This window comes from Gopherus flavomarginatus, chromosome 8, assembly GCF_025201925.1.
Source record: "Gopherus flavomarginatus isolate rGopFla2 chromosome 8, rGopFla2.mat.asm, whole genome shotgun sequence".
In the NCBI taxonomy this organism is placed as follows: Eukaryota; Metazoa; Chordata; order Testudines; family Testudinidae; genus Gopherus; species Gopherus flavomarginatus.
This window is the reverse complement of record NC_066624.1, coordinates 105,230,956-105,474,748: the sequence shown is the minus strand read 5'-3', so window position 1 is coordinate 105,474,748 and position 243,793 is coordinate 105,230,956. Positions and strand designations below refer to the sequence as shown.

Genomic DNA, 243,793 nt, shown 5'->3' with positions numbered 1-243,793 from the left:
TCTTTTGTTAAATATCGCAAAGAGCTTCAAATATGCAAGAAGACTCTTCAATCAGCTGGTGTTGAAGAAGCAGTGGTTGGGTATTGATCCCAAGTAATCCACACTGACATTTTTTATGTATTTTGGATATGAAACTCAGAATTAATTTCACTTCTTGAATTAGTCGCTCAGACCATTCAGAATATGAACAATGATAATTATACACTGTGTGATGTCAAGAATGAGTTCCTGAACATTAAGAAACGTATTTGTGAGAATATGGAGCACAGTCTACTTCCAAAAGCTGAAGATAAAAAGAGAATAGACAATATAATATAACAGAAAAAAATCAATCACTCCAACACATGATGCTGCCTAATTTCTTTATCAACACTTCCCACACCAAGCCCTTTCTGATGACTACTTTGTTTCAGCTTTCGACCTCATGGAGGCTGTTGTAAATTTTAAAGGATATATAAATTAACAAAAAAGAGGTAGCAAATTCTAAAGGAAAAAGCAGCCCATTCAGTTGTAAAACAATGTGGAGTACGATCCCAGCTTGCTCCTTCATGACAGTGGAAAGGGTTGTGTCTTCCTTGCACTTTAGCTACAGTGGCAGAAATGTTTTTAACAATTCCATGTGCTACTGCATGTGTGGAATGAAATCAGTGGGTTTAGGGAACTATCCATTCCAAAACCAGAAATAGACTGAAGAAGACCTCCACTGCTCGGAAGCTGACAACTGTGTGTCACAATTTACAATTAGAAAAGAAAATGGTAGATGGAAAGTTGACTCAACATTCAGCAGGTGAAAAGGAAGGAGGAGATACTGATTGATTTGATGATGAGAAAAATGTAGCTGAAGCTGCCATAGAAAAAGAGAATGAAAAGCAACATTCTTGAAGAGCTGGCCTGCTGCCTACATAGCATCAGTGCATTTAAAAATTACTTTTCTTCTTTTTATAGTTGTTGTTTGTTTTAATTCTGCTTAGCTTCATTTTTTCTTTTCTTTTGTTATTGTTCAGTCTTGAATATCATCCACCTTTAAATGCTCACCTTGGCAGAGAGGAAGAAAGACTGTCTACATTTTAAATGTATAGTAGACAGAAAACAATCATAGGTGTGAAGGCAGAGCCAGGAATATAGCTCAAGAAATTCTGGCTCCCAGATTTGTGATATTCCTTTAGATGCAGCTTGCTTACAAGAATTCTGAACTAACGTAAAAAAAGTTCAGATCTATTTACAGCTTCAGATAACATCTATGAGGATTTATCACTGTCATATCAAATTCCTTAACCCCTCACAATTTACCTAGCCACTTGAAGTGTCTTGATTTTCAGATGGATTTCTCACTTCAGAGGGGCTAATCAATTCTAGGAAGTATTCAGTATATTGTCATAGAAAGACTGGATTTATTCACATCCTAGATAAAGTCCCCTTAAATTGATGAGGAGTTAGCTGCATGACAAGAGGCTTTTAAACATCTCCTTAGATCTTAGACTCATTGACCTGATTTCTGTCACTACGTCATACTGATCTGCCTTGCTCTCTGCCAGTGACTCTGTCATATGGAATCTACTGATAATATTAGCTTCCTAACAATGCCACAAACCAGTTATCATAATTTATGTCAAACTCTTATGTCATGCAGAGACAATGAGGAACCTAATAAAGAGTGAACACCCTTGTCTGTGACCTACTAATTACAACCTTCACATATGGGCTATAGCCAATCTCCTTGTAAAATCACTCAGACTCCTACAACAGGAAAAAACAGACTGTTTTCTTCCTCCTCACTTATCCTATAAACTTTCAAGACATTTTCATTAAAACAGCAGCTATTGGATTCAAAAGGGTTACTCTAACAATGTCAGCTGAGTAGGAGTGGGGTTGGGGGAGTAGGCCAGCTGGGCCTTTCTGTGAACATTGGGGAATCAGGTACCTTGAGGCCTCTCTGCTGAACAGCTTTCTCACTGGAGGACAGTCCATAGGACCTTGTGCTCTGAGGTTAAGTTAAAGTTAAGCACATGGCAAGTGTCTGAAGATGGATGCCAGAGTCAATACTAAGCCAAAGTCATTAGGTCTTATGGCCCTTTGCCCTATATAAAATGAACTGGTAGTTTCAGTTCACTTTCTAGTGGTCAGGTAATCACATCACACACACAACTAACTGGCTTTAATAGAGAGGTCAAGAACTGACTAGGCCCTGGACATGGTTATGAACCCTCGTGCTTCAAGGCATAAGCCATGCACTAACTGATGGTGGTTAGGAAAATGCTTCTAGGATAAGTTATTGTACATTATGGGGCTTCATGCATTTTCCTCTGGCGCATCTGGTAGTGGAAACTAAGAGAGAGGAAACTGGGCAGACGGACCACTGGGCTGATCTAGCATGACAGTTCCTATGTTCCAAACTAACCTGTCATCCTTTGAAGTAAAAAGTCCAGGTTAGTCAATGTAGAGAAGCTCACCTTGTCCATGCCCTATCCAGGGCTATCTATTTGTCACTAGCCACACTCACTTTTATTTGAAATTCATTTAAGCTGGTTCTGGAATAACCTCAACTAGCTTTCATATAAAATGATAAAAACAAGACTGGGTCAGGCAGTAAACAACGAGTGTCTAGGTATTTGCCCTATCTTAGGCAAGAGCAGTCATAACATTGCAATGGTCATGATGAGTATATGGTGCACAGATCGCATAATGCACTGTTTACGTACCGTGTATACCTCTGATGTGCACATCTTGTTTGCAAATGGCATACTCCTGTATCATGTCTGAATCTGTTTGATATATTGTTTGAAGCTATAGCAGTATAATACGCAGTCAATTCAATTTAGACACTACATTTTGAATGTATACACCTGTCTTCCAGAGATACTCTGTATAATCGGTCTTCCATCTCGTGATGTCCTTTGCTTAACAGAATCATACTGTATTTATTTTAGTACAGCATATTAAGTGTACATAGCGCTTCAGACAATGTAGAAATTAAGATAAAGGGGCTTGATTGTGCTCCCACTGAAATCAATGGCAAAAACCCCATTTATTAACTGGCAGTAGGTGCTCCTAATTCTGCTCCAATCGCCAATCTAAGGGCATGTCTACAGTACAAAATTAATTCAAAACTATTCTATTCCAAATTTTGGATGCGATTTTATACATTTGGTGTTGTGTGTCCCCGCTAAAGTGTGTGAATTTGGCCGAGGGCATCCACAATACTGATGCTAGCATCGAACGTTGGAGCAGTGCACTGTGGGTAGCTTTCCCGCAGTCCCCGCTGCCCATTGGAATTCTGGGTTAAGGTCCCAGTGCATGATGGGGCAAAAATATTCTTGTGGGTGTTTCCGGGTGTGTGTCGTCACTCACTCCTCCCTCTGTGAAAGCTACGGCAGATGCCATACTGCCAGCAGATGGTGCAGTACGGTGCACCACCTGTCTCCTGGTACTATGACTCCACCTCTCATATCCTCTCATCTTTCTATCTATTCTTTTATCTAACCATTTCCCACCTTTTTTCGGCCACTGTGAACTGAGCTGCAGAGCTTCTGCCGCAAACTCTGCTCTTCTGCTCTTGCAGCACTAGTTAATTTCTCCATGTTGTCTGTCCTGGGCTCCCGTGGAAGCTACAGAAGGCAACAATTTTCCACTGTTTTTCAGCCATTGTGAACTGAGCCACACAGTTTCTGCTGCAAACTCTGCTCTCCGACTCTTGCAGCTCTAGAGAGCTTCCCGCCTCCGGGAAAGCTACAGAAGACAACCATTTACCGCCTTTTATTGGCTATCTTGAACCAAACAGCTCTCCTACGTTTTGCGACCTTTTTCCAGGATTACCCATGCAGGCAGCATAGTGCAGCAAGCATGGAGCCCACTCAGATCTCCGCTGCTGTTTTGACCATTGTAAATACCTTACACATTATCCAGCAGTATGTACAGTACCTGCAAATCCGGGCAGAGAAGTGACGACAGCATGATTAGTATACTGATGAGGACATGGACACAGATGTTCCTAGAAGCACGGCATGTGGCGATTGGGAGATCATAGTGGCGTTGGGCCAGGTTCATGCTGTGGAATGCCAATTCTGGGTCCAGGAAATGAGCACAGATTGGTGGGACCGCATAATGTTGCAGGTCTGGGATGATTCCCAGTGGCTGCGAAACTTTCATATGCATAGGGCCACTTTTATGGAACTTTGTCACTTGCTGTCCCCTGTCCTGAAGCGCAAAGACACCAAAATGAGAGCAGCCCTCACAGTTGAGAAGCGAATGGCCATAGCACTGTGGAAGCTTGCAACTCCCAACAGCTACCCATCAGTCAGGAATCAGTCTGGAGTGGACAAATCTACTATAGGGGCTGCTGTGCTGCAAATAGCCAATGCAACCATTGACCAGCTGCTATCAAGGGTAGTGACTTTGGGAAATGTACAGACCATTGTGGATGGCTTTAATGCGCTGGGGTTCCCTAACTATGGTGAAGCGATAGATGGACTGCATATCCCTATCTTGGCCCTGGCACACTAGGGTGGCCAGTACGTAAACCACAAGGGCTACTTTTCTATGGTGCTGCAAGCACTAGTGGATCGCAAGGGACATTTCACCGACATCAACATGGGATGGCCAGGAAAGGTGCATGACGCGTGCATCTTCAGGAACTCTGGTCTGTTTGAACAGCTACAGGAAGGGACTTACTTCCCAGACCAGAAAATTACTGTTGAGGATGTTGAAATGCCTACAGTTATCCTTGGGAACCCAGCCTAACCCTCAATGCCATGGCTCATGAAGCCACACACAGGCACCATGGACAGTAGTAAGGAGCAGTTCAACGATAGGCTGAGTAATTGAAGAATGGTAGTAGAATGTGCTTTTGGACATTTGAAAGCGTGCTGGCGCAGTTTGCTGACTCGGTTAGATCTCAGCACAACCAATATTCTAATTGTAATTGCTGCTTGTTATCTGCTCCACAATATCTGTGAGAGTAAGGGGGAGACGTTTATGGCAGGGCCAGGATGGGAGGTTGAGGCAACTTGCCTGGCAGCCAATTTCACACAGCCAGACAACAGGGCAATTAGAAGAGTGCAGCAGGGTGCACTGTGCATCAGAGAAACTTTGAAAGCCAGTTTCATGACAGGCCAAGGTACGGTGTGACAGTTGTGTTTGTTTCTCTTGAACTTACCTGCCCCCTATATATATGAAAGGAAATAAAGTCACAATTGTTTAAAAACCTTTCTTTATTATTTGTTGCACAACACATTGAGAGAAATCAGAAGGTAGACCGGAATGGGGGTGGGGGTGAAGGGTATGGCTTTAGGGGGGTGGAAAAGGAGAGAAGGACAAGTCCAGAAACCAAATCAAAAGTTCACATATGCCAACTTTCTACTGATTGGGCGATCCTCTTGGGTTGAGTATGTGGGTCCCCTTAGACTCCCCCCTCCTGTTTTTGGGTGTCTGGGTGAGGAGGCTATGGAACTTGGGGAGGAGGGAGGGCGGTTATACAGGGGCTGCAGCGGCAGTCTGTGGTCTTGCTACCTTTCCCGCATTAGACCCGCCATACAGCGGAGCATGTCAGTTTGCTCCCCCATGAGCTTGACCATAGCGTCCTGCCTGCTTTCATCACGTGTCCCTCCTTTCTTTATGTTCCTGTAATGCTTTATGGGATTCCTCAATTGTTTGCCTCCACGCATTCAGCCTGGCCCTATCAGTATGGGAGGACTGCATGAGCTTGGCGAACATGTCATCCCGAGTTTTTCTGCCTTCTAATCTGGACCAGTTTCTGGGATGGAGTAGATAGAGGCTGTGTTGAAACATTTGCACCTGTGGGACGAGAAAAAGTGGGGGTAGTATTTTAAAAGATACATTTCAGAGAACAAAGGGGACACTCTTTCTCAGTGAAACAGGCAATTCATAGTACACAGCACATGTTCTTTCTGTACAAGTTAGCATTTTGCCTCTTATACTGAAGTGTCTGCCACTTTGGTGTGAGTAAGCCATCACACGCGGGCAACAGAATTCAGCTTGCAAGGAGCCACGGAAAGCCCTAGGGACAGGCGACATTCTGCTTCTTCCACATTTATTTCAATGCTTTCAAACTGCTGGGCCCTCTTTCCCATAGCAAGCAATGCCTGGTGGGTTTGCCATGTAAAAGGAGGGCCTGCAGACTCTCTGGGATGATCGCTTCGCCCCCACCCTCCTCTGCACCCACCGCTGGCTCCAATGAGGCTCTGAGCAGCTCTTTTGAATCAGGCTCTGCACGTCCTAAAGCTGGCACTGCTGCTGATGGTCACCTGTGATGATGGTGACCAAACAGGAAATGAAATTCAAAAGTTCCCGGGGCTTTTCCTGCCCATCTAGCAAGTGCATCGGAGTTGAGAGTGTTTTCCAGAGCAGTCACAAGGGAGCATTCTGGGATAGCTCCCGGAGGCCAATAACATTGAATTGCATCCCCAATACCTTTAACCCGGGATTGCGATCTCGATTTAAGCGCTACTCCACTTGCCGAGGTGGAGTACAGAAATCAGATTAAAGAGCCCTTTAAATTGAAAAAACTGGTTTGGTCATGTGGATGGAATCTTTTTTTCCCTCCAAATAAACTTGGCTAATTCCGAAATAACCAACTAGTGTAGAACAGGCCTAATTTAAACAGAAAATACAATTACATCCTGGCAATAATTATATACTCTGTGGCTCTATAGCTACTTTCATTGGAGGATTTCAAAGCACTTTACAATTATTATTAAATTTAGCCTCACAACACCTTGTGAGGCAGGCGTGTAGTTTTAGCCTTATCTTACCTGATGGGAAACTGTACTGAACAGAAGTGAAGTGACTTGTTGAAGGTCAAACTGCAAGTCAGTGGAAATAGACTCACAGTTATGTACCTTATCTATTGTAGCATGCTAACTCAAAGTAAAAGAGAAATTAGTTACATCATGGTTACGAATGGACTGGATATATTTTGTTTTCTATCTGCTACTTTCTGCACTGAATTACTGAAAGCAGATTCAGCTAGAACTGCAGCTAATTTATAAGCACCTAATGCTATAACCTGAGTTGAAGATGAAATTACTGGTTTTAACTAAGCGGAGGTTTAAGAAGTGTAACAACACTGAAACAGCTTATAGTGAATTTTTAAAAGCTAAACAATTTAAACACAAACTGAAAAACAGAGAAAATTATTTTTCTCTACATTCTATCAGTTACAGAACTTTAGGTATCACTTTTAAGAAACGCAGGTAAAAGATTTTCATACAGAAGGGCTGGCAAGTGTCCCCTTAAGATAACTGACCATTTTATGACTATACAGAAAGCTCACACAAAAGAATTAGATCATAAAATCATCTGTAGTACGTAATGGTGAATATTAGGGCTGTTGTTTAATCACAGTTAACGCATGCGGTTAACTCAAAAAACTAATCGTGATTAATCGCAGTTTTAATTGCACTGTTATACTATAGAATACCAATTGAAATTTATTAAATATTTGGATGTTTTCTACATTTTAATATATACTGTATTCTCTGTTGTAATTGAAATCAAAGTGTATATTATTTTTTATTATAAATATTTGCACTGTAAAATGATAAGTGAAATAAATAGTATTTTTCAGTTCACCTCATACAAGTACTGTAGTGCAATCTCTTTGTCATGAAAGTGCAATTTACAAATGTAGATTTTTTTTGTTATATTACTGCACTCAAAAACAAAACAATGTAAAACTTCAGAGCCTGCAACTCCACTCACTACTACTTCTTGTTCAGCCAATCGCTAAGACAAACAAGTTTGGTTGCATTTACAGGAGATAAATTCTTATTTGCAATGTCACCAGAAAGTGAGAACAGGTATTTGCATGGCACTTTTGTAGCCAGCATTGCAAGGTATTTACATGCCAGATATGCTAAACATTTGTATGCCCCTTCATGCGTCGGCTACCATTCCAGAGGACATGCTTCCATGCTGATGAGGCTCATTAAAAAAATAATGCATTAATTAAATTTGTGACTGAACTCCTTGGGGAGTTTTGTATGTCCTCTGCCCTGTTTTACCCACATTCTGCCATATATTTCATGTTATAGCAGTCTCGGATGATGACCAAGCACATGTTCATTTTAGAACACTTTCATAGTAGATTTGACAAAATGCAAAGAAGGTACCAACAGGAGCGGGTGGTGGTATGGGCCTGTGGTGTCCGGGCTCCAGCAATGTTTAGGGCCTGGGGGCCCAGCTCCACAAATGTTTGGGGCTGAGACTCTCCCGTGGCCCCGCCTTCTGCCCCACGCGCCTCCCCCGAGTGCCCCCCAGCCCCCACTTGCTGCCCTTGTGCACTTCCTGGGGCCCCAGAGTGTCCCTGCCTCTCCCCTGAAGCTCTGGGCTGCTTTGCAGGCTCCCAGCATCAGTGCCCTCCATCCACGAATCGCAGCACAGGCTGTCCTACCCCTGCCCTTCTACCTCAGACCCTTCCTTTTTCCGGCGGGACCCTCCACCAGCACAGCCCCTCTCCCCCCACAGTTATCACTCCTGCCCCACACTGGGCAAGTGGCAGCCCCACCTCCAGTGAGACTATGGTGAGGGGCAGCAGCAGGGAGGCAGTGCACATGTGATGGCAGCCACCCACCCTGGCACCCACTAAAGGGGAGACAAGGGGGCTTCCTGGACCTGAAAGGAGGCCTAGGAGCACGGGCAGAGACAGTGGTGCAGGGTGAGTGTGCTGTCGGGAAGGGGAGAGGGCCCTTCCCCAGAGCTCACTGCTGCTGATAGGGAAAGGGCTGGGGGGAGTCCTCCTCTCTGGCCCCAGCCCTGGGGCAGCCTACTTGCACGCCAAACTCATCCCCAGCCCTGCTCCAGCCCAAAGCTTGCACTCCCCAGCCAGATCCCTCACCCCCCACACTTCAGCCTTCTGCCCTAGCTCTGAGCCTCTCCAGCACCCTAGCCCTCCCATCCCCAACCAGAGCCTTCATCTTTCCGCACCCTAACCCTCTGCCCCGTCCCTGAGCCCTCTTGCATCATGAACTCCTCATCCCCAGCCCCACCCCACAGCCCTCACCCCTACGTCCCCTTCCTCTGCACCCCTTCCCACCTCCAAACTCCCTTCCAGAGCCTGCACCCCCATCCCCTCCTGCATCCCCACCCGCTGCCCCAGCATGGAGCCCCCTCCTGTACCCAAACTTCCTCCCAGAGCCTGTACCTCAGACACCTCCTCCCCTACCCAAACTGCCTCCCAGAGCCCAACCTCTCACCCCTTCTGCACCCAAACTCCTTCCTAGAGTCTGCACCCGGCACCCCTCCTGCACCCCAGTTCCCTGCCCCAGCCCAGGGACCAGGACTGGCGCTAGAGTTTTTCGCGCCCTAGGCGCACGGCCATTTCGCCGCCCCGCGTGCTGCTCCCGCAGCTCCGGTGAACCTGCTGCAGTCATGTCTGCGGAGGGACCGTTGGTCCACGGCTCCGGTGGAGCTGCCACAGCCGTGCCTGCGGGAGGTCCACCGGAGCCGCGTGGAACCAGCGGACTGTCCGCAGGGGCATGCCTGTGGCAGCTCCACCACAGCCGTGGACCAACGGACCCTCCACAGGCATGACTGCGGCAGGTCCACCGGAGCCGCCTGCTGCTCCCCCCGGCAAAATGCTGCCCCCCGAAAATCCTGGCACCCTAGGCGATCGCCTAGTTCGCCTCAATGGAAGCGCCAGCCCTGCCAGGGACTGCACCCCGGACCTCCTCCCCTCACCCAAACTCTTTCCCAGAGCCTTAGGCAGGTTGGGGGGAGGGCAAAGTTTGGGGGCAGCGGGTTCTGGCCACCACCAAAATTTCTACAAACCTGCCACCTCTGGGCACCAATGTGAGATTTCTAAAGATAGCTTCAGCACTTGACCCAAGGTTTAAGAATATGAGGTGCCATCCAAAATTTGAGAGGGACAAGGTGTGGAGCATGCTTTCAGAAGTCTTAAAAGAGCAACACTCCGATGTGGAAACTACAGAACCCAAACCACCAATAAACAAAATCAACCTTCTGGTAGTGGCATCTGACTCAGATAATGAAAATGAACATGTGTCACTCTGCACTGCTTTGGACCGTTATCGAGCAGAACCCACCATCAGCATGGACGCATGTGCCCGGGAACCACATTTGTAAGGTCAACTTTCATGATAAAGAGATTGCACTACAGTACTTGTATGAGTTGAATTGAAAAATACTGTTTCTTTTGGGTTTTTTTTACAGTGCAAATACTTGTAATAAAAAATAAATATATTTGTAAATGTAGAAAACATCCAAAACTATTTAAATAAACGGTATTCTATTATTGTTTACCAGTGCCATTAATCACGATTAATTTTTTTTAATTGCTTGACAGCTCTATATTTTTGAATATTTGTATTACATAACAACCTCAGGATCACCCCTCTGCTCCCCCAAGCTACTAATTAAGAGGAAACAAACAGAAAAACAAACAAAATAACAAAGAACTATTAAACACAAAGAAGAGTCATGAGCATCAAGGAGAAACAACAGCCCACTAATGGGAGAGAAGAAAATGCCTAACAAACACCCCAGATCCTGTCTCTGTCCTAAAGGACACATTCCAGTTCGAACTCATCTATCAGATTATGTTACCTGTTGCAGTAATGCTCAAGAAAGCCTAATTTATATGTCTCCAGACTGCATAAGGGCTGCTACATGATGTTATAATGATGGTGATTAGCTAATTTGATGAAGTAATTTTTCAAACTTAGCTACCAAGTTACTGCTCAAATGTACTTTAATCTTGTGCCGTGTACAGGGCTGTTTGCATTATGAGAGAGTTAGTCTCTTAGCAGCAACCACTGGTGTCACAAACAAGCTTCTCAAAAGGTAACCAGGCAACTGGTGTCTCCCAGGATAACTGACTTCACGCTCAACTCCATATCCACTTGTAATATCAAACTGACCATCAATTGTACGATTCTGGAACACTACATTTTCCATAGTAGGGTCTGATTCTCCTCTTCTTCATATCAGTTTAATGCCAGTGATTCCACTAGAGCCCTCCCCACCCCTTAAATTATTTTGGATTAAGTGAGAGGATGCTATATGTGCAAAGGACATGTAGCATCTCTGAACATTCAAGATACATTGATGGCAAAAGACAAACTTTCTTAAGTCTGGTAAGAGTCTATATATTCTGTACAATATTTTAAATACTACGTGATCCATCCAGTTTCCTTTATATTTTGTTAGTTCCCAACTCTGGGATGTTACCCTCTTCCCAATATTGTGTTATCAAACTCCCTTCAGCGGCTCAGCCCAATGTCTCTGTCTGTTTAGCATTTGTATAGTTTGGATGGAAGAATAAAGATCAGAAAAACAGATCTGTAATCTCACTGTGCCCTTCAGGTGCAAGCTAAAAAGTGACTGTAAAAATGGCACCGGGGGTTCTATCTTCATTCTGTCTGTTTCTAGCGCAAATGTGTCCAACCTGATTTGCAAACTCACCCTGAGATCCAAAAGTCAATCTGCTTTCTTTCTGGATCGTGCATTATCACCAATAATAAAAAAAGAGTCTGCTGTTCAAACTTATTTAACAATTCTGTTGATCATAAAAACGTTACAAGATAATTCAGCTCATTCTTCTTTATGAATGTTGAATCTGCAGAGCTAACAGTAGCGTAAAGTAGTGCAAACTTATTTCTGTCAATAATGTAAGGAGCTCTGACTCTGAATACACACAGGGAGTAGATATGTTGGGTGAGAAGGAACCATTTTTATTTAGTCACATTTCTCACTAACCTCTCTGTAAAATCAAGCCTTAAAAATGGTAAGCACCTTGGGGCAGGCTCTCCTTCTGTACAGAGCAAAGCAAACTGTCAGCCCTCAATAAATACTCAGAAATATTCTTGTGAATGGAAGGATGTCTGAGATTGCAGTTACTTCCCCTGCCCGTGTCCTCAGACAACAGTTGCAAATGTTTTATTTTAATTATTTATTAAAAATAAAATAAGTTTTTGCAGAACCAGTTAAATGACAGCCTCATGCTCTTAGGTTTGCTGCTCTTGCAAGAAAGTGCAGATGGATAAGGCACTCATTGCTCCGAGAGCTGGGAAATGGCAGCCATGACTTTGATTAGTATTTCTGAGTATATGTACTCCAAGTTCACATCAACAGGAGAAGTGGATGTCCCCTTCAACTCATGTGCATATAACCACTACTTATGGCTGGGAGGGGCAGCTCCCTGGAGGGTCCCTCTCTATCCTTGTATCCTAACAGATATTCCTTTCCTATTCCAATTGTGCCCCAGTACAATGCCAGGAGTGAGGTGACCCTAATCCATTCCCTGCACCACAGTAATCATTCTGGGAGACAAGAGATATCTGTCACTCAGCCCCCTGCACCCCATTACTCACTCTAGGGGATGTCCTTTCTGCTGCAGTCAACAATCATTTTAGGGTATTCAGAGAGTCCCTCTGTTCCCATTACACCCCAATAATCATCAGTGGATGTCTGTCTCCCATTTCCCAGCACTCAGTAATCAAGTAATCAATCAGTAGGTCTAGGCTTGGTATTAAGAAAAGCTATTTCACCAGGAGGGTGGTGAAGCACTGGAATGGGTAACCCTGGAAAGTGGTGGAATCTCCATCCTTAGAGGTTTTTAAGACCCGGCTTGACAAAGCCCTGGCTGGGATGATTTAGCTGGGGTTGGTCCTGCTTTGAGCAGGTGGTTGGACTTATGGTGACCAGACAGCAAGTGTGAAAAATCAGGATGGGGTGGGGGGTAATAGGAGCCTATATAAGAAAAAGACCCAATGATCGGGACTGTCCCTATAAAATCAGGACATCTGGTCATCCTAGTTGGATTAGATGACCTCCTGAGGTGTCTTCCAACCCTCATCTTCTATGATGATCCTATGATTCTAAGAATTTAGAGTGGTGTTTCTCGACCGGGGTACACATACTTCCAGGGATACTCAGAGGTCTTCCAGGAGATACTCAGCTCAACTAGATCAGTGTTACTCAACCTGTGGGTTGCAGAGAGAGAGTGTGTCCCCATCACAAATGCAGGGCTAACATTAGGGGGAGGCAAGCAGGGCAATTGCCTGGAACCCCATGTCACCGGGGACCCCACAAAGCTAAGTTACATGTTTCAGCCCTGCTGCCTGGGGTGCAGGCTTCAAAAACGGTTCACAAGTGACAAACAGGTGCAAGGATCACACTGAAATGTAAGTACAATATTTCTATTCCAATCCATGCATTTCCTAATGATGTGGTAGAAATGAGAACGGAAGCAGCGTCTCAGTAACAGTGTGCTGGAACACTTTTGTATGTTTATGTCCGATTTTGGAAGCAAGTAGCTTTTCAGTGAGGTGAAACGTGGGGTCGGGAAGACACATGAGACTCGGCATGGTGGCCAGTAGCCTGCAAAGGTTGAGCCCTGAGTTAGGAGGACAGGGGCAGCCTCCCCTATTCGCCCTGCACTCCAGTAACCACCAGGGGGGGGTCCCGCGGGTGTCTCGCTTATTCCCACCACATCCCATGGAAGCGATGGCACTGGGGGGACGGGACCCTCATTCCTTGGGCACCCTAATAATCTGTGTGGGTGGCAGGGGTGTCCCCTGCCTGGTCCCCTACAGCCCGATCATGGCTAGAGGGCGGGGGGGGGCTCCCCAACAGTCGGGGGGGCCCAATGCGGGGAGCAGCGGCGTCCCCCTGAAGGGCGGGGGGCGCCCGGGGTAGACCCGGCGGGGGGCGCCTCAGGGAGTCGGGTAGCCGCTGCCGGGCCGCCGCACTGCGCATGAGCGGGAGGCGGCGGAAGGGCCCGTGAGGAGCCGGACTCGGAGCTGGAGGAGCCGCTGCCGCCTCCGGAGGAAGCAGCCGCCGTCGCCGCTCTCAGTCTCCGCCTGAGCCGGGAGGGGAGAGGCCTGTACAGCCCCCAACATGGTGAGCGCCGGGGGCAGCCTCCTGGGCCGCGCCGCGCTCCGCTCCGGCCGCCGGGCCCCGCCGAGCAGCGCCGCTATGCGGGAGCCGGGGCCTAGTCGTGGTGGCGCCGGGGGAGAAAGTACCAGGGGGCAGCGCTGCAGAGGCGGCGTCTGCGGAGCCTCCAGTCCGGCCAGGGGTCACTGTGGGGCCTCGGTTCGGCTCAGGTGGGAGGTGGGCTGAGACCCCCTTCAGCTGAGGGGCCGGGCGGGGGGGGGGGGCTGAGACCCCCTTCCAGCTCGGGGGCCGGGCGGGGGGCGGCGGGGGCTGAGACCCCCTTCAGCTGAGGGGCCGGGCGGGGGGCGGAGGGGGCTGAGACCCCCTTCAGCTGAGGGGCCGGGCGGGGGGCGGAGGGGGCTGAGACCCCCTTCAGCTGAGGGGCCGGGCGGGGGGGGGGGGGCTGAGACCCCCTTCCAGCTCGGGGGCCGGGCGGGGGGCGGGGGGGCTGAGACCCCCTTCCAGCTCGGGGGCCGGGCGGGGGGCGGGGGGGCTGAGACCCCCTTCCAGCTCGGGGGCCGGGCGGGGGGCGGGGGGGCTGAGACCCCCTTCCAGCTCGGGGGCCGGGCGGGGGGCGGGGGGGCTGAGACCCCCTTCCAGCTCGGGGGCCGGGCGGGGGGCGGGGGGGCTGAGACCCCCTTCCAGCTCGGGGGGGGGGGCTGAGACCCCCTTCCAGCTCGGGGGCTGAGGGGGGCACACTGGTCCCCTGGAATGGCATATGAGGGGGAAGGTGCTGTGGGGCTGACTGGGCACCTTCGTGGGGAGGGTAACTCAGGAACCTTCAGTTCAGCGCTGCAGGGAAGAGGTAACGGGCTCTATGGGGAGAGAGCAGGAACTGCACCTCAGGGTAGGTGAGGGGGTCTGTGGCTTGTGTTGAGAGGGGGCTTTGGGACCCTGCATCTCAGGGAGGGTTTGACAGGGAGTAGTCCAGGCCCCTTCACAGTAAGGGCTCAAGGGAGGGATTCCTTGTATATTTTGGGGGGATTCAGGTCCCTTGGGTTGGGAGTTTCTGACTTCATGGGCATTTTAGGGAGGTTCAGTTTTTTGTGTCATTGTTGGTTTGGGTGGTTTCAAATCCCATCGGACGTCAGGAGCTAATTGGGATGCTGTCCCCAGGCTCAGTGCCCATTGTAGCAAAGCAACGTCACTGGTGATATGGAGGTTTTTGAGGTTCATCAAACTGGACTCTTCCTGGAGAGTTTGTGGGCATTTACTGCATAGACCGGGGATTGATCGCTTTCACATCAGCATCAGGAAGGACATTCTATCCATTTACCCTTTTTAATTTGATTTATTTTGGTAATAGCTAATGATTTCTGGTATACAGTGTGTTTTTAATTTTTTTTTTTTAGGATGAGAGTATCTTGCTATTGACTTCTCTCACATGTTTCTGTGTACTCAAGTGGACATGTGTTAGTGTCATACTTTTTTCTAAGGCCTCGTCTGCACACAAAAGTTGTTCCACTTTAACAATATTGGCATAATTAAAGTGGTACTCTGCTTCTAGTAAGGACATAGATTTATTGTTATAAATATGTGAGAAGGGGAATAAGCTATAAAGTATAAGACACCTTTACAGCGCTATAACTGTATACACACTAGGGGTTGTACTGGCATAACTATATCATTTAAAAAAAAATCACACCAACATAGTTAAACTTGTGTAAAACAAACAAAAAAACACCTATGGTGTTCCAGGACATAGATGGTTGGCGTGGCACTTAGACCTCTTGCACTTCACTTTTTTGTTGTCATTAGAAATCCTTAATCAAAATTGAAACCTTTTACTGAGCAGTTGGATGAAGTTTCTTTTTGTGCAGAACAGGTTTTCTAAGAGAGATCTTGCAGTTGAAGGGTAAGGTTGTTCAGGAATCTTAGTATAACTACATGCTTTTTGGAACTCACTTGGTCAGTGGTTTTCAACCTCTTTCATTTGTGGACCCTTAAAATTTTTCAAATGGAAGTGCAGACTCCTTTGAAAAATCTTATGCATAGTCTGTGAACCCCTAGGTGTCTGCGGACAACAGGCTGAAAACTAGTGTTCTATGGTAATGACAGTCTTTTGTGGATCCTTTAGACCAGGGGTAGGCAAACTACAGCCCGCAGGCTGCATACGGCCTGTAGGATTGCCAGCCCCACACTGCTCCCAGAAGCGGCTGGTACCATGTCCCTGAGCCCTAGAGGGAGGAGGGGGCAGAGGCTCCACATGCAGCCCTCGCCTGTAGGCATTGCCTGCGGCAGCTCCCATTGTCTGGGAACGGAGAACCGTGGCCAGTGGGAGCTTCGGGGGAGGTACCCTCGGAGGAGGGCAGCACACGGAGCCCTCTGCCACCCCTCCCCAGGGGCCACAGGGATGTGGTGCCAGCTGCTTCCGAGAGCAGCATGGGGCCAAGGCAGGCAGAGAGCCGTGCGCCGCTGCCACCCTGGAGCCGCTCAAGGTAAGCAGCACCATGCTGGAGCCTGCACCCCAACCTCTCCTACACTCTGCACCCCAACTTCCTGCCCTGAGCTCCCTCCAGCACCCCACATCACTCCTGCACCCCAACCCATTGCCCTGAGCCCCTTTTTACACTCCTGCACCCCAACCTCCTGCCCTGAGCCCCCCTCCTGCACCCCAACCCCCTGCCATGAGCCCCTTCCTCCACACCACACCCTCTCCCGCACCCCACACTCCCTCCTGCATCCCAACCCCCTGTCCTGAGCTCCTTCCTGCACTCCACACCCCCTCCTGCACCCCAGTTCCTTGCCCGAGCCCCTTCCTGCACACCGCATTCCCTCCTACACCTTGCACTCCCTCCCGCACCCCAACCCCCTGTCCCAGCCCTACATTCATGGCCCTGCATGCAATTTACCCACCCAGATGTAGCCCTCGGGCCAAAAAGTTTGCCCACCCTTGCTTTAGACACAGTCAGCGGACCCCAGTTGAAAACCACTGCATTAGGTAATTGTTACCTCAGCAGTGTTGTGCAACATTTTATAAAAAGCATCTTGTTAAGGCTTCAGGAAGTACAATTAAACTAGATACCTGTACTACTTAGGTCTTTGAAGGCACTTGGCTTTAGGCCTCATGCCTCATAACACAACCTGGATATGCCATATAATCACACAAAGGTGTGTTGGTTGTGTATTCATATATCAACACCTGGCTTTATGATTAGAGATTGTAATTTAATCAAGCATTTGTACAATTTAAATACGAGAGAGAGGCAATGAGATATATTGTGCTGTGGGTAGTCTCCTGAGGGAAGTGGTGGGCGCCCATTTACTTTTTTGATACTACACCGAACAGAAGACTAGAAAACATTATGTATGGAACAATGCTGTATTGACGCTTATGGACTGGGTAATCTACTAGGTTTATTATTATATTAATTTGTATTATAGTAGTACCTGGCCGCCTCAGTCATGGACTGTGGCCTTGTTATGCTAGGCACTGTACAAATAGGTCTTTTCCAGCTTTAACTTGTTTGATTCTACAATTATGTACTAATGGCTTATTAATGTCACCATGAACTTCAAAGTAAAAACACACCCTCATTATGAAATGGTTAGAATTTCTTGTAATACTACTTGGGTAGAAAGGCTCTGATTCTGCGAACACTTATGCACGTGCTTGTTTTTATTACTGTGAATAGTCCTATTTAAATCAATGGGCTGTTCGCAATGGTAAAGTTAATTACATGCTTAAGTATTTGCAGCACTGAAGCCTAACCCAGAACAACACACTAATCTTATAATCTTTATTCAACAACATACATTGTTTACTGTCTTGTGTATCTGCACATGTTCTCTAAGAAATGCTTCTCTTGTGATAAAATGGTAAATATATAGTTGATTATGACAAACTTCTTGCAGCAACAGGAAACTGAAATTCTTGTACAACTTGAAATTCTTAAAAGCAGCAAAGAATCCTGTGGCACTTTATAGACTAACAGATGTTTTGGAGCATGAGCTTTTGTGGGTGAATACCCACTTCGTCGGATGCATGTAGTGGAAATTTCCAGGAGCAGGTATATATATGCAGGCAAGCTAGAGATAATGAGGTTAGTTCAATCAGGGAGGATGAAGCCCTGTTCTAGCAGTTGAGGTGTGAAAACCAAGGGAGGAGAAACTGGTTTTGTAATTGGCAAGCCATTCACAGTCTTTGTTTAATCCTGAGCTGATGGTGTCAAATTTGCAGATGAACTGAAGCTCAGCAGTTTCTCTTTGAAGTCTGGTCCTGAAGTTTTTTTGCTGCAGGATGGCCTCCTTAAGGTCTGCTATAGTGTGGCCAGGGAGGTTGAAGTGTTCTCCTACAGGTTGTTGTATATTGCCATTCCTAATATCACTAGTAACTGCACACCGCACCATAGGAACTCTAGCTCAGGAACCAATCCATGCAACAAACCTCGATTCCAACTCTGCCCACATATCTACACCAGCGACACCATCACAGATCATCCACACCATCACTGGTTCATTCACTTGCATGTCCACCAATGTAATATATGCCATCATATGCCAGCAATGCCCCTCTGCTATGTACATCGGCCAAACTGGACAGTCGCTATGGAAAAGGATAAACGGACACAAATCAGATATTGTGATTTGTGTAAAATGTCTGTTAGTCTATAAGGTGCCACAGGATTCTTTGCTGCTTTTACGGATCCAGACTAACATGGCTTCCCCTCTGATACTTGAAATTCTTAATGTTTGACATTATCTTCTGTAATATCTTGTTTTGGTTCATGGCATCATTATACAGTTTAATATCACCCTGTAAGTTGTAAGATGATTGTTTCATACGGCTATTTGGTACCTATATGGTGAATATTTGTGTGTATAATAGATTATTGCTTGCACATCAAATTTAAACCCAGCTTATTTTCCTAAAGTAATATTTGTAGCTTTAGCATCTGCATTTAGGATCATTTCAGGCCACTTCATCTGTATCTTAATAAAGAGATGGCCAAAGGATATATAACTTTGTCCTTTCTCAGGTTTCCAAAGAGTCCATTGGATTCATGTTTATATAGTTCCTTTTCACAAGAGCTATCTTAAGATTGTTCAGGAATAGGGGCTTCTGTCAGAGCGTTGTGTGATTTAGTGTGTAGTCCACCCTTGATTCTCTATCCACATTCTTGCACTCCTGGTGAAAGTGTGTCCTGTGGAAGCAGCCCTATAGGGCTGTATAGATGCTTCTAGGCTGGACCAGAGTTATGGGTGCAAAACAACTATTATAGTGTTATTGTGCACCTGCTTTTAGGGCAAAAGTGAAAAAGGACTGAATTCAGCACTTACTCTGCCTGCTAGATTAAGGGCTTGTCTACACTGGCACTTTACAGCGCTGCAACTTCCTGGCTCCAGGGTGTGAAATAACACCCCCCGAGTGCTGCAAGTTTCAGCGCTGTAACATGGCAGTGTAGACTGCTACAGCTCTGGGAGCTATGCCCCTCGTGGAGGTGGCTTTTTTACAGCGCTGGGAGAGCTCTCTCCCAGTGCTATGCCACGACTACGTAGCCATGTTAAAGTGCTGCCGCGGCAGCGCTATAACATTGCTAGTGAAGACTGGCCCTAACTCAGAATTACCTCAGTGACTCTCAGAGCTATTACAGTCTCTTGTTTAGGTAGGTAAGAATTGTATAAATTGCCATGAAAGATTATCCAGTTACACACATGCATTAATTGAAATAACCTTAAATTTGTAAAACAAATCAAGGAATGTCAGAAAACTTCAAGATAACCTTGCTGGTGTTCACACCCATTCTTTGAGTGGTTTGTGTTGCTGGACCTTGTGAACGTTTAATTCTTGTGTTGCTGAATTGAAAGTGAATGGATCTTATTTCACTTAAAATACAGTTTGTTTGTTTGTTTTTTTAAAAAAGTGTCCTTGCTCTCTTCCTTTTATCTTCCTTTCCCCAAACCACCAGAGAAGAGACGGTGATTATCAGGTTATGACTATTATTATTGACTAGCAGGATATGACTGTTGTTAGTACAGAAAATACTGTGGGGATTGATTTTTGGTATTGCTACACTTTAACTTGGACTTTGCATTTGTCTTTAATTTGCCATGCACCCATATGCCATGGCACTAGATGCGTATATTATTCCTCAGTAAATTCATAGCTTGTTGTGGTAATAAATACTTCTGTGATCAGTTTTTATGCTCTCAACAAATATGATGAATAAAATACACCTTGATCAGGTTTTGCTTTTTATGTTTTACCGGTTATAAATGTTAATAAACACAGACAAGAACACTTATGGTTATTTGCAAGTGTCTGATGCATTCTTTTGACAGATGTAACACAACACTGAATGTTTTTAATTCTAGAGAAAAGTGAAGAAATGCTGTTATGACCATAAGAATACTCCCATTAGGGTGCACACAAACATTTCACAAATCAGGACCCCAGAACTAAAAGGTGATCGTACCTGCCGATGCTAATGTCTGCATACAGTGCCTTCAGGTTATTCAGTGTTTGACATGAAGTCACTGGAGTGTAAGAGGCTCTCCTGCATGCAGATTACTCTGTAGGGTTTACAGGCAGTTTATGTACCCTTAACATTATAACTGATTTTTTTCTAAAATGCAAGCCAAGATTCTGCAGAAGTTGATGCTACTTACTTGGAAAAGATTCCTATGCAGTGCATCTATGTGAATTTTTTAGGCCCTAATTTGAGACCTAATAAAGATATTAAAATATTATAGTTAAAGATGTAACCTCTAAATAAGTTCCAGTGCCTCTGTTTCTATGAGCTTTTCTAAGCTGCAGATTGACAACTGGCTAAAGTTTTATGAGTGTTCATTGCGGCTGTTGGGATCCCTGTGGGTAGTTGTGAAACTGACAAGAAGAGGTAGGCATCCAAAATGTGACACTGGGAAGAGATTGGAATAGCGGAGACTCCCATCACGCCTGGGCCAGAATATTGGTTTGGTGGAGATGGTAAGCGAACAAATACTCTCTACCTTCTGGAAGCCAGAGGGATTTGGGGTGGGAATTCTTCAAATTGATCAGATGTCAAATAGCTGGAGACTACACACAACCTCTGGGTAAATTCCAGGGGCAGCGTACTGGAAAGAAGTCCATGCTTCCATTTCTAAGCAGCATGGAAGAAGGGATGTTGACTTGGGCAGCGGGGCCCCTCATCTTTATTTAGTGATCTAACTATTATGTGTTCGGCAAATGTTTAAGTCCGATATATGAGGGTGGTGGTGAGTGGGTGGCTCTGGGAACTATTTTAAAAAAGTTTTTTGTATTGCCATAGTTCCCCAGAGCAACAACTAAGATCTAAGTTCCCATCATTCAAAGAGCTATATAAACACACAAGAAGACATGATCTGTGTGCTGTGTTTCAGTGTGGGGAAGGAAGGAGATGGGAGCCGGGTCACATGACAAGAAATGAGTTGATAAAGGATGAAGATCAGAACTGCCATACAGGGTCAGACCAATGGTCCATCTAGCCAGTATCCTTTCTTTGACAGTGGCCAGTACCAGAGCTTTGGGGGGCACGTACAGAACAGGGCAGTTTTGGACCGATCCACCCCTATCTTTCCCTCCTGGCTTCTGGAAGTCAGAGATGTAGGGTCAGTGTGAGCATGGGGTTACATCCCTGACCATGTTGGCTAATAGCCATCAGTGGACTTATCCTACATGAACTTACCTGGTTTTTTGAACCCAGTTATGCTTTTGGCCATCACAGCATACCATGGCAATGAATTCCACAGGTTAATTGAGTGATGTGTAAAAAGTGCTTTCCCTTGTTTGTATTAAAACCTGCTGTCTGTTAATTTAATTAGGTGATCTTTTGTATTGTGGGAAAGGTTAAATAACACTTCTCTAGTCACTTTTTCCACAGCATTCTTGATTTTATAGACTTCTGTCATATCCCCTCTTAATTGTCTCTTTTCTAAAATGAGCACCTCTAATCTTAGAACCACAGGGTTAGAAGAGACGGCAAGGGTCATCTAGTCTAACCCCCTGGCAAGATGCAGGATTTGTCATATCTAAACCATCCAAAACAGATGGCTATCCTGCCTCCTTTTGAAAACATCCAGTGACGGAGCTTCCACAATCTCCCTAGGCCGTCTGTTCCATTGTCCTACTGTTCTTACCGTTAGGAAATTTTTCCTGAGATTTAATCTAAATCTGCTATGCTGTAGTTTGTTCTCGTTGCCTCTTGTCCTGCCCTCTTGTGGCAAGATAGAGCAACTTTTCTCCATCTTTTTTTTTATGGCAGCCTTTCAAGTATTTGAATACTGCTATCGTGTCCCCCCTTAATCTCCTCTTTTCCAAACTAAACATACCCCGCTCCTTCAACATTTGCTCATATGGCTTACATTCCATCCCTTTGATCATCTTTATCACTTGTCTCTCGATCCTTTCCAGTTTCTCTACATCCTTTCAAAATTGGAGACAGTACTCCAGCTGAGCCGAGTAGAGAGGTACTATCACCTCCCGTGATTTGGGTTGTTAATGCAATCTAAAATTGTATTTGCCTTTTTTGCAACAGCATCGCATTGTTGACTCTTGTTGAGATTGTGATGCACCACATCTCCCAGATCCTTCCCAGCATTGCTGCTATGAAGCCCGTTATTCTGTGTTTGTGCATTTAGTTTTTCTTCCCTAAGTGTAGCACCTTACATTTGTTTTTGTTGAATTTCATTTTGTTGTCTGTCACCCAGTTCTCCAGTTTATCAAGATCCCTTTGAATTTTAGCTTTAGCCTCAAAATGTTAGCAAACATACCTAGCTTGTCATCTGCAGATTTGATCAGTATGCTCTTTATTCCTACATCCAGGTCATTAATAAAGATGTTAAATAACACTGGATCCAGAACAGATCCCTGTGGAACCCCACTTGAGACCTTCCTCCAAACTGACAATATTCCATGAATAGTTACTTTTTGTTTGCAATTGTTTAACCAATTATATATTCACTTACTGGTAGTTCCGCAGAACCTGCATTTCTCCAGCTTACTTAATAGAGTATCATGTGGAACTGTGTCAAAAGCCTTGCTGAAGTCTAGGTATATTATGTCCACTGTATTCCCCATATCCACCAAACCAGTTACCTTGTCAAAGGAGGAAATCAAGCTGGTTTGGCATGATTTGTCCATAGTAAATCCATGCTGGCTGCTAGCAATTACCCTTTCATCCTCTAGGTACTTGCAAATTGGATGTTTTATACATTGCTCTAGTACAGGGGTTGGCAACCTTTCAGAAGTGGTGTGCCGAATCTTCATTTATTTACTCTGATTTAAGGTTTTGTGTTCCAGTAATACATTTTAACGTTTTTAGAAGGTGACTTTCTATAAGTCTATAATATATAACTAAACTATTGTTGTATGTAAAGTAAATAAGGTTTTTAAAATGATTAAGAAGCTTCATTTAAAATTAAATTACAATGCAGAGCCCCCTGAACCGGTGGCCAGGACCCGGGCAGTGTGAGTGCCACTGAAAATCAGCTTGCGTGCTGCCTTTGGCATGTGTGCCATAGGTTGCCTACCCTTGCTCTAGTAGCTTCCCAGATATCGAGGTCAGGCTGACTGGTCTGTAGTTCCCTGGCTCCCCCTTTTTCCACTTTTAAAAGATGGGGCACTATGTTAGCCCTTCTCCAGTCTTTCAGGACCTCTCCTATCATCCATGAGTTCACAAATATTATTGCCAGCCTTTTTGACTGCTGCTGCACATTAAGCTGAAATTTGCAGAGAACTATCCACGATGATTCCAAGATCTTTCTTGAATGGTAATGGCTAATTACAATTGTAGTTGGGATTATTTTTTTGTAATGTGCATTATTTTGCACTTATCAGTGTTGAATTTCACAGCCATTTTGTTGCCTGGTCACCCAGTTTTAAGATATCCCCGTGTAACTCTTCACTGTCAGCTTTGGACATAACTATCTTGAATAGTTTTGTATCACCTGCAAACTTTGCCACTTTACTGTTCACTCACTTTTCCAGATCATTAATGAAAATTGAACAGCACAGGTCCCATACAGATCCTTGGGGCCCCTGCTGCTTAACTCTCTCCATTATGAAAACTGACTGTTTATTTTTACCCTTTGCTTCTTATATTTTAACTGGTTACTGATCCATTAGAGCACCTACCTTGTTCTCCTATGACTATTTAGTTTCCTTAAAAGTCTTGGATAAGGGATCTTATCAAAGGCTTTTGGCAATTCCAAGTATGCTGTCTTGACTGAATTACCCTTATCCACATGAGTGTTAAAACTCTCAAAGAATGTTAATAGATTGGTGAGGCATGACTTCCCTTCACAAAAGCAGTGTTGACTCTTCCCCCGACAGTTTTGTACATCCGTGTCTGATAATTCTGTTTTTTACTATAGTTTCTAGAAATTTGCCTAGTACTGAAGTTAGGCTCACTGGCTTGTAATTATTAGGCTCACTTTTGGAGCCCTTTTTAAAAATTGGCATTACTTTCCGGTCATCTGGTACAGAGACTTGTTTCAGTGATTGATAGGTTATGTTATAGTACAGTTAGTTCTTCAGTTTTGTATTTGAGTTCCTTCAGAACTCTTATGTTAATACCATCTGATCTTGGTGACTTATTACAGTTTAATTTATCAGTTCTAAAACCTCTTCTTCTGACCTGTTCATGTATGTACTTCAGATTTGTTGCCCTAAAAGAATAGGTCTGATGTGGGTATCTTCCCCACATCCTCTGCAGCAAAGACCAATACAAAAAAATCATTTAGCTTCTTTGCAATGTCCTTGTTTTTCTTGAGTGCTTCCTTAGCACCTATGTTGTCTAGTGGCCCCACTGACTGTTTGGCAAGCTTCCTGCTTACTAAGTACTTTAAAAAATGCTTACTGTTATCTTTTGTGTCTTTAGCATGTTACTTCTCAACTTCTTTCTTGGCTTGCATTGTTATACTTTTATGCTTAACTTGCCAGAATTTGTGTGCCTTCCTATTATCCTCACTAGGTTTTGACTTCCAAATATGGCCACAGTCTTGAATGGCTTTGAAGGTTAGGACAAGAAGTTTGAATTTGATGCGGTTGAAATTAGAGAGCGCTTGGAGGGATTCAAAGAGAGAGTAGTGACATGGTCAGAATGGGCAAATTGATCTTAGCAGCTTTATGTTATATAAGGATTGGTGAGGCTGATGACTGTCAAGGGGCCAGAGAAGAGAAATAATTAGAAAATATTGCCCAATTAAATGTATTATAGAGCTTTTATATCTTTCTCTGAAGCAGTATAGTGTTGGCCAGTGTCAGACACTGTCGAACTAGACCAGGGGTGTCAAACTCATTTTTTTGTTGGGAGCAGGAGCAAAAATTCATTATCATCAAAAATGATAAGTAAATTTTGCAGTCTCGTGCAGTTTCATAATGTGTCTCATTAGTGAAGTTAAATACTGTGTTTAAAGAAAATGTGTTCACTTAGAATTCATAAATAAGACTTTTTTCATTCTTCCCCCTTTCCTCTGGGGGAATTTCTCTCTTTTCGTACCCTCTTTTAGGAAATTATCATCTTCATCCTGTTCTTTGGAGGCAGGAGGTACTAGGGAGTGAAGTGGAGAAGATGTCATGTCCCTGAGCCCAGTGCTAAGGGGCTGGGAGAGATGGATAGAGAAGAGGAAGGCGAGGCTAGAAAAGAACTTCTCTGTGCCAGGCTTTGTGGTGTTACTTGTGTCCTCCTGCTCCTCCCAAGCAGTGGCAGTTTTCACAGGCATCTGTGTGGTCAGGCATGAGTTTCCTGCTTAGTGGCTCCCTCTAGGCTAGATTGTCTTTCATGTCAGAGGAAGCTGCAGGCTAAAGAACAGGGTTCTCGGCGCCACATGGAACTTGTGGGCTGTTTTGACACCCCTGTTCTACACAGACAAGAGATTTGTTTCAGAATTTTCAGTGTTATGCATAAACATCTATCTAGGTTCTTATATTGTGCTCATCACATAAATTTGTGATCAAAAGGAATGGTCTCCAAAGACCTGAGTTTGTATTTTTCTCTTTATCCAGAGGCTGATAGAATGTATAAGAACATTCAGTCTATTCATTTATCTCACTTTTCACTGGCTTTTTTTTATTCCAACAATGATAGCAGACAGACTTTTGTTTAACTGACTTCATGTTACTAGTATGTTCCCTTCAAGTTGAGGAAGAGGCATGTTAGCTAACCTGAACTGGGGTAGCAAGTATTGTATCTGTCTCTAGTTAAATACAGGAAAGGCTATAGGGTGCAGTAGCCTCTCTGTTGAGCATTTTAAAATAAGTCTCTTGAAACTCAGCTTCTCTAAATATTTTTAAAAAGTGCAATATGCTTTGGAGCCTGTTGCCACTTGAGATGTGGCTTATTTTTAGTGTAGCCAAATATGAGCTGTAACAAGATATTAAAAACGTGGCAATAATCTTATCTCTTGCAGTCCCACACCAGCAGGCTTTAGGAGAGCTGCCCAATCAATGTTAACAGAGTATGGCAGCTTTTGGGGAAAGGCTCCTCCAATGTACAGGGCCTTTGAGGTGATAGAAGGAATCACAGATATGCCACCAGAAATAAGCTCCGTGGTGACATAATCAGAAAAAATGGATATTAAATAATTCTAATAATGAAATATTCTGTAAGAGAGAAAATGGATTAGAAATTAATTGTAACACAGCTTTTATTAATCTGTTAAAAATTAATCTGTTCTAGTTTTATTTAAAAGGCACTGAATTGTTACTAACATTTAGGTCATCCTTTGATATAGGAAAATTCTGAATGAATGAAACACATATAGGCATATATTAAAACTATACAGTAAAACCAATTTAAGCTACAATTTTTTTACCTAGTAAATTGCTGTGGTTTTTTTTTTACCTTTTTCTGTAATTCACTGCATTCCCGTTGAAGCCCTTGCTAAGCTTACCCCTGACCTCCCTTTTCTTTTTATATCATTACTCTTGGGATCTTCCATCGAACCTTGTAGGGATTGCATGGTAGAGAGCAGGGCCAGCTTTAGCAAGTGCGGGCCCTGAATTGTACTCACCCGGCGACACTCCTTGTCTTTGGCAGCACTTCGGCAGCGGGTCCTTCACTTGCTCCAGGTCCTTGGTGGCACTCAAGGACCCACTGCCGAAGACCTGCAGCATCGCCGAGTGAGTAAAAATTAAAAAGGCACCGGCGCGGGGCCCTCTTAGGCGCTGGCACGGGGTCCAATTCTGGGGAATCGGGCGAATCGGCCTAAAGCCGGCCCTGGTACAGAGCATATAAAGTATCTTCCCTGTGATTTTTGTATTTAAAAATATTTGACTTACAAATACAAATGTTAAAATTATCATAAGTGTGCAAGGTACTTTACATAGTGAGTAAAGACTCCAGTCCTGAAGAGTTTACCATCTGATTGCCCAGTCTTATAACTGACTTCATATGGGAACATTGGCCTGAGTGTGTGGAATTATTTGCAGGATTGCAGCCTTAATTGATACGGGCGAATACCTATAACCTTTCTTGTATTACTAATGGGGAGGGAAGAATGCACAGATTTGGAGTTGCCATCTTGGTTTCTAGGGTTTTTTTCAGTACTTTCCACAGCATATTATATATGTAATATTACAAAAGGGTGGATTTGATTTAAAAATTAGTCAGGAAGACTCAATTTAATCATAGATTTCTACATAAAAGTGCATTCTTGTTGGTTGTTATAACCTTAATACATATTATTCACAATTCAGAGATAGATGTAGGCTTTATTTTTAGAAGGTACACACTATACATTTTTAAAGTGATTTATTTTGAATTTTTTTCAGATTAGTTTTACAGCTATATCAGAAAATGAATGATTGGTCATTTCATTTACCAAAAGTAAATTGAAGCAGATATTTATGAAGTCATTGGGAGGTGAACTATTTCCAATTCAACAGGTTAATCATTAGTATTTGGAGGATTTTCTTGCAGTGCTGTATTAGTAGGAGAACATCACCAGACGGACATTTAAATTGTTTTATTTAACTAAAACAACAACTTTATGTATTCTGGATTTTTTTCTCCAACTGCAAACATATAATATTTTAACAAAACAAGTATATGAATTTTTGAATGTAGTTAAACATTTAAGTTTTTTAAAATCAGGTTTGTTTTTGATAAAATTGTTTTAAACTAAAATAGTTAAATGAAATAATTAAAAAAAAAAAACCAACAAAAAATTAAATCGACTGTGTCAGCCAGGTCAACATGAGAAACTTTAAATACTGGCTTCTGCAGTTAACTCAGTCGTCTTCACCTTCACTTTCCTGTTTGTTCATTATCTGGAAAAGAAAACCAAGCTTTCTTGCTTTTTCAGGTCCCAAACGATTTCTCAGTTGGAATGAATTAATCCAAAGGAAGAAAATATTCTTTCTACACTTGCAGAAGAAGCTACTGCTGTTAAAAGTGACATCACTTCAGCAGTCTCTGAATCCAAGTGCTTAAGTGACTTCCACCAGTTCACTGGTGGGACTTTCTTTAAAACATCATCAGCAAACAAACATTCCTTGAATGGTTCTTATTCCCAAACTGGGTCTCTTTTACGGCCTGCTGCCATTATTGGTTTTCCCTTTTAGTTAGAAATCGTATGGTAGATCTCAAATCAATGAAGGCTACACTCAGAAATACCTCAAGGCTTGTGGACTGTGCTGCTCAAACAGTTTCACTTTCTTTTCTACAGGCTGTCCCTCCCTTCTCACATTTATCTCCAGACTTCTCCTTGTCCAGATCTATTCCACCACCAACAATCTTCTATTCATTCAACTTTTGAATCTTTGCACTTTTAGAGAGAGGTAAGGGATTGACTCTGTGTACAAAAACTTGCAGAGGGACAATAGGGTTCAAGTCTGTTATTTCTCACCTCTCTATTTTATTTAAAAACATTGTTGCTGTTAACAAGCCCATTGTCTCTGGAGACACATCACAGTCTGAGAACAGCAAAACTAAGCATCTCTGATGGTATTTTCTAGACTGAGCATTGAGTTCCATTGGGTAGATAGAAAGATTAACCTAAATAATCTATACAGAAGCCCCTGGAACACCATAAGATTGGGTCCCTAATCCATGAACTATTGGAACTCATTTACAAAACTTTTCTTAAACATGACATGAATATATTGTCTCATACTATAGAATTAGAATTTATAATCCCTATTCCATGATGAGATATCTTTGAGCTATAATGTTTCTTAATTAAAACTATCTTTAGGCAGGTTTTTTCCTCAAAAAGCATTTTATCAAAAAATCTGATTTTTTTAATTAAAAAAACATTTATTTTTATTCACCCTTTTACAAATTTTGTACTTCCTTTCTTAAAAACTGATATAAAAAAAAGCATATTTACCTCTACAAGTAATCCTTCCACATTGTGCTCGATGTACATGGGTGAAACTTGGAGCCCAATCCTGGAAGGCACTGAATGCCTCCTGTGATGTGCTGAGCTTCTACAAGTCCTAATTTCAGTAGTTGAGCGTGCTCAGTATCTCACAGGAGATGCTCACCAGTTTGAAACATTGGGCACTTACTCTACCATTATCTGGGCAGTACCTATTCAAATGGATTGATCTCTCTGTCTGTCTGCAACTGTTCCTGAAAATTTAATTTTTAACATACATTGTGGGAAAAGGAGCAAAATATGGGAAACTTGTTTAAGGCAAAACTTTATATAAAGCTGAGAGAGAATGAAGCAACATATTCTCTATGTGCCAAGTTCTTAACTGTAAACATTTTCAGATAGCAATTCATTCTTTCAAATAGGGGTTTTAAATAGAAATGCTGATTGTCTTTCTTCTGTAATAGCATGAATGGTCTCCACTGTAGATCATATTTAAATTTTGCTTATGTGTGCATTGTTGTACTCAATAGAATGTGTAATACCAAGGCTGCAAACTTATGTTAACTACTTTTGCGGGTGTATTGAGTATTGGTTTTTCACATCATCCACTCAAAGAGAAGTTGAGCAGCATTAAACTGGATCTGACTTTTGAGTTAGAATAATTTGGAATCTGAAGCTCTGGTTGTGCTTCCTAATTATGTAATTGAACACAAAACATACCATGGAATTGGGTTTCTGTTCCCACCCCCCCCATGGCTCTGAAAAGGAGTTTGGCAATCAGATAATGCTATGGTGAGCATGGTATGAAAATTTGGGCTTTATAACTGAGTTTTGTTTCCTAAATTAGAACTGCACTTTTTACTAGTAGGTTTCAGCATGTTGATTAGAAAGCTTTCTGCTTTGAAAATGTTGACTCGTTTTTAAAATTGGATTCAGGTTCATTGAAATGGCTGGAAGAGACCCCATTTTCATCAGTAACAACTGCGGTAATATTTTTATAATGTACTTCAGGTAAAAATGTCTGATCTGAAATACTAAGCACTCTTTCGTCCTCTCCCCCACTCAAAAGCAGAATCATTGAATCCAGAATCACATGTTGCCTAATAAGTTACTGGACTCAAGAAGTTGGTTTAATTTAGGACTTAAGTGGAGAGAGAGTCTGTTGGTTTAAGCATGATAACTCCTTAATTCTCACTGTGACCCTGATATGTCTACACAGTGCAACTCTCCCCCCCCAATTACAACCCTTCCCCCCACATACACATACAGCAGCAAGTCTCAGAGCCTGTGTCAACAGACTTGAGCTCACAGGGCTAAAAATAGAAGTGTAGACATTTCGGGTCCAACCCATGTCCAAATGTCTGTACTGCTATTTTTAGCACCTTAGCCCAAGCCCCATGAGCTCCAGTTTGACCTGGGTTCTGAGGCCTGGTCTACACTGAGGGGGGAGGATCGATCTAAGTTAAACAACTTCAGCTACATGTATAACGTAGCTGAAGTCGACGTACTTAGATCAACTTACCATGGTGTCTTCACCATGGTGAGTCGACTGCTGCTGCTCCTCCGTCAACTCTGTCTGTGCCTCTCGCTGAGCTGGAGTACAGGAGTTGATGAGAGAGCGCTCAAGGATCGATTTATCGTGTCTAGTCTAGACGCGATAAATGAATCCCCACTGGATCAATCGCTGCCTGCCTATCCGGCCAGTAGTGAAGACATACCCTAAGACTCACTACTGCTTTTTTTACTGAGTAAATTTTGTCACTGTATTGCTTTAGGCAAGTTGCTTAACCTTTTTGAGTCTGTTTCTGCTTCTATAAAATAGAGACAATACCTACTTCATAGAACCATTGTGGGGATTATATAATTATTGTTAAGGACTTTGAAAACAAAAAGCACTATATAAATGTTTGAAGATGTTTCATTTTTCAATTTTCAGCTTTCACTATTTGTAAATGCTAGTATTATCTGAATTGAAGATGCAAACTAGTCAACATCTGGTGGATTTTTTTTTTTTGCATGAGGAATGAGAGTTTTCCAAATTACAGCCAACTTAAATTTTATGCATTTCAGTTACCTTTCTTTGTCACACATAACATTAAAAATTGCTTTTGCTGTAAGCTGAGAACTCAGTATCTTCTAGGCAAGATAGGTTTTAAAGGATCAGCCTTTTAAATAGGAACTGTATGTGCATGTGTTGTACCTCCATCACTACAACTTATTGCCTATTGAGATATTGTCCATTTTAACATTTTCTGGATGGTTTGGCATGGGGATTTGTATGATGATTTAGCTGATAGTTTTGCCTTTATGTGGAAGATCTGTATTTGAAGGTACCCTTGCATTGTGCAGCCAGACAGGGTTGAGAATACTGAAGACACTGCTGACTTCTTCAAGAAAACATTATGCTGCACACAATGTTGTTTGTGTGCAGTCATAGGAAATCAGCAATAATGTTTTATAGAAATATATCTGTTTATACCTGTTCAGTTGTTTGTCTTATCGTGTGCCTAAAAAATATGTCCACGTGTAATTTTTTTAAAAAGCATCTTTTGATATAACCAACTGTAAGAAAAACAAGGTATGTATTAAGTATAAAGAGCATAAGTTGTGGTCTGCCTGTTTAATTTTTGTTCGGGGGAGAAGTTTAATATATTGTGAAGATTGTAATGGAATTTGGAGGTACTTTATATTTTTTCCAGTAATCAGTTTTCGTCTCAGTATTGTCTTTTCTAACTTTCCTAGAACAAGTTGAAATCGTCACAGAAAGATAAAGTTCGTCAGTTTATGATCTTCACTCAATCTAGTGAAAAGACTGCAGTGAGTTGTCTATCTCAAAATGACTGGAAGTTAGATGTTGCAACAGACAATTTTTTCCAAAATCCTGAACTTTATATACGAGAGAGCGTTAAAGGATCATTGGACAGAAAGAAGTTAGAACAGCTATATAACAGATACAAAGGTGAGTGCAGTGAGTTCTAACAATTACACTTTTTAGATTATTTTATTTGCAGCTGCTAATTTATAGATTACATGTACATCGTATGCTTATAACTGGGCTACTCTATTTAAATTTAAACTGACCTGCACACACTAACTTTTTTATGTAACTAATAATACAAGACCAGTCTAGAAAAAAGCAGAGATACCATATATATAAGGCCACAGTACTGCAAAGACACACATGCTTAACTTCATGAACTATTGACTTAAGCATGTGTGCAAGTTTTTTGCAAGATTGGGGCTTAAGCTTGGAGCTTCATGTAGTGTTACCCACTTGACCCCTTGATAGCCATGCGTCCTTAGATTGATTCTTTTGTGGGCAACATATCACTCCAGACTTAATCCTTGACAAAATAAAATGGCATATAGGTTGGTCACTCAGTCAAAAAGGTGGAGTGAGGACGGGGAGTCACTTCAGAAGCAACCCTGTAGTTTTATGAGACCAATACAGACAGGGCAGGAAAGAGTTGGTAACACCCACTGTGGCCTAACTGAAAATGTCATCAGTTGAATGTTGGGCTGAATAATGAACAAAGTAAGGCGGAGGGGGTTTGCAGCGATAGATTAGATTCTAGTTAAAAAAAATTCTTCATGTTTTAGTTTAAAAAAAATAGATTTGCATAGTCATCTTTACATTTTCTATTAGTTTTAAGATGTGTGCTGTTTGCATAAACGTTGTGTAATACACATACAATTATCCTGAAGTCTTTGCTGGCTTACATCAGTAAAGGGTTATTACCTCACTTTGAAATGTGAAGACCTCTTTTCTAGTCCAGCTACTGACTTTTTATGAAATATCGGGTGGGGAAGAGGACACATGGCTGGATGATTTGGGTTTGTTAATGAGGCAACAAAATCTTTGCCTTCTAGGTTACTATATCCAATTCAGCTCAAGTGGCTAGTGGCCAAAATTATAGCTGATTGATGTCAAATTTAGTAGTTTCATGGGGGAGCCAATTTGGTTGTCTCAAAATCCATCATTGGAAGTGGCACCCACATTGGCAATCTTAGCCAGGAACTTGAGTGTGCATTGAGGAGTGAACTACCTTCATTTTCCTAGAGTTAGAGCTTGTCTGCATTAACCTAGAGGGGAAATAATTGCCTTCTTGATAGAGGAAGTTGAGCTAAGTTGTATAAGTAAACTGAGGGAGCTCGGTTGTGGAGAGACTATAGAGGAGACAGGCAAAGTACCCGCAATTTTTTTCCATCCATGTGTGGAATAAATTTTGTTATGTGCACTAAGTTGTGTGTGGATGTGTGCCACCACTAGAAACAAAAAACCTAGATATAATATATATTTTTAAAAAGTTACCATGGGAATAATTACTTCAGCCAGGACAGGTTAGGCATTTTAGAACTCCCTAACCAAAGAATTAAATTTAAGTGTAAGAGATATAAAAAAATATGCTTAGACCAGTCAAAACACTAAAATAACACACTTTGAAAGAATAAAATTTCAGAGAATATGTGTGCACTGCAGGAAGTACCAAGAAGTAACAACAACAATAATACAAATGTGTTGGGAGGTGAGTGTGACACAGACATGGGTGTGTGTGCTGGCTGCTGGGGAAGCTTCTGAGACACGCCGTGCGCTATCTTGTTAAGACACTCAGGGCTTGTCTACATCACAAAGTTGCAGCGCTGGTGAGGGGGTTACAGCGCTGCAACTTAGGAGATGTACACATCTGCAGGGCATCACCAGCGCTGCAACTCCCTGTTTGCAGCGCTGGCCGTACTCCCGTTTTGTCTCGGGTGTAGAGGATCCAGCGCTGGTGATCCAGTGCTGGTAATCAAGTGTAGACACTTACCAGCGCTTTTCTTGACCTCCGTGGAATAAGCAGGTATCCCAGCATACCTGAGGAAGCCTCTGGTAATCAAGCTGGTCTCCTTCCCCGGTTTGCTCTCGCGTTCCCCGAACCCCGAGCAAGCAGGTCTCCTTCCCTGCGGTTTGCAGGGGGGTTCGGGGAATGCGAGAGCAAACCGCGGCGAAGCTGGTCTCCTTCCCCAGTTTGCTCTCGCGTTCCCCGAACCCCCGTGCAAGCAGGTCTCCTTCCCTGCGGTTTGCAGGGTGGTTCGGGGACCGCGAGAGCAAACCGCGGCGAAGCTGGTCTCCTTCCCCAGTTTGCTCTCGCGTTCCCCGAACCCCCCTTGAAGCCGCCCAACAGCGCTGCAGTGTGGCCACATCTAACACCACTTGCAGCGCTGGTTGCTGTAAGTGTGGCCACTCTGCAGCGCTGGCCCTATACAGCTGTACTAATACAGCTGTAACAACCAGCGCTGCAAAATTGTAGATGTAGACATACCCTCACTGAAAGCTCTCCTGCTCTGTCCTGAGCCCTGTTGTCTTCCCTTCCCCGTTCTGCAGAGATGGGGTACATGGGCAGCAGGAGGGAGTGGGGGGAGAGTATGTGAGAGAGAGACAGACTGTATGAACTCACTGCTGGGGAAATCTCAGAAACAGTGCACTGTCTCTTTAAGAAAGGCAGTTAGTCACTCACTGTTCACCGCAACAGCTCCGAGTCCTGAACCAGGCTGTGTCCCCTCCCCTGCTCTGCGGACATGGGGTTAAGAGGCGGGGGGAGGGGACACCTAACATCAGCATCCACCGCCCCCTGCTCTGCACAGCCAGCAGGAGGGTCCCAGGAGCAGCTGCAGGATGAAGCAATGTGGTGGGAGGAGCACCTGAACACATGCTGCCGGCTGTGTGTTCTCTGCTAATCAGCTGGGCAGCAATTGAATCTCTCCTGGGTGGCTTCCCGAGTACGCAGATTACAGGGAACGCAGGAGACGGGTATCTCAGACAGAAGCCATGGATAAGGGCATAACAGGCTGGATACAACCAGGAAACTACAGTGAAGCCTGAGGGTGTGGAAGGGCTATTAATTTGAGGTCTTGTTTGAATCTTTATTTGGACTTTTTTATACTACCCCAGAAGGGGTCTAGATTTTTACGTTACTTGGCCAGAAGGTCAAGCCACAGAATACGCTAATGGGGAATCGGGAGTGGCCAGCAGATAGGGGGTGCAGGAGGCAAAATTCTCTGCAATGTCATGTCCAGACACGAGGCGGTGCGCGAGAGTTGGGGACACATGTTTACACATGATACCTGAAGGAGGATTTAGAACCCCATTCTCTGAAAAAAGAGGGAAATACCCACTTCTTTTAAGACAAGGTGTAGAGAGACAGATTAAGAGTCTCTTTTCTTCTGTTGGGACGATGGAGTACATCGTCCACATGCTGGCGGCCCAATAGGAGCAGATGCATGCTCTTTTGTTGTACCTACTACAAGGGCAGCAACAACAGCAAGAGGCTGGACAGGCTCAGCAAGAACATTTCCTGCAATGCCTAGAAAAGTGGACCCCAGGGACCTGGTTTGAGTGGTTTTTGGAGAAGAGAATTCTGCCAGACTGGTACCAGGCCTGGCAAAGTTGGGCCCAGATGTTGAGCCGGAGGGATTTTTGCACACACTTGAGAGGGTAGTGACCACAGTAAGTAGCCTGTCTTCAGTAGCCCTATTCTTCTGATGAGAAACTCAGGCGGCCTACTAAGCTTTGTCTGACAGCAGGCACAGTCATACAAAATTGTAAAAGATATTCTGGATAAACTGGGTCTGTGCGCAGAAGTGTATCAGCACCAGTTTAGGACAGAGCCTTTCCCCTGAGGGTGCATCCTAGAGTGGCAGCATGTTTATGAGATCTGGCAACACAATGGTTGCAGGCTGACACAAACTCATTAGACAAAGTGATGGACCTTATACTTCTAGAAGAGTTCCTAAGGATCTTGTCTGTGGGGGTCCATAGTGGACTCCAGAAGTTTTGTCCAACTTCTGCCAATGAGGCCATCATGAGTCCAGAGACCTATGTGGAAGGTGATAATGCTGAACCACCTGAACGAAGGTGTAGGTCAAAGGGACCGTTCTGAGGGGAGCAATGTGAGAGAACCCTGACTCTGGGATGGCAGGGGAGACGCATGGAGAGAGAAATTCGTAGACAATTCTGTACTTATGAAACTGGAGGAGATAGTGGCACTCAGAAGAATCCATTTTTCTGTTTCTGGTATGGCCAACTGGCTGATATACAGAAGGATTGCCCAGTCACGGAAAGTGACTTGAAACGTTCCCTCAGTAGGGGGCACACTTCAGCCTACCAGGTAACTGCTGAAGTGGCTGGACAGGAAATGAAAGGATTGATGAAGTCTGGGTGCAGACAGAGTGGGGAGTAGTCTCCTCATAGAATAGATCGGCATTTGCCAGTGAAAGTTTCACGTGTACCTGGAAGACATGGGTCTACCCGACTGCAGAGGTAGAGATAGAACTACAAGATTGGAGGAGCAAGCTGAGTGTCAGCATTGTAAGATACCTCTCCTGGATCATAATTGTAGGTAGAGACTGGCCTAATCTGCCGGCCCTATTACGAAAAAGAGGAGTGCTCGGATCTGTTGACCATAATATGACCATTATCCGGATGTGGGGTGTTGGGCTGCGCGGCCTAGCGGCAAGGATGAGGAGCGAGGACTCGATGGGCTGGTGGGAGCTGATTTGAGAGACTCAGGCCTTGGCTACACTGGCGCTTTACAGCGCTGCAACTTTCTCGCTCAGGGGTGTGAAAAAAACACCCCCCTGAGCGCTGCAAGATACAGCGCTGTAAAGCCTCAGTGTAATCAGTGCCGCAGCGCTGGGAGCACGGCTCCCAGCGCTGCAAGCTACACCCGATGAGGAGGTGGTTTACATGCAGCGCTGGGAGAGCTCTCTCCCAGCGCTGGTGCTCCGACCACACTCGGCAGCTCTTTGAAGTTTCAAGTGTAGCCATAGCCTCTGAGAGGAGACATCAAGCCCTGGCAACATAGTTACATGAGGCAAACTGGGAGCTGGAAGAGGTGAAAGCATCATGACAGGAAAATAATTGCGGAGGCTGTAAAACAAGAGCAAGAACTGGTTTGGATAAGACTGGCATATGAAAAGAAGTAGCTGCACTGTATATCATGGAACCAAGCGACAGTGGGGCCTCAATCTCTGAGTCAAGAGCAGGACCATGCAGGGGAGATATCGAATTGGGCAAATTTGTGGGAAAGCATGTCCTTGTGAGCCAGTCAGGGTGTGAAATTAACCTTGCTTGATTTTTTTCCAACCCCTACCATGTGCGTGTTCTGTATTTTACACTGTGGAACTGCTTCAGTCTCAGAGTTGATGGACACAGCAATTGTGTAAAGCTTTTGTGTTTAACAAAAATAAGTACCTGAAAAAAGACTGAGTGGATTAATAAATGGGTGTAAATCAGTAAAAATTGAACTCCTTTAATAAAAAAACCTGGTAATTTATCAGTGAAAATCAATAAAAAATGAAAATGCAGAACATTATCTATACAGTATCTGTTCATTGGATACAGAGAGGATTTCACTGTACAGAGCTTTCATTCCAATAACAGCCACGAACCTTAACGTTTTCTTACAAATGGAATCTGAAGTGTATATTTTAAAAAAGTGGTTAAATATCTCCTTTTAATGTGGCTTATTCCAGAGGTGATTTTGTGCATGTATGTGTTTGTGTGTTCATGTGTGAAGGAACTTACTACTTCAAAATCATGGAAGATTTAATGTTTGTTTTTAATCTTTATTGTATTCCAAAGATCCTCAAGATGAAAATAAAATTGGCATAGATGGTATACAGCAATTTTGTGATGACCTAGCACTTGACCCAGCCAGTATTAGCGTACTGATCATTGCATGGAAATTCAGAGCTGCAACACAGTGTGAGTTCTCAAAGCTGGAATTTATGGATGGGATGACAGAATTAGGGTAAGTATGCAGCAGGTAAAAGAAACTTAGCAGTGTAACATACTGGAGAAAGCCAGAACTAAAAAAAAAATGTCCACTTCTAGCAATTCAGAACTGAATTATGTCTTCTCAAAATTTGTCTGGTATCTGCCTTCTATGAATATAGAAACACATCTTCTATAAATTTTGCAAATGTTATAAGCGAACCCAAATAAAAGGCAAAATGCTGCTTTCTTTAAACATGCAACTAGTCCCATTGGCTACAACAAAACGAGCAAGTAAAAGAAGAATTTGGCCCAAAGGCCAAAATGTTTGGGGCCATTTATCTAAGAGTGTAATTTCTTTGCCCAGCACCAGAGCTCTAGTTTTTGTTTTCTAAGAACATTCTGACAAATTTTTAGTTATTCTAGATTACATATATCTGATTATCAGCTGGCTTCTTCAAATGCCAATGCGAAGAAACATTTTTTTAAAAAGCAGCTGAAATTGTTACATAAACAGACTTGTTACGGACTTGCTGAAATTAGTTTGCATAATCCTTCTCTATTAAAGCAACTAAGGATTGTCCGTAGTAGATAAGGTTTTAAAAATAAATTTAGTGTGTTATTTTGACAAAATGAATAATACACAGAAAAACTTTCTTTTTAAAATACAGATGTGACAGCATAGAAAAACTAAAGGCCCAGATTCCTAAAATGGAACAAGAATTAAAAGAGCCAGGAAAATTTAAGGATTTTTATCAGTTTACTTTCAGTTTTGCAAAGAATCCTGGACAGAAGGGTTTAGGTATGTATTCTTAATTGTAAACACTTGTGATATAGTTACTAGAAACTGTCTCTAATACTTACTGTAGTAATTGAAACTATTACTGTGATCCAGTTAGACTAGCTGTGGGATAAAAACATGCTTCACTGTGGTAAAAAGACAGATGTCAGAACTAACGTGAAGGTCAGTGCCGGATTTTCAAATTCATAGAGATTTCCTGTGGCCTTATGAACTGAGTGTTTCAATTTAACACATGAAGGTGCATTCTTCTCTTCAGAGTATAGTATGTGCAAAATTCCCATTAAAGTTAACATGTTATGATTTAATACTAAAAATATAATTAAAACTTTTAGAATTTGCAACCATGAGCAAATAGCCTAAATTTCAACTATAAATGTGAGTTTGTGTATAGGTAGAGACTTGCACAAAGTGTCTCATACCACCAAAAATACATGTAAATCCTTTTGCAAACTACAATTGAGGTATTGCCAAGTAATTTCCACATAACGGGCATGATTAGATTTTCTTCTCATTGCATCTACAGTGAAGGTCTTAAGCACAATCCAGGGCACGCGCGAGCGCACACACGCACAGTTTCTATAATTTTATTTCAGTGCTTCCCTCTTGATAGTCATAACATCGAGTGTCCAAGTGAAGTGGAAGAACTACTCACTAGGAAAAAGTCATTGGAGGGAGGGAAAAAGGTGTAGTTTGTTACTAATAATTACGGTAAATGAAATAACTGTTAATGCAGAATCATTAAAATAAGGGAATGCAAAAGCTAGATTCTAACAGTAGTAGTAACTGGGCTACAATGCACATCTTGTATGTTTTATTATATGCATTTTATGCTATTACAGTGTAGCTACTCATTTAATCAGAAAGTCAGGAATAGAAATAGGCCATATGTACAGTGCAATTAAGGTTCCAAAAGCAACTCATATTTCCTGATTTTCTGTAATTTGAACTCTTTAATGTTAAACAATGGACATTAATTTTTTTCATTATGAGGGGAATTAGGGCAGTGAAAGATCTGCAGCTATTTTATTTGCGGCTTGCAAACTTTTATTAATTTCCCCAGTGGAAGTTTCTTGAACCAACAAATGTGCACAGTACTTCACATTTGTGCATGGTGAAACTATGTTTATGTTCTACTGTATGTGATAAATCTGCAATTTGCACATGGACCAGTCTTTGTTAAAAAATTAGCAATGTCTGTTCTCCATGAGGACACTGTGCCAGTCTTCAAACTTCTCCTATACTCCCAGTAGGCCTGGCTGGGTATTTTAAGTTAGAGTGGAATAAGTGGTTTTCACTACACAGAGACCTGTTGATGTAAATAACACTGCTGTATAGATGTATAGGCTGAGTCTACTTCCCTGTGGAGTCACTTGCAGAATTGGGGTTGAACATGGAAAGTTTCAACCTTAACAGTGAATTTTACAGAAGAGTTTGTGTTTGAGAGAGAGATAATATGGAAATAGTTTTGCAGCCTGAACCATAACAATAGCTTCTGATTACCATGGTGATGTTTAGTATTTATATAGTATTTTCAGTTTTCAGATAGTTTTGCAAATGTTAACTGGTTAATACTCTGTAACATCCTTGTGAGGTAGCTATCACCTTTATATAATTACTTTTGAAATAGAGCCATGAAAGTCAAGTGATTTTTCCTCAAAGCTTCAGAACACACATGTCAGAGCTGGGGGTATATCATAGGAGTTCCTGACTTCCAGTTCTGTGCTTAGACCACACCTCTGATTTCCTCTGTCCACATTTCTCTCACAAGGAGAAGCCTATTAGTTTATTTTCTTGCTGGCTTATTTCCATACAGGACTGAGCATATACAGAACAATCAATTAAACATCCCGGGAACGATAGATAATTTGTTTTTGAGACCTCAGTGAAAATGATTAAGCAAGAAAATTAATCCTTTTTCATTTTCCTTCAGCCTTCTTATTGCTTCTTCCGGGGGGCCAGCCTCTAAGGATGATATAAAAAGAAGATATAGACAATTATAACTTTTAGATTTGTATGTTTTACCTGTAGTAATTATTTATTTGTATTACAGTAGTTCTCTAAGTACATAATAAATAGCTCTGAAGATCAGGATGGGGGGGGATGCCATTTGATTAAAATGCAGTCTCAGCATGTTTTCCCTTTTCCCCACTCCCTTTGTCTGGAGTTATCACCCTCTCATTGAAAAGATTTCATGGTAACTGTTTACTAGCGGTGAAATGATACATGAACAGACGCATACTTTTAGTTTTCTAATCAGGGTATGGCAGACATGTCTGGATGGAGTTTGAATCTCTTTGCTTTGATTTTATGCATTGGGAGAAAAATTGGAGTTTAGTATCTTAAAACAAAATCTATGACTGTGTATAATATGGAGGAATAGAAAGAAACCCATCAGCTGTTACTGATTGCTGCTACAGAAATTCTTGGTCTAAAAGCTTGCTTTCTAATAGGTTCTGTGTCTTTCAATGACACTTTCAGTGTGTTTGGCCCTCCAAATTTACCTTCCTTAAAGGTAAAAACATATCTAGTGGAATCCCTTTAGGAAACTTAAAATATGTTGTGAAGTGTTTTGATTAAACTGCTGCCTGAGCTCACTGTTTGTCATAGAACCTAGGCGATTAGCTGTGGATTGCATCTAATTTATTTCCAACAATTTTTCTGAGGTGCTGTGTGATGTGCATCATGCAAGCCACTCCAAATGAGTGTCAGTAAAATTCTCTCCTCATATTCAGTTTATGCTACAAATATATAATCTAAAAGCTTTTGATTAAATTAGAGGCATAAACAAAATACATGGGAGTGTGGCATAAAGGTTTGATTATTTGCGCTTATTTGGACTGACTTGCATTATTTGTTTGTGGCTTCAAAATATGTGAGTATTGCAGCCATTTTAAATGCTCATGACAGTAAAATCTAAAACTCTTGATTGTCCATTTTCATCCTCTTACTATAGGAAGGGCTGGTGGCAGTGCTTACTATTCATTTCCCATATATAAGATACTATAAGTTGCTTATAACGTTGCCAAACTTTAGCTGTTGGCTAAAATATTTTATGCTAAATGTGTGGCTCAGACTGAATTTTTTTTTGGAAAATTTCAGCCCAAAACAATGCAGTTGTTTCTGAGAACAGAGCTAGGGAAAAAACACATTGTTTTCCCCTTGTTTAAAATTTGGTGACGTTTTTCTTTGAAAGGCTTTAGTGCCACTGTGCTTTGGAGCAGGGACTCAACATTTGGCAGGGGTTGTTGTCCTTTATGTCAGGAGTATGCCTCTGGCCATTTCAGTGAAAATCTGCCCAAATTTGACTGTTATAAGTAAGGCTATGAGTCTGTCACAGATTCTGTGACTTTCCGGGACCTCCGTGACTTCTGGAGCAGCTGGTGCCACTGGCCCTGGGCCTGCCTGAGCAGCATGGGCAGGCTGTGGGCCAGCTGCACCGGCTGTTGCTGGGGCAGTCTTGGGCCACTGTGCCCCTGGCCCTCCCCCAGCAGCAGCAGGAGTTTGTGTGTGGGATGGAGCTCAGGGGTGGGGCAAGGGGTTGGGGCACAGGAGGGGGTGAGGGCTCCAGGCACTGCTTTGGGGGACTTCCTGAAAGTGGCGATGTCCCTCGGCTCCTAGGCAAAGGCGTGGCCAGGCAGTTCTGTACACAGCCTTCACCTGCAGGTGCTGCCCCTGCAGCTCCCATTGGCTGCAGTTCTCAGCCAATGGGAGCTGCAGAGCTGGTGCTCGGGGCAGGGGCAGCACGTAGAGCCCCCATGGCCATCCCTTTGCCTCGGAGCTGAGGGACGTGTTGCTGCTTCCAGAGAGCTGCATGGAGCCAGGTAGGGAGCCTGCCAGCCCCCGCACCATCTAGCAGCAGTGGGGGTTCCCCCCTCAACATTTAGTCAGGGGTATATAGTACAAGTCATGGATAGATCACGGGCTGCGAATTTTTGTTTACTGCCCGTGACCTGTCCATGACTTTTACTAAAAATACCTGTGACTACAACGTAGCCTTAGTTATAAGCTTTTGAAAACTCAGTTTCTATCTGCTCAGTAGAGACTTCCTATATTTCTGCAACTTAATTCCCCAAAGAATCCATCCACACTGGGCATGCGCCAGCCAAGAGCTGAGCAGGCCTTCTGCTGTAATTGCAGCCCTGAGCTGCTGTGGGTGGGCTGGTCCAAGTACCTGAACTGAGAGCAGGGAGACTCCTGTGCTCTTGTTGAGACATGCCCTCCAGTTGGGATAGGCAGTGTGGGGGAGGAAGCTGTCTGATTCAAATGCAGAGGAGACAAGAGCTGGGAGAGGGCACAGTGGGATGGGACAAAGAGCCTGGGGGGTTTCTTAAATAAGGACTCCCCTTCTTTGAACAGTTTCTTTTTGGAATTTCCAACTTAAATGGCTTCCTGTAGAAATTTTCAATTTGTTTTACTGTATTGTCCAATAAAATACTGATACTTATGAATAGATTTGGGTTATTAGATTGCAAAATTATGTAGCTACTAAAGGTTATTTTCATTAACATTATCAGCTTCTAGGTTGGCATGTATAATACACTTCTGGAAATGTTTAATCTGCCTACATGCCTCCTAAACAACTTAAATTCCTAAAGAGTTCCTGTACTTACACATCATTTCAGATCCTACCACCAAGCTGGTACAGATTTGTAAAAATCAGCCAGTGGTGGGCTTCATTGCTGCCCTCTTTGAAAAATCCAAAACACACGGTTAACTAGATTGATAGCAGCGCCAGGATTAAGGCGTTTCTGAATTCTAATTCCACTCATACCATTTATTGGTCTTAATTTATTGCACTTTATTATATTTAATTATGCCTCCAACCATCCTGCGAAGTAGGCAAAGTGGAGCATCAGTTTTATATATGAAACATCCTCCAGTAAGTGGAGACAGACTCAAATTTCTGACCACTAAGAGCCTAATGAAGTTTTCTTAAGTTTTAGTGCATCCTTGGTATTTTCAAATATAATGGCATATCATGCCCATCCACAAAACACATAAGATCAAAACTTTTATCTGCCTCCGGAAGCCCTGAATTTAAATCTTTTGAGGGAAATCCTGACCCAAATGAAGTCACTGGAAAAACTCCCATTGACTTCAGTGGGACCACGATTTCACTCTGTATTTGTCTGGAGGGGCTGATGAGGTGGATTGCTCTATTAGACTTGTTAGAGGAACACTGTTAAAGTTATTGGGAAATACGGCGAGACTTTTGGCACTGGGAATAAGTCCGTAAGAATTTTCGGGTGTGACCAGCATAGGTACTCATATTGGCAGATAAACATATTTAATCTAGAAGTCTTTTAATATTACTTTAAAAAATGCATTGGTTTGTCTGAAAGAGTAATCTAACAGGGTGCCTATGCTTTTTTGCTGCTTGAAGTGTAGATTGGTTATGGACAAAACAAATTGGTACACTCCAGAAGATGTAAGACTTTCTGGATGCAGACACTTTGCAGGTGGATCCAGTTAGGCTGACAGTGATTCATTCTTGGTGGTGTTGAGGTTTTTGAATGTTCATTTGAAGAGTTCATTCTCTCTTAACTGATTGTGTAAACTTAAGTTGTTTGGGGTACGTGCACATACATCAGTAGTCCTGATTTGTTCCTAGCTTTGAGGAATACAGGCCCACTCAAAATAGAGAGAGATTGAAAGTTATCTGAAAAATTAACTTAAAATGGGCAGGAAATCCACTTTGGCTATCATAAAGACAACCACCTAATGTACATGGTCTTTCCCAGGATGCGTGTCCTAAAGGAAATCTGTTCAGCTATTTGAAAATTTGACAAGACCATTTTGCAACTCTAAAGCATGTAACAAAGTTGCTCTAAAAATAAAATTGTAGCACACTAGGTTATGGGAATTGTATTTGAGTAAATACAATTAAAGGAGCCTAATCCAGCAAATGATGTGGAATTCTTATTGAAGTCACTGGCATCACTTTGTGTAGAGCAAAGTCAGCACTGAGCTGCTAAGTTATGGTAAAAAGTTGAAAAATCTGTTATGTTTTGGGCAGAGTAATTCTTAACCTGGATAATTGAAATACATTTTCAGATCTTGTGTGCCCCAGGGGTCAGACCTAAATCTGAGGCTTAGTTCATCTGAAACAAACCCACCAGTTTCCTTAGTTTTCATTATCCTTTTAAAGAAAATTTGGAAAGAACCTAAGAGCATTCTTGCCTTGAGAGTGAACTGTATTTCACCTTCATTAGTTTAGTTTATAGTCCAATCAGGCTTGGTGAAAATACCTGTGGAGAAAATGTATATTTCAAATATATCTAAAAGAGTAACATATTTTTAATATTGCAGATTTAGAAATGGCTATAGCCTACTGGAATTTAGTACTTAATGGAAGATTTAAATTCCTAGACTTGTGGAACAAATTTTTATTGGTAAGTTTAAACCTTATTCTATAATATAAATTGGGCTGCAATAGGTTTGTGGTTTTTTTGAGTTTGGAAGATGTATCCGTGTGTATTTAAGTCTTTGAAGAGATCACATAACTTATTTTGACAGAGCATTCTTTTGTGATGCATGGATGTTGCAGTTTTTGGCAAATACAGTAAGAATTTAGTTGAGGGTGACTTGCATATATTCAGGGATTTAATACTGAGTATTCAGACTTTAAAATTAATTTTGTTCATGGTTTTTAAACTCAGATTTTTTACCCAAATAGGAACATCATAAAAGATCAATACCTAAGGATACCTGGAACCTTCTTTTAGACTTCAGTACAATGATAGCAGATGATATGTCTAATTATGATGAGGAAGGTAATATTTACATTTTGTTTTATCAGTTTCTCTGTGTGTGTGTGTGTGTTTCTGTGGATAGTACATTTTGTAGTGTGCCGCTGGGGTAGCATATCTGTCTAGTGACTGGCAATCAGAGTGTCTGCAGAACAGTATGTGACTTTTTCGGGGGTTCGAAGAAGTTCTCTGCCACGTAGCTGATAAGGACTAAGCCTACTAGCACAGGTGAAAAATACTTGTGCTGCCACTTCCCCAAAGCCAAGAGATTACTTTTTTTTTTCCTAAACATCTTCACTTCTCTCCTTCCCCCCTAATTGTTTGGATGCTCTCGAGTGCTCTTTGGTGCGTGCATTCACAATTATTAGAATTCCTTCACACTTGCTACGATTCTGGAGACCCAGATTTGAGTTTTGGTTCCCATTTAGGTTAGCCAGGTGAGATGAGTGCTGTGGAGATTGTGCTGTCGTACTCTCAGCCCTCTTGGGCCAATTATCATGTTGATTGGCCCTAAGGTGACCAGATGTCCCGATTTTATAGGGGCAGTCCTGATTTTTGGGTCTTTCTTATATAGGCTCCTGTTACCCCCCCCTCCCCCCGTCCCGATTTCTCACATTTGCTGTCTGGTGACCCTAATTGTCTCTGAAAGGAGTTTTTGTCCAGCTTTTCTTGCTTTAAAAAAAAAAAGATTGTCCTGTTACCTGAAAAATTGAGTGTGTTTAATTTGTGTGTTGGCATGGGGGAGGTCTCAGTTGAGAAAAAAAATCTTAATCAGATATTAAATCTCAAGAAACAGAATGAAATGAGGATTATTCATTTAAAACTTTAAACAAGAAAGAAAAATCGTCAAGAATCTCTTTTGATTTAAAGAGGTTTTTTTTCTAAACTGAATAGCTCTACATTGGAAGGAATGGGATTTGTTTACCTGAATCTTTATGTGCTCTTGCTTGTTCTTTCCTTTCAGGAGCATGGCCAGTTCTTATTGATGACTTTGTGGAATTTGCACGCCCTCAAATTGCTGGGACAAAAAGTACGACAGTGTAGCACTAAAGGACCCTTCTAGAATGTACATAGACTGTACAAATAAATACAACGGAAAATTGCACCGTCAATTTCTGCTGGCCGGACTGAACTGAAGATCAATCCTCATTATAAGGGTTGAGGGTTGAGACAAACCTTTAAGGATACATCTTGGACCATATCATTCATTCATCTAATGGTGGTTTGGGCTTCTCTTCTAGTCTGAACCACCTTTGCCAGTTATAATTCCAGCATAGTGGATTTCATCACATTTTTGTGGACCGCCTTTGTTTACTCTCCCATAAGTCTTAGAAGCTTTATGATGATTATTTTGAGATTTCTGGTTTCGCATAAAGCACAATGCTGTCTTCATGAGACAACTGTTGTCTGGCATCTGCATTACACAGATCAACATCACAAGTGGTTTTTTTTAAAACTCCTTAAATATACACTTTGGGCTAGTTGCAAAGACTATACTGATAGCACTTCCTGTAAGAGTGATATATTTAAGTGTACCGGGTCCGATTTTTTTTTTTCTTCTTTCATGGCAGATTACAGGTATTGTCTAAGTGAGTTTTGAGTATCTGATTAAAACAATTGTAGAAACAACCAACAAAAACAGGAAGGTTGATACTGGGAAATCTAGGTGCCTATATGGAAGATTTTATTGTATGTCACCCATCTTTGAAAGGAGTTGAAGTACTACACAACTACTGTGCACTTATAGCACCCCAGTTTAATATTATAGTCAGCCTCCAGTGAGCTTCATTGAAACACGCTACATGCATAACAGAATCTAATATTCTCTAGACTATTATCTAATCAGATTTCATTACAGGTTTGAAATGCTTATCTGTCTGTCCAGGAAGGTGTTTTCATTTTTGTGGAAATCTAAAACTTGAACGATATACTGAATTTGTGTCTTATGTTTTGTACACACAGTATTTTAAATTCAGGCATGGGTTTGGATGGTTGCGGTATGAAATAACAAATGAACCTGCTTTATAAGAGGTTGACAAATCTGATGTGAATCTGAGTTTTGAAGTGATTATCACAGGCCATTTAAGTTACATTTTTACAACATATAGGTACTGCCTTTATGGACAAAGCCCATTGTCTCAATTACTTATTTTGTTGGGATTTTTACAGGTCATTGTGGCTGCCAATTACAGATATTAAAAGTAAAACTTTCTCAAACAAGCAGAGATCAGATGCAAAATACTACACTGGCTGCTTTTGTTCCCTTACGTTATTTTGTCGATCACTACTACTTTATTTGCCTCACTGCACATAACTAAATTAGAACTGATTTCACTTCAAAGCAGGATTTTATCTTGTTGTGTGCTTTTTAACATTACAGGAGCCCTTGAATTTCTTTCATCCTGAAAATGCTTTTTCACTCTTCAGTTGCTGACTTATGAAGAAGAGGCTATTGTTTTCTTGAAATAAAAACTTCTGTAAAACAAGCTAGAAAATGTTAAACTAGGATGTCTAAAAAAATTATTATAGTAATTATTAGGAATATGGTACTTGTTTGAATACTCCAGCCAGTCCCATGTTAAGGTCGTAATTACCGTTGAAATTTGTAAGTGGAACTTGCACTAAAACAGCAGTACACTTTTATGCAGATGCTAAAAAGATTTTAGGAAGAATTTAAGTATTAAACTGCTAAAACTTTTACCCTGTGTGCTTTGAAGTTGACTGAAAGGTAGGCTTCCCCTCATAGCAGTGCCCTTTTAATAAAGTCCATTCATGCATTTATTTCAAGAGTACAGTTCTACAAAATGCGTTGCAAATTTCTGTGCCAGCTACCAGAATTGGCTATGCCAAAAATGTGTGTGATTTTTGTTTTGCTGCTTTCAGTATTTCCTTTTTCAATTTTGTGTAAATATCAATGAGGGACTTGAATTATGAAAACTTTACAAGGTATATATGCGTGCTGTTTTCTGTCTTAAGGGTTTTGGTACAGTTTCAGATTGATTAGTTCAAATATGCTGTGTTTTGAGGTGAGCTCTAATTAGCTTTTATCCCAATACAGATATGACAGTCACAAAAATCTGATATTGGTTAGTGGCATAATGCCATGGTGTTTTTAAAGAATATTCCTTATGACTGCGAGACCTTTTCAACAAAGTAGTGTTGTCATCAGTTTGGTACTACACACTTATAATTACTGTGTAATTATAAAACAAAAATACATTACATAAAGTTTTGGATAATTATGTAGCAGAAAAGTTAAGGTTATTCGTGCTGTAATGGCATCTTAGAATTCAACGAAACAAATGACCCTAGTTGGAAACAAGCTTGATTTAACAGTGTGGTTATTCTAAGGATAAATGCCTGCTTACAGGAAATATTTTATATTGAAAAGTGCTCAGACATGTGGCCATGTGTTCTTCCTTTATATATGCGTGTGGGTTGTGTGTTTTGTTTTTTGTTTTTTAAAGAATTCAAACAGTTTACCTACTTGGATTGCTTTAATTCATAAGTGCTTAAGTCCTCAATTTGATGATGATTTCCCCTTAATGGATCGGTTTCATTTTGCCAAATGTCAAAAAATGGGTTAAAAACTTAAAATTTGTAATCTGTTTTTATACATTAAAAATGTACAAGATTAGACGTGCCCTGATATAAAACACTTAAGATCAAGATTATATTTAGTAAAGAACATCATCTGCATATCTCTGTAAGTTCAATGTAATTTCTTACAAATCCCTCTCATTACCAACAGAGGCAATAAAGCTCCAGTGAAATTGCCATGACTAAATCTTCTCATGCATTGTTTTAGTCTATTGTTTGTAAAACTTTATTTCTAGACTTTTTTAAAAAATATGGAATACTATGTCCTGAATAAAACGTGCACTAATCGGCAAGCTTTTGCGGGGAGGAGGAGAGATCTAAGAACTAATGCATCATCTTGCCTGCCACTTAATCTAAATGTTTACAGCTACAAAATGGAGCTATTTTTATCCAGCTATGCTGCATTGACATTAACTAGCATGTGATGGACAATACCATAAGTACATGCAGTGCATTTGTTTAAATATGGCTGGTTTGAAGACTGAGTAAATGACTTTTTTTTATTGAGCAACCTGTTATTAAATAAAGTAACTTATGAATTGCTTCAAAATTGTTTTACAATGAAATCCTTACTGAGAAATTCTTATTTAAGAAAGATATAATTTTTTTAAAAATACGTTTAATAAACTTTTGTCATTCACACTTATTTATATAATTTTGCAAGAAGTCTCTGTAGATTTTATTTGAACATGATACATTGACTGTCATTAGGTTTTTAAATACTTGGTGCCAATAACTTATCTGACCTCTACAGAAATCTAATGAAAGGCATACTTGGGAGAAAGTTAGATTTCATCTGGAAAAGTTTTGTTTTGTATGTTAATAGGAACACTTGTGGTGTCATGTTAGTACCAGTAAACACTTAATTGGAGAGAACTCCCATTTTAAATAGAGAGTATTCATTGTCTGTTAACTTTGCTAATTGCTCATAGATTTTTTTAAAGCCAGAAGGGACCATTGTAATGATCCATTGTGACCTTCTGCCTAATACAGGTCAGAGAACCTCACTTACTCCTCAGGCCTTTCTGTCTGAGCATATCTTTAGAATGCAAGTGTCTTGGTTTAAAGATCTTCAAGTGATGGAGAATCCATCACATCCCTTGGTAAGTTGTTCCAATGTTTCCAACAGGCTCTGTTTAAAAAATAAACTAAAATTTCTCCTTATTTCTGTTCTGAAGTTGTCTAGCTTAGCTTCCAAGCATTTGAGCTCATTATGCCTTTTTCTGATAGAGCCATTTCCTATCAGAAATTTATTTCACATGTAGGTATTTGCAGATCATAATTCACTTCTTAACCTTCTCTCAGATCTTACAAGTGATCACTGTGTTGGTGTCTTTTTTTTTTTTTTTTGTCTCATTTTTGTAAGCAAGTAGGTTTTAGGTGAGGTGAAATGTGGGTGTATCCAAGATCAATCAGGCTTGTGAAAGGGGTACAGTCAGCTGGAGAGGTTGAGAGCCACTGATTAACAGGGCATAGGACAAACTATATAATTAAAAAATAGGTATATCTTCATTAATTATTATTTCCTAGAACTGGAAGGGACCTTGAAAGGTCGAGTCCAGCCCCCTATCTTCACTAGCAGGACAAAGTACTGATTATGCCAAAGATCCCTAAGTGGCCCCCTCAAGGATTGAACTCGCAACCCTGGGTTTAGCAGGCCAATGCCCCAACCACTGAGCTATCCCTCCCCCTATGACTTTCCTCCTTAAACTGAAAACTGGAGGGTGCCCTATGGCAAAAGACAGGAACAGAGCTCAGACTCATGGCTCTGAAAAAGGCTAGGAAGGGAGGATTGAAGGGCAAAGCTCGCTACTTCCCTGTCTGTCCCAGCTGAAATGGTCTAGAAAAACAACAGCAAGTCAGGTCATTATCTGAATTGTGGTAGCACCTAGGAGCCTCAGTCATTGACCAGGACCTCCCTCTGCTAGGCACTGTTCGAACAACAAAAAGACAGTCCCTGCCTCAAAATGCTTAAAAACAAAGTGTATAAGAGAGTAGCAGAAGATTAATGGAAGCCTTTATCTCTCCAAAATCACAATATCGTACTTCTGTTAAATAGCTCCCTTCCTGCCCCTGAGTGTCGTTGCAGGCAGGTCCCAGAAGCCTTGTATTTTGTGACCTCTCTGCTCTCCTGCTTGTAATGATGCGTTTTGACAACTATTTCTGGGTATGTTGCTTGCTGCAGGCAAAGACTTGATGTGCACTTTCAATAATGGGATCTTCTGGCCTATTTTTAACAGGTCCTTAGTTGCCTTTTGTATCAGGCTGACAAGGTTGCCGTTTGCCAGGCCTCTGTTATGTCCTCAATCAGAAATTTCTCTGTCTTCCAATTTCGTTTTGTTTTTTAACTCCTCCTCCCTCTGTTGAAATGTTTTAAATCCGCATATGGGTGGCAGTTCAGATATTGTTCCTCCTTTGATGTCGGTAATTTTGTTTGTAATCATTAATTTAGCATGTGCCAGACTGCATGGCTTTTGAACTTGAAGCGTTTTCACATTGAAATGTGTTGCAGACATAGGGTGACTGGACAGCAAGTGTGAAAAATTGGGATGGGGTGGGGGTAATAGGCACCTATAGACAAAAAGGCCCCAAATATTGGGACTGTCTCGTCACCCTATGCAGACAAGGACTTTTCTTGCATGCTTACCTTCTTCACTAGCCCATTCATCTCCTAACTGCGGGCTTGTCTACACTGGCACTTTACAGCGCTGAAGCTTTCTCGCTCAGCAGTGTGAAAAAACACCCTCTTGAGCGCAGCAAGTTTCAGCGCTGTAAAGTGCCAGTGTAGACAGTGCACCCAGTGCTGGGAGCTGCGCCCCTCGTGGAGGTGGTTTGTTTAGGTTGCTGGGAGAGCTCTCTCCTAATGGTGCCAATGTGGACTAGCCCTTTGATTGAATTCATTAGTATTAGTAGTACCTGCTGATCAAGGATCAGGGACCCATGGTGCTAGCCATCATACAGATGCAGTGAAAAGAACATCTCTGCCCCAAAGATCTTGCAGTCTACACCCCTGAAATGCTGAACTCCCAGGCTGCTTTAGGGCTATTCAACACAGATTCCACTGTGTTGCTGGAGAGTGGTGTAGAGGGCATCGCACTCCTCATAGTTACTTTGGTGAAGTTGACTTCCTTCTCCTGGATCTTGTAATATAGTTTGGCCTTAATGAAGCATTTCTACCCTGGGAAGACAGACAATGGTTTTCCTGGGTGAGACTTTGCGGTGATATATGGTGGTTAGACACGCTAAAATAATTTGTAGCTAATATGGATATGTCTGTAATCCTGTGTTTGGAGAAGTCTCTAGTTTGCGAACAGGGGAGCTACTTCTCTGGCCCTCCTCTGGGAATTGTCCAGAGCTTTAGGTTAAGTAAAATTATCTAGGGCGCTCTATTGTCTAGTAAAGTCTCATACAATCATGTCCTGGGTTGAAATATCATGACTAAGAGCTTGTCTACACTGGTGCTTTACATCACTGCAACTGTCTCTCTCAGGTGTGAAAAAACACCCCCTGAGCGCTGCAAGTTTCAGGGCTGTAAAAACACCAGTGTAGACAGTGCCCCAGCACTGGGAGCTGTGCCCCTCGTGGAGGTGGCTCTCTCCCAGCGCTCCGCCGTGACTACATAAAAGTGCTGCTGCGGTAGTGTTTTAAGGTTCCCAGTGTAGACTAGCCCTAAGACCCCGTTTTAGTCATGGGTATTTTTAGTAAAAGTCACGGACAGGCCATGGGAAGTAAACAAAAATTCACGGCCCGTGTCCTGTCCATGACTTTCACTATATACCCTTGACTAAAAATTGTGGCGGGGGGGAGTTTTGGAGGGATGCAGTGTGTGGGGGGGTACTGCGTGTGCTCGGAGGGGCACTGCAGGTTCTGGGGAGGGGATGGTTGGTAGGGGTAGGGCAGGCTCCCTACCCAGCTCTATGTGCTGCATCCGCTTTGCCCAACCCCCTGGCAGCCAATGGGAACTGTGGGGTCGGTGCCTGCAGGCGGAGGCAGCATGTGGAGCTAGGAACTGAGGGAGGGGAGTTCCTGTAGCCCTGCCCTGTACCCCACCCCCTGCTGCTCGAGGGCGGGAGGCTGCCCCAGTAGCGGCTGGTGCGATGGGCCCAGGGCCTGCTTGAGCTGCCCCCGGCACACCAGTGGCTGCAGAAGTCACAGAAGGTCATGGGGTCCATGACTTCTGTGACCTCCATGAAAAGCATGGAATCGTAATCATGAACAAAGTCGATTTTCAAATAGTCTTCAAAAACTGATTGAAGACAAGCTTTGAATGTTCTAGCTACTGATGATCAGGGAAGGTCATTTTTTTCCCCCCAATTCTGCAAATGTTGCAGTATAGCTGGATTTATGTATGTCTAGAATTTGCTGGATGGTTAATTTTCTGAAGTTGGGTTGGTCTTAGATATGTTTCCCTTCCTCTTCTCCCCCACTAGGGTTCTTCTCTTGATGCTGGGGTATAAAACTACAATTATTCCCCGTGTAGTGCAGCATAGGTGCAACCAACAGGTGCAATCAGTCACTAGCCAAGAGAATTGATGCTGGAGAAGAGTGCGTGTGGGTAGGTGGGTGTGGGGGAAGGGGTCTGAAACCATAGGTTTGCTTTGCCAAAGTTTTACTATCACATGGAGTTAAAGCCTAATAAAAACGATAGACAGGAGCTTACTGCCTTATTCCAACATTTGCTAAAGCAGAGGGGAGCATCTTCTGAAGAGGAAGGAGCGAGGTGGTCTCACAGGCATGGAGGATGTGGAAGTGGTAGGAGGACACAAAAGAAGGAAATGAGAAACAGAGGGACAGAATGCCATGAAGCCTTTTTTCGCCCAAGCCAGTCTTTCTGCTGCCTGGGTTTTCCTAAGTGACTGCCATGATCACAATATCAGTTGTCCTGCCTTGCAGCACTGTTATTCCTTTAGCCAACATTAGCCTGTGCTAATTCTTACGTAACTAATGGAACACTTTCACAAAAGATGCAGGTGACCCATGCAGCCAACACAAGTTTGTGACTCCCTGCCATTTGTCCTGCAGCAGCCTATGCATTTTTCCTGTAGCCCCGGATTTGCTCTTGCTGTCTCATGGTGCATGCTGCTGCAGTTGGCCATGCCAGCCGTAGCCTCCATCTTGCCTCTACTATAGCTGAAAGTGAAGGCCAAGGAGAAACGGGCTGACACAGCGCAGGCAAGTGGGTCAGCAAAGCGGGCTGGGCTGGGATGTGACGTTCCGTCCATGCTGTCTAAGTGAACAGAGGGGAGGGACTTGGCCCACGTGAGCAAAGTGTCATAACTGGCTGCCTCCTTCTTGATGCTCATGTGCAGCCTATGCTGGTTCCCTCAGGCCCCTTGCAGCTGGCTCTATTGCTGAAAAGGGGCTCTAGCACAGGGGAATAGAGTGGGGAGCTGGGGCTGTGTGCATGTCCTAGCAGTAGGGTGGTAGGTGCCTCATCCATCTCCCGGAGGGGCCATTTCAGGGCTAGGAGAAGAGGCGCTGTCAGGGCTGGCTCTAACTTTTTTTCCGCCCTAAGCAAAAAAGAGCATCGCCCCACTGCACCTTCCCCCCAAAAGTGCTGCAGCGTAACCCCGTCCCCTGAGTGCCACGCTGCCTGAAACCCCCACCCCCTCAGAGCGCCATGCTGAGCCAAAGCCTTGCCCAAGTGCCACGCCACGCCCCCGCCCCCCCCCGCGCTCCACGCTGCCTGAAGCCCTGCCCCCCTCCAAGTGCCACGCTGCCACAAGCCCGCACCCCCTCCTCTGAGCACCATGCCAGCCCCCGCCCCCCTCCGAGCGCCATGCTGCCCGAAGCCCTGCCCTCGAGAGCCGTGCCCCCCTGCCCCCCTCAGAGCTCCACACAGCGCCAAGGCCACACACCCCGAGCGATGTGCCCCCCCACCCTCTCCAGCGCCTCACCACCAAAACACCAACAACAAAAAAACCCCTCCGACGAACAAAAAATAAAAACCCCGAGCGACACCCTGCACTGTCCCAAGCACGTGCTTGGTCAGCTGGTGCCTGGAGCTGGCCCTAGATGCTGTGGCTTCGTGTGGCTGAAACAACATGCTCCCTATTCAGGGATGGGGGCCAATATAATGCCAGGTGTGTCCCTGCAGCAACCTTAGCACCAGTGAAGGGATAACTACCATCTTTGTCCTCCCCGCAGAGGAGGGGAACAACTGCTGTGAACATTAGCACTTACCTTCAGCCTCCTTGCCCTGCGCATGGCTGTAATGAGATGGGAATGCAGCCTCCATGCTGCTTATGAATTCTGATTGCTAGTAGGTGCTGTGTGTGGGTGCAGAGGTGGATTAAGATTTAGTGGGCCCTAGGCACAAAGTCGATTTAGGTCCCATGCCCTGCCATGGGCCACAACCCCCCCCCCCAAAAAAAAAACCTTCTGTGCCTCCCTTTCCCCAGGCTCTCCACTTGCCCTGGGGGGCAGTGACATGGGCCAGGGGCAGCTCTTGGGCACCCTGGCACCCCTGCCCAGGGCACGTGGGGTGGGGAGGGTGCCCGCAGCTGCCTGGGCTCCATGGGTGGTTCTTACTACAACCTAGAAGGTCCATAATGGCCAGGAATGTCGCCATTTTGAGCCCTGACCACTAAACTTTTTTGGTGGAGGTGGGCAGCCGCTAGTTGTGCAAAGGAGACAACTGCCCACCCTAACCAAAAAAAAGGGGGTGGGGGGAGGTGGCAGGGCTTGGGTTCAGCCAGCCCCCTTTGAGGGAGGCAGGTGTGTGTATATATTAGGTAAAGCATCAGTCAGCACCAAGCAGGCCAGCTGGGTCGGGGTGGGGGGAAATGTGCTTAGACCTGGCCAGGGGGCGGAGGAGGAAGACTAGGGCAGGGGGCCCCTGGTTAGTAGGCGGAGCGGGGGGCGGGGGTCTGCATTCCAGTGAGCCTGCCAGGGCTGGCCCATAGGCCAATCCACCACTGCCTTCTGAGTCCCTTTCCTCCTCCAAGCACTAGGTTGAGCATGGCCGGGGGGTTGGGGGGCGTAATCCCTGCCTCAGCCTCTGTAGGGAAGGTGGGTACTGCAAGAACTTCCATGGCTAGGGTGACCCAATAGCAAAGGTGAAAAATGCTGACTGGGGTGGGGAGGGTGGGGGGGAAATAGGTGCCTGTGTAAGACAAAGCCTCAATATCAGGACTGTCCCTATAAAATCAGGGACATCTGATCACCCTACCCTCAACAGTGCCAGTGTAGGAGCCCTGCAATGCCCCACCTCCCACATCCTGCTGTTTCAATCCTTGGCGGGTATTAGGGCCGACTTTGGGCTTGGCCTGTGAGGAAGGGACAGATATGGTAAAGCCTTGCTCTCTGCATGAAAGGCAGGGGAAGCATTTGATGGTCCAGGGTTTAAGGCCACATCCATGGTACGAGAACAAAGACCTATGTGACTACTTCCTCTCACCCCCCCCCCCCCCATGCCTCCAGGTCCATCGTTTCAGGAGTTCACATACAGTGCTGCCCCAGCAGCCTCCTGCCTAGGGGTTAGTTAGTACGAGCTAGCATTGCTCAAGTGTGCAGGGGGAAAGCAGAGCCATGAGCTTAGCAAGGAGCAGCAAGCACCCCCTTCACAGCCCTGCCCCAGTGCCTGTGTCCTGTGCCATTTAGCTCAGGGGTAGGCTACCTATGGCATGCGAGGTGATTTCCAGTGGCACTCACACAGCCCAGGTCCTGGCCACCAGCCCAGGGGGCTCTGCATTTTAATTTATTTTTAAATGAAGCATCTTAAACATTTAAAAAAACCTGATTTACTTTACCTAGAACACTCATTTAGTTATAGCTTACAGAAAGAGCCCTTCTAAAAAAATGTCAGAATGTATTACTGGCACGTGATCCCTTAAATCACAGTGAATAAATGAAGACTCAGCACACCGTGGCTGAAAGGTTGCAGACCCCCCCAGGTTTAGATTCTTGCCCTTCTTAACTTTCTGCTTAGCAGCAGCATGACCCTGTCCCCTTCCCACCCAGCCTCATTCTTTTACTTCCGTGTTTCTCAAATGGGGTTGCCGCTTGTGCAGGGAAAGCCCCTGGCAGGCTGGGCCAGTTTGTTTACCTGCCGCGGCTGCTGGCCACGCTTCGCTGCTGCAGGCCAACGGGAGCTGCTGGACATGGCAGCCAGCAAGTCCCTCACCCCATGCCGCTGCCAGCAGCTCCCATTGGCTCTGAGCCAATGTGCAAGGCCGGGTTTGTAAACACTCAGTTCAGTGCAATTCGCCGGAGAGCCCTTCAGTCGCAGACGGTCTGCGGCAGTATTTCGGAGGCAGGTGCTTCTGTCTTTGGCGGCAAGGTTTATTACCCGCTGCCAAAATACTGCCGAAGACCGGCTGCGACCGAAGGGCCCTCCGCCGAATTGCTGCCAAAGACCAGGAGACAAACTGGCAGTCCGACCGTACTCTGTTCAGGACAGTCCTGATTTTATCGGGACGGCTGGTCACCCTACTCCCCTCCCCCCTTTCCGTTCGTCTCATTAGACCATAAGCTGTTCCCAGCCACTTCAAGCACTTACAAGGTGCTTCTGTAGAGCTGCTGCACTAGATTTCCCCCTGCTCCTGGGGCCTGCTCTGTACTATTGCAATACAAACAACAGACTGGCCTCCGTGGCAGTACCGCTGCTGATTCACCTCCGCGTGGGCGAGCAAATCTCTCCCGCTGCTAATATTGACTCCCCTGTGAGCTTTAGGGTTCTGCCCACTCTGGAGCAGCCTCGGGCCAAAAGGGGTAGGGGTGGGGGTGGGGGACTAAGGACATCTCCCAGCAATGTGTCAGCTCAAATGTGGCTGTTTGGCCCTGAACTCTCCTCTCGCTCTGGCTCCAGTTTATTACCATCCTATTTCCTACCTCTGCTACTCTCTTTAGCCACCTCTTAGTACAGAGGCTTCTCCTCTATCAAACGAAAGCACATCATGTTGGGATATACGTAGCTTGAAGAGTTTAGGGCGCATGCTCAGAGCTGGGTAAGGGGAAAAAACTGTCAGCCCCATTAAAGAACTTTGCAGAGCTCCCTCCCCGCTCCCGCTTAGATGGAACACATCTGCTATGATTGGTCTTTGTTTTATAGTAAGATGCTATGTACATGCAATTCACAGACTGCTAGTGCCACCATTTAGTGCTATTAATGTTACAGAAGAACTAGGCTGTATTTTGAAGACTCCTTCACCAGATAATTTCCTCTGTTTCGTTTAACCACCATGAATTGCTGGTGTTTCCAGCAACTGCAAAATTCATAATACTGTCCCGAGCAGCCTCTGTATAACTTGCTTTCAGTGACAGTCTTGCTTACTGCACTGTACCACCAACGCACCCAGAGCCTTCAGAAAAATGGAGAACAGTGGTAGAGGCGCTTGGCTGCATGCAGGCCTTCCCCCTCCCCACTTGGGCTAGAGTAAGAGCTCGAGCTTGAGCTCCCAGGCCAAAAATCACCACCCGGGCCCAGCCATGCCTTGAGGAGCCGCCACAAGCAGTAGTTCGGTCTCTAAGTTAGAGTTGGCTTGTTTGCTTTATAAGCTACCATGTGACTTCATCTAAGCCAGGCGTTGGCCACCTTTCAGAAGTGGTGTGCTGAGTCTTCATTTATTCACTCTAATTTAAGATTTCACCTGCTGGTAGTACATTAACATTACTTTACATAGACTTAAAGACCAAATTTTTTAAAATGTTTAAGAAGCTTCATTTAAAATTAAATTAAAATGCAGCTCTTAGCAGTTTAGTGGAGTGGTTTTTAACATGGGGTGCACCTCCCCTCCCCCAGGGCAGGGTCAGTGCAAGGATATTTTGTGCCCTAGGTGAAACTTGGACCTAGTTCCCCATGCCCCTTGCACATTGGTTCATTGAGGGGCAAATCCCAGCACGCCTTTATAGCCCCCAGGGGCCAGTCGTGTCCAGGAGCTGTTCCCCAGACCAGGTTCCCCCCCCCCCCAAACTCCCCTGGAGAGTGCACAACCCCCCCCCCACGAGCCCTCCCCACCCCAAGCAGGTGGCCCCCACCTCAAGTCCACTCACTGGCTGTGCCAGGTTTGGGCTGCTGCAGCAGCTCGGCAGGGAGGAGCCGCCTTCTGGTGGCACCGGAGAGCCAGTGTCCCACTTGGAGCAGCAGCAAGCCCCAGCCATGGAGGAGCCGGCCTGCTGCAGGGGGGCAGCAGCCTGCAAAGATGGCAGTGGCCCCCCCCCCGACTCCGTGGGCTCCTGCAGGCTTCAATGGATGCATGTGGGTGCCAGCCCCCCTGAGGCCCCTGTCTCCCCCCTTGCCTAGGGTTACCATATTTCAACAATCAAAAAGAGGGGAGAGCCCTGCCCTAGCCCGAACCCCCAACCCCCCCCCGCTCCATGTCCCCTGACTGCCACCTCCTGGGACCTGTGCCCCTAACTTCCCTGCAGAACCCCACCCCCTACCTAAGCCTCCCTGCTCTGAGTCCTCTGACTGCCCCCACCTGAACCCCCCCAACTGCCCCCCTAGCACCCTACCCCAACCTTTATCCACCCCCAGACAGAGCCCCGGGACTCGCACACTCCCTCCAACCACTCCCTGCCCCCTGACAGGACACCCAGATCTCCCAACCCATCCAACCCTCCCCCTGCTCCCTGGGACTCCCCTTACCATGCCCATGCCAGTCAGACGCTGGCTCCACATGGAGTTCCACGTGGAGTGCTGAGGCAGTTTGGGGGGGTGGGAAGCTCACACTTCCAGCAGCCACAGAACCTGAGCAAGGTGAGGGGGGGCTGGGGGGCACGCCTGCCCAGGCTTCGGCCCCGTGTGCCCCCCCGGCGGGGCTTCTGCAGTGGATGCCTGCGGGCGGTGGTGCCCATGCCTTCCCCCGCTTCCGCCTTGCTGCGCTCGGGCTCTGTGGCTCCTGGGAGCGAGAGCCACCACTGCTGCCCCTCCCGCAGCAGGCTCAGGGCCGCGTGCCCCGGCGGCTCACACTCCTGGAAGACACAGAACCTGACCCCGGTGAGGAGGGACGCGGGGGGGCGTGCCTGCTGCCGGTCTGGGGTCCCGGCTGTCGGCCCCACTCAGCCTCCTGCCGGCCTGGGGTTCCGTTCACTCAGCTGGCTGCGTGCTGAGTGGGGCCGGCGGCCAGGACCCCAGCTGGCAGCCGCATGCCAGGCAAAATCAGCTCACATGTCAAAGGTGGCACACATGCTATAGGTTGCTGACCCCTGATCTAAGCTATCTTGACTGCTTCTCTCTATCACGGGTTTTCTCTGTTTTATTACACAATCCTGCCACAAGGGTTGCAAATAAAACTTCACTGTAGTTACTCTTGTCAACTGGAATAGTTTTCATGGATCTCCTCTTCTTCTACTTGTATGCGTCTTAAAATTCAACCTGAAGTCAAGTTTCTATAGGATATACACTTCTTGAGCAGAGGGATAATTGGCATGGAAGATGCAACAAAAAATAAGGTTGAATTGTATGCCTGATTTGATGCACAGGACGTTCCTTATTTGAAAGGGTAGGAGATGCTGTTAAAATGTTAATACAGCCCAAGAGAGTTTTTGAAGATTTGGGTCTGCTTGCACACCATAAGAAACTTCACTGATAAAGTTTCAGCATAAGAAAACAAATAAAACTCAACAAAAGCTGCTGTTCTGCTAAATGTAAAGTTGTCTTGAAGGTAAAGAAAGAATTAAAACCTGAGTTTGCAAATGACTTTATTTACTCTAGGATGCTGGCAACAAAAAGGAATCAGCTATCAGAACAAAACTTCTCTTTGTTACAGTTCTTGGATGTGGATTTGTGGCTACCAGAAAAATCAGCAGCTCTAAGTTGAAGGATGTGCTGAAGGTTCCCTGTGCTGTAGGTACACCCATGGGCTGTTGATGGGATTAAATAAAACTCCCAAATGTAGACAAGAGAGGATGCTACAGAGCATTAAGATTTTAAAGTAACTTTTACAATAGCTCAAAGGCAATTTAAACACAAAACTGTGGTTATGAAATCATGCTCTGAAGTACTGTTTCCACACACATAATGGTGTAGTACAGGGGTAGGCAACCCATGGCACAGGTGCCGAAGGTGGCACGAGAGCTGATTTTCAGTGGCGGTCACAGTGCCTGGGTCCTGACCACTGGTCCAGGGGGCTCTGCATTTTAAATTTAATTTCAAATAAAGCTTCAACATTTTGAAACCTTATTTACTTTACATACAACAAAAGTTTAGTTATATATTATAGACTTCTAGAAAGAGACCTTCTAAAAAAGGTTAAAATGTATTACTGACACACAACACCTTAAGTTAGAGTGAATAAATGAAGACTCGACACACCACTTCTGAAAGGTTGCCAACCCCTGGTGTAGTATATATAGATGCATCAAAATATACACAATTCAAAGCAAATCACACAATTAAAAACAAACCAACCCAGCTAAAAGTGAAAGTTTTATTGAATAAATATTATTTCCATGAACTATTTAAAAACAACTTCACCAACAGAACTGTACATGTAACACCCTGCATTAACTCTGCTGTCTGTCAGAACATTAGCGGCAGCACAGTGTTTGAGGTCTGAAATTTTTTGTACTAATTATTGCTACAGTTTCCAGTTGTTAATGCCCATTAATGTCCAACAGTATCAATTTCAATGTAGCATCCAGTACTTCTGGCATGAGTATCATTCAGGTTTTTTACCCAAAACAAGCAGCACTTGATCATGTTTTTCTTAAGGGGGAGAGAGGGGGAGGTAAGATGATTCACTATTTCTACATCTACATAAGAATTGAAACATTTAATGGGACCATAATTAAGCATTTTTCTTAAAAATATACTCTTTGGTGTAGTAATGACATTTTATTTATACCTGAAACAGTCTCGTTTTTAAAGTACTCTGCCCATGCTTCTTAAATATATACATGCAACGTATTATGATTTATCCCAAGATAAGAAAAAGGCAATCAATCAACCAGGCTCCTTTGACATACGAAACAATTTCCTTTAAAAATGTTGACTATAAAGAATGGTATTTGCTATTACATTAGATCATGTTTAGACACATTTAAATGCGTCTTTTAAACAATTCACACTGTTGTAATTAGCGATATTTTTAGGGTGCTCTCATATACCTTTTTGTACTATATAATCAGATGCCTTTTTGCCCAAAGCCTGTAAGACTTTAAGTTCCATGCATTTATACATACTGGAAACAAAGTCATATCTACGGTAATGACAATTGTCTAAAATTACTGCAAAACCACTTGCATTATACTGTGGTAATAGCTAGAGCTAGGTGAATGTTTCAAGAAAGCGATGGAGAACATTCTAGTGAAAACTATGGATTAAAGTGGATAACTCCTGGTGCGTATTTTTCATTTGACTGCCTTTGCAATCTGTATGAAGGATATTTAGCTGCAGGAATGTTTCCGTGGAAAACAAAGACTTGCAAGTACTTTTGTGAATGTGTTTGTGAGAAGACCGTTGAAGAAGTTTTCACACAGCTATAGCAAAATCACCAATTTCCCCTACCCCATTCATAAAAGTTAAGTAACCCAAAATAGGGAGAAGAAACCAGATGTGTGACTGAGGTGATAAATCACATACCTTAGAAAGCAAATAGCAGAAGCAACGAATTTGCAAGCCAGCAGTAGACTGAAATGTTTGCATAAAACACTAATCTGTAAAATGTCTGTCCACAGATAATTAGTGAACAGAAAAACGGCTAACTTACTCAACTTCTTCACTATGAATGGTTTACCCAGCTCTAGTAATGTAATTCCATTAGAAACCATGATGATTATACCATAATGCAGTAACAATTAACCATTACTATGGGTTAACTTCTAAACAGCAACATTACTATTGTATCCTGTAAAATGAGAACAATATAGCAAGATAGAGAATTCTCCTGAACAAATGATTTTGATCGCATACATGGTAAGTACTTCTGAATGCTGCACTTCACAAATACAACTGGAGTACATAAAGCCTAATCTTAAAAGAAAGTTTGTCAATCAAAAATTCTATAGGCTATTCTTGTTTACCAATAACTTTATGATGCGAAATTTCTAGTACTAGAAATGAGACTTTTCACAGAGAACAGTTTAAATCTGATTGTAAAAATAAGGGTTTGAAAGTATTACTAATTATTTCTAGTAAGGAGACTCAGTTGGGTAGCTTGTATTGAAAATTGTGTTTTCTGTTTTAAATAACCATTTTCACCAGCAAACAAGAGATCATTTTGAAATTACATAGTTTTCAACATTGCCTCTCCACTTTTGTGGTCTCCCTCTATATTATAATATTTAAATTGATATTTTAAATATTAATATTTTAGCTTGAAATGTTTTTAATGTAAGCAGACTTTTATGTCATTTCCAGTTCCCAGTGTCTACACGGTATGCTTTACACACCAAATGTTGTGTGAAAGAATATATGCTCTTGAAAAACTGACTTTTCCCCCATACGAGGTATTAAGATCTGCTGAGAATTCAATCTAGTTTTAAAGGTGGCTATGGATAAAGTGCTCTCTTTCATTCATAAGAATGTATATAATGTCATTTGTGTTACTATGAGTTAAGAATGTTTGAAGCAGTCTTTATTGCAGTAAAAGGAAAAACTCCGTAAGAAATCCTTTGCATGTGCCTTCATTTTGTGGATTTCAGGAGTAAAGGTAACTCTGCATACTCATCTCTATACCATACATTCTTTTCCCTCATGTCCTCAATCAGAAAGATCGATAGTTACTGTTGGATAACTGAAGATGACATACTTGGTTAATTTTGTGTAAAATTGCACATACTAGCCAATCTAGAACTGGCATATTGCAAATACAGTAACAGTCAGAAGTGTATACAAAACCAACCTCTCTCAAGTAAAACCAATTCTACATTATTTGTGGTACATTACAAAATATTGTTGCTTTTCCTCCTAAGCGTTCATTAGATAAAAATTCTATATTCTATGCAAACCAATTATGTATTCCCATTAATGAGAAATAAACATTACTGATAAAGTTTTTCTCCAAATAGAGACATGTACCTGTGGTAAACTCATAAATTCTTATGTATTTCAACAATTCAGGAAGAGCTTATTTCTCCAGTAACCTTAGATTTTGCTTGTTTGGCACAAATGTATTCAACCTTGTATTCATACCACAAAAGTCAAAACATTATATACGTATGGTATGGAATTGTTATAAATGCTTGGAGCAGGGTTATTTTTCAAAGCATTTTCCCTTTTTTATATAAACCATTTGCCATAATTTAGATTTCAAAACATGACATACTAATCACAAGAACTAATGAAAAACTACATGGCAACACTGAAAACCACTGAGGGTTGGCTAAGGAATGAATGACGTTGACAGACACGGTCAGCTACTTTTGAGAAGTGAAGCATAATGGCTTAACACACAAAGATAACAGTGGCAAACAACAGATATCTGATGAGAAGTTGTTTAGAAAGTGTGGCCTAAAATTATTTCACAGATAACCATGGCATAATTTTTTTTCCCTCAGGAACAGAAACCACTGAGAAAACCTGTGCTAGTATTTAACTCAGACTTCCAAGTATATGTATACAATTGAAAGATTGATAAATCCACCAGTTGCTCAAGAATGTAAACTTTCATTTGTAAAAAGTTAAGTTTCTAGTCCTTACTGTAGCAAAAATGAAGACTCAAGATGTGAACGAAACTGATGCATTGCTGGGAAAGCTGTGAACAGCACCAGAAGTAGGCACTGGAGTTGTTAGCAGTGATGACCCAAAAATCTGAGAAGGGAGAACAGCAGTGGAGACATCTTAACACTTCACCCCCTACAGTTCACAGAATCCAGCAAAGCTTGGGAGAAGTAGAATAATGGAGAGCAATCTCTCTCTCTTGCAGCAGCCCATGTCCCATAGCATAGATGACTTCTAAAGCTTTGTCTACACCATGAAAAAAATACCAGTCATGTCATTCACTGCTAATGCAGCTCTACAGGTGATAGCAATAATGGAAACTGTAGTGTAGATGGGGCAGGCACTTAGACCATTGTGTTGTCTACCTTACACACAGGCCCACCGACAGCAATTCCGGGCCCCAGGGCAGAACAGTCAGTGGGCCACCAGGCCTGGTGTGATATCGCCACATGGGTGCGGAGATGGACCACGTGTGGCGACTGGTGCATGCAGGCACAAGCCGCAGACACGATCCGCCTGACATTTGTGCCTGTGCTGTGCCTGTGCTGGCTGGTGCCCAGTAAGCTGTCGGCTGTGCTCTTCTGGCATGGCCAGCACTTCTACATGCCTGCCTGGCTACCTTCGCCGCCACCCGTGCCGCCCTGGGGCCTGCCCAGCGATTGCCTCCTGTTGGCAGGCTGCCTACACACCTTGTCTACACTACCTAGGATTAGGCAAAACCTTGGTAAGAGAGTCTGCGCCCACTGCATGCGCCATTGCCACCACTGGTAGATAATTACAGGTCTGAGTTTTGCCAGTATAGATGCAGCTTTCCACCACCACCTCCTCCTTTTCAGTGAGGCAGAAATTTTATTTATGGGACTGAGTAGCCAGAGGCTGATTTAAAACAGAGGTTCTCAATCTTTTTCTTGCTGAGGCCCCCCTCAACATGTTATAAAAACACCAGGGCCCAGTGGGGTTGGGGGCACAGGGCTCCAGGCCAGTGGGGGACCCTGGGGCATAGGCATATTTTTACTTCTATTTGGGGGGAGGGGGCAAGAGTTGGCAGGGCTCGAGTCAGCTCCGCACAGCAGGGTCCAGTGCCACCTCCACCCCGACTCACTCAGGAGGCCACCCAGCCTGTCTGGGCTATGAGGAGACGCAACCCCAAAATATAACTCAAAGGGGGAGTCAGTTCAAAGTTTGAAAACCACTCAGGGTGCAGGGAGGGGGTATCTAGGAGTTGTGTGAAGTGAGAAGAGTAACTCAGGGTGTCGGGAGGGGGTAGCTAAGGGCTGTGTACAGGTAGGGGGGGCTCCCAGTGTGGCTCCGAGCTTCAGCAGGGGGAGTGCTGGGGCTCCTGGCTTCAGCCTCACACTGCTCTTGGCTTGCGGGGGAAGGTTTGACGGGCTTCAGGGACTTGGGGGGCGCCTTCAGCCCCATGACCTCCTGGCTTCAGTAGTGGGGTTTGGGGCACCAGGGTTCAGCCTCAGAGCTCCTCGGCCCCCCTGAAAGGATTTGTGAACCCCTGGCTGAGAACTACTGATTTAAAACATGGAGTCCCCAATGAGTGTCCAGGGGCTGCAGCACTCTCCACCAGCCCAGACGCCGGGGTGACAAAAAGCTGTCTAGCAACATCCTATTTGTCTCTCTCTATGGCCAGTAGATTCAGTCGTCCTTCGCGCTCTCTCTCTCGCTCTCTCACACACTCACACACACAGCCACCCCATCCCCAAGAACTCAGACACATTTATAGCAGAAAATGTAGCTGCAAAATATATAATTCTGTCCAAAGTAGCATTTGTGCACTTTGTTTTTATTGAGATATTTGTATATCAAACCATTGTCATCAATGTGTCAGGTCCTTCAGATATATGAAGATAATGCTTAAATCTTCAAAATACAGTATGAAGATAAATATATTAAAAATAAAACATGCAACCCTCCCCAATGGTAAAAGGATTAAACCATTTAAATTTTCAACACTTATGCTAGTGAGAACTGCACAATCCATTCAACATGTTTTCTCCCTATTTTTCCACGTTAGGATCAAGAATAGATATTAAAACATGTAGGATATAATGGTTATGGAGAATGACTGGTTCTTAAATATCCTCTGTAAAGAACAGGAGATGCTTATTACACCTGAAGGGTGCACCTATGCTTTTGTCACCACTTTGAAAAGGCTGTGTCATATTTTACTGGTAAATTGCCATTTGTACACCAGTACAGATATGCAGATGGTATTTCAATCTCTTCACAGCTAATCCATCAGCATCATTTTCTTTAAAGTGATATATTAATGAATTGACTTGCCCATGGAAGAAACAAGAGTTTTGTTTATTTGTAGACTAAGAGGTTAACATAACAAGAAGCTTCAATATAAATTTAGAATAAAAAAATCTCTCTCCTCCCACTCCCCAAGGAAAAAAAAAAAATCAGCTTAATTTACAATACCAGACTTAAAAATAAATTAGTACCCTCAAAAAAATCAATTACCTGAGGGCAGAAAATTTTGGTCATTCCCTTGAGATCTCAAATAAAATGTCAAACAGAGGATTCCAACCTGTTAGTATGAAGCACAAAGAGGAAATGGGCAGGGAAAAAGCATTCAAATATCTAATAATTTGGGTATAAGATTAGAAAATTTAGTGGAAGAGATTATCCTTCACATATATGTTTTGCTATGCTACAAGATAGATAGAGCACGAGGTTTGTATTTAGATGTTTTTGTTGTGCTAGCACATCTTCTAGGACAGAGAGTACAGCACTGAACTCATGCATAACCTATTATCAATATGCAAGCACCATATGGCTTCCACAAATGTCCTTGTTAACAAGTGGGTGAGTCCATTGTGGAGAGAGTCAAGATGCTTCTGTCGTTGGTATAGTAGGGATCCGATGAGCTCCATGATCTACAGTAACAATAAAAGAAAAGTTTGGCTGACTAGGAACCTATAATTCTAAGTGAGAGAAAAAAGGTCTAAGAGCAAAAAGCAAATGACTCCTTTCTTTAAAACTGTAGTCAGTTAATTCCATCCTGACATCTGCAATTCATTCAAACCCTCAAAAATATGCTTTCATGAATTTTCTGGACAGTATTTATTTTTAAAAAATTCACTATAACATGACTAAAAAGATATTTAATCTGCTATCAATTTAAATTATATGGCGCTTCTAGGCTTTTTGAGGCAACTTCAATATTATATATGTAAATCAGGCACAGTGAATACAACATTTATTTTTGGCACAGTAAGATCATTCTAACAAATCCTATCATTACACAAATAGCTAATTGCAGTATGCTAATATATTGGAAATTTATTTCTATATTTTAATACTGATGCAGTGAACTACTTAACTTCAAACAAGTTTAATCTAATAGTTTAACTATAGCCATTAAGATATACAGTAACTCCTCACTTAACGTCGTAGCTACGTTCCTGAAAAATGTGACTTTAAGCAAAACGATGTTAAGCGAATCCAATTTCCCCATAAGAATTAATATAAACACGGGGGGGGGTAGGTTCCAGGAAAATGTTTTTCACTAGACAAAAAACTATGTACATACACACAGCATACATTTTAAAGAAACAATTTAATATTGTTCACAGCTATGATGATTGTGAAGCTTGGCTGAGGTGGTGAAGTTAGAGGGTGGAATATTTCCCAGGGAAAGTCTTGCTGCTAAATCAGTGGTTCTCAAACTTTTGTACTGGTGATCCCTTTCACATAGCAAGCCTTTGAGTGACACCTCCAGCCATATAAATTAAAAATACATTTTAATATTTTTAACACCATTATAAATGCTAGAGGCAAAGCGGGATTTGGAGTGGAGGCTGACAGCTCATGACCCCCTCATGTAATAACCTCATGACCCCCGAGGGGTCCCAACCCCCCGTTTGAGAACCCCTGTGCTAAATGATGAACTAGCACTCGGCTGAGCCCTGAAGGGTTAATACATTAACAACAATGTAGCCTAACATTCTACAAGGCAGCAGGAATGGAGGGGAGGGAGATAGCATGGCAGACAGAGACAGACATACACCTTGTGTGTGGGAGAGAGAAATGCAAACTGCCCCTTTCAGTAAGCTCACCCACTCTTAAGTGCATTGTCTTTTTAAGTGGATCAGGAAACAGAGCAGCTGCTGCCCCAGGCTCTGTCTCTCTCCGTCTGTCCCCCGACCCTGCTCTATATGGAGAAGAAGGAGTAAGCAGGGTGTAGGAGCAGGGGGGAGGGGGACACCCTGACATTAGCCCCCCCTTTTTTCTCCCCCCCCCACCCCCGCACAGCAAGCAGGCTTGGGAAGCAGCTCCAAGGCAGAGAGCAGGGGCAGCACATGGCAGTGGGGGGAGGGACAGCTGCAGTTGCTAGCCTGCTGGCAGCTGCTGCACAGGGAACTTAGGGGAATGGGGAGATGATGGGGGGAGCTGATAAGGGGGCTACCGGTCCACCCTGGTTCCAAGCCCCTACCAGCTAGTGGTAACAGGCTGTCCACTGCTTGCAGGAAGAGCAAGATGTTAGAAGGGAGCACTGCACAACTTTAAACGAGCATGTTCCCTAATTGATCCGCAATGTAACAATGAAACAACTTTAACCAGGAGGACTTTAAGTGAAGAGTTACTGTATTTTACTATTGGCTGTGCTAGATTTAAACGAAAATGACAAGAGAAAAAATATCCAAAACTATCATTGCTTTTTTATTCTGATATAATCTACCAATGTTTTTCACCTAAGAGTACGTTATTTCCCTAAACGAATAAATCCTGTATATGGGCCACTGCTTTGGCAGGATTGCTAAAGTCAACATATTAGACTAACAGTTGAAAATAAAGGGCAGGAAGGAAGGGGGCCACAAAGTAGAAACAATTTATGCTCCAAAGCCCGCCTCTGTCAGAAATCTGCTGTTTTTTCAAAAATAGTACACACGTATCTTGACAAGTGTATTGGCTAATGACAGGTCCAGATCATTCAGTAATGGGTTCTACCATAACAATTTATATGTGATCCAGCATTTTTAATATTCTATTGGCTGATGAGTAGACAGACAGTTTAGTTTAATGGAAGAGAGAGAGAGACAGAGAGAAATGCATTTTACTAGTTTGCAAGAAACATGCAATATTTCAATTTTATTTTAAATGAATGAAACAATGAAAAATGTATTTTGATTATATTTTAAAAAACAATTGAACTGCAGTACTTTATGCCGGCTGCCCTCTACTCCAAGCATTTGTACACCTTGAGATCAAAAGAAATGGCTCCCACTCAAAATTTGATAGCATAATAATTTCATATCCCATTATCATATTTGACAGAATATTAGGTGCACATATTGTATATAAACACAAGCTATCTATATCAACAGAACTGGAAAAGTGTTTTTCATTACGAAGGATTACAAAGCACTTTTACAAACTACATATATACAGGTATCACTTAATTCATCAATGATATGCAGCTACCTCTGGGATGGAATAGAACAGCTGGTTCACATCAGCCGTAACATTACACAATAGTCTATTACATTTGAAAGTGCATGCATCTTCTAAAAGACAATAGCTATTTAGTAAAATCTAAATTGCATTTGTACCCAAGTCTGATCTAAGCTTAACACTGAGAAGTAAATATATTTTGGGACTAAAAGTACTTAATTGTACCTTCAGGTAACTGTTCTATGTGACTTATATAATTAGTACGTTCAACAAAAGTATTCAGCGACTTTCACGTATTGCAAGGGAAGTGAGGGGAGAACGTAAATATATCCTCCGACCACTGTTAGACTAGATTTTAAATAGAAATGCTGAAGGGAAAGAGCTGGAGTCACTCAAAACAAAAATGTAATGAAGTGAAACTGAAAGGGTTGCAAAGAGCCATTTCAATATAAAAACTGGAGCTGCAGCAGCAACAACGGAACTTCTAAAGCCCTTTGACTAGCACCTAGATTGTTTTGCATATTTATTTGTTTGAAGCAATGTTAATTGTAATACTTTAACAACTCTTTTTTAGGCTTTAAAATTATTCAGTTAGATCGTACAGTCATTAGGAAAAAAGATGACGAGGTAACACACAAGTAACCTGAGAAATAGAACAATATTGAAAAAGTGCTTTATATTCTGTCAAATATGATATTTTATTTTTTTATTATTAGTAGATCCCACCGAAGGAGGAGGGAGGAAATTGTAAAAAATCTAGATGCCAAGCAAAATGAAAAAATAATTATATACCTACCTTTATGAGATCCTGCACAATAAACAATTTTTTGGCCAAACGCAGCATCACTTATTAGATGACATTAGAACAAAGAAAGCAGCATGGAAAATAAAAGTTTCTAATTTGCAGCGCAGCGTTTTCATTTGTTACAGAAGATAGCAATAAGTGAAAATATAGCTAAAGCAACCACTACAGAAATGTTGGTTTTAGACCAATTAAATGCTCATCTTGTAGGTTAAAAATTCTATTCAACTGTTTATTTTACACATCATGCCTGCTTACTATACAGCAAGAGTTTTGATTAAAAAAATTTACTTGATCATAAACAGTTCCTTCTTATACAGAATAGGATATTTTTGCATAATTATACCCTAGATTTATGGAAATAACAACTAACAAAATTTCATAAGCAAGTCAGAATAAAGAAGATGATTAGAATCACAGACACTGTGTTAACACAAGAATTTGAAACTGAAATGTACCACATACCAAGTCAACACCTAAAGGTAAAAATCAGAACTGACAATGCATGTCAGTATAAATTACTCATACCAGATTTTATTCTGTATGAATGATACCACATCCTTTAAGTTAAAAAGAGACAGTTGTTCACATATTAAAGGAAACCCCATGTAAATGTGAGAAGTGCAATTTTTTTTCCAGGTTTGGCTTTTGAATAATAGAGTACTATGATATCATTCAGCAAAAGACAGACTAAGATATACAAAAGGTTTTTTATTTTTACCCCCAAATTTGTTACCTAGTTCTTTGAGTTTTTTTTGAAACGGAGATTCAAGAAGATATTTTAGCACATAGTTTTGAATGGCACTCATGATTTTGCTGATATTTTTGATACAAACAGAAAAATCCTTAAAACTAAGTTAATTTGAAGGCTTTGTTTTGTAAATTAGCTCATTTCTAGAAATAGAGTATAAAAGTTTTATTACAAAAAATATTTAATTTTAGTAACCACCAATGGATGAAAAGTCTAAAGACTTACCTTTTAATGATAGAGTTATTGTCTGGGGGAAATGCAATCCTTTTGTATATCTTCAGAAGTAACTCAAGCTAATCCATGACTATTTGGAGGACATACATTAAGTATCAAAGGAAAAGCCTTTTGACTTTACAAATAACGCTTGATTCGTGAAGGCAAAAAGCTGGATCAGGAAAACAATCAGCACAGTGAGGTTTGTTTTTCTAAACAGAAGAATGTACAAACCCAGAGAAAATACCATATATACAACACAAGATCTCATACTAAAAAGACCAAAGTTTGAAGAGAGTTCTGTTTCTTGAAAAACCGTTTTCTTCCTTTTTCTAACAAAAGCACTCCCAGTAAGCAAGAAACGGATCTTTTAGGAACAAAAAGCACTATAAAGAATAGCATTTCCTGTTAATTACACAAAACCTGCAACTGGTTTGTTAGACATCTATAGCTGCAGGCTCATCAGGTTCCAGTTTATAGGAGAATCGTCTGCAGCAAAGGCTATTGAGAGAAATTCCACACCTGTTGACCCGGGTTGGACTACATCTTCCCATTAGTCGTTCCAACATTCTTCTAACAGATGCGCATGCTGTTTCTCCATCTGAGAAGCAGCACATGGAGTCCAAGCAGTTGATACTTGAACTTGTCTCAGTAAGCTGGAGTGAAAAGAAAGAGAAGAATTAGTATTTGTGGATTCTAGTGACAAAAGTGTCCTGCTATCACAGACAATGCTTAAAGAAGGCTAGTTTTTAAATTTCAGTAGTGTTACTAGAATATGTTTCTGTTTTATAGGAAAAACATTATGATACCTTATTGAGATCAGCATTTGCTTTCTTCATGTGAATCATACAGATTGAGATTTAGATGCTTTTTGGTGCGGCCAAGATTTGAACAAATAAATGGCTTATTGAACAAATGGGAGATTGTTTAACATTGACCCCACACAAGCACCCAGCAAATAAAAATATGTCCAGTTCCCACTACTGTCGTAAGTAACCTGGCTGGCCAATCATCAACTATAGTGCTCTATCTGTAATACGCTTACAGGGGCGGATTATCTGTTAGTATAAAATTGTCATAGCCCCATTGACGTTAACAAACTATGATAATTTACGCTAGCTCAAGATCTATCCCCATTCAAAATATACTAGCCCTCCTCTCCCAAATAAAATAATAATAGAAGAGGCTTTAGAATAAATGAGACTGTGGATATGGCAACCTGCCTAAAAATAGTTTTAACAATTCAAAAAGAACTGCAGAACGCAGTTTTCTGAAGGAAGTCGGTTCCATGACTAGCAATAAGACTTACTATTACTATTTTAAGCTGACATTAAATCATGAGCAAAAAAGACAGAAGAAAAATTTTTCTAGTTACCCTTCTTGTATTATTTACATAGTTCTGAAATTTTATCCCAGGTTACCATTTATGATGCCAGATGAACCTACCTTTACAAAACACAGGATATGGACTGGAATTTGGGAATGCCATTATTAAAGCTTATGATTCGGAGTTGAACTAACCTCTCACTTTTTTGGGGGAAAAAAAGGTTGTCTACAGATTTTTATCTAAATTTAAACACAGAATTAACATTAAGAACCATCAGTCATATCCAAGCAAGAATAAGGAAAAGTTGAATGTTAGTATAACTATGAATGAATACAAGAAAGTTTATTAGTATGTGTAAAACAGACTAGAATAAACTGAAAGAAGTTACACCGAGTTTAGGAAGATGTTTTTTATTACAAATCACCTATTAGCAAATTCCTTCATACTACACTTCATCCAAATATTTTTCCACTGCAGCACATACAAATTTCCAAATATTTAACACTACAGGAAAAACTAGAGAGAGAATATTTTGAATTAATTTGTGCTTACCTCCCTTCTGATAGGGTATACAAATCTACTGAGGGTGGTGATGTGGGGGAGGAGGTACCTACATAACTCAAATTAAACTATTTGTTTAGCAGTTATACTAATTCAGGGGAGTGGGGTGGGACACACAAACTGTATTAGTCACTTAACATCACAGATGCAATGCAATGAGATTAATTACATACAGAGGCATACCTCCTGACTGGATGATATGTATCGGTTATTCTGAGGCTCCAAAAATTTCCAACAGGACATTCAAATATTTACAAATTTATGCTGCTCACTTTAGATATAGAAATTAACAGAAGTAAGCAGGAGTTGCAGACAGAGAACCTCTCAGAACATGCCTCAGTAAATCACAGGAGAGGGGCTTTAAAAAGTCTCATGAAAGAGATTAAGATCTGAGATTTCTACTTATAACAGGCTCAAAGCTAACGGAAAATTCTCGCTCTAATAGTATATAATGTTTTCCAATAATTTCTATCTGATCACACATGAAAGAGCTCCATTATTACTTATTCATGCATGATACACGTCCCTTTTCTCACTACACTCATGGAGGCATATGTACCTATATTTTTGTCTCTTAGTTGCTCTGGAAACAGGTATTTTATTAGTAGTAGATTCACATAACCCCTAATTTTGTGTCAGTGGCAAGCCAACTTCACATTCTACAATTTTGATTTTTATATACAGAATTGATTCTTCCCTTAATATATACTGTATGAAGCAGAACCTGGTCCCTGCAGTATTCTGGGGCAGTTAAGTTGACTTCAGCAGTCAGCCGAGGGAATATCCAGATGGTGCAGCGTTATGGCCTCCTTAGCCTCGGCAGAGGGTGCATGTTGGGGGAAGTTGTCAGGGTGTAATTGCGCTCTAATGATCCCTAGCTGGCATAATGGCTGGAGATCGCTGAGGAATGTTACAAGCTGACACAAAGAGGGAGTAGCCAAGAGGCTGCACAAATTTGCACCTGAGGGATGAAACAGTTGGCACTAGAATTTGGGAGGAAGAGTCGTATAAAAGGTGCATAAAACTATCTTTGTCTCCCTCAATGCCAGAATCGTATGCTCTGTCTGTGCAATCTTTAATGTATAATGCACCATGTATTTCTGAACTGCCTGTAAAACATATAAAAAAGTAGTGCCTGCAATGCAAAGGGGGCATTTTGGAAAAATAAAACAGGCAAAAATACAAAAAAAATCTACTTAAGATGAAAATATTTGATTTCTAATGAGCTTAAAACCAATTTTGCCTTTAGTTTCTGTGCAATACAATAGTGGCTTAATAAGGAGTCAGTGCTTTACCATGACTCAAAAGGGTTAATACCACCTATTTGAAAATAGTGACCTTACAGAATCTAGTATGTAGATAATTGCAAAGAATTAATATTTACTATTTTAAATCCACAGACCTCCCACTTTAAAGACTAAAAACTGAGTGGAAGCATTACAAGTAGTATTTCCAGAGTAAACTATGAACATCCGAGATCCCTTTGCAATCCCAAATCCACACCTTCCTTATGTCAGCTATACCAACTAGCTCTTAGTAACATCAAAAGTAATATTAGGAGACTATAAAGGAGACAATAGTAAAATAAACTCAATTTGATGGCAGTGGCTACCTGGTTAAGGATCCATTCTCTTTATATCCCTTTCCTGAATGAAGGATTTTATCTTTAATACAGAATATCTCCTCACTGCCTGCATCTCCTCTAGCCTTCCTCTTCAGTTTTAGATCTGTGCACAGATTTGATCATAGCTGTGTGTTACACTAAACTAAGGCCTGACGAAAACACGTAAGACAATGCACAATGCTGTGAGGTGGACGGTACTGAGCACAGATACTTTTAAAACAAAAAAGTCTCTGGCAATACTAAGTGTATCCTCGACTGGGCTGCAACTGGTAGGAAGAGCCACTGCTTAAAGATTGACATATACAGAGAAAAAAAATGAGAACACTAATCTTTGGGCTGCAAAGAAGTTTTCAAAAGGTATGGTTTAGGGCTAAAGATCTTAAATCATTGCAGTGCAAATGTTTTCCAGGGGAATAGATAACTTTAATGGAATGAATCAAGAAAAAAATTAAATACTATGTATTACAATTAATGATTCAATCTGTTAAGCCCAAACAAAAAACATGCAGTCATGTAGGTTTCCTTGTAAATATCACAAGTATGGGAATTTCAAAGATGATTCCATGACTGACTATACATAAGGGTACAGTGGGAGTACTACCTAGTGAACGCAAGAACTGTCCTGCTGGCTAGTTCGATCAGCTAGCAGTTGCCTATTGTCCTCCCCTCTGTGCCTGCTTTCAGCAAAGTCATATGCTGAGCTGACTGAACCCTTATCCTCTTCCATCTAGAAGGACAGAAAAGCAACAAATCTTTAACACACCACACTCAGTTTTAAATTAAACAATAATCTTTAAACCAATCTTCAATCTACTGACTTGTTCTTGATAGAACAGTGCACATTTGCTTACGCAGGAAGAGATGACCACTTTCTCAAGTTATCCAAATCACAAATTATTTATTAATGCACATCGTTACCAGAGTATAGTTTGTCAACAAATTAAAGGCATACAAAGAATGTAGAGGAGTAATTTTCAATTCCGACCCTCTTATACTGTATGAAAACACGTAAGACAATGCACAATGCTGTGAGGTGGACGGTACTGAGCACAGAATAAAGGTCTAAAACTAGTGCTTTTGTCCAAAGGGTCTTTCCAATTCTTATCCCAGTTTGTTGGGTCTGCTGTATGCCAAATGACACCTGCAGGTTTTAGTTCAACAAAGCACTTATATCTCATTGAAGCATATGCTTATGTGATCTGCTAAAAAGAAATGGATACAGTATGTGCTTATAGTTAAGCAAATGCTTAAGTGGTGTTTTGCTGAAGCCAGGCCCTAGATACTAATATAATCGATGCTATGTACATAGCTAAAATAGATTATGAGATGGTTATTGCTACGCCACAATTAAGCTTTAAAGTAGCTTCCCATTATGAGCCCCATTTTTTCCTTCTCTTAGTCACCCCAACAAGAGACTGATTCTCCTAAAATTTCAAATGCCACATCTCACCCTTAGTTAGTTTTTCTAGAAAATTTAGAAAAGGCATTTTGAAATTTGGCATTTCAAAAGTCTCCCTGGCACTTAAAAAAAAAAAATCCTAAACCTTTTGTTCAGTTGTACCTTTACAACGACAGTCTACAAACACCAAATAATTTTTGTTATTTGTACTGTGGCAGCCCATAGGGGCCCCAGTCAGGGATCAGGGCACCAACTTGTGGTAGGCCCTGTACAAACAAAAAATGAAAAGATCGTCCCTGCCACCAAAGAGCATACAATCTAAGTCCGTCATGCTAAGAAGAGATGCCTTGGTGTCCCTTAGTGTGTGTGTGTGGGGGGGGGGGGGGGGAGGGGGGTATTGAAGAGTGAGGAAAAGTCTGGTTTACCAGTGGAATTACAACAATATGTACAATACAAATTTAATAAAAACTGATCTGCTTCTGGCTCCAGGCTTTGATGCAGCAGCTACTGACCAGAGGCAGACATGATAGCTAAGGCAAAAACAGTAGCAGTTCAGGTCATGAAAACCTGTGGCCACAGAGGCATACTCTTGTAGTTTTGGAATGGAGGGCTTTAGGAAAGGCAGACCTGCATGGAGATAGTGGAGAAAACAAGGGGTAACAGTGGAGTTGTTTGAGGAGGGTGGGGGCAGAAAGTGATGGAAGGACAGAGCTTGATCCACATTAATAAAAAAAGTGTTAACATTTAATTCCTAGATTTAAAACTTCACGCATTAGCATTCCGTGTGGATAAAAAAGTCTTCATGTCCTTTACATTCGCTTTCTGCTGTACAAAATCTCAATTTGCCACCCAACTATAATGACCCCAGTACACACAACTTTCATGTACAGGGTGAAACCTACAGGAGAGAAACCACTTAGAAGAACTCTTTAAGACCTGCTGTTGCCTGCGCTACTCATATGGACCATATATACTAATTTACTTTGAACTTTTGGCACCACATTCAAAATACAGGGACATTCCTAAACAAAAACTTAGTTTTTTTTAAAAAAAAGCTAGAAAGTGCCAACTTACCTTCCTTCAAAAGTTAATTTTGTGCTGAATTTCAACAAGATTAACCCCCTACGATATTCAGAAATCTGAGTTGCAGACTTCCTGGTATTTCTGCTAGAATGAGTTGCATGACAAGTACCATCACATGATAATAACAGAAAAAATGGAATTGTTATTTCAAATTTCTCTGTGGTGATGTCACTCACCCTGGCAGATGAACCATGGAGTCTGCAACTGAGATGTCTCAGGTTTTTAAGAGTTAATTGTCACAATTATTTATTTAAAATATAGCACTCATTACCTTTGCATAAGTCACTTTCCTCTCCTATTTCCCTTATTTTGAAGGATGTACACCCATTCCTTCAATGTAGGCCATATGGATGTCCTGGTCCTGATTTACAGGCACCATTCCAGACTTAGACAAAATACTATATAAACAAAACTGTGCTTTTAATTTTTTGTTGCTGCAAAAGTGGCTGCTTGTATAATGCTGGGATGAAGGTTTGGCCCTTAATCTTTGTTGCAAGTTAAAACATTTATTTTTATGCATTTTTTTTGAAAGAATAGAAGTCAGATTGTAGTCTTATGGCATTTCATATACTGAGACTGAGTGCATTATAAAAGTTCCAGCATCCTAGTATTTTACCTAGACAGGCACACTTCAGTCTTTTTGAATATTTCATACAATTTACATCCAAATATCTTTAGAGAGACAGACATCCATAATACATTGAAAACAAACAACATTCACTTGATAGATGCATTAAACAAAAGCAAGAGTCTTAGTTGATGCACAAATGTATATTTACACCCAAGCAAAAGACATGTTCTATGCTCTTATGGCACAAGTGAAAGCAAATTAAAATGGGCAAACAATTAGCAAGAAAACTGCTGCCTAAAATACAAGAACCTTTCTGTTGTGGTCTTACGAAGCTGTAGTTATCCAACATGCAGAAAGCACTGCTAATTTTGACTACACAAAGCAAAAACATTGGAACCATGCTAGAAACTGTGGTTATTTTAAAAATGGATGCAAGAAAGACTAGAACTGTATTCTCTAAATTGAGCATCATGCTAGGGATTTTCTCCTAAAAGACTGTCTAATACATGCTACTTACGAGAAGCAATTGGCCTGAAAAAAACACAGAGCAAAGCCAAGAAAGATGCCAAACAGAATGAATATCCACTATAGATACTGCCTCTCATCCCACTTTAATATTCATGCCTCTTCCCATTTCTCTCATTGCTGGTTAGTTGACCTTCAACATGCATAAGAGTTTATGAGGAACTGTCCCTCCTGCTCTACCTAATTCTGCTCAGCTGATTCCTTGCCCTGGATAATGGCTGCAGTGCGATGAACTCATCACTTAAAGCAACTCTGTTGGAGTACATCTATAAGTGGACAGAGAAGGGATGGAACATACAAGTCAGTAAGTAATAGTATTTTTCTAAGAGAAAGACACAGGACAGGATTTTAAAAAAGACATTGTTATTTACTGGAATATACTTCATACACAGAACACATATGAAACTGATACTTGCAAGACTGTTCCTGGCACCAACATCATTTATTTTTCACCGAGACCGTGTTTAAAAAGTGTCCCTTAACTTTCTTAATGGGTGAAAAAACCCTAGAAATACTTGGGGCATACTTCTCCAGCTGTCCTTAGACTCTCCCGCCACCCCATTAGTATTGCAATTTCTGCCGTTTACCAAAAGATTTATATTTTGACTGGGATTGTCCCCCCCAGTAGCCATATCTTCCTATATGATCACAAAAGCTCACAGCAATTACTTCCATGTCATTTGACAGAAGTCAAAACACAGAATTATGATTTCATTGCAGTACCAGGCAGAAAATCTTGGTACATAGCAAAAAGTTATGCTTGTTCCGGTATGAAAGCCCATTTTCAAGTCACACTACATTTTTCTGCCAAGTTTTTAATTAAATCGGCTTTCAAAATGCAGTAAAACTAATAGTTTCTTATACAGTAGTTCCTGATTACAATACCTTAACATTTATGTTTTAAGACAACTTTTAGAAACAGTGTATAATGTTTTTTTCAGCTATTTCTCTCATGCAGAAGTTTATCAGATCTTACATAATGTCTAAATTAACTACGTGCAGAAAATAATTGGTCTTTGGAGAATTATTATTTTGATAATAGTAGTATTTATAATTTCCAAAGTAAACTATTATCTGGGTTTAAAAAGATGGAGACAGTCTGTTGACTCATTTTCAGTTACGGGGACAATTATTATCCCTTGCATACCAAGTTAAGAAAATGTACTTTAAGCTTGCTTATTTCTCCCAGTGAAATATTTTAGAACTTAAAGGTGAAAGACAGCAGGTGATGAAAGCCCTACAGCTCCATTTTTAAAAATTTGTGATTACTGCGTGTAATGTATTTCCTTGTCCTGACCTAAAACTAGTTTTACTTTGCTGTATCACATAAGAGTCTCAGTTATTGGGAGCTAAGCTGTTTTTAAAAGATGCAAGTACACAGGAATTAATTCAGCCACATGTAAGATGCAGTTGTATTGCGAAAAGTAAATTTACAATGGAAACGTGGAGTTCCGCTTATTCTCTCAATAGCTTTCGTACAAAATTTGCTTATTTTTAAAAACAACAACACTTTTTCTATTTGTCATCCCTACCAACTCAACATGAGATCTGAAAGTCAAACTGGGTTATTTTCTTTGCTTTGAGATCAACAGTAAAAAAAATTCTGTAATTGGAATTTAGTTAACAAACATAGTGATGTACAAACCTGAAAAGAATCCCATACCGCACTGCTTTAATGATAATACAGCTAACTAAAATAAGTAGAAAAAAATGGTCACCCTTCACTCATGTTTAGTTCCTTATTTCATGGTAACTCCCATTGATTTCATGATCTCAGACTAGTCCCAAGAACTGCTCACAAAGAGTGGCAGAACCTGACCCTTAGATTGCAACTGCTGAAAGAAGTGAGTATATGTATGAATGTATGCAGGAGAACCTTACTATTTCATGGATCTCCCGTTTTTGCAAATTTACTTTTCTGACTATAACTACACTTCTAAAGACACACATGCACACACACATAAAGCAGCCAGATGGTCACCAACATTAAAAATTACACAAGAGTTAATGGATTTTTTTTGCAAAGTTTAGCTGATTGTCTAATGCAACTGATACCAGAGTCGGGGTTTCCCAGCAAGATGTACTCCGGCAGAATACAGTGGCACTAATGCAGATGCTGCCAAAGTGCCCAGTACTAATGGAGAAAGGGAAATAAAATGCACTAACCAAAGCATATACCCTACCACAGGAAAAACGTTAGTTAGTATCATACTTCTCTCTTAGGTAACATGACAGGCCATACCCATAAGCAAGCAATCACAATGGCAACAAACATCTTACTGAAAGATTAAGTGAGATTAAAAATAGTGTATTATAACGAATGGAAATCAGAAGCTAGGAAGTGTAGGAAACTGATAAAATGGAGAAAAAAAGACATAAGCAGAAATCTATGGTTAGCTGAGTTAAGGAAAATAAGTTTTTTTTTTGGTTTGTGTGTGTGTGTAAAGTCTGTTAGGAACTAAAGGAATCCTGTACCAATGTAATTGGTGAATTACTAGATGGAAGTGGTAGAATTGCCAATAACATGGAAAGCAGAAGTGTTCAATAAATATTTCTGTTCTGTATTTGGGAGAAAGCCAGATGTTGTCCTATGATGATGATAAAATATTTTCCATTCCAACAGTAACTAAGGTGCATGTTAAACAGCAGCTACTGAAGTCAGACATTTTAAAACCAGCAGGTCCAAATAACTTGTATGCAAGAGTTCTCTAGACTTTATTGTTGATTTTCATTAAGCCTTAGAATGCTGGCTATGTCTCAGAGCACTGGAATAAAGTTAATGTAGTGCCAATATTTTAAAAGGGTCAATGCGACAGCCTGGATAACTATAGGCCTGTGACATTGATCCTTGGCAAAATAATGGAGTGGCTGATACAGGACTTGATTAATAAAGAATTAAAGGAGGGCAATATAATTAATGCCAATCAACACAGGTTTATTGAAAATAGATCTTGTCAAATGAATTTGATTTTTTTTATGAGATTACAAGTTTGGTTGATAAAGGGAATAGTGCTCATGTAATATACTTAAACTTCTGTAAAGAATTTGACTTGGTATCAAGACATTTTGAGTAAGAAACCAGATTTTGAGTAATGTTCCAAAATCAACATGGAACAGATTAAATGGACTAAAAAATGTAATTGTAAATAGAGAATCATCAACAAGTAGGTGTGAATCCATTAGAGTTTTGCAGGGTTCAGTTCTTGCCTCTACACTATTCAACATTTTTATTAATGACATGGAAGAAAATAAAATTGTTACCGACAGTTTACAGATGAAAAAAAATGGGAGTGTATATAAACATGACTTGTCACTGATACAAAGCAATCTGGATCACTTGGTAAGCTGGGACCAAGCAACTAATGTGTGTTTCAATATGGCCAAATGTAAAGTCATACATCTAGGAACAAAGAACTTAGGCCATACGTACAAGATAGGGGACTCTCCTGGGAAGCAAGGAGACTAAAAAAGATTTGGAGGTCATGGTGGATAAATCAGCTGAACATGAGCTGGCTAATGTGATTCTTGGATGCAAAAACAGGGGAATCTCAAGTAGGAGTTGAGGTTATTTTACCTCTGTATTTTGCACTGGTGCAACTACTGCTGGAATGCTGTGTCCAGTTCTGGCATTCACAATTCAAGAATGTTGATAAATTGTAGAGCATTAAGAGAAGAGCCACTAGAATGATTAAAAGACTGGAAAACATCTTACAGTGAAAGAATCAAGGAGCTCAGTTCCATCTTTTAAGTTTATCAAAGAAAAGATTATGGGGTGACTTGATCAATCTATCAGTACTTACATGGGGAACACAAATTTGATAACAGAGGGCAGCTCAATATATCAGACAAAGGTATAACAAGATCCACTGGCTGGAAACTGGACAAATTCAGACAAGAAATACGGTGCAAATAGTTAACAATGACAGTAATTAACCATTGGAACAACTTACCAATGGTTAGTGGATTCTCCATGACTGGAAATTTTAAAATCAAGATAGGATGTTTTTCTAAGAGGCTCTAGTTCAAATGGGGATTAACTGAGGAAGTCCGATGGTGTGTTATTCAGCAAGTCAGACTAGATGACAACAGTGGTTTCTTCTAGCATTATAATACAGTTTTATTAAACTCAATAACCTTTAGTCAAATAGTCTATATTAGGCATAAGTCATAACCAGGATTTTATGGAACACTAATTACATTATGGAGAATGTTTTATCAGCATATAATAGAGAAGTACATATTTCTGTATAGTGATACTAATGAATATTTGCTATAAAACTATTTTGCCAAACTGTATGCTAGTGAAATCATTTAAACTATTGCACATCATTACACTGTAACAGCCACTCAAAGGCAGTATCATCTCTAGAGACTTTACTCAGTCTCAGAAAAACAACAAGAGTAAATTTTGCAACTACTTTAACGCAGTGCAACTCTTTACAAAACACGTATCCTGGCATGCTTTTACAAACGTAGATGCTAAAGACTGAACAGTTTGTGTGCCAGCAAGTCTGTAGGCTCACTTTTTTCAGAAATGGTTTATTCAGTTCTAGTACAAAAGTTATCATCCGTTGCAAGAGTAAAATCCTCACTTATACTTGGATCTGAGGATAGCATTAAATAGGTTTACATAATTTAAATTAATTATCTTTTCATGAGAACAGCCATACTGGGTCAGACCAAAGGTCCATCCAGCCCAGTATCCTGTCCTCTAACAGTAGTCAACGCCAAGTGCCCCAGAGGGAATGAACAGAACAGGGAATCAAGTGATCCATTCCCTGTTGCTCATTCCCAGCCTTTGGCAAAGAGAAGCTAGGGACACCATGCCTGCCCATCCTGGCTAATAGCCATTGATGGACCTATCCTCCATGAATTTATCTAGTTCTTTTCTGAACCCATTATACTCTTGGCCTTCACAGCATCTCCTGGCAAAGAGTTCAACAGGTTGACTGCGTGTTGTGTGAAGAAATACTTCCCTTTGTTTGTTTTAAACATGCTGCCTATTAATTTCATTTGGTGACCCCTAGCTCTTGTGTTATGAGAAGGAGTAAATAACACTTCCTTATTTGCTTTCCCCACACCAGTCATAATTTTATAGACCTCAATCATATCCCCCATTAGTTGTCTCTTTTCCAAGCTGAAAAGTCCAAGTCTTACTAATCTCTCCTCATACTGTTCTATACCCTTTAATGATTTTTGTTGCCCTTTTCTGAACCTTTTCCAGTTCCAATATATCTCTTTTGAGATGGGGCAATCACATCTGCATGCAGTATTCAAGATGTGGGCATACCATGGATTTATATAGAGGCAATATGATATTTTCTGTCTGATTATCTATCCCTTTCTTAATGATTCCCAACATTCTGTTCACTTTTTTGACTGCTACTGCACACTGAGAGGATGTTTTCAGAGAACTATCCACAATGACTCCAAGATCTCTTTCTTGAGTGGTAACAGCTAATTTAGACCCCATCATTTTATATATATAATTGGGATTATGTTTTCCAATGTGCATTACTTTGCATTTATCAACATTGAATTTCATCTACCATTTTGTTTCCCAGTCACTTAGTTTTGAGAGATCTTTTTGTAGATCTTCATAGTCTGCCTGGGACTTAACTACCTTGAGTAGTTTTGTATCTGCAAATTTTCCCACCTCACTGCTTACCTCTTTTCCCCAAATCATTTACGAATATGTTGAATAGGGCTGGGCCTTGCACAGACCCTGGGGAACACCACTATTTTCCTCTCTCCATTCTGAAAACTGACCATTTATTCCTACCCTTTGTTTCCTATCTTTTAACCAGTTACCAATCCATGAGAGAACCTTCCCTGTTATCCCAAGACTGCTTTCAAATGAAACCACTATTTTGCATACAGAAGTATCACAACAATTTCAATTTTTGCAGAGGAAGTGATCTTTTGACATTTATTCAGAGAAAGATTATTTAGTTATCCACTTACAGGACTGAATTTAATAAAGTTCTTCTTTTAATTATTGACCATGTTCTATATAAAAACATAACGTTACCTGAGCTTTTTCAGTACTGGTTGGTTGTAGATGTCTGCACAGCACTTTCTTCACAACATCAACAAACAAACAAGTGACAACTATGATGATTATGGCAAACCAAGCGGAACCACTTGACAGCAACTGAACAAATACAAAGTACATGTCCTGCGTATGCAAAAATGGCCTGAAAAATTAGAGAAAGGATAATTAGAGGAAAATATCAGAAGTACAAATTAAACAAAACTAATTTGCTAAATTCATCCCTGTTTTTATGCTGTCCACCAGAATAAGTCAGAGTGTAGGACCCCAGCACTGGCGAGTCCACTGAGGGGAGTCTAGTAGTTGAAAGTGGCACAGGGCAACTAAAAAGTGAATTGTGTGGGCTGGAGAAGAGCATGGCTAGGGAAGTTTGGGGATGTGCTATTTTAATTTATCCCTGCTGCAGCCTCTATAAGAGGAAATGCTCCTTTGGAGCTACCTTAAAGCTGCCCCTCAACTGAACACATGAGGATGGCACCACAGAAACATGGCCATGCCATTTGTCCTGGACTTCCCACAGCTGTGTAAGGTGCCATACAGATACAGCTATATGCAATTTGCACATCCCTGTAGAAATCAGAAATGAGAACAATGCAGGATTTTTAAAGGGACATGATTAACAAGAGTATTCTTTAAAGTATTCTGATTGTTAAACCAATATATAGACGTTATAAAGTTTTTAAATTCTATGAAGAACTAATAGGCAAATATCTAATTAGTTCATCTTCCATATTTGATACAGTGAGCCTTGCATTGTGCAACATGGTGAAGTGAAAATCTGTATTACAAAGAATTTTTTTCAGCATTCATGTGTATGGAATAGGAGTCAGAAGCCTTTTCAGAAAGAGGTGGATGGCCTTGGAGAGAATGGCGTCCAGGGAATACTGTAGCAGGCAAAAAAAGAGAGTTTCCAGAAACAGTATGAGGATGCTGAGATTTAGAAAATAGCCATTCTAGAGAAGAATTTGGGTTGTTACACAAAATGACTGCAGTTTCATTTAACCAGAAAACTAGTAAACTTAGAAAAAATGCAATGAATTTCAGAGTTCTAAAATGCATAAACGTGTCTGCTTCAGGTGAGGGATTAATGCATGCAAGGCTGCAAAGTTACACACTATATGTTAGGAGTAACAGGTTCTAGGTTTGAAGAAAAGGGCAAAAACCCACTGCTGGGATTATCATTTCCTTTCCTGTTCTAAATGTATGAAGAAATTAATAGCGATAATGCAGGATATCAAATACTAAAAGCAATGTTCTACGCGCACACAGAGACAAAAGGAAAAATCACTCACCAGATAATTCCCCCATAAAACAAGGAAAATAGAAAATAAAACACAATGGAGCCCCAGGTAACAAAATGATTTATCCAAGTCCAGAAATGAGTCTCTAAAGCCATCTAAAAAACAAAGAATGTTTAGAAAATTAATCTATGTTGTTTTACTTCATTAATATGAAAAGACAACATTGCTTTCAAATTATTTGGCTTTACTTTCAAACTTAATCAGTAAACACCTTTCAAGACACATGAAACTATGAAATGAATCTTTTTAAGCCATCACTGAAATTAACCCTAATGCCCTCTTTACCTCCCGTTTCCTTGAGAGACAGAAACTATCCATCATTCTTGTATAACTATGAAACCAACTTTAAACTGACAAATTATTCTGTATTTGCCTACATTTCCCAAAATGGAGGGTAAATATTATACTACTGTACCTTCACTGTAACAGTTATAACCATAACAGTAAAGACCAAGGTACCGAAAGTCCAGTTTCCAAACATCTAAATAAAATACAAAAACAGAAGTCATTGCACAAAATCAATAGCAGTTGTAATAAATTATAGCTATTTGAAACCAGCTACACTAATGAAACCTGTGATTGTTCACTAAGTAAAGTTAGTAGAGCAAGAAGGGTACAGCGCAAACCACAGGCAAAGAAAAAATATAATTCCTATTAAGAGTCACAAAATTTACACCCCACTAGCACGGAATCTTTTTCCTTAACACCACAAATCTACAGCAGAAGACAAAAAAACCAAATCATAAAATGAGATGGTAGGAAAATGAAGTTACTAATCAACCAACTATGTGTGACTATCCAGCTAGCCATGACTATCAATGGGAAGGTATTCCACTGTAGTGTAAAAGCAGTAACTCCTCAACTACTAAGTTTAACATTAAAGGTTATTTTAAAAATGCAGCATCATTGGAGGGCTTCATTTTTCCAAACCACAATCTTCATAATTCAAAAATAATGGTGCTGTTATGTTCTTCAAAGAGAACATTAAGAAAAGAGACTTCCCCCCCAAGGCTGATAAGATGAAAATTTAATCTGAACCCTAAAATACTTCTAAAGTATATACCACTTTCATCATCCCATCCCAATATACTAAATTATCAGATCTTGGAACAAATTCTCCAGTGTCAAAATCCCAGCTCTGACAAAAGGTGAGGATGCTGTGTTTGTTTCAACTGTGTACCCACATGCTTCATAAACACATATCACCCTTCTACTTTGCCTGCCTGTACTATTCTCATGAACAAGCAGGTAATGAAACTGAAGAGATTCTGTAGCACCAAAACATTACGGTGACTGACACGCTACATACTTTAGGACAGAGCCCAGAATTCTTGTAAATTTCACTTCTTTATCATTTATTAGAAGTAGGAAAACATGGATAGTGCGGGAAGACACCAACTGGAGATAAACTAAACTATCAAATTCCAAAGTGATGAATTTGGTTGCCTATCAGTTAGAAAGCTAGGATTAACATGGTTACAGCCCTTGTAATAGAGAACTGATTAAAAAACCAACCCTCAAGTGTACCGCCATACACCCAGTGCCTTGCTATATGAGGAAGAAAAAGCATTTTTCAGCTTGTTAACCATGAGATTAAAACTACTGCTATTATGAGTGGCCCATGAAAGGAAGTGTCTTAATTTACACTACCCTTGATGGCTGTACAGCTGCAATGCAAAAAATGAACAAATTCTTGCCACCATTTTTATTTTTGAAAGTATTTACAGAGAATAGATGCTGCATCCTTTAATTTTGTGGAATACCAGATACAGTATTTTGTATCTCCTTTTCTTCTAACATAAATCTTACCATTTGCCTGTTAGGTTTCAATATCTGACGACATGCACAGCATGAAAAAAGGGGGAAAAAAGCAGAACTAAAAGATCAAGTTGAAGTACAGTGTGTTATGATGTAAGGCTATTAAATCTCTCACACACATTTACATACTCTGCTCTGGAAGCTAATCATATGTTATATGTTTACAAAGTAAATTGTTCCATTTGGTGCTCTGAAAGTCTACCCTTAAGTCTGTACTTAGGCACTTTGATGGAAAAAGGATTTTTTACCTGAACCAATAACTGCTCAGGAATGGATTGATCCAGAGGGGAAAAGCTGTATTGAAAAACTAATTCCATTCAATAAAGTTCAACAAAAGCAAGATATCTATGAATGCACAAGCAGAAAGTCATATGGCCTTTACTATGTTACACCAGAGGAGACAATACATACCTCAATTAGTAAAGATATTTTGCTCAGATGTTCAACTATTTTAATGCCTCTGTCAAACATCTTGTAAGTGGACAGGTACTCTAGCTAGCTGTATTATCACCACTAACTTTTCAGCCTGCACTCTATCTAAATTCTGCTCTCTCTAAACAGAATTTAGCAATTGCTTCATGTTCTCTCTGACTTTAGCCACACAAAATATTTTTGGCCATTGTCCATTCACCAAAAAATATATATCATTTGCTGGTGAAACTGGAGTAGAGCTCACAAGGCACCTGTAAGATTACGGGAACATTCAAGAACTTTAACAGATGCCTTTTTTCTAGCATCTGACTGCCATAAATGGAAGCTATGGAGGGAAGAAGTTTTACTGAGGTCTGAGCAAGAATGAATGAGGAGTCTACGGCAGAGATATACAGAATATAACAGATTGACAATTCCTGCCAACAGTAGCAGCACTCCTTTGGAAGACCTAAAAACCCCTGTCATACTACAAAATAAAGGAAAATGACTGTATTCACTGAAAAATGTATTTATTTTACGAAGTATATATGTCAAAGGTGCTTGGTTACAGCCTCGCAGACTGAAATCTTCTTTCTTCACAGAACAAACAGCATGTGGATAATGGAAATGTGCGTTTCCCCACATCATCCTAGAAGGAAACCACCAACTTATTTCACATTGGCCACTGGATGGAAACAAAGTCACTGAGATGGGGTGAATTTGAACCATTGACTTAGAGAAGAGATATATATTCCATTACAAATATACTAAGTCAAACAGTCCTCTTTGCTGAAGTTATTTGCTGCAGGAAAAAAAAAAATCTATCTTCTAGGATAGGACTTAGTTCTCCTGTTATTTGGCATTCAACAATAAGGAACACAAGGCAAGAATCTCACTGAGGACAAGGCAGTAGGTAATTAAAAGAAAGAAATGCCTAATCTGTACAGCCACCTGTAAGAGGAAAAAAAACTACTTTGTGATGCTAAATCCTAGTCCCACAAAAGCAGCAGTTGCCCATTTGTATCAAACACACTGCAAGTTGAGTAACGATGGCGGTAAAGGGACAATGGCCAGTTGACCCTGGATGGATTCTAGAAGAGAGTGCCCTTTTGTTTTTCTTGTTTTGGTCTAGCAGTAAAAAAGAAATCCCAAGAATTGATCTTAGTGTCCTGTAATTTAAAAAGGCTAATGATTAAATAGTACTAATTCTACTAAAACAAAAGTTTTAGTCTTCCTGACATATTTTCATTTTTAAGTACAGAAAATTAGACTCTCTTATTCCATTTCATGACCTTGAAGGAGAGTTCATTATTGATACTACAGCAATTATTTGCTGAAGACTTCATATTATTGGAAAACAAACTATTTACACTTGACTCATATAAATTTAATGACAAACTATCAAATCTGTCAAAATGATTTACAAAAAAGACTCGCTAGAACAATGAATAAAGAGTTTGAAAAATTGTTTAAATCATCAAACCAGTCTAAAATTTCATTATTTACACAGAATCAATAGGACTCCTTTTAGACTCAGACATTCAAGTCAGAAAGGATCATCATGATCATCTAGTCTGTCCTCCTGCACATTGCAGGCCACAGAACGTGGCCCACTCACTCCTGTAATAGACCCATAAGCTCTGGCTGAGTTACTGAGGTCCTCAAATCATGATTTACAAGACTTCAAGTTACAGAGATGTTAAACAATGACATTTTGAGTACTATTATATTGGTTCTGTGGCAACTTCAAAAGAAGCCTTTCAGCACATGCTCTCAGGGGGACCATGTTTTTGGAACAAAGATAAACAATTATATAGAATTACTTTGACAATTAAGAGTTGCATGGGGTTTTCTATTAATTATCTTAATAAATATCAGAATATACTCCAGGGCATACCAAAGGATTGCTCAACATTTTGTTAGTGGCTAAGACAGAAATGCTCATCTAGAAGGATCTCTCTTTTAATGCTTGAATTTCTGTACCTCCGAGAGTGGAGGTATTTATATAATGCTCTGTCATCTTCAGTTATAATTCACTGGTAGTTCAAACACATTTTATTACAGGTTTTCATGTGACATAAAAACTAAGTAATCCATTTAATTTTTCTGGAGTTTTTGTTTGTTTGAGCTTTTATGAACATTTGTTTTGTAGAGTAGAACATCAGAGTTACGAACATCACAGTTATGAACTGATCAGCCAACCACGCACCTCACTTGGAAAGTCAGTATGCAATCAGGCAGCAAAAGAGACCCCTCTCCACTCCCCAAAAGCAGTCAATACAGTACATTACTGTTTTAAATGTAAACTACTAAAAAAAAGGGAAAGTTTAAAAAAAAGATTTGATAAGGTAAGGAAATTTAAATGAAACAAGCACAGAAAGTTAGAGATAGTTAAAAACAGCTTTTTTCTTCCGCATAGTAAAGTTTCAAAGCTGTATTAAGTCAATGTTTAATTGTCAACTTTTGAAGAACCATAACATTTTTGTTCAGAGTTATCAACATTTCAGAATTACAAATCAACCTCCATTCCTAAAGTGTTTGTAACTCTGTGGTTCTAATGTCACTGGCTAATACAAAGGGAAAGTTATGTAATCAGAAAATGTGCAGATTTTCAGTAATTAGAATAGAACAGTAATGGTTTTTCATAAATCACTATCCAAAGATTCAACATTTCAATTATTTACTATATTAGAAATAAAGCAGATAGAATCTAATCCATTAGCAGGGATCTTTCTAGGATATGAGTTTATTTTGGACAAACATCCAAGCACCAACCTAGGAGCAACAGATCATCATATGAATGATCTGTTCTTCTGCATTTTCTTCACTTTAATTTCAGTATCTTTTACTGCCTATAGGGGAATAATGGTAAAGCACGTTTTGTATTTATTCAGTTTAGAAGGTATTCTTAAGGTCTTGAAAAAAGAAGTCTACTGGTTTACTATTTAAATTTACTGAATACACTGTGACTTTTGCACTCCTAGAGTACACTAATTTTACAGAAACTGTGCAGAGTGTATTTATTAAAAAAATAAAATCACTGAATACACTGTCTTGCAACTTGTGAACTATTTTACCTGGCCATTTCCCAGCAGAGAAGTGTCTTCTCCCATCAGAAGATATGAGCCGTAGAAGAAAACAAATGCATGAGAGAACCCCAAAATGGTCCAGTAAAGAAACGGTTTAAAGCTCAAGAGCGCATTTTTCCTAATGTCTCTGTGGAAATAATTTAAATTTAGATTTCAATTTTTTTCCAAATAACCAATCAGCAAGCTACTGAAACTGCATTTACTCAAAACAATAACATTCATTCATTCTTCTAACTTTGCTGAGATGCATTTTTAAAAAGTGCAAATAATAAAAATTATTTACGGGACAGGTAACTGGAAACCTTGAAAGCACTGATAGGATTTATTTCTCATCTAGGCAAGGACCTCTAAATCTCTTTTACAAACATCCTCATGAGCTGACTATTATTTTTATCTCAATTTTATGGAAAAATGTAGGCAGAAAGGTTAAATGATATACCTCAGGCTGTAAGAGGAATCAGTGGGAACTCTCTCACTCAGAGTACCCTGCTTTAACCACTTCACATTTTTAAAAAGAGCTGGTCTCAGCCCATTTTCTAGTGGACAGGTGTCCAATTAAAAAGTCACTAACAGGAATGTCAGACAACGAAGTTCCTCCTTCCCTGGGGGAACAGGATCTGCCACCTAGGCCCTGTAACCTTACCATCAAATCTTGGCTAAAATGTTTTTTAATCTGCACTGTATTTTCTCCCATCACTGTAGAATCTGAACATCTGCTTTGTCTATAGACTTTTATTTCACTTATTACTTTAGATACAAATAAAAAAACCCACAAAATAAACTATGAGAGATAATTCTACTTAAAAGATCTTTGGAGATGACATGAGTGAATTTAGTTTTAGCTACAGTACACTTTTCTGTCTCCAATAAGCAAAACTACCTTCAATAAAGCAAAACTACGTTCAATAAAGTAAATATAATTTATAATTTAGAAAGGGTCAGCTGACCATTAGAAGCCAAAGGGACTAAGCACCATCAATAATATCACAACTGTGTAATACAGTGTGCTGAAAAATGCAGTACCACATGTGTCCACTAGAGGAATTATAGTCCACAAGCACAAACTGCAGACAGCAGAGGAATGACCTACATAGTAACAACTAGATTTGAGGGGGACAGGTTGAGATTGAGAGAGAATAGGAAGAGAGTCACACAAGAATACTGTTTTCTCCCCAACTGCCCTTCACTACAAGGATTGACACCTGCAGCCCCACCATTGATTTTGGACATGAGCGGACAGTGATCAGGAAGAGGAGGTTACTTACCTGTAACTGGAGATTCTTCAAGACATATGGTCCCTATCTGAATTGCACTGAGGGCACCTTGCATCCGGAGCTGGTGAATCTGAAAGCAGTAGTGTCCGTTGGTCCGTGCATGTGCTTTTGCTTCGCCTCATGGTTTCGTCCAAGGTGATAAAAGATGGTGCGGACCGACCACGTCTCCAGTTCCTTCTCCACCACAAATCCAACAGATCTGCAGCAGAGGGCAAGATGTGGAATATAGATAGGGACCACACATATCAAAGAGCTTCCAGTTACAGGTAAGTAACCTCCTCCTCTTCAAGTGATGGTCCCTATTCTATTCCATCTTGGGTGATTAACAAGCAGTACCTAATTTGGAGAAGGGTGTGAGGATGAGGATGGAATAGTTGAGTGGAGGACAGCTGTGTTGAATGAAGTATCCATCAGAGTTCTACACTACGACGTAACATATAGTGAAGGTATGTATCAAATGTCACGTGGCCACCTACATATTCTCTAAGCAGCACATTGTGGAGGGTAGCTATGGTGGATGCCTGGGCTCTCATGGAATGGGCCCTCACCCTGAGGAGTGGAGACAGGCCTAATAATTGATAGTATAATGTAATGTACCTGGAAATCCATCTGGAAATTAGGTGTGCTTGCCTCTTAACTCTCTCTGCTATTGCAACAAACAATCTAGAAGACTTTCTGATCAATCTTGTCCTCTGCAGGTAAAGGCCAAGGCCCACGTACATCAAAGGAGTGAAGTCGTCGTTCCTCTTCTGAGGCATGAGGCTTTGGGAAGAAAGCAGGCACGTGGATGGGTAGGTTGAGATGAAACTGAGCGATGACCTTTGGTAGAAACTCAGGCATAGGGAGACTTTGTTTTTATAGGAAGTGGTGAAATGAGAGTTCACCATCATGGCCCTAAGTTCCTCTGCCCTTCTCACTGAAGTGAAAGCCACAAGGAAGGTGACTTTCATGGAAAGAAGGGACACAGAGCATGAACCCAGAGGTTCAAAGGATTGTTTTATCAGTGCAAACTGGGCATGGTTAAGGCCCCATTGGGGAGCAACAGGTTATACAGGTGGAAAAGTTCAGAGGAGGCCTTTCCAAAATCTAGTAGTCAACGGATGTGTAAATAGGAAGTGTCCTTCCCTGGGAGAATGGAATGTGCTGACTGACGCTAGGTGGACCCTGAGAGAGTTTAGGGCAAGCCCTAACATCTTTTAAGGGCAGGAAGTAATTCAAAAGAAGGGAAAATCTCCACTTCTTATGGGGAAAGCACCTTTGGTTCGGCCCAGGAGGCAAAGCGTTTGCACTTGGCCTGGTAGGAATGCCTATTGGACTCCTTCCTTCTGCTCGATAGGATGTCTTGCACTTCCGACGAGCACTCTTGTTCTATAGCAGATGCACCCATCCAAATACCATGCTCTGAGTTGAGGCGTCTGTGGAGCGGGATTTCTGATTCTCCCACTGTGTTGTGTTAGCAGCTCAGAGAAAGTCGAAATGGGAAGTGGGGCACAAGCTGACATGCAGAGAAGGTTGGAAAACCAGAACTGTCTTGGGCAGAATGGGATGACCAGGAAGACCGTGGCTCTTTCCTGCCTGATCTTGTGGAGTACTAGTGGCAGGAGTGGTAAGGAGGCCAGGTGCAGTTAATTTGGGCTGACTAATGAAGTAACAGGTACAGCTTGCAGATACCGCACCTGGATGAAATGTGGGCTTCTCCCAAGCAGTAGAGGCAGCACCAGATGTTCATCGCTGATCGAGAAGAAAGGCAGGAGGCACAGATTTTAAATCCATGCATCTTTGGCATAGTCCAGTACCCATATGTGGGTATGCAGGTGGGAGGGGTAACGAGTAAACAGATTCTCCCAAAGTCTCAGTTCTACTCCAAACACAACTAAAAAGCTAAAACTATGTTAAAACAGTAAAAATAGCAAATACAAGAAAAACAAATTATATATAACTCTACACTTGAGGTGTGTCACACACGAGGATGCTGGTAGTTCCGACTCGGACAATGCGATGGTGAGAAGGATATGGAGACGCAGTCGGTCCGCCCCACCCTTTATCACCTCAGATGAAACCATGAGACGAAGCAAGGACACATGCACAGACCAATGGACACTCCTGCTTTCAGACTCTGTGACTGGATGCATGGATCACATGTGTAAACCCTCAGTGGAATACCATAGGGACCACCATCATTCGAAGAAGAGCTCATTCTTTTCAAATCTTAACATGGGATTGGATACAACAGATGTGGCTCTTGAATCACAAAAATATTTTTGAAAACTAACCTTTAATATTGGAAACCTCATTTTTACAAGTTTTTCTTCTGAAGGTTGTTAATAAGGTATACAAATACTGGGGAATCTAAGCAAATGCAGTAATTTTAGCACGTTAAGATATAACTACAGAAGACACCACTTTATTTTACTTTATTAGTAAGTTTTACTACTGACATTCTACTAGATCCACATTTAGTTACAAAGGGTATGCATACCTATAGAGTGCTGGCTTGCTCTGTAACACATGAGGGTGAACGTGCTGTTCAAAAAGACTGTACATCAGAACAGGCAAAGAAGTGAAACTAATGTTGTATAAAGTCAGGTACACACTGTCATAGAGCGTCTGTAAATGGAAATACACTTAATTAGTTTAAGTTTTTAAACACAAAAATGGAAAGATTGACTTGTTTAAAAACAGATATATAAAAGCAATAGTAGCAGCAAATTCACCTAATCCCATGCGAATCTGCACTATTTAAAATTTGTTTGATATACAGTATATACATGAAAGTGCATTCCACTGTGTTTTAAATCCTATTACAATTATTTTTTATTTATATTACTGTAGCACCTAGGAGTTCCAGTCATAGACTGGGACCACACTGTGATAGGCACTGTGCAAACAGAACAAAAAAATCAGCCACCTACCCCAAAGAATTAATAATTTAAGCAAGTTCTAGTTTGGATATTTGTGATCATCCTTTTCTATGCAAATGTGAAGTAATCTTCTAAATTCAGGCAGGTCTAACCTTAAAACGCAGTTGCGCCGATGTAGCACTAGTGAAAATGGTGCTACGCCAAAAGGAGAACTTCTCCAATCAGCATAGTTAATCCGCCTCCATGAGAGGTGGTAGCTATGGTGCTCAGAGAAGCCCTCCCATCGAAACAGTGCCATCTACACTGGAGGTTAGGTCAGTGTGACGCTGTATGGAATCTAGGGGACACAGTATAACTATCACTCAGGGTTGTGGATTTTTCACATCCGAGTGATGTAGTTATACCGATGTAAGTTTATAGTGTAGACATGGCCTTAGTCTTCAGGATACTATGGGCCAGTGTTTTCAGAATAGGATTTATACTCCCAAGAGGGACCTAGAGAGCTTTTTAGCTCTCTTTTGATTCCAGGGGGGAAAAAGTGTGTTCTCCCATAAGCTCTGATTTGTAACATGACTGGCTTTGACAGATATCCAAACAATCTAATCAAAGATTTATAAAGTTGAAGACAGAAATGTGAGAGAGAAACTGGCATAATCCAAAGATTACATTTACACGCAAACTACATGTAAGCAATAAAAGCAGGGAAATTCAAATGCAAAAACCAATTACCTAAACAAACCGTGGTGCATAAAGTAAACCAGGACATTTTTTAAAAGCCTTATGATTATGTACTAGATATTGGAAGAAAAAAAAAAACAACAGGCTACTTATAACGTTACAAAATAAAATCTGCTATTTGTGCAGGAACTTTTTAAAGTGCCATGTTAAGAAATAGGTGGTTGATTATTTTTTAAAGTCAGCAGTCATTTTTGATAAAGGAAATAAGATAATATCATTTAATATACTTTTGCATTTCTGAAAAAGAATAAAGTAACAGGCTACAGAATATGCAATTTTCAAAAAAAAAATTCCTATTCAGCTGCCAAGTTGTACAAAGTTTCTGCAGAAAGTTTAGTGCTTTCCTTCCCATTTGTCTAGTCATTTAACATCCCCTCCCACGTTCAAAAAGAAGTTAGACACCCAATACTTACTTGCTGTGAAAACAAACAAAAGAACTGATATAAAAATTGTGGTGTAATAAAGCATACATTCTGAAAAACAAAAATGAAAGGGATTGTTAGTCCTAGAATGTATAAGCCCCTCACATTCAGCCCTGAAAAAAGACTTCTATGAAGCTGGCATGAACACATGGAGTGAGTAAAGCATTCCACTGTTTCACTTGGGAAGGCAAAGTAATAAGCTTCACCCTGCATGAGATCTTGTTTTTGAATTAAGGTTCAATTTAAACAATCATCTTACCATCTACTATTCTCACAAGTATCCCCTAAGATTCCATATAGTCCATATGTATCACCAAGATTCCAAAAGAAGGCTGAGGGGGGATATTCTTGCTCTTTATAAATATATCAGAGGGATTAATATTAGGGAGGGAAAGGAATTATTTAAGCTTAGTACCAATGTAGACACAAGAACAAATGGGTATAAACTGGACACTAGGAAGTTTAGACTTGAAATTAGACGAAGGTTTCTAACCATTAGAGGAGTGAAGTTCTGGAACAGCCTTCCAAGGGGAGTAGTGGGGGCAAAAGACATATCTGGCTTTAAGACTAAGCCTGATAAGTTTATGGAAGGGATGGTATGATGGGATAGCTTAATTTTGGCAACTGATCTTTGATTATCAACAGATAAGTATGCCCAGTGGTCTGTGATGGGATGTTGGATGGGATGGGATCTGAGTTACTGCAGAGAATTCTTTCCTGAGTGCTGGCTGGTGAGTCTTGCCCACATGCTCAGGGTTTAGCTGATCGCCATATTTGGGGTCGGGAAGGAATTTTCCTCTGGGGCAGATTGGCAGAAGCCCTGGAGGTTTTTCGCCTTCCTCTGCAGCGTGGGGCATGGGTCACTTGCTGGTGGATTCTCTGCAGCTTGAGGTCTACAAACCACAACTTGAAGACTTCAATAACTCGGACATAGGTTAGGGGTTTGTTATAGAAGTGAATGGGTAGGGTTCTGTGGCCTGCTTTGTGCAGGAGGTCAGAGTAGATGATCATGTTGGTCCCTTCTGACCCTAAAGTCTTTGAGTCTATATTTGTGAGAATACTTTACACCAATATAAACACCTTTCCCACTGGTATAACTGTGTCCAGATTCAGGGGTTGTATTGCTTTAACTATATGAAAAAAGGTTTAGAAAACCCAGACTACAAGGAAAAAAAACTGGGTATGCTTACTTCTGAGAAAAGATGACTGACGGGGACCTGATGATACTCTTCAAATATGTTAAGGGCTGTTATAAAAAGAAACTGATCAACTGTTCTCTATGTCCATTTAAGGTAGGACAAATAGTAATGGGCTTAATCTGCAACAAGGGAGATTTAGGTTAAATATTAGGAAAAAAACTTTCCAACTCTAAGGGTAGTTAAGCTCTGGAATAGGTTTCCAAGAGAGGTTGTAGAATCCCCATCATTGGAGGTTTTTAAGAGTAGGTTGGAGAAATGTTTGACAGGGATGGTCTAGGTTTTCTTGGTTCTGCCTAAGCACAGGGGGTTGGACTTGATGGTTTCCTCAAGGTCCTTTTCAGCCCTATATTTCTAAACAGATATAGGCATAGCAATACAAAAATTTGTGTGTGGGTTTGTCTACACTTCCACCTAAATCGGCACTTCTGTGATCAATCCAGCCATGTCAATTTAGTGGCTCTGGTCAAGACAAGCTAAGCTGATGGCAGAGCACTCTCCCATCAACATCTGTACTCCACCTCTCTGAAAGGTGGAAGGTAAGTCAGCTGGAGAGTGCCTCCTGTCGACATAGCGCAGTGTAGATACCGCTGTAAGTCGACCTACGTTACATAGCATATATCACTGAAGTAGCGCAACTTAGGTTGACTTACAGCGTTAGTGCAGGCCAGTTCTATGTGTAGACCAGCCCTGTTGAAAGATGTGAGAATAATAATAAAACCAAAAAAATCTCTATTTTCACCCCAGCTTGTTTACTTGGGCATTAAACAGCACTTTGTGCATAGTTATTTTCACTCTGACTCCTCTATAGTGTCCTGTTGGTGAGGCAGTTTCACACAGCAAGAGAGGAAAGAAGAGGTTACTTACCTGTAACTGAAGGTTCTTCAAGATATGTGGTCCCTATCAGTATTCTACTGAAGGTCATGCGCATGCACCATGTGCCCAGAGCCAGAGTTTTTCAAAGTGGTATTGCTCGGTGATCTGCACATGTGCCCTTGTATTGCCTTCTGGTTTCGCCTGAGGTGATAAAGGGAGGGGCGGACCGACTGTGTCTTCGGTTCCTTCTTCACCACAGACCTACAGATCCACAGCAGAGGGGAATGAGGGTGGGTCTGGAATACAGATAGGGACCATGCATCTTGTAGAACCTTCAGTTACAGATAAGTAACCTCCTCTTCTTCAAATGCTAGTCCCTACTGTATTCCATTCAAGGTGATTGACCAGCAGTACTTAGAGAGAGGAGGGTGCGAGGAAGATGGTGGAATCGTATAGCAGAGGACCGCTGTGCCAAATGAGGCATCCATCGTAGAATCACATCCCAGAGCATAGTGAGAGGAAAAGGTGGCCACGTTACATATGTCCACAAGGGCCATGTTGTGAAGCATGGTTGTGGTTGATGCTTGTGCACTCATGGAATGGGCTCGTATCCCATTTCAGGGGAGCACTCTAACAATTGATAGCAGCGTGTAATGAACCTTGAGACCCACTTAGAGGTTCTCTGGGTGGAAATGGCCTGTCCTTTAATTCTCTCTGTTATGGTGACAAATAGCCTGGGAGACTTCTGGAACAGCTTTATCCTTTGTAGATAAAAGGCTAGGGCTGTACGCACATTGAGGAAAGGAAGCTGTCATTACTCTTTTGAGGTATGTGGTTTTGGAAAGAAGGTAGTCAGATGCTGAGGTGGAATTGGGAAACCACCTTTGGCAGAAACTTAGGATGCAGTCACAGTGAGGTCTTGTCTTTATGGAACATGGTGAAAGGGGGGCTTGCCATCATGGCTCTCAGTTCACCAACCCTCCTTGCTGAGGTAAGCAACAAGGAAAGCAACCTTCATGGAAAAGAGAGAGAGGGCAGGAGGTCAGCAGTTCGAAGGGAGCTTTCATTAAAGAGGTAAGAAATAGCTGAGGTCCCACTGGGGAACAACAGGCTGAATTAGTGGATAGTTATGCAAAAGGCCCTTCCAGGATTGGGCAGTCAAGGGGTCCACTCCAGGATAGAAAGCATTAATGGTGGCTGCATGCACTCTGACAGAGCTGAGAACACATCCCGAGGTTTTCAGGTGGAGGAAATAGTTTAAGAGCATGGGGATGTGCACAGCTTCAGGGGCCTAGGAGGTGAAGTGTGTCCATTTGGCCAGATAGGATCACCTCATGGAGTCCTTTTGGCTATTCGAGAGGATGTCTTGCACTGTCAATGACCATTCTCATGCTAATAGAGGTGTCCATCGAAAACCCACGCTGTCAGGAGTAGCGTCCATGGATTTAGATGCCTGAGTCTGATGATGTGTTGAGTCAGAAGTTCTGAAAATTTCTGTAGCGGAAGTGGAGGTTATGTAGACATGCAGAAAAGAGGGAACCAGAATTAGTGAGGCCAGAACAGTGATCAGAATGGCCGTCGCTCTCTCCGGCCAAAGTTTGTGGAGGATGCGGGGTAGGAGTCTGTGTATGAGTGAAAGTGTAGTTTACCTGGTCTGACCAATTGATGACCAGAGCATCACCTAGTGAGTGAGCACCAAGTCCTCCCCGGAGCAATATTGGGTGCACTTAGTGTTGGTGTGTGATGCAAAGAGGTTTCTGATTTGTGCATCCCAGCGACTAAAGATACAGGACATAATAATAATGGACAACTCCCATTCATGTTCAGTTGCAAAGTTCCTCCTGAGAGAATCTGCAGTCATATTCTGGGGGCCAGACAGGCAGGCTGTTGACATGTGCAATGCACCATTCCCAGATGTGAACTGGCTCCATACAAAGCACTGGGGACCTCATGCCCCCTAGTTTATTTATGTAGTGCACTGTGGTGGTGGTGGTGGTGTCTGACATGACGAGGACATGGCAATAGCAGATAGCTGGTAAGAACACATGGTGTGCTTTGCATATTGCCCCAAGTTTGAGTATGTTTATGTGCATCCTGGCTTCCTCCGTGGTCCAGCTCCACCAAACGATGTCTACTTGTCTGTTGTTATAGCTCTCCAAGCTAGTAGAAAGAGTTTGAGATGATCCCAGAAAAGGGTGGAGAGCAAGAGCTCGGTGTACAGAATGGTTGATGGCTTTCTAGGGGAACTAAGAAATACTGCTTTCGCACTGACTTAGTGTGTTGTGCAGAGGTCTGTGCTGCCAGAACCGTTGATGGGTTCTGTGTACCTTAGGGTGCTTCTGAAAAGGATTGTAGGCTCATTGGTGGTAGAAGTGTGGAGTTCTATAGCACCGGGTGGGTGGTAGGTGATAATATTTTCTCTTTGGTGCCAGTGTATATATGCCCCAGGATCACAAGGTGATTCTTTAAGTAAGTGTAAGAAATCAGTTTTCTGTTTGAAGGGATGTAATTCACTGAAGGGAAGATCCTCCATTGTGTTCTGTACCTCTCTAGGGAAACCTGAGGAGTGTTACCAAGATTACTTCCTCATGACAATTCCAGTTGCCAATACAAGAGAGGATGAGTCCGTTGAATCAACTGCAGCCTGAAGCATGGAACTGGTGACCAACTTGCGTTCCAGTAAAATTGCTTGGAAACGAGTACGATCCTGCTGAGGTAATTTATCTTCAAATTTCTCCATCCAGCCAGAGTGTATACTTGGCCACCAGTGCCAAGTAGTTAGAGATCCAGAATTGTAGTCCAGTCAAGGAGAAGACCTTCTGACCCACAAGGTCCAATCTCTTACGCTCCCAGTCTGCCGGGGTGGAGCATGTGTGTTGTTTAGTCTGCTCCGATGCAGTTTGTATTACCATCGAGTTAGGTGCAGGCTGTAAAAATAAAAATTCTGACCCTTGGGGGGGGGGGAAGGGGATTGAATGTAGTACCTTTTCTTGGCCCCCTCTGGGGTCGATGCAAATGTGGCTGGGGTATGCCACATGATGTGTGCTGGTTGAAGAAACCCATCAATGATGGGTAAGACCACTTTTGCCTGTACTGATGTGTGCAGAATGTCTAGTAACTGGTGGTAAGTGCCATGACCTTCTTCCAGTGGGATATCAAGGGTATTGGTTATTCTCCATAGGAGTTCTTGAATGACAATTGACATCTTCCTCCCTGCCAGATGACTATGACACAGCTGTGTCTGGAGACGACGAAGGGAATCTCCCTGGGTCCTCCAGCACTGTCAGAGCCGGGCTGATCGGTGCCTTGTCTAACCCCATTTCTGAATGACTACCACATGAAAGATGGGGCAGTGAAACAGGAGAGTTCTCCCCAGCCAGACAAGACTGTTCTAAAGGTGAATATGGGGGCTAGGAACTCCAATATGGCCAACCCGGTTGATCCTGTTGTACTTGTGCCCAAGGAGCCGGATAGCAGCTTCTTGGGTAAAATAAAGCGTGAAACTGCCACGGAGCTGTCAGGACCCTCTGGTAGTTGTGTTTCTGGAATGGAAGTGGCACAGTGTGTCGGAAGTCCAGATCCCTCAGATTCAGAGGAATCAGAGTCTTGCATGAATGGCAGTACTGGCAGAACAAGAGGTGTTAGAAAGGTACAGCCAGCCGACGGCAGATGTAGTGCAGGAGATGGAGCCCTCTGCAGAGGTGAGTGCACTGGAATATGCAGAAACTTTGCTCCTTCCAAAGCAAACAGTTTGTGAGAGCTGGGAGCACTTCTGAGTCTCTCCGGAGTCAATGGTATGTCCGGTGTACTGATGGGACTGGAACTAGTAAAGGCATCTGTCTCAGGACCAGCAATTCACGGGATGCTGGAAGGATATGTGGATTCGGTGCTGGGACCAGTGGATCTGGCAAAGTGGTGTGGCCTCTAATCTCTCTCGGAATGTGTAGCTCCCTCCATGCCTGGAACTTGTGGACCATGCAGCATTCTTCTTGGATTTAAAGGAAGACTTACTACCATGCTTCTGTGCATACTTCTGTGGCTGATGGCTAGGCCTCGACTTGGGGCCTGTAGCATTGGTATCGGCAGATCCAGACGGAGGCTCTGTGGTAGGGGGAGTGCTCTTGGATTGCTCAGGCTCATGTATAATAGGCCAGGATCCGACTTCAGCCCCATGGCAACCTCCATGAGGTGTTTCTTGAGGTAGAGAGCTTGGCCCTCCCGTGTATAGGCAGGGAAGGAGAGGCAGACACTGCTCCTGAAGGTGATGTGGGCTTCCCCCAAACAGTACAAACAGCGTTGGTGTTCGTTGCTGACGGAAAATGAGCCAGGGCAGGAAGCACAGACTTTTAATCTTGTCATTTTCGGCATAATCCAGAACCCAGACCTAGGAGCTGGGGTGTGGGAAGAAATTATTTGGTGGGAAAAAACGCAGAAGCCGTGTCCCAAGGAATTATCAAATTACAACAACAAAATCCTAACTATCAAAAAAAAATAAGTATTTTGGTAAAATTTTTCAAAAGTGAATTACTAAGAACAAGAGATCAGGAGACACTCCAAATCTGACCATGCAGCAGTGAGAAGGAACTGGAGACACGGTCGGTCTGACCCGCCCTTTACTGCCTTGGGATAAACCATGAGGCAATACAAGGGCACATGCACATATCCCTCAATGGAATACAAAAAGGGACAATCACTTGTAGAAGAATAAACTTTTTTTTTAAATAGGAAAAAAAAATTACTCTGTCCACATATTTATTCAAAGGACACCATCATAGGACCTAATACGCCATCAGGGGCTCGTTCACCTGAACATCTACCAATGTGATATATGCCATCATGTGCCAGCAATGCCCCTCTGCCATGTACATTGGCCAAATTGGACAGTCTCTAAGCAAAAGAATACAAATCTGGACACAAATCTGACATCAGGAATCATAATATTAAAAAACCAGTTGGAGAACATTTCAACGTCTTTGGTCACTCAGCAATAGATTTGAAGGTGGCAATTTTGCAACAGAAAAGCTTCAAAAACAGACTCCAACAAGAAACTGCTAAGCCTGAATTAATATGCAAATTAGATACCATTAACTTGGGTTTGAATAGAGACTGGGAGTGGCTGGATCATAACACATATTGAATCTATTTCCCCATATTAAGTATCCTCACACCTTGTCAGCTGTCTAAAATGGGTCATCTTGATTATCACTATGGAAGTTTTTTCTCCTGCTGATAACAGCTCATCTTAATTAATTAGCCTCTTAAAGTTGGTATGGCTACTTCCACTTTTTCATGTTCTCTGTATGTATATCTTCTTACTATATGTTCCATTCTATGCATCTGATGAAGTGGGCTGTAGCCCATAAAGCTTATGTTCAAATAAATTTGTTTGGCTCTAAGGTGCCACAAATACTCCTGTTCTTTTTGCAAAAAAAGGTGACTGTAGATGACAAAAAAACTGACCGAGGAAATGGGCTCAGGGTAGTACCCAAGATGACTTAACTCATTTTAAAATTTACTTGGATTTTAAGTTGGTAGAGTAACAATAGCTGCACGCTGGCCTAGGTGAATTCTGCTGCAATATTCAAAGATACTTCCAGTGGGCAGTATTCCACATGAATTCTGAAGCAAAATGGGTCTCTCATTTCAGGTGTGCTCTGTTGTATATCAATACCCAGACACTCCCAGGTGGTAGATATTTAATATTTTGGTTATTTAACTGCAAGAATTAAGTCTGAGACACATGTAGGCTACGAAAAAGAATCCTTAGTTCTACTGAACATCACTGGCACACTGAATAGACTTACCTTATAAAAAAAGTACTGTACAAGGGTTGCTATCCTAATATAGTAAAAGTGACCATGAACAAGAAGCAGCTTGGAGAGGAATTTAAACCTTGCTATTGCATAGTCACTGTTTCTTACAGCTTGCCTTCCTTCTTTTCCCATGATTCCTGTAATATTTGGGACATAAAATATAAATGAAGTTAGAGTAAATCATGCAGAAAAAGTAAATTTATGAAAATATACATTTGAAAGCGACAGGTTATCTTCTATACACTTTCACATTTTAAAGACTCCAATAGCTATTGATAACAATAGGAGGTAACACTTTTGAAAATTAGAGAATCAGCTTCACTCAAGGTCCCTGGACCAGTTAGACGAAAATACTACTGCATTTACACCTGAATGACAATTTATAGCAAAAAAAAGTTAAGTCGTAAAACTTTAGTTACCTCTATAAAGAGAATAGCTTCAATTCTGTGTCAAGAGAGACATTCAACAGTGTCTTGAGTAACAGCTGAAGATGATTAAGAGAATACCATTTTATGGGGGTCTAGATTCTGATGTGCAGTATAACGGACACGAGCTATTGATATTTAAAATATTTTCTTCAGAAGGTAATGGTCTCCCATTTTAGATTCCACTGAAATTCTGACATACAGCATGCAACTGTGTGTTTAAAATGATTGGAAGATTGATGTATTGTCATTTTCAGGTGTAAAAATGTCAAGTTCAGCAGTTTAAAAGTACAAGCACAGACTAATTCTACATACAGTAAAATGCTTTATTAAGAACACAAGCTTAAATATTTATATCAAGTGAAAGTTCTGAAAAAGATCAGTTACCTATGCCAACATGCGCTTCTTGTATCATGCTTACATCATTAGCCCCATCACCAATGGCTAATGTTATAGGTTTCTCTGGAGATGTTTTTAACAATCGTACTACCTGAAGAGAAGGAGGAGGAAAAAAGGAAAAGGTTGGTGGGGGGATTTTCAGGTTGTAAATCTTCACTATGGAGTAGCTTAAATAAATGCAACCACCAGCGAACCCCAGGGATAAGAGTATCTCCAGCATGTCACATACATTCATAGCTCTATTGGAAAAGCCTCTTGTTTTGTAATACAACTTTTAGGATATGTCTACATTGCAATCAAATATGCTAATACAGCTTGGGTAGGTATACCTATGTGAGCTTTAATCCAGCAGCAAAGATATGGCAACATGTGCTTCAGCATAGGCTGTACAAGCGGCTTGTAGCACTGGGTACATACTTGAGTCACTAGCCTGCACTGTTCATGCTGCCACATCTTCACTGCTATTTTAAGCTCTGCTGGCTACATTAAAGCTAACCAAGGCATGCCTACCTGAGCTGCAATCACACCTTCAATTGCAGTGTGGACATACTCTGAAATCAGAAATTACACATGTCTCCAGGCTATTACATATAACTGTCTCCCCACATAACCATCTACTCTTTTACAACTATTAATCTAACCAAAACACTCAATTTTACTTCTCATGCAAGTAGGGAGTGGGAGCAATAGACAGACAGTACCTTCAAAGGTTACCTACAGAGTTAACTCTCTTAATAGGTTTCACGGGGACTATGAAAACAGATTCATTCATCCATCAGATTATGCTGTGCATACATAATGCAGGCAAACGAAAAAAGTTTGAATGTTAAACAACTTGAAATATAAGAAAAGAACACTTAAGACAGGAAGAAAAAACCTCAACTATATCCTGAAGTTGAATTGTATGATATAAATCATCCCACACAGCATAAGAAAAGCTTGTTTTCAATATGGGTAGGAAAAGAATATAGCACAATCTCCCCATATTAATTTACAGGCTACCGATTCAAAAACTACTGTATAAAAACAGAGCTACTATAAAATTGGCATTTTCACATAAAAGACACACAAAATAACTAGGATGAACGCAGACATTCCATAGCCGCTGAACAAAGGGAAAACTGAAAAATTCAACCAGGGAATAATCCAAAATTTGAATCCCTTGATAATACAGTCTCAAGATCATGCAGAGTACGTTATGGAGAAAAAACTCTTATCTGGTGGTATGTGCAGATTTAAGGAGAGATTAATTTCTCTAAATTCAGTATCACATAATTTGACAAGACTGGATGAAATTCCCTCAACTCTTAAAGCTTAATAAGAATACATTTAATCTCTCTGAAAATACAGTATTTACCGAATTCCTTTTCTTGAAGGCTATATAACTGAAGGGAAGTATCCACAAAACAATCACCAGATCATAAAAAGGGCCAGGAATGTTTCTTCTATCTGAGAATACCCCAGAGACTTCCTACACTTCTTACAACAAACAGGAAACAGGAGAATATGGGAAAACCTGAACAGGTGGTAAACGGACATAGACACGATCAACACTACTCAAAACAAAGACAACAACATATGGCCTGTGCTGCATTCCTTTGTATGTGATCTTTTGCATTAGTATCAAGTTGAGTAGTAGGGGTATATATTAACAAAAACTCATCCAAAAGACTTGCGTATATATTTTTTAATGGAAAGGGATTAACAAACTCATCCTTTCCACACAGTTCAGGAGAGAAGTGGCTCCTGAAAAGGTCTCTCTTGCAGATGAAGCACCTCTTGATCTTCAGTTTGCTCCGACTGGACTGCTCCACCATTAAGGACTGCAATAGATAAGGCAGGGGGTGCTAAACTGCTGCTTTGTTTGCACCAATGGAAGCAGAGAGAATCTAGTGTAAGGATAAGGGGTGTGACCAAGCCCTCTGGACAAGTTTGAACTGCCTTTTGTTTGTGCGGGAAGAGAGGTGCAGCCTCAATGTCTTTGATTGCAAGGCTAGAACCTAGAAAGGTACTAGTAATGTAACAGGACACATAGCAAACCTGGAAGGGAATGCTAAAACTTTTGTGAGATACTCCATAGAATCAATACAGCTAAGGAAAGTAGACACATGTATAGATGTCTCCCTAGATTACTTAAGTACAGTGCAATAAATGAATTGCTAATGTCATCAAATATGTATTTTGGCACAGAATGGAAAGGATGTGCTGTGCCAGAAGAACATACCATTGCCATACAAGAATCTTGCACCCTCTCTCATACTAGAAGTGAGACTAGAAAGGATAAGTTCACATAAGAAACATCCCTTAAAAAGGACAGATAACCATCAATTATGATTTGAGAAAGTCAAAGAGAGTCATCAGGAATTCTAATTAAGAATGACACTAACAAAAATAGTTCCTCCTCTTTTCAAAGCAAAATAGCTTACCGCCAGTGAGTAGCCCCAGTTTAGTTACTGGGCAGGACAACTGTAGAACAGGTAAAAGGGAGAAACATTATTGTATCTCTGGATGCAAGAATTATGTGCATTCCTGAGAACAGCAGCCCTCAAAATCTTTGCTGCACACATTAAGCACATTCTGAACAGGAACCTTCTAACCAGTGCTAGGAAAACTCAAACTTGAGAAGCATTCCTTGAAACAGACACATGACCAAGAAAAAATAATGAATAATTAGTTTCCTGGATTGAGCGTGCGCGCTCTAGCTCAGGGGTTTCTCAAATTTCATTGCACCGCAATTCCCCTCAGACAACAAAAATTACTACACAACCCCATGGGGGGGTGGGGGGGAGAAGAAGAGACACACACTGAAGCCTGAGCCCGCCTGAACCCCAACACCCTGGGCAGGGGGGTCCAAAGCCCAGGGGGCCTGTAACCTGAACCCCACCATGCAGGCACTGAGGCTCAGTCTTTGGCTTCAGACCAGGGCCCCAGCAAGTCTAATGCCAGCCCTGGGGACCCCATTAAAATAGGACTAACTCATTAGGGTCCCGACCCACAGTCTGAGAACTGTTGCTCTAGCTCAAAGGGATAAACCTCACAAACACAATTACAGATGTTCTCAGCCTTCAAGTTGTTGGATGTGGAGCCTGAAACCTTTTCAGAAAATATCTCCCAGAGGAAAATCATAACTCCCTGTTATGCACTCAGGGCAAAAGAAAGGAGAGGAATGGCATGATGAAGAAAGGAATACAATCTTAAAGGCCTACAGTATGCTGCCACAAAACATGTTTATCCTTGTCCTGTACTCATTTCAGGGTAATCTGACGGTAGTTTTGATGGCTAAGGCAAGTCAGTTCCATCAGAAGCTGCTTTAACATAGGTTGTTATAAGATGCGGGAAATAAGGCAGATATACTTGTAGGAGAAGACAGGAACAAGAGGATATGAAAAATCGCTCGTTGGCTGCCACCTACCTTCTTTGGCAGCCAAGAATACGTACTTCACAGATGCAAAAGCAACTAAACAGGTATTGACCCAAAATTGGAAGATAGCTATGCTTTCAAGATGCAGGCTGGCAACAAAATTTCAAGTCAAGCAAAATATGTAATATGACTACCGTCATCAAGCCAGTGAATTGTCTCAGCCAGTGAGGAATAGTAACAAGAAGAAACAAACCACTCTTGAGATTTCAGAAACATGAACAACAGAAGAACCTCACTGGATTTCAGTGGACATTGGAACAGGCCCATAATTAATTGTTTTGATTTCCATGTATCCTTTAAGAGGTTCAATGTTATACAACAGCCAGAAACTAGTTCCGCGTTGGAAAGGTGTCTGATGCTATTTAGGCAACAGTTTTTTCTTACATTATACACCCATTTTCAGTCCCATTACGTTAAGCAGAATAACTCTCTCTCTCAGGAGCAACAGGTCTATCATGATGGTTAGCCATGCTACCAGTTACTCAAAAGCATTCCAGAGAGTATAATTTACAGGCCCAGGTCAAACATGAAATTTAACCCCAGACAGTAATTTTGAAAACATCTGGATTTCTGGGCTGGATAGTGATAATAAGTTACCAGTACTTCTGCAACCACTTTCTTCTATACAGCCTGAACAGAACGATAGAAGGTTCAAACTTCATTCCTTTGTCTGATAGGAACAAGCCAGAAAGATGCCACTACCCAGTGTTACGGGATATCCAGCAACTTATTAAAACTGTGCTGAACAAAATTCAGGGAAGAACTAAATATTAGTAGATGTGAAATCAGGAGAGCTTCAGAGAAAAAAGTAGTCTGAAGGCACATTCCCACTAGAGATCTTATTCTTTCAGAGGTGAGGCCTCTTTTCCCCCCAACTCAAACTTCCAGATGTTTTACATCTTTTAAGAACTGCAGTTGTACTTTCTCCATAAAGCTTCTCCAATATAATCCAAGAAGATTTCTCCATTGAGGTGAGATGGAAAGGATTTCCTTGAAGGAGTCTCAACTGTATTACTGGTCAATAGGACTATTCTTCTGGGAAGAAGTTCATAATACTTAACTTTATAAGCAGCTTTGGAATGCAGGATGTCATCATAATCAATGCAACAATATAGTTTACAAATGTAAACATTCTTATATTTGAAAATAACCATTAATATTGTATATTGACTTACCTTTGCTTTTTGCAGGGGTGCCATGCGGCAACACAGAACTGCAGAACAATTTCTACAAACTTCCATGAACAGTTTTTCATGTTCCCTGAGTGCAAGAGAGAGGCTGGTCCCATCCACAACCAGCCCATGCTGGATGACATGATCATCCTTTATTCTATTCAGAGAAAAAAAAAATGTCATTATTACATTGAAAATAACATTGTATTTTAATTTAGTTACAAGTAAGCAAGTACTATATTCACAACAAATAATCACACAAGTTGAGAAGAAGCGTGTCTGTTAGACTTTCAGAAGCAACAACTTTATTAGTGTCAGAGTAAGTTTATATATTAGGCATGTAAATAAACTAAAATGACAAATTGTCGTAGAACTTGAGAAATAAAAATAATCCAGAGTTAGTAACATCATTCAGATTGCCACATATGGTACTTTACCTCCTGGCTAGCTGCCTCAGCTGCTCTGCACATGTACTGTCTGATTTGTGTTGTACAAGTTCAAGGATGTTCATGGTTCTGTGGAAGTGTCCACATGATAAACTCACACTAACAGCTGTTTCATGCTTATCTCCAGTAAGCACCCACACTTTGATACCAGCCAATCTGAGTGCCTCTATAGTTTCTTGGACTTTATCTTGGAGTCTGAAAATAAGAACATCTTCACTAACTGGTAGAACTCGCTACAAAAAAATAGTCCACATTATGATTGGGTTTAATCTTTAAATATAACAAAGTGTGTGATAAAAAGGAACACAAAATCATGTTTGAAATAGGCAGTTATGATATGGTAGGATATTTAACTTGTAAATTGGCATATTTGGATGCAATAAGGGTGTTCCTAACACTATTCACAAATGTATTCAGCTAATTTTGTTTCCACCCAGTCTAATCAAGACCTCAGCGAAGCACAATCTAAATTTTACCTTTACTAAAGTGAAATTACTTCAAAATTTGCAGCAGTAAGGCGTTTTAAGCTGAGATCTTCTACATATATTTGAAAAATCTTATAAGAAAAGTTTTAGTTTCCTATATTCAGTACTTTTTTCTATTTTTCTTTTTTACTTTTAGCAATATTTCCATAAAATACATGAAAAACCCTTTAGTGTTCTATCTGCACCCTGAAGTTATAATCTTACACAAATCACAATAATTTATTCATCAATCTATTGTTAAAGAGATTATGACTTCAAATTGGGAATCAACAGAACTTATTTTGAGACTAATTAAAATAGGTTTTTTTGGTTTTTTTTTAAATACAGCATAAAAGTAGAATGGCCTCAAGAATATCTACTTTTCAGGTTTTTCCCAAAAGGAATCTGGAAGCCTTACCATACATTTAGGTCAGTCTGATTGTGAATGCACTTTACAAGGCAGACATTTGAAAACCTGTCTATAAAGCACATAGCACACTATTGGAACTATCAAGTCTCATGCTGCACAACACGTTTAGTACATTTAAGACTTCATTGAGTGTATGTATGCATTTATTTAAGTGCAGATAAGCAGCTGTCTATTACTTCATGGTTTGTTGGGACAATTTTACAAAGAAAGGTACATCATGGAATTATAAAACAGAAGCCTGTTTTGTTTTTGTAGCTGAATCAGCAGAAGGCCTAAAACATACTTGTCCTCTACTCCTGTAGCCCCAAGTAATTCCAGATCCTTTTCTATGAAGTTGAATACATCTGCCAGTCGTTCTTCTCGTTGCTGTAAGGCAGTTCTAGCCTCATGAAGGCGTCTGTCTATTTCCTGATATTCCTCAGCTGTGAATCTTCTATAGGCTACACATAAAGTTCTTAACCCTTTCTGCAACAAAACAAGTAGCACATTTTCATGCATAATAATATTCATAAAACCATTTAAAAGCATATGAAAGGCACTAAAAAAGGCACTATAAGTACAATATTTATATCCTATAAATATACATAATGGACACTTAAACTGTCCAGTTGCTTTACATAAGGTAGATTACTACGATCAAGCTAAAATTTGGTTAAGTGCCAAAAATGTGCTCAGCACCATACAAGACAAAAAATAAATCACTAGAAGACACCAAGGAAAGGAAACACATTGGAAAGCCTAGAAGAGGCAGAAGGAATGTATTTGACTTAACAAGCACCAGCAGGCCAAATGTTGACTAGTGACAGAGCACTGCAGGTTATACAATTTTCTAATACCTGTCTGTTATTTTGACTTGTGGTAGTATTATGTGATGGTAACAAGTGTTCAGATAAGGAAAATTTGTCAGTGGAAAGAGTAGACTATAAATTCCTAGCTAGTCACAGTTTTGCAACCAGTGCTATGTGAGAGTTTAGTATCCCTGAGGAGTTTTGAAGGACTCAGACTGTGGTTTAATTTTGAGGATTTGGGAACAAATTCCCTCAACAAGAGATCTCAGTGTGGTTGAAAGCTTTTCTAAGTGTTTCCTGTTACTTGTAAACATAACCTCTACCTTGCTTAGGTATAGCTTCAGTCAAATCTTCCTCACTCAGACCCTGGGATAGGTGGGGCAAGGGTGCCATTGGCATAAGAATGTTAATAACAGAGCTCAGTGTCATCTGCAAATTGCTGGCATTTGAGCTCATGGAATCTTACAATTTCTCCCCATATAAATGGCTCTCCACTCTTGACTAGTCCCCCTAAACTATGGTTTCTTGAACATTTTTCCTAGTTTTAAGGGCCTTAAAGCTGCATAAACATCTTAAATTAATCTAAAGCCTTAGATAAAGTGGTTTAATCTGTTCAAGACTAAGGCTTTTGGTTGGTTTAAGAGACTTATGAAGCTTTAAGACCCTAGATATTGTAATCTGAAGGAACAAAAGAGCTGATCAGAGATTCAAGGGGCTCGGTTAAAAGACGGCAGCCAGAAAAGGAGGAAATGGGTTCCTAACTGGCTTAAGTAACAGTGACTTCTTAGGATGCAAGTGCCAAATTTAAATCTGAATGAGTTTTAAACTATAAAATCAATTTTTTTTGTTTTATAAATTACACTGAGTTATAAATCAAATCAAATTAGAAGACATACTAATTTATTCTGATTTGGTGGTGTCAGGTTCAGATCTTGCAGAGGCAGTGCCACATAAAACAGTACCCCCTCCACATGACAGAGACCCACAGTTCTTTTGTACACTTCCACTATGTTTTCTGAGCAGTAGCACTAACAACCAAGATCTATTAGTTGGTTCAGACCTTGAATGTTTTGACTTACCAAAGCAAATTCATCAACGTGAATCCTCGTTTTGTCTATTTCTCCACCTCTACTGTGAGGAAGAATGGACGATTCTGCGCCTTTTGTGAATAGGAGCTTTTCTCCTAAGAAAAAACAGTAAAAATTGAGCATATGCACCATTTAGCAGTTTACAAATTACAATTTTGTGCAAGATCTGGCTGCTTACCAGAAGGACTCTCTACAATGACACTCATTCGTCTACGATTTGGATCAAACTCCAAAACATGAAGTAATTTATACCTGGGGAGACGGGAAAGGAAAGCATCTTTTCTTAGAAACAAATGCCAGTAGGAAACAGATAAATACAAGTTATAAAAATGTCTCTCAAACCCCTATTCTGCTCTAGACAGTCTATAAGAACTATACTATGTACAAATGAGGACGATTATCCATACTATCTCAACTGCTATTTTTCAGCAGTGGTGTATTGGTAGCCTCTGTCTGGCAAGAGTTAAGTATTTTCTTTTTCCAATGGAACTCTTGCTTACTGAATACTAGCTTTGGGCCTGGAAAGCTACTTTTACTATTAGCTGCTAGCTTGCTGCCTTATCTTGTATTAATTTAAGGGGTAACATTTGGAAAAGTGCTAAGTCACTTAGGAATCTAAGGCCCATTTACTTTCAGTAAGATTTAGGATCCTAAGTGTCTATGTCACTTTTGAAAATGTTATTTAAGAGCTCTGAAAGAAGTTAAGAGGTTTGAAAACTTTGACCTCAGTCATGTTATTACTAAGAGAGATCAGACCAGTACAAAAAATTTTATGGTATAATGCAGCAAATGCAAATATCCATATACTCTCAACTACTTGCTGAAAAATTTGAGACATGATCAAAATGCGCATGTACGACAGTTGCCATCTTGACTGACCCTACGAACAGAACTTGGGACCTCCAGAGCTGAAAACATGAGATGATACAGTTCTCAGAGAACCTGGTTCTTTAGCTCAAGTTGTAACAAGGCTCAGATCCTCTGGGGATTGGGCGCAGAGGACAAGTGTAACATACATACCAGTAGATTATTTTTATATATATACACATACCCCCCCCACACCCCTTCCATTGTTACATGCATTTAATTCTTATTAAAAAAAAAAAAAAAGACAATACCACCATTTCAAGGACATCACATGCAAAGGTTTCAGAAAACGGGAGTTACAGGAAAAGCAAGAGAAATAAAATATTCTATGCTTTCCTATTAGGAAGGGTAAAGATAATATAAAGTACAACATTATACTAATCCACATTATTTAATGTTCTATCCTTTGAAAACCACAATAAATGTGATATGAAAGAAATACCTTTCTGGTTTTCCAAGGCTTTTCACTTCCATGCCTTCCCCATTAGTTCCAGTAAATACAACACCAATTCTAAATGGGGGGGAGGGGAAGAGGGAAGGGAGAGAAAAAAAAAAAGGTTTACCTGCTATTTTCATCAACATGAGATTCTGTGGAAGAGCCATTTTTTAAATAATGCAAAAGTATTACATAACCTAAAAAAGAGATTCTAATTTCCAGAAAATTAAAAATACTCAATACTTCTATGTCTCTTTTGTAGTAAAGATGATGCAATACTGTGTGAAACATAGCAACACGAGGGATATGCCCTCCATTTAAGTTTGGAGAGAATTAGTTTTTATAAATGTTTTTAACCACCCACTGTTTAACATCGGGTGGGGATTTCTACATCTTCTACAGATCTACAGTCTACCTTATATTATGTGCTTTATTATTCTAAACATACACTTCACATATTCCATAACAGATTTTAATTTGCTAAGTCTAATTATAACTGCATTTCAGCAATAGCAGCATCTTCCTAAATATTAGCAAACCACCGATATGACAATTAAAACAGTGTGCTTTGTTTAAGCTTGATCAGCTGATTCAAAGTGTTCACAGGTCCTGTTAAAGTAGCCTAATTTATTTTTAAATTAACTTATGAAACTATTAAACAGTAATCAATTTTTAAGGTTGGAGTATTATAAACTAGAGAATTAAAACTAAGACATTTGCAGCCACAGTATTTAATTGTGATAGTTATTAAAATATTCTGCAATGTCCCAATGGTTCATTATTAATCTAGTCTAAGGGTATGTCTACACTACGGGATTATTACAAATTTACATAAATCGGTTATGTAAAACAGATTGTATAAAGTCGAGTGCATGCGGCCACACTAAGCACATTAATTTGGGGGTGTGCGTCCATGTACCGAGGCTAGCGTCGATTTCCGGAGCATTGCACTGTGGGTAGCTATTCCATAGTTCCTGCAATCTCCCTTACCCATTGGAATTCTGGGTTGAAATCCCAATGCAAAAACAGTGTCGCGGGTGATTCTGGATAAATGTCGTCACTCAATCCTTCCTCCGTGAAAGCAATGGCAGACAATTATTTTGCGCCCTTCTTCCCTGGATTTCCCTGGCAGACGCCATAGCATGGCAATCATGGAGCCCGTTTTGCCTTGTCACTGTATGTGTACTGGATGCTGCTGACAGACGCGGTACTGCAGTGCCACACAGCAGCATTCATTTGCCTTTGCAAGGTAGCAGAGATGGTTACCATCCCTATTGCACTGTTTGCCATTGTAAATTGGCGATGAGATGACAGTTATCAATCGTTTTGTACCGTCTGCTGCTGTCATGGGTGCTCCTGGCTGGCCTTGCTGAGGTCAGCCGGGGACGCATGGACAAAAATGGGAATGACTCCCTGGGTCATTCCCTTCTTTATGTTTTGTCTAAAAATAGAATCAGTCCTGCCTAGAATATGGGGCAAGTGTACTAGAGAACCAGAGATAACAGCCGCTCCGTATCAGAGCCCCAGACATCCTGCAGAAATGTTGAGCTGCATGCCATTCTAGGAGGTGCCCCTGCAACAACCCCACCCATTGCTTCCTTCCTCTCCCAACCCTCCTGGGCTACTGTGGCAGTGTCCCCCCATTTGTGTGATGAAGTAATAAAGAATGCAGGAATAAGAAACAGTGACTTGTTAGTGAGATAAAATGAGGGGGAGGAAGCCTCCAGCTGCTATGATAATCCAGGCAGGACATTAAAGGGTTGGGGGGGAGAGGAGCACAACCTCCCACTGCTATGATAGCCCAGGCAGTACAGAATCTTTTCTTTAGACATGAAAGGGAGGGGGCTGATGGAGCTCAGCCTCCAGTTGCTATGATGAGGACGGTTACCAGCCATTTTGTACCATCTGCCGGGAACGACTGGGAGTCATTCCCATTTTTACTCAGGTGCCCCTGGCCGACCTCACCGAGGCCAGCCAGGAGCACTTACGGGCTGATGATGAAGACGGATATCAGTTATATTGCACCATCTGCCACCGGGAAGGGGATGCTGGTGTTCAGCGCTGCAGCACCCCGTCTACCAGCAGCACGCAGTAGACATAGGGTGATATTAAAAACAGGCGAGAAACTATTTTTTTCCCTTTTCTTTCGGGGGGCGGGGGGGGCGGGAAGGGTGTGAATTGACGACATATACCCTGAAACACCCCAGACAATGTGTTTGACTCTACAGGCATTGGGAGCTCAGCCAAGAATGCAAACACTTTTTGGAGACTGCGGGGACTGTGGGATAGCTGGAGTCCTCAGTACCCCCTCCCTACCTCCATAAGCGTCCATTTGATTCTTTGGCTTTCTGTTACACTTGTCACACAGCACTGTGCTGTGGACTCTATGTTATAGCCTGGAGATTTTTTCAAATGCTTTGGCAGTTCGTCTTCTGTAACAGAGTTCTGATAGAACTGATTTGTCTCCCCATAGAGCAATCGGATCCAGTATCTCCCATACGGTCCATGCTGGAGCTCTTTTTGGATTTGGGACTGCATTGCCACCCATGCTGATCAGAGCTCCACGCAAGGCAAACAGGAAATGAAATTCAAAAGTTCGCGGGCTTTTCCTGCCTACCTAGCCAGTGCATCCGAGTTCAGATTGCTTTCCAGAGCGGTCACAATGGTGCATTGTGGGATACCGCCCGGAGGCCAATACCGTCGAATTGCGGCCACACTAACCCTAATCTGACATGGCAATATCGATTTCAGTGCTACTCCCCTCGTCGGGGAGGAGTACAGAAATCGGTTTAAAGAGCCCTTTATATCTATATAAAGGGCTTCGTTGTGTGGACGGGTGCAGGGTTAAATCGGTTTAACGCTGCTAAATTCAGTTTAAACGCGTAGTGTAGACCAGGCCTAAGACTGTGCCAGAAAGCAAATAGTCACAGGGTACGTCTACACTACGGGATTATTCCGATTTTACATAAACCGGTTTTGTAAAACAGATTGTATAAAGTCGAGAGCACGTGGCCACACTAAGCACATTAATTCGGCGGTGTGCGTCCATGGTCCGAGGCTAGCGTCGATTTCTGGAGCGTTGCACTGTGGGTAGCTATTCCGTAGCTATCCTATAGTTCCCGCAGTCTCCCCCACCCCTTGGAATTCTGGGTTGAGAGCCCAGTGGCTGATGGGGCAAAAATCATTGTCGTGGGTGGTTCTGGGTAAATGTTGTCAGTGATTCCTTCCTCCGGGAAAGCAATGGCAGACGATCATTTCGTGCCCTTTTTCCCTGGGAGACGCCATAGCACGGCAACCATGGAGCCCATTCAGCTTTTATTTTTACTGTCACTGTATATCTACTGGATGTTGCTAACAGATGCGGTACTGCAGCGCTACAAAGCAGCATTAATTTGCCTTTGCATGATAGCAGAGACGGTTATCAGTCGTTCTGTACCATCTGCTGTGCCATTGTAAATCGGCAATGATGACGTTTATCTGTCGTTCTGTACCGTCTGCTGCTGTCATGGGTGCCCTGGCTGAGGTCGGCCGGGGGCGCAAAGACAAAAATGGGAATGACTCCCCGAGTCAATCCCTCCTTTATGGTATCTAAAAATAGAGTCAGTCCTGCCTAGAATATGGGGCAAGTGTACTAGAGAACCAGTGTACCAGAGAACCAGAGAGCACAGCGGCTCCGTGTCAGATCCTGCAGAAAAGATGAGCTGCATGCCATTCACGGAGGGTGACCCTGTAACAACCCCACCCATTGCTTCCCTCCTCCCCCAACCTTCCTGGGCTACTGTGGCAGTGTCCCCCCCATTTGTGTGATGAAGTAATAAAGAATGCAGGAATAAGAAACACTGACTTGTTAGTGAGATAAAATAGGGGGAGGCAGCCTCCAGCTGCTATGATAGTCCAGGCAGTACAGAATCTTTTCTTTACACATGAAAGGGAGGGGGCTGACGGAGCTCAGCCCCTAATTGCTATGATGAGGACAGTTACCAGCCGTTCTGTACCATCTACTGGGAATGACCGGGAATCATTCCTATTTTTACCCAGGCACCCCTGGCCGGCCTCATCTGAGGCCAGCCAGGAGCACTCACGGGCTCATGATGAGGACGGCTATCAGTCCTTCTGCACTGTACCGTCTGCCACCAGGGAGGGGTGGAGAGAGGATACTACTGTTTACTGCTGCAGCACCGTGTCTACCAGAAGCATGAAGTATACGTAGGGTGACATATAAAAAAGCCAAGAAACGATTTTTTCCCCTTTTCTATCAAGGGGGAGGGGGTGTAAATTGACGAGATAGATCCTGAACCACCCCGGACAATGTGTTTGACCCTACAGGCATTGGGAGCTCAGCCAAGAATGCAAATGCTTTTCGGGGACTGTGGGATAGCTGGAGTCCTCGGTACCCCCTCCCTCCGTCCCTCCATGAGCATCCATTTGATTCTTTGGCTTTCCGTTACGTATGTCATGCAGCACTGTGCTGTGGACTCTGTATGATAGCCTGGAGATTTTTTTTCAAATGCTTTGGCATTTTTTCTTCTGTAACGGAGTTCTGCTAGAACAGATTTGTCTCCCCATACAGGGGTCAGATCCAGTATCTCCTGTACAGTCCATGCTGGAGCTCTTCTTGGATTTGGGGCTGCATCGCCACCTGTGCTGATCAGAGCTCCACGCTGGGCAAACAGGAAACGAAATTCAAAAGTTCGCGGGGCTTTTCCTGTCTACCTGGCCACTGCATCTGAGTTCAGACTGCTGTCCAGAGTGGTCACAGTGGAGCACTGTGGGATACCACCTGGAGGCCAATACCGTCGATTTGCGGCCACACTAACCCTAATCTGATATGGTAATACCGATTTTAGCGTTACTCCTCTCGTTGGGGAGGAGTACAGAAACCGATTTAAAAGCCCTTTATATCGATATAAAGGGCCTCGTTGTGTGGACGCGTACAGCGTTACATCGGTTTAACACTGCTAAAATCGGTTTAAATGTAGTGTAGACCAGGCCACAGTCTACGTGTGAAGGATGTGAGCTGCCTAAGGGCATGTCTACATTACACGCTGGATTGACGGGCAGCAATCATTCCAGCGGGGGTTGATTTATCGCATCTAGTCTAGACGCGATAAATCAACTGCCGAGCGCTCTCCCATCAACTCCAGTACTCCACCAGGGCGAGAGGTGCAGGTGGAGTCAATGAGGGAGCGTTAGTCATCAACTTACCACAGTGAAGACACCGTGGTAAGTAGATCTAAGTACATCGACTTCAACTATGTTATTCACGTAGCTGAAGTTGTGTAACTTAGATCGATTTCTCCCCACCCCCAATCCCCGGCGTAGACCAGGCCTAAGTCTCTAAGTGCTCCCCTAAGTCTCTTTGTGGCCCAGGGAATCATGATGTGTACAGACCCCACTGACTCCATCCCTGGGATGCCTACTTTCTATCAATTGATCCAGAAGTAAAACTTTCTCTATATAAAAAAAAAATGCCTGGATGGGGTGGGGGTGAGAGAGAGAGAGCGCGTGAGCGAGCACGCGCGCGTGCGCCCCTTTGCAGTAAACTGTAGTAATTGGCCACAGGGCTGTGAAATCTCCCTGTTAACTTTTGAAGCTGCTGTAGGCCATGCTGTGCCTGTCACGATTTTGGCCTTAGAACTCACCTGCTAGCAGCTTCAACTAACGCCTTCTCATCTGGTGAGGAAGCATAGTACTCCAGCTGAGACACTATTCCATTGGCATGCCAGTGCCCATCACCAATGCCATCAGTTTGATCTGCACTGATATGCACCGTGTGACAGAGACAGACTGCTTTCAAGAAGAGCTCTTCCTCTTTCATCTATAAAAAGAAAGACAAAGCAGTTCATAAGCCAAGTTCATCTTTCTAAAACAAGATGAGCTACTCCACAGTACCACAGAATAGGGTATTTAAATTAAATTTCTCAAAAACTGTCCTACAGCTACCATTCCTTCTGTAATCATTTTTACTACCTGAAATCCTTCCAGAAGTTCTGCTTCTTCTACATAACACACCAAGAAAGAATATTTAAACTGAAATATTCATCATCATTTATTCAGGTTGAAGAAAAAAAATCTTACAAGACTCTGTCTAATTCCATCTGGGGAATCCTCAGTCAACCCCTCGGGAACTAGTTTGCCACTGATCTCTTGGTATTTGATGCCATTAATAGAGCATTCCCGAAACTGCATTTCATTTTCAGTTAATGTACCAGTTTTATCTGTGAACACATACTCCACCTAGAGTAATATAAAAGAAAACAAATTGGAATAATGTACATTTAATACAGAAAAAATATTACCATCTCCCCATTTATCATAAACTTATTTTGCTAACATTAAAAAAAAAAACAAACAGACTTCAAATATGTATTTCTGCCATCAAGTCAGATATGCAGATCTTATTTTCAAACTCACAAGTTGCTCAAAATAGAGTCAATATGAAGACACTAATACTTTTCCTCACTGTTTAACACTGATATTTAAACAAAAAGTAAAAAATGGACATTACTGTTACCTGTCCCAATTCCTCATTGAGATCTGAAGTATTTACTTGTGCTCTCTGGTTTGTTTCTTCATGATAGAGGTCAAGATCCCAGCCAATAAAAAAAGATCCAAGAAATTTCTGCATCTCAACAGTCACATAAAGTGAAATAGGTATGATGAAATTGTAAAGTACCAGAAAAGCAAGAAAATCTGAAATAAATCTCAGAATCTATGAGAAAGAGAGAAGGAAAGCTTATCAGAGTCATTAAGTGGAACGTAGTTACTTAAGTGTGTTTCAGCATTATGAAAACTATTAGATTGTCTGTACTGGAGGAGACTGAAGTCCTCTATATACACAGAAGAGGTACAACACAAGTAGAAACAATGCAAGCTTCACCACAGTGCCCCAGCAATGTCTTTAAGATTGATGCAGACAGACTGCCTTTAGTGATGAGAGGATATTTCAGTTCTCAAGCCCATCAATCCATGTCTTTTCTGCTGAGACTGTAAAGGAGGGTGAAATATTAAATGTTCTGATGATTCTGTAATGTGAATCTATTTATTTATTTATTTTTTAAAAAAGGAATTGGATTGAGATGACCAACTCACAGCACATACTTCACAAAACAGCCAATCACAGACTGTTTTTAACAATCCACAAACTATGAAGGCAAAACAAGTTAAAAGCAACATATTCCACATTGTTACCCGTTTATCCATAGTATTCATAATTTACATTTGATACTGACAATCACATTAAAGTAGCAATACAAAGTAACAAAAGCTAGAAATTTCTATATTAAAGGATGACAACATAGTTGAGTCATACTTTGAAAAAGGTGTGAATCAAGGATGAAATGCAATTTTACAATCTCTCTGGATATTATCTTGATAATTAGTGTGACAATCTCAGCATTAAACTTATCTTTAAGCTTTCAGACATTGGCAGGAATTTCCTCAAAGGGGGATATTTGAGACAAGAAGAACTGGAACATACCTTTTAACGCCATTGACATATACTGGAGTAGGAGAACAATGTGTGGGAACGCAATGGAAAAGTAGTAAATATTTTGCTAATAAAAAAGCGTGTTCTTCCTAACTAGGGAATGTTGGCATAACTATTTAATCAGCACTGTAAGTTTACATGGTGATTTACAAAACAGAGGCTCCCTGCCCTATAGATTTTCAAATCTAAGACAGACAAGAAACAAAGACATGGTACACTGTAGTGGCTCAGAAAATGGAGGGTCTGACAGTAGAGGGGAAAAGGGAAAAGTAGGAGGAAACGACATTAAAGAAAGGAGCAAGGTTACTCATAGCCTTGAAGGTGAGGATGAGGGGATGGAATGGCTTTGTAAATACTTATCCTGTTTTTTTCAAACACACTGCAATGGTTCCAGAAATTCTTCTCATTTATATAGCAACTACTTCAGACAAATTAAAAAAAAAAATAAGCCTTTACTTGATTGACTACTTCAAAAAACTGGAGATTCTTTAAGTAGTTTCAGATACTAAAAAAGACGGCCACTGAGCAATTTTGAAACATCTTCAATTCATTAATACTTCAAAAAATTAAAATTTTAAATAAGATTGTTTTAAAGCTAAAAGCATTTGGTAAGTTTAACACTCAACTTAACTATAAATGTAATTTACAAAAAAGTGGCATCCAGGAAGAGATTATGTTTATGTTTTCCCAGTTCAATCATGAAGAACGTTCACATCTTAAATCCTTGGGAAAGTTGTGTGTGTTATAATAAAGATACTAATACAACATTGGCTGTAGGTTCCTGAATGAGAGCTCCTCATATCATCTTCCATTTTATTTTACAGCAGCAGTGTGAAACCTGGAAGAACTCTTTTCAGTTCAATAATTTGGATCCTTTTACATATTTGTAATGATGACAAGTCAGCACACACCAAATGCCACTGCCTTAGAGTCTAGAGGGGAGATTTCCAAAGTTACAAAGGCAAGTTAGGTGCCTAATTCTCAGTGTAAGTCAGCAGGAAATGAGCATTTAACTCCGTGTACCTCTGAAAATTTCACCCCTTCCCAACCTTTCCTATAAGCTCCTGAACTGCACGGGAAGCAGGAGGCTCCCAAAACAAGTCTGAAATTTAAAATAAAAAAATGACTAAGGAGGGATATCCTCCAGAGATGTAAACTATAAGATCCAACAGAACATCTCTTCAAAGAATCCCTTCAAACTCTAAAGGAAAGAGAATTCTGTCAGGCAATGTCTTCAAAGCAGTGAAATTACAGGCAAAGGGAGGTTACTTGACTGATACCAGCATGACAGGATTTCCCAAAGTAAAAAACACAATGAAAACACTGCAACAGGCAGTGCACAAAATAGGCAAAATCCCAAAATCTTCTTTGTTTTAACATAAAAGGATGGGCAAGATACCCTCAAACAATGTGAGATGAACACACAGAACCCTGTGACAGAGCCTTGTGAATATACCCTACTAAAAACAAAAACAAGGCCTTGCCAAAAGAAACAAAAAGTCTAGGAAATGACAGTTTGCACTCCCCCACTTCAGAAACAGGACTAAAACTAAAGCTGGTTTCCTCCAAAGGTTAAATTAAAGCCAGGACCGGCTCCAGGCACAAGCACAGCAAGCTGGTGCTTGGGGCAGCCCATGGAAAGGGGTGACATGTCCGGGTCTTTGGCGGCAATTCGGTGGCGGGTTCCTCAGTCCCTCTCGGAGGGAAGGACTGGCTGCCAAATTGCCGCCGAAGAATGAAGTGGTGCTGTAGAGCAGTCGCCGAAGTGCCACCGATTTCTGCTCCCCTTCCCCCCTTTTCACCGCTTGGGGCAGCAAAAAAGCTGGAACTGGCACTGATTAAAGCAATACTGACTTCCAACTAACTATAACTTTGAAAGACTATGCAGCTGCCATGCCTAAATCCAAGAATGGAAGTATTCTAAGGTTCAGACATACTATTAGTATCTACAAGTGTATTTACTCAACATGTAGTTTTACATAACCACATATTACCTTACTGCTGTTTCTTTCATGTTCAGTTTTCTGGTCATACCAAGGTTCATCCCATTTTCCTTCAGCTTGCCAGGCATATTTTAAGATTGTACTCAGGACTGCTTCAAAAAGGAGGATTATTAGATAGATAATCAAAAATGAGTTCATAGACCTGGAAGGAGGACACAAAAATACTATTTCAGTGTATTCTGTTCTGTTTTTTCCTTAATGTATGAAAGTAATGTTAAAATTTAACTATGACAAAATGTTTTGTTGGCAAATATTTTCAGTGTGTCTGTTTCAAACAACAGAAAAGTTTCTATGTGACAAATGGAAACAATGGTAAACAGGAATGGAATACTACAAGTGACTAAAATGTATACTAAATTACAGTAGATTTCTGCAGTTATTGTAAATTGAAGGTTAGATTAAGGTGCAACACTATCAAAATCTGTCTCCTGTAACAGCTGCTGTTTGGAGTTTTGGGGATCAATTTTTATTATCCTTGTTCCAAGGACACCCTCTCTTCTGAATACCACTTCAGAATGTGAAGGAACTAAGGAAGACCAATACAGAGACCCAATCCAAGGCCGCTCCCTTTTCGCTACCTGAAAATGCAGTTCCATAGCATTGCCTGTCAGTACTTGACTGCACAGTGACCACCCTTCAACCCTGCCAATATTCATTAAGGCCAGAGTTGATGTCAGTGCATGGGAAATATTAAATGAGGGGAGGGAAAGATACAGCAGCTTCTTGTGCATCCCATAGATTTGTTTGTGCCTGGCTACATTAGTATAATTAACTCTTTGGTTGTAAAAGAACATCAGCAGGTCAGCCTGCACTTTGAACTTGCAAAGACAAAAACATTAAATATTTTTAGAGACAAATTTGGTATAATGAGTTCTATTGGTAGACTTATGTCAAAACAGTACATTTAACAGCCTTTTAGACTGGAAAGACAACAAGCCAAGAATTAAAAATAGAATGTGCAACCTGTATAAGGAGTTAATATCCCTCGCATAATTATTTCTGGAAACAAATAATTTACCCAGAAACAATGAAACAAAACTTTTTTTTTTCATGGCAAACTGCATTTTCCAGTATCTTCAGATGCTTAGTGCTCCATATACACCTGAGGAGACATTCTTTTCAGAATCTGTATCTTCTCTATTAATACCACAGACCACGTAACAGGGACAAGTACCCACATGGAACAAGAAGGGAAAAAAAAAAATCAGGATTCAGGAGACAGAAATTAAGACTACAACTGAGTTCATCCCACCACAAGGGCAGGATGCAACTTCCTAATAAAGGATGTGTCAAGAGAGTGAAAAAGGTTGGGACTACTGTAAAACACAAACTCTAAACCTCTGGTGAAAGGAGCACATCACATCTCTTTAATAAACTCCTCCTGACTACTCTGGAGTAGCATTCATGGTCTTAGGTAGTTGCTGCCTAAGGACTGCCAAACAGGGCCTTAGAGGAAAATCTGACTTATTTTTATTATTCTAATCCTTCCTCGTAAGAGAGAGCAATCAAACTAGTTTTGTATACTATTGCAAAATGAAGCTGTAAGTAATTAAGTGATGAAATCAGAGAACCAGTATTAACAAATGAAATTTAAATTACAGTTACACCAGCCTGCAGAAGACCTAACATTTACAATAGCTCCCTTTGTCTATGTACTGACAACTAACAAAAACATAGGCAATTAATTTTTTTAATTACTGCTGAAACACTGAGTTTAGATTCTACACATAAATAAAGACAGTATAAACACATACATACTTTTCTACTGCTGATCGTTTCTGAGATTTACTCTTGTAATTTAATGCCATCTTTGTCTCCATACCTGTATACACAGCAACACCTGAAAAAACAGAACCATACTTCAGTTTCTGTTCAGGTACAGCTTAGTGCTTTCTACAAAAATTAGAGAGGTTGCTACTTGTAATGTGCACTCAGACACCATGGTGAGGCTAGACAGACATTTTGGTGGTATTCTGTGATGATGAAGCAGAGTTTTGGAACTAATTTTAGCCCTTGCTAATCCTGCTCAATGTTAGGTCTTTAGTGTTCCCTGATATATAATTAAGGGTATAGAGGTCAGAATATAAAATGCCCTAGAGTGGGTCTTAAACACTGGAAACAGACGGCAGTGTCAGAGACACCTAGGTAATGGATTCTTGTTACTCCATTATTAAACCCAAAGACAGAATCTGATACTCCACAGGGCTCTCTGGTCATAGTCTCCTCCCCTTCAGTCATGATCATACCCCACCCATCTACAGGTACCCTCAAGAAGGATTGTTAAAATATCTTCAATATGAAGGGGAAAATTAGACCACAACTCATCAACATGTTTTAAGAAGACACACTGTTAAAAAAGTTTCAATGACTACAAACCAAAAATTTCTTTTGTGTTTTTTAATCTTGCTCCTCGAAGTAAAAGACTTTCAGGCCCAAGAGGTCTAAAAAGAAATAGATAATCAGCATTTTTTTTTTTTTAAAAAAGCACAATATTTAAGAATGGCTATTTTAAAATCCAGGACATCATCATTTTGAATTCTAAGGGTCCCTTTAAATCAGTTTGTATTAGCTAAAACTGGTGCTGTGGAAAGCACAGCTGTAATTATCAGGAAGATTAATTTAAGGTAAGAGTGATATGTATATGTTCCATACCAATGTTTGCACCATCTTTGGAAACTGTCAAAAAAGTTAGCTTGAAGTCAAGCAAAAAAAAAAAAAAGTACAATTTTCTTATTTTGCCTGAAGTGGTTCCAATAGAAATTGAAATGGAAAAAAAACCTCCAATGGAGAGGCAGACACCAGAATTAAAAACTAAACACTAAGATGTACAACTTATTCAACACTAAGCTGTACAGGAGGTTGTTTTTCACTCTTCCATAAGCAGTAACAACAATAGCTCGTAACTACTATTTACATAAATAAAGTGACTTATCCTTCATGTTCAGTTGAAAATAATCCAGATTTAAAAAACTGTGTTCACAAAAGACAGACTTTTATGCCAGGCTAACTATAGCTACACAAGCAATTGCCATAGTTGCATCTACAACCACAGTAACTGCATGGGCAAATTATGCACTTGAGTTTGTGACATTTGCTTTAATTTTTTCCCCGTATAAAATCACTGTTAGAAAGAATTCAACCCAAACTTGAGTAAAAATTCTTATAATGTAAATATTTCTTAACAGAGTTGCAAAGTTTTAATAAAAAATAAAACAATGCAATATAGTACTCTTGAAGTAGAGAAGATTTTACGTATTCAGGTAAATTATGTTCTCCTAAGAAGCTGTACCCATATTGCTGGACTCAGTTGGTTTTACAATCAATAAAACCAGTTGATCTGTGTATTCTGAGCTAGCTAAATCAGTTCAGTACAGGCTAAACTGGTTTATTTTTTATGGTAAGGAGATATAAGGTCTGTCTACTGGTGGAGTTGTAAGTGTGTCTTCACTCATGCTTAAAACTGATTCTGCTAAACCTTTCAACTGAATTAATTTTGAGAATAATCTTGGAGCTGAACATGAAAAGCTTGGCAATAATATATTTTGAAGAGCTGCAAATGTGGTAGCAACCTAAAGAAGACCTTTGGGAATGCCCCATTTTTGTTGTTCAGGCATAGGCTTTGGGGCTGAAAGATCTATCTTCTGTCTCCATACTTCACGCAAGACCTTGGGAAAGAGCTCAGGCAAATCATTTATTCACCCCTTATTCAATGTACTCATCTTTAAAACTGACATTTACCAACCTCACAGCAGTATTGAGAGCATCAATTCATTCACATTTATAAAGATTTTTATATTTTCAGATAAAAGGCACTATATAAGTGCTGAACTATAAACTTGTTTCAGAAATTATTCAGTTAGTGGAAAAAGGACTTAAAAAAATCAGAACTAGTCCAAGAAGTTCATTCTTAACTGGTTCTGATTTTTTTTAAGCTCTTTTCCTACTTAACTGAATAATCTCTTTAACAAGTTTATAACTGAGCACTTACATAGTGTCTTCTATCTGAAGATATAAAAATTTATATAAATATTAATTAATTAAGCCTCCCAATTTGGCTGTGAACTCAGTAAATATTATGCCAATTTTAAAGATGAGTACATTGAAGACCAGGGTGAATAAATGATTTGCCCAAAGTCTTGTATGAAGTGTGAGAACAGAAGATAGATCTTTCACCTCTAAGGCCTATGTCTGAACAACAAAAACAATTAAGAGTGAACTTCTTGGGCATTAAAACATCAAACAAGTCACAGGAAGGATCTATTATGTGCAAAAGCACATTTTAAAAGACAGAGAGGACCAACTTTTCAAGAGGTCTTAACACTCACCAGCTCTAACTGCAATCTGGGTGCTAAGCACTCTCGAAACCCTGGGTACTTCTTTTAGGTGCCTATATGGGAGCTAATATCAGTTGAAAATCTGGTCTTAAATCTCTGAGCTCCTTTACCGTTTGACTCTTGATAATTTTTGCTGCATTTTAAATGGATATTCCATTTATTTCAATGGAACAGGAAAACCTATTACAACAGGCATGTTCACTACCATAGGTGATGTGCATTTACTGCAATACATGGGATTATTATATGTGCTGCAACATTTAAGTAAATACCTAGTGAAAGTGCACATTAAACGTGTTTAAAAAAACCAAAGCCAGTAATAAACCAGTAGTTCCCACTGATTTCAGCAGGAGCTGAGATTGCTCAATGCCTCTGATAATAAAGCCATTGCATTATGAGACACAGAACTGTAAGTTACAACACTTCTCACATGTTTGACATGCTAACTTCATACACACATTTTTAAAACATTCAAATGCCAACTTTACAAAAAACAAGTTAATTCCAGCAGTGAAGCTAACACTTAAAATGACCATAAACTAATTTTTGGAAAACACAAGTAAATTTAGGTTTAAATATTTCAACTGTCTAATTCAGTTTTACTTGACTCAACCTTAACTATCGAGTTGAACTAGCATCTGGATAATAAACTATTATCCTTTTCCATTCCATGATAATGTTCTTTTATAACAGTCATGTTCGATCACCTTAACTTAGCTTTTAAAGTTTTACCAAGTGACCTTTACAAACATTTTACTTACCGTACAATTTCCTCAATTTGATGACTTATAGTTATTCTTCCAACAAATCTATGAAAAAAGGTCATATGTCAGACTGTTGGTGTACAAACTCCAATATAAAAAAAAAAATCCTTATTTTATTTACGCAAGGAAATCTTGACATAAATGTGGTATGTGCCAGATGGAATATCCCATCCTTGATTTACAGTCTGTTTTATTAATGGGCAATACATTAACCTTGGTGATAATTCTGAGGTATGTTTCAAGAAGTCCTCAACAAGAGCTAGGAACCATCCCCCCCTTCAAGAAAATGAACGGAGTGATTTTAGAAATATCCCATACAACTCAATTTATGAAATCAGGTAACAAGTATCTTTTGAAAACTCCCCCTAGAGTGATTACATGTTCCAATAAAGAAACAGAATTCAAAAAACAAAAACAAAAAAGTCAAAGTTATCAGTACATTTTTCCATCTGAAATGAATAGTAATTTCACATTTAACCATACTTTCAAATTCTTATGTGTCTGAAATGTCAAATATATTTTGTATGCCTTATAACACCCTGATTTTAAAGGACCGCAAAAGTTCACGATCATTGGTTTAGTACTTCCTTACTGACATCACTAATTCTATGACCTTTACAATCCACTTAAGAGATTCGCTGTTCAGTAACTAGTTAAGCAAATATACATTCATGCTATGAACCTGAAATGCCACAAGGATCCAAATACTCAGTTAAAATAAGTTACTGTCCATATAGTATAATTACTAAAACTAATGTACATGAAAGTTATCGGCTTCTATTAAAGCTAGTCATGAATAAAAAATTCATGCAATGTTAATAATATGCTATGAGTCAGAAATATTTACAGGGCCATAGACCTATATAAACACATACATTTGTTATGAAAATACTCTTTTACAAAGTTTATCACATTGCTTGCTGACTATAGCTTTTAAATGAGACATGTTGGTGTGTTAATGATTTAAACTAATCTTTTGCTGCTGGGAAACACAGTTCAAATCCTGCTTAGGCTGTAAATGAAAGTGAATTTTGGGGTATATGTTCTTAGTGGAAAATTAACACATCACACAATTTGACACACTTTAATTTAGAACAAAAGAAAGGGGTGTTAAATATTCAGGAATGAAGTGTTTGGCAGAACTATGTACAGCTCTTGTTTTTTTCCCACAATTCCTGCTCAAGCACCATTACTTTTAAAATTTGTGAACAAATTTACTGCTTATCTAGTGATATAGAACCATGCTGGTGTTAAAATGTAAATAAAAAAAATCAGAAGGCTCTCTCTCTTTTTGCAGCTTTAAGCATCACAGGGATTTACATAAAAATTCCTAAATTTGTTTAATAAAACCTGAAATGTACAACAATACACCTGGAGAAACTTTCTTCTCAGCAAGATCCATATCATTAACAACCATCAGAAATTTTGCTTTTAAAATCAACTTTGAAATTATGAAGAATAAAATGACACCTGTATAGGTCTGCTTCTGGCTGCTGACATTCTACGACAGCTACGAGTGTGTCCAGGTTGGCAACAGACTGTAATACTGCTGTTTCTGGGACCGCAACATGAGTCTGAAAAACACACATCTCTATATATGAGAATTTTTCAATGATACAGAACAGCACTAGTTTGCTGGCGTTTCGTTGGTCAAGAAAAGCCTCTGGAACCCTGAACAAGGTCATGGATTTTGTTTATGAAAGCATCACATCTTGTATACTGACAGATGTTTCACCACTGTGACATTGCAAACTGCCATTTAACGTACTGCAATAGTGTTTCTTAAAAGTGATTAGCTTGACCAGAAAAAACTCACATTAATTACCATTTCATAAAATTTCTTAAATTAGCAGATCAAGCAAGATTCTTGGTCCTATTAATATACTGCAGCTCAAAATAAAGAAAAATAAACGATATTACAGTTCTGATATATTAAGACACACCTAATAACTAAAGGTCAGATTCTGCTACTCTTACTTTTGAAGTAAGATGTACTACTCAATGAGAGTAAGCCCATTGATTTCAAGGGGGTTGGGTACTACTCAGTTTGAGTAAGGGTGGCAGAATAAGATCTTATGTGTAGCACAACAAGGTAAAATAGAAGATTATGACGTATTGTGATTTTAAAAATAGCCTTGCTATGTGCTCAAATAAGTAAAAATAAAAAAATAACTATATTTCAATTAGTACAGAGCCTAGACACTGTTTCTTTTCTTTTAGTAAAACTGCTAGCACATTGTGGAAGCTGTGGGAAATTTTTAATAAAAGTAAAATTAGATACACAAAAACCTCCCATTTGAGTCATTAACAGATACATTTAAGGAAGCAAAGGCTGAAAGTTGATTTGCCTTATTTCTATGTTGCATTTCATACTAGAAAACTGCATATGTTTAGACTACCAACCTTAAGATTAGTTTCTCCATCCAAGCTAGCAGTAGTAACATGACACGAACCATTTACTCTATCAGAGGACAGAAGTACAAGGTCAACAGGGAAAGTCTCATCTTTGGCTACTCTGACAATATCACCCACCTGAAAAGATAAACACAAATAAGAGTATGTTTCTGAAAAAGAATAGATTTTTAATTTTAACAATTACTCAGATTTATAATACAATAGGCCTACATAAAATTGCAATGCAGCAAATGAGCATTTTGCTTAAATGAACTAATTGGCATAGCTATAGTTCTAAAGAAGAAACACACTGTTTTCTTCTAGTTACTAGACACATACCCTAATGTTTTTTGATCTAGTTTTTACAAGGCCACCACTTCGAACAACATAAACTGGAGCTCCATTTACTTCATTGTCTGCTTTATGTCGTAACCAGTCTTCATAACCCTGCAGAAATACAAGATTGAACGTTATATTTTAAACTAGAAACCTAACAGCTACATACTTTTCTAAGAGTAACAAAGTAGTTTGAGGCACCATAGCTTTGCAAACAACAAGCTGTCTGAACTTGAGCATGTCACTAGACCTCTGTTCTATTCAGGTTCTACTGCACCCATCACCGTGCAGTCATAATGTACAATTACGGAATCTGTTATTACTATTTTAAAACAAAAATATCTGAGGTGAAGGTTCCTGAAAAAGAATTAAAATGACTGCTCATGCAACCTGAGAGCCTCACAATGTCTAAGTCGATTAAGGAAACTGTGTAGGGAATACAGCCAATCATTCCCCCAGTCTCATTTACTAATTTATTAAAATAACTCCCTTTTCTGTTCAACTGTGCAATTCCCAGAGAGCTTGCTCTAGTGGCTTTCTAAGCAACAGCTGAGGCACCTGTTCTTGCAAAGGAATTTTAACTTCTATGGTGTGGAGTTGATATTCATGTTTTGTTGAGCAAGTGGAGATGACAGTGTATGTGAGAAAAAATCAGGTACAAAAAGTTTTAATTCATCTAGACTGTGTCAGGGCAATGATTTAGACTGACTAACCAACCTGAACTTTTAATAGAGAATACAAACTAACTTTTTCCTCCAGATATCCAAAAATCAAAGGAGGGTACATGTCCTGTTTTATATTTTCTTTGTGCATTAGTTAATATATTGCCTGTTTACTTGTACACCTCCCAATAAATCTGTGGTCAGACAGTAACAGGTATATCCTGGAAGATACTATTGATATGCAGTAGGCAATGGATCGGCCAGCATACGTATGAATTCAATGGCTATCTGTATTCCTGGAACTAAGATTAATGTTAATATTATTTGTGTTACTGTAGTGCCTAGGAGTACCAGTCATGCACCAGGACCCCATTGTGCTAGGTGTGCTCAAACACAGAACAAAAAGACAGTCCTTGCCCCAAGAAGCTTAAAATCTAATTATGTAACACGGAAGTTCTTGAGCCAGTAATTTTTAGCAGCAATGTATTTTGCTGTTTCTTGACTAACTCTGGCTATGATTCACTGTTAAATAATTTTTCTACCAATGTTTCATTCACAAGTGTGCGTGTACTGTACTCTCAATTCAAAGTTACAAAAGTAGGCCTGGAGGACGAAAAAGCAAGCTCACAGCTGTGCATAAAATTCAGATGTGAAAATTTTTAAAAAGTGTGACTTGATAAAAAGCAAAGCCTGCAGCAGATTTATATTTACCATTTCTATATAAAAAGCTGAATGCTACTCAAAGTACCAAAAGTGTGTTCATCAACTACCTCTAAAGATTACACCAAAAGATCAGTGTTCTGTGAAGATCTAGCGTACTTTTGATAACATACTAAATTCAGTGAGACAAATATTCAAGAGCATGTTCATTTAATCACTTACTGGATTTAAAATATCATACCATTTTGTAGGATTTTAATACCCTAATCTTAAGAGGCATTATTTCTCTTCCCCCTACTCCCTCCACTGCAACGCTGCTATAGAACAGCTCCAGTCTAACAGAGTTACCGAGTTCTGTGACATGTGTCTTGAAACTGGTGCAGTGAATGCTGGGGAGTCACACAAATAGAAAAAGATCACTTCAGTAATGCGTATCCTGAACGACCTTCTTACCCTTGCCATTTGGGGAATTCCGCACATTATCTAGACCATCCCTCACAGGTGTTTATCTAACCTGCTCTTAAAAATCTCCCATGATGGAGACTCCACAACCTCCCTAGGCAATTTATTCCAGTGCTTAACCACTCATTAGGACGTTTTTCCTAATGTCCAACCTAAACCTCCCTTGTTGCAATTTAAGTCCATTGCTTCTTGTCTTATCCTCAGAGGTAAAGAACAATTTTTCTTCCTCCTCCTTGTAACCACCTTTTACATACTTGAAAACTGTTATGTTCCCTCTCCATCTTCTCTTTTCCAAACTAAACAAATCCAATTTTTTCATCTTCCCTCATCGGTCACATTTTCTAGACCTGTAATCATTTTTGTTGCTTTTCTCTGGACTCTCTCCAATTTGTCCACAACCTTCCTGAAATGTGGTGCCTACAACTGGACACAATACTCTAGTTGAGACCTAACCAGAGTGGATGAATTACTTCTCATGTCTTGCTTTCAACATTCCTGCTAATGCATTCCAGAATTACGTTTTCTTTTTTTGCAACAGCGTTACACTGTTGACTCATATTTAGCTTGTGGTCCACTATGACTGCCAGATCCCTTTCCACAGTACTCCTTCCTAGGCAGTCATTTTCCATTTTCTGTGTGTACAACTGATTGTTCCTTCCTAAACACAGTACTTTGCATTTGTCCTTATTGAACTTCATCCTATTTACTTCAGACCATTTCTCCAGTTTGTCCAGATCATTTTGAATTTTAATCCTATCCTCCAAAGCACTTGCAACCTCTCCCACCTTGGTATTGTCTGCAAACTTTATAAGTGTACTCTCTACGCCAGGAGTCTGCAACCTTTCTGAAGTGGTGTGCCGAGTCTTCATTTATTCACTCTAATTTATGGTTTCATGTGTCAGTAATACATTTTAACGTTTTTAGAAGGTCTCTTTCTATAAGTCTATAATATATAAACAAACTATTGTCGTATGTAAAATAAATAAGGTTTTTAAAATATTTAAGAAGCTTCATTTAAAATTAAATTAAAATGCAGAGCCCCCCAAACCGATGGCCAGGACCCAGGCAGTGAGTGTGCCACTGAAAATCAGCTCGCGTGCCATAGGTTGCCTACCCCTGCTGTATGCCGTTATCTAAATCACTGATGAAGATATTGAACAGAACCAGACCCAGAACGGATCCCTGCAGGACCCCACTCATTATGCTCTTTCAGCATGACTCCGAACCACTAACTATTCTCTGGGATCAGTTTTCTGACCAGTTTTGCACCCACCTTATAGTAGCCCCATCTAGGTTGCATTTCCCTAGTTTATCTATGAGGCGGTCATGTGGTAGCGTATGAAAAGCTTGACTAAAATTAAGATATACCATGTCTACTGCTTCCCTCCTATCCACAAGGCTTGTTACCCTGCCAAAGAAAGCTATCAGGTTGGGAGGGGACTGAACTCAATGACCTGTCAGGGTACCTTCCTGCTCTATGACATAGGTATGTCTAATATATTTGTCACAACCCTGGGTTTTTTGTCTGTGTGTCTGTGTCTTTGTAAGAGAAGAATAGCTCAGTGGTTTGAGCATTGGCCTGCTAAACCCAGGGTTGTGAGTTCAATCCTTGAGGGTGCCATTTGGGGATTGGTCCTGCTTTGGGCAAGGGGTTGGACTAGATGATCTCTTAAGGTATTCAACCCTAATAATCTATGATTGATTCTATGATTTGTTTTTGACAAATCCATGCTGACTGTTGTTTATCATCTTATTCTCTTCTAGATGTTTGCAAGTTGATTGCTTAATTATATGCTTCATTATCTTTCCAGGTACAGAAGTTAAACTGACTGGTCTGTAATTCCCCAGTTTGTTATTTCCCTTTTTATAGACAGGCACTATATTTGCCCCTTTTCCAGTCTTCTGGAATCTCTCCCATCTTCCATGACTTCTCAAAGATAATCACTAATGGCTCAGACATCTTTTAGGATTAACTAAAATTCAACAATCTATTTTGCAGGTAACCATTAAGCCTTGCCAAAAGCCCTACCAGCATTAATATACTTCAGCGACAATGAAATATAGTCAGATCTCTTTAGATTACAAAGATTATTTTTGTAATGTTAGGATATTAATTTAATTTCTGCTTCTAATCAATATGCAACTGTAAAGTGGTTACCTCCATTCATCTGACAGCTGTGTGAATGCCTATATATTTCTGCCCCAGAAGAGGACTTAAGCCTTTCCTGCCTAGCGCACCATTCTATACTGGCAAGAAAAGCGCTCTACCCCACTCTTGGGGCTGTTTTAACCGCTGCCAAACATTGCACAGGTATATTTAATGCATCATCTACCCCAAGTCTCTTTCCTGGTCTGTATTATGTACAAGGATTCCTTTATAATGTGTACTGAGGTGTGCCAAGCGAATAAGTGAGAGGCATTAGGAAATGGTCTTATAACAACTGACATACAAAGCCTAGACTAAAATGCCTTTTGACAGTCATTACTGTGCATTTAAGGGTGTTACAATGAGTCATTGGGTGCCTGACAGCTAAGCAGAGCTTCCCAGTTTAAGCTTCTGGTGGGCAACATTTTAAACACATTTACTGATTTCTTTCTAGAAACTGTGTGTGTGCGCTTTACTGCTCAGAACGTCTAACAAATCCCGACTACATTATTTAAAGAAAATGTTTAAAAAGGAATCATGTTAATTAGCTAATTTCATACCTGTTTTATGGCTGTTACAGTTATGACAAAGAATAATGGCAATCCGCTTGTAATAGGACTGGTAGGAGTATCTATCATAAGCTATAGGAAAAGAGAATGAGAATAATGTTAGTACAAGATTATTCTTAAAATCTTATAAAACCAAAAGGCCATAACATTTTACACCACATGAGCAAAATTGTGTAAATCAGTGAGGATCTTTATTACATATTCTATAGTCATTCTAGGTGCAAAACTCCCCTTGATGTCAGAAACAGTTCTCCTCAAAGGTGGCAATACTGACATACAATGCAGACAGAAAATCCATGTGAGGATCGCAGAAGAGAATTTCTCTTGCAGTTGGTAGTGTGCATCACATATTTTGATTTTAAGATTCTTAACCAATGAAAACAAGATTTTTTTCTCCTACCAAGTTGAGTTAAGAAATATATTATACGAAACTGCTTTTTTACACCATACAAAGAACTAGCTTACAACAATATAAAAGTAGGATAAAAGACATCTTAAATTCAAACCGAAAACTGAAAGCACAAATTTCCTATGACTTTATCTCTGGAACATAAATTAAACAATCCCTTTGCTCACAGTACTGCTTTCTGTCTCCCACAAGAGAACCTTACAGATTTTACAATTTGTGTTACCACTGTTGTGGTGCCAACTTCAGTGCAAACGCTAAAAATCTGTGCATGGGCCTGCATGGGTTTTTCTTTACTGCAGGAACAGAGATACTTTACAGGATAAATTAACTGTATTAAAGGGCTGCAGAGAAAGGATACAGAGGCAAACAGTTATTCAAAACATTAATATTAATTTAAGAAAGTTATTAGGTTTATCTGAAATTTAACTCATTGCCTTGGGAAGCACTTCCAAATAAATCTTGCATAGAGTTTTAAAAAGCTAAATTTTAGAGAAAATAGCTTGGGCCACAGCAGGGCCTGTTCATGATCTTTTTACTCTCAAATTTACCAGAGTTAAAATATATGGCCAATTCAAGTCTGAGCTAGAAAACTTGTGTTCTGCTAGTATACAGCCAGACAGGATTTCAGCCTGGAAAGATATTTTATACCAAGAAGAATAGTATAACACACACAGATTGGGCAGTACCAAGTGGATCATGAAAAGTAGTAAATAAAAATCTACTTCGATAAAGCGGATAGGAAAAGAAATGCTGCTCTCAAGTTTCCAAGAGGATAAAGAATGGCCAAATTGGGTCAGACCAATGGTTCGTCTAGCCCAGTACCCTGTCTCCGACAGTGGCCAATGTCAGGTGTTTCAGAGCGAATGAACAGGCCATCATCGAGTGATCCTCCCGTTGTCCACTCTTAGCTTCTGGCAGTCAGAGGCTACGGACACTCAAAGGATGGGGTTGCATCCCAAACCACCTTGGCTAAAAGCCATTGACATACCTAGCCTCCATGAATTTTCTAATTCTTTTTTGAATCCCATTATAGTTTTGGCCTTCACAATATCCACCGACAGCGAGTTCCACAGCTTGACTGTGCGTTGTATGAAGTACTTCCTTATGTTTTACACCTTCTGCCTATTAATTTAATTTGGTGACCCATGGTTCTTGCGTTATGTGAAGGAGTAAACAACATTTCCTTATTCACTTTCCCCACATCATTCATAATTTTATAAACCTCTATCATGCTGCCCCACCCAGTTATCTCTTTTCCAAGCTGAACAGTCCAAGTCTTTAATCTCTCCTCATTTGGAAGCTGCTCCATACCTGTAATCATTTTTGCTGCCTTTCTCTGTACGTTTTCCAATGCCAATATATCTTTTTGAGATGGAGGAACCAGAACTACACGCAGTATTCGAGATGTGATCATACTATGGATTTATATAGTGACATTATGATATTTTCTGTCTTATTATCTATCCCTTTCCCAATGGTTCCTAGCATGGTTGGCTTTTTTGACTGCTGCTGCACACTGAGCAGATGTTTTCAGAGAACTATCCACAATAACTCCACGATCTCTTTCTTGAGTGGCAACAGCTAATTTAGACACCATCATTTTGTATGTATAATTGAGATCATGTTTTCCAAAGTGCATTACTTTGCATTTATCAACACTGAATGTCATTTGCCATTTTGCTGCTCAGTCACCCAGTTTTGCGAGATACCTTTGTAACTCTAACCATCAGAGGAGTCAAGTTCTGGAACAGCCTGCCAAAGGGTAGTGGGGCAAGAAACCTAACTGGTTTCCAGACTGAGCTTGATAAATGTATGAGGGGGACGGTATGATGAGACTGCCTACAAGGGCATGTAGCTGATCTGCAACTGCTAGCAACAAATATTTCCAATGGCTGGTGATAGGACACTAGAAGGGGACAGCTCTGAGTTACTACAGAGAATTCTTTTCAAGGTGTCTGGCTGGTGGGTCTTGCGCACATGCTTAGGGTCTAACCCATGGCCATATTTGGGGGTGGAAAGGAATTTTCCCCCGGGTCATATTGACAGAGACCCTGTGGGTTTTTCGCCTTCCTTTGCAGCATGGGGCATGTGTCACTCACAAGTTCAAGTTACAGAGAATCCACCATTAACACTAGAAGTCTTTAAACTATGATTTGAGAACTTCAGTAACTCAGACAGAGGTTACAGGTCTATTACAGGAATGGATGGGTAAGGTTCTGCGGTCTGCAATGTGCAGGAAGTCAGATTAGATGATCATGATGGTCCCTTCTAATCTTAAAGTCTATGAGTCTAACTCTTCAGTGTCTGCTTTGGATTTAACTACCATGAGTAATTTTGTATTATCTGCAAATTTTGCCACCTCACTATTTACCCTTTTTTCCAGATATCATTTATGAATATATTGAACAGCACTGGTCCTAGTAGAGATCTCTGGGAGACACCCCTATTTACCTCTATCCATTCTGAAAACTGACCATTTATTCTTATGCTTTATTTCCTGTCTTTTAACCAATTACTGATCCACGAGGGTACCTTCCTTCTTATCCCACAGAAAACCTTGTCAAAGGTTTTCCGAAAGTCGAAGTACGGTATATCCGTTGTCCACAGTTGTTGACTCTCTCAAAAGAATTCTAATAGACTGCTGAGGCATGATTTACCTTTACAAAAGCCGTGCTGACTCTTCCCCAATCGTGTTCATTTAAGTGTCTGATAATTCTGTTCTTTGCTACCATTTCAACTAATTTGCCTGGTACTGAAGTTAGGTTTACTGACCTGTAATTGCTGGTATCGCCTCTTGAGCCTTTTTTTAAAATTGGTGCCACATTAGCTATCCTCCAGTTACCTGGTACTGAAGCTGATTTAAGTGATAGATTACATACCACACTTAGTACTTATGACATTTCATATCTGAGTTCCTTCAGAACTCCTGGGTGAATACCATCTGGTCTTGGTGACTTATTACTGTGTAATTTATCAATTTGTTTGAAAAACCTCCTTTTCTAACACCTCAATCTGGACAGTTCCTCAGGATATTGCAGGGCACAAAAATTAAGTGTTATAAAAATGTGGCACTCCCCATTTAAATGGACACAGATTTTTTTTTTTAAATGAGTTAAGTGATCCACTGAGTTCATGCATTTTCGCCTATGGAGAGAGGAGGTGGGTTTAGAGTCACAAGCAAAATAAAACTCTGGTTTCATTTTAAATCTCAGTTTGTTCATGTGGAGACTGGCAACATCTAAATGTAAAGGTGGGTTTAGGAAACAATTACTAATCCACTAAAGAGACCCTTAGTGGAATGGAGGCTGAACTCAGAACTAAGCTACATGAGTAAAGTTGTGTGAGGAGTAAGTCACACCACCAGGTTTAAGAGCTTTTTAATAGTAATGGCAAATTAGAGCATTACCTGTATTTACTTATGCATTTTTGGATATTAGGAACAAAATTTCCTCATGCTAAGATCTAGCTACATAATAGGATAGAATCCCAAGAGGAGGGTGAAATCAGCATTCCTGGAATTAGGAAGAGAGACTGGACAAAGCATTCATAACTATAGGATACCAGCCCTTCCTAGGGAAATGGAACAACTTTAAGACTCATTGATATTCAAATAGGCATTTTAACATAAAAACAAAATATCAGAAGTTTACTTCTTCTGAATTCAAAAGAGCAGGTGCAAGGGGAGGCAGAATGGTCTGGATCAATGAGCACAGAATGGGGAATCAGAACGTGCCAAGTTCTAATCATGGCTCCATTACTATTTGTTGTGTGGTCGTGGTCAAGCCTTTTAAACCCTTCAGTGTTCCCATCCATAAAATTGGGAATCACTTACCTATATTTCACAGATGAGATGTAATTGTAAAGTTCTTTGCATAACTAAAGCACTATATGATTACAGAGTTGTGTGTGGAGCAATCTCATAAAATACATAGATGCCCACTTATTAAAAGTAGCAGCACCAAGAATCTAGAGAATCCCCATCAGGTTACAAAGTAGGCTAAATCTATGCTTTTCTTTGCTTTGACAGTGACATTAATTCATGTCTGCATGCATTTATTTACCAAAAAGGTATAATTTGACAAACTGTCCGCCCTAACGTTAAATTTCCAGGCATTTGTTTCATGTACCTCTGTCTGGGTCTCTGGTAACACAGACAGGGCCCCTGTGAATGGCTCAGGAACAGGAATGGGTCTGGAAGCTTGCCTGGTTTGGCTGCTGGTAACCATTCCCACTCTCTTGGCCCGCTTCACCTGGTTGGCCAAGTCTTCCCCCAGCAGCATGGGGATGGGATAATTGTCAGACTGCAAAAGTCGACATTCCTGACCAGCCTTTGTACTGGACAGGTAGTTTAGCTGTAGGCAAGTCTACAGCTTGTGACATGAAGGGGTAAATTGTCACTTGGGCCTCTGGGTTGATGACTTTGGGGTCCACGAGGGATTGGTGGATAGCTGACACTTGTGACCCTGTGTCTCTCCACGTGGTAACCTTCTTTCCGCCCACTCTCAAAGTTTCCCTTCGCTCCAAGGGTATTTGAGAGGCATCTGGGCCTGGGGATCTTTGGTGTGATGGTGGTATAATGAACTGCAGTCGGTTGGGGTTCTTTGGGCAGCTGGCCTTTATATGTCCCAGTTCATTACATTTAAAGCATCGTCTAGCCGACTGGTCACTGGGCCAAGGTGGGTTACTGGAGACTGATGAGGTGGGAGAATAGGGTGTCTGTGGCTTTCCTTAGGTTGCCCTCGGTTATAGGGTTTATTGTCGGTGTGCCCCCTGGGGTAGTCGCTCCCCTTGACAGCAGCTTTTTTCTTTTCTGCCACTTCCATCCATTTGGCTCCAATCTCCCCTGCCTCGGTTACCGTTTTGGGTTTTCCATCTAGGATGTACCTTTCTATTTCCTCAGGAACACCATTTAAGAACTGCTCCATTTGTATCAGGAGGTGCAGCTCGTCCATATTGTTAACCTTTGTTCCTGATATCCAGGCCTCACAATTCTTGGCAATGTGGTAGGCGTGTTCGGGGAATGACACATCTGGTTTCCATTTTAGGGAACTGAACCGCCGACAGGCATGCTCAGGTGTTATCCCCATTTTGATTCTGGCCTTGGTTTGAAAAAGTTTATAATCGTTCATGTTCTCCTTAGGCATTTCAGCCGCCACCTCTGCTAAGGGTCCACCGAGCAGTGGCTTCAGCTCTATCATGTACTGTTTTTTAGAGATGCTGTATCCATGGCAGGTCCTTTCAAAATTTTCTAAGAAGGCTTCAGTGTCATCACCTGCCTTGTACGTGGGAAATTTTTTGGGATGTGGAACAACAACTGGTGAAGTGTTGTTAGAATTGGCTGTGTTCTGCTGCTTAGCCTGTTCTAATTCCATGGCCTGCTGGTGTGCCTCCCTTTGGAGCTCCATTTTTCTTCTGTGGTCCGCGTCTCTGGCTTCTTGTTCTCTTTTGTAGGCTTCCTCTTTGATTTTTTCTTCTCTTTTTCTCTTATTTCTATTTCTTTTTGTTTTCTTTCCATGTCTCGCTTGTGGTCGGCGTCTCTGAGGTGTTCCTCTGCACCCAGTCTTGCCAGTTCCTGTTTCAGGCCCTTGGTAGTCATGGTTCCTGCTTTCTTGTGTTGGGGTGCCCTCTGGTGTTTACTGCTTGAACTGCTGCTTATTTGTTGTCTTCTTAGGGTTGCTTAGCAACAGTGCCTTTCTACTTCTTTCCCTAGCTACTCATGGCAAAGTAAAAAGAATTGAAAAAACCTTTCATTTGCAAATATGTTCTGCTGGAGTCTGTTGCTGACCACTTAAGCCTGCTTTGTTTAACAAAAGACCGTTGTTAAACCTTAATCTCTCTGCCTTCAGTGTACTCAGAAGGAAGAGAGAAAGAAAAAGAACCTGCAGACTTGCTTTTAAAAACCCCCTTTTCTCTGCTTATAAGCAGCTAGCAGAGGAAAAAAGAAAAAATAATCATCTTACTGGCTTTTGCTTTCTTATCCCAACGCTGCACACCATGTCATAGTATCTTTCCCCAATCTGAACCTTAGAGTCCAAAAGTTGGGGTACCAGCATGAATTCCTCTAAGCTCAATTACCAGCTTAGAACCTGTAGCGCTGCCACCAATCAGGAATTCCAGTGCCTGATAAACTCTGGTCCCTCCAAAACCTTCCCTGGGGACCCCCAAGACCCAGACCCCCTGGATCTTAACACAAGGAAAGTAAACTTTTTCCTTCACCAGTGCCTTTTCTAGGATTCCCTCCCAGGGTTACCCTGGAAGATTACTGTGATTCAAACCCCTTGAATCTTAAATCAGGGAGGAATGTTCCTTCCCCCCTCCCCTTCTCCCTCACCCAGAGGCAATACAGATTCAAGCTCCGTGAACCTAAAACAAAGGGATTCCACCCCTCTCCCCTCCCTTCCCTTCCCTTTCTTCCCTGTTAAGTACAAACTCAATTCCCTTGAGCCTCAACAAGGTGAAAAAAACAGACAGGTCTTAAAAGCAAAACTTTTAATAAAAAAAGAAAAAAAAAAAAGGTACAAGTTCTCTGTAATTTAGATAGTAAAAGTTACAGGGTCTGTCAGCTTATAGAATTTGGAGAAAAAGCCTCCTCCAGCAGAAATACCATTTAAAATACTTCCAGCCAAATACACATTAAAACTCTACCAGCCAGATACACATTTGCAAATAAAGAAAACCAATTAAAAAGACTATAACCGCCTGATCCTTACTAGATACTCACTATTTTGAATATATAAGAGACTGTAGCAGGGAGATTGGCAAAAAACCTGGTTGCACGCCTAGCCCCTTCCAGGACCCAGAGAGAACAAAGCCAAACCCAAAAACTACAAACAAAGTCTTCCCTCCATCGAGATTTGAAAGAATTTTGTTTCCTGATTGGTCCTCTGGTCAGGTGTTGGGTTCCCTGTTTGTTAACCCTTTACAGGTAAAAGAGACATTAACCCTTAACTATCTCCAAATTCATCATTTTAGAATTGTACATTTGGTGATTGAAAAAATACTTGAAGAAAATGTTGAGCAAATAAAATTGTTGTCACTGAAGTCTCATTCTAGTCTCAAATGCTAGTGATTTCCATAAAACTGAGATGGACCGGCATTTGGAATTTATTAAAGAAATGTTTATCCAGAAACAAAATTTCTTTCTTATGATACATGGGAACTAAGAAACCATGCATTCTAACTGGTTTTAAATTGAGGCAGGTAGCTGTTTTGATCAATTGAATTCTTGCCCTCACTCCCAGGGAATCCCACAGAAGAAGGGGCCTCTAACCTATTTTCGTGTGTATGCCCGCCAGGTCTCTTTTCTTTGTCCAGTTTCACTGACCACTTTTCAGACATCAAAGCAGTGCTACAACTACGTTACAGACACTGGAAATAACTGATTGAAAAATGCAGTTTTAACTAAGGAGATTTAAAATTCATAAAAACTGTAAATACTCAAAATAATATGTCAAACGTGAGCCTAAATTCAGTGCAGTCCTTTTAAGTAGTTAAGCCTCCAACATCTTGTGAAGTAGTTATTGTGCCATAAAAAAACTAAAAATAAAAAACAAAACAAAACAGACCGTTTAAGTGATTTGCCCAAGGCAGAGAATGAGTAGCAGAGCTGAGACTATAACCCAGAAAATACTTGTTTCCAGCTCTATATTCAGACTACGGAGTCTCTCTCATGAAATTATAAGTTTTATTCAACTTACCTGAACCAAAAATATAATAAGAAAATAAAAATTGGCTACTCTTCTGAACTGCTCAAATAAATTTTTCGGAATAAAATTCCACACCGTATACTGTAAAGAAAAAAAAAAGAGAAGTGTGGTTATATAATGTGACATTGCATAAATTTTCCATCAAAAATGTCCCAATCTCCTCCCAGTCTCTCCCTAATAAATCTCTCAAAACCTTCTCATTCTCCTCATCTCTCTCTCCCCCCGCCATCCCCAAAGTGCTGTACACTCTTCTCTGTCTTTGAGGTGAGGCAGAGCCAAGGCTTGTCCCTTCTTGTGGGAAAGCCAGGAGCTGGGAGAAACCCAAGCATGGAGGCAGCTCTGCACTGTGGCAGTGCCAGCTGAAGACACCTTTCTACCTATCGGTGTATGCACATGCGTGTGGGTGAGTGCGTTGGGAGGGAGCGGTGTCAGAGTGGTTCCCCTGGGACTACTTTCTCCTTCCCACTGAGCCAAACAGCTGGTTGCGAGCTGACTACTGGGAAGGGGGAAAGATTTACCACAGCTGCGGCTATTTACCCTGACCAATTATGTCCACGCACCCCACCAACGGCCAGACTGTGCACCAGGAAGGAAACTGTGTGTGCAGCTCAATGTTCTCTACACTAACATGCTCTTTTTCACATAATAGGCTTGAGACTTGGCAATTTGAGAGATGCCCTCTCTAAGTACAGATGTAAATATCTGGAGGTGATTCAGGGAATTGCCAATGGATCTCATGGTTCAAGACTCACCTTTTTTCTGAGGAATTTTACCCAAGAGGGTTGGTTGGCGTGCAATTAGGTTTTTGCATTTTGCAGGGCAGGGTGATGGGAGCAGAGAGGAGAAGGAGAGGGGGCCTCACTATTTAAACTTTGGTTTTGAAGTCATTTGCTGTTTTAAATTACATGAAAACACATCACACCACCGGATGCACCTATACTCCATAACATCTTAAGTGATGTTTACTCTTTATCAAATATTTTTGTCAAAGTACATGGATCCTTACCTTAGATGATATGATTCTGTTGTCTGCAAATTTCTGAGGAACATAATGGCCATTCTGGGGGAAACGATTTGCTATGTAAATAGTTCTTGTATCACTCTGATGCGGCGGGTCAAAACCCTGAAAGGCAAAAGTAAAAATCAGTTGATCAACAGGTAGGACAGTTTATATCAAAACTATAGTTTCAGATCACATATGGCACAGAAAGTTCTGCTAATCTTTAAACTGAAATTGGGATCCAAATTTTAACAAGAGTCTTAGAATAGCAGATTATGAATCGGACACAAAGATGAACATATCTCGGCCAGAAAGTTTTTTTTTTTTTTTTTTTTTTTTTTTGCTGTTAGGAGGCCTGCTTTTTAATGTCATTTAAACATATTTTTGATTAGTGTGTGTGTTTTTTTAAACTTGTGTGTGATTAATTTTTTTAATTTGTGTGTTTGATTAATTTGTGTGTTTGATATTTTTTGACATGACCAACTGAAAACAAACCCAAATTCCTTATGGGACAAATATCACCAAAAACCTTAAGAATCAGAAGAAAGAGAACGTGCAGGCTATGCAAAATGAGGATGAAAGTTACTGTCTCACAGTAAAACCAGAAAAAACAAAAACAAACAAACAAAGAAATGGCAGTTTGGCTGAAGGAGTGTATGAGTAAGGCGGAGAGAAGCAAATATGGAAACCAATACACAGGCAGAAATTAAAGATAGTCATAGCTGTACTTTTAAACGCCATACTAATGTTGATCATAGTTGAATTATAAGAAAGTTGAAATAAACAGAAAAAAGAGTCACACTAACATAATGCTATGATTCAAGTTTGAAAAAAATAATCTGACCAGTAGAAAAATCAAGAAACTGACCAAACAACATTTTCCCTCTTTCCCAAATAAGTAAATGATTTCCTGCCTCAAAGAACATAAAAGCCTTGCTTACATTCAGAGACTATTTTCTAAAATTTCCCACTGTTACCACCAGTTCAGGTGCACCAATGATAACAGTGGGAGCACTGTGTTTTGTAGACTTGCTCAGCAGGGTTAGACAAATCTTAGAAGTGAAAATTCATCTCATAGTGCTGCCTCCTCTGCAAAGCCTCTTCAAAGAGCAGATGCTCCACCTGGGAGCTGGACCCTACTTCTGGTGCTGCTGTAGCCTACACTGGCAGCTGCTCTGGAATTAGAGCCAACAAAGCCACATCAATATCTGTTGCTGCTCTAGTTCTGGCAGTAGGTCAGGAAAACTCACTATCAAAAAAGCAGGTAAAAGTGGGTGGAGGGGGACAGGACAGCAATGCTGGAGTGCGATGGCTGCTCCAACAGCTGATGGGGGACAAGGACCAGGAGTCTGCTACAAGACTGCTCTTGGCCATCTGAAATATTGTAGGAGACCTAGTCTGTCCCTGCATGCCACAACCATTTACCTCCTTGCAGGGATTAAGCTTGCTCTTTGCCTGCTCTGCCATTTTTGCCTGTTCTGACAAGGAACTAGGGGAAGGGAAACAGCAAGCATTATGTATCAATGAAGTTATGTATGCTCTCAAATTTGATGGCCAAATCCTACAATTTGAAAGGAGTCCAAGTTATTTTGGGGACACACCCTGACCAAAATTGCAAGGTGGGGATGGAGATGGAAGGGGATGCACAGCAGCACAGGTGCCATTTGTGCCACTGAGGTCAGACAATTCTGGTCAATTTTCTAGAGGGTTGGTCGTTACCCTCCAAGCTCAACAAGGCTGTGAGACCTACCTACAAGTGCTGTGGAAAGAAAGACACTCCAGGAGACAACTACTTGACAAGAAGGGAAAAGAACTACCGTTCTTGGTAACAAATCTCTCTCCCTCAAAAACTGCCTTTATGAATCTCCACTCTTGGGAAATGCTTAGGAAAGTCTGCCCTGCCGAAGAAGAATCTCAGCACTGAGAAACTGATTACAAGTCACAGTTCCATGCCTCCTTAGCAAGGCTTAGTACTGAGGAAGTCTCAGCACCAAAAACTGCTTTTCCACCATATTTTCAGACTTCGTACAATTCAGATCCTACAAATTTGGCACTGGGCTTAACTAGATAAGTGATATGTAAGGGTATGTCTTCACTACTCACTGGATCGGCAGGCAGCGATCAACCCCTGAGCGCTCTCCCGTTGACCCCTGTACTCCAGTTTGGCAAGAGTCAACAGCAGAGTCAACAGGGGCGCGGCAGCAGTCGTCTCACTGCAGTGAAGACACCACGGTAAGTCAATCTAAGTACACTGACTTCAGCTACATTATTCACATAGCTGAAGTTGCGTAATTTAGATCAATCCCCTCCCCCCCGTGTAAACCAGGCCTAAGAGCTCCTTTATGGCTCCCTTACCAGATCCTCTGCACTGGATTGCAGAATCGGGGCTTTAAAAATCTACTCCAGCAGAGGGAGTCTGAGGTAGCCCTTACACTTCTTTTGGGTTTGATGGAAAGCAAATATCAGTTTAGATCAGCAGTTCCAAAACTGTGGGTCAGGACCCCAAAAGCAGTTGCAATCCTGTTTTAATGAGGTCGCCAGAGCTGGCATTAGACTTGCTGGGGCCCAGGGTTGAAGCCAAAACCCAAGCCCTATTGCCCAAGGCCAAAGCTGAAGCCTGAGGGTATCAGCCCTGGGCGGTGGGGCTCAGGTTACAGGCTCCCTGCCAGGGGCTGAAGGCCTTGGGCTTTGGCTGTGCCCTGCCTGAGGTGGTGGGGTGGGGGCTTAGGTGGGCTCAGGCTTTGGTCCCCTCTCCTGGGGTTGTGTAGTAACCTTTTTTTGGGAGGGGGGGTCAGAAGGGGATCGCGGTGCAATGAAGTTTAAGAACCCCTGGTTTAGATTATGCCCCTCAGCTGATGACGAGAGACAACTCATGTGGTCATTAGTAACAAACAACAAGGTATCACAGAGTGCACGTGGCCTAAAGTTAGCTTTTTTCTCTGCATAAGTCATGGAATAAACTGAGTGAAGAAATCAAGGCAACAACTAATTAGTCCAAATCCTGCAGAAATAACCACACAACAATACCAGATGAGAACGGGAGAAATAAGGGGACAATTTGACAAGATCAAACCCCAATAAAGCCACAAAGAAGTGTTGAATTTTAAAAACCTGACAACGTAGAACAAGCAACACAGCACAAAACCTAATCATATGTTCTGAGTTTTTCATTATCTCTTCTTTGTAGCATTCCACAGATTCCCGGTCTAGGTAAGATTTTTTTCACCTTTCTGGAAGGCTTAATCCTCATTGTAGTAAATTTGGGTATGTTTTTCAAGGCCTCACTAGTAACACAGATAGGGTTGAAAAGTTCAATTCTTCTGCTTTATAAACTGTAGAGGGAATAAAGCTGCCTTTTGCAATAAAACAACTCAAAGAGGATTCCTGATTAAAAACCATGATCATAGGTAATAAAGGCATCAGACCTTAAAATTAAATCAGCAATGTCAAGTACTCTGAAAACTGTCATATTAAAATTTCTTTCAGTGCTTGATAAAACCAATTAGAGATCAATCTCTTCGTACTCAATTTGTAAGCATGAAATTGACTGCCAGCAAAAATGTGCAATGGACAATGTAATAAATATAAATGCAACAAAACATGGATAAAAATAAAAATACTTTAATCCTGAGTGTTTTTTTCCCCATACACTTACAGTGTTTTTCATTCATTGATCTTAAAAGCATTGTACACAAAGGTGGGTAAGTACTGCAGAACTTATTTTTTCAGAAAATATGAAGGAAGCTAATGCAGAAAGAAAGGAGCAAGAACAATTTAGGAAGGTTTTACAAAGAGATTTGAAGAAGAATAAACTTTTGGCAGACAAGACGGGAGAGTCTGGCAAGAAAGAAGGTATCAAGATAAAACTGGGACAAAAACACAAAGGGTATGTCTACACTGGCGGAGGGGCGGGGGAGGAAATCTGTGGCAGCAAGTCTCAGAGCCTGGGTCAACTGACTCATGGGACTAGTGCTATGGGGCTAAAAATAGCAGTGTAGATATTCGGGCTCAGGCTGGAGCCTGGGCTCTGAAACCTTGTGAGGGTAGGAGGTCTCGGAGCCTGGGCTCCAGCATGAGACTAAACATCTACAACACTATTTTTAGCCTTGTAGCACAAGACAAGTCAGTTGACCCAGCCTCCAAGACTTACTGCCATGGGTCTTTTTTTGCGGCGTAGACATACACTGCAAGGGATCAGTTAGGAGAAAGGACTAGAAACATATCTAGGAAACAAAAGAGAGGAAGAAACTGTTCAGAGCTTTGTAAGGGAGAAGTGTAAAAAGCATGAATTTGAGATGGTAAAATACAGAATGTTAATGAAGGGATTTTTGTTTGAATGCTGACAGAGAAAAGAATGTTTTTAATACCAATATTTTGGATAACTGGAGCTTGTGAATGAATACTTCTTAATCTATTTCTAAAACAGTACTAAAGATGCTGTATTAAGTATGAAATATTTGTGAGTAAGAAAGCATATTTACCTGGTTGATGTGATAAATGTACAAACATTTTTTCTTGTTTGTTTGTTTGGAAAGTGCATGGCAACTACAAAATGCTAGGCACTTTCCATACATAAAAGCCTGGTCTCTAATCTGAAGAGGTTACATTCTAAAGAAAGTATGAGAGCAGGGGAAAGCAGAACAAACTCCAAGGTAGGTAACTGGTGACATTCAGATAATAAAATCGTCTCACTGTGCCATTACTTGGTTTTGGTGTTTTTTTAAAACTACGTATATTAAAAATACACAGGGGAATATTCAAAGCCACAAGGGAAGTTAGACACCCAACTTCCCATAGTGCTTTTAATAATTTCCCCCACAATGCCTGGATCCAGCAGGATCCAAGCGTGGAGGGGCTTAGTGTGGAGGGATCCAGGTGTGGGGTGAGAGGGTTCTGAGTGGTGCAGTGTGATTGCAGGCAGCTCAGTGGGGGGAATGAGATGCTGCAGAGGGGCCCAGCTGAAGATAGTTGAGGCTCAGCAGTGGGAGTCTGGTGGGCTCAGCAGGAGGGTCCAGGTGCTGGGGGAATGGGGCTTGATGGGATAGGGGTCTGTGTGCAGCTGGTTGGGGCTCAGTGGGGCAGGGGGCTCATCCAGGCATAGGGTGGGTTGGGCTCATTGGGATGAGGGTTCAAGTGGGGCAGGGCTCACTGGGGAGTGGTCTGGGTGCAGGGACTCATTGAAGCTCTGGGTGCAGAAGGGTTCCGGATGCAGGGGGTGAGGCTCAACCGGGGGATGGGGGGAGGGAGGGAGGGAGGGTGGGTTGGGTTGGGTATGGTACGGTCCGGATGCACAGGTGTTGGGTGGACAGGAGAGCAGCTGCCCGTACAGTGACCCCTCCCCAAGCAGCTGAGGAGCAATGGGGGCAGGGAGGGAGGGCATGGAGCTTCCTGCAGCTGGGACAGGTTTCTGGGGATGGATCTGACCTAGGCCCCGGTGTGGCCGTTCCTTGGAGAAGAAGGGAGAGGAGGAAGAACTTGATAAGTATCCTTGGGCCCACTAGGGACCAGTACTCCCTCTCAGCATTAGGTTCATAAGGGGTCAGGGTGACCCCACCAAGCTCAGGTGGATGTGGCAGGCTCCAATGAGCCAAAGACTTGGAGGTGGCTCCCAGTGAGCCTCTTAATGCTTTCTGGGACTCATCCCCACCTGCAGACCTCAGAAGGTCAACAGGAAAGGAGAAATACCATTATGGATATTACCTCCTCTTTTCAGCCATCTGCAGATCTCCTAAGTTATGCATGTGCAGAGTACTCATCATTACAAATCCCAGGATTGCCTCAGGAAGACGGGACTGGATAAGAACTGGGTTCTTTGGGGAAGAGATAAGGGAAGCATAATCCCCCTTTCCAATCCTGAGGAGGCCCCACTAAGCCTTAAGAAACTTGTCAGTTTCCGATGTGAGCCTCGGAGTGAGTGTGTGTCGAGAGGAATCTCATGTCTCCTGTCTGGTGTTCATGAAACATTTCTGAGGTGTCTTTCTACACAGATAATTAGATTCATTTAAAAAAATTGTAAACTCAGTGTATGATATCAAAGCACTCTTGCAAATCTAAGCTCAGGCTCGCTAGTGTCATTACCAAAGAAAATGTTAATTTCAGTAATTTGACTTTAATCAACTAAATTTAGGTGCTAAGCACTGTAACTGTTAGAAGAATCCAATAAAGTGGATTTCATCTCTTTTTTTTTTTGCACTTCAAAGTTAAACTTTCTAAACTGTTTTACAGCTCTATTTTTAGGGTAGTGTAGCTCAGGAAACCCTCGTCTGAGGTATTTACTTTTTTGTAGGAACAATTCAGCAAAATCCTAGGTCCAGCCTTCCAATACAGGGTTTGTTTGTACATTTTAGACTGGGTAGTGAATGGAAGCCCAGCTGCAACCTTAACTATGAAGCAAATGCCTTCAATCCATAACAAAGGCAGTATATACACCTCTACCTTGACATAATGCTGTCCTCAGGAGCCAAAAAAAATCTTAACGCGGTTTCACCTATAACGTGGTATATCGAATTTGCTTTGATCCACCAGAGTGCACAGCCCCACCCTCCCGGAGCACTCCTTCATCACGTTATATCCGAATTCGTGTTATATCTGGTCGCATTATATCGGGGTAGAGGTGTATGTGGTAGTGTTCCGTTTGCTGTTGGTTGTTTCTTTCCTTAAGTTCTTTAAGTTATACAGTCAAAAAGATTTGTGTTTAAAATGGACTGAAGTATGAGGCAGTTTTGCACAGGGATTTAAAAGTGAATGTAGGATCAGGAATTCAAGGTTTCCTGTGTACTGTCCTGCATATTTAAAAAGTTACCCAAGCATGAAAATCCCACAAAATTCCTCAACTGTCCGATGGCTCATGTGTTTATGCATATTAATACTTTTATAGCAATACAAAGGTCACAGCGCAATAAATGTATAAGAAGAAAGAAGAGTAATAATACCTGGACTCAAATAGGACCTTTCATTGAGGCTCTCAGAGCCCTTCACAAAGATGGTTATCAACCATATTTTCAACAGAAACAGAGATAGAAAGAGAAGAATGTTTTTGTTTTAAAATGTAAGAGGTTACTAGGATTTCTTCTTCCACTCCTGAACTTATCTTTCCTCTCCCTATTCTACAGGATGCCAAAAATTTGATTCCCTCCAAAATAAGTAGGGTCCTGTTTCTTTCCTATGTCCCATTTCTCACATACTCTCCCAGTAGTTCACATACTTCAAAGCTGTTTCCTCCAGTCAGTTACTGCACTCCTAGGGCTATGTCTACATTACAAGTGCTCTAGCAACACAAATGCTTCCTACATCTTCAGAAGTGTTTTTTTCTGTAGTTCAATGCAGTTAATCATCTAAGTTGAACATCTTTATTAATGATCTAGATGATGGGATTAATTGCACCCCTCAGCAAATTTGCAGATTACACTAAACTGGGGGGAAGAGGTAGATACGCTGGAGGGTCGGTATAGGGTCCAGAATGACCTAGACAAATTGGAGGATTGGTCCAAAAGAAATCTGCTGAGGTTCAACAAGGACAAGTGCAGAGTCCTGCACTTAGGAAAGAAGAATCCCATGCACCACTACAAGCTGGGGACTGACTGGCTAAGCAGCAGTTCTGCAGAGAAGGACTTGGGGATTACAGTGGATGAGAAGCTGGATATGAGTCAGCAATGTGCCCTTGTTGCCAAGGCGGCCAACGGCATATTGGGCTGTATTAGTAGGAACATTGCCAGCAGATCGAGGGAAGTGATTATTCCCCTCTATTTGGCACTGGAGAGGCCACACCTGGAGTACTGTGTCAGGTTTTGGTCCCCGCAATACAGAAGGGATGTGGACAAATTGGAGAGAGTCCAGTGAAGGGCAATGAAAATGATTAGGGGGCTGTGCCACATGACTTACGAAGAGAAGTTGAGGGAACTGAGGTTATTTAGTCTGCAGAAGAGTGAGGGGGGATTTGATAGCAGCCTTCAACTACCTGAAGGGGGGTTCCAAAGAGGTTGAAGCTAGGCTGTTTTCAGCGGTGGCAGATGACAGAACAAGGAGCAATGGTCTCAAGTTGCCGTACGGGAGGTCTAGCTTGGATATTAGGAAACACTATTTCACTAGGAGGGTGGTGAAGCACTGGAATGGATTACCTAGGGAAGTGGTAGAAACTCCATCCTTAGAGGTTTTTAAGGCCCAGCTTGATAAAGCCCTGGCTTTGAGCAGGGGATTGGACTAGATGAACTCCTGAGGTCTCTTCCAACCCTAATATTCTGTTATTCTAATCCACCTCTCTTGAAACGTAATAACTAGGTCAACAGAGGAATTCTTACATCAATCTAGCTGCACCTATAGTGGGGGTTAGGTGGACCTAAATATGGTGCAAAATTTTTCACATCCCCCATGACATGGCCAGGTCAATCTAATTTTTAAGTGTAGACCAGGCTCCAGTTTCACTTTAGAGGAATGAATGTTTTCTTGGGACCAACAGGATATAAGAGCTCACCCTTTCTGATTTAGACCAATGGTTTTCAAAGTGTGGGTCGCGACCCAGTATTGGGTCATGGAATGTAAGGCACTTGGTAATGGTGGCTCTGGTCAGCACAGCCGACTGGGCTGTTAAAAATCCCGCTGGCAGTGTGGTCCAGCTAAGGCAGGCTAGTCCTTACCTGTTCCAACACCATGCTGCGCCCCATAAGCGGGCGGCAGCAGGTCCGGCTCTTGGGGGGGGGGGGGGGGACGGCATGGGGCTCCGTGCACTGCCTCTGCCCCGAGCACTGGCTCTGAACTCCTATTGGCTATTTCCCAGTCAATGGGAGCTGAGGGGGTGGTGCCTGCAGGCAAGAGCTGCAAGAAGCCGCTTGTGCGTCTCCACCCAGGAGCTGGACCTGCTGCTGGCCGCTTCCAGGACACAGCACAGTCCACGGTGCCAGGACAGGTGGGAAATCTGCCTCTGCACCCCGGCTGCACGGCTGACCAGGATCCACCTCCTGCCCATGCTCCAATCCCCTGCCCCAGCCTTGAGCCCCACCCCCCAATCCAGAACCCCTTCCTATACCCCAAACATCTCAACCCCAGCCCAGAGCCTGCACCTCCAGCCCAGACTCCCTCCCACACCCCAATCCCCTGCCCCAGCAGCAACTTCTGCCATGAATGGCGAGTCCCGCAGTAGGGGATGGCACCCGGCCACCAGGCTTAGGACTCTATAGAATAGGCCCAGCAGATGACCTGGATGCCTTCCTCGGTACATTCGAGCAGATAGCCAGGCCCAGAATTATGAGACGGTGAGGGCGGCCATCCTAGACCGGTTGGGCCTGTCGGCAGAAAAATACCACCAAAAGTTCTGCTCGGCCCAATTGACAGGGGCTATGTGGCCCCGGCCATTCACCCAGAGACTGATGGACTGGGTCACCGACTGGATGAGGCCTGAGATGCAAAACGGTGGGGAAGATAATGGACGCCCTCATCCTAGAACAATTGCTACAAGGCCTCCCCGAGAATATTCGAGTCTGAGTCAGGCAACATCAGCCAAGCACGGTTGATGCAGCAATCAAGCTAACTGAGAACTACACAGAGGCACATGTTCCCTGAAGGGAGGACCGACCCCATAAAGACAGAGTTGGGGAAGAAGCTGAGGGAACCCCTTCCTGGGAAAGGCCCTGAGGGGAAGGAGAAACCCCAAGGAGCTCCCAGTACAGCCAGCGTGATTGTTTGCTGGCAGTGCGAGTGGCCAGGACACAAAAAAGGGGACTGCCCAGATATGGAATGCAGATGGGCTGAATATTGTGGATGGACTAACACTGGAGAACTGTCCACCATCCTGGTGAGGGTGGGGAGGAAACAACATAGGGACCTGACAGATACAGCTTCAGCGCTTGCTCATCCAGAGGGGGCTTGATAAAACCGCACTGGATAATTCCAGATGCACAGATGGCCCTGGAATGTTTCCATGGGGACAGGAGATACTGCCTGGCGACCTAGGTGCCCCTTGAAGTGCGGGGCAGCTTTAAATGGAAGTGGGTCGGAGTAGTAGGGCGGGTTACCGCACCCTGTTGTGTTAGGTACAGACTAGTGCCCTCCCCCCAGAGGGAAAACAAAAGGTTCCTCAAGGAAGAGGGCAGGGACCCCTAACTGAGAAGCCCCAGGGAGGAAGAGGAGCAAAGTCCTCGGGGTAATGAACATAAGAACCCCAGACAACAGAGCCTGGATAGGGTAGATGGCCAGCCAAAGCCCCTTAGAAGGGAAAAAAGGGGCAACTGGAGCTCCCCACAACACAGCTCCCAGGAGAAGAGACGGGGACCCCGCTTGGTGGCTTGGGTAAACCCAGGGTGTCCAGCAGAAGGTCAGGATTGGCCTCGACCCCCTATCAGAAGAAAAGGGGATAAGGGATAACTGCAGGGGTGTGACTGGCGTGAGGACCTGTGGGTGGCAGCAGAGATACGGGGACATCCACCCCCCGATCAGTGTACTTTTTGCGGGTAGGGGATGAAGGAATCCCCAGGAGACGATGCCGGTGATCACTCAAAAGAGGGGGAGAGACTTCTCTGGATGAACCCCACCGGAAGGAGGGAGAGAGGCCAACAAAAGGAAGAACATGGCAGTTCATAAGGGGGAAAGCGTGTGACAGGGTACTGGCTAGGAAACCCTGAGCCAGCCCTCTGTCATTCCAGCTCCAATCAGGAAAGGTGTGAAACTCTAAATTTGTTATGGAAAAGAAACGAGGCAATTTCAGAATTTCATGTGTAAGTGAATGGAGTGAAAAAAGAAGAGGGCAAAATCTTATCTGGAAACTCTTCCTTTACTCAGAAGACATGCATAACAGCAAGAGTAACTGAGGAAAGAGAGCTCCTTCTGATGCCCTTCAACACAACCATTTATTAACAAAAAGAGAACAAACTTGAGACCATTGCAAGAGGTCACTTCCCTAGGGAGGGGAGGGATTCTGACCCAAGATGCATGGGATCTGAACTCTTGCTCTCTGGGAAACAGCTCACTGATCTGCCAATAGATTGCTGAGCCTATTCAGATTTTTTTAAAATAATAATAAAAAAAACTACTGAGTATGAAAATCCATCTTCTGAAAACTATTTTATTTAGATGACTAGTTTTCCTGCAACAGAAAAGGACCTGCTAACATATACTCAGTCTATACAAATTTGTACTCACACAGCCAGCTAATAATTCTTCTAGGCATATTGGTGTACTAAAGTCAAACAAAATTTGTCATATCAAAGATTACTGTAGAGGAAAGAAAAACCTTTTGTGCTGCTATTTTAAGCATAGCATCAACTAGAAAAAAAATTTCAGAGGGGTAGTCGTGTTAGTCTGTATCAGCAAAAACGAGGAGTCCTTGTGGCACCTTAGAGACTAAAATTTATTTGAGCATAAGCTTTCGTGGGCTCCAACCCACTTCATCAGATGCATGGAGTGAAAAATTCATTAGGCAGGTATAAATATACAGCAATAAAAAGATGAGAATTGCCTTACCAAGTGGGGGGGCGGTCAGTGCTAAGGAGGCCAACTCAATTTAGGGTGGTCCCTCTGTTGATACTCACACCTTCTTGCCAACTGTTGGGAATGGGCCACATTCACCCTGATTGAATTGGCCTCGTTAGCACTGACACATACCCCCTCACACTTGGTAAGGCAACTCCCATCTTTTCATATGCTAAATATTTATACCTGCCTACTGAATTTTTTCACTCCATGCATCTGATGGGTTAGAGCCCACGAAAGCTTATCAGATGCATGGAGTGAAAAAATTCAGTAGGCAGGTATAAATATTCAGCATATGAAAAGATGGGAGTTGCCTTACCAAGTGGGGGGGTGTGTGTGTGTGTGTGTGTGTGTGTGTGTGTGTGTGTGTGTGTGTGTGTGTGTGTGTGTGTGTGTGTGTGTGTCAGTGCTAATGAGGCCAATTCAATCAGGGTGGATGTGGCCCATTCCCAACAGTTGACAAGAAGGTGTGAGTATCAGAGGGACCACCCTAACTGAGTTGGCCTCCTCAGCACTGACCGCTCCCCCTACTTGGTAAGGCAATTCTCATCTTTTCGTGTGCTGTACATTTATACCTGCCTAATGAATTTTTCACTCCATGCATCTGATGAAGTGGGTTAGAGCCCACGAAAGCTTATGCCCAAATAAATTTGTTAGTCTCTAAGGTGCCATAAGGACTCCTCATTGTTTTAGAAAAAAAAAGAGTGGAGAACCCCAGGTACCCTCAGGCTTATGTGTTTCCATGCAACTTTGTTCCTGTTCTTTTAAAGAACTACTGCTATATTTCTTCCTGTTCTAAAGATCCACTGCAGCAATGTTAAGAAGAAAACATAGCTTTCATGTACTATTTCTGCAATTTCCTCTTCCTCCTCCTCTCCATCATTGTGGTTTACCACATTTTGTAACCAATTCTCATTGTCTCTCATAAGATCAGATGACATTTTGATGGGAAATGCAGGTGTTCCAAAGAGTGAGCCTGGAAATTCAGTAGGTAGAACTCTATTCTGAAAAAGAGAACAATAACTCAGCAGTACGGTTTCCCAAACAGCATGCTATCTATGATGATGTTTAGTAGATTTATTTATTTATTTTTTTAAAAAGAAGAGTAAGGCTGTTAACCAAAATACCCTGGATGAATTCCAATTTAAGCAGAACTTAACTGCCTGTCTAAATTACTCCTGTAAGCCTTCTTCTGGATCCACCCTTCTCTATTCAGGGTCATTCAACGATGTTGCACTTTACTGTGGCAGCTTTGCCATGGAAACAATTTTGATGTCAAACATAATGGATTTCTGACATCACTAAAAGAGAGCAATCCGAGCAAGGAGACTGCTTCTGTTTACACAGACCTCTTGGTAACCAGGACTAATTGTAAAGTAAGCACAAAAAGTCATAATTTAAAAACAAAACTGTGTTCCTAAAACTCTGTTAGAGCATTAAGTCATTTAAACTCCTCTGCAGCAATAGTAAAAAAGTTTTTACCCTAATCAATATGGCAGCATACAATTTAGTTATTTTCTCTTACAAAATTTTGTTCTGACAGAAATCTGATACCTTTCTCTACCCCTCCGCACCCAAAAATTCAAGTTCTCTAGGAGAACATTAAATAGGTACTGTATAACACAAACACATAATCAATTATCCAAACTACATTTCTCATTGACTGCTTGAATTTAGGATGCATAACTAAAATACAGATTTGAGAATTCTTCTAAACTACATTTTGTTTAATATTAAAGTGAAATGAGAATTTATAGCAAATAAGATAATAAATACTATTAAAATGACAGTGTTTACAAAGGTCATTCATTTAATATAGAACATCAAATTTTAATCAGTAAATAGATCTATTCAAGTCTTATCACAAAGCAGTATTTTGCTCTAATTCTTCAGTATTCTGGGGAAGGGATTTTGGCATTTATGTGGAACTACGTAGCTTTATACAAGTTCCTATCAAATTTTCCAATAAAGCTTTGGACAATACAAAAACTGTGGAACTATCAATGACTGTTCATGCAAAAGTAATTCTAAAATTGAAAATTTAAACAATGTTTAAAAAAAAAAAAATCTTATTTTAGAGATGCCACCACAGTTCCAACTTCATTCAATGTCCTCCACCATATGATCTTGCCCTATTTTACAGTTGCTAGACAAGGATTAGCCTCCCTGACCCTATGGGAAGAAAATATGGCTCTGGCAACAAAATAATGTCTAGTAGTACTCCTCTTTGGTGTGCTCCTAAGTATGGAGCTTGTTTTTCAACAGGGCTTTTAACAAGAGTCCAAGATATGCTGAACGAACTGGTAACCATCAGAGATGGCAAACTAGCACGTAGGGCTTACAACTGAGAAGTTCTCATCTCTAACAATGAGGTGAAACTGAAGAGAGTTTATAGGCTCCAGAATGCAATATTCAGTCTTAGGCCTGGTTTACAATGGGGGTGGGGGAGAAGGGGAATTGATCTAAGATACGCAACTTCAGCCAAAAGAATAGCATAGCTGAAGTCAACGTATCTTAGATTGACTAACTTCGCGTCCTCACAGCGCAGGATCGAAGCCTGCCGCTCCCCTGTCGACTCCGCTTCCACTTCTCACCCTGGTGGAGTCAATGGGGAGCGTGTTTGGGGATCAATTCATCGCGTCTAGATGAGAAGCGATACATCGATCCCCGATAGATGGATCATTACCTTACTCTGATAGGCAAATGTGGTCTAGTGGTTTAAGCATGTGATTCAAGATGTTTTGAAGAACTAGTTATTAATCCCAGTGCTATCTTCAGTTGCCTTTGTGCCCTCGAGCAAATAATATAACTTCAGTTTCCCCATCTACAACATAACTTCCCTCCCAGAAGAGTGTGATAACTAGATAATGGCCAAGATCTTCAAAAGTGACTAGCAATTTCTGGATGCTCACCTTGGAGCACCTGAAAGGTATCTTATTGTCAGAAGGCAGCTGCTCAGCACCTCTTGAAAATCAAACACATTTAACATACCTCGAGTTAGGCACACCAAATATAATATTTGAATAGCCACTTTTTAATATTGCCCAATATACATGAAGCACTTTGAATGTAAGTGTTAAGTATTATTATTCTAATATTTCCTTGTGCTCATGCTATATATGGTGAAAGATTTGCATGGTTTCTAAACATATGAAAGAATGAAAGAACATGCCTTGTTTTCCTCTCAGTAATAAAAAATCCATTTCTTTCAACACCTATCTTTCAGACATCTGGAATAATTATATTGTCTTGAAAAATCCAATTGTGTACTCCTGCCACAACTATCAGGCAGCTATCATCATGTGTGTGTTGAAAGTCGGAGGAAAATTTCTACAGGGACATAAAGGACACTCCAAATTTGTGCCAAACCATGAGCTTTCCTCTCATTTAAAATCAGAATTAAAATTTCAAGCTCTTTTTCACTTGCAGAGATCAATTTTATAATGCAAAAATTCATTTATCTTGTTGAGTCTATACTATGATACATGCACAACCACAAAGGGGGATGCACTTCCATTCATTTCATCTATGTATTTACTTGTAATGTTGACTACACCAACTAAAAAACAATTCTGCTCTATTCACTTCTGAATGACATCCCAGACAAATCCTCTAAACATACAGCCCAATGTTACTCAACAATCTTATTACTGTATGTCCCTATGGGTCTTTCATACAGACACCTATGAATAGGATCAAATGGTTCACCAAAAACCTTTTATAATTCCCATTTCCAACACTTGGTTTTAATTTAGTAGATAATTTAGGCTAATATGTTTAGTTTGGAAATACGGTAAGTAAAGTATTTCCTCCTCTCCCCCAATCCCTCAAAATCTATTCAGATTTTCCCTCCTTTACAGAAAGAAAGAGCTGAAGATTTTACCCTGATTAAAATTCCTAGACACATTCATAAGAAATTAAGAGCTTTAAACTTTAGGCCAAAATTATAGTGGCAATTGCACTTATGGTTGTTGCTCAACAAATTTCAAAGGAAAATAATTTAGTTAGTAGTCAAACTGCCTAGTTCTTCCTTTTAATTTACTTTGATAAAGGATGCACTGTCACCTAACATTATAGCTCAGAGCCTATTCTGTTCTTTTATCAACATGCCACTTTTGTCTCAGTTTTTAATTCAGCATTTCAACCATGATTTTATTAGTTTAATATCAGTACAATGTGCTACTTTCAGACATGTCCATGAACAATTTCCTCCCTAAAGCTTGCTAAACCTTAACTTTCCTTGGCATTTTGTGTCTACACTTTTTTTCCCAAACTGATATTTAAATATCCTGAGAAATTAACACTTCAAGGTAGAAAGCTTAAAACTCAGTGTTAATTAACCACCGGAATAAAGTTATACATGCACAAAAAGGGGGAGGAATAAGCCTCAGACAATAAGAAAAAACCCAAAATTAAATTCCAGCTCTATGCTATGAAAGTTACTCAGCAACTGTCTACTATTACACCTGAAGTTCAGATATTGCATAGATAAAAGGCAATGCTAATTTTAGTCTTCAATATATGATGCACTAATATCAGAAGTAGCGCTGTTCCCTGAGGATTAGACTCTACCTAGTAAGAATTATAATTTAAATATTTTAAGCTTCCTGGTAGTATAGGAACAAACGTCTTTTCCCATTTTCTACATAAAAACAAACATTTCAGAAGACACATATGTAGCATGCTCAAGGAATACCCTCGCTCAATGTCCCTAAACCACTTGTTTTCTTACTTCATTTACAGGAAAATTCCCCCTAGCTGATCCTAAACAAAAAAAATACTGTTCAAGTTTGGAGACCAAATAAGTTTAGACTTTTTTTTAAAAAAAATGATAGTGTTGCTGCTATTCCTATTATTCATTCTCACTACAGTTTCAGTTTTTCCTAAAATCCTTTCAATGGAAGAGAGGTGAGAAAAGAACAATTTACATAAAAAAAGGTAACCTGGTTGCAAATGTGTCACCTGTACTTTGCCAGAAGAAATGACCTTGTATTTTCAGAACTGCTTTGTCAGATCAACTCTGTTACTGCTCTTATCTGCTGGGTCTCAAATCTTCATGCAAGCAACCAAAGGATTGTGTGTGCCTTTTTAAGGCATTGATATCAATGCCAGGTTCCTAGAGAATTAGTTAAATGGGGTCAAATCTATATAGGACACAACAGCAGAGTTAAGAGTAACCAGACAAGTCAGGATTCTTTCAATTTAATTAAAATAAAGAAGGAATTATTTCATATTCAGCACCTTCCTCCCACCTCCATTAGAAAATGAAACAAGAATTTAAGTTGCAAGCAAATTCGACTAAATGATAGGAAAAATACAAAGAACACCTGCCTATACATATCAAAGAAAAAAATTAAATTGTAATCCAGACTACAGTAACATTGAATTAAGATAATACATATTTTGGGTCATATTTTCACATTTTTGAAAGATTCTTTTGGCCTTGTGTTTCAAGATGCCTAAGGAATATATAACAGCCTAGTAAAACAAAGTTTTGTCTTAACATATTTGTTCTAAGTGTCAATCAGGATCCATTGTGTCAATCCAAATAAAAAGGAAAAGGGTTCATTGCTAGACCTGGACTGTAAATATACTTTTATCTTCATCCAAAAAATACTTCCTAGGCTTTCTAACTGCAGGATAAATACCCTACCTGCGCACAAGAACAAAATAGACTGACCAAGTGTAGTAGATATTGCTTTGTATATGCTACAGTACACTATATGTATAGTTCTTTTTACGTTCCAGTGATTATTATAAATAGTAAACTCCGGTGTCCTAGTTTGTCATCATATACTCACCTAGTTGGGTACAGGGTGTTTTTCATACATCACACCTTCCATTCTGAGAACTAATATAATAGTCCAGGTACAGTACTACAAAAGATAGCATGTTATTTTAAAGGCAGATTATACTTTAGGACTGCCCACCTTAACAGTGACCCTTTAATTATTTTTCTCCTTTCTATGTTGCCTTTTTGCAGTCTTAATTTTTACTTTCGAAGTGCATCATAGATTTTTTTGTTCTACCCTCACATGATTAGGTGTAGGGACTTCAAGAATTTAGCTTCTATTTAAAGCCTGTCATCCAGGCTAAATAAGCCAGTGCATTGTGTCTCCACCTTCTCCTTCAAGTCTCACCTTAAAAATCATTCTTCCATGAAGTCTATAATCCCTAGGACTCCTTTCAAAAAAGAAAAATAGAATGTATCACCAAAGAGATCTTCAAGAACAAAAGAAAAAAATTGATAAGCTTAACAAATTAACTTGGTTTTTATTATATTGCATCTTTCATCTACAAGTAATCTGTTAAACTAAGATCCTTGTGACAAACACATTATAGTCAAGTTAGAGGACAGAGTGTCTAACATGTCTGATGCTCCCTATGTGTTTCTATATGACTGTACTCACCTAGGACACTGGAACCTTGATCCAGATTGAGGGCTTTTGGCACTACCCTTATATGATTAATCACTAGAAATACGTTATAATAGTAACAAAAACCTATTAAAAATTGATTTGTGGGTCAAATGTTTTGACTGTTATTAAGAGGGTGCTTTTTTTTTTTTCACAGGCTATGTACTCTTAAATAATCTATTAAAACTGAGTTTTAAAATTAAAACTTTCTGGAAACTGCAGTTGCCAGTTGAAACAACAACAAGCTTCTCCAACTTGTGGAAGTTATTTGCAAATCTGATTTAAAATAATATACTGGCACTACCTTAAATTATTCATGTTTTACAAAACTGGAAACTAGCTTTTCTCTTGTAAGTGAATTTACGTAGTGGAACAATCACTTACTGTAACTTATTTTTACTGGTATAATGTGCATCAACCAGAATATACAAGAAATTCTTCATTTTTATCAGAGCAACATTTTTGGTGAATACTTTAGCCAACAATATTACAATATAAACTTAGAGTGGACACCTAGTTGATAGGATTGGGTTAATGCAGGAGTCTTGCGCATAGAAACGTGAAATCTATATAATGGTTACAGTCTACTAGTCACTGGTTTAAGTATCCATCATTTAAATCATAAATATCAAAACCAAAAAAGTTCGGTACAATTAGAAATTGATGCTTAGAAGAGGCTCATAACTAGAGCAAAAGATGAGACAAGATACAAGTGGAAAAAACCCCAAAGCATATCATTAAAATGCCAAACCCTATCCAGAATTTCCAACTGCAGTTTTGAAAGTCGTCTTTAACAATAATCTTTTCAAAAATCACACTGCTCTGCAACTCAATTTAAAATTTAGAGTTTTATAAAATGGGATATAAGTCATATATGAGGCAGGCAACTGACATTTCTCTGTGGAGCAGACAGCTGGTTGAACATAGGACCATTGCTGCATGCTTCTGGAACACACTGTACTGAAAAAAAGCCCTGGTCAGCAGTAAAACAGACTATAAAACAGAAATCAGAAGGAGAAAATACTCAGCAAGTTTAACTTTTGCAACATGATTAAAAGGCAACATATTAATTGGGTGATAGAATGTGCCTGTTCAAAGACACAGGGCCAGATTCTCTCCTGTGTGGAGATCTAGGAGGGAGATTGTTTGCATTGGTTATAGTTCCCTGATTCTCATGCTGCCTATGTCCCAACACAAGATAGAGAAGCCCAGAAGCTGCTCTAATTTACAACGCTATAATCTGTAAAGGATCATACACCCGCTACGATTTGGTGGAGCTGAGCCAGGGAATTCTCAGCTAAGTAGGGGTGGCAAGATTCCTTCACTTTTGCATTGCTCAGGCAGTGCAAAGAAGCCAGAATCAGGGCAGAGAATCTGGACCACAACCTTGACTGGTGGATAAAATGACCAGGAAAACCTAGAGTCACTGAGCAATCAGACATTTTGATGATGACTTCAGAAATTAAGGATCCTTAGTAATAATGTTTTAGTTCAAAATAGAGCACTTACACTACAATACAGAAAAACAAGAACAACATAAATAATAAAAGCAGTGAAATTACGTAGTGACAAAATGAAACTACCATGCAAGGCCTTTAGTGCCCAAATAGGCAATATAGCCAAATGCTATTCAACTTGCTAAGGTTGTAGAAAAAAATGCAAATTACCTCATAACTCATTCCCCACTCAAAGTCTAAACACAGTCCAACACCGTGAAGAAAAAAATTAATCTATATTTACAGTGACCTATCTCCTACCAGCAAGTCAGGCTTTGCTCACTGTATGTATGGTACTACATGAAAGCCCATGGTATATTAAGAAAACTTTTGCTGAGCAGCAACTAAAATTCAGAACCAAGTAATGATCACTAAATTGAGAAGCTAGATGAAGAAGTCTACTAAAATTAAATTAGATAATTAAACAGTACACAAGAACATAAGAATGGCTGTACTGGGTCAGACCAAAGGTCCATCCAGTCCAGTATCCTGTCTACCGACAGTGGCCAATACCAGGTGTCCCAAAGGGAGTGACGACAGATGATCTCTTTCCAGCCATCCATCACCATCCTCTGACGAACAGAGGCTAGGGACATCATTCTTTACCCATCCTGGCTAATAGCCATTAACTGACTTAACCTCCATGAATTTATCCAGTTCTCTTTTAAACCCTGTTATAGCCTTCACAACCTCCTCAGGCAAGGAGTTCCACAAGTTGACTGTGCTGTGTGAAGAACTTCCTTTTATTTGTTTTAAACCTGCTGCCCATTAATTTCATTTGGTGGCCCCTAGTTCTACATTCTGGGAACAAGTAAACAACTTTTGCTTATTCACTTTTTCCACATCACTCATGATTTTATATACTTCTATCATATCCCACCTCAGTCTCCTCTTTTCCAAGCTGCTCCATAAATTCTGTCCATTTTCTAATTAAGTCCGCTAGGGCAGGTACTGTCTTGATTCATGTCTTGCACAATATCAAATGCATTGTCAGTGCATGATAATATTCAGGTTCGCTGGACACATGAAAAAGATAGATACTCTGCCAGCTGCAGCCTGTTGGTACTCTTGGATTATTGCTTGTGAAAATTGGGAATCCAGGTAGCTCTCAGCATCTTCCCTGGAACTGCTCCTAGGTAGATTTTTTTTTATTCGTTTGAATAGTGCAAGAATATAATAGCTTGAGAAGCTCAAGAACTCCACAGAACAGCAGTTAGAAAAGAGCTCCAGAGAGCTTCTCTCACTAGACAGGGCTTTTCAAAAGGACTTCTTGCAGAACAGTTTAATGAAATTATCACAGGTTTGCCATTCTTTTCAGCTGCTGACATTGCAATGACTTAACAAAACAAACATGAACAAACACTGCCCAAATAGCATTATGCCAAACACTGCCTAAATCAGGCCCCACACAGTTATAAACAGGGCTTCTGATTATTGGTTAAAACCAACAAACACTGATAAAACATCCCTGATATAAACAAAAATGAAATTGGTGCTTATCCAACAAACACTAGAAAAACAGCAGAAATGGTGACTTGTATCTAAGGCAGTGGTGTTCAATCTTTGTTCCACAGACTAAGATTTTCAAAGGGGTCGGCACCTCCATTTGAAATTTGTTAGGGGTCCGTAAACGAAAAAAGGCTGAAGACAACTGATCTAAGGGCTCGTCTCTACACAGAGAAGCACACACTAGAAATACTCCCAAAGTTCACATTGCTGCTCTAAAGCCTCCCAGAAAGGAAATAGTGGCAGGCTCACAGCATCTACAGAATAACCCAATGGGAAATACTTTAGTTATTCACATACTCCTAAAAAAATCTTTTAGTTAGTTACACCAAAATTAGAGTACTTTCTGACAGGCTACCTGTCTGATTTCTCACATCTAAACACTCCAAGATATGCAAGATTTGAACTACAATGCTTTGTTTAATATATTATAAACACTAACTAAACTGCTCTTTCAAGTTTCACACATTTCACTCCAGAACACTAGCATTTCAAATGCAATATGTAGAACTTTAAAAATGTATTGTTTTAAAGTGCCATCATTACTGCTAAAAAGCAAAGTGATACTTTTCATTCTGTAACAACGAGGAGTCCTTGTGGCACCTTAGAGACTAACAAATTTATCCGGGCATAAGCTTTCATGGGTTATAACTCACTTCATCAGATGCATGGGGTGGAAAATATAGTAGGCAGGTATAAATACACAGCACACGAAAAGACAGGAATTGCCTTACTGAGTGTGGGGGGAGGTCTGTGCTAACGAGGCCAATTCATTTAGGGTGGATGTGGCCCATTTCCAACAGTCGCCAAGAAGGGGTGAATATCAACATAGGGAAAACTATTTTTTGTAGTGATCCAGTCACTCCCAGTCTTTATTCAGGCCTAATTTGATGGTGTCAACTTTTTCAAATTAATTCCAGGTCTGCAGTTTCTCACTGAAGTCTGTTTTTGGTTGAAGAATGGCCACTTTTAAGTCTGTTATTGAGTGTCCAGGGAGAGTGAAGTGCTCTCCAAGTCATTTTTGAATATTACAATTCTTGATATCTGATTTGTGTCCATTTATTCTTTTGCGCAGAGACTGTCCAATGTACATGGCAGAGGGGCACTGCTGGCACATGATGGCATCTCTCCCATTGGTAGATGTGCAGGTGTTAATTCTATGTTAATGCAGTGTTCTATTAACTGCTCTTTACCAGCCTGGCTGCATTTTTCTGCAGAGCCGGTTGCATTTAGGAAATTAACCAATCCTCAACAAATCCACTCACCTACTCTCTTTGTGTAATCTAAAGATTAAATATGGTGAAGGCACCAGCATTTTTGCTGCTTGACTGCTGCTTCCAAGATACAAAAGCATAGGAAGATATATGTACAGTTTTGCAATTCTGTAAAGTGTTTATAGGCTTGTGAGAAATACTATATAACAATATAGTAACAGCTTGAAGGGAAACTATATTTTAAAACATAGTAGTTTTAGATTACATCTAGATAACAGAAGTATTTTCAAATTGGATTATTCTCTCCTTCTCTGCAAATTAATCTGTTTATACTCCCTCATGCTTGTTGCTGATGTGCATTAGAATGGTAACCTACATGTTCAAACAGCATAATGAAAGACTATATATCTCCTTGAAAGAACAGAGGGACAGAGTAGAACAATTACTCTCTTCATGGTGGTGAATGCTAGTAAGTTCATTATACATTGTACTGTGTTCATTTTTTAAAGTTGTTGCTTCTCCTGCTTTTTATATGCTTCATTTTTTTAAACACACACTACATTTTCAGTTTCTTCAAATCCAGTCCTCCTGAGAAGCTACTGCTAGTTTCTATTTATGGCCTTCCCAATCATGAGGGCTCCAGAGCTCTCCCAACAAAAGAGAGATCTAGGCCACTTAGCTGTACAAAACCAGAGGTTTGCATAGACCTTCACAGACAAAAACGAGGCAAGGTCACCACTCTGAGGAATTTACTATCTAATTCCTCAACTGAGAATCGGGTTCTATCAGTAACCCATTTCCCCTACCATCCCTCCTACATCTCAGAGAACACCAGTCTTCTTGCTGTTTTCCTTGGGCATATAAGTGTTCAGATACTATGGTGATCCTATTTCTGCATATATCACCAGTAACAATATGCAGTACTGGGCTTTCAGTAAAACAATTTTTAAAAAAAGGTATGTGAAATGTTAGATTTGTATTCACATAAAATATAGATAGATGCAGCCTCAGCAGCATATCTGAGCTGCCCACTGACACCCATTCCCACACTGCTTCCCTGCCAATTTCCATACTCTTCTATAACATTTCTTTCACTACTTCCCATCTACAGGCATTCCCACACCCAACACATGTCCAGCACACACCTCCAAACATATCCAAAACAAAGCATATTTCCTCCTACCCACTAGATTCTGCCTCTTCCTCCCCACAATAGCCCCAGTTCTCCTTGAACATCTGTGTCGTTCATGGCACAATCAAACCTATTTCTGGTATCTAACTTTTTTCTCTTGCAGCTCACCAGTTTCCCTAGTATCTTCTCACAATTTCACCCCAGCTACTCAGCACTACTACGTTCTCTAATACAACTGTTTGCTGAACCTTTATTAACATTAAAAACTACAAATAAAATGAAACTTATGTGCCATTGGTTATTTTTATAGAAATGAGAGATCACAGCTTCATCTTCAGATTATCTGAAAAATACCTTTAATTCACCTGATTTTTTTTTAAGTTACAGTATTTAAAATATTAAATTAAGAACCTTCTCAAGAAAATTGCCATTGTCAGCTTGCAATGAGAAGTTCAATATCTGCAGTGGCTGAGCTGTGGGCTCAGACAACCCAATGTTTAACTTTAAAAATAAACAGCAGGTTAAGTAATTCAAAATCTAGGATAGGTCTATGTTACAGGATTTTTGCATATAAAGTCACTTTTTAGCCACACTTTAAGCAGTTACCTTAAATCTACTGGATCATCTTGAGTATGCACACAATTACCTTTCTACTCCAAGACTAAAAAGATCTTTGAAGAACTGTTCATATTACAGTGCAATTGGAGAAGAAAACCATCTTATATATTAAGATCCAGAACTGATTATACTATTTCAAGGTACATCTTGTGGGAAAGAGACTAGACATTAAAAAAAACCCAAACTATTTACAGGCAGGCTCTACAGTAATTCCATCTTCATGGCAAACATGAAAGATGGATGCACTATATCAAAGCCTTCATTCTTGATGACACAAACAGCCTAGCAAACCTTTTGAGTGTGGATGCAATAAAACAGAAGTGTATAGCCAGATCTGCGATAAAACAATTAATTTCTAGGGACATAAATCTTCAGCATCACACACACCAAAGCAATAAAAACAGTCAAAACTGGCAATCATATTGCCACTGGCAGCTCTATGCTTCAGATAAATTACATCAGAAATAATCTAAACTATAGCTCTCCTCATGACTATAAACCGGTTCTTTACTTTATAAAAAAGTGACAGTTTGCAATTAAACAAACTAGAATAAATGATGAGAGAGAGAAGCTCTAGCCACACTAACATTTTGAATAAATCATGCCAGCCATAAGATAAGTGCAATGAATAAATAAATAAATGTTTAAAAATAATGGAAGCATCTATCCATGGGACAGTCTACAAGCATTTATTTAATTGGGAGTGCACATTTCATTTTTTCATTATAAACTAGAAAGCATTCAAGGGCTACTGACTTATTTTATTGACAAATGATGTAAAGGGAAACAGCAAACATCACTGAATGTTTATTTTTGTAGTGGCTGGGATAATATATGTATTACTGTACAGTTGCCTTGTGTCCCTATCAGAGCACTGTGCAACAGGCATATCAGCTCCTGCTCATTTGAAGGAGTCTCCCTGCACTACTAATCTGTCATAAGGCAGTTTTTAATCAAGTGTCCGACTTAAGATAGAAGATTTTGTTATGTTATCAATTAGGTTTAAAATCTTATTCATTTAGTAACCTCGGCTTCTAAGAGCTCATGGATTTAGAATTGGGACAGGCAAGGATTCAAAAGAGAAAACTCAAAAGGGTTTGTGCCAGGAAAGAGGGGTCCCAGAATTTGTTATAACTGCTGAAAAAGACATTGTCATTCTTCTCTAAAGAGTGTGAGCACCCCCCACCCCCCAGATAACAGCTGCAGGAATATATTTTATTCCAGACCAAACAAAAATCCACTCGGATTTCAGCCGCCCTGCCACGTTTGACCCTCTGAGCGCTATTTTACACACATCCCGCAGTCAGGAGGAAAGACTCGCTCGTTTCCTCACCACCGTCAAATTGCACTACACCTGCCATGGGGGAGGGGGGGCCGCCTCTCACTTCCTTCGGGGCTGAGGAGCCAGAGTGCCGGACTACTTCAGACCTGCCGCAAGCCTCCCCGTTCGCCGCGGGAGACGCCTGGAGTCAGCGCGGCCCCGCTCGGGACGGAAGGGCTCGGTCCGGGCGTGTTTCAGACGGAACTCGGGATTTCGGGACCCTGCTGGCGAGCCGCCCCCGGGGCTCCAGGCACACGGGGTAAGCGAGGCGGGAAAGTTCCGCCCTCAGGGGCGGCTCTGAGGTGAGGGCAAAAGGCGGCCCCCACCGCCCTAGGGCCGCTCCCCCGGGCGAGGCCTAGCGCTCCCCGGCCCCTCTCGCTCAGGCTGCCCCAACGCCGGCCCGGCACCTACCAGCTGCTGGCGGATCCACCGTAACATCCCCCCGGCCTTGCAGGTCCCGGAGTGGGGTCTCCCCTCCAAAGCGCCGCTCGCTGCCGCCGCCTTAGTGTAGCCGCCCGCTGCCGCTCGGCCTCCCCATGGCGCAGAGACGCGGCGCCTCCTTAGGTGCAGCGCAGCCCGCCCAGCACCCCGAGCCGGCGGGGCCGCGGCCGCCCGACAACCGCCATCAAACAGCCGCTGTTGTCACCGAGGCAGGTTCTCCCCGCGGTCCGCCCCGCCTCCAGGAAATGACGAGAGAGCAGCACCAGAGTGGGGGGCGGGGCCTGCAGAAAGGGGCGGGCAGGGGGGGAGGGGAGAAATCTGGAGTGGGGGAATGGCGAAGGGGGGGGAGGAACAGGGGGGAGCTGAGGAAAGATTTCTAACCTTTGAGCTTCCTCCTCTGCTGCCCCTCCCACTTCGGAGGCGGCCCCTTTCAACGTCTTGAAAAATCAACTCCTGTTGCTTTAAAACCCTCCTTTGCTGGGATGCCCCCAAATCCCTCAGCAAGAGCTGAGCTGCTGGTGGGCTGAGACCACTGCTTAGCCTGCAGCCCAAAACTGTCTGACAGTGTTTCCAGGTATTCCCCCCCCCCCCCGTATGTATCCAGCTGGTGCCTGCTCTCACACCTAATTGTATAGTCTGAGGCAGGGACTGTCTTTTTTTATGTGTTTGTACAGGGCCTACACAATGGGGTCCATGTCCATTACTAGGGGTCTTAAACACTACAGTAACATAAGTAATAAAGCTGGGAAGAAGCTGGCGAAAAGCAGAGGAAGCAGTCAGGCAAAGTATATCAACCTAGGGAGAGCCAGCTGTAGGGAGGAGAGAAAGAAGCAGGGGACAAGAAGTTAAAGGGAGAAAAGAAAAAGTTACATCTATATAATGTGCTGCTGCAAAATAAAGACATTAGGCTTTGCTGGAGTAGAAATGCCAGCATGTGTATTTGTTTTTTTAATTGAATTGTGTGTGTTTTGCACAATTCTGGGAATTAGTCAAACTAAAATTGCCACGTTTAAAAACAAATTGAAAGTGTTTAAGCCTGCATCTCTTTTTTGCTGTACTACACAGTATAAACTACTGTAATACAGTGGAGCGTTTGACTGGTTCATCATCTTAATCTGTACTGAAACATTTATAGAAGCCTGTTTAAAAAAAAACTACTGTTTGATTAAAAGTGGATATTAAAGCATTTTCATAATATGAAATGTTCTCCATGAAATCTCTATTTTGCTCTATTAAAATAGTACTTCTAATAGTGAAAATTAAATAAAGTATTCAGCCCTAAGCCTCCATACATGTACATGTTTAACCATATGGACATATTTGTAGGATGAGGGGCTCTATTCTGCAAACAGTTAAAAGAGGATTATTTTAAGTAGTAAAAGCTTGGGCTCCCAGCTCCCATTAAAGTCAAGGAGAGCTTTGCCATTGATTAAAATAGAAACATGTTCTTTGTGAAGGAAGATCTGAGTTCTATCCCTGCTACTACCCTGAAGTTCCAAATTACTATAATAGAAATGTAGGGATGGAAGGGCTCTTGAGAGATCATCTAGTCCAGTCATACTGAGGCAGGAGCAATGTAGTCCTGCCTACCACTTTAGTCCAACACAATAATGTGCAGAACTGCATGATGATGGTATTTGCCACAGATCTTATGTGTAGGTTTCAGCGTTTAATTAGAGATTTAGGCAGAATACAACTTATTTTGGACATTTAGTGCGGCTGATGGATGGTTCGAGTAGTGAGATCTCTCCTCTCCCCTGCAGTTTAAGTATATGAATTTATAATTAGAAAAATACTTATCCTTCATTTTTGTCAGAAGCACCTCAAACTTTGTAAAATTCTATATTGAATGCTAGGTATTACTGAAAAGATTCAAATACAGCAAAATTGAATTTGAAACAGCATTACAAACTAAATTAATGTTAAATCAATCCACTTCTGCACTACCACAGTGATTTCACAGTTGTGGAACATTGCCCAGATAGCAATCTTATTGCAAAGCTTCTAGCCAAAAGCTTAACTGATCTTCTGCTGATGTCTTTCAGATAAGAAGTAAAAACAAGGTCCTGACCACTAGTTATTAAAGGTTATGGTGTTTTTCTGAAGAATGAGGGCATTAGCTGTATTCTTAGCAAATTCAAGAGTAGCAACATTCTGAAAGCCTACATTTCAACATGCAGTTTCAGTTAGATGAAGATATTTTTCACTTCCTATTAGGTTACTCTAGTAGTGCAGTGCATCAAAAATAACTTGAAAGCACCTGACAAACTAATTGATTCCAACATCACATATATATATTGCTTAAAAAAAGAGTAAAAGTTAGTGGAAGAAAGTACATTAGTAGAATAAAGTTATTAATTACCACAACAGGTTCTGAACACTCTACCTTTTACAATATTAGGCAAACACTTGATCCATCATAATAATTCTACCCTTGAGAAAAATAAAACTTTGTATTTCTGGAGTGTCCCTTCTGAGTTGTTCAAAAGCAATCTGTAATCTTAATGAATTAAGCTTCACAATACACTTGTGTGGCACACATTTTACTGAAGAGGAAAACTGAAACAAAACAAGATCTGGAGCAGAATTTTCAAAAGCAGAGCCTGAGATTTCAGGTCATACATTTTTGGGGTTCTCAACTTAGACACGGAAGGCCTGACTTGCAGAAAACAGTGAGTCTTCAGCACTTCTGATAATCAAGCCTCAGGTGGCTGGAGGTGGGCACCCAAAAACTGAGGCTATGTCTATACAACTGCCGGATCAACACTCCAGCGATCGATGCACTGAGGGTCGATTTAGTGGGTCTATGACCTGCCAAATTGATCACAGATTGCTTTCCAATCAACTCCGGAACTCCACCCTGAACAAGAAGAATAACATAAGTCGAAGGGAGGGTGTCATCCATCGACCCAGTGTGGTGTAGACACTGCAGTAAGGTGACCTAAGCTATGTTGACTCCAGCTCTGTTATTCAAGTACCTGGAGTTGCGTAACTTAGGTCGACTTACCACAGTAGTATACATATAGCCTGAGACACAAAATCAGAGGCCACTTTTGAACATTTTGATTTGAAGACTTGCTCAATTTTGCACAGTGAATCTGTGCTGAAGCAAGAAATAGAACAAAGGTCCCAGTCACCTTGACTTCAATATGAGTAACTATCTTGCAGGGAAAGAATAAGATCCCAGATACTCTGAACTTCAGTCATATGCTTTAGCCATTTGACTAGGCTTCCCTATCCATGGGGAAGATGTTTTCAGTTATTTACTTAGCAACAAAGGACTTCACTGTCCCGATATTAACAAAAATGTATAATGATAAAATGACGCTTTCAAAAATTAAATATAAATAGTTAGAGTTCAGATATGCAATCCTGCAAACCTTTACGCACATTAGTAGTCCCAGTGAAGTCAATGATACTACTTGTGTATAAAATTAATCAGCCATAAAGAATTGCAGGATCCATTCCCAAGTGATGCAAGCTCTGGTATCAGGGGGCAGTAAAGATTCCTTAGGAGCCAAGGTTTTCCCACTGGAAAATTCTTGTTTTTTTCCATTTTAAAATTAAATACTTTGTAATTCTTGAAAACCTTAATCTACAAAATTTATATTGGCAACTAAGCTGCCATTTTAAAAAAAATAGAAAAGAAAACCCTATGTACTAAATATGTAGAACACTAGTGATTTCATTTCCAAAGCCACAGGTCAAACTGTCTTGAGTGGCTCATGACCATGAGTGCCAACCTCAAGGCAAATTCTTAATAAACAGGCCACAAACTCCAAACTGGCTATGTGTTATATACTTAGATTTCACCAACCAAGTATCAAGCGTGAGCTACTCAAGCATTACAACAGCCTTAACATGGAGTCACAGACAGTTCCCTTGGGTATTGTGGTCTATCTTGCCACCACGATAGCTGGCTCCTTATACCAAAAATCACAACAATATTCAGATTACAGCCAGTCCCAAAGGACCAGTTACTTACTCTAGGTCAATTGTACCCTAGATCTCAAACTAAAAATGCTTGTAGCCAATCCTGTAATACTCAGGGGAAAAAATAGTGTTATGCACAAGGTTAAAGCAGGTAAACATACATAAATGACTTTACAGTCTTCAGTTCCAAAAAGTGGTAATAGTTGTTATATATACAAGTTCTATATGTCCCTCAGGGCTAACCCATTCGAAGCAGCTTGAGGATCCCTTGATTATGTTTAGAAGTATTGCCCTCTCCAAATTCCAAGCAGCAGAGCAATATAGTTCCTTCTTCTCAGGCATTTATATTCTGTTACCCCAGAGTTCAAGCTTATGGGATGAGTTTATGTTCATGTCCCTTCTTCATGGGTGTGTCTTTGTCCTTCGATGTTTTGCGAAGCCTCGTGGTTTCAGTGGGTGTTTTTGTGTGCAGGACCAGCCCTTTACACTAATGTTTCTTTCCTAATGTTTGGTCAGTTACACAATTACAGAGATTTTCAGTGCAAACACTCAATATAACTTTATACCATGGGCTACAGATATTATGAGATCAATATATACACCATCCTGGAATCATTTCATCAAGTCTAAACACAGTCTTATCAACTTAACATCTATTTTAATGCTAACACATAGCAGGAAACCAGTCTGCCCTCACCTATGTATTTGTCAGTGTTCAGTGAGGCCTAGGATCCTTGGAATGAGCTGGCACCTAGTCTGCCAGTGTCACAGCATAGTCAAAAAGTCTGTGTCAGAGATACCAGGTTACTTTAACACATCCTTATTCTGCAGGCATTCAATTACCCGGCTGGAGCATCAATTTTATAGATAATCAGCGGCTGATTTCCAGTCACAAGGCCCTGAATCTAAATACACATGCAGATTGTTGCCTGGAGCATCAATGTTCAGGAAAAAATACAAAAAGACTCCTAGAAAATGAGTAGAGCTTTTAAAAAAGAAAATATTCTATCTAGTTTGTTGTTGCTTTTTTGCTGCTTGCAAGAAATAAGATCTGATGAACAAAAGTAATATACATTTTAAATAGTGACATTTACAAGATTATATAAATGCAATAGAGCTCTGTCTTTTCATTTCTTTTTGCTATGTCTGCTCTTATGTATTGGAAGCTGGATCCTTTGCTTTACCCCACCCCCTACTACTGCTTTTTAGATTTCAAAATCTGTTTTACACTGTAAAGGTTCAACTGCTATCCCTATGCTACACACACACACACACACACACACACACACACTTACTTTTATCTGTCTATATGATTTAATACCAAGGCAAACGGAAGAGATTAATTTATTACTAGCAAACAAATGGAGAGTCACAGATCTTTGATAGTTCAATAAAACTTTATTAAAATTAAAATGCTCTGGGCCTCAGACTGTTGGTGGGGATCACTAAGGCCCTAATCCTGGAAGTTGTTCCCTTCAGGCATGGGTGCAGGAGTTCATCTGTACAGAGCTCATGGCAGAACTGTAGGACTGCCGGGGCAGGGGGGAGTGGGGCAATTTGCCCCGGGCCCCACAGGAGCCCCCACAAGAGTTTTTTGGGGGCCCTGAAGTGGGGTCCTTCACTCGCTCTGGGGGCCCTGGAAAACTCTCACAGGGCCTGGGCCCCCGGAGCTTCTTCCACTCTGGGTCTTCGGCGGCAAGTGCTCCGAAGACCTGCGGTGGAGGGTCTTTCCGCCTCGGGACCTCCCGCCGAAGTGCTGGGTTTTTGGCGGCAATTCGGCAGCTGGGAGTCCTTTTGCCCTGGGACCTGCCGCCCAAGTGCCATCCCAAAGAAGGTGTGTACTTGAGTGCTGAGCAATCTCTGAGCTGTGTCTTCCCACACAGAGCTGATCTCAGTGTCTCTGTGTCCATTTGCAGCTGTGTGTGTCCCTACCAGTGTGTGTGTCCTGGAGAAGGCTTGAGGGCCTGGCCCAGTAGAACAGGATGAGGGAGCCCAGGCTGGTGGAATGGGTGGGCTCAGTGGGACCCCAGCACATCAGGTGGCACCCTGAAAAGGGGGTACAACCCATCACAGAAGGATGTTGCAGTAATCTAGATGTGAGCTGATGAGAGCCTGGAGCAGAGTTTTAGCTGTGTGGATAAGAAAGGCTGTACCTTAGACATATTATGCAGAAAAAATTGGCAAGACTTAGACCCAGCTTGGATGTGAGGACCTAGAAATAGATCCGAGTTGAACATTTGATGTGCAGGTCATGGCCGTACGTTTCTGGCATGATGGTGGTGTCCACAGAAATCACGCAAGGAGGTAGCGAGGAGGGGAAGATTAGGATCTCTGTTCTAGCTATGTTGATTTTGAGCTGTTGACAAGACAGTCACAAGGAGATGTCAGAAAGGCAGGCTGAAAGTTGTTCAGATAGAAGGAGACAGGTCTGTGAGTCATCAGCATAGAGATGGTAATTTAATTTGGTTTGTGGAAGACATTACTCAAAGACAAGGTGTAGATGGAGAACAGGGAAGGACCAAGAACTGAGCCCTGAGCAACCCAACAGAAAGTTGGAGTGTGGATGAGGAGGATCCTCCTAAGGACATGCTAAAAGAGCAATTAGAGAGGTAGGAGAAGAACCAGGACACAGAGTCATGGAAATCAAGGGAGGACAAGATTTCAAGAAGAAGAGCATGGTAAACAATGTCAAAGGTAGCTGACAGGTCAAGAAGGATGAGGATGGAGTACTGGTTCTGAGCTTTAGGTAGGAAAAGAGACTTTGGTGAGAGCAGTTTCAGTTGAGTGCAAGAGGCAGAAGCTGGATTGGAGAGGATGATGGATGGAATTGGAGGAGAGGGACTTCAGACAGTGATTGTAATCAATGTGCAATGAATTTAGAAATGAAAGGGAGATGGAGCAGTAGTGGGAGAGGGAAGTGAAGTCAAGAGTGGGTGTGATGCTTTCCAGAGGTACCCAAGGTTGTGAGGCACCTTGTTACCATCTGCCCTTAGTGTGAGGAAGCTTTGTCTGTGCCTGCCAGAAGTCAACTCCCCAACTTCAATGATCAAGGGCAACACAAGCACTCTCCTTCAGGCCTCGCAGGTCCCGCTGTCACTCTACAGATTAGCAATAGACACACTCCAACCCTTGAGCCATCTGAGCATCTCCCTGGAGCATGCAAGCTCTGGTTCACTGGACACTTGCAGTATTTACTGATCTGCTGTTTCCAAAGAAGCAGTACACCCCAGCTTACCAGTTTTACCTCCAAATCATCACTCTGCTTAATTCACAGCACATACATTTGTTTATAATGAAATCAAGTAGAAGTTTATTTAACAAAGCATAGAGATTCAAGTTGTAGCGAGTGGAAGTATAGGAAACAAATGGTTACATATAAAATAAAAATCACAACATATTCTAGAGTCCAGACTTCATTAACAAGATATTCATGTCTGAAAGTATTGCTCATCCACAATCCCTGCAGTGCTTTACACCCAGACAGGCTGTGATCCTTCTTTCTGAGACATACACACCATCAGTTTGCCTCCTTAGCAAAGGATTCAGTCTGTTTCTTTGAACTCTGAGATATACCAGATCGAATTCTTGTCTTTATTCAAAAACACGATACTGCTGTTTGTTTCTTCCTGTAGATTTCCTCACTTGTAGGTTTCACAATCTCTCAATTTCGTGCCTGGCTCAGTATGCAAACAGGGAAACTATGTGAGGTATAAAATACACAAATGGCCAGACAGGAAGATAAGTGTCAATTACCTTGGAAATGTGCCTCTTAGGCAGCAGGTATGTCATCTCCTGGTGACCTGCCTTAACTCCAAGACTGTAAAAACATAATTTTTAGTATAGGTATATAATTTCTTAAATATTATCTGGAAGCATATTTTGCAAAGATTATGACCAGCAGTGGGCTTCTGGCTCTCTCATATGCCAGCCTTTGATGAACTATTATGCAGATCCCTGTAAAACCCTATGCACCCCCCATACCAGTTGGCACTAACGGGTCCCTGGGTCACAGTGGGTTTTTTAAGATCAGAAAAACATTAGCGTGCTCGTATTGTGACTAGAAAGAGTCAGAGGAGAATGAGAGGTCAAGGAGAAGAGTAAGGGGATGAGAGTGCGCACAAGGTAGATCAGGAGATAGGATGGGGTAACTGGGACAATGGATGGGTTAGATGAGAGCAGGTGAAAAATATCTGTGACAGGAGAAAGCGACAAAGAGTCCTGTGGCAGCTTATAGACTAACAGAAGTATTGGAGCATAAGCTTTTGTGGATGAATACACACTTTGTCAGATGCATGTGGTGGAAATTTCCAGAGGCAGGTATAAATATGCAGGCAAGAATCAGTCTAGAGATAAGGATGTTAGTTCAATCAGGAGGATGAGGCCCTCTTCTAGCAGTTGAGGTGTGAACACCAAGGGAGGAAAAACTGCTTTTGTAGTTGGCAAGCCATTCACAGTCTTTGTTTAATCCTGAGCTGATGGTGCCAAATTTGCAAATGAACTGAAGCTCAGCAGTTTCTGAACACGGCTACCCCTCTGATACTGTGACAGGAGAAAAAGGCGAGAGTTGTAGAAGAGGAAGAAAGAAAGGAAGACAAGCCGTGGGGAGACGGAAGCTCATGTCATATTTTGTTCCCTTTTTAGAGGGTGCAAAAGATTTAATTGGTATACAGTGGCTGTTGCCCTGTACCAGCTTCTCAGAACCGGCACACATGATGTGTGTATGCACCATGTGCAGTCCAGGCAGAGGCTCCAGAGCATCATGACTTAACCGAATAACTGGCCAGCCAGAGCAGAGCAATGAAGGAAAAGATAAGATAAAAAGCCAAATTTCAGTGCCTCCACTAAAACGGACACAGAGCAGCCACTGTCAAAAGGTCTTTGCCAGAGAGTTTGCTATGAAGACAGGTTTCAGATTAAGCAGTGTGAAAAGATGTAAGAGATCTAGTTTTAATTTGTAAGCAATTTAGCAATGTGTACTCCAGACATTTGCACAACATTTTTTACCTCCCACTACTAGGTTCAGTTGGAGGTCATAGAAGTCTCCCGCATCAGTACATTTTGTGTCACCATGTTTGCTCAGAGATGCTGTTGCACATGCATACAAAGTCTCTTCTGAAGTTGCCTGTGTACAGACAACTAGCAGACATTCTGCACCCTTCCACAGACACCACGTCACCTTTCTTTATGTATAATTATTTTCTGAGCTACTGAAACCTTTTGATAACACCCAGTAAATGGGCTATTTTTCTGGCTCATATTCTTGGTGTCAGCATAATTAGTGTAATTGTGGGGAATGTGATCTTACTGGCCTTTAGCACAGATGACCATAGTTAATGGGGGACTTTTAGCTCAGGTGTTTCTGTATATAAAGGGTCAGTTTCCAAGAGAGGCTGTATTATCTAATAAGCAGGGTACTCCTGATCCTAGTCCTATTCTTGATTATCCAAGTGGCTTGGAAAAGTCATTAGCCCAGATTTTTTTTAATTGTCTCTAATTGTCTCAAAACAAACACTACTGCTATTATGTAGCTTGTATGCAATGCTTTATATCTTCCAAGTGCAGCACAAACATTACCTAATTAAAACATTTTACAATTGCTGCTGAATTAGTTATGCAACTGCATGGCATGATACTGATGCAGATTAATTTCTTTTGCTGTACATGGCGAATACTGATTTTATTGAGTACTGTAATCAAATTTAGGCCAAACATTATGTAAATACATAAGCAATCCTAATCCTAATCCCTTTTCTGCCGTCTCACTTTCTCCATCTAGTCCTGCTGCAGTACTAAAGCTACAGCTCTCCCATATTTGATTTCCCTGAATATTTTTATTTTCTTATACTAACTGATCACCTTTGTCTGAAAGCATGAGTGTTCAACTGATACTGGTCTTCATTAAATGAGCGATCCTGTTTTCAACTGGGAGTAGCTTTCTGTCCTGCTTCCCTAGTGTACTGGAAGCTTAAACAGGGCAATGGTATTCTACTGAAGCTATTGCTATATTAGGAACTGATCCAATGAGATGTTAAGCCCCAGCAGCTGAAGTGCCCATTGGCAGAAACCCAGAGGTCCTTACACAGTTTTGACTCAGTCAAATTCCAGTTGACTTCAAACTCCCATTGGTATCAACAGGACTTTGATTAAGTAAGGACCTTAAGATTTATCCCACTGACACAGTGGGAGTTGATTTTACTGATTTACTGAGCAATGGCCACGAGGGGCTCGGCACTGTGCAGTATTAGTCACTACATGCTGAATTCCAAATTGACAAGAGACTAGTGAATAACTTTCCAGGTATCACCATTGAGTGTTTTGGAATTTACCTGCTTTGTAGATGTCTCCTATTACTCAAGAATATATATAAGAAGCAAGGGTGGCTCCAGGCCCCAGCATGCCAAGCGCGTGCTTGGGGTGGCATGCCACGGGAGGCGCTCGGCCGGGAAGGCGGCAGGCGGCTCCGGTGGACCTCCCGGCGACCGGCAGAGCGCCCCCCGTGGCATGCCGCCCTGCTTGGGGCGGCGAAATGTCTAGAGCCACCCCTGATAAGTAGTAGTTTTACTTTCTTATAGCAACTTTTATACTTTTGGATCATATTTGTGTGAGGAAGTCTCTTTTTTAACAATAAAATGAAGTATTTTATGATGACTGATTAACAAAGGGTTTGAAGGAGCATAAGATAGGAACTAATGAGCAGAGTTGAATGAATGGCTCACACTAAATAATTTATTCAATTAATTTATCTTCTTTCTGTTTGCAGATTGTGCAGAAACAGCATATGATTTTTGCATATGGTAGTTATTTGAGCTTATTTGCCAAAATACTTGTGAGGTTTGTTCACTTCCCATTGAGAGCAGTGGGATGATTCTTATTAGCCTCAATGGGAGTTGGTGTTGGGCCACTGGTGAATAATTCTTGGGCTGTAAATTTTGGCCAAGCAGTTTACTGCAAGTAATCAAAATATGAGCTGTATTGGTTACTTTAGACACATGGTTCTTCTGTTCCCTAGCTGCATAAACATAACTCCTACAAACAGTTTTCTGCTGCGAATACTCACGTTTACGAATTATCAAACGTATGAGTCCTGTGAATATTCTCCAGCACTTGTTTAAAACTTTGCTGTTTTCTGCCCATCAGTTTGTTTGCTAGAATATGTTGGAAAGGGAACACATAAGGGACCATACACAGTAAACAAATTTATTTTAAAAAAATATTTATGGACTTTTTTTGTGGTATTCACCCATCTCTAGTAGCTATGTCACCTTGCATAAATAGCCCCTTGAAGCATGATATATAGTATTATCTTGTCTTATGCTAATTGAACAAGCAGAGCCACAAAACACAGGCTGAAGGATTAAACAGTGACACAATTGCATATATCAAGGGATTATGAAGACATAAGTCAATTAAGCAATTGTATTTAATAATGAAACCTCCTGAATAAATAGTTCTCGAGTATTTTGGTTTTGGATTTTATACTCAGTTTGTAAAACACCTAGCACCCAGTAGAGACAAGGTTCCTGCCACAAAGAGCTTAGAAACAAAGGCACCAGTTCAGGAAAACATACCTATTCAAAGGATAGCACTTAAACATATGCTTATGTTCCACTGACTTCAGCAGGACAGCTGTCCTAAAAAAGGGGTAGATGTAAGCATGTGCTTCAGTGCTGATATATATACAGATATGCAATTGAGGCCTATATTTACAATTTACAGCTGAAAGATATTTAAGCCCCTTCATTTTCAGTTTAAAATGATTTTTACTGAAATGTTCCCAGGTTTTACAAAAAGTATTATTCAGTTTTTTCTGATTTTCACCCTACATTTGTATCATTCAAATATATATACAAAAAACTTGTTTTATTAGGAAAATGCAATACATTGCATGAGATGTATTATGTATTATGATAATACATTAGTCTATGTCTATATGCAAGCTGCCTGTTGAAGGAAGGCTATATATTAGTCTAGAAGATGTACACAATAAACAAACAGGTACGCATATAAGCTCTGAAGTGAATGTGCATCTGAACATACTGATGAATCTCACATCCACCATGGACATGTTTCAAGCTGTTAGCAGCAGGGCTGCCCAGTGGATTCAGGGGGCCTGGGGCAAAGCAATTTTGCGGGACCCTTCCATAAAAAAAAGTTGCAATACTATAGAATACTATATTCTCGTGGGGGTCCCTGAGGGGCCCGGGGCCTGGGGCAAATTGCCCCACTTCCCTCCCCCATCTGGGCGGCCCTGGTTAGCAGATAACAGTTTAAAGATTTAACACACGAAAATGGGGAGAAAACAAAAATCTGTATCAGAAGACGTTTCAGAACACAAGGAAGTTTTGGAAAGTTTTAAAAAACAAAAACAGGAGAAAAAGGATGAAGTTGAGTGTATGCACTTCAAATGGTGTGGCCAAATGTAACTATTTATAGGCTAATAGCTCTAAGTCTACAACAGTAAACTGTTTATTCAAATGAAAAGTTTTACGTGGAGATTAGAGATGTATTGTTTTCTTAAACTCGGAGATGGCATTGTGTTTTGAGTTCTGTTTTAGTTCTGCAGCAAACCTCATTGATGAATGTATTTCAAAGCACTAATCTGCTGAATGCTTTTCCCCCCAGTCTTTCCGTCCACCAAAACAAACCCCGATATTCACCCAGAAAAATTATGAATACTTTATTGCACTGATTTTCACCAGTTTTTGTTATGGTGGTAATAAACAATGATAAATTTCCAGGGAAAATTAAATAAAATAAAAACTGAAAATGAAGGCCCTAAAGATATTGAAAGGGGAACAGCAGCTGACAGAAGGAGAGAGCAGTTTGATTCATACACCTTGTTAGTTTCATGGTTTTTAAGGCTTTTCTGTTTTCTTGTATTTTGTTTATGTTCTTAAAAACCACAGACTTATCAAGTAACCTTCAAAAGTAAGCTCAATGCTTTTTGAGGTACATGGGATTTTAGTTTGGGAAAGGAATGCACCAATCCCAACGAATAATATGGATGGTGCAATTGTTGATGGGGTCTGTTACCCTTGGCTTGGATTCTGGACAGGTGCCACATGAAAAACCTGAAATTGATATAGTCAAAATGCAGTCTCTATCTTGTACATTTTTAATGATGTACTTTCCGCTTCATTTGTGTGGTGCCAGTTGAGTTAGTCTTTTTGAATATTGCCAGAAAGATACCTGGGATGACCTAGTTTGTATATGAGTTTAGATTTCACATACAGTAGCTGAGATATGAACTAAGTTAATAATATTTACAATCTTTCCTTCTTTTTCTAACTTTATTTTCTTTATTATTTTTAGCAGATTTAGTATCAGATTGAGGGCCCTGGAGTTCAGAATCTTCTCTTTCCCAGAACAGAAGCTAGCACAAAGAATGACAGTGCAGGCTCCCTCATAGGGCACTTTGGTAGAACACTATTAGATTTTGTAGAGCCTGGAGCTGATGAGAAATTAGTAAATATTTTCCATGGAAACTTACAGAAGAAACAAAAACTTTGGGTCAGGTTTCAAAAAAAATTTCATGGAGATTTTGTTTTTTCTATTGAAATTCCAACAATTTTCAAATAAAACAAAAATTTAGAACCCCTCCCATTTTTTGTCAGAATAAAATGCACTATTTTCAACTTGCTTTATTAGGGACCATCCCTATTGGTGAATAGGTTGTTTAGTCTCTACTCCCATTCAGCTATTAGCTTCTCTGCAGAGACCAGTAAAGGTACAAGATATAATTGTGACTATCACTTTTGTGATATAGACACCTATACATTGTAAACTTTAGCACGTTCCCATAACAGCTATTTTATGCCAAAAACTTTTAGACATTACTAGCACGAGCTGGATTATAATAAGTAAACTAGAGGTTGATATCTTGTGTCCTGCTACCTGATTTTTTGGACTATTTGAAATTACAACACAGTTCTGTAATAATACCTACAAACTATGGGTACAGTCCTGAAACCTTTATTCATGTGAATAACTGAGTATCGACTAGTTGTTTGGGACTATTCATGTGAATAAGGGTTGAAGGTTCAGGACCATATCACGAAATCCTTATTCAACCAAAACTTTTGTTTAAGTGAATGGATGGTTTGCCTGAGTAATGAATCCAGGCTTTAATCTGCAGATTAACAAACAGATGTGTTCCTTCTTTTCCTGTTGAAAGTTGTTGGCTGAAAAGCACTATATATGGGGAAAGCATTTATTATTATTTCATTTCGTGTGAGGAATGAATTTTTATACTGAGATTAAGATAATAAGAAAGCAATTTACACTTTAATTTGGCTATTGGGTTTACCTTCTCTCTCCTGCTGTCAATGTATATTATGTTCCACTGCTCTAGTGTTGACTACCAACCTATTTACATATTCACCAACAGATTGTCAAGGTAGATTAATTCACAGCATCATGTTCCAGTCGAGATGTCAAATTGTCAGAATTATTTGAATTGCTAGTGCCCTTTAAGGTGATGTCCCACACCTGGGAAACAGTTCTGCTGGTTTCTTCCATCACGGGAATATTCTTGAGTAAACTGTAGAGTAGATGAATGGTGCTGGGTTGACAGCACTGGGGAGTGAAGCCCTCTATAACCACAAAGCAAGTAAACCACATTATAGGCAGCGGAAGTTAAGACTTGCATATACTGTGGCACTACAGGACTAACTCTGAGCTGGAAGGACTATACCTCTAGGGCTAAAGAGGGTAGTCCAGCTCTTCATACCCATTCCATTCTTGGTCTCTTTTAGGACAGTGTAGAAAAATATGTCAATCATTGCTAATTTTAGTGATCAAATATGGATACCAGTCCATCGGGGACCACACCAAAATTCATTTCACATACCACAAGCCACTTGTCTTCAGATGGCAACACTTTTGATCATGAATTGAGTCCAGATTTGAACAAGTGATCTAGAGATTCTATTACTAGTGGTTAAATAAATGCAGGTATTTCAGTCCAGAACTGTGGACATCTAGATTGTAATTAAAACCTGTTGTTGTAACGTATACAGAACAGTTCCTTGTTCTGGTTTTTAGCCACATGCCAATGTCTTTAAAAAACAGATTTACTTTAACATCTTTACTTTTAGAATACTTTGTTGAGCTACTTAAATCAGAAACAATCAAGATATAATTCTGCAACAGATTAGTTAATTTTTCATGATATGGAGACAGCTGCATCAGTTGGAATTGATAGCAGACGTACTTACAGATGCCAAGGGAATACTAAAGACACAAATTAAATAGAAATGGTTTGCAATAGTAAGTAAACATGGCTGAAGTCCATAGAGAGCGAAATACATTATGCATGTTTTATATGATTTTCGATGGACTTTTTAATAAAGTTATTTGGTCCAATTCTTTTCATACCAATGTAAATCAGGAGTAACTCCATGAACGTCAATGGAGTTACATCAATGCAAAACTGGTGTAAATGAGATCAGAATCTTTGACTTTGACTTCCATGACTTATAGTAGGTTTCAGGCATGTATTTTTTATTCACCTAACTGTATTGATTTTATTAGATACAGGCTTGAATCCAAACACCATCTGCTGTTTCAGAGGTATCAGGATAAGTTCAGATACAGGTCTAAATTTTGCATCTGGCTCCTATATAAAGGGCCAAATAAAAAGGCATGATTCTGAACACCCACAAATTTTGGGACAGTTTGCATCCAAACACTATGACATGATACTAAGCTTTAAATCTTATAATAAAAAACACAAACTAAAAAGAAAAGAAGAGCATTCTATACACTTTAAAAGTCCCTAGACTTTCAACAGAAGCAAAATCAATCAAAATTAGCAACTAAATTAGAGAAATAAAATAACCACTAACACACATAATTAAAGATATATCAGCACTAGTCCAACCACAAATAACGTGGGTAGATGTCATATCCCATTTTTCAGAAGAAGGTAATTGATTTTAATGTATTCTGTAGTTCCTTATTGCATGTACTGTATTAGTAGATCTATCATTAAATGTCAGGCATGTAATTCTACACCTGAGAAAGCTTCTGCAAGAATACATAGCTTTGGACATGTTACAAATTAGTACATGGATAGACTGTATGTTCTTCTGGCAGGTTAAGAATAATATTACCATATTTACAAGCCCAACGACGACAGACAGATAACCAGACCTGTGTTACTAGATTAGCTTCTAAAAATTAGAGGGGTAGCCGTGTTAATTTATATCCACAAAAACAAAGGTGGCACTTTAAAGACTAACAGATTTATTTGGGCATAAGTTTTCATGGGTAAAAAACCCCACTTCTTCAGATGCATGGAGTGAAAATTACAGATTCTGCATGGACTCCTCATGATGATCAAAATGACAGACTGGAGTGCTTCTGCAGACATGCACAGGCTGAAATTGTGAACAAACAGCATCGCATGCCCCATAACCTCAGCCATACAGAACACAACACAGCCTCAGAAACAACTCTGACATTATAATTAAAGGGGCTGACAAAGGAGGTGCTGTAGTCGGATTATGAACAGGAGGCTGCTGGGCAACTCTCCAACACCACATTCTACAGGCCACTATCCTGCGATTCCACTGAGGTGTACCAAAAGAAAATATATCATCTGCTCTAGAAACTCCCTGCTTTAGCATGGGAACAAAACTAAACAGACACACCCCTAGAGTCCCGACCAGGGATATTCTATCTGCTACTCAAAATTCATAAACCTGGAAATCCTGGATGTCCCATCCTCTCAGGCACTGGCACTTTTACAGCAGGATTATCTGGCTATTTGGACTCTCTCCTCAGACCCTACACAACCAGCACTCCTAGCTATCTTTGAGATACCATCGACTTCCTGAGGAAACTACAGTGCATTGGTGATCTTCCTGAAAACACCATTCTGGCCACCATGGATGTACAAGCCCTTTATACCAATATTTCATATGAGAATAGACTACAAGCTGTCAGGAACAGTATCCTTGATGAGGACATGGCACATCTGGTGGCTGAGCTTTGTGACTATGTCCTCACCCACAACCATTTCAGATTTGGGGACAACTTATACCTTTAAGTCAGCGGCACTGCTATGAGTACTCGCATGGCCCCACAGTATGCCAACATTTTTATGGCTGACTTAGAACCACGCTTCCTCAGCTCTCATCCCCTAGCACCCTTCCTCTACTTGTGCTACGTTGATGACATCTTCATCATATGGACCCATGGGAAGGAGGCCCTTGAAGAATTCCACCTAGAGTTCAACAATTTCCACCCCACCATAAACCTCAGCCTGGACCAGTCCACACAAGAGATCCACTTCTTGGACACTACAATGCAAATAAGTGATGGTCACATAAACACCACCATATACTGGAAACCTACTGACCATTATATTTACCTACATGCCTCCAGCTTCCATCCAGGACACATGACATGATCTATTGTTTACAGCCAAGCCTTACGATACTATTGCATTTGCTCCAATCCCTCAGACAGAGACAAACACCTACAAGATCTTTATCAAGCATTCTTAAAACTACAATACCCACCTGGGGAAGTGAGGAAACAGACTGACAGAGCGAGACAGGTACCCAGAAGTCACTACTACAGGACAGGCCCAACAAGGAACCACTGGCCATCACGTACAGCCCCTAGCTAAAACCTCTCTGGCACATCATCAACAATCTGCAACCTTTCCTGGAAAACAAATCTCTCACTCTCACAGACCTTGGGAGGCAGGCCAGTCCTCGTTTACAGACAGCCCCCCAATCTGAAGCAAATACTCACTAGCAACGACACACCACACCACAGAAACACTAATGCATTAATGAATCCCTGTAACAAACCCTGTAGGAGAAAACTTCAATCTCCCTGGACATTCAATAACAGAATTTAAAATAGCCCTCCTTCAACAAAAAAACTTCAGAAACAGACTTCAAAGAGAAACTGCAGAGCTACAATTCGTTTGCAAACTTAACACCATTAATTTGGACTTGAATAGGGACTCACTACAAAAGCAATTTTCCCTCTCTTGGTATTGACACCTCCTCATCAATTATTGGGAGTAGACCACATCCACCTTAACTGAATTGGCCTGGTCAGCACTGATTCTCCACTTGTTTGGTAACTCTCTTCTCTTCGTGTGCCAGTATATTTATGCCTCTATCTGTAATTTTCACTCCATGCATTTGAAGACGTGGGTTTTTTTACCATGAAAGCTTATGCCCAAATAAATCTGTTAGTCTTTAAGTTGCCACTGAACTCCTCGTTGTTCTAAAAATTGTTTCAATATTCATGAAGGCCAGATCATACGGAGAAAGGGAGCAACCACCATGTGCTGAGGGGGCATGTGGGGGGCTCAGCATCTGTGACCTCTTTTGCTGGGTCCCATGGAGAGTTCTGTGTAGGTTCAGGGAGATGTGGATGGTGAGGAGCTGGGAAAGAGTGTTCAGGCTGAGATCAGGGCCAGTGGGGGATATGCACCTTCAACTTGACATTCTGCACAAATTCCAGCAGAAAGATAATGCAGGCAGAAGGAACCTGAGGAACCCCCATCTGTTCTGGGAAGTCCCCTTAATGAGAGGTTTCCAGTGCTAGATGCCAGCTGGGAAGTTCTTGGCTGCATAGCTCCAGTGAAGCTTCAGTGCCAAGTTGTGGGTACAGAACTATAGGGGGTCAGAGCATATGTGAAGGTTCAGGGTTTCCAGGTGGATGATCCACAAGGACCATGAGTTTGTTCTATGCAGAAGACAAATCCCGCCTTGGTCCCAGTGGAAGAATTCAAAGGAAACTGTTGGGGAACCTCATGGGGTTTCCTGCCCCTCACATGAGTATTTCTATGAGGGATATGATCTGGCCTCAAGTTATTTTTACCTTATATTGCTGCTTGTTTATGTCTTTGCTTGAATTTTAAATCCATATTGTGACATCACTGATACCATTAACCCCACTGGCCAAGCAGTGTCAGAGATGCCATAGAAAGATGGCATGCTTAGGTGTCTCTAACAAGTCAGGAAGTGCCAGAGACTTTCACAGAATGGGAGGTGGAAGATAGTTCTTAATTTATTTTGTGTTGAGCTTCTCAACAGCCTGGTGAGTGAAGAAATTTGCCCTTATTTCTCATCTTAACTCTACTTTTATTTTAGCTCTGCAGTTCACCTTTTAATATTCTTTTAAAGATGTATTATTGAGTTACTATGTTATTTTTTCAAACAGTTGTTTTAGTAGATATATATAATATTATAGACTCATAGATTGCAAGGTCATGATGATATAGGAGGTCACATCAGATGATGTCACATGCCAAAGAATTTTACTCAGTAATTCCTACATCAAACCCATATCCTCTGATTGAGCTAGAACATATTTAAGAGACACACATTTTGATTTAAAGTATTCAAATGATAGAGAATTTACCCCATCCCTTGGTAAGTTGTCCCCATTGCCCTGTTTAAAATGTGCACCTTATCTAACTTCAGCTTCCAGTCATTTGGCCTTATAGTCCCTTGTTTTTTTTACCTAGAGAGGTCTTCTCCCCATACAGGTACTTAACTATGCCAAGCCTAATTGAATTGTTATTTTATAATTCTGACAGATAAAAATAAATTTTTAAGCATTTTTTCAATTTTTAATCAACTTAAATTTTCACAGTTTTGAAAAACGATGGGTTTAAGCATTTGTAATTTTTATAAATTTAAATGTTCACAGTTATGGGAAATTATGGGGGGCAGGGCACCAGACAATAGTTAATGACTGTAGAGGCTGAGATTCAAAAAGTTAAAGCTTTATAATCATTAAGGCAAACCATCAACATTCCATGTCAAAATATACAAAGCAAATATCCTTAAAATCAAAGTTCGCAAACAGCATTTTTCTTTCTTTGCCTAAATTTCAGTTATCGATGGAAATTTTTTCATTGGTTTGTGTGTATATGGTGAAATTGATGTTTACTGATAAAAATCTAATCCTTCCAAGCCTGCTTATAGACCATGATCCACTCAGTTCTTAGCGTTCTCTTTAATCAGCTAAATAGATTGAGTTTTCTAAATCTTTCACGGTAAAGCAGGTTTTCCAGACCTTGGATTATTCTTACAGCTTTAATTTCCTAATTAGTTGTATTTCTTGAAAAGAAGCCATGTTTAAAGGAAGAGTGTGTGGCAATAAATAAATAAATAGATGATCAAGTCATTGAAAAGTCTGTAAAGGCACCACGATTGTTTTCTGGGTGTAATCACCGATACTTCAGAATGGTAATGTAATATGATAGCTTCCATCACAGCATAGTTTCATCACATGTCATGACCGGATCCCATGATGCGTATGTTACAGACTAGATCAGGGATTGGCAACCTTTGGCACACAGCTTACCAGGGTAAGCACCCAGGAGGGCCGGGCTGGTTTGATTACCTGCTGCATCTGCAGGATCGGCCGATTGCGGTTCCCACTGGTTGCGGTTTGCCATTACAGGCCAATGGGGGCTGCGAGAAGCCGCGGCCAGCACATCCCTCGGCCGGCACCACTTCCCACAGCCCCCATTGGCTGGAACAGTGAATTGTGGCCAGTGGGAGCCACTATCGGCCAAACCTGCGGACGCGGCAGGTAAACAAACCGTCCAGGCCCGCCAGGGACTTTCCTGGTGGGCAGCCTGCTGATCCCAGGACAAGATTGTGTGATTTACATACAACCCTAAATAGAGGGTGGTGTACATGTTCACCTCTCCTGACAGTGCGCCAGGAAAGACTCTGGCTCCTGAAGTATTCTGTGTCTGGAAGTAGAGAATACTCTCTACTTTTTAATGAGGATGATGCAGATTGTTCTCTCTAGTGCGCTAGAGGCAGGAGGAGGCAGGGCCAATGGTCTTCGCCTCACTTCTCCCTTTCCCTTCTGGGGCAATGTGTTTGGGAAGTGGAAGGGGAAGAAAGTAGTTTACAGTAAGCAGAGGTTTGTGGGGACAACTATTATGATCTGCACTTGTGAAGGCTATACAAGAGGTGTGGGAAGGCTGCACGTGTGCTCCCTCACCATGCTTATTCAAGGGCCAGTCCAACATGGCCCTTGGTTTTAACACTAATATAAAGAAACAATGCTGTATTAGAAAAAAAAAATCAGGTAATTGCAATCATGGTTACTTGCTCAGCTTCCCAATGTTGGCACAACTGAATTATCAACAGGATGACAGATACCTCGGGCTATGCTTTGAAACACAGATTACTGAATGCTTAAGAATGCAACACATGATAAACAAACAATAGCATTTTGCACTTCATTTGTCATCCTACAAAGTATTTCCACTGAAGTATTTATGCTCAGTTTATACATCCATTTTACACCGTGCTGTCATGCAACTTGCTGTGTGTATTTTGCTTGAGCAGTAATTAGAAGTACAAATACACTACTGAGTAAATTATATAGTCACTTGCCATTTCCCCCCAAGAATCACGTTAGTGCTAATTGTTCAGTTCTTCTGCAGATTTTGCACCTGCTATAGGGGTGGTATTAAATCCAGCAAGGATATATAATCAGAAGCAGACTGAATAGTTCAACAAGACTGTGGTTAGTGGTAAAGTGTAAAGACTACAGTACTACAGGTAGAACTGGTCAGAGTTTTTCAAAATGATCTTCATTAACTTTTTAAAAAATTGAATTTTTTTATTATTAAACTGGTAAACAAAACAACATTCTTGTAGTTTATGGTTTTTCCTATTTTCATCCTTTATTTCCTTCTTTTCCTTTTTTTAAAGGGTAAAATGGGGGGAGAAGACGGCAAAAGAACCCCCCCCAGTTTGTTTTTTTTTGAAACTGAAAAATGATAAAAAGTTCACAATTTTTTTTGAATACATGATGATGGTTCTTTTTGAAACCTGTGGCATAAAAATGACTTCAAAATTGTCAAAGTTTTTCGAAGATATTTTCCATTTTTTGACCAGCTCTAACCACAAGTGACTAAAATAGTCATTAACTGTTTGTCCTGCAGTTTGGCGTGTTTGTCTGTTCCTTCAGAGGGACCTAACCCAGGTAGGTAAATGATCCACACAACAGCAGAGGAAATTTGATTTGCTAAGTGCAAAGTAACACACATTGGAGGGGAACAAAATTAACTACTCACACAGTTAATTTAGAACAGAGACGATGCATGGGGGGCATATGGGATTATGTGCTCCCCCAGATTTCTGCCTTCCATTTAGCACAGACGATTTCAAACTTTGGGGTGTGCAGTTTGAAAACTGTTGCCTCTTGTCAGGAACCGGCGGATCAGAAGCTGGTGGGAGCTGCCCATCCTGCTTGGGCCCCTGGCTCTCAGTGCTGTGGGAGCCAGAAGACCCCGTAGTCAAATGGTGAATTTCTGTCCTCAGTGTGTCATGAACGGTCCAAAACTGGGGGCATGATCATTCACATTGCAGTGCCCCAAATATATAACCTGACTTGTTATTTCCAGCCATTATTCTCACAAAAGAATTCTATAATTCTGCCAAGTCTTTGTTACTGGTGTCTGAACACAATTTACCAGTCCCAGTTTTACAGGCTTTTGGGTATATAGTTCCTCAAAAACCTCCACAAAGCAGCTGTACTCTGTACAGCATTTATAATAACGAGAATGGAGCTATTCCAGGAACTGTGCATGGCTCAGAGTCCCAGTGAAGGTGATAAGTGAGGGCACTTCTACAGGAGTGAGCTTATAATTATACTAAAACTATAGCATTGATGTCACAAGCGAATGAGGGGATAAGTTCAGTGTAGACCCAGATACAGACTCTCACTAATGAAAAGCTCACCAGGAAGACAGATTACAGAGGGGGAAAGTAACCATGACCTCTTGGTTTAGCTACAGGCAGCCAGTAGTGTCACCAGGCCAGGGAAGGAGTACAAGTTGAACAGCCAGGGAACATGCTAGAGGAGCTCATCTTCAATGCAGCCTCTAAAAACAGGCTCCAGTGAAGATCCTCACAGAATTTAAGACTGTCTTCCCCAGCTTGTTTGCAGTGGTGTTGTAGCCCCGGTGGTCCCATGATCTGAGACACACAACATGGGTGAGGTAGTATCTTTTATTGAACCAACTTGTGTTGGTGAAAGAGACAAGTTTTTGAGTCCCAGAGGGCTTGTCTCTTTCACCAACGGAAGCTGGTTCAATAAAAGGTATTGCCTCAGCCACCTGGTTTTTCCCAGCTTATTATTCTGGAGTATTTGGCAACATTCTCTGCTCTCTCCCGGTGGAATCCCTCCCTGCCCCAGAATGCAGTAGCCATGTCTGGCCCAAGGAGGTGCATCCGGATTTCCTTTTGCCAGACTAGCTCCATGTCTGTTTCATATAGTACTCCTGTCATTGTGCAAAAAAGAATTCATCTTGAAACTAAAAAGCTAAATTCTGGCATATCTGGGCAGGAACTATCTTTTTTGTTATATGTTTATACAGTGTCTAGAACATCAGTTCTGCAATCTCTTAGTGCTACCTCAATACACATCATAAATGATAATCCCCCAAAGATTTCAGTCATAAATGCACCTAAAGTCACTTTGTTAGGCCAAATCTTTGTCTATGTCCAAATACCTACCCCTGCTATATGGCTCTAAAGTCCAATTACCAGGTCTGTGAAACAGATGAGTGCATGTATCAATACACACTTGCTACTATTTCAAGACAGGGTAGTTTAGTCATATCCCAACCACAGAACTTTACGTGGATTCTTCCTACTTGAGAAACTCTGATTTTGCCACCTTCCTTGTTCTTACACTGCAACCTCACATGCTGCTGTGTTTCACCCCCACACCCAAGTTAGCAGGACAATGATTATTAAGTGCACAGCTGTTTTCCTCCATCTTACATCTTTTTAACCCTTTTGGGCCTACACCTGTGTGAACCCCTGCCAGAACTCAGCCACCTCTGAGTAGAGGTAATTCTAGTGTAAATAATTCTTTCATTTACAAACCAGCACACACATGTAATGATTTAACATCACAGTGTTGAAGGATCACAACATCCTGTAACAAAAAAGCACAGGGCCTGGTTCTCCTCCCATTCCAGTGTGAATCAGGAGTAATTCCACTGAAGCCCATGGAGTTATACTGGTGTAAAATCTGTGGATGGCAGAGCAGAATCAAGCCCAGAAAGTTTCATGGCTCACTGTTCTGTTACACTCAGTCTGCTGTGAGAAACACTTTGTTACTGCACTGAACTCCATTAAAGTCTCTCTTACATCATATATTTATATCACTCAAAGCACTTTGCTCATTAGACTGGTATTATAATGGAGTGAACTGGAGTTTATTTTATTTACTGTTTAATAACTGGATTTGAAAAAATGTTCAAGTTTGTCTGAATTTGCATGAATCTGCGGCATAATTTGAGTGCTGAGAAAAATAAATTGAAGATTTTAAAAGCATTCATCATTTATGTGAACGACAAGATGACAAATCATTCTGAATAAAAATAAAATCAAAGTGCACAGACCTCTCTGGGCAAGTGGGCAGCTTTTCAAGTGGCTAATCAGTTAAAATAATGTGTCAATTAAAAGGATACAGAATCAACCATTTTCTCTTAAGAGCACTGATGCTGAGAGATGTGTCAGAGCACTGAATCGGCAGACACTCAGCGCTTTGGCTACAATTCCTCTTCAGCCAGTGCTCGCCTCCTTTTTCGGCCTGTGCTGGCTTATTGCAGCTTCCAGTGACTGAGGCTTCAGCCACTTCACATCACTGTAGCTTAGTTTTCTAGAATGGTTTCTATCACTAGGATCTAGGGATGATGTTAACATAAGCATGTGTAGAATCTCAGGCTACTCACCACTCTCTGCTTCAATTTCCATATCTATAAAATAGGGATATGATACTGACCACCTCTATAAAGCGCTTTGAGATCCACTGATGAAAAGCTTTATATAAGAGGTTGGTCTTAATTATTATTAATTTAGATGGCTAAATAGGGATTCAAGGCCCTGATTCAGTAAAGTGAATGACTTTCAGCACATGGTTAAATACCACTGACTTTGACTTTAAACATGTGATTAAGTGATTTGCTGAATTGGGACCTGTGTGCTTAATTTTAAAATTTTAGCCTATGTACCTTTGACCCTTATTTTCTTACAATGATCTCCAGATAAAAAAGAGCCCATTTTGCAAAGCAAAAGCTGTTTATTCTAATCACCACACCTGTAAAATCAGTGTTCAGAGTATATATAGTTTGAGGCAGGCTTCATAAGTACCTATTAAAGACAGAGATGGTAGCTCCATCAATTAAGGTTGCCTGACACTTCCCATTATAAGACCCTGTTTACAGCTGCTTATAACTTTGCCAGATTTTAACAGTTTGAGATGTGCCAGGTGTCTGCTTCATGCTGAAATTTTTGGAAAATTTCAACCGAAACAGTTCAGCTGTTTCCAAGAAGAAGCTAAGAAAAATACATTGTTTTTCCTTTGTTAAAAATTTCTGGTGACCTTTTTGTTCCTGTGCACTCAATGAGGCCGAGGTCCTGTGATCATGTACTTAAAGATCACATCATAATTCATATACACAAGGGACCAAATGAAAGTTACACAGGCAACCTGAATTCTGCCATTTCCTAACTTTTGAGGGCTTGACTTCACAAACTTAATAATGTTCTTTTTGTGTTTGTATGTTTAATATAGATAGGAACTCAGCCTGGGGATCTGAAAGTTGAATGGTGTTCTGTCTTACTAATATTTCTTCACTTTACGGCTGACTTCAGCAGATGCAGGATCAAGATCCAGCTATACAAAAGTATTTAGACACCTAAAGATGCCTAGCTGGGTTTACAGAAGCACCTAAGCAGGTTAGGCACATAACTTCTATTGAAAGTCCTTTGTTAGCAATTCAGTGAATGATTCAGAAGGTACAACAAAATCCAGGGTGCTCCAACAGCTGTGTTCGCTCTGCAGCCTGACATTTGCCATCTTACATTTTTCAGGAAAGTAAGAAGATATGGCAGGCAGGGATCAAATCTGTTTGCTGCAGTACTATTTCTGAATATGCATCTTTCTTTCTCGTTCTTCTGCACTTCGAACAACATACACTGAAAGTAGCTAGAAGCAATAAATCTAATAGAGACAAGATGGGTGAAGTAATATCTTTTATTCTTTATTCTTTGTTGGTCCAGTAAAAGATATTACTTCACCCACCTTGTCTCTCTAGTATCCTCGGACTAACACCGCTATAACAACACTGCATATAACATTAAGGTTTATTATCGTAATGGGGAGTGAGTTTGTTAGTTTGTTTCTATTCCCAAGTCATGCAACACAATATAACATTATCCAAAGTTGCATATGACAAGTTTAACAACCATGGCTCAAGACGACGTTTGCTAACCAGTCAACTATCTGATCGGCTGTGCATGTGTTATTACACACAATACTGCTTTATGGATTATGCCGTGTAATTGCACATCTGATTGAATTACTTTATCAAAGCACTCTAAACAAAATGACAATACAGGTAGATCAGGATTAACTAAAAATAACTCTAGGTCAAGTAATTGGAAAGTTAATTAGATTTGGGGCCTAATCCTGTATTCCTTACACACCCAAAAGTCCCACAATAATAATCAACGAGAGGTTTCGGTGTACAAGGAATGTGGTATCAGGCCCAATTCTAGTCTCAGTTACACCTATATAAATCCAGTGTAGTTTCACTGTGTAATGAAACTGACATCAGAATCTGGCCCTCTGCATCAGAGTCCCTTTCAAACATCTGTTTATGGGTTATAATTCACAAGCAAAACCAAGTCTATTATTTTATACAAACACTAGAGAGCTATACAGTCATACACAAAAAGAAAGACCGACCTATGGTTGCTACTGTGTCCTTAGATTATACTGCTGTGTCATGGAGGCATCTTCCCAACTCAGGGGAAGTTAAGGAGAATGGTAACTCTGAACTTCTTTGCTTTTTCAGTTAGGGTCACAACCTTAATGTTATTTAAGCTAGACAAAGAAGGAATTAAAATACCTGTTTGAGTAATTCAAGGAGTGTGTGAATTACTTCCTAATCTTAAGGATGTCTTCATCCTTTTATATCCGTCCTGCAATATTCTCCAAGTATACTTGTGCTAAGCAGGCCTTGCAACTATGTGCAACCTCATAGTATTTGATAGCTTAAAAAAAAAAAAAAAAAGAGGAAGTGGGTCACCGCTGACTGTATTCAAGGCTTGACTCTCCTCTCACAATGGTATTGCACTGGTATAATGCTGTTGGGCCAGATCCTCAGCTATTGTGAACTAGCATCCCTCAAAACAAAAGACAAAATAAAACACCAAAAAACAGAGCGCCGCTGATTTATACCAGTTGAGGATCTGCTCCGTTGGTTTTGATGGAGCTACTCTGGATTTATACCAGTAGAAATGAGAGGAGAATCAGCTTATAAAGATCAATTATTAATAACATACAAAACAACTGAATAAAAAAAAGTTTGGGAGCTTGTAAGACAATATTTTTCATAATATGAAGAACCTATACAAATAGTATAGTTGCTTTTTGTGTGAATCACTGGGTCTCTAGTATGGATGCAACAACTTCTGAAGCAGATAGTAATAGTCTTTCAAATCAGAAAAGCAGAAGACAAGGAAATTAGAAATGCTTGACATATTGCAAGTTCATTCTTCATTTCTGTGATCTATTAGTGTGGGGCACAGTCTCATACCAATGAAGGGCTGGAAGACTCGACAGCTCAGAGAACTGGGAACGGGATCCAGACCTTTTCATCTCCAGGTCAAGGGTATGAATCCAGCTGAGGCTGTAGGCCAGTAAGTAGTCCCATTCCGTTCCATGGGAATACTCAGTTGAACAAAGCTTTGCAGCATCAGATCTAGGTTCAGTCCCACGTTCCTGTTACTGGCATCAAAGAGATACAACCGTGAATGAAAAGTATCAAGATGCCTCATGGCTGGGAGGCTTCACTGCACAGTTGAGGCGTATTGGTTAGGGCAGCATTGAGAAGCTTTCATGGCCACTGCTCCCCATCTGTTTGTTTGAGCCACCTTTTCTCTAATTGTTAGACTGTAAGATCTTCGGGGCAGGGACTATGTGTTATATATTTGTACACTGCTTAGCACAATTGTCTGGTCTACATGCTACTGCAATACGAATACATAAAGTTTTCAATGTTACTTAAATGTGTTGAGCACTTAAGGTGGAACCATGTAGCACTTTTTATAAAAGGTATAACCTTGGAGATCTATCATTTGATTTAATCTAATTCTCTGTCCTCTATACAGCTAGGTTTTTTTGTACTGGAATGGGTATACGGTGAGACTTGTGACTGATCCCCATGTAATAAAAATGTAATTACTCCAATATTTCAGATAGGAGAATAGCATCCTTTTATTTTTTCCAATATAAACTACTATGTAGTAAAAAGCAACGAGTATCAGCTTTGTATCAACTGAGTTATGGAAAAGATGACCTGCGTCAGTGGTTAATCTTGCTTCTTGATTAGTCTGAGCCCTAAAGCTCCTACGCTGTATTTTGCACTAAGATAGTCGTTTAATAGCAATGATCATTAGCTAGCAGAATGCAGTTTGATGTTGCTGAAATCTACCCAGGGCCATCATAACCAAATGGACAGTTACTATTGTTTTCCTTTGTCTGTATGCATATAAGACCTTTAAAACATGGATGTTTGTACAAAAATGGGAAGTTTTTAAAATGTATTTTTCTATTATATGCATTTTCTCCAGTTAGATTGTACACTTAGCAATAACCACTATTCCGGTAGAGGGTCCAGATCCTATAAATTAAGGGTTGCCCTCACTCCAGATTTTGCAAGTAAACCACTGTGTTTGGTATGGTCACAAGTCTCAAGGTCACTTTTGTCACCCATAAATAGCACCCCATTGCAACTGCCCATCGAGATGGCGATATCTTCAGATGATGTGACAATGTAAGCATCCGGACCTGCTGATGACCATTGACAACACTCATCTTATATGACAGATTGATATTTTTCAAACTGTGCCTTTGCACAGGAGGACTGGGAGAAAGAGGAATCATGTGGCTTTGTTTGTATTTATCCCTCTTACTATAGTTATGTCCTCTTCACTTGTTTGGAATATTCTCTCCTTCCTCAAGTAAGAGACTGTCACAGCCCTTTCCTGGCTGCACAAGGCAGTAAGGCCCTGCCTTATTCCTCTGATTGGATGTGCTCCTATTGTGACTCTGCCGTGGGGAAAGCAGAGGCTACTTGACTGATACAAGTAAGTGGGAGGGGGAAGGGAGGAGCCCTGGCTCTGCCCACCTGACTTTCCAGCCACAGTAGCTGGCTGGGTGCACAAGGGAAAGTAGGCGGCTCCATGAAAGAGGGCGAAGTAACTTGGGGCCAGAAATTTAGGTGTCTAAAGATGAAGTTAGGTACTTTTGAAAATCCCCCTAGGTGCCTCTATCCATCTTTAGGTACCTAAATGCCTTTTCAAATGCAGCCCTTACTTCCTCCAAGATCAATGTGGGGAGAGCAGGCAAGTAATTGTAACACAGACTCAGTTAGTGCTCTGATTTGTTCTTGCACCAGTTCAGTGTTGCATCATCCTTTACTCTGGACAGACAGTCCCTGTTGTCCGTTTGCTTGGGGCTCTTGGAGGAATCTCCATTCCAGAAAAAAAAAAATCTCAAAAAAGGAGAAGGGTTCAGCAGGTCAGCCTCAGGGGGATAAAACAGCTGGTGAAACCTAATCCCCCCCAAGACTATTTCTCATAGCCACTGCAGCTGCCCAGCAGAACACAACAGAACAGCTTGGAAACAGTTACCAGCTATAACCAGCTCCCAAGAATGAATTAGCATATAAGGTAATTAGCTGTACCACAAAGGCTGTGTTACTCACTCATCCATCCTTAGCGTTTCCTTTGCTCTGCCACCTGGTTATCAAATATCCCTCCTTCTAGGTAGATGACTGGAAGCAATTCTATCCTTTCAAGTCCAGATCTTTGATTTAGGTCCCTTCAGTTCTGTTTATTTTCATGGGCTGTTTGCAACAAATTTGACAAATCCTAAATGCTTTGAATAATTGCCATGCTGTAATTGACAAAATCTTTTGGGGCATTATCACTGCTTCAGAAAGGCAGGCAACAGATGTAAAATACAATGGTAGCTCTGAGGATATTAGTGATGCTACTGGGAGATAATGGAAGATTTGTTTAAAAGAAAGAAAATATTTTCTTGTGTGAGGGAGTGATGTGCAAGGATTAGATCAGGGAACTAAGTGAGAACCACTGGGCTCCATTCTCTCTATGCCACTGACTTTGTGTGTGACCATGGGCAAATCATTTGACCTTTGTGCCTCAGTTTCCCCATCTGTAAAATAGATCTCACAATCCCTACCCATCTCATTGCTGGGGCGTGTTAAGGACCAGGCTGTGGGTGGGTCTTGCCTAATGCTCAAGATAGGAAGGTGGCCTACTGGCTGGAACAGGGGTGACCAGGCCTAGTGGCCCAAACCCAAATTGGGATTGGAGTTACTAAGGGAACAAGTCAGAGTCAAGAGCTGGAAAGCAGAAGCCACGACTCTGAAAACAAATACCATGTCCAGGGAGCAAGCCAGAGCTAAGACTCAAAACCAGGGAATCAGCCAGGGTGGGGGCAGGAGCCAGGAACAAGAACTGGGAGCAAGGAGGAAACAGGAACAGGATCAGAACTACAGCTGGAGGTACAGAATGCTATTGAGTAGCCAGGGACTCAGGCTTGCTGCAGGCCCTTAGGAATGGCTGAAGACTCCAGCGGGCACCACCAGGAGATTAGGTTCATTAGCTGAATCAGCTGGGGGCAATGAAATGTGTCTGGTTTTGGCTGTAGGTCCCTGATAGGAAGGTTGTGAGACTGAGGGCGGGATTTTCAGAAGTGCTTAAGCCCCATTGACTTTTGGGTGTTAGGCACATAACCAATGAAGTGCTTTTGAAAAATCCCACCCTGAATCACTATTGTTAACATATTTTTCCCCTGGGAAATGGGTTCTATAAATGCAAAGTAGCCACTTTAAAGGATGTCCCTGAAACTGTGATACATGTTTGTTTCTGAATTACCTTGGGGTAACTTTCCTCTCTCCTTTCCGGTGCAGCATCCAACCCTGCAGGTGCCCTTGACAAAGGAGCTATGACACTGTAAGGAAGAGGTCAGTCAGATCATTACATGATTGGCTTCCAATCAACCTTTCCCTCCATACAACAATGTTCCATATTAGAAAATCACCCCTTTATCAACACTGAATTGTTTCCCTCAAGTGACATCGTTTTCTGTTCCTTCAGTCCAGCTGCAGAGTTATACTTTTCCAGAACAGTTTAGGAGACACTGGAAACTGCCAGTCTATTGGTTATAAATCAGCTGATTAATGAGCAAGTGCTACCATCTTTAACTTTTATGACCAAATAAATGGTTTCAATACAAGATGAGAAAATAAGAGGGGGAAAAAAGCCACAGAGGAGAACTTGTTTGACTGAAGATCAGGGCCGAAGCTGGATTTTGAAGGCTCATCCATCAGTTTGGGTAGTTCCCTGAAAACATTATTAATCTGTAAATCAGTACATCCAAGAAGCTCAGGTAATGGAAGCCATTTTATTGAGAATGCCTTTCACTGGGAACAGTTGCACAAAGCAGGTTGATCATTTTAGGCTCAACACGCACAATTAAGCATTTTGCAAGCCGAGTCTGAAAAATGACACCCAAGTTGAGCTATGCTGGCATACACAGAAGGCGCAAAGGTGAACACCTTACAAAATCTCAGATGCTCTGGCTATTTCAAGGATGTCAGACATTATTTTGGGCGATAGAGCTTAGATGTAGTCTTAGGCAGAATATACAACCCTCTCCTACAGCACAACGTTCACTGCATTTACTTGAGGCCTTAACATTTCACCTATTCAGCAGGAAGGCAGGATCTTTCTGTTTAAAACAAACAAAAACAAAACACATTTCATGAAAGTCTGGAATTCAGCCTGAAGGGCAGGTTGAATTTTGGCTGCTGGACTGTCAAGTGTCTATAACTTAATTTTAGAACAAAATAGACTGGAAATATTATTTGCCGTCTCAGATTTCCTGAAGAAATATATTTGACCTGTGCACCGTCCAATTATTTTGTTATTATTTATCATTTGTATTACTGTAATAAAGGCAGGTCAGAGTCCTATTGAACTGGGCACTGGACAGACTCTCTTACAGGTCTTCTGTGACAATCAGTCAAGTACAATTGATTCTGTTGTATGTGCTCAACACCCAGTGCTCAATTTGTAATGAAAGAGGTGCCAGGGCTCAAGCAATTTTTTTACTTTCATAACTGGTGCTGCAAGCCCAGGAGTGCCAGGGCTATGAACTGCCAAGCCATGAGGTGCTCAGGCTATAACCTACCAAGTCTTGGCACAAATTTAGCACTGTCAACACCACCACATAATATAATCATCATTTCTCTGAGGTATTAAAACAAAGGTGCCTTTCCCAAGCTGTTTAGCTGTGCCACATATGGGGGAAAGAACTTCTTCAGCAGAAGGAAGTTTTAATTGGGTAAACAGGCTCTTAAATGGCACCCACACCAGACAGCAGCGGTCACATTTTCACCCATGTAAGTTCATTAGAAAATTCTCATCCCCACCCCCATACCTTTCAATGTGGTACCTGAGGTGTAGATTTGGTAAAATTAGTATATTTTTCCCTCCATCACACTGAAGTCCCTCTGCAGCTGAGGATTTCTCATCTATCACTAATGGAAACACTAACTATATATTCACCCTTCTGCAGTCCCTGTTTCTCTTTCTAGAACACTATGGAATTATGCTCCTGAAAATGCATAGAAGCTATTGGGGAAACGTTGGCAGTTTTTTGACAGCTGGGGAGGGGACAGGAAGGTGTAGACATACATTTTGGTTATCGGCACTTGAGAAAGGGATGCTTTTTCTTTCTCCATTTATGGGCAGTTGTAGGTGTGACTTTAAATATGAGGTAGTAGTTGAATCCCTCATCCCTTCTCCCCCCAGCAAAACGCGACAGTGACCAGTTATCCTGATATGCCTTGCCAAAACGTCCAGACTTAAAGGGGAAATTTGTTACTCTCATGGGTCTGCTAAAACGATCAGCTTTGAAACTGCTGAGAATGTTAACATCTGGAGTACCATCGTTAGGCCTCAGCATCAATACACATCAAGATGAATAGTAGGAGTTCATATTTCTTTCATCGCTGTTGTTTCAAGCTGTCTGCAGACTCAGTCATCAGTTTATATTCTGTTCACATCTTGAAAGTTCTTGTGATGGGGTTCCCCATCACCGGCCCGAGAAGGGGAAAAAAACAGTTAGAGACTCCTCAACTGTGTAGTGATTGATGAGCTAGATGATGAGAAACGTGGGCCATATAAGGAAGGCTAAGATTTTGTCATGGGTATTTTTAGTAAAAGTCACAGACAGGACGCGGGCAACAAACAATAAATCACAGAAGCCCAAGCCCCGTGGCATGGGGCTGAAGTTGCAGAGGTCACATAAAATCGTGGAATCAGTGACCAACTCGTAACCTTACAAGTAAGCTGAGGGAAGCCCACTAGTGGGAAAGAGGCCAGAGAAGGTAGAACTCTTCTGTAAGGAGAGAATTACAAGGAGCAAGACAGGCTCTTGTGAGGGAAGGGCTGGGGAAGGATAGAGGAAAGTTGATGACCTTGAGGTAGCCTTGTAGAGGGGCAGAAGGATATTTTTTGTTTATGGTTGATTGGAATGTATTACATTAGACTTTTGATACCCCAGAAGGGGATGGGTCTGGAGAAGAGTTCTGGCTGGAGGGCTAGGTCACAGAACACATTCACAGAAGGGCAAGCTGATATGGTGCAGAGATAGCAAGTGTGCCAGAGATGCAGATCAATACAGGGCTGCCTCCTGATACATGGAGGTGCTATGCCTGTGAGTAGGAATGTTGACAATTCTCTTCTCAACCATAAGGGCTGGAAGTTATTCTGGAGCACAGATATCCTGAAAACTTAAAAACCAAGGACAGTATGCTGCCACAAACTGCTTCATAACACATGCTCTAGCTATACTCCAAGAATAAGTACATGAGTTCAAGAATTTTTCTATGAGTTTTTATTGGCATATATGGGAATTTTCCCTTCCCCTCAGCTAGGGCAACAGTTGTTGCTCTGGGTTGTTGCCATTTTCAGTACAGCAAAATAATATTATTAACAGAGGCCATGGAGACTTACTGCTGTAGATCTTACTTTCTAAGTGTGACTGAATTTCCATCTTAAAAAAAAAAAATCCCAAAAAGCATTGTCATTCAGTAAAGAGATATTAAAGCACCATCTAGTGAAAAATCAGAGAACTATCTTCCAGGCACAAATTTCCCTGGGTTAGAAATTGTGGTAGTAAAGATACTTTCACTGCATTGGAAATGGTATTTAGTGACGAAGAAAAAATAATAAATCTGAGCTGGATTTATTCACACGCAAGGGGAATACTCTGTTCCTTCTGTGAGGAAATCTATACAGGCATTTCTGACAGAACCAAATCTTAACCATGAAGCAGAACAGTTTCCCTCAGCAGGGAGTGTTTCTTACTGGATCTATTCAACAAGGGATCTATACTCAAATTACCTCCACCCTCCTCATTATGGGTTCTAGAACAATTCCTAAGATCTCAGAGCCTAAAGAGTGAAAATATTTATCAACAGGAGGGGTCCTACAGATAATCCTGTTGGGCTATGTGAAATATTTTAAACAAAATCATTACAATATTTGGAGTGTAGATTGGAGTTGAATTACAGTTTGGTGGAATTGTATGAAAAATCTGGAGTTTTGCAGATTTTTGCCTGAAAATAAAAGATCATTTATAATAATAATCTTCCCAATGCACTGCATGCAGATTGGAATTCTAAGTCCAGATTCAACAAATCATTTAATCACATGCTTAAGTCTTGCAGAGGGCAATTTGTGTATATCCTTAAGCGCTTCACTAAACTGGGGCCCATATGAGCACTAGCCAGGCAGATGTGCTCGAGACCTGGCTGATATCAATTACCCGCCAATCCCAAAAGGGTTTGTGGTTTAACAAGTAAAGGGAATGATTGACCCCTAGCCAGCTAGCAGCACATGCTGCTGCTTGTGGCATGCAATAGCCAGGGCTGCATCCTGCTCCTTTGCAAAGGATCAGCGGTGTATGCTGCAGTATTGCTTCCTGCCCAGAGCTATTCTGTTAGGCACCAGCAGGATGGCCCATTTTATCCTGCGCCGCAAAGCAGATCTTCATCCTTGAAATAAATCAAAGAAAATAAATATGGAACCTTACGATTTCATTATGTCTTTAGAGGTTGACTTCAACTACATTTCATGAAGTATATCAGAGCCAAGGGCTGATCAGCTTCTATGGACTGTCACGGGGTCTTCCAATTTCTCACGTGTTCTCCTACTTGCTGCCTCCACTCCCCAAGAGAGCGACAGATACAGGATGCCATGTGGCCATTGCTGGCCATACAAGCAGTGACAGATGGGTTTAAGGAATAAGAAAGCATTAGTTCATTTTGTTTGATGTTCCCATTTCTAAGCTGGGCAGAGAGCCATCATTTCATTTACAATGAACTCATCCCCCTGGGCCTTGTTTAGCAGTCATATCCATCATATAAAGAGTACAGTGCTCAGCAGTGCAAGGTTATGATAGGATGACCAGATGTCCCAATTTTATAGGGACAGTTCTGATTTTTGGGTCTTTTTCTTATATAGGCTCCTATTACCTCCCACCCCCGTCCCGATTTTTCAAACTTGCTGTCTGGTCACCCTAGGTTATGGTGACTCTAGGACTTCATCGCTTCACAGCCAGACCTTCCACATCAAGCCCTAAATTGTTGTGGAAGTAGTTACCATCCAAGAGCGGCACAGATATTTATGTGAAATGAAGCATGAATCCCAGCGCCCTTCCTAGTAGATAAGTGTCCCTGGACAACCACTACCACAACTAGCACCCTGCGTGGTTGTTTCAGCAAAGTGGTCAAGGATGGAAACCGAATTATCTTCCCATCCCTGCCGGTGTTCCCTGCAGATCGGGTTTGTGGCATATGGGTGGGCCAATGCTGGGGAAGCTCTGTGCTGTGTTTGTCGAGAGGATAAATAGAGTTCCTCATTCTGCAGGGCTGTTGACCCAATGGCCGTCGTCCCCATTGCTGATCTTCACTTTTTGTCCCCCAGACTTGGTTAAGTTCTGGGTTCTGTGAGTTCACCTTCCTCTGAGGGAGTGAACCTTTCATTGCTGAGTCCACCCACCATCCCAGAATTTTTAAAAGGTTGCCCTTTTGCTTTTTAAGCCTTACTGCAATAATGCATATATCCTGCTAGTGAATTCTGAGCAGTTTGTTTCAATACTGTGTCTTGAAACCCTGGGTTTTCAGTGAGCATCTTTTCCCACACTAAGGAACCACTGTGATAGGGAGCCCACCTTGGCAGCTTTTTCGGGGGCGGTTTTGACATCATAGATCTCATGATGTCAAAAGCATGAGTCTTATCTACGTTAGTGCGTATGCCAGTGCTGGCACTGATGCCGGAACATAATGAACGTTTCCTGAAGTACCTGCAGCTCCTCAGGACAGCTATTAAAAGGAGACGACATATACATTCTGTGAATTTCACACCTGAGGTAAGCACTTCTTATTGGTGATTGTTTTTCTGGACCTTCTCGCTGCTGTCCTTTTCAGGGTTTGGCCTCACAGCAACAGATCAATAGTAACTGGCGTCTACCACTTACAAATTCTAATTAAAGATGGGCCCAAGCTGTGACATTCTGGTTCTGGATTCATATGCAGATCCAAACCGCCTCAGAGTTTGATGGTATCAGGAGTCATTGTTCTATTTTGATGTAGAATACACCTAGGCCCAAGCTGCTGTCTGGATCCAGAGCTGGATTAAGATTTGAATATGAGTTTCCCCCAAATTTAAAAGCATTTGAACATGGTGTTCTTGTTTTGCCAGTTACAGAGATAGGTCTGAGCCACAAAGTTGGTGTGATGGAGTAGGGTCTGTCTGTGTGGGGGATGGGAGAGCCAGGGATGTCTTTAGGTGAGGAACAGGATCTTTAAGCCTGTAACCTGAGCCAGGTAGGGGGGAGGGGGTTAGCACCTTGGCCCGGGAAGCTGGAGAAAGGAATCACCGGCTGGAGGAGGGGCAGTTCAGTTTCGGTTTGGGGCTGGGTGGGGGAATTCAGGGAAGCCTGTGCTGGGATCCAAGCGCCCTGAACCCCGAGAAGGACTCGATTGAGGGGTCCTGGCTGGGCCTCTAAGCTCTGCTGTAACCTGCATTCCTGTTGTCCAATAAACCTTCTGTTTTACTGGCTGGCTGAGAGTCACTCTGGGTCCCAGGAAGAGGGGTGCAGGGCCAGACTCCCCCACACTACGTGACAGTTGGCATCTGGATTTCTTCAGTATTTAGGCAGCTTCTGAGCTAGTGGCGGTTTGTTGATTCCATTAGTGGAAGATAACGTGTCCAAATCCTTTCAACTACTTTATAATTCTCAGTCAAAAGCTTTAGATATACTGAGACGTAAACTGAGTAAGTTCTTTATGCTATTAAAACCCTGGTACATCCTTTATTGCAGCAGCCTTTTTACAAAATCCACTAATCCTCTTCCCCCATAAGACTCTGCATCCTGTTTCATAATATATTTGTCTGTTTTCATGCTAATAATCTTCAAACTTGTACATGTTCTTTCCTAGACAAACTAACAGATGCACCATAAGAATGTTAAACCCGCTCTCTGCCCCTCGCACACAGATCAATTCATTCTGCAGGATTGTAGGAGACTCTTTGAACCAATTTCTTAATCTCTGCTTTTCAGGAACTAAAAAGTTAGTTGTTAAAAGGTAAATATGGGTCCATGTTACAAAGTTCAGATACAGATCTGGATTTTAAACATTTTATTTCTAATACTTTCATGTTTGGGGGTGTTTGCTTCTATGTTTTTGGTTTAGGTTCAGGCTTCATGATTAATACCAGAGCGGGTTGAAAAAAAAACAACCCAGGATCTTTCCTATGAAAATTCCAGTTTATCTGCAGGAAGTTTTTGAAACAACGAGTGAATTATTTTTTTCCCCCAAACTTTTTCCAGTTGAAAAACAGTCAGTGTGGAAAACCCAAAATGTTTTGTTTCCACATTGCGGGATACTTTTACCGGGAAGTGTTTGAAAGTGTTTTAAAGCATTTTTTTTAATGGAAAATTGCGGAAATTGTCAAAAATTAATATTTTCCCATATAAAATGTAGTTTTTAAAGAAATCCTATTTTCCTATGAGAAAACTTTGTCAGAAAAATTTTGACCAGCTCTTTCTTAAAGAGAAATAAGTAATCAATACACGTACACGTCCAATTATGATTTTTAGGCTAACATTGTTGGAGCGGATTGTACAGAATGGCTACACTAGTCAATATGCAATATGCATTTCTGGTCAGTTAAGAAAAAAATCCAAAAACCAGAACTCCACTCACTAAACACATCTAACCAATGAGATACAAGACAGGAGGTGTTACACCATCAGAAAAAGCTTTTATTAGCCGACCAGCTTGTGAGGTTAGAAAACTGCTCCTAAACAGATTAATCCTTTAATAATCAACACAGTTTTTACATATACAAAAAGCTGCCACTTGTGGGGCTAATGGGAGAAATCCTTGAAGTTAATGGGAATTCTGAGCTGGGCAAGGAATGCAAGATCAGTGGTTGGTAATACTCCACTGCAGGTCTGACCTGGAGAGGGAAAATAGCTAATCAGGGAACTTCTGTAGTGCTGCAGGGCAGATTTGGGCAGTGCCATGGAAAAGAGAGCTGTACAGGACAGTGTTGATGGGAGTTCTGATGGTCAGGCCAGCGTTTCTTAAATGCAGCCACCGTGGTTGCATGCGGCCACCAGGAGCTTTTCTTGAGACCACAGCCTCATGGGCAGTGACTGGGGAGCAAAGCAGCTGTCCCCCCCTTGCTGCTCCTGGATGTGCCGCCTGGGTGTTGATTGCTGGGGCTGCCAGCAGAAGTTGGGCTCTGCCCCTGCCCCATTCTGGAGACACCTGGGGCACAAATGCTGGAGGAGCAGGCAGCCTGTGAGTTCCCCACCTTCCCAGGGTGGTGGGGCTCTGGCTTCAGCCCTGGGGAAGTGGCAGGCTCCGGCCACAGGGCTTCAGGCTTTGCTTTGGGCTCCATCCCTGAGCCCTGGCCATGGGGCTTCGGGCTCTGGTCCCGTCCCCTGACTGCAGGACTCCATCCCCTGGCCACAGGGCTTCGGGCTACGGCCAAGGGGCTTCGGCCTATGGCCACGGGGCTTCAAGCTCCTTCCTGGGGCCTTGTCCCTAGGGCTTCAGGCTCTGGTTCTGGCTGTCCGCTGCCTCTCCCAACCCTCATCACTCCTGGCCCTTGCTACCTATCCAGCCACCTCCCCAACCAGGGCTTAATTTGTCCCTGGGCTTTCCAGGGCTAAGTAAGTCTGCTGTGAAAAGTGATACTTGTGTATATTTGTTAATATCACTTTTCACAACAGACTTAGTAGCTAGCTGGGAGGCTGTGAAAAATATTAACATACAAAGAAATATCACTTTTCACAGCAGCAGACTTACTAGCTAGCAATAAATAAATTACAATGATTTTGATGTGCATATTTATTTGTTTTTCCTAAAGTTAATTAAGTTTTTTAGGAAAAATACTCTGAGGCCACCAAAAAATCGGTCGTGAGAACCCCTGGGTTTGGCACACCAAACCCTCAAATTAGCTGTTTTCTTCCTCTCCCCCCAACCTTGAGTCTGTTGCTGCTCCCATTGAAGTTAATAGTAGACATGAATCCACCTGGGACAGGAAAAGGCCCTTCATTGTTTCTATCACTGCATCATTTTCTCCTGTTCAAAGAGACTCTTTCCCCTTTGTTTCCCTTCAGCAGTCCTGCCAGAGCTCACCTTCTCCACGAGACTGAATGCTGCCAGAGCTTGTCTTCCATTCAGCTGGCCGCCACTGCTGCATAACCATAAGCAGGATAGAGGGCCTTCAGAATGCTTCCCCAGCACTTTTGTTTGTTGTACCATAGTGTGGCTGGTGCAGGCGCTGAATATGTAGATTTAGAAGTAAGTTTTTAAAGCAGCGCTCAGAAGGTATGCGGGCTAATCCCATTATCTGATAACAGGATTTGTGAGCACACCTCCCACCATCCTGCATTAATAACACACACCTTGGCCTGGCTATGAAATGCAATTTAAATGCCTATGAAAAGTTGATAGAACATATGTTCAAACTGTGGAATTAAACAAAACAAGTTGATCAAAAGTAGTGACATTGCCAAGATCTTATCCTCCCTCATAACCACCCCCACCCTTCAAAATCACCTGCTCAGTCAGACTTCAGCTGCTACTGATTTGCTGCATGTTTGTCAAAAGACTCTTTTATCATGCAAATGGCTTTTCTAGAGATGGGCTGGAAGGGCAACCCTAGATCTGGCTATTCCCGGGCATTGGGGAATTTAGACTCCAATCCAAATCTAGACCTTAGGTTTGGGCCTCAGGGAGACCACTAACTTATTTTAGATTTCACTTCTAATTCAATAATGCCACCATTTTAAATAAAATTGGTATTTACTCTTACTTCACTAGCTAAATCCTATCAGTAGCTCTCATCAGATGAGCACAGATCGTTTTGGGAAAGAGGATCATGTTGAAAAGTAATAGGGGACTGGATAGTTTAGGGAATTGGGAACGGGGTATGGTGTAATTGCATGTAGGTCACTGGTCTAAATTCAGTGTAGGTTGGCATGGAGTGAGTATCATGGCTGCTCGGTCAGCGATATGAAATTAGGTGGTGGAATCGTACATACAACTAGGTGCCTTGTGTAGCAAACCCAACACAATTATAGCTCCAAAGAGCAGACCAGTTTGAATGGGCATAGAGACCAAATCTACATTCTCCTTACCAGAACCTGGAGATACACAGGCAGGGAAACTTGCACTACCCTGGGCATAGATCTCTCTCTCTCTCTCATATCTTGTGCATATTCAACTCCTACAAAGTTTATAGGTTAGTGGAAATCCTGAACTTCAGCAAAACAAGTGTGATGACAATGAACTGTCGTTTATCTCTAGCTTGATGCCATGAATCCCATTTACAAGGCATTTGAGCCGGGCTGGCTTGGACACAAGTTCCAAGAGATGGCCAGACTGAATAGAATCATCTCTTCTTCTGGAAGTTCTTCCTCCATGCAACACTGTAATATAGATGTGTGTCTTAGCATGTCTACTGCTGCTATGCTACCACTGGACACAGTTGTCAACTTTCCCACGGTAAATAAGCACTGCAACTTTCACAATAAACCAAAAATCAAGCGAATCCCATTTCAAAACAAGGCCAAAACAAGCCAATCCCTAAGAACCCCAACACTCTGTGTGACTAGATCCCCCCCAGGGTGCAGTCTGGGACTGTGGAGAGCCCACTATGCACCTCGGACTCTCTCCCTACCTTGCCCTACTTGCCAGGAGCCGATCAAAAAAAAGAAGCAACAAGCTAAAAATTAGCCAATGAGCAACTCACAAGCTAATTAAGCCAAAAACAAGCCCAATTTCTGTGTTTTTATCATGGGTTTGGCATGTCTGCCACTGGGCCCCTCTGCTCACAATATTTAAACAATGTAGAAAGGGACGATATAGTGCAGGCAGAGTGCCAACTAACAACAAAAAGGGGACCCAACCCTGTGAGATAATAAACAGCTCCAGTAATGTGCTGAGCTGCCTGTGTTCCCCACTGAAGTCCACATGGCAGGTGTTCATCACCTCACAGGATCGAGACCAATGCTGTGCCTTGGATAAACAAAGACAACCCAACACTGGAGGAGTCAAATCTGGAAAAATAAACCATTGCTTCTGGATACTGTGCATGAAAAGAGATCCTGGAGAAGATAAGGCACTGTGAAACAATCTGAATAATTCAAAAGAGAGAACTGACAGAGGCCAAGAGCTACGTTTCTTCACTTGTCCTGGAAAATTATGTGTAATTGGAGGCTCAAGATGTGTGGGTTATTTCAGATTATAAACTCATCAGGGAAGGGACTATCTTCTTGTCCTGTGTTTGTATAGTGTCGAGCACAAGGGGTGCCCTGGTTTATGACTGGGGCCTCTAAGTGCTACTGCAGTACAAATAAACAACAAAAGTTTTGACTGGATGTACAAATCATAGCGTGCATCAGTGCCTTGACTGGATGAGTAATTGGTAGAATCAGTTTTCCATTGTAAATACTTGAATACTTCTGTTCACTCAGGTAAAAAATACTTCACTCTTTCACAACACTTTTCATCCCTGGGTTTCAGTGCTTGTGACAGAGGACTGGGCAACAGCAGCCAATCCAGCACTCTAGTCACTACTACTCTAATGAACTACTCCAGAGCAGACAGGAGCGAGTGCTTTGAAAGCATTAGATCAAGCCTTTCCCCCCGCAAAAGGGTGATTCCTGTGGGAATTGCCAGATCCTCAGCATTTTTGAAAATCAGACCACTTATTTAGGTGCCTAAGTCATGTTAGGAGCTTAGCATAAGTTTTTTTTTAAAAAAACTATGTTTATTAATTAAGCTTTACAACCCCCCTATGAGATAGCTAAGTTATGCCCATTTTACATATGGATTGGTGAGGCACAGTGAGGTTTAGAGATTTAACCAGGACAACAGCCAGTCATTTGGCAAATCAGGAATAAAATGCAGAAGCCCTGACTCCGAGTCCCGTGCTCTAATCACGAGGCCATGCAATAGAATCTGTTCAGGGTCTATTCTATAACCTCTATGCATTTTCCCCCACAAGCGTCATTTTCTACATTGGTCTGGTCAATCTGCTTCTGAGAGTTCGCTCGCAAGTGTTGATGTTTTGCTCGTTCAGTTAAGTCAGTAGCACGTCATCTTAGCTATGAGTTTAAACCACAGCCAGTGGAGAGCTGTGACAGTGAGGAGAACAGAAATTGCCTCACTTTGACAGAGAGCACTCCACGCAGATCAGTCCAGCACTTGTTTGCACTCTTTGCTGGCTCCCGTGGGGCAGATTGGACTTTGTTAATCAACTGACAAAAGAGACAGCTGTCATTGGTGCCAACAGCACCAACAGCATAAGCTTAATGTAAGAAAGCAACTGGGCTTCTGAATCAAGCATGAGAACCAAAGCAGTTGAAATGAGCAGATATGACCTATGACCAATATAGAAATTCAAGTTGTTGTTGAAGGGAGATTCATGTTGGAGGAACTGTTGGTCTTGAGGCTAAATGATGGAAGTAGCAGTCAAGAGAGGTAGGATCTGTTTCTCACCTCTGAAAGAAACGTCAGGCAATATACCTCAGTTTCCCTATCTGTAAAATGGAGCTTATATTAATCAAATCGGTCATTTCTGTCTCTAATAGCTGTGATCTTAGGTCCTGAGAAGTAATATATGCAATAAATTGCATGCACAGCTCAGTCCACTAAGGGGAGCTCTAGGCTCAGAACTAGACATTGGCTCCTTATATTAAGTAAACTACAGCAAAAAAGCTTCTAGAATATGTTGTGATAACAAGGTACATATAATTAATGGAATATTTACTGTATTGTTTGTGAACAAAAGTCAGTTCAGATAATGTTCTTGATGGCACTTGCAAAAGGGTGGCAAACAGATCCTTTTTTGGAACTTTATGGCAGAAATTGAAGTTTACAGCAAATTTCATTCGGACCCTCAATACTTTCCCAGGAACACAGAACTCTTGCAGGGTGGATTTAGCTTTTACCATTTACATGGATTAGTACTTCGTTATAAAATACCTACAGTACAAATCTATTAGCATATGGTGTAAAAACTCCCCCCAAACCCAACCCATACATCCTTTTAGCCTAAAGATTAGTGTTTTAAAGCCCTGGCTTACACCAGTATAGAATCATTTATAACATAGATAAGGAGTTTCCTCATATTTTCGTGGTGTGGCTTCCAAAGCATTTGCAATGTTCACCTATAAGGGATGAATATTTGAAAGCTACAGGGTCAGTATAAATTAAATTTCAGATCAGACTGTGGCACAGTTTGCAGCATGAAAAACTTGCAATCTGATCAATGCTCACTGGGTAGTGTAAACACATTGCACCGGGTATGCAGCAGAGGAGCTCTGGGAGGAGGATATACTGGAATTTCACGTGACCAGGAAAACAAAACAGCTCTAATTGGTTTGCAATTTGAGAATGAAGCATTAGAAACCTGAGGGAGCAGCAGTCCACGGTGAATGACAAACATAACCTCATGATTTAACTGTTCCTGAGGTGAAATCAAAAGGTGTTTAACAGCCAGAAAGATTCTCCACAGCCACATTGACAGTTGTGAGGGGAGTTGCATAGGGCTGTAATGTGGTTAGGTTGGGGTGTAAATATTTTCCCATTTGTTTTGTTTTATTCTGGGTGACAGAGATTTACCAGGAGCTGTTCTCACTGCATGAAAAGTGGTGCCTTTCCAAAATTTTCTGACCCTCCTGGAGTAGCGCTGATTAGTCAATTTTGTTTGGCCATGGCTGAAGTCGACTTTATTAGAAAACTTTCTCTCCTCTATCCCCTCTTCCTGCAAGTCTCCTCAAACTTCTCTATGGACTGGTTAAGAACCGGTCACCTTAAAGCAAATGTTGTTTGTATTTTTCTTGGTCTTAGGCAGGCCAGTGAATAGATGGGGATTTTTTTTTCATTCTGGACTCCACAGTCCCTAATGCACAACACAATAAGAATGCATCAGTATTATTAATGGGAGTTCTGTCAAGCTCAAGAGCAAAGCAATTCCCATTGAAGGTCCTGCTGTCACACCAATCCAACTGTCGTATATAGAGATGAAGTTGCAAGTATACTCGATTGTCTGTGCTTCCCTTCTCTTGTTTTGATCACCAAGGGAATTTGTAGGAGCTTTGTTTCTGTAGGGCTCATTTACCCCAGTGCTAGTTCCCCCAGTGAAGTCACAAACCTCTCTCTAATCCTTGGAGGCATCACAACTGATTGCTGCAGACATCATTGCAAAGTCAGAAGCAAGATGACAACTGCAAGTGGGGAATCAACTGTGGGTAAAGGGCCTGATCATACATTCCTCGAACATTCAGAGCACCACTGGGTGTTCACTGGTAAAAAGGCAGCCTGGTCATCTCAAGATATTTATAGAGCACTTTTCATTTTCAAAGCACTACCTAACTACTACATATGCAGTCAGTAACGGCCATTAACTCATTTTACAGATGGGGATGCTGAAGTTAAGGGACTTGCTGAAAGCTAGGGTGACCAGACAGCAAATGTGAAAAATCGGGATGGGAGTGGGGGGTAATAGGAGCCTATATAAGAAAAAGCCCCAAAAATTGGAACTGTCCCTATAAAATCAGGACATCTGGTCACCCTGCTCATGAGAATCAAGATTATAATATTCATCTCTTATAGTATAAGAATCAAGATTAAGATTCAGGAGTTTATGGCTCCCATTCTAGTGCTCCCACCATGCCTCCCTCTCACCAATGGCTACAGTAACACAGAACTAAGGGAAACACCTCTGTGGAAAACATGACACAGGGAACTCCACTTCACTGGAGTTACAGCAGCCATGAATCTGACCCATTGTTTTTTAGATTACCACCACACATCAGTGGGTCTTTCTAACCTGAGACAGTAGAAATACTATCCCAGCCTCTGCACTGATGCACATATTCCAGGCAAGTTTTAAACCCAGGGTTCCAAGAGCCTCTGATGTGCCTGCTCAATGTCAGTATACAGCATTCAGCCTTCTCATGATGCATGATCATGGGCTAGATCAGAGGCGGGCAAACTTTTTGGCCAGAGGGCTGCATTGGGTTTCTGAAATTGTATGGAGGGCCGGTTAGGGGAAGCTGTGCCTCCCCAAACAGCCAGGAGTGGCCCAGCCCCCTATCCGTCCCCTCCTGCTTCTCACCCCCTGATGGCCCCCTGGGACTCCTGTCCCATGCAACCCTCCCTGTCCCCTGATGGCCCCTGGAACCCTGACTGCCCCCCACCGCCCCATCCAACCCCTGCTCTCCTTCCTGACTGCCCCCTGGGGACCCATGCCCCCATTCAACTCCCCTGTTCCCCGGCCTCTGACTGCCCTGACCCCTATGCACACCCCTGCCTCCTGACCACCTCAAACTCCCCTGCCCTCTATCCACCCTGCCCCCCGCGCTCCCTGCCCCCTTTCCGCGCTACCTGGAGCACTAGTGGCTGATGGCGCTGCAGCTGCGCTGCCTGGCTGGAGTCAGCCACGCCACTGTGCAGCACAGAGCACCGGGTCAGGCCGCAGCTCTGCAGGAGCACTGCCCCCGGAGCTCGCAGTCCCACTCGGGGGGTTAGCCTCCCCGGCCAAGAACTCAGGGGCCAGACGGAGGATCCCGCGGGCCACATAGTTTGCCCCCCTGTGCTAGATTGTGACCCACAAATTCACAAAGTCTCCCCCTGCGGGGAGAAGCAAGTCACTGCATTTCTGTGTTTGGAGCTACATACTCCTCAGCATGGGCCCAGCCAGCTACTATGGGTGGCCAGATCCAGGGCTCCTTCCTTTGCCCATCCTATTCCATCCTCTCCCCGCCCCCTTGCTTGCTGGGGACAATATCAGGTGAGCAGCCCCAGATCTCTCCCAGTCAGTCGCAATGTGAGCAGGGGGAATAAGGGAGGTGCTGGACTCCTGTGCGCAGCCGAGTGAGGTCTGTGGCAATCTACTCCTAAACATTTTCATTTTCATTACTTGCCAGCACCCAGGAGCATGCTAGGTGTCTTCAAGTACAGATAAAAGCCATGGCCCCTGCCCACGGAGCTTCCCATTTAATTTCAGATTTGCCAACAGGGGTAACAAAATGATAGTGAGGAGATGGGAAGGGTGGAGTTCAGAGTTCACCGTATTAAATCTTCAAAACTCCTGCTCCTAGTTCTGTGGCTAGATATTTCACCTGTGTTTTCTATGCACAAGTTCAGCGCCATTAAAAATGAGGTATGAGCTAGAAGACCCTGTTGTAAATCAAATTCTAAGCACATGTTATATTAACTCAGGGCTCAATTGTGCAGCCTTTAAATTGGTGGGATTATTTGGGTCATCACCAATGCAAGGGTTGCACCACCAGGCCCTCAGTTTACTGTAACAGCACTATGCACATGGATGAGCACTATAGGCCTAATCTTCAGCTGTGCTAAGTGCTTACAGCTCAGTGTGGAGTTCACGGGACTTGTGGGTTCTCAGCCACTTCTCAAAAAAAAAAAGAAAAAAGAAAAAAAAGAAACAAGTCCCCTACATTTAAGATTTCTGTCCTTCACTACTAACCCTGCCTGCATCACTTTCCCAGTGGAATAGGTAGGTCGCACCTGGGAAGAGAGGCAAAGATGGCTCAGTTTTCACACTAGTGAAGCAGAAATCATTATGAGTATGTCTACTCTGAAGCTGGGAGCATGCCTTCTGGCCCAAGTAGACAAATGCGTTAGCTCTGCTCATTTAGTGAGTTAAAAATAGCACTGTGGATGTTGTGGCACGGCCTGGCCACTCAAGTCCACCCAATCCCTTGGGTTCATATTCAGGTGGCTAGCCCATGCCACAATGTCCACACCGCTATTTTTAGCATGCTAGCTTGAGCAGAGCTAGCAGGTGTGTCTCTCTGGGCTGGGAGGTATGCACCCAACTGCAGTGTAGAGGTATCTCTTTTAGTGATAGGCGTAAGGGTCACATAGGGTTTCAGAAGTTTCCTTTTTTGTTTCCGCTGCCCTAACGCACCCGTGTCTTTCTGATTCTATTGATTTTGAACCATTTGAAGCAGCAACAACCAACCATGTGAAGTGTTGTCTCTAGCAAAGTAGGCTAAGGGACACATGCATTCATGAAAATAGGTTGCAGCCACTACCAAAAAACCCCTTATAAATCAACAACTACTTGCATTTGAAGAAACAACAAGCAGTACTTGTGGCACCTTAGAGACTAACACATTTATTTGGACATAAGCTTTTGTGAACTAAAACCCACGAAAGCTTATGCCCAAATAAATTTGTTAGTCTCTAAGGTGCCACAAGTACTCCTCGTTGTTTTTGCTGATATAGACTAACACGGCTACAATTCTGAAACCTTGCATTTGAAGGACACCTGGTTCAATTCCTGGGCCATGGTTTCCAGATTACAGGCCAATAAGAGTCTTCAGTGCCAGTTAGGAACTTTCCTTTGAGAACATTGAATCCTGAAGGAGTTTCTGTGAGGTTAATCAGTTCTGCTCGGTGCTCTCTCAGGAAATTCTGGGACAAAGCAATACAATAAAAAGCCATAAGAGATTTTCATGCAATTGTGATGGTGTCTAGATCTGTTTGATTTCTATTGGATTTTTCTCATAACCTTAACCCTCCTGGGAAAAAATACTTTTAAGTATTCAGATTCTTAAAAAAATGTGGACACTTAGTTCTCTTAAAGCTAAGACCTGCACTCCATCCTAAAAGCTATTTAACAAGGCACAGTACAACTCTGCATTATTTAACCAAGCTGTTCAAGATGGCATCTTGTCTAAAAATTGCATAAACCTGTGAAAGGGGCTTACTGTTTATATGCTGGCATCCAGAAAGGACTGAGTAAAGGGAAGCTAGTTCATGTGGATACTAAAGCTGGAGGTTGAAGTCCCGCTTGCTATGTTAAACACTGACCTATATAGCTGTCATAGAACGATATCAAGGGTATTGCATACACTGATCTCCTCAGCCCTCGTCTCCATGGTCACTGACACAGCGATTACATGTGCCGTCCTGTTTTCTGTAGCTCAGTCACTTATCTTTGTTTAATTGCCTTAGTGCCAGGCCTCCACTCTACCACACTGCAGCTGCTACAGAGCTTGCTGATACTCCTGCAGCTGAGGACCCACCCCTTTCCTGACTGGAGCTGCTTTCTGGCTTCCACACTTTCCTGACAGTCCTTCCACTGGTGACTCTGTGGCTGCACAGACATATACCTACTCTTGTGCCATACAGAGAGGTAGGCCCAAAAGGTAGTTGCCCCAGGGGGGACACTGATCTCCTTGCCTCAATTTCTGTCCACACGTCAAAGACTTTACTACATGCTCAGAGGCTAGAGCACAAAATATCACTAATCAATGGACTTTTCTTTTTGTTCCTCAAACATCCACCTTCTTAGCCCCATCTCTTCCCTTCTTTGATCACTGCTGCATTTTCATCAGAATTACTTGGTTTTAAATGCCTCCTACCTACCTCATTTCCAGACCCACAAAGAAAATCCACATGGGATAATGGGGCAAGTACTTCTGGCACAAATCCCCATGTTCTCATGCAACATGTCTATTCACACAAACCCATGCTCCTCCCCATGCATCTGTACAGACAAAAGCTGCTAAGCATGAACATTCGCGTACTGGAGAATAAAAGGGGAGGGAATATATTTGAACCAAGATGCAATTTCCAACTTGCAAAATGATCACAATTTTTTTTGTCGTTGCTCAACTAGCTGTTGCAATAGCTCTGCCTGCAATAAGATGCAACAATACCTACACAAACCTCACATAAAAGGCGTCAATTCAAACCATTAAATCAGCAAAATGTATGTCCAAAAAACTTTGAGCAGTTTTCTTACTATTCATTCAGCTAAAAAAAAATCATAATTCTTCTTTTGTATCACAGACATACAGGGAGAGTGCTACATAATCTTTGGGTTCATCTGTCTGACAATTAACTATCTAATTAATTAATCATCTGATAATTAAAATGACCTCTTTTTGGCTGATACCTGATCTGAGAAAGGTTCCAAAGAAACTTGACACATCATGTTTTGTGTCATGTTCCAGCGTGAGCCACAACAGGCTTGTTATGTTATGTCACAGCTGGTTTTCCGAGAGCAAAATGAGTCAAGAATAAATTAAAGGGGAAAACCAGTTGTACAGGGTTAGCGTGTGTCTCTCCAGTCTGAAACCTGGCAGCATCTAGGAGAAAGTGAATGTCAGTAGCATCAATAAGCTGTCACTGAGCTTGGAATGGCAAGTGTTCAAGGTACTGTTGGGTACGTGCCCATCAGTTTGAGGCCACCAGACTCTGAAAGTACCATGTTCTCCATCATTCCTTGCTGTAGAGGGGAATCAAAATGGAGGATAAAGTCTGCCCAAACATGGATAAATTGGGAGGAAGGAAAAGCACGGCTTTTAAAAAATGCTCCCCCTCCAACTGAGGTTGGGGAAAGGGAACTGCAGGTTTGGGGTTAGGGTGATGGGTTATGGGGATAGAGAGAAGAGAAAACAGCCATCTACACAATGTGTGCTCCTCATAGACAGTCAGATTTCTATTAAGATATCTGCATGGGAGCTGGTATTGGGCAGAACAGTACCAACTACCTTCTGTTCATATCAGAGGTGGAGAAATGATCATACGCGGCAGGGGGAACCAATGGCAGCATGGCTCCTGCCAGGGAGGACGACTCCCTGAAGAGGGTCTGGCCTGTCTTTATGGATGCCCTGGAATTCACAGGGCTGAGTCTATGGCTATCCCTTAGGACAAACGGATCTGTAGAGTTTCAGTGCTGCACCTGCTATCTCCTCCTGGGGGCTTCCAACTCCAGTTCATGAAGAGACGCAACAAGTTATTTCCCCCTCTGATGGGATTTCAGAAAGGTGGCATGTGGCCCTGAGTTTTTAGGTATTTAAAGGCAGTATTTGTGCAATTAGCCTCTACCCCAAAATGGAACAAGAAACCAAAGCCAGGTGGGTTTTAGGCCACTCACAGTGCAATTTCCCAACCAAGCAAGACAGAAACAGAGCAAATTGGAGCTTGGAGGGGAAAAAAAATGCAAGGAAGCTGAAATCTGGTTCTTTTTACTTGTTTTCTTATGACCTATTGCTGGAGATGGTCCTTGGCTGGTATTAGTGAATTTATATAGTGTATTGACTGGTATAGCGATTAACTGAGGATCTTAGATTTGATCTTTACATGGACTGTTTGTTTAAATTTGTGTTGCACACTATTTCATCAGTTTCCAAGCAGTAGTTGCTGCTACCAAATGGATTATTGTAAATTCAGGGAGAAAATAGATTGTGTATTTATTAAACTAACAGAATAATCCATAATGTTGGAGTCCAATCTTACTCCTGCCACTTACAATGGTAGAATCTGGGAGTAGGTCCACTGAACTCGGTAGAGTTAACTGGCCAGAGGCGAAATTACATTTATTTTATGCCAACACTGAACAGAAGCATTTGTAAATCATGAATTACCAGTAAACCGGGCAGCTCAGGTTTAGGAGCAGAAGATCTGCATAACTATAATGGATATGCTGGATCTTTTATATGTTGTGGGTGACACTGGTTTCTTCCCATGGGGATATTGGATTTCTGTATATAATTAATAACAAGAAAACTGTATCCTGATTGTAGGGTCCACATGAGCATCCTGGAACAAAAAGGGCCATAAATTAACATCAATTATGTATTAAAGTTCCAATTAACCTGGCTGACACCGATATACTTTAACAAGGTACACTTAGATAAAAGAAGCAACTCTCTAATTACTTGGAACAGGACCTCCTGACCCATTCTACTCTTTTATCCCAACACCAACCTAATGAGGAAGGAAGTGAGAGATAGGAAACTGTGCATAAGGCGAGACTACAGCACCACAAGATGCCCCCTGGGAAATGCCTTTACCTTCTTAAAACTGTCAATGATGAATATTTTATTGCTCTGAGCCTTTTAACCCTTTGAGGAAGAAATTTCTTTTAAGGATGATATTGCTAGCATCCATTTTAATACTGAGGCTGCCATCTATTTTACATACCAACCATATATAACTCTATACTCCCCCCCCACCCGACCACCACCACAGTCACACATTTCCAAAGTATTCATTTCCAGGGTACCTAGACACCTTTATATAGATTTAAAATGTGTACTTTGAAGCAAAATATCTTAGTCCCCATGAGGAAAAAGAAAACAAGGCACAGTGGATTTCAAACATTTAAGACAAAACAATAGTGTAGACACATTTTGCAGTGTTAAGAGTTGTGTGATAAAACTTACGGCTCAAAAGGGGTGTTTTTGTGTGCACAAGTGTGTGTGTAAACCATATAGTTGGTGAGGGAGGGTTTATATGTAGAAAGATGATTTAATCTGTTAAGCACGTGTGGAATGATCTAAGAATCTAGTAAGTTAGTTTTTTTCTGACTAGATTGTGTGAAACAGATGGTGCAATATTTTCAGTACCCTGGAACAGAAAGAAATAAACTTTTTTTTTAGTTAAACATGAATAAGACCTAGCTATTGGTACTGTATACAAAATAAAATAAAGGCTCTGGCAGAGATTCTAAGTGTGTAAATATAATGAATCAAACATGAGAGGAAAGGATTGGGTAAAAGTACATCCTGGAAATATGCTTTAGTTAATAGTTTTATTAAATTCTTCGCAGTGCTTGCACCTTTTACCCCACTCTCCTCCCCAACCCCTAAAACCTTATAAGTGGATAAAGGGTTTTATAACTTGCCATTTGAAACTCTGATCTACTTTGGAGAGTCCCCCACTCTTCTTGTGCCCTCCCCAAAATAGCAACAGTGATTTCTGTAATGAGGATTTTGGAAAAACTGGCTTGTTTGTGCCAAGTGATCCATTCTTCTCTCAGTGTGTGTGGTCAGTTAAATTCGAGAATATTGTAAATCATTCAGAAACTGTGGTGGTATTTGCAATTGCTGTTGGTTTGCCAGTGCAGAATTGCCAGTTCTGTAACTGCTGGTATCTCACAACTTTCACAGTTGATCTCCCACTACCTACTAACCCGACTTGTGTCTTCTGAGAGAAAAGGCATTAGTCGATTCCACCAACAGTGCCTCCTAGTTATAGTCTTAGTCTTCAAAACTCAAAAGCAAATATACTAGTCTCTAGGGTCTTGGTTGCACAACTCATTGGGGAGAAAGCCCCCTCGGTTCTCAGCAGTCAAAGGTCATCTCACATGGAGAAAGTGAGAGATGTCAGAGTTTAAGCTTAAATACTTTGGGTCATGCTCTTCCCTGCATGGGACTTTCCTATGTACGGGGGAAGGACACTTTGCAGTGCTGGGTAAGCACAGGATGAGGAGCCTTCCCACTGCCATGGTCCATTAGCAGCAGTGGACAGAGTATCGTCCTTAGAATAGGCTCCCTAATGAGACTTTCTGTACTTCCATGGCTGAATTAGACATACTGCAGTCGCCCGCTCCCTCATGTTTTTTGGGTATCTCGCTTGCCATCCCACAGACTAGGAAACGTACCAGTAGGAAGAGAGTGAAATACAAATCTAAAAAAAAAGTTACCTGCTTTCTTCACAGCCTCTGCGAAGGGATTGGAGTCAGTTCCTATGCAGATTTTCAGTCACTTTTCATTTGTTCCAAAGTAGTTTTCCCGCTTCTGTTATTACCTCCATTTGCCTCAGTTTCTAGAGCATATTCTCTACAAAGCCAGTAAGAAATATCTCTGGAACATGCAGCTGAAAGTGAGCTGCTAGGATCAAATCCTGCGATTAGTTACACCGTCAGCTACCCCCAATGAGTTCTTGGGGAAAGGACATATATATTTCATGTATTATAGACAGGTCTTGATCCAGCTCTATCTAAATCAAGGTCTAGTTTTAACATCCATAGGTGTTAGAGCAGACCTGTAGCCAGTATGTCATATGTACATGGACTATAATATACAGAAGGGACCATTACTCATATTATGAACCAAACTCATAAGTCTTTTATGAAACTCACACGCTACTTAAACAGTATGACATTCACACAAATTCCCTATTATTTGGATTACTGTACCAGCTAGAAGCCCTAGTGAGGGACCATGTTGCATGTCTGAAGCAGAAACCCATCGTGATGCCTTTGTTTCCACGTGGTAAGCTGTTGTGGAGGGCAGAACATGATCCTTGCTGTTCTGCTTTGTGTAAGCTTTAGTCTTAGGGTAAAATGAGGGGAAAGTCTGTCATTGGTGTGATAGAGGAGAACCATTTACATTATGGGTGGGATTTTCCAAAGCATCCCGCATCGGCCTAACTCTGCTGCCACGGAAAGCAATGGCAAAATATTGTTAGGCCAATACCGAACACTTGAAATCTTGCCCTACATATATTAATACACAAAGAACTTTGTTGCGAAGCAGTTTGGGCTGCTATCCCCACACCCTACCTGACACAAACCCACAAGAGCATGGAAGTGAAAAATAAATCCATCTAATAGTACAACACTGCTACTCCTCCACACACAAGCACATATCTTTTCACCACAACTACTATGCACTGCAGACAGTGTTAAATTTGCTTCAAGGCTTCGCCCTGGCACCTCTAGGCTTGGCAGTTCATAGCCTTAGCACCCGTGGGCTTGCTGCATCAGTTATGAATGTAAAAAAAAATTACTTGAGCTCCGGCACCTAATTGCTTGAGCCCTGGCATCTCTTTCATGACAGAGTAAGCAGTTACAGCAGACCATACACTGCAACCTTTGCCATGTCCCCCTTTCACCCTTCTGCACACGCCTCTTTACCAGAAAGTTTTTCACACCCTCCTCACCCACCATTAGTAGTAGTTCATGTTTGGTGTAGTACTTGGCTGTGCTGGAAGAGGGCTGTTTAGCAGAAGGCAGTGAAGGGGGTGATGGAAAGTTGGCAGAGCTAAGCGGGGATTGGTTGCATGGTCTATGATGTATAGTAATTGCAAGAACGGTAAAGGGGAGAGTGCTTGTTCCTGTAGCTTTTAAATCCATTCAAGTGCAGAGTCCATGGAAGAGAGAGAAGAAACTGGCACTGGACTGCTGCATTCACAGGAAACCAAACATTTAATAAAGATCCAGTCAGTTCTAGTCCATTGGGGGAAAGGTGCCACATACCTGTCCATATGGAGAATCAACAATTATTTGCTACTATTCAGCTAGGGGTGAATAGCAAGTACGACTGCCATCTTGATTTGCTAAATCTGAAAACAAAACAAAACCCCACATCCCAGGGGGTTCTAATGGAGTTCTAATGGAGTTTCACCACTGTAAATGGTATACATAGTGGAGTAAAGCTGTGAAGAATCAGATCTGAACCATACCCATTTTTTCCCATTTTTTCCCTGCTTCATTGTCCTCACTGTAGGAGATTTCACTGAGTATTTCAATCTTTTGAGCAAGTTTAGGGTACAGTAAGTGAAGCCTGAGACATAACGTAATGGATGTGAAATCCACTATGTAGCCAAACTAAAAATATACCTTTTAAAAATAACTCCTACTGGAAAAAGAAAGAATAATGAATAAAAAGAGTCATCCTTGAGATCTCATCCATTTCTGCTGGCGTTTCCTGTATGTATTGTTATTTAAATAGAAGTATTAGCATATTCAATTTTAGTCCAGGATGAAGAAAGAACCATCCTGTTCCTCTTTGCCAAAGAAAAAGGAGTGTATTTATTTATATTATGTAAACAAACACACACATCCGCCACCTAATTAGGAGGACTTTGCCCAATGGAAAGCAGCATATGAAGACTCTCTCTCCATATCAAAGCCATCCCAGTGGCCTAGAGCAGCAGTTTACTCAATCTTTATATAACTCAGCTGACCCTGCCTTGTTCAGAGAAAAGAGGTTTTCTTTCCCCACTACTTCTTTACCAGAAGGACAGAGATAAAAATATAAGTACCCCATTTTGACACACAGCTTGCTGCTGTCTTGCAGTCAGGCAGGCTGTGGAGCCTTCCCGTATCTTAGTTGCATTGTCAATAGGGTTCTTCTTTTGCTGAGACAAAGTTTATAAAATAGATTTGCCAAGTCAGTAAGCCCTTTCTCTTTAGAAATACAGAGATTCAGCCAAAAAGAGGATTATTGATAACATGCAATATCTTTATTATAGCAGCGACCGCTGGCGCTGCTGTAGTTAGGGGCCTGTCAGCATTTCCATTATAAGATTTTTGCAAGGGTTTATAGCTTGGGTGTAAAAATTCAAATATACTCAGGTCTGAAACTTGGCATGCAAAGATTCAGGCTGGGAGGGAGTTTGACTTGTGGTTTTACTTTTAAAAATTCTTTTAAATTAAAATCAAATTTGGTTTGACTTGGATGCTTGAACATTAAGGCACCCATCTTGCAATCAGATCTGTGTGAGACAACGCCTGTTCCCATGAGCAGCAAAGTGCAGAGCCAGGGCCTTTAAAGGAGTACCATATAAATTCAAAGAGGCAAATTATGCCCTCATTTGCAATGGTGCTACAACTTCTAATGTAACCATGGGGAAAATGCGGCCAACTATAGATATTCTTTTTTGGGGGATGCACTCAAAAGATGTCCTATTTTTTTTAAAGTTATATCTTAATTGGCTATATGCCCCCTTTCCCCTATGATGTAGACTAGGGCGGCAGGGCGATGTAGGAGTTAGATAAAAGGACCAGGAGTCACTACACTTGGGTTCTTTCCCAAGCTTTTCCACAGCTCACTGATGCTGGGCAATCACTTAACCTTCTCTGTGCCTCACTTGCAGCATCTTGGATGAAAAATGCTAAAATCATATAAGTATGTGACTTTTATTAGACGTGGTGAATTTGAACCAAGAATGAGTTTTGTTCAGCTCAAGCACCACTTGTCATATTCCCAGAGGCAGGGTATAATCTTGCTCCCATTGATTTCAGTAATAATTGGCTTGAGCCCCAAATCATGTATTATTGTCCTCAATCCTGCAACCACCTATGCACATGCTTAACTTTATGGAGTGAGGCGTCCTAATGATGGGGCTGCCAGCATATTACAGATGAGCACGTGCAGGGCTATCATTTGTTTTTGGCAACACCCAGAATCACAGTGTACCAGATGCTGATGTTTGTCAGTTTGGTCCTTGGTAAAAAGTCTCCACTTTTGCAAAGGATATAGTGCCGTTTTCTCATTGAAAAAACCATCACCCAAATTTGTGTTATTTACCTGTGCTTATTTACTTTTAGAGGTGGGAAAAAAGCTGAGGAAAAAATTGATTTTCTGCAAAACCAGTGGAAAAAATGTGGTTTTTGCCAGTAAGAATTATTTTCACACATGGCTGTAGTGCAATAGCAAACAAGCCATCCCCATGGGCTGAGATATAGAGGCACGACGGGACAGATATTTTGCCTTTGAATTCTGAATTGCTTTGCTCTTAAAGGCTGAAGTCAAACCCTTAATGTTAACAGAACATATTTTTTGGGTAGTTTAAGCCCAGTGTAAGTTATTTAAAGTCCTTTACACAAACTGTACAGTTTATTCTTTGGCTCTTGTCTCTTGGCATTTCTATTTGTGGTCAACTGAGCTGTATCTTTTTTGTGCTGAATCCTACACAAAAGGATAATACTCTTCCGTTTTGTCTGTTGACAAGATCTTCAAATCCTACTGCCCTTCTGACACATAATCCAAATTTAAGAGAGAATGTTTCTGTCTACTTTTTTTTTTCTGATAGAAGGATTTAGCTAAGACTTTGACACCATGGAAACTAGGCACTAGGGTATGATCCTGTTCCGTCTAAATGTATCCTCCGACTTTCAATCACACTTGCCTCGTTTATATTTCATGAAACCTGCTCTTTAACTTCCTCCATCTGTGCAACTTTTTTGGCCAGCAAGATCACCTTGAGTCCATCCCATAGCTTTCATCACCAGCCATTATCACTTCTAGAGAAATTCACATATATGAGTGCAGAGAAGGCAATCCAAGAAACCAGGCGCTTATGAAACTTTGATGTTGAATAGCATTAGGGTAATTCTAAAAAAAAATTAAAAAAAATATTAAACATTAAATGCCTGGCAACTTTTCACCTTCCCACTTCAACATGAAATGCAGCTTTAATAGAAAAGCAACTGCTTTCTCCTTCCTGTCATAATGAAAACTGGCTGTCCATCTTTCAGTCCATTAGTTTGATTACTGATCTTTCTCTGATATACCATAGATTTTTATATTCCATAGAGAATTTGCTTATTATCTACTTCCTATGGTAGTTTGTTGCATTTGTGCTCTTTGTATACAATCATAACACTCATTTACACCTATTCTTTATCTCAAGGACTAAAATGCCATCTGCGTCTCGTGTCGCTAATACTTCTCAATCCTGCACTCAGTAAAAATTGTGCTTGAGTGAAGAGCTTTTGGAGGGGTGTGCGTGGAAAAATTAAAATGATAAAAATCTCATGTTAAAATTTAGTGTTAGATATCTAGTTTCTAGAAATGAAAATACTGGAACTATTTCTTAACACTAACTTCATGTATGCGATTAAGAGAAGGAGGAAGTTGGTCTGTGTTTTAATAGAGCTGATGTACAAACATGGCATGCAAAAATTAAGGCCAGAATTGTCAAGAAATGTAATGCAGTCACAGGGCAGAATTTTCGTTCAAAGAAATAAATTTGGTGTTCAGAATGGAGAAGTGGGGTGCATTTCCACCCTGCACAGAGTCGGAAATAGAGCCTAGCCCTAATGAAGAAAAAGAAATCTCTACCCTCAAAAATTCATTTCTCTCCCGGTAGGGGTTCAGTTTGCTATTTTTAAACAGCTTATTTTTATTTTAAGTGCCAACATGTGTTATTTTGCCTGCACAAGACAACTGAGCTTAAAGCTTAATGAAGTAGGCAAGGCATTCAGGAAAGTTTGGAACTAATGTCTTGTATTTTTGAACCTGTCTGTTCTGCCAGTGACCCATATAGTGAGTAGCTGTGTCAGCTAATCACTTAGCTGGCCATTGCTGACAGACAAATACCTTGTGGTGAAGTCTGATGGAATTGTTACAAAAGCATCAACCTTTAGGAGGCCTGCACAATCTCTGAGAGTTGTAGGCATGCACATGTGTTTGTCATTTGGGGGAGATTTGCAGAGACAGGGAGGCATGCACCACCTCTGTAAGAACCAAAAAGACAACAACAAAAACCAAACACAACCAAAACAAAACACAAAAGAGTTTGAATACATTCCTTAGAGAAAAGGCATTTGTTTACTTGGGCATTTTATTTTAATTCAGTGATGATAATTAACTGATTAATAATATCACAGTAATCAAAAGAGAACATGTTTTCAAGGAGCATGCAACAATAGCTAGCCCCTTATATGGATTTAATTGTAAAAGCAAATAATTATATCCTTTTCAAGACTTAGAGAATTGCTTTCAACTGTAAACACAAACTACAGAAAAGAAAATTCTCCAACATAATACCAGTCTTTAGATGGCTACTTTCCCAAAAGCAGCTGTTGGGAGCTTTCTTTCAGGTGCATAATAAGCACCAGCCTGATCACAGAAATCAAAGATGCACAGAAAAGGCAAATGAGGCTCAATTCATGCCAGGTATAACACCTTGAAGTTACACTAGGGATGAATTTGGCCCAGATTATTTTTACTGAGGTGTTTTGCAACTGAAAGTTTGCACTTGCAGTGTTACAGATCTTGTGATATTTGGTTGTTCTCTTAAAGCTCCAGCCTCTGGAGTTATGTGAATATGTAAGAATTGCAGCTTTCATTAAAAAAAATGTTCCTAGCTCTCAGGGTTACAGAGAAAAGCTTGAGAATCTGACCCATTTAAACCCCAAAAGTTTGAAAACCAGAAAGCAAAGAAAAAAAACCCAAATGTATTTTTTTTTAGAAAAGTCTCATGAGTTTTAATCCAATCTCATGATTTGTTGGAAATAATGCACTTGCTAGCAATAGAAATTCTGCAGGCTTTGGAGCTACCGCCACCATTTGGCACAGCAGAACATGAATTTTAGCCCTCCATTTCACCTGCACCCCTGACCTGCAAGCTCAAGCCATATATTCCCAATGGCCACATGAAAAAAGCTGAATATACGGAAAGAGACAATCCACTATGCATGCTCAGTGCTATCAGGATGGGGATCAAAGAGAAGGGTTCTTCTGGGTTGATGATAGCAACCCTCTGCCTGTGAAAAATCTTAAAAATAAGTGTTGATATAGGGGCTGGCATTTTTCTTTGCCTAGAAGGCCAATCAGGTAATGGCTACAAAACAGATCAATATATATTTAGACTCAGACTCAAAGACTTTAAGGTCAGAAGGGCCCATTATGATCACCTAGTCCGACCTTCTGCACAATGTAGGCCACAGAATCTCACCCATCTACTTCAATAACAAACCCCTAACCTATTTGTTTCTCCCAGCCAAGTATAAACTCTTGTCTTTGGATTCCAGCTATAAGCATCAGTTAGCTGGGACAATGTATTTTAAAATTACATTCTCTCCAACACTAGGCTTATTAAATTGTGGTTCCTGTTACCTATTCCTACGTGCCACCCACATCTCAACCTGCTGAGGCTCAGATGTAGGACATCATGCATGACAAAACCCCAAAAAGAGAAACACAGAACAATCATCTGTGGAAACTTAAGAACTATGGGACTCATTCCTTCAATGCAAGTAACATTTTGTACCTCCAGTTTCATGAGTCTATTTCTGATGTAAATGATTTTCAAGCATTAAGAGGGAAGAGGATACCAAATCTGTGTGGAACATAGGTAACTATGATGAATGACATCTCTCAACATGAGGGACATGGTCCTCCAACTACTCCTTAGTAGAACGGATCAGGAATTTGAGAAAAACTTTTTTTTGTTGAAAAATGTTGATCTGTCTGAACCAAAACTTTTTGTGGAAAAGGGTCGATTTCAACAAATTTCTTGACTCAAAACAATTTTGAAAGAACTTTCAAAATTGTTGAAGTATCCCACTTCAACATTTTGGAAATGTCTTTTCATTTTACAATTTTTCTAAGGACCTGATCCAAATATATTCAGATTTTGCGATAAAGTCTCAAGCATTGGCAGTACTGAAAGTACAACCCTTCAGTTGCAATACAGCCCAGTAAAAATGATCTGGGCCAAATTCATCCCTAATGCAACATCAGTGGCATTCCCCAGGGATGAACTGAACGTTTTATGGGCATTTTTGATTTCCTTGATCAAGCTGGTGCTTAATAGGCATCTGAAAGAAAGCTCCCAACAGCTGCTTTTGGGAAAGTTGTCATCTAAAGACTTTCTTTTCTGTAGTTTGTGTGTATAGTTGAAAGCGATTCTCTTCAAGAATGAAGAACTGGATGATGCTGAAATGAAAAGGTTGCTGACTGAGCAGACCAAGAGGAGTTAGAAAAAAAAGTTTTCATTCTGATCTGAAATCTCAAATTTTCATGGGATGGGAAGGTCATTTCCTGCTCAGCTCTACTTTTTAGAGTACTTCGGCCATTATTTTCTTTGTTCTTCTCCCTAGGTCTGCTTTGGTTTCTCCTATACAGCACCCTTTTCTACAGATACACTCCAGATCTTCATGCTGAGTTCTTTAGTTAGATGTGAGCCCAACCTAAATTCTAGATCTCCATCCTGGGAAAATGAGACTGAGCTTTGCAGCTCAAGCCCATTTCATTATTATTTGTATTCTGGTAGTACCAAGGAGCTCCAGTCATGGATCAGAACCCCACTGTGCTAGGCCCTGTACAAACAGATGGTCCCTATCCAAAAGGCCTTCCAATGTAAGCAGCCCATCTATCTTCATTTCCTCCTCTTGGGCTGCTCAGGAACCCAACTATTTTATTTCAGCGTTGCTCCATTCCCATTTCCTTTCTCTGCCCCCCTCCTACAACCCGCTTGATATTCTGATTAAGGTCCTGATCCTACTCCCACAGAAATCAATAGAAAGGCTCCTACTGAAACCACTGGGAGCTGTATTGACTTCTATGAGCCAGTAACATCCCATTTTAGAAGACAACAACACTGAATGTTGAAACATAGGCACATCCATAGCCTGCATTCAGATGCTTCAGTTGACACAGGCCTGCAGATATGAGTATTTGCGTGTGCCAAAAATACGGGACTTGGGCAACAGGCCATTTCACCTTTGCTGTCTTGAACATCAAGCACTGAAAACCATTGCTTTGGCCTCTCCTGGATTTTTCCAGCTCCTGAAGCAGTCTCACCCAGAGTTACTGATAAAATAATAATTTCATCAACATATGGTCAATCACAGTATCCAATCTCACCAGTGTGAAGCAGCCCCACAGTGCACACTAGCATTTCTGTGTATGAGTGGAACAGGTGCAGCAGCAGAACAGTGCAACCTTGGTTAATTTCTTTTAACATCAAAGTCAAATGCTTCTTAAATTCTAACTGACATGTTCTTCATTGCAGAGTTGTCTCTACAAGTTATGAGAAACAGGAGTGTAACTCTTAGCACAGAGTGAGAAAGATCTACTGACAAAATGGGAAAAAATAATAGACTCATAGACTTAAGGTCAGAAGGGACCATTATGGTCATCCAGTCTGACTTCCATGCACAATGCAGGCCACAGAATCTCACCCACCCACTCCTGTAACAAACCCCTAACCTATGTCTGAGTTATTGAAGTCCTCAAATCGTGGTTTAAAGACCTCAAGGTTCAGAGAATCCTCCAGCAAATGACCTGTGCCCCACGCTGCAGAGGAAGGCAAAAAACCTCCAGGGCTTCTGCCAATCTTCCCTAGAGGAAAATTCCTTCCCGACCCCAAATATGGCGATCAGCTAAACCCTGAGCATGTGGGAAGACTCATCAGCCAGCACCTAGGAAAGCTCACATGCATCTGAGGAAGTGGGTATTCACCCACGAAAGCTCATGCTCCAAAACGTCTGTTAGTCTATAAGGTGCCACAGGATTCTTTGCTGCTTTTACAGATCCAGACTAACACGGCTACCCTCTGATACTTGACACCCAGGAAAGAATTCTCTGTAGTAACTCAGATCCCACCCCATCTAACATCCCATCACAGACCACTAGGCATATTTACCTGCTAATAATCAAAGATCAATTAATTGCCAAAATTAGGTTCTCTCATCATACCATCCCCTCCATAAACTTACCAAGCTTAGTCTTGAAGCCAGATATGTCTTTTGCCCCCACTTCTCTCCTTGGAAGGCTGTTTCAGAACTGCACCCCTCTAATGGTTAGAAACCTTCGTCTGATTTCAAGTCTAAACTTCCTAGTGTCCAGTTTATATCCATTTGTTCTCGTGTCCACATTGGTACTAAGCTTAAATAATTCCTTTCCCTCCCTGAAATTTATCCCTCTAATGTATTTATAAAGAGCAATCATATCTCCCCTCAGCCTTCTTTTGGTTAGGCTAAACAAGCCAAGCTCTTTGAGTCTCCTCTCATAAGACAGGTTTTCCATTTCTCGGAACATCCTAGTAGCCCTTCTCTGTACTTGTTCCAGTCTGAATTCATCCTTCTTAAACATGGGAGACCAGAACTGCACACAGTATTCCAGATGAGGTCTCACCAGTGCCTTGTATAACAGTACTAACACCTCCTTATCTTTACTGGAAATATCTCACCTGATGCATACTAAAACTGCATTAGCTTTTTTAATGGCCATATCACATTGGCGGCTCATACTCATCCTGTGATCAACCAATACTCCAAGGTCCTTCTCCTCCTCTGTTACTTCCAACTGATGTGTTCCCAATTTATAACCAAAATTCTTGTTATTAATCCCTAAAAGCATGACCTTGCACTTTTCACTATTAAATTTCATCCTATTACTATTACTCCAGTTTACAAGGTCTCCACTCTCATAACCTTATAGATCATTTTGTGTGTAATCAAAATGTGTTTGTTTCCCTTAGCCTTTTTGTTGTACTGATTTTCAAAGAACCATGGTTGTTCCATACTATTAACCGTTAGGCTAAATTATTGTTATTACAGTAATACCTTGAGGGCCTAACCAAGACTGGGATTCCATTATGCAAGGCACTGCACAAACAGAGCAAGAGACAGTTCTTTCCCCAAATTGTTTATAAACTAAATAGACAGGACACAATGTATAAGAGAGGAAACCAGAGACAGGAAATGACTTGTCCAAGATCAAACAGCAAGTCCATGGCAGAGGCCAGCACTCTGTACAGTTGACCACACTTTCCTCAAAAGATTCTTTAGGGAAAAACTCTTAGACAAGTTACCCAACAATGCAATAAGTAGAAGAAATATCCAAGCCCTGAATCCCCCCTCTCCGTATCCCACAGTTTATAATCCAAGCTCAGTACAAGAAGAAACTGTAAGAATGTGTGACTCAACTCAGTCAAACACCGCATCGTGACGAGAGCTGGGTGAAGTTTTTCAAAGAAATAGTTTATTCACTAAAGGGGAAAAAATGCAATTTTGATCAACTTGAAACTATTTGCAAATTTGACAGGAATCACTCCAGCCATTTACAAGATGGGGCTTGGGGAAAGGGAAGGTGGCTGTGGTGATGCCACTACCTTCCCTTTTTATAACCTTTAGCCCAGTGGTTAGAGCAATTACCTGAGAGGTGGTAGACCCAGGCACAAATCCCCACTCTGGAACAGCTATAAAACCCAGCAAAGAGTCCTGTGGCACCTTATAAACTAACAGACGTTTTGGAGCATGAGCTTTCATGGGTGAATACCCACTTCGTCGGATGCATGTAGTGGAAAGTTCAAGACGCAGATATATATATGCAAGCAAGAAGCAGGCTAGAGATAATGAGGTTAGTTCAATGCTTGCTTCTTGCTTGCATATATATACCTGCCCCTGGAACTTTCCACTATATGCATCCGACGAAGTGGGTATTCACCCATGAAAGCTCATGCTCCAAAACGTCTGTTAGTCTATAAGGTGCCACAGGACTCTTTGCTGCTTTTACAGATCCAGACTAACACAGCTACCCCTCTGATACTATAAAACCCAGACCTTTTTGATTCACCAAAAATTCTGAAAAATTTCAGATTCAGTTTGACCTGAAAATGTTTATTTTTATTTTTCAGAGCTGCCACTGAGCGTAAACATAAAACTCATTCACCAGGCTCTACTTCTGACTTATCATAACATAATTGCTTAACTTTGCTTTCACTGAAGACACTTATAATGAAGGTTAATGTATTTGTGTTCCGGGTAGAGTTTGGTATGTTATAAATAGGAGAGGAGATAGGGAGTGATGGGCGAGCGCACGCTATAGAAAGTGCCATTAGGTCGCAGTGTTTATTCCATGGGCAGAAGCTGTCAGTGCTTCTAGTGGTCACTTAGGACTGAAATCCAAGGTCTTGTTGATTTCAGCTGAATGCATTTGCTGAGCACTGGATGACATTTACCGACATAGGCAGCCTCTAGGATTTCAACAGAAGCTAATCTACCATCCTCCAACATCTATCATTTCAAATGACCCAAACTAAAGAGCAGCATGCATACCCCATGTACTCTGACACTCAGTGGGCAGATGGCAAGTAAGCCTCTTCATTCCAGTGCATTTTATCTAGTAAGAGGAGAGGGTGACCAGCACTCTGCACACATTGTCAAACAAAGAAAACATGGAGCATGACAAGCACAACCACAGAAATCCCCCGCTTGCTAGCAGTCAAGTCTGGACTTGAAAAAAAAAGACGGGGAAAGAAAAAAATGTCAGTGATGCTTAAGAAAACACATTTGGAATGGGGCTTAGCTGCCAAGATTGCTCTGAGTGTCAAGCTGGTTTTTATTTTTTTTGTCATGTTAGCAAACTGTTGATGGCTGTGGGCACGGAGGCCTAATGACAGGAGACTAACAGGAAGCAGACGAGATGCAAAAGGATATTTGGGGCGGAGAGTGTCACTTAGTGATGGAGAGCATGTAAAGGAATCTGCATCTTATTTGTCCCTTTGTTCTCCTGCCATGCTTGACTGGCAAGTCCTGTTGCACTAAGATTGCAGGTTGCAGATATCCTAAATGAAAACCAAGACACCCCACGCACACTGACATGCTTTCGGGGATACAATAGTTCAACATCAGGATGGCAAAAAGTGATGGAGTCTAAAAATAATGTAAGTTTTGGAGAGGTGTCTTGCATAACAAGACACACAAGTCAAATGTAGTCATAAAACACCACCTCTGTCCTGTATACCATTTTTCCATCTTTGATCTCAGAGTACCTCACAAAGGAGGCAAGTATCATCCCCATTTTATGGATAGGGAAATTGAGGCACAGAGAATGCAATTGACTTGCCCAAGGTCACCCAGCAGTCCAATGGGAGAGCAGGGAATTGAACAAAGGTCTCCTAAATCTCCATCTAGTGTTTGATCCACTGAGCTACTGCAACATGTCTGGACCCCTCTAGAAACATCACTCTTACCAATATGTTGCATATCTTTACCATGAGGGCAGAACTCAGAACCTCCTGTTCCAAAAGCCCTGCCCTTTGTCCCTTTGAGCAGAAGGAGAAAGATATCAGGGTACTTAATCAAATGTTAGTTGTCATTCCTGTAGGAACAATTCCTTCCTGATTCCTGCGGGGGATCAATTTACATTCTGAGCTAGGAGATTAGATTGATTACCTTTATGTAAGCCAAGATACAATATGAAATCATATTTACCACTTTTGACACAATGTCCTTCTGCAGCAATGAAATCCACGGACTGACTACATACTGAAATATTTCTTTTCATTGGTTATAATTTTCCTGGCCATTAGTTCTGCCTTCTACAACAATGAGTATTTATTTTAAGATATAGGCACCCTGGAAAAACTTGAGCTCTCTCCAGCTGCGCAAGCTAGGGGCAACAAAGGGTTAACAAACTTCAGGCTATTACAACCTAAGATGGAGGGAGCAGATTCCAGAAGGAGCAGAGCTCTAAATGGGGAATACCCTGCCAAAAGCCCCCTTGTCTTTTATACCAATGAGGATATAGCAGGGTGCCTATGCTGACCACAACTGTATGGGAATAGAGATAGGTATGTCCTAGGTTTCTTAGGGATATAGAAGTCAAAACCAACACCTTAGAATAAACCAGAAAAATAGACAGCCAGTGTAGATGATGGATCACCAGTCACTGAACAAACCCTGCTTAACAAGCAGTCTGGCGAATAATTACACCAGCTGCAGTTTCTGGATGGATTTAAGATGTATATGAGAATAAAATCTCAGGAAAGAGATTGGATCCTGATGGGTAGATAGCAGGTTTCCAGGTTGTCACCAAGATGATGTTACTACGACAGAGTCAGAGTCATATGTATGAACAGTAAATAAGGTCAAAAGGGCAGATGTTTACCCTTAGGTGTCTTGTGTAAATTTACGGTGAGCTAAGCAGGAAAGGTGGCCTCAGGTGAATGGTAATCCAGGCCAAAAGCAGAAAATCGCGGGATTAAAAATGAGTGGTCAAATCACTCATTCAACATCCGGGAAAAAAAAGATACTTTCTGGTGGATGGCAAGCAGGTCTGCAGGGAACAAAGAAGTCTTTTTCTCTCTCTCACACAGTCTGCTAAGGACTAGACACATCTGTCTCTCCTCTCCTCCCCCCTCGATCCCTCCCTCCCTAGGGATCTTTTTGGGATTCAAGGAATATGTGTGTGTGTGTTTATAGAATAGCTCCATTCAATTAAGCCCCAGAGTACAGTAGCTTTATATCAGAGGCAACCTAGAGAGAGAGCTCCGTGGAAGTGAGGGTACCTGGTAATGATAACAACCGTGCACTGGTTGTAAGTGTCATCACCTCTTATTCTTAATCAAAAGGCTTCCAATCCCTTCTCAACACATGTACTCTGAAATGAAGGGACTGCTGGAGAATCATTTGAATGTGGCAGCCCTAGATAATGATGAAATGAATAAAAGACTCACTGTTTTATTTGGGTGAGAAGGAATTCAGTGCTCCTCTCATGAAAAGGTAGTGGTTTGATGGCACTCAGGGAGAAGGCCTTCTAGTTATCCACATGCTGCTGTCATTGCTGCGCTAATAGCTACAATATGGGCTTTCCCAGTCTGGTGGGGTGAAAGGATGTGGTTTCATAAGTCCCTGCACTTCTAGGGCAAAGCCCTCAGAAACAGAGCTGAGTCTGAATAAAGGGCTTTGCTTTGAGGAAAATGCTCTGAAAGATAGGAGGGCTGAGGACAGGAATCTTCAGCCCCAACAAGTGATTCAAAGTGATCAAACCCACATAACCAGCTATGGCAGGCTGTGTATGCATGACATATTGGCACCCATGCCCTCCTCATGCCCCCTCCTTCCCCGGGAGTGGAAACAACAGGGAAGCCTGTGGTGGGGAGGCCATCACTTAAGGCTGTGCATTGTCCAGTTCTGTGGACCCTTCATAGTGCAGTAGAAGTGAGTGATTTCCATGGTGTATGGCCCTTGCACAGGCATGTAGGGGCATCTTAACTCTAGTGAAGGGGGGCACTCACCGTTGAAGAGCCTCCTCATGGCTTGGCATGGTGTAGCAGCTCTGTCCCTCTCTGGCACCCCTTCATGACAGCTGTTCTGGTCCTCCAGTGGTCCATCTCTTCCCATGACTCAACCCTCTGGTCAGGTCATGATTTATATTGACATCTTCTGGGATAACAGTCCAACAAGCCAGAGTCCAAGACCCTGGATTAGGTCTTTGGCTTCAACTCTGGGCCCTCACACCTTTCTCCCTGGGTTTCACTCGTCCTTATCCCCATCTCAGGGGCTTCAAGCAACCTTCTTCAGTGCCAAGTAGAGGTACCTGAGCCCTCCCAATACACCAGGTTCTAGCCAAAGGTCCCTATAACTGGCAGCCAAGGACTGGGGCTTCATCCAGTTCCTTGCTGCTGTTTTCCTGGACTTCTTCCTGCTCAGCCTATCTGGCCTCTTCCCAGCAGACTCTTTAGGCTCACTCTTGAGGACTTCAGTAACTATTACAGGAGTAAGTTGGTGAGGTTCTGTGGCCCGTGATGTGCAGGAGGTCAGACTAGATGGTCCCTTATGGCCCTAAAGTCTATGAGTAGAGTCTATGAGTAAATCCTCTCAAGGCTGGGACTCTCAAGGCCTTCCCTTAGAAGTCCCTAACAAACCCAAACCAAAGGCACAAACTCAAATCAACTTCCACCTTTCCTGGGCTTGGCCTCATAAACCCCCCTGCTGTGCTTCCACTGAGCACTTCCCAAAGCTCTCTCTCTGGAAGTCCTTATCATGATCTTTAATCGTGAATACCAGTGGCGCCAGCTTCACTCCCAGTGGCGGCTTCATCTCTCTTCTGGTCTCCTAATGGACAACTCATGGCATACCTAGACAACAGCTTACTGTTAACACATATTCTTGAATATTTCTCCCCATTCACATTTGTCTCAGGGCTAAATTTTATTTTGGACCAGAGGCGAAGTCAATCCCAAGTCCTCCAGATTCCTTTCCATAATAATAATTTGCAGACATGCTCACAGCTCAGTCTTCCTTTCTAATACCTTAAAAATCACCATGCATAGTATATAATTTTGTAGTGCCAGAAGTTGACAGTGGTAACTCACAGGCCTCTTCTCTGGGATGTCAAGAACCTCTGCTTTAATAACCTGACCATTTGTTACCATACTTGTTCCAGTCAGTGAACACTGAAGCCATGTCAGACCAAATGAAAAGTAATTAGAAAGTTTAAAAAATGCCTTATGCCACAAGAAGAAATTCAAAAAGGAAAGGAGCTATTTCAGTGAATATAAAAGCTGTTTGAAAAATGGTGGTGGTGGTCGGGGGGGATAATTGTCAGTTTTCTTCATCTTTTCTGTCAAAAATTGAAATTTTGATAAAGATTTTCACTGGAATATGGAAGTTTGAAACCAGCTCTGGTGAACACCTGATAAAAGAATCAAGTGGGTAAAAAACCCATTTCTCCTCATATCTAAGGGTACGTCTACACTACCCGCCAGATCGGCAGGTAGCGATCGATCTATCGAGGATCGATTTATTGAGGGTAGTGTAGACTCGATAAATCGATCCCCAATCGCTCTCCTGTTGACTGCTGAACTCCAGCAGTGTGAGAGGTGGAAGCAAAGTCGATGTGGGAGCCGCGGCCGTTGATCCAGTGCTGCGAGGACACAACATAAGTAATTTTAATTTGATCTAAGATATGTTGACTTCAGCTACACTATTCTCGTAGCTGAAGTTGCATATCTTAGATTGATCCCTCCCCCCAGTGCAGACCAGGCCTAAGGCATATCCCAGGCAGAAAACAACCCTTTTTTCAATGCTAGTTAAGGTTCTCACATTCTGCTATTGTAACATTTTTCCTCAGATGCTGAAAAGCTAGCAAACACATGGTTAAGGTCAAACCCTCAACTTCCGTTTTTCAGTCTCTACCTACATCAATATAAAATTTACCAACTCTTACTTATTACTGTAATACTTCCACAACACATTGCTAACACCCAAAGCTTCGTAAACTGCCATGCAGCCTTGTCTCTACCACACATACAAGAACAAGATATGTGAGAAGTTGTTCTTTTTTTTAACTCATAAAGCCCATAAGAAAATTATATCTTCTAAAAGGAGCTGTACTTTTAACATAGGTTAACTAAAAATATCAAATCTCACAAAATCCTCCACATTGAAACACCTCATACCACGGTTTCTACAGCAAGCAAAATGAAAGAGTTAAAGATTTAAAGGCAAAGTACATGGAATCAATATATTTCCTCACAGTTATATAGCCATCCATTTCTGGCTTAACTCCACTGCCTTCAATTTGACTCACTATGTCCATGAGTGTCATCATGTATACACAGCTATAGAAGGACCAGGATATTTTCAATGAATAATGCCACTATTAATTGAACATGACAAGGTTTGGGACGAAGTGGCCAGTGGTGATATAAAGAGTCAAGGACATTATGAGAGGAGTTCAATTGTATGATGACCCTAGTTGAAATAAATACCTAATAAAAGAACAGATTAGTTAGAAGAATGAACTTGCCTGGAAAATTCAATACATAAAACCTAACTGGACAGAAGAACAGATCAGATATGCGCACTCTTTCTCCTGTTCACCAAACCAAAATATATTGCATAGCAGAGTCTCTTTCCCAATGAGCTATAATTAACAATAATAATTATAAGGAATCATCACACATTTGGGGGGATCATAATCTATTTCCGAAATCTGTCCATGGAGGAAAGAAGAAGTGGCCAAAATAGAGGGGGACAAAATTATGAACCAAGTTACAATTTCTTTCCTTATCTCAAGCTGGGTGAATCATCTATCCCTTATCACTCTTGCTACCTGAACTGGCTTTCCTGGAGGCAATCCTTCCAGTTTGTGACTGAAGAGAGGTGCTGCTGGGCTGACAGAATACCTTTCATCTGTTTTTCCTCTTCCTCCTGTTGTCTTTGCTCTCTTCTTTCTCACTATTCCATCTGGTGCACCTTGATGAGCTGGCAGGTACTCCACCTGTAAGTTAGCAAGCACAATAAGCCTCATTCTTCATTGCTCTGTATCTTGTGCAGTCATTTACAGCAGATCAGAACTGTAGCATTTTTTTTACCCACTTTGCAGTGGTGTAAATGACTGCATAAGACAGAGAGCAATGGAGAATCAGGCCCTATCTACACCCGAATTTAAACCTGTGCAAACCCCTGAATGGACCCTCTTATTTTGTTTTGAGTAACTTACTTTGGCTCAGCTTACACCTGTTCCTAATCAATTTAATCTAAATCAGAATAAGCCTGATTTAAGACAAAATACATGTCCACACAGACTTTTGCACCAATTTAATGAAACCAGTTTAAGCTAAGGTATTAAGTTCAACCATTACAATTCTGCATGTAAAATAGCCCTAACTGTAGGCACAGGAGAGAATCCTGAAGTCCCAGATCCTCAAAGGTATTTAGGCCCCTATTTCCCTAAATCTGGCCCTCAGTAAACTCATACACTGCAGGCCTTGAGTTCACTAGCAAAAAAGGTAGAGCTAACATGTAGTAACTAACATCCTACTGAGGACAAGGCCGTTGTAGGTTTAGGTAGAATTTACCTTGGCCATCTAATCTTTTTTCCTAGCATGAACATGCTCACAGACTCATGGGGTAGGTCTGTGCTAAAATGTAAACCCAGGATTAGTAGAACTTGAGTTAGCAGATCCTAGGTCTTGAGCACTTAGGGCTATTTGTAACCCCAGATTCAAAGTTGTTGAATCCTGGATCCCAACCTGGAGCTCCAGCGTCTATACTCTATTATGTGGGTCTGAGTCCAAGCACCCTTATCCAGAGTTCCTAGTACCCTCCCAAAATGTGGTCACTCTAGCCCTTTGTTTGTGGTGCAGTGTGGGAAAACATAACTGTCCAGAAGACAAAGAAAGTCGGTCCATGGGATTGTGGGATACTTTAGGCAGACTCCTAAAGCAGAAGTCCCGTGGGGCTGCATCTACATTGCAAAGCAATAGGGCTTGAACCTTGGGTACTGGCTTGAGTCAAGCTTGGACTTTTCATCCCCAGGGGGTCCTAGGACCCTGGGTCTGAGCCCTGGCTTAGCACAATTCGTAGATAGAAGGGAGCTTAGGTTTGAACCTGAGTGTGAACTCTGCACTTACATTGCAATGTAGACATACCTAGAGAGACTAGACAACAGAAAAGAACAGAATGTGGTCCACAGTCTGTCAAGCACTCTGAGATCCTTCTGCATGAAAGCATAGATAAGAATTATTGCTCTTGGTTAAGGAGCACTCTAGTTAAGTGTGAATTGCTTTATCTGTACATTATTGAGCAAACTGCTTACCTGTGGCTTACAAAGTGCCCTATTTAATTATGTTGCTTTACCTAAGAGTTAATGAGTAACTCATTTAACTTCAGCTTCCTTACCTGTGAGTTAATAAGAGCCTTGTCACATTTAGTGCTAACCAAGCTGAGTGCAGTGCACTAGGCCCATGCAGAGTTCAGTAGCTGTGGCTTGGTGGGGATGGAAAAGGGAACTTTGGGCCTTTGAGCAAACTGAGGCTTTAATATAATTCCCTCGTGTTCTCTTTCCTGAAGAGTTCTTCATGTTCCCTTTCCCCAACTCAGATG

At 41.3% G+C, this 243,793-nt stretch overlaps 2 protein-coding genes across 6 annotated transcripts; one reads left to right on the top strand and one right to left on the bottom strand.

Annotated features, from left to right (window-relative positions):
* Positions 1 to 13,739: 13,739 nt before the first annotated feature.
* DCUN1D1 (defective in cullin neddylation 1 domain containing 1) lies at positions 13,740 to 49,273 on the top strand. The gene is made up of 7 exons (XM_050964310.1): positions 13,740 to 13,875; positions 31,933 to 32,149; positions 37,814 to 37,982; positions 38,617 to 38,747; positions 45,057 to 45,139; positions 45,424 to 45,520; positions 46,461 to 49,273. The coding sequence occupies exons 1-7, from the start codon at positions 13,873 to 13,875 to the stop codon at positions 46,538 to 46,540; spliced, it is 780 nt and encodes a 259-aa protein (XP_050820267.1). The 5' UTR covers positions 13,740 to 13,872; the 3' UTR covers positions 46,541 to 49,273.
* Positions 49,274 to 66,474: 17,201 nt separating this feature from the next.
* On the bottom strand, positions 66,475 to 171,434 carry ATP11B (ATPase phospholipid transporting 11B (putative)). Of its 5 annotated transcripts, XM_050964269.1 has the most exons (31): positions 171,204 to 171,410; positions 145,636 to 145,752; positions 144,621 to 144,710; positions 136,506 to 136,586; positions 132,019 to 132,126; positions 131,689 to 131,817; positions 130,756 to 130,859; positions 129,283 to 129,330; positions 126,564 to 126,628; positions 125,946 to 126,027; positions 124,179 to 124,329; positions 121,210 to 121,407; positions 120,774 to 120,932; positions 120,338 to 120,513; positions 114,702 to 114,770; positions 113,571 to 113,644; positions 113,384 to 113,487; positions 111,800 to 111,981; positions 110,614 to 110,817; positions 110,180 to 110,333; positions 105,572 to 105,674; positions 104,751 to 104,896; positions 96,926 to 96,985; positions 95,393 to 95,520; positions 91,628 to 91,766; positions 86,737 to 86,802; positions 86,313 to 86,416; positions 85,000 to 85,165; positions 79,149 to 79,234; positions 75,992 to 76,117; positions 72,448 to 72,534 (listed from the first exon to the last, which is right to left on the bottom strand). In XM_050964269.1, the coding sequence occupies exons 1-30, from the start codon at positions 171,228 to 171,230 to the stop codon at positions 76,033 to 76,035; spliced, it is 3,405 nt and encodes a 1,134-aa protein (XP_050820226.1). In that variant the 5' UTR covers positions 171,231 to 171,410; the 3' UTR covers positions 72,448 to 72,534; positions 75,992 to 76,032. The 5 variants fall into 5 exon arrangements, 4 of the variants coding, with proteins under 4 accessions (XP_050820225.1, XP_050820228.1, XP_050820226.1 ...); XM_050964268.1 differs by lacking the exons at positions 75,992 to 76,117; positions 79,149 to 79,234 and adding an exon at positions 66,475 to 67,594 and having other exon boundaries at positions 72,401 to 72,534; positions 171,204 to 171,408; XR_007775812.1 differs by lacking the exons at positions 75,992 to 76,117; positions 79,149 to 79,234 and adding an exon at positions 67,524 to 67,594 and having other exon boundaries at positions 71,891 to 72,534; positions 171,204 to 171,409.
* Between the last annotated feature and the right edge of the window lie 72,359 nt (positions 171,435 to 243,793).

Coding starts and splice junctions, on each gene's coding strand:
- DCUN1D1 (XM_050964310.1), top strand. Junction 32,150..37,813: donor GCTATATAACAGATACAAAG/GTGAGTGCAGTG, acceptor TGTATTCCAAAG/ATCCTCAAGATGAAAATAAA. Junction 37,983..38,616: donor GATGGGATGACAGAATTAGG/GTAAGTATGCAG, acceptor TTTAAAATACAG/ATGTGACAGCATAGAAAAAC.
- ATP11B (XM_050964271.1), bottom strand. CDS start 171,230: ATGTTACGGTGGATCCGCCAGCAGCTG. Junction 131,818..132,018: donor CTAGATCAAAAAACATTAGG/GTATGTGTCTAG, acceptor TTATCTTTTCAG/GTGGGTGATATTGTCAGAGT. Junction 110,818..111,799: donor GCTACAGGAGTAGAGGACAA/GTATGTTTTAGG, acceptor TCTTATTTTCAG/ACTCCAAGATAAAGTCCAAG.